General features: G+C 51.6%; 7 protein-coding genes across 13 annotated transcripts in view; 5 read left to right on the forward strand and 2 right to left on the reverse strand.

The window, feature by feature from the left end:
• Positions 1–1,171: 1,171 nt before the first annotated feature.
• On the reverse strand, positions 1,172–14,999 carry PPRC1 (PPARG related coactivator 1). The gene is made up of 14 exons (XM_075026218.1): positions 14,853–14,999; positions 10,786–10,929; positions 10,501–10,656; positions 9,941–10,057; positions 6,798–9,561; positions 6,338–6,391; positions 5,870–5,930; positions 5,463–5,530; positions 4,489–5,299; positions 2,750–2,935; positions 2,510–2,573; positions 2,139–2,260; positions 1,841–1,992; positions 1,172–1,517 (listed from the first exon to the last, which is right to left on the reverse strand). Exons 1-14 carry the CDS (start codon positions 14,997–14,999, stop codon positions 1,414–1,416), a joined length of 4,950 nt encoding a protein of 1,649 aa, XP_074882319.1. The 3' UTR covers positions 1,172–1,413.
• Positions 15,000–18,968: 3,969 nt separating this feature from the next.
• Positions 18,969–46,328, forward strand: LDB1 (LIM domain binding 1). Of its 2 annotated transcripts, none has more exons than XM_075026221.1 (11): positions 18,969–19,240; positions 39,632–39,734; positions 40,361–40,405; positions 40,655–40,730; positions 41,063–41,165; positions 41,377–41,549; positions 41,875–41,997; positions 42,173–42,256; positions 42,563–42,686; positions 43,130–43,272; positions 43,637–46,328. In XM_075026221.1, the coding sequence occupies exons 1-11, from the start codon at positions 19,216–19,218 to the stop codon at positions 43,865–43,867; spliced, it is 1,230 nt and encodes a 409-aa protein (XP_074882322.1). In that variant the 5' UTR covers positions 18,969–19,215; the 3' UTR covers positions 43,868–46,328. The 2 variants fall into 2 exon arrangements, with proteins under 2 accessions (XP_074882322.1, XP_074882321.1); XM_075026220.1 differs by having other exon boundaries at positions 18,971–19,240; positions 43,130–43,278.
• A 2,265-nt stretch (positions 46,329–48,593) lies between these two features.
• Positions 48,594–60,500, forward strand: LOC142030293 (prominin-1-A-like). 2 transcript variants are annotated; one of them, XM_075026223.1, is made up of 26 exons: positions 48,594–48,683; positions 49,374–49,441; positions 49,690–49,840; positions 51,134–51,195; positions 51,426–51,631; positions 52,074–52,194; positions 52,327–52,390; positions 52,823–52,912; positions 53,186–53,376; positions 53,468–53,542; positions 53,859–53,922; positions 54,209–54,368; positions 54,643–54,795; positions 55,269–55,392; positions 55,551–55,642; positions 55,869–55,953; positions 56,069–56,212; positions 56,472–56,540; positions 56,747–56,836; positions 56,967–57,020; positions 57,376–57,456; positions 57,767–57,835; positions 57,932–58,021; positions 58,284–58,396; positions 59,664–59,681; positions 60,054–60,500. In XM_075026223.1, exons 3-26 carry the CDS (start codon positions 49,711–49,713, stop codon positions 60,103–60,105), a joined length of 2,397 nt encoding a protein of 798 aa, XP_074882324.1. In that variant the 5' UTR covers positions 48,594–48,683; positions 49,374–49,441; positions 49,690–49,710; the 3' UTR covers positions 60,106–60,500. The 2 variants fall into 2 exon arrangements, with proteins under 2 accessions (XP_074882324.1, XP_074882325.1); XM_075026224.1 differs by lacking the exon at positions 49,374–49,441 and having other exon boundaries at positions 48,600–48,683.
• A 95-nt stretch (positions 60,501–60,595) lies between these two features.
• Positions 60,596–67,080, reverse strand: HPS6 (HPS6 biogenesis of lysosomal organelles complex 2 subunit 3). Its single transcript, XM_075026222.1, has 2 exons — positions 66,816–67,080; positions 60,596–66,528 (listed from the first exon to the last, which is right to left on the reverse strand). The coding sequence occupies exon 2, from the start codon at positions 66,511–66,513 to the stop codon at positions 64,054–64,056; it is 2,460 nt and encodes an 819-aa protein (XP_074882323.1). The 5' UTR covers positions 66,514–66,528; positions 66,816–67,080; the 3' UTR covers positions 60,596–64,053.
• Positions 67,081–67,241: 161 nt separating this feature from the next.
• ARMH3 (armadillo like helical domain containing 3) lies at positions 67,242–197,281 on the forward strand. 3 transcript variants are annotated; one of them, XM_075026225.1, is made up of 26 exons: positions 67,242–67,326; positions 74,640–74,751; positions 75,225–75,281; positions 75,417–75,563; positions 77,501–77,608; positions 78,730–78,822; positions 79,701–79,775; positions 80,450–80,536; positions 86,149–86,205; positions 87,269–87,312; positions 88,830–88,890; positions 89,931–89,977; positions 90,656–90,731; positions 93,388–93,481; positions 98,333–98,434; positions 102,251–102,309; positions 103,681–103,746; positions 105,444–105,513; positions 107,079–107,139; positions 110,017–110,105; positions 124,963–125,045; positions 125,560–125,686; positions 128,209–128,284; positions 162,970–163,048; positions 188,775–188,891; positions 194,879–197,281. In XM_075026225.1, the coding sequence occupies exons 2-26, from the start codon at positions 74,650–74,652 to the stop codon at positions 194,969–194,971; spliced, it is 2,070 nt and encodes a 689-aa protein (XP_074882326.1). In that variant the 5' UTR covers positions 67,242–67,326; positions 74,640–74,649; the 3' UTR covers positions 194,972–197,281. The 3 variants fall into 3 exon arrangements, with proteins under 3 accessions (XP_074882326.1, XP_074882327.1, XP_074882328.1); XM_075026226.1 differs by lacking the exon at positions 67,242–67,326 and adding an exon at positions 67,894–69,028; XM_075026227.1 differs by lacking the exon at positions 67,242–67,326 and adding an exon at positions 69,038–73,451.
• Positions 197,282–205,822: 8,541 nt separating this feature from the next.
• Positions 205,823–251,710, forward strand: KCNIP2 (potassium voltage-gated channel interacting protein 2). Of its 3 annotated transcripts, none has more exons than XM_075026955.1 (9): positions 205,823–205,895; positions 247,368–247,467; positions 248,586–248,757; positions 249,168–249,237; positions 249,338–249,408; positions 249,934–250,041; positions 250,427–250,531; positions 250,813–250,875; positions 251,208–251,710. In XM_075026955.1, the coding sequence occupies exons 1-9, from the start codon at positions 205,823–205,825 to the stop codon at positions 251,253–251,255; spliced, it is 810 nt and encodes a 269-aa protein (XP_074883056.1). In that variant the 3' UTR covers positions 251,256–251,710. The 3 variants fall into 3 exon arrangements, with proteins under 3 accessions (XP_074883056.1, XP_074883058.1, XP_074883057.1); XM_075026956.1 differs by lacking the exon at positions 205,823–205,895 and adding an exon at positions 231,445–231,562 and having other exon boundaries at positions 247,368–247,463; positions 248,633–248,757; XM_075026957.1 differs by lacking the exon at positions 247,368–247,467 and having other exon boundaries at positions 248,633–248,757.
• Positions 251,711–256,411: 4,701 nt separating this feature from the next.
• OGA (O-GlcNAcase) overlaps positions 256,412–278,220 on the forward strand; it is a 27,489-nt gene continuing 5,680 nt past the window's right edge. The window contains exons 1-14 of the mRNA XM_075026228.1: positions 256,412–256,976; positions 260,737–260,788; positions 261,117–261,214; positions 262,463–262,593; positions 263,289–263,460; positions 264,506–264,604; positions 264,774–265,058; positions 265,641–265,799; positions 267,056–267,666; positions 268,059–268,233; positions 272,019–272,104; positions 272,972–273,076; positions 274,707–274,792; positions 275,797–275,989. Of these exons, the coding sequence (XP_074882329.1) occupies positions 256,790–256,976; positions 260,737–260,788; positions 261,117–261,214; positions 262,463–262,593; positions 263,289–263,460; positions 264,506–264,604; positions 264,774–265,058; positions 265,641–265,799; positions 267,056–267,666; positions 268,059–268,233; positions 272,019–272,104; positions 272,972–273,076; positions 274,707–274,792; positions 275,797–275,989 (2,439 nt within the window). The 5' untranslated portion in view covers positions 256,412–256,789. The remainder of the gene's footprint in view (positions 256,977–260,736; positions 260,789–261,116; positions 261,215–262,462; positions 262,594–263,288; positions 263,461–264,505; positions 264,605–264,773; positions 265,059–265,640; positions 265,800–267,055; positions 267,667–268,058; positions 268,234–272,018; positions 272,105–272,971; positions 273,077–274,706; positions 274,793–275,796; positions 275,990–278,220) is intronic.

Consider the following 278,220-nt stretch of genomic DNA (forward strand, 5'->3'; position numbering starts at 1 on the left):
CAGCCCTCTCCCCCTCCAGGCACTGCAAGAAGCCCTGGGGGGGGGTCCATTCCCTGCCCGTCCCTTCCCCCCACGCTCTCCTAGTTCCGCAGAGCCCAGCCAGGCGGCTGCAGGATCTCCCACCCCAGGGTGTGCCGGGAGAGAGCCCAACCAGGCACCACTGCACCCTGCCCAAGCCTGTCCCAGTCCTGAAGCCAGGGTGCTTCACGCCATCTCAGGGTTCCCAGCCAGCACTGCCAGCTCAGCCCCACTCTGGTGCTGGGGATCCCTGGGCTTGTCCCAGCCCAGGAGCAGCCCAAGGCAGGGCTCTTCTCTGGCTGCCAGCACAAGAGCAGGGTGCAGGGCCCCAGTGCTGCTGGCTCAGGACGAGGTGCAGGAAAGATGCTCAGCAGAAGGCCCAAGCATGCTCCCTTGGGGGCTGCCTGGGATCGCCCTTCTCCTCTGCGACCTGCAACACAGTGGGGGGGCCTGGACAGGCATCTGCATCCCCTCCCTCCCTGTCACTGTCCATCTTTCCTCTGCCAAGCACCATCCTGTGCTGCCCACTGTGGATGCCTGTAACCTCTCTGCAATCACGCCAACACCCCTCCCTCAGGGGACACCCAGAGATGAGATGTCAGACACCCCTCTCCTGGCGAGCTGGAGCAAAACCAACGAGCGGGCTCGAAGGGGACAGGCAGACATCATAGTTGCACACGCTGCCCTCAGAGCGGGCAGACCCCTGCCCGTGCTCCTGCCAAGGGCTTGAGCCCCTTGTACCCCACCCCACAGCGGGGAGCAGCAGTGGAGGAGGATCTTGCACTGCCCCTCCGTGGCCATCACGGGAGGTGCAGGTGGCTTCAAAGCCCAGCCGGGTGCCTCAGGGCTGGGGTGCTGAGTCCTCACTCCAGCAGAGCCCAAGAGGCAGCCGGAGGGGCCTGCGCTGCCTGTCCTCAGAGAGGCACTCACCCCGTGCCAGGCCATTTGGGAGCTGCCACAGAGCCCTCAGAGTGGCTTGGTGACCCCAGTCCTGCCCCACTTTCCCCAGACACCCCACTCCTGCACCCAGTCCCTGACCTGTGCTACTTCTCATGGGGCCAGACCCTAGCACAGAGGCCCCGGGGTCCTGAGGGGGCACAGCACGAGCCCACGCCTGGGAATGGCCCACGTGAAGGAGGAGACGAGGCAGCACTGCTGTTTGGGCATCCACATTTATTACATGGCTGGGGCAAGCCTGGGGCTGCCACTCGCCAGGGCCCCTCCGGTCAAAGGCAAATGACCCGTCCTCCTTAAATATTGGTTATAAAACAAATTTCTTTTTTTCCTTTTTCTTTTTCTTAAAAACCCCATCTCTCTCTCTCTCTCTCTCCATACTTTTTTTGTCTTTTGTATTTGAGTATAAAAGTTGGGGCGGGCGCTCCGCCTCGCCTGCCGCTACCTCTGCAGGCTGCGCTGTGCCTGCCGCAGCAGCGTGTCGAAGTCCAGGGAGTCAAACTTGCTCTTGACGGGGGCCGGGTCAAAATCCTCCCTGTTTGAATCTGGAAAACATGGGGAGAGGCTGCCTTGAGCCATGGAGACGCTGGCACAGTTCCAGCCATCCCCACGGCAACTCCTTCCCATCTCACTTCACGTGCCAACCTCTAGACCCAGAGTTGGGCTGATGGAGGACTGGACCCGGTCTCCATCACAGTGCTGGAGGGCTGGGGAGACCCCATCCAACCTCCCCTCAGGGCAGGATTATCCCTGGACATGGCTCTGGCCGGCCAAGCCTGACTGACCCCAAGGATGGGGACTCCTACACAGCTGGGAAGGAGAGAGGACACAGGGTGCCACCCCCCAACTTGGGGGCTGAGCAACTCACCCAAGTCAGCATAGTTCCTCCTGCAGAATTGCCGGCGGCCACCGAAGCACAGGTCGAAGGGCTGCTCATCCGGGCGCCGCAGCTTGTGCCCACTCTCGATGGCAGCAAAGGCTTCCTCGGCATAGCGATAGGTGACAAAGCCATAGTTGTCCCTGAAGCCGAAGAAGAAGGAAGGAGATCAGCAGCAATGCAGTATGTTTGTTCCCCCGTGGTCTGTGCCATCCCCTTGACGAATGGGAAAAGGGCCAAGAGGAGCCATTCCTGGGAAAGGGCTGCCCCACGTCCCCACAGCTCTTACCCGTCGGAGCGGAAGTGTAGGGTGCACTCCTCAATGTCCCCAAACACAGAGAAGCGGTGTCGCAGCTCTGACCGCGTCATCCTGCTGGGTATCTTGCCAATAAACACAACTCGTCGCTCCTCCTGCGAGGAGGGATGCACCGTCCCATGAGATGGGAATGGGGGGGGACTTGGCGTCCCCGGGCCCTCCCAGTGAGCAGGACCTCTCACGCAGAGCACCCTCCCTGCATCGCCACCCATCACACCATGCCCTGGCCAGAGCGTCCCAGCAATGCTGCCTGCAAGGCTGCAACCCCACAGCTTTCTGAAGTGATGGAGGGGCTGGGGGCCCCCAAATCTCCAGCCCTCACTTCCCAGCCCTCCAGCACTCACTATTGCACGTTCCTTCTGGAGGATCCTCTGCCTTTGGTAGTGGTCCTGTGCATCGTAACTGTATCTGGCAAGGCAGAAACCAGACACGTGAGCTACAGGGTCATGGGGGTGCCAGAAGAGAGTGATTCCAGACACAAGGGAGATACTGAAGGAGGGGGTCCACCCCTGCCCAGGTGGGACATGGGAGGCTGAGAGATGGGTTGGGGGAAGCTCACACCCCTGCAGGGTGGCCACGCTCACCTTCTCCGCCTGTTACTCCTCCTGCAGGGTGAGGGGGAGTGGGAGCGAGAGCGAGACTGGCTGCAGGATGTGGACCTGGATGAGTAGGAGGATGTTGATGATGAGGATGAGGACCTGTCCCGGGACCTGCCACATGACCCACAGCTGGAGTGGGAAGAGGAGCTGTGGGAACATCTTGAGCGGTACCTGGGGGAAGGATAGACACAGCTCAGTGCCGAGCTCTCCCCATGCCCAGCACCACGAGGCTCCAGAGAAGAAAAAGACCTCCATCCTCCCCAAGGTCCCCAGCACCCGACTCGGACAGGACCCATCCCCAGACTGAGCTGGGCTATGGAAACCTCTGCCCAAGTTTGCCGGGACAGTAATGACATTACAGAGATGTTGCTCCACTTGGCTCCAAACACCGCAGTGAAAAGGGAGCAGGCTCACAGGCACAGCCTCTGAAGAGCAAGAAATAGCCATGGCAGAACCATGCAGAATATGGCTGCGACTGGGCAAGGGCCCAGAAGGGGCCGGGGCTGCAGTGCTGAGCCCCACACGGTGCACAGGATGATGATGGAGCCATCACATCAACAGCCATGCGAATGGAGACCACCCATGCCTCCAATCATGCTGAGGGCCGTGGCATGCACTGGGACAGGGCTGGGCTGCTGTGCCCACAGCCTCCTGCCAACAAGAGCTTCTCTGGCAGGGCCAGGCAAAGCTTGAGGGCAGCTGGACTGAAACCCCTCCGGGATCAAGCTGTGCTGCCTCCAGACAGCAGCAGCGTCCCTCACTAAACATGCTGCCCACAGGTGGTCCCCGCCATAGGCAAACACAGGCCCCAAGCATGGTGTGCTGCCTGGTACTGCCACATATTCTCCTGGAGGACGGCAGGTCAGGATGGCACAGTCCGTGGGGACATTTCCCAGCACAGGGCCAGCTGCATTTGCTGGAAAGCCAAGCCAGACAGGACAAGTCCCTGGGCTGCACATCCCCAGGACATGGCACTATATATGTGCCCTTTCCAGCTCCAGCCTCCACCTATTGGCCACTGATGGAGGGGCCTTGGTTGGACAAGCCCTTCTCACCCAGTGATCTGGGATGTCTCCAGAACTGGCTGAACACTCAGAGAAGGGCAGACAAGGGATCCCTCACCAGCTCCAGTGCCTCCCACTGCAGCTGGGACAGGCTGTGCATCACTCAGATATACAAGGACTCCAAAAGAAACACATTCCGCAAAGACCAAGCCACCCCACTTTCCTGTGCAGCCACCTCCAAAAGGAGCACAGGGAGCCCCTGAGGCAGCCAAGCCAGATGGGTTTTTCTTTGCCTGCCTCCAGCAGCTCCCTGGAGGGCTCCATTGTGGCTCCTCTCATTTCTACACCTGGGGCTACACCAGCCCCACAGCGCAAACACCAACACCTGCAAGAACACCCCAGAAAAAGCATCTAAAAGGCAAGGTGCACCCAAGGACTCGTACCATGGTGTTCCAGGAGGAGTAAGGAAGCCTAGCTCAGTGGTGGTTTTGCAGGCACACCTGCCCAGATGTGGGGTTCAGCCAGACACCCACTGGCAGGGTGTCGCAGCAGCTCCCCCAGTCTCTGCGAGCCAGGCACCACTTCAGAAAGACCACAAGGACAGAAAGATCAAACACAGCCATCAAGTAGGTCCATAAAGAGAAGTCTGGGCACGCTCACAAAAGACTGGCCACCAGACAATTGCCCAAAGAGCAAGCAGACAGACGCGCCACTGCTTACCTTCGCCACCGCTTGGGTGGTGGGGAGAACGACCGTGACCGTGACCGTGATCGGGAGGATGAGGATGAAGATGAAGATGAGGACTCGCTAGCTCCATCCGAACTGGAGCTGAAAGAGCGGCTAGCACGGCTCCGGCCAGCCCTCCAGCTGCCAGCAGAGGGGCTGGGCGAGTCTCGGGGTCTCCGATAGCAGCGCAGGGACCTCTTGGCAGCAGCACGGCTGGGCTGGGTGCTGGGAGTCCGCACCTCCTGGTCCCGGCAGGGGGATGCAGCTGGAGACAGGAGCACCGAGGTGGGGGGGCTGCTGCACTCAGCGGTGGCCTTGCTGGGGACGCTAGTCCGATAATCCAGGGGGGCTAGGCAGGCCGTCCCCAGGGGCTCCTGGCTGGGCCCCACGGTGGTGGTGGGGGCTGGCGGGGTGGGCTTGGCCTGGTCCAGCGTCCGTTTGGTTAAGGAGGAGATGGGTTTGATAGTGATGTCCCGGTGGTGTTTGACATTCCAGCGGGAGCCACCCTCGGCAGGGGGCTGCGTGCCAGTGCTGCTGTTGCTCTCCTGCCGCGCCGCACCCGCACCCGGGATGCAGTAGTCGTGGTCTCCTGAGCAGACGTGGCTGGGGCCTGAGCCAGCGGGGGCCGGAGCCAGGCTCTTCCCCTGGAGCTTGCCTGGGGGCAGCGGCTTGGCTTTCATCAGCTTGGCTGTCTTCTGGGGCCCGTCCTGGGGCGCGGACCCTGGTGACTTGGCCTTGGCCAGTAGCGAGACAGCAGGCAATGGCTTCCAGAGCTGGTGGGGGGGCGTCGCTGGGGGGGTGAGGCCTGCGAGAGCACCGGAGGGCTTTCAAGAGCAGCCCCTTGCTGCAACCCACCCGGCTGGGGCTCCCTCCCGGCCCAGCTCCCCTCAAGCTCCAGGGTGTCCCCCAGCCCCACGACAGCCCCTGCCAGGACACGGCGGGCTCCCCCACCTCGCCCCGGGCATTACCTGCCACGTTGGCCAGCTCAGAGGCCTGCAGGCCATCCGGGGGCTTCCTGTCCTGCTGGGTCTCAGGCCTGAGAAGGGGAAAGGAGCTTTGTCAAATGCAGCAGCCAAAGCCCAGCCCCAGTCCTCACGCCTGGGGCACCCACCCGAGCTGCCCTACCAGCCGGGCTGGGGGGACAGAGGGTCTGAGAGAGCTGCAAGGACAGAACTTGTACAGCCCAGTCACTGCTTCCCCCAGTTTTTCCCCCTCAGTGCCAGCTCTGGCCCCTGGTCCAGTGAGGAGCTCAGCCCCTCCTGGGCCGGTGGACACAGTCCCCAGTGCAGTTCAGACCCTGCCAGGACTGAGAGCTGGGCTCAGCCCTCTACCAGGCTCCTGCTGGGGCACCAGCTGCAAAGGTCTTGGTACTCACCCGGAGCTCCCCGCTGGCCGCCTGTCCACAGGGGGTTGCACGGGAGTCTCCTCCTTCTTGGCTGAAAAGAGAGTGGGTGGGTGAGGGTGGTGAGAGGCTGGGGCTGGAGGGCAAGGGACAGACCCTGTGTACAGGGTGGGGACAGACTACCCCCAGGACAGCCAGGGAGAGGTTTCACAGCATCCCAAACCCAGCTCCCAGCAGAGGAGCTGCACATTCGCTTTCCTTCCCAGGCTCTTCACCACCCCCTCAGCTGCCCTGGGGACCCCCGGCCGCTTTCACAGGCCAAGAAGGAGATGGGGGCAGAGACAGCCCCGGGACAAGGCACCCAGGCCGGGTAACACCAGCCTGCAGGCAGCAGCATCCCGACCCCCCAGCTCCCACCCCACCACAGGGAGCACAGGCAGCCCAGGGAGGCTGGTGTGGCACGGAGGGAGCCCCGCGGGGGACAGCACGCTGCATCCGCACCTTCAGACTTCTCGAACTGCTCTAGCAGGCTGGACAGGTCAGTGGCTTCGATCCCTGGGCCAGGGAGAGAGCACAGCAAGCCAGGTCAGTCAAAACCCTCAAGGATGCACCCCAGCCCCATCCTCCCCCTGCATCAGCCTCCCCAGGTGACAGGGCGAGTGCTGGGAAGGAGAAGCAGCAGCAGAGCCTGCAGCAGCTCCATCTCTCCCGCAGTGGGGACAGGAGCACCCAGCTCTGCAGCCTCAGGAGGGGCCAGTTTGGGCACAGCCAGCCCAGACCATGCACTGGAGGCAACCTCCTGGCAGAGTGCTGGGAAGAGACTGCAAGCCCACAGGCGCAGCTTTGCCACCCTCACCCCCAGAAGTGCCAGGAACCGGTCCCGCTACCTGGGCTGCTGGCAGCACCACAGCCTTGCCAGCTGGCAACACTCAGCCTGGCGACGCTCAGCCCTCCCACTCACCGATCTCGCTGATGAAGGCTTGCACGATGTCTTTGCTGCTGTCACTGGGCTGCACCGGGCTGAGGAGCGGCTGGTGCCTCCATGGCCGTGCGGTGGGTGCCTTAGTGGGCAGGCCGCTCTCTCGACCTGCTTTTGGTGGTGGTGCTGCAGCCTGGGAGGTGGACTTTTGGCCGGGCAGCTCCTGCCCAGCAGCTGCCTTGGGCTCCAGCAGGGCTTTCTCCGCTGCCCCCTTGCCCGGCCCTGCAGCCTCTTCCATGGAGTGGGTGCCAGGGGACTCCCCAACAGGGCCAGCGGCAGGAGACACCTCCGCAAGGCAAGGGGTAGCAGCTGGGGGGGCCTTTGGGAGCTGGGTAGGAGTTGCAGCCTGGGGCTCCTCTGGTGTCTGGGTGGGGGCAGCCTGGGGGGCTGCCGTGTGCTGGGCTGGCGCTGCAGGAGGGACCCTGCCGGGCTGGGCAGCGGCAGCCGATGGGACCGCCAGGGGCTGGACAGGGGCTGGGGCCGCAGGGGCCTTGGGGAGAGAGGTCTCCCCCGCCAGCCGTGCCTGCCTCCTGGGGTCCGACACCCTGCCAGTCGCTGGCCTGGCTGAGCCACCTGCAGCCCCCATCTCGCTGGCCGGGGCAGCGGGCGGCTGGGTGGGGAAGGCCGGTGGCTCCGGGCAGCTGAGCGCAGGAGCAGCAGAAGGCTGCCCGTGCAGGAGGGCCGTGCTGGGGTGGCCGCCGGCCGGGAAGGAAGCGGCACCCTGTAGTGCCGCTCCAGGGTCCCCGTACGCCAGGGGAGGCACCGGAGGCGGCATGGGGATTCCTGGCCAGTACGATGGCGGTGCCCACCCTACCGGGGCATAGGGGCCGCCGGGGCCAAACGGAGGCGGGGGCGGCACGGCCGGCGGGGGCCAGGCCACGGCCGGAGGCGGGAGGCCAGGCACCATGTGAAAAGTACTGGGGGAGCCGGCACTGGGCAGCGGGGGCAAACCATGGCAGCCCATGGGCTGCGGGCTGAAGCAGGGCCAGGAAGGCACTGGTGGGTAAAGGGCATAAGCACCGGCAGAAGCTGGTGGCATCCCGGCGGGGGCCACCCCAGTGGCCGGGGGCACATTTGGTGCGACGAAAGGCATTGGTGTTGATGGGGGTGGTGGAGCCATGGCCGGTGCTGGAGCTGAAGCCAGAGCAGCGGGAGCTTTGCCAGCAGAAGGGACAGCAGCAGGGCTGGTGGGTTTCTCCGGGCTCTTCTGAGCGTTGGCCGCCTCGGTGGTGGGGCGAACGGCCGACACCAGGCAGGGGATCTCCGCTAGCTCTGTCGGAGGCTCAGGGATGCTGGGCCACTTGCTGGCCGCTTGCTTCTCACTGTCCTTCCTGCCACCCGGGCTGGGCTGGCGGTGGAGCATGCGGATTCGGTATTCCCGCAGGCTCAGGGCCTTGGGCTTGGCTTCCCTGGGAAGGCCCTCGCTCGGCTCCACCGCCGCCAGGCTCTGAGGGGGCTCCAGCCCCACGCCTCGCTCCGGGAGTGGAGAGGCAGCCTCCGAGACCCCGCCACCCTGTCTGGCGGCCGGCTGTGCATCACCCCCACCCTCAGCCTGGTCCACTGGGCCGGGACACGCAGCTGCTGGCCGCTCCTCCACGCTTGCTGAGGTCTTCTCCAAAGGCACCGCAGTCTCAGCCTTTTCTGGGGCCGCGTTCACCGTTTCTGGCGCCGGCTGCTTCTGCAGCTCCCGCTGCGCTTTCTCAAGCAGGGAGTTCCCCGTCACGCTCCGGGGCCTGCCCCGGGGCCGCGGCACCCGCTCGGCATGCAGCTCCATCTGCCCCTCCTTCCGGGCTTGCTCCAGCTGCCGCGCCAGGAAGTCCGAGACCTGGACAGAGGGACATGCTGCCCGCCGCCGGCTGGTGGGTGGCTGGCCCGGGGGCTGCCCAGAGCCAGCCGAGCGGAGCCGGTGGGCCACGCAGTCCCTGCCTGGCCTGGCCTGCTCGCTTTGGTCCTCCTCTGCTTTCTTTTTCCGACTCTTCCTTGCTCTTTCACGGCCACGTCCCTTCTCAGAGCCCTCGCGTTTGCTGCCTGCCAGGGCCTCCGTGCTGCGCCGGGAGCTGCTGTCGGGGCTCCAGGTGCTGGGTGCTGCCACCTCCGCTGGGGACGTGCTCTCTGGGGTAGTGCAGGAGGGCTCCTTCTTAGGCAGTTTCTCCACCTTCTCCTCCTCCTCCATCCCATTTTTCTGGGCTGGAGCTCCTGGCAGCTCCTCTCGATCCTCTGGGGCTGACTCCCCAGTACCCTCCTCTGCTCCCAGGAGCTGGGGCTCCAGGTCAGGGAAGCTGGGAGCCAAGGGCTGCAGGACCACAGGGATCTCCACGCTCTCCCCCTCGCCAGGCACAATTTCCAGCAAGACGGGACCGCTCAGGAGCTCCTTAGCCACGGGCTCGGTGTCGGGGTCCAGGCACACAGTGAAGGTGGGCAGGCAGTAAGGATGCATGGACTTCACCAACTCGCTCAGGGACACATCGCCCGTGTTGATGATGCAGGGGTCTTCGTGCTCCTCCAGTGCTGCCCTGGCCCCGCTCAGGCAAAACTCCCCAGCCTCCGTCCTGCTGTCTAGCTCTGGGCTCAAGGCAGCCTCCTCCTCCTCTTCCTCCCCATCACTGCGCTGCGGCAGGGACTGCTCTCGGGCCCTGTGCCGGCCCACCTTCCTCTCCACCCTCGGGGTGCTGCAGACTTGCTTCTTTGGCAGCACCGGGTCCTCGAGGCCATGAGCGGCACAGTCCCAAGCCAGGTCTGTGTCGTTCTGGGAAGGGGAACCAGAGCAAGCGTCAGCTTGTGGGCTTTCACCAGAGCCCCCCCAGGCACAGCCAACTGTGGGTCTGCTGCCAGTCTGCAGCAAAGCCCCTGGGCAGACAAAAAGCTGGAGCACGTTTGAGCCTCCCAGTAAGACACAACAGAGCTGGAAACTTGCCACCCCTATGATGGCATCCACAGCATCCCCAGACCCACGGTGCCCACCAGCTTGGGCAGGCCCTGCTCCCACTGCCACTGGTGCCCTGCAAAAGCATCACTTCTGGGAGAGGATGGTGGGAAGGCAGGGGCCGGGGGGCAGCAGCAGGGAAACACTTACCCCAGCACCACCCCGACACCGCTCCTTCAGCTTCCCCTGCTCAGCTGCTCACCTTCCCAACCACAGAGATGCTGCTGCTGCTGCCGAGAGGCCTGAGAGCCTTGGGCTGCTCCAGGGCAGAGCTCTCGCACTCCAGTGACGGACGGGATAAGCTGAGAAACTTCTGAAACTGGAGAGGAGATGGACAGAGGATGAGGCAGCAGCAGGTTTCCACTGCTGGAGGGGACAGGCCACCCCCGGCCCCACAGCGGCCACGCATGTCACCCCGCAGAGCCTGGGAGCAAACTCAACCCTGTCTCACCCACAGCACATGCAGCCCTGGTTGGTCAAGCAGAGGGGGACATGCTGCTCCCCAGAGACTCTGGCACATCTCTGGCTCTACACCAAGACCCAAGGAAAAGGCATGGCCCCCCAAGCCCACACTGGAGCTCCGGGGGTGTCCAGGGCTGGCTCAGCCCTTCTCTCACGTTGCTGGTCAAAGGGACCATCCCAGGGCACTGGGAACCAGGGTCCTACCACCTCAGGGCACCCTCGTGCCAGGACCTGGCAGAGCCCTGCCTGAGCATCTTCCCACCCATTTTGGGGTCAGACTGGCTCTGCCCCACAACTCACCGAGGGATTCTCCCGCTCCCGAGGCGAGGTCAGCAGCTCTGCATCCATGATGGTGTCGAAGGGGGACAGGGTCTCGTCGTCCGTGCTGTCCAGGATCTCAGTGATGGCAGTCAGCAGGGACAGCTCGTTCTGTGCATCCAGGCAGGCCTTGCCCTGCTGCAAGGGCAGGGGCAGTCTCAGAGGGTGGTGGGGCATGGCCACGGGACCCAGCCGCCACCCCCACCCATGCCACAGCCAGAGCCAGCCTGGCCACCGCTTCCCACACCCATGTGTGTGGGCTCCCACCTCACTCAGAGAGAGGTCCTCGATGATGGAGATCACAGAGGAGTCGAGATAGTTCTGCATCGTCCCCAGGATCTCTTCAGCCTCCAAGATGGTTTCTGCATCCAGCGACGTTAAGTTCAGGTCATCCTCCTCGAGGGAAAAGCACTGTCGAGGAGCAAAGGGAGCCAGGTAAACACTTTGCAAAGCACCACTACCAACGCTGATCTCCTCCGCAGCGCACGTGGACTCCCGAAAGCCTGTGCTGCAAACAGCAGCTGAGCTCACTGCCGCACCCCCAGACACACAGGGGAGGCAGGCGGGACGGCTGCGCCGCAGGTCAGAAGATAGCACAGGGGACCTTTCCCTCTTGCTTTTCGGGAGAGGTTTGGGCCAGTCCACCCCACCGCACAAAGCCCCATGCCACTTTCAGCCTGAGACCCTTCCGATTACCAGGGATGCCTCCACACCAAAAACTCCAGTCCGATTTGCTCCGCAGCTGCGTGTTTGGGAAAGACAAATCGAGAAACCCCCAGCAATTCCCCCCAGGCTCTGCCCAACACCACGCATCACTTGTGCTGAACGGGGAGGGGAGAGGCAAGCTCCCCCCACCCCACGGACTGTCACGCGCTCCTCCAACTCTGGCTGTCGGCGCTTCAGATAAGCCCCAAAACATTACGAAATTCATAACAAAAGTGCAGGAGTCAGCAACAGGGATGCAGCCAGCTGCCACTGCTGGGGCCCTACCCCGACACCTCTGCTGCAGGCTACAAGAGGACACAGGCTGTGCTCGCAATCCAGGACCAAACCGGCTTTGTTGCTCTTCTTCCTTCAAATTCCCAGCCCCACGTCCTTTCCTCCCCCAGCCAACTCCAGGGATGTTTGGGTAATGCCGGATAATTTCGGAAAGGTCTTTGCACTGCGCTCCACAGTGCCACGCAGCCCAGTGCTGCGGGGTGGCCAGGAAAAGCCAGCAAAATCAAGATGCCGGGCAAGGGCAATGGCTGCAGCCCCCAGCTGAGCAGAGCTGCTGGCCACGCAGCCTCTGCCAGGAGCGGAGCAGCAGCGGAGGCGTCACCAGCACGAGACAGGACGCAAATTCTTGTTTGCAGACAGACTTAGGCAGAGATAATGCAGGCAGGGAAGATAAGGGCACCAAGGACGGAGCCCTGGGAGGGTACACCTTGCTCCCAAAGCTGGCAGGGAGCAGGCAGCGAGCCATCCTTCCCCTGGAGCAGCACAGGGAGAATCTGGCCAAACCATGGGGGATGCGCATGTGATGTGGCTCACCCGTGTTTCACGTAGGCACCGCAGCTTGCACAAAGCCTGAGCCCATGCAGGACAAAATGCCCTCCATCCCTGTACAAGACTTGCCTGTACTTTGAAATCCTCTTCTGGAAAGAGGGGAGCTGCACCAGCGGGAGAGCAGGCATTTCGCTAAATAGGTTTTTCCTAAAATATGGCAGCACCAAAGCCACGTGCCCAAATCCCGGGTCCCTGGGGCTCTTCAGAAGCTTGCCCCCATCAGACAGAGCAGGCACCTCCAGCCGCAGCACAGCCAGGAACCCCGTGTGACCCTGGAGCACAGGCATCCCAGGACCAGGCTGGGAATCAAAGCCAGGAACCCCACGGCAATGCCCTGCATCCACCCATCCCAACTCCCCCCAGCCTGTTACTGCACGCCGACACGGCAGCCCCAAAGAGCAGGAGCCTGCAGCGGTTTGGAGCTCAGCAGGCAGGTCAGCAGCCCAGGCCACGCTCTCCCAGGGGTCTCCGGCCTGGAAGCAGAACCCACCAGTCGCACCGGGACACTGCTCCACCCTGCCGTGCAGACCAGGCTATGGAGCAGTTTTACCGCTCAGCATCTCCAGTCCCCTCCCTCGGCCGGCACTGGCTGCCGGTCAGAGCCCGGCGCAGAGCCCCGCTGGCAGCCGTCTACGGCGCAGCGATTCCCGGCCAATCCTCCTGGAGATACTGGGAGGAGCAGGGAAGCACATCCAGGCTCACACGCCCAGCACTGCCAAGCGCCGGCGTGCAGTCCTGAGTCAGCGGTGACCGGCAGACAGAGGCGTCCGGGCCACCAGAGGAGCCAGCGGGAGGGATCTCGTGGAGCATCAGCAGCCAAGGGATGCAGGGGCCGGCTCACCCCTGCCTGCTGACGGCAGGGGGGGCCGGGGGATGCCCCCGGGGGGGGCATGGCCCTGCACGTCTTGCCACAGGGCTGGCTCTCCCCAAAGGCAGCGTCTAATAAGAGGTTTCCAGTCGTGGCCAGCGCTGGATGTTTGGAGGGAGGGAAGTAAAATCCTCCCACTCAAACGGCCTCTTCCCGCGGCTCCTGCCCGCAGCCCAGGAGGGAGGGCGGGCGGGCAGGCGATCGCCCAAGCCCTCCTCGACTCCTTTGACTCAGCACCTTGCAACAAGGAGTCCCACAGCCGTGAGTCACTGGCGAACGAGGCTACATTCCCCCAGGACTCTCTTTGATCCACCTGGGGCCGGGCACCTCCTTCAGCCCTCGCCGCTTGTGCGTCGGGGCGGAGGTACGAACCAGCCCAGCCTGCTCCCGCATCCCTGCCCGATCTCCTCCTTGTCAGAGACCCCAGCCCCCCCTAGTTCAGCAGGGGGACACCCTCCAGGGCCTCCCAGCTCCCCGTGTTTGCTTTAGGCCCAGCATGGACGAGGCCACGCGCCGCTGGTCACAGGGATGTTCAAGGACAGTCTTGGACTCGGGCCATGCCGTCTGCAAGCAGCCGGCACTGCCGGGGAGAAGGGAGGATGCCCGCAGCCCCAGAGTGACCTTCGGGCACACAGGGAGCTGGGATTTGAGCCAACAGCTTGAGATGGAGATGGCTTGAGTGTGGCCACCGGCTCCTGCGGCACCCAACAGGAGCCGAGGACGCTGCGCTCGCTGCCGCGGTACCCAGGAGGCACAACCAAGGCCTCCGTGGGCAGCTGCCCATCCGAGCCACACTGGCAACGCGTGACACGTGTGCCTGGTGTGCCATGCCGGGGCTACGCCCCAAGCGCAGGGCAGCCATCCTCCCCGTGCTGGCCACAGGCAGGCTGCTGAGGCAGCTCTCACCCGGACAGGGTGAGCCCGGTGATTCGGGGGGGGGGCTCCAACCAGCCAGTGCAGAACCGGCAGAGGATGCTCCGCAAATTCCGCCGATGCTTTCAGGAAGCGTCAGGCAGGAACGCACCTCTCTTCTCCAAATGCAGACCGCTTCCTCTGCATCAGGGAGAGGCGAGAGGGGCTTGGCGTTCCCCTGCCTGGGCTCGGGGTGGGGGAGTCTCCCCCGCAGCCCCCGGGGCAGCCCCCGGGGCAGCCCCCTACCCAGGCAGGAGCACCCTGGAAGGGGCAGAAGCGTGGGGCTCCCCGAAATCCCAAAGACTGCAGAGCGCAGGTGCCCCCAGGTCCCGTCCAGCCAGCAGCACACCCGCATCCAGGCCCAGCAGGAGCAGGGCCCCACCAGGACCGGTGACACCGGCGGTGGCAGGGACGCTGCGCACGGCCGGCAGCACCGCACCCCAGACCTGCCCCGGAGCGGGAGACGCTTCCCCCGGGATAAGCCCCCGGTGCAGCTCGGAGAAGCTCCCCCACCCCGGCGCGGGCCGGGGCACTCCGCCTCCTCCAGCCGGAGCTCCTGCCACCGAAACCGGCGGGTGTCGGTGTCCAAAACCGCCCCCCCCCCCCCGCGGCCGCAAGTGGCGGAGGGCGGCGCCGGGATGGAGGGACCGCGGGGGGGAACGCGGCCGGCGCCCCCCTGACTCCCACGCCCCAGGGGCTGCGCGTCACCTCCCTCGGGGGAGCACCGAGAGCCCCGGCCGGTCCCGGCTCCGTGCCGCGGATCTCCCCCCCCCCCCGGCCCCGGGGGCTCCCCGCGCCGGTGCCACCACCACCCCGCCCCATCGGGAGAGCACCGGGCGCCCCACTCCGCCTACGGAAGGGACGCCCCCGGGCCCACGCAGGGCCCTCCGCCCGCCGCCGGCACGGCGGGCCCGCTCCCGGCACACGTGGTGCCGCCGCCGCCGCGGGAGCCGCCCCGGCCTCCACGTGTCACGGCGCGGCCCGCCGCGTACCCGCCGCCGCCTACCTGCAGGGGGCTGCCGGCGCGGAGGGGCGGCTCGCGCGGGGCTCCGCCGCCCGCCAGCCCTCGCGGAGCGGCCCCGGCCGCGGCGCCACCGACCCCGGTCCCGGCGGCGGCGGCGGCGGGCACCGCTCCGCCCCGCAGCGCCGCCATCTTGGCGCCTCCGCTCCCAGCGCGGCCACTGCCGGGCGCGGCACGTGACCGCCGCCCGCCCCGCACTACAGCTCCCGGCGGCCACCGCGCCGCCGCGCCCCGCCCCGCGCGGGGCAGGCCGGGAGCGCACCCCTTCGCCGCCGGCGGCGCGCCAAAGGGCGGACGCCGGCCTGCGGGGACGCCCGGCCGCCGAGGGGGGGGCGGGCGGCCATCTTGAGGGCGGGCAGGCCCTCGAGCTTCGCCGCCATCTTTGCGGCGGGCGAGGGCGAAGAGGGCCGGCCCCGCCCTGCGCCGCGCGGTGGGCGGGGCGGAGCAGGGCGTCACTGGCGGGAAGAGCCCCGGCGGGGCGGGGCGGCCGCGCGTTTTCCCGCGGCGCCGGCGGGGCCCGCCCCGCTGCCGGCCCTGCCGCACACGTGGGCGCGGCGGCCTCCGGCGTCCCGGGGGGCTGGCGGGGGCCCTCCGCCTGTCCGACGGGCTCCCGGGGAGCGGGGAGGGAGCCGCTGCAGGAGCAGCGCCGGGCCGCGGCTCGCCGTCCCCCGGCCGTGGGCCTGCCCGGCGCTGGGAGGTGCTTTAGCAGCAGCGCGAACGGTGCTTCACGGAGCCAAACTTCGACGGGGGCGATGCGCTCGCGTGGCGGGCGAGGGGGACTGGGAAAAAAAAAAAAAAAAACCTCTCGGGGGTGAAAGGCAGGATGGGCACCGTGAGCCGCCTGGCACGGCCGTGGGACGGGACTGGGTTCCAAGTAATGCCCTGTGTTTGGGCTTGTGCAGCTCTCCGGAGCTGGCACGTGGAAAATGGCCTGGAGGATGCAAGGGGTGGGAGGAAACCAAACTCGGCTCATTTGACACAGCTGCGGTCCAGCCCAGCTCCCACAGGAGGGGCAGAGGATGCTGGTGTGCACGGCTCTTGGCCTGGCTCCGTTCTGGCACTCCCTGTTCAGTAAGCCCAGAGACCCTCTGGGTGCTGTCACCTTCTCTGGCTCCTGTCACCTCCTCTGGCTCTTCCTCCCAGACAGCAGGATTGTCTCGCAGGGTGCAGGAATGTGCTCGCAGCAGCACAAATGCAGTGTGGACATGCTGCTAGGAGCTCTGCGGTGCAGGATTCACCTGGTGGGGGCTAATTGTCCTGGCCTCTCCATCAGTCCCTGGGGGCACAGACCTGCCCGGGCCAGGTTCTCTTGGGGACCCACAGGATAGAGCTGCTCTGTTCAGCCTTGTGTGCCTGGTCACTGAGCTGGGGCATGTCTGACACACAGAGCCTCATCCTGCTGCTCTCCTTCCTTCCACCCCTGCCACAAGGGACTTTCATCTGCAATTGCTTGCCCCATGTCACCTCCTGCCTCACAGGGGCTGCTCCTCCCTAGCAACAAACAGGCTTTTGCCTAGGGGAGCTTCTCCTCTCCTCCTCCAACAAGCCTGTAGCACCTTCCAAGCGTCTCATGGACACCCTTGTCTGGCCAAAATGCTGGCCAAGCAGCAGCCTGGCAGCTGAGTCTTCCTCCGGGGCCATGGACCCACGTGTGAGCACCAGAGAGCACCCGCTGGGTTGTGCACACATTGCTAAGGGGAGACATGAACACACCCCTGGGGTGCCGGGCACGGGAGGTTGTGTTGGTTCTAACAACAGGCTCCTCAGGCCAGCGCTCACCCCAGCACTGCAGAGGAAGCGGGGAAACGTGGGCAGGTGCTCAAGGCTCCATCTACAACCCAGGAGTGGTTGCCCCTCTGAAAGACACTTTGTTCTCCTGAGCTCAACATGTTTAAAGCAAGGAACAAGTTGCTTTGGAAAAGCCCATGTCTCTCCACTGGCCCAAGGAGAAGGTAGCCGTGACCCAGCACCCAGGGACCCGCCAACAGGGATGTGGAGCAGCATTGGCCTTGGAGACCCACAGCTCTCCTCCTCCTGCTCTGAACCCTCCTCTCCCTCTGTGTCCTCTCCCTGGGGTACATCCAGGGCACGCAGTGACCTGCCTAATCACTATCCCTGGATGTGGCAGTACCCTGCAGCATCCATTTCCTCACACAGGGAGCTGATCCCGAGGCCGACCCCTCACAGAGCAAGCCTAGCCTGATGTGAGTCTTGCACGTGGGACCATATCCCCTGCACATGGGGTCCCTGGGGTGTGACCAGAGGGCAGGTACCTCCCTCCCTCAGTATGACCCACGCCAGGGGTGCTCTCCTGGCACAGGGGCAGCACCAGGCACTCCTGCTGGTTTACAAGAAAAAACAAACAACAGGCAGAAAGGAAATCGCACGTACTGCATCCCAGCTCCGCAGCTGCCCTCCCTCCACACGCAGAGATGGCGTCCCTGGCCAGGCACAGCCTGCAAATAGCCCATCCTGATGCTGCCCGGTGCCGCCCAGGCTCAGCCTGTGCAGGACTCGGAGTGGACAGTTTGCTCGGGGCTAATGGGAACAGCCTGTAAAGGAGAGCTCAAACCCATGTGATGCTTAAAGGACACTCAGTGAAAAGGAATGCGAGTCCCACCCGGGCAGGAGCAGATGGGCTGGCATCGGCCCTTCAGCAAGGAGAGGGGGCCCAGGCTCCCCGGGCAGCTTGCTCTGCCCGGGATGCTGCTCCCACCGTGGGGCTAGGGCTGCATCTTTGCCGGGCGGCAGAGGGATGGCACCTGCCCTCGCAGATGGGGACGCTGGGGCCGTGCCAGCCTCTGCCCCTGCAGCAGGCGTGCAGGGTCCTGCAGAGCTGCGTGGGGCCGGAGGAGGATCCCTCGTGGGGCTCATGCCCCCAGGGAGACCCTGTCTGGATGGCACTCTGCTCCTTCTGCCCTTGGCATCTCTCCGGCCTCAGTGCTGGGAAGGCGGAGGGATGTGGTCACGTCCCTGCGCGGCACAGGGCGCAGCACGGATCCGAGCAGCTCCCCTGCCTGGCAGCCCCTGCCACCTCCGCACAAGGTGCGGCAAGCGCCAGCCACGACCTCCCTGACCGTGCAACACGCTGCTGCAAACCCTCTTTCCTTCCTGCCCCCCGGCTCTGCGGCTGCCTGGCCCCTTCCCCCCCACTCACCCTCCTCCAGCCTCCCCCAGGGCTGGCAGCCACCACGGTGCCCCCGGCTGGGGGACTGGCAAGGTCCCAAACAGCACCAGCCTTGCACAGGGCCATGCCCAACAGCCGTGGCGTCTCCCTCTTGTTGCCCCAGCCCCCCCGGCTGGAAACGGCCACCGGCTGCCCCCGGGATCCGGATCTTGGCCACGCGCCGTGGGGCTCTGGGCTTGGACGGGTGGGTTCGTCTGCTCCCCTGGGTGCCCCCGCACTCGTCCCTCCACCTTCTCCCCGGTTCTTTCTCCGCCCCGGGGGAAGGGCAGCCTGGGCCGGGAGCCGCAGCCTGAGGCCCCCGCAGGGCCCCGGTTAGAGGCAGCGAGCTCCCCCGAGGCCGGAGGGAGCATGCAGCCGAGGCTCAGCCCCCCGCCACCTCCCCGGGGAGGACAAGCCCCCACGGGTTACACTAGCTACACAGCCCGTGGCCTGACAGCCCTCACCCACGGGTGTTTTGGGGGCAGCGCTCCCCGCGTGGGGTCCCCTCCTCCGACGGCTGCAGACCCCGGGGGGGAGGAAGCGCCAAGGGCCCGGGCGCCTCCTCAGGACTGAGGAGCCCTCGACCCACGGCCCCCCCCGGACGGAGGGTCGGGCCCGGCCCGGCCGTGTTCCCCCAGGACCCGGCAGGGGCGGGAGGACGAGACCCCCGGGGCGGGGGCGGGCGCCGGCGCCTGACATGGCGGCGCCCACCCGCCCGCGGGGTGACGCGGGGAAGCGGGGGGGGGGGGGGTGATGTGGAGATGGGGACGGGGACGGGGGGCTCGCGCGCGTGCGCGGCGGCGGGCGGTGGGGGCGCGCACGCACGCACGCAGCACGCACGCGCCCGCGGCGGGCAGGGAGGCGGGGGGGGGGGGTCGAACGGACGTCCCGCGCACGCGCAGAGGCGCGCCCGCCCGCCCGCCGCCGCCGCCGCCGCCGCCGCCGCCGGCGCAGCCGCCCCCGCTCCCGCTCCGCCGCCGCGGCCCCCGCCCCGCCCGCTCCCGCCGCCCCCGCCGACGGTCCGCGGCGCGCCCGCTCGCCCGCCCCTGGCCGTGGCCGTGCCCGCGGCCGCGCGGGGCTGCCCGCCGCCCGCCGCGCCGGAGCCCGCGGCGCGCCGCCCATGCGAGACCCCCGCGGCCCGGGCAGCGCGCAGCGACCCCCGGCCGGGCCAGGCATGTGAAGATGTCAGTGGGCTGTGCATGCCCTGGTGAGTGCCGCGGCGGCGGGGGGCCGGGGTGCGGGGCCGGGGGCTGCCCGTGGGGCTGGGGTCCCCACGGCATCGGGGCTGGCTGTGGGGCTGGGGGCCCGCTTTGAGGCGGGGGCCCCGGTGGTGTTGGTGTCCGGCTCCGGCTGTGGGGCTGGGGGCCCCACGGCGTTGGCGTTGGGGGCTGGTTATGGGGCTGGGGCCCCAGAGCATGGAGACCGGGGTCTGGCTGTGGGGCTGGGATCCCCGCTGCACTGATGCTGGTGTCCGGCTATGGGGCCGGGTCCCCGCGGCGCTGGTGCTGGGGGCTGGCCGTGGGGCTGGGACCCCCTGGCACGGGTGCTGGGTCTAGCCGTGGTGCCAGGGTCCCCGGGGCATAGCTGCTGGGAGCCGACTGTGGGGCTGGGGTCTCCACGGCATTGGCGCTGGGGGCTGGCGACGGGTCTGGGTCCGCGGGGCATGGCTGCTGGGAGCCAGCTATGGGGTGGGGGACTCCTCAGCGTGGGTGCTGTGGTTTGGCCGTGGGGCTGGGGTCTCCGTGGTGCTGGTTCTGGGGTCCAGCTATGGAGCGGGGGTCAGCAAGGTGGGGGGGGCTGGGGTCCCAGCGCTATGGCGTGGCCATTGGGTCCAGCCATGGGGATGGGGTCCCCATGGTATGGCTGCTCCGGTCCAGCTGTAGGGCTGGAGTCCCCAGGGTGTGGGTACTGGGGTCTGGCCGTGGGGCTGGAGCCCCATGGCACGGGTGCTGGGGCCCCATGGCATGGGTGCCGGTGCCAGCCCCAGGGCTGGGACCCCGTGGGCAGGGTGCCGCAGGGGCGTTGGGCAGGCGTGCAGGTGGCATTGCGAGGGGTGACCCTGAAGCAGACCCCGCAGCCGGGGCAATAGCTCTGTGGGCTGCCCCTGCGCTCCCCACGTGGTTGCGGGGCACGGGGTCCCTGGAGTGGCTTGGCCATGCTGCCGGTGGGTGCTGGGTGCCCCTCCACCATGGCTATTGTGGGGTGCCTGCTGAGGGGCTCCTTCCCTGTCCTGGCCCCCGTGGGCTGGCAAGGCTGCTAGGGTCTCCTGGGGGGTGTGACAAGTTGGTGAGGTCTCAGCACCTGGCAGGGGCGCTCCCACAGGGATGCTCACCCGGACGCCTGGGGTCTGGGGCAGGTTTGGGGCAGCTGGCCCGGCTGCGTCGCCCGCTGCTGCGTGCAGGACGTCGCTGTGCCGGGAGCAAGGCAGGGCAGGGGGCCCGGAGGGCTGCCGGAGCCTTCTGCGGCACCAGGTCCCGGTGGCACCGGGTGGCGGAAGCGGGGACCCCTGCCCAGGGGCCCTGGGGATGAGGTTCTGCCGCTTCCCTGGGCCGCCAGCACTTGGGGTCCCTGCGGGGGGACAGCGGGGGACGTTCCTCAGCCCAACTCCCGTGACAGCTTGCTGGTGCCCCAGCGGTCCCGAGAGAGCCTCCCGCCAGGCCGGGACCCCCGGTGGTGGGGAGGCTGCGGGGAGCAGCGGGACGCTGTGACGGCACACGGTCCCCACGCATCCCCCGGGACTGCCTCCGCCGAGGGGTTTGCAGCTGGATTCCCCGGGGCGGGGAAGGGGGGGGTGCCCCTGCGTGGCGGCCCCCCGCCCCTGCGCTGCCTGCGCCTCTCCGCCGTGTTTCCATGAAGGCAGGCGGCCCCTTCCCCCATCCTCCTCCTCCTCCTCCATCTCCCACTGGAAGCTGCCAGAGCGCTGCTTCCTCAAGCAGAAAGTCACGTGAACCTCCCTGCGAGCCAGGCCGAGCAGCCACAGCACCCGCCCCGGCAGGCACCCCGCAGCCGGGGGGCTCGACGCCCCCCCCCCCCGCTCCGTGACACCCCCTCCTCCTCCCCCGGCCTTGGCGGGGGTCCCGCCTCGGTGGGGGCGAAGGCAGAGCGGCGGCTAACGGCGGGGCCCCGTCGCGTCCCCCGGGAGCTGGCCCCGTGCCACTGGGAATGTCATCGCCATGTTGGTGGGCGCAAAAGGGGGGGGGGTGGGCTGTCCTCCCTCGGTGCGGTGATGGGGGGGAGCCGTGGGGTCGCCCCGCAGCTGGGAGCATCCCTGCGGATGGCTTCATGTGTTGTCGTGTCCGTGTGTCCCCCCCCCCCCCCCCCCCCCCCCGCCGCTGCTGCCCGCTCCCCCGCGGCGGGGAGGACACGCGGGTGCGTGCAATGTGTGTGCACACGCGCGTATGCCCCCCGCCTCTCCCCCCGCTCCCCCCGCCGGGGCTGGGTGGCACATCCAGAGCCTGCGCCCCCCTCCCCCTTCCCCTCCCCGGACTGTTTATCGGAATATAGAAAAAACAAGCTCTGCCGCTGGCCTCCCGCCAGCCAGAAACATTTAATGAGCCGCTCTGCCCAGGCTGCTCTTCGGGGCTGCGTTAACTTGGAGGAGTTTCCTGCCTGGGAGCTGCTGTCGGGGGGGGTTTCGGCCGCCCCCTTCGAAATTGTGCTCTGCTGCGGGGACGACGCACTCCCTGCCATCCCCCGGGGTGCATCCTGCCCTGCTGCAGCTCCTCTTGCTCCCCTCCGGGGATGTTTCCTTGCTCTTCACCCCACTCTTCAAGGATTTGGGGAATGGGGTGGCTGCTTAACTGGGAACCTGCCACGGTCTTTGTGCCTGAGGATGGTGGGGAGCTGCTGGGGTCAGTGGAGGGCTGGGGGGCTTCAGCCCCCAGACCCGAAATGTAGATGTGAGTAGGGAGAGCGTGCCAGGCTCAGAGTGGAGCTGATGGTGGTCAGGGTGGCAGCCACCCAGTGCTGGTGCTGCCGTCCCCAGGGCCACTCGGAGCAGGGCTGGCAGCCGGGCCGCTCAGCTCAGCCCTTTGCACTGGGCAGGTCTTGGCATCCAGACCCCAGTGGGGTCCTGATCCCTGGGGGCACTGCTCTCCCACTGTGCTCCGCACTTTCTTTTTTAATTATTTTTATTATTATCATTACTTTTCCTCCCATAGGGATGGTGTTGGTGCAGAGAGGGGGAGGAGGGCTGCAGAGCTGTGCTCCGGAGGGTAGCCCTGCTGGAGCAGGGCTGGCTCCGGCTCTGGCTTCACGGCAGGGCAGCGACGTTCCCGAGGTCAGCACCTCTTCCCCGGGACGCCTTGCAGGGAGCCTGCCTGTGTGCCCCTCTGGCAGGAGGGAAGACAAACCGATCCACGCGCTTAGGGTCCCGGGATGGACGTGCCCGGCTGGGGGACAGCCTGTTGCCGTTTCCCTCCCTTCTGCCAAGCTGGTGCCGCGCGTCCCCCGCCGTCACGAGGCCAAGCTGTGCCACGTGCCTCCTGCGACAGATGCGCTGGGAGAGGGACGGCGGTGTGTGGGGAGCGGGCTGAGCGCTGCAGGGGGGGGGGTCGGGCAGCCCCGACGTGCGTGGGCTCTGGCTCCGAAACACCCCCCGGGCCTGCCTGGCACCTTGGGGTGCACCCGGGCATGCTGGGGGGAGGGAGCAGCTGGGGTCCCAAGGCCTCATCATGCATGGCCGTGTGTTCTCGCCCAGGCTCTCTTTGTGTTGCGGGTGATGCTTGGATGGAAGATGCCATTCGCCCCGTCCCCCTCTGCGTGGCAAAGCACCTGCCTGATAGAAGCTACGTGCGCCATGTCACCTGCCCGTGCCTGGCACGCTCTGGCAAAGGCAGGATGGTGTCATGGCCACCCGGTGCTTGGCGAGGCAGTTCCTCGGGGTCTCGGGCACTGGCATGAGGCTGTGCACTTCACAGCACTCCTTGGGGCTGGTGCAAGCTCACCCTGTTGCCGGCTTGGCTTCGGCTGGAGAGATGTGGATGGGTTAATGCAGTACCAGTGGGCTCAGCACTGGGTGTCTGCGCTGGACTCCGAGTTTACTCCAGAAATGGCGTTGTCTGCTCGACACGAAGCTGTTGTGAAAGCTGCTCCTTTGGGGAGTGGGTGGATGCCAGCCAGTGGGATGGGACCACCAGGGCAGGGAGGTGTCCCTGCAACCCAGGAGCATTTGTGGCCAGCAGTGCCCTGGCCAGGTAGCTACATGCCCCCAGGCAGGGCAGGAGTGGCAGCAGCACAGGCATCCCTTGCCTGGCCCATGCGTGTTTAGCTCACTCAGTTCATGCCACCCTCTCCTCCCCCACATCTGCTGTGGGATTCCCCAGCCACATCCGTGTTGCTTGTACACACGAGGCGCGGGGCTGCGTGGAGTGCCGGGAGCACACCAGGAGCGCGTGTGCCCCTGCACGACAGCCGCCGGTGCGTCCTGGGGTGCGCTACGCCGCCGGCACAGCCTGCGAGAGCCCCCAGCTCTGTGCGGGGTGACACGGGTCCCGTGGGGCCGCCGTTGCGTGCGGCGTGGGTGCACCCCTTCTTTACCTTGTGCCTGGGGAGCGGCGGGTGTCGAGGCAGCTGGGCTGGGTGCCCCCTCCCCGAGGCGGTGGTGGGTGCAGGCAGGATGGGGCTGGGTGACCGTTATCGGCCTGCCTGCAGGCTGAGGCTGTGGTTTCCTGCTGGTGCCGGGGGGGGGGAGGGTGCTGGGGAGCCAGCAGGGCTGCCAGGGCCTGCCGGGCCCCACCTGGAGTGGGGATGATGGCAGCCACCCGCCCGGGACCCTGTCCCAGGGGCTCTGCTGGGCAGGGATGGGGTGGCTGCAGCAGGGGCGATGCCGGCAGGTTTTTGGGAGGTTGGGTTGCAGCGTGCTCAAGGAGGTGCGGGAGCGTGGGCTGTGCACCGACGTGGGGCGTCCCCCTTGGGCAGGCGTGCCAGTGGGCGCCACGAGGGACGGGACCCCTCCCCCCCGAACTGTTAGACCAGCCCCCCGTCGCCCCCTTCCCTCCCAGGCAGGTTGCTGATCGGGGTGAACGTTAGATCCGGGGTGTAATCTCCCCTGCCGCAGGCGCCAGCCCCTGCTCGGCCCCGACCCCACCCTGCCCGCAGGGTGGCCGATAACGCCCTGCCCGCACCCCTCTGCGGCCGCTTTCTCGCGGGGGGGGCCTGTGGGGTGCAGCTCCTGCCCCTCCTTTGCAGGGTCTCGCTCTGCCCTCAGCTTTGCGGGACCCACAGGCGGGTCCCGGACGTCCCTCTGCACCGGGGTGACGGTGCCTGCACCCCCCCCGGGGATGGCCCTGCAGTGTGAGGGCGGCAGGCAGGAGCCGGGGGGGCCCCCTGCTTTCTGCAGGAGCGGCAGCCCCGACCCCCCTCCTGCGTACCGAGGGGCTGGTGCTGGGAGCGCAGCCAGGTTTCTGCAGCGCAGCCCAGGTGGATCTGCCGCCTGAGCCAGGCTGGGACGCCGGCCGTGATGGGGATGGCGCTGGGCGAGGGCTGGCAGGGTGTCAGCCTCCCCATGGGCTGTCAGCACCCCCTCCACGGCGGGGGGCAGCTCCTGCGCAGCCCCGCTCTGCAGCAGCCGGTTGCGCCAACCTCTGCTCTGGACAAGCGTCCTCCTCCGGCCAGGGTCATGCACAGCCCCGGGGGCTCCCCTCGAGGGGCAAGGGTTGCCCTTGCCCGCTGCGGGCAGCTGCCCACCCTCCCTCCCCTGCAGGGCGGTGGGTGCGAGCTCTTGCCCGCCCCGGCTCCCGCTTCCCCGCTGGTGGGAGCAGATGGCAGCACGCCGCGTCGCAGGCACGCAGCTCCGCCGGGCACGGGGCAGGCCCGGGCGCCCCGACCTGCCTGCACCGACTGGCCCGGGGTGAGCCCGGGGCAGCTGCGGGCAGGGGCAGGCAGGAGCAAGGCAGCGGGAGCTTTCTCCCCGCCGGGGATGGTAGCGCTGGTGCGGCAGCACGGAGCTGCTGGAGGAGCCCGGCGTGGGGCAGCGGTGCCTGGAGTCAGGAGTGGGAGTGCCGCCTGGGCACGGGGGGTACCGGGCTGCCAAAAATCCTTGCAGAGGGGTATTTCGCCGCCGAGGCCGGGGAGATGCCGTCATGCTCCTCCCAGCTCGGTGGCCCCTGCCAAATCCTCTGGGCAGCCACAGTGTGCCGAGGCGCCCTGCCTGCTGCCAGCGCGTGTGCTGCAGGAGGTTCGGATCGACGGCGAGGTCTCCCCTGAACCCTGGGCTGCCCCCGAATGGGGTGGACGGGGCTGGATGTCCACCGCCGCTGGGCACTGGACCTGGAGCCGGGGGAGCTGCCGTCCCCATCCCGCGGTGGCCGTGTCCCTGCTTGGCCTAGCTGGTGGGGAGGAGGCAATCGCTAACAGGAAGGACACGCATGTTAGCAACGAAAACACGGCAGCGAGAGGAAGCAGAAGCGATGCATTATTGATGGAGCTATTTGATGCTGCTATATTCGGAGAGCCGCTCCGGAGCGCTCGGCAGCACCGAGTAGGGGGGTGGCAGGGGGGGTGGGCTCTGCTGGCGGAGGCTTACCTGCTTCGAGTCAACCACGTGTGGCCATGGCCCCAGGAGATGTCCCCTGCCTTCTCCTGGAGGGCTTCCAACATGGGAGGGCACGGTGACATGTGGGTGCCAGGAGGGATGCCAGCCTTGTGCTTATCCCTGGGGGGTGAGGGTTTGGTGGGTGGCAGCTCCCAGCCGTGCAGATCTCTGTGGGTATGCCGGGGGGTCCTGCTGTAGCTTGGGAGGCAGAGGGGAGGGGATGGAGGGGGAGCAGCAGACCAGGGATCGGGGTGTTCTCCCAGCTGGGGTGAGAGTTTCTGGAGCTGCGGGGCTGGGTGTTGAGGGCTGTGCCTTGGTTTCCCTTTTAAGCAGCAGTGCCTGCCCCTTAGAGGGGTGAAGGTCTTCTTGGGGGACAGCGGGCAGTTGCAGGATGCTGGGGCTGCACAGTCATGCTGCATGTCACCCCCTCCCCGCCATGGGATCCCAGACCCAGCCGGGCTGTGGGGATCAGCCCCAGGCCAGGAAGGGGGCTGTAAAATGAACCATTCTTGTAACATGAGAGAATCCACCTGGAGCCTCTGGAGGAGCCTTAAAACCCTGCGGCTCTGGCAGGCTGGCCCAGGGCTGCTGCCAGAGGGGCCAGGGCTCGCTGCTGCGGGTGGCCACGCCGGGGCTGAGCTCTTGCAGGACACGCGTTGCGATGTCTCAAGGACAGCACGGGAACACTGCGGGGCATTTCTCTGGTGCTGGTGCCACGGGGAAACCCCTTGCCAACAGGACCTGCCAAAGCCCGCCTGCAGACTGTGCCTTCCCCTCGGAGCCTGTGGCCAGCCGGGCAGCGCTGCGGCCGACCCGCTGTGCCAGAGCAAGGCGTCATGTGAGGGTGGACACCCCGTATGGACCCTGTGCGCTTTGGGGTCCTGCACTCCCTGTAATCTTTCTCTTCCACCTCTTGTTTTGGAGCGGATGGGCACAGATGCACGCGCTTGGTTGCTGCTCATCCAGTGCTTGCGTAGTCAGGTGGTCTTCTCCATCCCCTGTGGGATGCTCAAGATGTGACCCTGTAACTTCCCACCCTGCTCTGGCAGCCGGCTTTTCCTGCAGCCCCTGGGCGTTCCTCCTGCCTCTGGGTGTCTGGAAGCAGTTCTGGTTTTGAAGGGTTAATCCCAGGAGCCCCCCCCCCGGATCTGCCGCCTGCCCGGCATGACTCACTGTTGAGTTTCCAGCCTCCCCCAAGCCTCTCTCCTGGGGAGAGATGGAGCCCTGCCTTCTACAGCCAAAAAAGGGGGCCCCTCCTGCCCCAGACCCCCGCCTTGATCTGGGCGTGCATAGCTTTAGGGGGGAGAGAAGCCCCTCCTTGAGAAACAGGGAAGCAAAGCATATTTCTGGTTGAAAGGTGGTAGGATTTGGGGGGGGTGGGGTGGCTGTTGTGTTCCTGAAAGGGGGGCTTTGGGGCGCGTGCTGTGCTGCACTGCTGCAGGCTGCGTCTGCGTGCGTGTGACGGTGCCCCAGTCTCGCCACTATTTGGACGAGTCCAGGAGGTTTGGAAGTGCCAGGCCAGTCTGTCCCCTTGTGCAGGCTGTGCTGTTTGCAGAGCTAGCAGATTATTATTATTATTCTTATTTTTTATGTAAGCACGGGTCCGCATCCCTGCTGTACGCCTGTGCCTGCCGGGGCCCTGACCGGGTGTCAGTGCGAGCATGCCCTGCTCACCTGGGATCCCTCAGGCGCGCTCTGCGGGCACACCGAGCCCTGGCCATGGGGATCAGAGTGACCTGGGCATCCCCCGGCTGCCGTGGTCCCCACTGGGCTCTTCCCATCCGCCTGTTCAGGATGCATCCCTGTGCTCGCTCCTGCTCCTGAGCTGCTGCCAGTTCCCTGGCCAAGACCTGCACCGGGTGTCGGAGCAGGGCTGGGCTTCGGGGAGCCCAGGCAGGCGTGGGGCCCTTGCTAGGGGGAGAGTGGAGGCTGATCCAGGGGATGTGGTGCCCCATCACAAAAACCCAGGGAGCTGGAATCACCCTCCGCTCCCCCCGCACTGTGGGCGCGAGCACATTGCAAGGAAGGGGCTCCCCCCACCACCGTCGCCGCCACACACGCTTCCCAGCTGCATCCCAGCCCTTCTGCTCTCCATCCAGCATCTATTTAATTATTAACTCGGCTATAACCATAAACAGCTGGGGCTGCTGCAGCCACGTGGACCAGTCCAGCACTGTCGTCAGAGCCGAGCAGGGACACGTGAGCAGTCCCGGAGGGCTGCTGAGCCCTGGGATAAATTGCTTGGGGCATGTTTGCTGTGGATGCGCTGGGGCCGTGGAGCCTGGGGATCAGTGGGGGCTCCTCTCTGATCCTCCTGGCCATGGCACCGGCGCTGGGAGCTGCTGGTACAGGGGCAAAACACCCCTTTTTGCAGTGTTTTGCAGTATTTTGCAGTAACAGCACCGTGTTGAGCGCTGGTGGCTGGCTATGCGCCGTGCATCCTTCAGCCCTGGAGCGGGAATGGGGTGCAGGCAGGCTGTATTTAATGGCCTGTCTTGACCAGGAGGGCTGTGCCATCCTGTAGCTGTCACCAGCGTTACTGCTGGTGTGATTTATTGGCCTAACGACGGTGGGTGGCAGCCTGCCGCAGCCCCATCTCACCTGGTAGCACGCAGATGTGGGCTGGCAGGGGGACAGGCAGCGATGGGGCAGTGTGTCGGGTCACTCGCAGCATCCCCCGTGCCCCGATCTTGCAGCACCGACAGCGTGGGTACTTCCAGCTGCACGTACCTTTTGCAGAGCAGGGTTTCACAGAGGTTTTTGGGTTTACAGTGAATTTTTCTCTCTGTTTATCTGGGTTTTACAAAGACTTTTGCTCTGTTTATCCATGTGCCCTTGGAAGGTGGTGCTCACTGCAGGTTGTTAGCCTGCAAGGGGAAGGGGAAATTAGGCACGATGGCATGATGGGGACCAGTGTGGGGCTGGAGCCTTGCTTGGCCAAGGAGTGTGGGGGACAGGAGCTGGGTTTGCTGCTGCAGAGCCGCTCCTGCCTGTCCCTCTTTGGCGTTGGTCCCAGCTGGCAGCACACCCAGTTGCGGAGCAGGGGGCTGCCCCCAGTCCTCAGGTGCAGGGCTTTGGGGGTGCATGGGTGTGGAGGGGAGGACGCCCCTGAAACCTCGCGGCTGAGGTTTTGTGCCTCCCGTGCGTGCGCTGTCGGGGGGACAAGCATGCTTGGCGGGCCCCGACCGGTTGTGCCTGCGTTACCCTGCAGCTGCTGTTTTGGGGAGGGGATGAGGTGCAGGCCTGGCCGTGTGAGCGAGGGGGCGTGGGAAGGTGTGCGTGCTCCAGGCGTGGGTGCGCACCCAACCGGGGGTGTGCCGGGAGGCGTTTGGGGAGACGTGCAAGCGCATACTGGCCCGTCAGCGTGCATGCCAGCCCACATGTGCAGGGTGAGATGCACTAACGTGTGCGTGTGTGTGCCTGCGACAGTCCCGTGTGCTGAGCCTGGCTCTCTCACCCGGAGCAGGGGGCTGTTGGAGCTCGGGGGGGACACGCAGGCTGGGCTTTGGGGTCCCGGCTCATGTCCTTGCTGCCCACGGGCTGTCCAGCTGGGTTGGGAGCACAGGTCTGTGCCAGTCTGATTTGCCAGGGCAAGGAGCAGGAGCTTGCGAGGGGCAGGTGTGGGGCAAGGTGGGAACGGAAAAGATGGGATTTTTTTGTAATGGAAATTTTTGTCATGGAAATTTTTTACAAAAATGGAAATTTTCGTAAAAACTCCTAATTGGAAGAGGTTGGAGTTTTGTCAAGGAAAGGAGACCTTTTGGGTTTGCGGGCAATTGCAAACCAGCACACTTCATTAATACCCCCTCCCAAAGGAAACGGTTGTGTATTTTTTCCCTCACCAGAAACTGGGGGAAAGGGAAACAAGTTTCAGAAAGAAAAATCCCGAAAAACTTCAAAGAAAACCCCAAACCGAACTAGGGAAAAGGTATATTTTTATTGAAACTTTCGCAGGGGGGAGGAAACCCTTCCCCGGCTGGTGCCGAGTTCCTCAGCCGGGACCCGGCTCCTGCATCCCGGGGAGCGCCGGTACAGGGGTTGGGATTGGGGGGGGGGGGGGGGCAGCTCTCCGGGGACCCCCTCTTTGGCCGTCACCCCCGGTCCACAGGCACCCACTCCCCCCCCCCCCAGGCAGCGAGGGGCCGGGGCGGTGTTGGGGGGCGGAGTGGGGGGGCGGGGGGGGGGGGGGGAGCGGTCTCCGCCGCCGCCGCCGCAGCCATTGTGGTCCCGGCCGCGGCGCAGACAAAGGAAGCGCCCCCGCCCCGCCCCGCGCCCCGCCCGCCCCGCCCCCGCGGCGGCCCAGCGCCCGCCCGCCGCCCGCCCGCCGCCCGCGCCGCCGCCGGACCCCCGCCCGCCGCCAGCGCCGTGAGTCACCCCGCCCCCCCCACCCCCCCATCCTATCCCATCCCCGCGGAAGTTTCCCGGTCCCGGCCTGCCCCCCCCCACACAGACACCCCCCCCTTCCCCCGGTGGCGGCCCCGCTCGGGCGGCGGAGGGGAGGGCCGGGGTCCCGCCCGCGCCGCCCCCGCGCCTGCGAAGTTGTGCGCGGCCGCACCGCGCCGCCGCTCCCCGCCCGACCCCCGTACGGCCCGGGATCCCCGCTGCAGCCCCCTGCCCGCCCCCTCCGCTTCCCCCTGCCCGCCCGCCCCTCTCCCCCCCGCTCCAGCTCCATCCCCGTCCCCAGCTCCCCTCTCCCTCCCCAGCTCCTCTCTCCATCCCTGCCCAGCTCCCCCGTCCCTCTCCTCTCCCCCAGCTCCCCCGTTGCATCCCTGGCCCCCCAGTTTGTTGCCTCACCGCCAGCTCCCCGGCCTGGTTCCCCCCCCGTCCCTGCCTGTCCCCCTGGCTCCCCTTTCCATCCCCCAGGTCTTGGCTTTCGGAGAGGCACCCCCAGCCCCGCGGGGTGCTGCCGGCAGCCCCCGTGCCCTGCCGTGCCCTGCTCCATCCCAGCCCGCAGCTCCCTTTGTTCTTCCCCCGGCTCCTTCCCCTGCCCGAGCCCCCTGACAGCTGCCCCGCGCCCTCCCGGTCCCCCCGTGCATGCTGTCACAGGGGCTGCGGGGCCGGTGCCCGGCTCCGGGGGCTGCACGCCTGCCTCCCCTCACTGCCTGCTGCAACTTCATCCTTGCCCGTGGCTCAGAGGGTCCCGCCAGCCTCCCTCGGGTGCCTCGAAGAGAATAAAAAGGTCCAAGGGGTGCAAACGCAGGGGAGCCATGCACCTTCTCGCAGGAGCTGCCCCGCCGGGGGGGGTCTGGGCTTGGGGCCTGTGGGTGCAGGGGGCTCATCCTTCCCAGCAGACAAAGCACCACCTCGGCCCGGGGGGGCTGGGCTGGGGGTGGCTGCAGCATCCTCGGGCCTGGGGGAAAGTCAGTGCTGCAGCTCCAGCTCAGGAATCGGCATGCGTGCTGGGGGCTGCAGAGGGGTATCTTACGCGGGGAGTGTTCCCCATAACCCGCCCCCGGGAGAGCATGCTGTGGCAGGCTGCCCGGATCTCGGGTGCTGGCTGGGCTCTGACCTCCAGCGGTGCCTGCCAGCCCGCTCGCCCGGGATGGGCGATAAGATAAGCACCCCGGGTCAGCGCTGCCAGGGCTTCCTCGGCTCAGGCAGCTCCTGATCCCATCGCTGCAGCCCTGGCTGGCAGGGGCTTGCGGAGCAGCCACCGGCATCTGCCAAGGCTGGTGCCGCAGCAAGAGCCCAAACTAGAGGTGGCGGCCGGTCCCTGGGTAAGGTGTGAGCAAAGGGCTTGGAGGCTGTGGGGTCCCGTGGGGAATCGCCTTTTGGGGCATGGAGCGGTGCACCCTCCCTGCGTTGAAACCCCCCACCCCTGGCTGCTTCTGTCTCACCAGGAGGGTCTGAGCTGGCTCCTGGGTGCCCGGCGGGTCAGGCAGGCGTGGGAGCAAACACCCCTTCCTGGGGTCTCCCCAATTTGTTCTCCCCATGCTTTCGATAGCACCTTGTCTTGGCAGTTTTGCAGCAACTTCTCCAGCACTGGTCAGGTATCGGCTCTTACCTTTTCTGTTGTAAGTATGGGCAAATTTGGATGTCCTTATTCCTTCTTTAAAGCCTCGGGTTTTGGAGTGTTCTCGTTGTGGGAGAGTTGCAGTTTTCACTGAAGGAGAACCGAACGTGGTCTCTGCCCTCCTGATTTTGTAGAAATCCCAGGTCCGTGATCCAAGCACGCCTTAAAGACTAGGGAGACAAGCACCAAGCAGAACAACACCCAAGCTATATTGCTTCAGAAAGGGGAAGAAAAGTTGTGATCCAAGGGGGGACAGGCTGGTGTCGGAGGTTTTGGTGATACGGCGTTTTTGCCATTGTTTGGTGGGGACTTTTCCCTTCACCCACAGCAGGTCACACTCCATGTAAAATTGGAATAGGCCAATGAAAAGCCGCAGAAGTTCATTTGTGAGCAGAGGTGCCCCGGGCTGGGGATCTGGAGCCTCTTTCAGCTCCTTTTTGGAGAGTGGTGAGAGCTGGCAGCCTTGAGCCTCCCCAGCCCCTCGAGATGCAGGAGTGGAGGGTGAGGTGGACCAGCCCAGCCCCAGGATCCCTTCCCTGTCCTGTGGCTGGCAGGGTGGCAGCACCACTTGTCCCTAAGTGGTCTCTCCCAGTGTGCCGGCCTTCCGCACGCTTGCAGCTCTGCACCGGCATGAGCTTGAGGTCTGCGTAAAAAATACGAACCCCAGGTTCTGCGTGGTGGCAGAGCAGCCACAGCACTTCTCCTGGACCTCTCCCTCGGAAACCTCCCATCCTCCAAGCGACCTGGGGACGGGGTGCTCCCGCTGTTGTTTGCACCGCGTGCATGTGTGTTCGTGGGTTGCAACGCTTGCCGCGATGAGGTTTGCTGCCCCACCGGTTGCTGTTGTTTTGGGTGGACTGGTGTTGCGAATGGGGATGCCTGGCCAAGAGGGCTTCCCCAGGTCTGTGCTGCGATGGTGGAGATGGTTTCTACAGCACTGTGCTGCTGGGGCTGGCAGCTCGGGCTGGATTGCTCGTGCCTTGGGAGCACCAGGCAGGTGTGCTCAGACGGACCCTGTCCCTTTGCTCCCGGGGTTTTGGCCCCGTCCTGCACTGGTCGTCCAAAGCCCTGGCGCCAGCGACAGCACGTGCTGCCAGCGCAGCGGCGCGGTGCGAGTCCGGCAACCACAAGTGTTTGCTCTGTCCCCGGCACTGCCAGCGGCCTGCCCCGTCCTTCGCTCAGCTACTCCCGCGCCACCTCTTAAACCGAGTCCTAACAAGAGAGAAGTTCAGCCTGAGCAGGGGGGGCAGAGGCTTGCCCTGACAGCTCCAAGAAGCGATGGAGGTGCCTTGCAACCTGCAGCGAGCAGGTTCCCACCATGCTCTCACTGTCCCTCCCCTCCACAGGCATCCGTGAGTGGTCTGGACCTTGAGGCAAGCGCTGCACCCCAGCGTCAAGGTTTGCCCCCAGGCGTGCGCCACCCTGGCGCGGCCAGCTGGAAGGCGCCAGCTCCCACCGCATCCTTGCAGCGGGAGTTATCCAGCTTTTTTTCCCCCCTGGAGCGGGTGGCTGGCCAGCTGCCAGGGCTGCGGGGCTCCACCTAGGACGCAACATGGAGCGAGGCGGCTGTCGGCGGCGGGGCCGCCGTCTCCGGAGACTACGCGTCCCAGCGTGCAGCACTCGGCGCCGTTGGCAGCAGCGGGGAGCGAGGTGGAGCGTTGCATCCCGGGATTGCGAATCTCCATGCGCCACGTGGGGGCTGACAGCCTCCTGCACTCCGAGGCAGCGGTGTTTGGGGGTCCTGCGGGTCCAGGGGATCAGCCCAGGGATCCCCCTTTGCGGCCGAAGGGACAGACCTCAGCCCCTCTCCGCCACTTCCCTGCCTGCCGGCTCTTGGCTCCAGCCCTCCCGGGGCAGATCTTGCCCCTGTGGAGGGCTGCCTGGAGCAGCAGCCCCACAACGCTGCGTGGAGGCGTGTGGTTTTGCTCCACCACGTGCGTGGCGGGCGAGGAGCCGGGAGCAGGAGCAGAGATGCTGGCTGTAGGCTCTGCAGGGCCATTGCCGCGGTTGGCTATGGCTGTGGATTTTTCCTTGTTGCCGCAGAGCCTTAAAAACCTTTGAAGATGAAAATCCTAGTTTGTCGGGAGGCTTTTTTTCACGGGATGCTGACAAGGGTTTATTTTCCAGCCCCGCGGTTCCCACACCATGTCATTCGTTTGTTTGCCGATGCTGCCCCGGTGTGTGCTGTGGGAGGGACGGGAGCCTGGTCACCGCAAGAGCCCCGTGAGGCGGCAGGGCCCCAGGGTGCAGGGGTCTGGGTGAGAGGGAGAGCAGCCGAAAATGTGAAAGGTGTGTTCCTGAGGCTGAAACCGGCAGTGTTTGATTATGGATCGTCTTTGAGACAGCGAGCCGAAAGGAGTAATTAGGGACAGTGGGATATTTCCCCGAGAGTCACAGGAAATGACTGCCTCGTGGTAAGTTGATAGTAGTGGAGCTGAAACTGGGTTATCTGTGGGATTGCATCTGGGGCTTGCAGCCTTGGACGTGATTCAATTTTCAGGCTGTTTTGCAATTGGCAGGGCATGCTCTTCTCCCGTTTTCCCTCCCAGAGAAATCCCCATCCACGTGTCTGAATCATCTGAGGGCCTGAACGGGAAAGGAGAGACTCTGTGTCCCTAGGGTTACCGCAGGGCAGTGAGTCCCCCGGGGCCCCCGCTGAGTACCTAGCTCCACAGGTTGTCTTCTCGGGAGACCCTGGGCTCCGGCAGAGCTGAAGCTGTGGGACGGCTCTGAGCCTCAGGCCCCAAATCCACGTCCCAGCCTGGACTCTCCTCTCCCACTGCTTTTTGAACAGTGCCGCCTCACAGCCTGCATCAAGTTTGTCACTGTGTAATAAGTAACTGCAGCTAATTATTAGTTCCCTGGCCATCCCCCTGAGTTTGCAAGCCAGTCGATGGAGAGGAGCACTTGCTGGTCCAGGGTGCTATGTGTGCTGCAGTGGGGGGCTTTTGCACTAATGTTGCAGGATGCGACCTGGGGCACGCGTCACTCCCCGCTGCCTTGCACGCAGGGGACACCGTGCACAGCCACGTGGTGCGGGCAGGGAGGCAGCTCGTGGTCAAGATAGGCTCCGCGGCCAGCTCGGATGCATGGCTTGAGAAAAGCAAGAGGGTAATCCCTGCATGCAGCAGGGCTGGTGGTGCTGCAGGTTTTGCCTCCGTGCGGGTCAGGGCTGGGCAGCGTCCTGGCCGGGTTCAGTGTCGGGATACTCCTGGGTCCGTGGCATCATCCCATGGTCTTCTCCAAGAGTGGCATCTCCTCTTCCCTGGACAGCCCAGCCTCCCAGGAGCTTCAGCTGGGTCAGTTCTGCATTTTCGAAGCAAACGGGTTGCCACAAGTTGAGATTGTCGCTGAGTATGTCTTGGGCCATGCCTCAGTGTGTGCTGCCTGGGTTCCCATTGGTTTAGTAACAACATCGGGGTTTGCAACTGGCCTTGCTCCATCCCCTCCACTCCGAAGAAGAGGAGAAAGAAGCGGTGAAGGCAGGTTTGTGGGAGCAGACCACGGAGTGCTCCGTGTGCTTCTGCCTGTCCCAGTTGCTCTGGATACTTCTCTGTGTTTGTCCCCCCGCCCTGCCAGCTTCCCTGACACCAGGCGCTGTCACCGGGCAAACCGACGTGAATTACTTGAGACGCTGCCCTGCACCCAGCTCCAGATAGCACCCTCCTGGATAGCACCCTCCTGACTGCCCTGCCAGTGGGGCTGGGCTGGGAAGATGGATTTCCTGCCGCTATCACTGCTCCCACACCCCGTCGAGGCAGCCCTGCGAAACAATGCCGCTATTTACACTTTAAAGCCTCGTTAGGCAGCCAGGAAGCAGCAGGCACAGTGCATGCCGGGAAGCAGCGACAGCCTTTAGCAAGGCTAGCCCCTCTTCTTCGCTGCTGCCGGGCTGCTGGGAGGAGCAGGATGCTCCCTGGCTGAGCTGTAACCCTGCGGCCTCTTTCAAGCCCTGTTTCTTCATTTATTTTTATCGTTATTTTTTTTTTTAGCCTCTGGAGTCCATGCCTCATTGCTGAGCTTTGCTGCTTGCACGGAAAGCGTGCTGGCTGCCTGGCCAGGGAATGCTCCTCTCTGGGACAGCAAGCACCAATTCCTGCCGGTGGCTGCAGGTGTAGGAGCGAGGCACCGGCGCTGCTTCGCCTTTGTCCTCAGCAGGTCTTTGCTCTCTGCTGACAAGACAGAGCAAGGGGAGTGCAGGCAGGGGCTTTTTTCCCTGCCAGATGCCAAGGAAGGCTCTGTGTTGTCCCCTGCCCGGGCAGGCAGCTCCCTGGCTGGTGCTGGTCTCAGCTCACGGTGCCCTGCTGTCTTCTGGCTGTTGTGGCTCTGCAAGGTGCCCACCGTGCTCTTGGCTCCTTGGGAAACCTGACATTCCTCAGCTTTGGGGGCTTGGTTAGGGTTTTAACCGTTCCTGCTCCAGCGAGCCCGCCGGGCAGTGCACCAGAAGAGCTTTCCCCACAGGGCTGGCAGCGCAGAGGCAGGCAAAGCGGAGAAGGCAGGCGGAGGGTTGGGCAACGCCAGGCTGTACGTGAGTCACCAGGAGAGCACCCACCTTCCCTTCCCCAGGCACCCGCCTGCCTGGAGCTGCTTCCTTGCCCAAGGTCTCTTGGCAGGTCTGTGCGGTGCCGGCCAGCTCCGTCCTGACCCTGGCTGGGGACCTGGCCTCAGCAGAGGATGCTGAGCCTGGGCATCCCTCTGTGGAGTTCCTTTCTTCTGCACCTCCCTGCCAAGGAGGAGCCATGGGGCCACCAACCTGGCCACGGGCACTGTGCCGTTTGCCTGGACCTGCCCGGGCCGATAGCTCACCAGCTGCAGTGTCAGCCTGATTTTTTCACTTGCTGACCGTGCATGTGTTTTTGTGGCACTGGGTGAGTGCCCAGGGACAGCCATGGGAAGCCTCTCCCATCAGCTCGGGGTCTGCAGAGGCATCACATGCCCAGCTGCCGAGCGGCATCCCTGCTTGCACTGAGCCTGCCCGGATCTTCCGTGCTCAAATTGGGAGGCAGAGCAGGGGCATGGGGAGACATCGGCTGGGGCCAAGCGCTGGGCTTGGCTCGGCTCAGGAAGGGCCGCATCCTGCGGGTCTTGGTCACTGCACCCGGCGGGACAGGGCTTGCAGGTTGCTGGGGCAGCATGAAGGGGAGAGGCAGTGATGGAGGGATCTCCTGGACTGGGCAGTGTGACACTTGTATGAGTAAAAGTTGGTGTTGATGCTGCTGCTACTGCTGTAAAGTAATTGCGTTATTTCGTGTAATGCATGTAGTGTGAGTGTCTGCAGTGAATGTAGAATTTGGACAGCCTGTATCAAATCCTAAGGCTATTGTTAGCGTTATTTAAAACCACTGAATCCAGTAACATATTTTATGCTGCATTAAAATAATACTTGGTCAGGATGCCGGTGTTGCTGAGGTCGCATAACAGGCTCCTCTCCACTCCTCTAGATCCTGAGATAGGTCACCCAGTGAAGCCCCAAAAGCAGGTCGTGTCTGTATCAACCTGCTTGGGAAGGCCCAGGATGGAAAAGGATGCTTGGGTTGGAGCAGCGGGCCGGCTCGTCTGCTGTCCCACCTCCAGGAGCAGGGGGCTAGGGAAGAGCACGAGAAGCAGAACGGATGGAGAGGGATGTGTCCCCCTGGTCTCACCACCCCAGAAGACCTTCCTGCACCCTGAGAAGGAAGATGGGGACCAAAGACAGCAAGAAACCTTGGGGGCTTTTTCCTCCCGTCTCTCATCGGTGAATAAAAACAAAAGCGTCGGAGGACAAGACCAGCTGGGTCTGATTTTTTTTCTCCCCCACCCCCCGCAGAGGACGTGGTGACCAGAAACAAGCAGTTCAGCTCCCCGTCTCCAGCCACTGCTGTCTCTGGCTAATGAATCGGTTTGTTTTCAACAGAAGACATGCGCTTTTGGGACGTTTCCTATGCATCAAGCACACTTTGGCGTCGTGTTGCTTAACAGCAGTGTGGAGGAAATGGAAATGCTGTGTTTCTAGTGCAATTCCGGTTGAATTATAATTTCCATTGGCGCAAGTTGACAGGGATTAAAGCAGAAAGCAAAAATTCCCTTGCACCAGCACCGACCTCCCTATTAAAAAAATTTTTATCTATGAAAACGTTGGGTAAGAGCAAGAGGCCGACGTTGTTAGCAGCTGTATGAGAAATTGGGCCGTGCCCCACTTATCCTCGCTGCAGGCGGGCAGGAGCAAGGAGCGGGAGCAGCAAGCCCCCAGCGGAGCGGCCCGGCTGGCTCCAGCCCCGCGGGACCAGTGCATCCTGGTGGGTGCTGGGGAGAGGCTGCTGGGTTTGGCTGCCACAGGGAAACATGGTGAAAAGGCACCAGGCCCTCAAGAAGGCAAGAATCAAGGAGCGAAACGCAGATTTCCCCCGTTGCAAGTTGGATTTAATGCCGGGGAGGTGGCTTCCTCTGTTTGTGACCAGCCCTGGCTTGCTCAGCTGCGTGTGCGATCCCTGCGACTGTGGGCTCGGGGTCCCAAGCGGGGTGACGGTGATGCCCTGGTCATTTGGGCTCCTGTGTTGGCTAACAGGTCGCAACGAAGTGGACATCTGGGGTCCCGGTGCTGGTGGCACCGCTTTCCTTAACCCTGATGCTTTTTGCTCCCGTCCTGCATCCTTTGCAGCCGAGTGGCTGCTCCGATCCTGTCCCTGCACCCTTCCCTGCCGCCCGGCCATGCGGCAGTGCCCAGATGGGCAGCAGCGTGTCCGGCTCCTCCCAGATGCTTCCCTCCACTGCTGGGCTCGCTTTCCGCAGCACCGGGCGGCAATCCTGGCGGCCCGTGGGCGTCGGGAAGCGCCCGGCCCGGGGCTGCGGGCGGCCGACGGGAATCCCGCCTCGGCCCCGGCTGCGGCCGGCAGCCTGGCGCGGCCAGCTTCAGGGCCCCCACCTACGGCGTGTCAGGGGGAGACGTGCCCGTGCGCGGCAGGGCCGGCTGAGCCGGTGGAGCCGGAGCTGCCTGGCAGCCCGCCCGCCGCTGCGCCCCATCCAGGTCAGCCCGTCTGCCCGGCTGCCCGCCGGGAGGGAGCCGCGTGCCTCGGCAGCGCCCGGGCGCAGCGTGCCGGGTCCTGCCGGCGGCAGGGCGTGCCGGGGCTCCCGCGGGGCTCCGGGGAGGGGTGCTGGCGGCCGCCGCTCCCGGGAACCTGCCCCGGCGGTGGGAGGGGGCCGGCGAGCGTGGGAGCCCCCGGCTGCCCCTCCGGAGCCTTGGATGGCGCTGGCCGTGCTGGCGTGGCTGGATCCGGGAGGGATCTCCGTCTCCCGTTGGCAGGCCTGGGGGTTCCCCAGGTTGCTTTGAGGGATGAGTGCCGGCTTGCAGACGTGGCAGGCCTCGTTGCGCCCCCTCCCATCGCGCCCCGTGGCCGTCCGTGGGCTCCTCGTCCTTTGCACCGGTGCTGCGGGGGGGCAGCGAGGCGTTGGGGTGGTTTGATCAGGGATGGGGACTGGTGTGTGGGATCTCTGTCCACCTGGAGCCGGGTGGCCGCTGGCCTGCCCGAGCAGCAGATGGTGGCTGCCTGGGGACCCGCCATCCGTCCCTCTGGGCGATTATTCACCCGTCGCCATGACGATAGAAAGGTCAGCGAAAAGATCCCGTGTGATTCCCGGGTCGAGTTGGTGGGATTAGGAGCGGCGCAGGAGGGAGGGCTGGGGGGGACGATAGGGCCCAGCCAGCCCCCCCCCGCCCCGGCTCACCAGCTGGACTGTCCCCCTCGGGCGCCGTCCCCAGAGCCTGGCCAGCTGAGAACTGACAAACTCTGGGCATCAGTGAGAAATCTCTGGGATGGGGCTGGGCCCCTCCAGCTGATGATCCTGAGTGCTCAGCCCTGACCCTGTGGGTCCTATCCTGCATGAGGGAGGCCTGGAGCTCTCTGTGGGGTGAGGGGCTGGGCTGGCACTGGGCGGGGGGCAGAGGAGAGGGATGGGGCTGTGCTGATAGGGGCTTGACTGGTCCTGCATCCTTCCTTTTTCTCCTCCTCCTCGCAGCAGGGGGTCTGTCCTTGTGGGGTGCCCCCGGCTGACCCGTGTCCCCTTTCTTTCTCCAGGCTGTTCCTCTAAGTCATTCAAGCTGTACTCGCCAAAGGAGCCCCCGAACGGCAACGCCTTCCCCCCATTCCACCCGGGCACCATGCTGGATCGAGATGTGGGGTGAGCTGGGGCCCGGGGAGGGGTCTGCAAGGTTGGGAGTGCTCTGCCCCCCCCAGGGTCTGCACCCCAGGGTCTCTCTGTCGTGCTTCCCAGCAGCATATGGAGACTGCGGCACATGGAGTTGAGTTAGCACGAGGGGAGAGAGGTGATCGGAGCAGGCACGGGTGGGACTGGGTAGAGAAAGGGTGGTATTTGGGTGGAAGGGAGCCCCCAGGTCCCCAAGCTGTGCTGGGCCAAGCCTCTTGCCAGACCAAGCCCCTGGGATGACCCAGGATAAGGAGCACTCCCAGCTCCTGCCAGAACAACCCCTTCTCCAAAATCTGTCCTGTCTGGCACCAGCCCCAGCTGCAGAGGAGCCAGGCACATCCCTGCAGAGCCGGGGGCCAGGTCCCAGGGGCAGCGGAGCAGCCACTGATGCAGGAGCAGAGCCCAGTTTCAGGGGTGCAGGTCACCCCATGGGTCTGTCAGACGTCAGCAGCCAGGGTACAGCCGGCACCATGCGTCAGGTCTCGCCTCCAGCAAGCCTGACTGCCTGCTGCTGTAGGCAGGGAAGAGGGAGCTGTGGCGGGCAGGGAGGGAGATCCCCACCAGCACTGACCTGCCTACATCTCTTTCCCCCCCACCAGACCTACTCCCATGTACCCACCGACGTACCTGGAGCCTGGAATCGGGTAAGCAGGGGGGGCTGGCGGGGACCCCACTGAGGGGAGAGGAGGTCATGCCCCACAGCGGGTATGCCTCAGCAGGGCTGGCATGCTGCTGTCCGCAGGGATTTGCGGTGGGGGGGGGGGGGGGGGGTGGGTTGCTCGGACTCTGCCCAGCCCTGGAGGGGCTGTGCGTCCCCCCCACTGTGGGCTCGGGACCCCTCCCCACCCTGTGGCTGCCTCCTTCTCTGACTGTTTGCTCTGCTCCCTGGGCAGGAGGCACACGCCGTACGGGAACCAGACCGACTACAGGATATTTGAGCTCAACAAGCGGCTGCAGAACTGGACAGAGGTGGGGAGCTGGGGGAGCGAGGGGAGGCCAGGGATGGGAGGATGCTCCCAGGTGTGTGTTTTGGAGATGGGGTCCTCTGCGCTGCCTGCCCTCACGAGCTGCCTTGGCTCTAGGAGGAATCCCCTTGGCAGCGGGGTCCTGCCCTGCTGTGCAGGTCCCCGAGCGCCTTGTGCCTCGCTTGGCTGTGGGACAGGGCTCATCATCCCTGTCTCCGAGCGCTCAGCCGGGAGTGCAGCCCTCCGTGGGCTGAGCGCGTGGCTGCTGTGCCTGGCAGCCAGCGGCTGTCTGTCCGTCTGTCTCCCCATAACCTGGCATCTCTCCACTGTCCCCAGGAATGTGACAATCTGTGGTGGGACGCCTTCACCACGGAGTTCTTTGAGGATGACGCCATGTTAACAATCACTTTCTGCTTGGAGGATGGACCAAAGAGATACAGTGAGTAGCAGCTTGAGCCCTTTTTCCCCAGGGCATTGCCTCTCTGGCAGGAGATGCGGTGGTTGTGCTGCAGGGCGGGGATGTGGGCAGGTGTCGGAGCTCAGCTGCCTCCAGCTGGCAGGGACTGGGAGGCCCCCTCCCCACGCAGCCCCAAGGCATGTCTGGGTGAACCAGGTTTACTGACATTATCTTCCTCCTTCTCCTGCTCCAGCGATCGGCCGGACTCTGATTCCCCGTTACTTCCGCAGCATCTTTGAAGGGGGGGCCACCGAGCTCTACTACGTGCTCAAGCACCCCAAGGAGTCCTTCCACAACAACTTCGTCTCGCTGGACTGCGACCAGTGCACCATGGTCACCCAGCACGGCAAGCCCATGTTCACCCAGGTACTGGTGGCACCCGCGGCTTCTCCTGCCCCTCATGTCTTGGTCTGACATGCCCTCGTGGTGGCTGCAGTCCCACGGGGCGAGGGAGACTGATTTCCATGGCTTGTTGAGCGCCATGCTGTAATTCCACATGTCTCAGCCAGTCTTGCAGCATCCCATTTTTGCAGAGATCCCCTGGCCATTGTGGGTTTGGCTTGTGCAGAGTCTCATGGCAGGCAGGGGCAAGCCACCAGGAGTGTGTCGCAGTGTGCAGCCGTGGGTTCCCAGGGGATCTGGGCTGGGGGAAGGGGGCGGCAGGCTGTGCCTGACCCTGTGCCCTGCCCAGGTGTGTGTGGAGGGGCGGCTCTACCTGGAGTTCATGTTCGACGACATGATGAGGATAAAGACGTGGCATTTCAGCATCCGCCAGCATCGAGAGCTCATCCCCCGCAGCATCCTTGCCATGCATGTGAGTACCTCTCTGGGAGCTTGCCTGGGGCATGAGTGACACAGGGGTGCTGAGCTCCTCTCCCTGCTGCGCAGGTTGGGGGGGCCTCAACCCTGTCCCCCCATCGCAAGCCGGGGCACAGGAGGACCGTCCCCAGCCTCGATACAGCTGAGCCATCTGTCCCTCTCGCTCCTAGGCACAGGACCCCCAGATGCTGGACCAGTTATCCAAGAACATCACCCGCTGTGGGCTCTCAAACTCCACACTCAACTACCTCCGAGTAAGCATGCGGGAAGAGGGCGGGGATGCAGCTCTGCTCCAGCGGGGGGACCTAGGGTGGCCACATCTTGTGCTCTCAGCTGCCCAACACCTGGCTGCCCTGGGGTAGGGGGAGGCAGTGGGGCAGGCTCTGCAAGAGGGGTTTTGCAAACAGGCTGCAGAGAGCCATGGGGCCGTGGGCCTGCCAGAGCCCGCAGGCTCCCAGCACGGCTTGGGTCGGCGCAACGCAGATGGCTGCCCAACAGAGGGGCTTTTGCTGGGACCTGGAACATCACAATCTAACCCCGTGTCTCTCTGCTCCCTGCAGCTCTGTGTAATCCTAGAACCAATGCAGGAGCTCATGTCACGACACAAGACCTACAGCCTCAGTCCCCGGGACTGCCTCAAGACTTGCCTCTTCCAGAAGTGGCAGCGGATGGTCGCTCCACCTGGTGAGTCTCACGCTGCCCGCTGTGCTGCCTGCGGGTCTCCGCCGCTGCCCGCTCAGGCCTTGCCCTCGGTGCAGGCTTCTCCCAGCCCCAGAGCCTATCTCTGGTCTTGTCTTGTGAGGCTGGGGCAGTGGGTCGGGCAGCCAGCTTCATTGTCGTCTGCTGGCCTGCCTTCTCACTGGGGCAGAGCAGGACTGCAGGCAGCTAGTGCTCCCCGCCCGGGGCCTGCCAGCTGCTTGCAGAAAGCAAAGCAGGGACAGAAATCTTCCCTGCACCCTCTCCCGTCCCCTGCGCTGGGGGGACAATGAAGCTGCGGAGGGGAGGAGGGTGGTGATGCTCCCCCAAGGGGGCTGTGGTCCTTGCAGAGGAGAGGGGTTTGCAGAGAAGGGGCTGGGGGGCACTGGCTCCTTCTCATCAGGACTGACCACGTCTCCCTCCTCTGCCAGCGGAGCCAGCGCGGCAGCAGCCCAGCAAGCGCCGGAAAAGGAAGATGTCGGGGGGCAGCACCATGAGCTCCGGCGGGGGAAACACCAACAACAGCAACAGCAAGAAGAAGAGCCCAGCCAGCACCTTTGCCCTGTCCAGTCAGGTACCTGTAAGCATCCCGTTTCCATTCTCTCTTCCTCCCCCGGGGTGGAGGGGAGGGCTCCCTGCCCCGGCCCCTGGGAGTGGCTAGGGGGAGACCCCTGGGGATTGCCTGTCTGAGCCCCCCCAGCTCTCTCCCGGTGATGGGGAGAAGGAGGGGGTGTCCCAGCTGCCTTCCCTGAGCTGCTTTGCTCCCCTGCGAGGGGGTGAGGGTGTGCTGCCCTGTGCAGTGCCCGAGCCTCGGGTCCTGCGATGGAGATGAGGAGGTGGCCCTGCAGCTGGGGAAAGGGTCTGCAGCGCTGGGGGGCGGTCTGGCGGCCCGGGCTCCCCCCACCTCGATTATGTTTCGGGACCGTCTCCCCTTTCAGGATGTGATGGTGGTAGGCGAGCCCACGCTGATGGGGGGGGAGTTTGGGGATGAGGACGAGCGGCTCATCACCCGGCTGGAGAACACGCAGTTTGACGCCGCCAACGGCATCGACGACGAGGACAGCTTCAACAACTCGCCGGCACTGGGGGCCAACAGCCCCTGGAACAGCAAACCGCCCTCCAGCCAGGAGAGCAAGTCAGAGAACCCCACGTCGCAGGCGTCGCAGTAACGGCCCCCCCGCCGCCCCGTGGACTCAGTCCCAACCGATCTACCTGTACATTTGCAACGGAGAGTGACTGGGAAGCGGCGAGGTACCGGGGGCGGATTGGCGCCGCGCGGCCGACGGGGTGCACGGCCTGGGGCGCGTGCCCGGCGGGCAGCCCCCAGCCCTCTCCCCCCGCCGCCTCCCCGCTCCCCCCACGCCTGCCTCCCTGCCGGACCCCAGGGCAGGGGTGGGCTTCCGGGGCCGTAGCTTCGTTATTCCCCTTTCTCCCTCTTCCTCCCTGCTTCTTCCCCGGAGAGCTTCTCATCCCCGCCCTGATGTGCCCACCCTCTGCCTGGTGAGCGGGGAGAATTAGGAGGGAGGTGTCGGCAGTGGCTGGCACGACCGGGAAGCTGGTGGCGTGCGAATGCCGTGTGTTGGGGTCTGGCATAGCCCAGAGACCTTCCTCCTCTCCTCCTCCTCCTCCTCCCCGGGTCCTACGGCTGGGGTTTGCTGGGCAACCACCTGCAGCAGGGTTGCACATCCCCAGCCCAACCTGGGGCTGGGTGGGGGGGGGCCGGTGATGGAAGGCCTTCCCCGTGCTGCCGGCTCTGCCACGGAGCTTCCTCCGGCTGGGGTCGGGTCCTGCTGCGCTGGGCTGGTGTCGAGGATAGGGCCCCGTCGCATTTCCCTGCTCTCCTGCACCCTCCCTTTCCCCTCGCTCCCCAGGGGCGAGAGCGCAGCAGGGCCGTGGGGGGACTCTGTATATAGGAAGCACGTGGTGGGGGGGTTTGGGGGGACTGGGGGGGTGCACGGAGGACCTGCGGCTCTGCCAGAGCAGCCGGTGCCCGGGCTCCCTGCCCACAACCCCTGCGTTTCCCCCCACCCCGCGTGAGTCCGCCTGGGGCCCCTTTGCAACCCCTGGCTCCCAGTACCTCCTACTTTTGTCTTTTTTTAAGAAAAAAAAATAATATTATTAAAATTGTAAGTTTAAAAAAAAGAAAAAAAAAAAATGGGACAAGCCCCCCCCCAGCCCCCTCGCCGGTTCCCCCCTCCCCACCCTGAGCCCTCTCACCCTGTCCTGACTTTTGTACAGGCTTCTTCTCTTGGGAGTCTCGTTTTATATCCAGTTCGGAGAGCTTCAAACCAAGGAGAGACTTTGCAGACTTCCTTTCTAATCCCTCCAGGGGCCGGGGGGGGCAGCCCCCCGCCTCCCTCCTCAATGTAAATCTTGTGTGCTGTTGTCCCCGCTCCCCCCACCCCCGCCTCGGGTTCGTGTACCTCGTGCTTGTACATTTCCGCGCTGTAGACAGTGTGTACGATACTGTTCTTTCAATGTGTTATCACTAGAGCAGGTGCCTCCATTGATGTTAGGGGAAACGATGAGAAAAATAATAATTTTTGGGGTTTTTTTGGTTTAAAAAAAAGAAAAAGAAAAAAAAAATCCCTTCCAAGGCTTCTTCCAAGGAGAAGATGGGAGGTGCTGGGGGAGGGCGTTTGTGCTCACCAGCTCACCCCAGCAGCCTCGGAGGGGGGTTTTGGGGGGAGCTGGGGGTCGGGGCTGCCCGTGGGCACCCCCCGGCATGGCCCCGAGATGGGGTTGCAGCGAGCGCTGCCACAGGGGTGGCCGGGGTAGGGGGGGGACTGCCCTGGTGTGGCGCGGGGGTGCGTGTGTGCAAGAGTGCGTGTGCGAGAGGTTTGTGCGTCTGTCTGTGCGTGTGTAAGGGAGCCCGGGGCAGGCGGAGCAGCCTGGCGGTTTGGGGGAGAGGGGGGGGTGCACCCCACTCTCTCCACCAGACCCCCCCTCTCCCAGCTCCCCGCAGGGGATCCCACAGCCAGGGATCCCGCAGCACGTGTCCTGCTGCCCCATGGGGCTGGCAGGAGTCGCTGAGGGGCTCCCCCCTGCACGGGGTCTCTGGCTGCAGCAGGGGTGTCGCCTGCACCCTGTGTCTCGCCCACTCGTGGCTGAGACTGCAAGGGGTGGCCGAGCCAGGGGGACACACACGCAGCCCTCTGCATGTCCCCCTCCTGCTGTCCCCGAGGTCTGGCAGGGAGACGGGAGCCCCTTGGCTCAGTCCTGGCCTGATCTCAAGCCCCAGATCCCCGGAGAGCCACCTGCGTCGGCTCCTGGGCCGCTCCACGGGCAGCCTGAAGGTGGAGGGCTCAGCCCCGCTGACCCCCAGCCGCAGGCACGGGGGGTCCCCACGGCCCCTTTGCAGGTGGGGGATAGGCTCCCAGGGTGGGAGCCCGGCGTGGTGGGGAGGGGGGGCTCTGCTTTGCAATTAAGGTACGATTCTCGCCGCTGCACTGCTGGGCTCCCATGGAGGGTGTGGAGCCCCTCGCTGCCCCCCCCCGGGCACACTGTAATGCCTTTTTGTTTCTTTTTTTTTTTTTTTTTTTTTCTTCCTCCCCTCCATAGTTTGTGCCATTTATGAGTCATGTATGGTACCAATAAAATGACTTTTCGGTTTGAGGCTGTCCTGAGCGCTTATTTCTGAGCATGGGAACCAGCTGATGTGGGCAAGGCAGAGGGGTGTCCCCTTGTGCTCCCCGTGCCCTGGCAGGGGGTGCGGGCACAGGGCTTGCTGTGCTCCTGGGACGATGCTGGCTCACCTCGGGCTGCTGGCCCTGGCCCTGGCTGGCTTGCTGCCACGCCATGGAAGGCAGAAATCCCAGCAAGGACGAGGCACAGGGCTGCTGGCAAACAGCCCTTTACCCGAGTCAGAGCAAAGAAGGGGCTCGGGGCCTGGCTGGACACCAAGGTGATGGGCACATCCCCTGGGGAGCAGTGGGGGTGGGACTGTCCCACTGTGGAAACGGGGCAGCAGCAGCTGAGCAGCATGGAGGTGTCCTGGGGGGGCAAAGGGGGGAGAGGTGACCCCTCCCAGAGGGGGAGGCATAGCACCAGCCTCCATGGGGGCTACCCTGATCTTCCAGAAGCTGGGGGGCCCCTTGCCAGCACTGGGGGCAAGGTGCTGGTTCCCAGTTCCCCCAGACCAGGGCAGATAGCTGACTCCAGAGATGGCATTTTGCCATCCCCACTGGGTGGGGAGTCTGGGGGGCAGCTGGGTCCAGCCCCCAGCTATGGGGACAGTGGGCTTAAACTGTGGGTGCCTCATCCCATGCAACCCCTCCTGGCCAAATGTGCAGGGCAAGGAGCCTGTGGCTGCTGGGGCGAGGGGCAGATCTGGCAGTAACGGGGGAGGAAAAAGGGATGTGGGGGAAACCAGGCTCTTAAAATAAGGCTAATGCAGCAGAGGGTGGGGGCAGGATGGGCCCCTGTCCTCAGAGCAGGGGCAGGGCTTGGGTTGACATCTGCACTGAGGGATGTCACCTTGCCGTCCTTCCCCCTGACGGGGCTGGGGCTGGGGAGCTGCAGGATACCTGTGCTATGGTGGGAGATCGTGGCTGGGCAGGTGGGAGCAGGGCGGCCCCGGTGAGCCCGTGGCATGGTGGCACCCTGGGCTGAGGTGCCAACACCCTTGCTCCTGATGTGCACCGAGCTCTAGCAGCCTCAGCGGGATGCTCTGGGCTGAAAGGGAGCAATACCCTGCGGAAGCAGATCCTTCCATCTGTGAGGGATCCCACAGGTGCCTGGCCAGATCCTGCCCACACGCAGCTGTGGGAGTAGGGCACACACCAACCTGGGAGAGGGCAGCAGCCAGGGCAGCCAGCCCTGTCCCTGGTGCCCGGCTTCTGCGTGTCCCCCCGCCCCTGGGAGCTGGTGGAGGGCCCCAGTGCAACACCTGGGGGTTGAGGTCTGAGCTGGAAAGCCCAGGGATGCCCGTAAGACGCCCGAACCTCCCTCCCCACATCAGCCCCAGTGCTGTGCAAAACTTAACAGTTGCTGAGTGGGGTTTTTTTTTCCCTTCTTGGGGGCTGCATCTCTGTCCTGTGCTGCCCTGCCCCAGTGCCAGTGCTGAGCCAGAGGGTCCCACGCGGTGCCCTGGCACAGGCCAGGCCAGGAGGAAACCCCAAGACAGGGCTGCCTTCCTCCCCGTGCCACCTTCACCCAAGGTCACGGAGAGCAGATGCCTGCTTGCGCCAGAGAAAGTTAAGCAGTAACTTAGGAGATGGCGGCCGGCAAGGCGTTGGCGGTAAGGGGGCCAAGGACCCCAGCCGTGCAAAGCACGTACAGGTACGGCTCGCCCAGACTCCCCACTGGTGCCCATCCGAAAGCATATGGTGCCCCATGCGGGGGCACAGGGCTGGGGCGGGGGCCAAGGCCCTTGCTGGGGGCACCGGCTGCCCCGGGAAGGGAGGCGGGGAGTCGCGGGGCACGGCCGAGGGCTGGCGTGGGGGCAAGGTGGGCAGCGTGGGGGGGGGTCTGGGCACGGGGGCTGGGGCAGGGTGGGCTGCTGGAGGGGCCAGCGCCGGGGCTGGCAGTGCGGGGACGGAACTGGGTCTCTGTGGGGCGGAGAGAGCATCACCTGGGCGTGGGGCAGAGGGGCTGGGCGCGGGGGGCAGTGGGCTCTCCCAGGTGGGACGGGACAGGAGCTGGGGTCTCCGCAGGACGTCAGGGTGGGACGGGACAGGAGCTGGGCTCCCCGCGGGCCAGAGGCGGCGTGCCGAGGCGCCGCGGGCCGGGTGCGGGGGGTCTCCCCCGGCAGAGGCGGGGGCCGGGGCGGCCGCACGCCCCGGGCAGACCCCGGGGGACCGGGGCGGAAGGGGCGGCCCCGTCCGGCCCTGCCCACCCCTCCCGGGGCCGCCCGCGCCGCGGTCTCGGTGCGGAGCCGGGCCGTGCCGTGCGGAGCCGAGCCGTGCCGGGGAGGTCCCGCCGCCGCCGCCGCCGCCGCCGCCCACCGGGACGCGACCCCCGGGGCACCCGCCCCGCGCCTACCGGGTGCGTCCGCGGCACAACCGGGAGAGACCCTCGGCCCTCCCCGGCGGCGGGGCGGGGGTTAAGGACCACGGGGGGGTGGCAGGCATAGAGCCACGCGTGGCTCCCGCGGCGTGGGAGCCCTCCTCGGTGGGCGGGGAGGGGGAGACGGAGCCGGGCAGGCGCTGGCAGACCTCCAGCCTTGGAGGAAAAATCCTGTCGGGGGGCCCCTGAGGCTGTCCCCCACTTGGGGGGGAATGGGGATGCCTGTGGAAAATGCCGGGTTTGTTGCAATGCCCCGTTTGGGAAGGTTTTTTTAAGTGTAAAAACTGGTTCTGTGGCCAGAGCTGGTTTGTGCTGAAACTGTGGCCGGTCCAGCACACCCTGTTCTGAAGAAGGGATGCAGCTGGTGCTGGGGTGGAGCGGGCGGGATGGGTGCCCTCGGGATCACCACGGATCACCCAGCTCCTGGGTTGGGATGGGAGGAAACCAGAAAGGATGCGGGAGCTCTGCAGAGGGCGAGGAGAAGGGATTCTTCCCAATGCCTGGGTTGGGACGGGTTGGTGGTGACCCTAGCCCGGGTGTGCAGAGGTGGCCCGGGGTGGCCGGCTGCCAGGAGGTGGTAGGGACAGGGTGGGGCGATCCCAGCATCGCCGCCTTCCCTGGCAAGGAGCTTTTCAGCAATCACAGCTGAAACTTAAACAAACCATAAAGCCTGCACGCTGGCACTGCGTGGCTGGGCCCTGTGGCAGACGTGGGTGCATGGAGGTGCCGAGGACAGGGTAAGTGCTTCATCTCCGCTTCGTCCCCCACAGCCCCTCTGGTCCCTCATGGGCATCTCCTGCCTGGCCCCCCACCCCGCTGCTCCCGGAACTCCCCATCCCTCCCCGGTGCTCTCCCATAGCTCTTTCCTTCCGGGCAGGAGCTGGCAGGTGCCTGATTTTTTTCTCCCCGCATTTCCTGCTCGGAGGCAGGGCGGGTCGGGTGGCCTTGCACCCCAACGACACTGACAGCCCCTCTCTGTGTCCAGGTGCCTGCTGGAGCTGCCACGATGGAGCTGGGGAATGTTTCACAGCCCACGTACGGCCCTGGCCCCAAAGCGCCGGGGAGCAGCGTGCCGGGCCTGGTGGGGATGGCACACGGCTTCCTGCGGCTGGTGCAGCCCAATGCTCTGCCCATAGGTGGGTGCATGGGGGGGGGGGCCTGGTGATGGGGTGGGGGGGCTGCTCAGAGCTGCAGGGTCTTGGTTGAGCTTGAGCCCTCCTGCACTGGTGACTGTCCACCCAGTATTTAAATGGTGGGGTTCTGGGTTAGGAGGGATGGGAAGGGAGCGGGGTCCCTTAGGACTGCCAGCTGTGTCCTGCCTGTGTCCCATCACGACTGTGGGCCAGTCTCAGGTGGGCCCCAGGACAGGCTTTGGTGGCAGTGCCACCTTGCAGAGTCCTGCCCTGTCCTCCCTCCAGGTATCTTCATCCCAGGCCCCAACGAAAGGTGCAGAACAAACCGCACGCTACCTATGATTTTGCAGGGTCCTTGCCTGGCTTGCAGCCCTCTGTGCTTGAGGTGACAAGGTGTGCTTTCAGCAGGACCTGGCTTAGGGCCACCAAGAACAGCATGTCCCAGTGCCCTCACGCCAGCGCTGCAGGCACCCCCTGTGCACCACCCTGCTTGCCAGTGCTCGCTCTCCCTCCTTCATCTCCGAGGGGATGTGTCGCTGGCACAGCTCTGCCCCAAAGTGGCTGTAGGTCTGGATGGGTGATGCCAGAACCCTGCAGCTGCTCGATGCCCCTGAGGCGCGTGCTGCCCACCCTGGGGAGGGGGGGGTTGCCACTCTGGCTGCTGGCACTTGTGCTTCCTCCTTTGCTGGGCTCAGCCCCTGCTAGCCAGAAACTTGCAGGCAAACACGTGGCTGGCAAAGAACACAACAGCTTTGTGGCCTTGTTCGTGTTGTGCAGATATCAGGGTACGATCACATGGCACTGTGTGCCAGCGTGGCTTGTAATGAGGCCATGGGGCACGGGCATGGTGAGCCCTCAGGGTGAAAGAGGCAGTGTGGTGGGGGGACTGCTCCAGCACCCATCCCATGCTGGCAGTGCCAGCCGGGTGTCTGCCTGGGGCTGGGCTGCAGGAGGGTAGCCCAAGGGCAGCCGAGGTAGTTGTCGGAGCATTCTCCCCCATGCCTGCCCCTGGTGCCTGCTGAGGTGAAGACTGTCCTTGCTCCATGCACCCCTATGAGCCTGGGGGCTGGCAGCGCTTTTCCTGAGTACAAAAGGGCTGTGCATCACGATGGCCGGGGAGGGACAGTTGGAAGGGAGAAACACACCATGCACTCACAGCCGCTCTGAGCCGCAGTGCTGGAGGTGATGCTCAGTGCTGGTAGGCCCTTTCTGGGGCGAGCAGGGTGTGGGGCCCTCCTGGATAGCCCCCCAGGGCCCAGTGCCTGCTCACAGCCCTCTCCACTCCTTGTCCCCCAGAACTGATCGCAGATTTTGGGCAGTCTCAGAGTGAGGAGGCCGTCGGGGAGCAAGTCCAGGAGGTGAGTGGGCAGCCAGGGCAGGGAGCCGGCAGCCCTAGACCACCACAGCCTGGGGGATGCTGGTGGGTGCTGCTCCGAGGCTGAGCCCCTTGTGCTGCGCAGCAGCAAGGGGAGATGTGCAACCCTTGGGGAGACCCATCCTGCCCCATGGGGGTCTGGACAGGACCCTCCGTGCGGGGGACCCTTCAGGGGCACCGGTGTTATGCTGCCTCTCATTCTTCCTCTCCCAGCTGCTGCTCTACGAACTGGGTTTCCTGGTCTGCATGGCCATCGGGCTCCTCTTCATCATCCTCGTGCCCCTGGTGGGATGCTGCTTCTGCTGCTGCCGCTGCTGCGGGAACTGTGGGGGCCGCATGTACCAGAAGCAGGGCCGGCGGATGGGCTGCCGGCGCCGGGTGCTCTGGGCCGGTGTCCTGCTGGTCTCTGCTCTCCTCCTGTGAGTGTGCTGGCTGGGAGGTTCCGGATGGGACCCGAGGGAGGGTGGAAACGCCGGCGCTTGGCGGCTGTGCCAGGAAGCTGCCATTGTTCAGAGGAGCAGAACCCGGCACGGCGGGACAAAGGAGAGGAAGCAGCAGCGGTGGGGAGTTGGCCCCGGGGGGCTGCACGTTGGCAGGCACAGACCCTTCCCGACAGCTTTGCTGCAGGGAAATGTGGGTGCACCAGGCACCGTGCTCCCCCGTGCCCCAGTTTCCCGTGTCCCTCCTCTCTGGTCCCTTGACTGTGTGCAGAGCACTTGCTGGGATGCTCTGGAAGTGGGGCTCAGCGGTGTGCTCTGGACCCTGCAGCCTGGGGTCGGTGCAGGTGGATTCAGAGGGTCCTGGGGGGGAGCATCGGGACTGAGGTCCCCGCGTGCTGACCCTGCCACCCTTCTCTTGCAGGGCTGGCGACGTCTGTGCCTTCGTCAGCAACACCCGCTTCTCCCAGGCTGTGTGTGGAACCTTCCCCAATGTCAACAACACCCTGGACAATGTCCGCATCTACGTGGCCTCCATCCCCCAGGCACGCCTGGTCCCCCTACCCTGGCTGGGGTGCCTGATGGGGGGCAAAGAGCCCCCCGGGGAAGGATGACAGTGGAGCTGGAGGCGGGGAAGGATCCCCACCTGCACTGACACCCCATCTCTGTCCCTGCAGCAAATCAATTTTGTCATCGACAGCAGTGACGTCCCGCTGGGTCACGCCAACCGCAGCCTCCAGGGTGAGGGTGTGTGGTAGTGAGGGGCTGGAGCATCCCCATGCACCTGCAGCGAGCTGCTCTGGCAGGACTGGGGGTGCTTGGGGAGTGGGGGCGCCTGGGGGTGCTGCGTGGGGGTGCCTCACTGCCCTGCAGATGGTTGCTGACCCTGGGGGCCACTGGGCTGGTTCTCATGGGGATGTCTAAAGGGAGAGGGTTTGGGGGCTCCTCCAAGCTCCTGCTCTGCTCCAGGTGCTGCTTTTCCCCATTCAGGGTCTTTGAGGAGAGTGATGCGGGCAGGTGGTGGCAGGGTGGGGGGTCCCCTCAGCCCCCTGCCCGGGGGGTGGGTGTGGGATGGGTTCCTGCAGAGGGGGTGTCAGTGTTTTCGGCAGCTCCCCTGCAAGACCCAGGACCCTGGGGGTCCCATCCTTGACACCATCTCTCCAATCTCTGCAGACATTGGGCCCAACCTGGGTGGCATGATCGTCTTGGGCATCAGGAGGAGCACGGACGGGGCTCTGGGATCCCTCCAGAGCCTCTTGCAAGGTAGTGGCCCCATTGCTGGGGGGCTGGCAGGGCCTTGGAGGGGACTCGGGAGGGGATACTGGGTCTGAGAGCTGGGGTGGATGCATGTTTGGGTAAGGCTCCCAGGGAGGGGGGTCCGTCTGGCCTCCCAGCTGCAGCCTGGGGTAAAGGCTGGGGCTTTAGGGGGTGCCCCTATGTTGCATTTTTTGATGGGTCCATGAGATTCAGCTGGGTGAGGACAAGCCCCAGCTGCACTGGCAGGATGAAGCCCCTTACCCCTCGCTGTCTCCCCAGGGATGGAGATGCTGGCGGCCGCCTTTGGCAGCATCGCCAGCACTCGCTTGCGCCTCGAGGAGCTGCAGAGAAACTACAGCCGGCGGCTGGCCAGCCTGCAGGACGGTCTCAACCAGACCCTGCAGCGCTGCGGCCACCCCTGCGGCAGCGTGTCCCTGGACGGCCTCGCCTTCAGTGCCAACTTCAGCACGGTGAGGAGGGGCAGGGTGCGGGGCGAGGGGCCCCCCTGCAGCCCCTTCCCCAGCCTCCTGCAGCCCCCTCACCCCAGGCTCTTCCCCACAGATCCCCGGTGTGGAGCGGCAGCTGGAGGCACTGGGTGATGTGTCTGGCTCCAACATAGCATCCGATTTAGAGAAGGTAAGGGGTCGTGTCCCCCCCCGCACCCAGGCACAGGGCTGGGTGCTCCTGGTGCTGTGCTGTGATGGGGTGGCTTGGGATGAGCCACCAATGAGTTAATTGCTGTTGCGTGGAGGGATGTGCTCGTCAGAGGTCTGCCTTGGCTGGAGCCTGCCCGCTGTCCTAGCCACCCCTGAGCGCTGGCACCATCAGGGATGGGTGCTGGGGGGAGCTTGGCTGTCCTGTGCCACCAGCTTCTGGGACAGAGGGAATGTGCTGCTCAGCCCTGGGCTGCAGGCAGGGACATGAGCTATACGCTGTGTCCCCCCGGACGCAGGTTAACAGCACGCTGGACACGACCCCTGCCAAGGTGCAAGAGCAGTCCCAGGACGTGGTGACAAGTAAGCAGGGCTTTGTGGCCCGTGTGCCAAATCGCCCCTCTCCCAGGGCTCCGTACTCCCTTCTCATCCCATCCCTGCCTGGAGACCTCCCCTGCTGCCACCCCACTGCTTGCAGCGCTGGCTGTCTCCAAGTCCCCATGTGCTGTCATGCTGATGCCATCCTTGACCAAAGCCACCCCGTTCCTTCCCATCCTCTCCCACTCCTCGCTGCCCCAGGCTTACCTGCCCCAGACGAGCAGCACCCGGGCAGCAGTTCAGAGCACCGACCTGTCCCTGTCCCCTGCAGAGACCCAGGACCAGCTGGGCCTCATCAGGCAGGAGATCAGAAGCTGGAAGGAGCAGTTGCCGCTCCTGGAAGTGGAGGAGAATATTGAGGCCTTCGTGGGCAACGCCACGTCGGTGCTGGAGGAGTACAGGGAGCCGATCATCACCTTGGATAGGCTCAGGTAGTGTCGTGGCGAGGGGCTGCTGCATCCCCCGGCTCCTTTGTCCAGAGAGGCTCAGGCTCTTGATCCTCCAGTTGCTGGAGCTGGGGGCTTGCTCGATGGTGGGGCTGTGGGTGCAGGGTAGCCAGAGTTGTGCCTCGCAGCCACCCATGCCCCTTCTCTGCCAGGGTGCCTGGGGACTTTTTCCTCCCTGAGAAGGCAGCTGATGGGATGCTGGGTGTCGCTCGGGGTGCCAGGTCCTGCTGTCTGACTCCTGGCCCTCCTTCTGCCCCAGGTGGAGCATATGTGTCCTCCTGTGCTGCATGGTGCTGCTGGTGGTCCTCTGCAACGTCTTTGGGCTGCTGCTGGGGCCCTTGGGGCTGAAGGAAAGTGTGCTGCCCACGCAGCGCAGCAGCCTCTCCAATGCCGGCGGGAACTTCTTCATGGCGTGAGGCTCCCTCGGCTGCCGAGGACGTGTGTGGTAGCAGTGGGATGGGTGGGCAGGGCTGGCCTGGGGATGCTCAAGCTCCCAAATCATCAAATTACTGCGGCTTAATGGCCTGCCCTATGGCAACTCACCGCGGTAAACACGAGGGTAAAACACGGTGCTGGTGAAAGGTGTTCGAGTGGAGCCCATTCACCCTTCGCCGACGGGGGCCTGGCAGTGTGTGCGTGGTCCCACGACTCTGCAGGTGGGTCGTGGCTTGCAAAGCTCGGGGAAAATATGGCCCAGGGTACAGCCTGGCTGTGTTCCGGGGGCCAAAGGCAGAGTGGAGACACGCTTGTGGGAATGGTGGTGCTTCCTGACATCGTTGGGGGTGCAAGGGGTGTGCAGGCTCTGGGATCTGCCGGTGGAGGCAATGCTAGCATCAACACCGGGGCACAGGGCCTTGGCTGCTGATGGTGTCTCTGTCCCGGCAGAGGGGTCGGCTTCAGTTTCATCTTCTCCTGGCTGCTGATGCTGTTGGTGCTGATCACCTTCGTGCTGGGGGGGAACATCTACATGCTCATCTGCGAGTCCTGGCGCAGCCAGCAGCTCTTCCAGGTGAGCTCCCCATGGGGAGACACTCCTGCCTGGAGCCACTGCCACCTTTCCAAGGGCACCTGGTGGAGCGGAGGCAGCGCTGGCCAGTTTGGGAAGCTCTTCCCAAGTGTCCTGCCCTGCACCGTGTCCAGTTTCTCCATCTCTTCCCTTGCTCTCAGCTCCTGGACACTCCTGGCCTGATCCCCGGCTTCAACCTGTCAGAGCTGCTGGGCCAGGAGGGTGGCACAGCAAACTTCTCGGAGATGTACAGGTGGGTCCCAGCCCCAGCACCGCGTCTTTGGGAAGGGGTACAGCTACTCAGCGCCCTCGGATGCTCCCCGGGATGGGGGCAGCTTGCCCTACCTGCCCTGGCTGCGGGCAGGCGCCCATGCCAGGGAAGGAGCGAAGTGCGACTTGCCCGCGCGGGCGAGGACATGCTCCTGGGAGGGGGTGGCCCTCGCCTGCCCTGTTTTCAGCCCCGTGCTCCCCTCCCACAGGCAGTGCCAGCGAGATGCTGCCCTGTGGCAAACGCTGCACCTGGACCAGACCGTGTCCCTGGACGAGCTCTTGAACATCAGCCAGGTGAGCGTGGGGGTGCCAGGGTCTGGGGGGCAGAGCTGGGGGCACAGGGCTGGCACTGGGGAGGACAGTGAGGGGCCAGCACCGTGCCCCATCACGGCTCCCCTTGCTCTGGCAGTACACAGGAGAGATCTCCACGGCCTTCGAGAAGATGAATATCACCCTGAGCCCCATCTCCCTGCTCAGCCAAAGCCAGAGAGACTTGCTGCTGAACGCCAGCCAGGCTGGGCAGCCCCCTGACTTCACCCTCACCCTGGAGCAGGTGGGCTGGGGGCAGCCTTGTGTTGGGATGGGGGTGTCTGGAATGTTTTGAAGTGGTCCACTGCCCCCTCCCCTTTGCTGCTGTGGGAGTTCCACCAGAGGCTCCCAGGGTGTCCCCTACCATGTGTCACCCCTTGGGGCAACCGGGCACCTCCTGCAACCAGGAGGCCCTGGCTCCACTCTGCCCTGCAGGGATGGTGTATGGCCCCCCCCGTGAGCCCCATTCCTGATTCTCACGGCTCTGTCTCTGCCTTTTCCAGCTGGATCAGAACGTGACCCAGGGAAGCCTCCTGGATCTGGCCACAGAGCTGGAGCAGCTGGCAGACAAAGTGAGAGACCACGGCACCCCAGGGCCATGGCCACCCTGTCCCCAAAGCCACTGGCTGTGGGGGCTCCTCCACAGACCTGGTTGCCGAGGGGAGGCGAGGCCCTTCGCCCTCCCCCAGCAATTTTCTCCAGCCCGGCCCCCCATCCGCTGGCCGTGGTGGGGTAGGGACCTCGTGCTGGGGGGTACCGCTGACTGCAGCTCCTCCAGGGCACGGATGTGAAAGAGGACCTGAAGGCTGATGCTCGCAAGCTGAGGGAGCTGGACAAGGAGATGCAGATGAGCTTCTCTGGACCGCTGGTGAGCGATGCTGGGGTGGTGAAGGTCCTGGGGGTGCTGGCTTGGGCTCTCCCAGAGCTTGGAGCCTGCTGGTGGGGTCTTGGCTGAGCCATGGGGTCTGTGCCTTTGACCCCCCTCTCTCCATCCCCAGCAAAGCCTGAAGGAGAACATCCACTCGGTGCAGAGTAGGGCTGCCCAGCTCAAGGTAAGCCACACAAGGGGGCCTCCTGAGCGCACCCCACTCCGAAGCACCCTTGAGGTCCCGCAGTGGAGATGGTGGGGGCTAACCTGCAGTCTGGGGGGGCTGGTGGCTGCTGTGGGACTCCCCAAGCATGCACTGTAGGGGCTGCTCACGGGACAGAGGGATGGGGGCCCACGCCATGGACCCTGCCAGGTGCAGGCTCCCTCCACCTGAGGTACTCGGGCACTACCAGCGTGTGACTGCTGGGGACACCACAGCTCAGAGACACTGCACCCCAGGGATTGCTGCTGGGCAGGGTGGGGCAGATGCGGGAACCCCAATTCCCCCATCACGCTGCTGAGAGCGCATTTCACCCCAGGCACAGACAAGAGCTGCGCTGGACAAAGCCAGAGAAACCCAGGAGTTCCTGGACAGGGAGACGGCAAACATCATCAAGAATGTGAGCTCGCCTTGCCCTGCTGCCGGGCCACCCGGTGGGGATGTGGCTGGACCCCCACGAGACCTCCCTCTGCGCAGGGATGCCAAGCAATGTCTGGCTGCTCGTCCCACCCTGTCGTCTTCCCTGGGGGTCCCCTGCACCCCTGGGTGCCCCCTCCCATTAGGGCAACCCCTGCCCTTACGGCACTCCAGGGAAGGGGCCAGCTGCTGGGTTGAGGTGGTCTGACAGCCCTGATCCTGACACGGAGGGGACATGGGGCATGGAGTGGGCTGGGGGTGCAGCATCTCCACTCTCCGCTTGCTCCCCTCAGGACACATGGGCCTTCCTGGAGGAGCTGTTGGACTTCTTTGAGACCTACATCTCCTGGGCCAAGAGCAGGGTGAGTTGAGCCTTCCTTGGTGGGGTGGAGGGAAGGGGAGGACGGGCTGCAGAGTTTTGAGGACACTGACATGTCCTGTCCCCACGGTGTCCCCAGCTGACAGGAGACGTGGCACGTTGCAAGCCCATAGCTCAGACCCTGGATAATGTGGAGGCCATCACCTGCAACTACATCCTGGACTCTCTGGTGAGTGGGGCTGTGGTGTGAAGGGTGACACGTGTGTTGGGGTGGTAACGAGGTCCCCTTGTCCCCCTCGTGCACAGGATGAGGGGTACCCATCTCTGTCCCAAGCAAGCAGGGCTCAGCATCTCACCGGTGGATTGCTGTGGCTAAGAGCAAAGGCCAGGCTGTGAGAAGGGGTGGGTGGGTGGTCTTTGGGGGGGCCTGGGAGCAAAGGAGGCTCTCGCAGTTGCTGTCTGGGCCCTGATGGCTCTCCCTGCCCCCCCAGAACACCTTCTGGTTCAGCCTGGGCTGGTGCACCTTCTTCCTGCTGCCCAGCATCATCCTGGCCGTCAGACTTGCCAAGTTTTACCGCCGCATGGACACCGCCGATGTCTACAGGTGAGGAGCTGCCCACCCCCTGTGACCACGCTGGGTCTGGGGTCCACCCTGCGCACTGCAAACTGCCCCTTCATGTGCCCCGTGCCAGCCTGTGGGGCTGATCCTAAAGTAATGTGGGCTGGGGCGGGGGGCAGGGAGGTGGCTTGGGACCTTCAGCCTCTGAGGATGAAGACGTTTTGGAGAAGAGCTTGTCTCTGCCTGCTCTGCAACTCCTCTTTGGGCAGCTGAAGCTGCATGTGACCCCCCTCGGAGGAAGCAGCCTGGCTTGCACGGCAGGGCTGCAGCCCCCAGCCTGGCTCGGGGGTCTGCCGCCCGATTCGCTCTACTTTGCACCATTTTTTTGTGCTGGGGCCTCCAAACGGGAGCACAGCTGGATGCCGCGCAGAATGCAATGCGCTGCACTGTTGGCGTCGCTGCCACGAGGGTGCAGTGCTTGCTCGCGCGCCCGTGGCCACCGGCGCCCCAGGGCTGTCCCCCGGCCCTCTGGGACCCTTTCCCCATTCCTCTGGGGCACTCTGACCAGCAGTCACGCCTCCAGTGCAGCCGCCAACCCCTGAGGGTGGTGAGCGGTTCCCAGTTGGATTTCCAACTGCTGAGGGCTATGGCTTGGCCCTGCAGTGCAGCCAGTTTGCTGGGGGTTCCCCTGCTCCGGCCCCCCACCTGCCACCCCTTTGCTCCAGGTTTGCAGCTGCCTAGGGACCTGGGGCTTGCAGCCCATTGTGGCCCCAGCCAGCCTTCCTCCCTCTGCCTGCCCCACTCCTCCTCGCTCTGCGTCCTGGCTTTCCCAGGACCCTTGCTGGGGTTGTATGGGATGTGTGCAGGATGTGGTGCTGAGCTGGGCTGTGCCCTGCCCGCAGCGTGCCCAGGGTCCCCACTGGTGGCCCCGGCGCCTTTCACTTCCCCCTGCAGCCAGCAGCCGAACCGGCTGGAGACACGGGCTCAGCTGCCAGGGAAACTTGGGGGAACTGAAATTGTGGCATGGGGGAGCGGTGTGCCACTGAGGCAGTGAGCGTGGAGCCCCGCTCTGCCCGCCTGGGGAAGAAGCAGTGATGCTCTGGGGGCAGCAATGTTTGGGGAGAGCTGTAGGAGCCTGTGCTTTGTGTCCAGATGGGGCAGCTGGGATGGAGGGGACCATAGCACCCTGCAGCCCCCTCTGTCCTCCTTGTGTGCCCCAGGGGAGACCCTGTCCCACTGGGAGATGCTGGGCTGTCCCAGGAAGCACCTTCTTGCTCCACTGACACTGTTCTCTCTTTTTTCTCCCCTCCAGGAATGAAACCTTGGAGATGTAAGTAGCAGTGGGTGGGGGCAGCTCCTGTGGCATGAGGGGGGACAGGGCACAGGAGGGTGGTGAGAAGGGGAACAGGGTGAGTGCAGGCACTGGAGGGTGCTGGTACCAGGGGAGGACTGGGAAGGTGGGATCTGTGCAGTGTAGAGTGTTCTGGGGTCTCCCCACATCATCTTCCCACACTCCTAAGTTTGGGGGTGCTGCTGCTCCGAGCCCCCCCCCCAAACTGGTGGGATGCAGGGTCTCCATACCCTCTTTCCTATGGGACTGGGTGACAGGGGTGGGATGACATTTGGCCATCTCAGCGCATCCTGGCCTGTCCCTTGCTCCCCTCTGTGGCTGGGGGTGACATAAGTGACCTTGGTTTTGCAGGCCACCCACATTCAACTTCTACAAAATCCCCCGACCATCCACAAGGCATTAGCCCCCCGTTGCCCAGACACAGAGGAGATGGACAAGGCTGCTTCGTCTGCTGCACCTTTTCCCTGGGCACTACGGAGCAGGTTGGGACCCTCCGGCTGAAACCCCCACTCCCATTATGTGATGATGCTCCAGTATGTGTGGGAGGGGGGCTGCACCTTGCATTGCCTCAGGTGCGTCTTCACACCCCCCCCCACCAGACCCTGTGGGCTCAGGACAGCTTGTATGGTCTATGCTACCACAGCCCGTGCCGCTGGTCAGGGGGAACCTGCTCACCCAGGCCCCTCACTCGAAAAATGTGACTATTTATTTTTGCAGGGAGCCTCTTTCCAAGGCTGTGATTATTGGTGTCAAACAATAAATGGGGCGTTTGTGTGTACTGTGGGCATGTGGCTCTGCTCTTCACATGCAGCTTCGATGGAAGGATGCAGGGGTAAGGGCGGGGAGGGTTCCCCACTGCTGGCACAAGCTGGGGCTGTGCCTGGGACTAGAGGGTTCTTGCTGCAGTCCCCAAGCACGCTCTGCCCACAGCCAGCTCTTGGAGCCCTGACCCAGCCCATGGGTCAATGCATGACCACTGCTCAGCGTCACTGGGGCTGGGTGACGTTCCCCTCACTGGGCAGCCCTTTGCACCTGTGGCTGGGTGGGTGCCAGGTCCTTCCCTGGGAAAAGCTGCACCGAGACCCTTCTGTCTGTGAGGTGCCACGCCATGCTTTTCCCAGCGCATGGGCACTTTCCTGTGCCCGATGGCAACCCTCCTATGCATCATCTGTGGGTTTCCAGTGAGTTTATGGGGTGCCTGCAGCCTGCACCTCCCTCCCTCTCCTGGGTATGGTGGCATGGGGACTTTCAGACTGCATGTCCCACACTGCTGCATGGCACGGATGGGCACGGTGACAGCTGCATGCACAGATAAGCCAAGGGCAACTTGGTCTGCACCTGTGGTGAGGCGAGTGCAAGTGTTGCTTTGTGCTGCTCCCTGGTGCAAGCACAGGGACCATCCCAAAAGCCGTGCCAGGCACAGGGGACGTATGTGAGCAGCCTGACTCATTTCCTTCATTGCAAAGTCCAAGTCTCTCTGGAGTGAGTGACAGGGCCGAGCTGGCCAGCTTGCTCTCTGCTATGTCCATGTGCTTTATCGCTTTTTCCATTTGCCTTCAGATCTTCTAATCACTGTTTTTTCCTTCAGGCGTTATCTGAAGCTGCACCAGCCTTACCTCCTGCTATCTCTCCGCAGCACTCGTCCTGACCGCAAAGAGCCCCGTGCTTGCCTATCACCCAGCTGAATCTGTCCTGGGTGGTGGCTCAGCCCCTGCTCCCCGCAAGGGATGCGCACCCTTTCTGGTCCTTGGGATGGGATTTCCCAGCACCCCCTTGCAGAGCATTTAGCTCAGTTTTGTCTCCACTTGCTCTGCCTTTGCTCTCCCCTACCCTAAACCCTCAACTTCCCAAGTTGTGACTATTTTGTGCTTGTCTAGGGGCTGCGTGTGGAGGTTTCCATCCCCGAGCCCCAGGCTGTACCCACCGCACAGCGTTCCCCACTTCCTCTTCCCTTGCTGAGCCTCGGGGACAGCAGCCTGCGCAGGACTGCTGCAGGCTTCGGTTTCTGCTCGCTGGCTTTGCGGGCACTGCTCCCTCCCTGCTCCTTCTCTGCTCAGCCTCCAGCCACGGCCTTTTCTTCTCTGCAGAGCTAGTGCTGGAAGGCAGGGACCTTGACCCTCCTTGTTCGCTGTGTCACCGTGGCCACCTGCATCCAAACCCAGCCCTGGCAATGAAAATCTCCCCCCAGATTACTGCACAGCCTTTGCCAAGGCCTGGGGCTTGCTCTCAGCAGCTCCCCGTTCAGTGCTGCTCCAGGGCAGCATCCCAGCCCCTGGAGCTGTGGCTCTAAGAGGGGCCTGGGTCCACCCTCCTCCTCCTGCGCAGCCCTGGGAGGTGGGCAAGAGCAGCGTCAGGCAGGGCCAGCAGCTGCTCGGGGAAGAGGTGAGGACGGCTCATTGCAAAATGCCCACAGCGGCTGCTGCTGGCTCTCCTTTCAGGCCAGGCTCCCTCCGTTCACATCAGCAGCAGCTGCCAGCATCCACTTCCCTTGCGTGGGAGGGAAACTCACAGCACCCCACAGCCACAGCACAAGGCCCACTGTAAGGAAGGTCTCATTTATAGCCAGCCAGCCTCTAAAGAACCGTTGCAGCAGTTCCGCTTCCCCTTTGCCAGACTTTTTTCCACCACAGGGACCTTCTGCAGCCCAGCCCTTGTCGGAGGGAGGCCCTGCCACATCTTCACAGCGGTTTGACAAACCAAGATCCCTCCAACGGCAGCTCTGCCATTGCATGCCTGGGGCAGCAGGCTCCCGCTGGGGCCAGCCTGGTGCTCCCTGTTGCTGGTTTTCCAGCCAGGAACAAAGGGACAAGTTGCAGCTCTTGTGGAAAAATTCTCCCTTCCTCAATTCTACCTTGGGCCCAGCCACAACCATGTACCACCTGGATGGCCCTTCTCTGCAGCACACATATTCCTGCCTGCCTGTGCAGGCTCCTGCCTCCATGGCTTCATAGTGGTAAGGAGCTGAGTACCACAGAGGGAATAGGCTGGCCAGGTACAGCTCGATTTCTGAGCTCAGCACATACCAGCGGTGAGCCACTCTGGGCAGTACCATGGTGAGTTGAGCTTGGCCACTTCCCACCAGAAGCAAAATGAAACTGCCCTCTTCCTGGGGATGTGCATCCTCACAACATCCACCACCGCCCCAGCACTGCTTTGGGAACCTTTATTTTTAAAAGCATTCGGTCTTCCACACTTAACCCCACTCTCAAGAGGACTAATGCAGGTGAATCTCCCCCATCCCATCCCATCCTGTCCCAGCCAGGCTCTGCCAGCCCAGCAAGGCAGGAGACAGCTCCTTCACACCACAGCCTGGAATGCAGGGGCAAAGCCACAGCCAGGGTCTCTCTCCTGAAGGAGGGGGCCAGGCAGTGAGCACAGGAGAGAGGTTGGAACCTGGATCTTCCTGCATGACTGCTCTCAAGTTACACTGACTTTGCAAACAGAGGCACAATATGAGCCAGACAACCCTGACAAAGCCCCTTTATGTGCAAAGGCCAAAGGTAGAGGAGATGGGAACAGAGGGCCCGGGCGTCCTGCAGCATAATCTAAGCTTCCACAAAGGAAAGGGAGAGGCAGGGCCAGCCCCAAGCTCGCACAGGCTGCTGCCAGCTTCTCAGCTCAGAAGAGAGTTCGGGTACCGTCTGGGATAGAGAGATAAGGGAATTAGGCTGCTCTCTTCAGCTAAGTAGCTGCAATCAGTCACAGCTACAGGACTGATCCCAGAGGAATTGCAGCGAGACAGCGCACAGAATGCTGCAGCTGCCAGCGCGTGTGCTGGGACCCCCAGTACCACAGAGCCGCGCCACACTGGTGTTTAGCATCTGACTGAGCCCAAAGCAGCAGGGCTCAGTGACCCCACTGCAAGAAACATGCTGTTTCTCACAGGCAGAGCTTGGAGGCACCACCTAACCCACTGAGCAGAGAATCGGGGGGAGGGGGGGAGACTGTGTCCCAGCCCACCACTCCACCACTGCTCCTAGAGGCTCAGGGAAGTAGAAGTGAAGTTATAAAGGAGCCAAGCAAACAAAAAACAAAAAGTGCTTTGGGCAGGGAGCAGTTCTGTTGTCCTGTAGTGCAGCCAGTGCTTTCATCTGCAAATGCACCTGGCATTTGCTCCTCCACTGGGGCACGCACAATTGCACTTGCTAGAAATAGCCAGAAAGCTTGCCCCAGCTTCAGATGAGATCCCCCAACCCTAGCCACCCAACAGACTCTTTGAGATGCCGGCACAGGGAAGCTTCAGAAAGGAGCAGGCTTCTGTACTGCCAGGCAGGGCAGGATTTCCTGGGATGGATGCGGCTTTCCCCTCCTTGTGCACCCAAGGCTTGGGATCCCATTGTGCTTCCCCCCCTCATGCAGTGTCACCCTGTACCAGTGCCGAGGGGGAGGAAGTCCTTGCTACGGGTGGCTGAGGGGCATCATCGGCCGCTGCTTTTGAAGGGTTCTTGTGCTCTCGGGGTGGGGTAGGAGGGGGGAAGGTGGGGCTCTGCAAGGCATCCGAGTACATCTCATCCTGGATGCAGGGACGCTGCACAATCCTTTGCAGCAGCGGCTTGATCAAGCCTACAGTCGGCTGGTTCCCCTCGCTGGAGAAGGGCACCGGGTCCTCCTGGGAGCGAGGGAGGTGCTGCAGGACCACGGTGAGGACGTCCGAGGCGGTGAGCTCAACAGGGCACAGCGGCCACAGTGTGTCCAGATAAGGGTCCAGCTCCCGGTGCTGGGCAAACTCTGCCAGCAGCGTTGTGAATATCTCCTTGTTAAGCAATGGGCTGAGCTTAGAGAACTTCTCTGCCACCTCTACCACCCGCTGCCACCGCTTCAGGCGGATGAGAAGGTGCAGAGCTTGCAGCACGGCTTTAGGCCTCTTGCTGCAGAGCAGCAGTTCAAGCTCCATCTCATCATCTGCCTCGCTGCGCTTGTTCTTCCTGGCCAGTACTCCCAGCGCTCTCTTGTACAGCGGCACCCGGCCCTCTGGGCCCTCCTTGCTGCCGTATGTCCAAGAGATACTAACGTACTGCTGGGTCAGCTCCACAAAACTGGGCAGCCACTTGGGTTTGAACCTCAGGAAGGAGGCGCAGATGAGCTCAAAGAGGGGGACCACCCCATTCTGACCCATCTCCTCCTGATGCGGCCCTCCTAGGACCTTCTTCCACACCTCCGGGGTGGCCCTGGCTACCAAGAGGCCGTCCCCATTCTGCTGCAGCTGCAGGCAGCTCCTCATGGCCTTCCAGGCAGCCTTGGGGAAGGAGGCGAAGATGGAGTTCAGGTAGGCCAAGTTGTCCTTGTCCATGTCAGAGTGCAGAACGCGGCTGACCTCCTGCTCCACCAGTTCCTCGCAGTAGCTTTCCACCTCACTCTCTGGGGCACACACCACGCAGGTCTTGAGGAGCTCCAGGCTCATGTAGCTCTGCAGCTCCAGGCTCATTGTGCTCAACAGCTTGGCATATGTGTCTTGGAGGCCTCGGGCTGCCTTCTGCTTCTGATGGAGGCTATGCTGCAGGATGGCAGCAAGGGCCACAGGAGCCTGGAACGCACCACCTTTCTTCAACTTCTCCACTGTCAGCTTGGAGCTGCTGAGGCTCCTCCTCTGGTAGTATCTGCAGGCCTCCTCAAATACCATCTCCACCAGGCACGGCTCAGGTCTGCTGCTGTCCTCAAGTTTGCAGAAGCTAAAGCTATAGATGCCAGTTTGAGTGAGGAGCTGAATGCTGTCCTCCTGTCCCGGGGACTCCAGGAAATGCACCTCTTTCATGCTCAGGGTTTTCTTTTCTACGAGCCTGCCACTGTTCTGGTCAACAAGGTACAGGACCCCAGCCAGCACACAGGCCAGGATGCTGCCAAAGGTCTTCAGCCGGACAGGACTTTCTTGGGCCAGGGGGCCTCCCTCCAGGTCAAAGATATGCCTCTGCGTCCCGTCTGGCTCCACCATGTTCACGGCACCCTTCGTGCTCACCAGCAGCAGACCCCCACTGTTGGACACAGCGGAGGTGTGAATGTCCAGAGGTGCCAAACCTGAGAGAAGACCCACAGAACCAAGCAGGAGCTTCCTGAAGTCTGACTCGCTGCTGGAGCGCAGCACCTTGCTCTGGACGAAGCCTGCAGAGGGGGCTGTGATGGTGAGCTTTGCCTTCTCGGGATGACAGATGAGGAGGAATTTGGAAGTGGTGGCAAAGCTGGCAGCGGCAGGCACCAGGAAGATGTGCTGCGGGGAGGCCAGGACCTGGTACTCAGGGCTGTTGTGCAAGACTATCCTTACGGTGCCCAGCCGCACGCCTTGCTCCCCTACCTCCAGAGCTCGGGTGCAGACACAGAACCTGAAGGCACACTTGCTCACGTCCGAGTGGGCATCCAGGGGAGGCCTCTCCTCACACCACACCAGGCTGGCTTCCTGGCTGCACACGGAGACGATTCGGGCCCGGGCACCCTGGCAGAGCTCCAGCGTCTGCAGCAGCTGCCAGCCCACGGCCACCACGAAGTGCCAGACCTCGGTCCGGCCGTGTTCCCACACGATGGCCAGTACCCAGGAGCCCGGCGTCGCAGGGCTCTGCAGGAAGAGCAGTCCCACGAGGGCTGGCTGGGGCGGCTGCCAGTTCCTCTCCAGGTCGGCTCCCCCGACGCCGTGGAGCTGGAAGGCCACCACCTGGGGCAGGGGGGGCGGCCGGCTCTTCTGCAGGACCAAAAGGTGCTGCCCGTCGGGGCTGGACTGGACATACCTGGGCTCTTCTCCCCGGCACAGCAGCTCCTGCAGCCAGCGGCCTCGGCTGAAGTCACTGAAGTCGGCGACCTGCCGCAGCATCCCGGCTCGCTTCATCCCGGGGCGCCCGCCCTGGTCACCGAGAGCATGTTCCAGGGCGAGCAGGGGCACGGAGCTCCTGCTGCCACCGAGTTCCGCCCCCTCCCCCGCACCCCCCGTTCCCCAGGGTCTCTGCAGACCCTCCGACCCCCACGGACCCCCCCGGGCACCCTCCTCAACCCCCGCGGCGAGCCGGTTCCGCGGGCACCAACCCCCCGAGGTAGGTACCTGCCGGGCCGCCGGCTCCCCGGACACCCACCTCCGCACGAGGGGACCCCCCCCCCCCGCTCCCGCTCCCGCCGGGACCCCGCAGGGCCTACCTGCCGCGGCGGCTGCCTGCCGGGGCCGGGGCGTCCCTCCGCCGGGGCTCGGCACGACGCGGCGCTGGCTGCGCAATCACGAGGCGGCGCGCTTCCGGGCGGGGCCGCGCCGCGCCGGTCCGGGCCGCCCCTCTCCTACTTCCGTCGCCGGTGCGGGGAGGGCGGCGGGGCCACGGTCCGGGGGCGGCCCGTGAGGCTCCGCAGGCGGAGGGGCCATTTTTTTACCGGAGGGTGGGTGTGTCGGTCTCCTCAGGGCGAGGCGAGCTCCGTCCGGCCCGGGGAGGAGTCTCCCCGCCGCTGCCCTTGCCCGCCCCGCCTGCCGTCGGGAACCGGGGCCGCCCGGGGAACCGGCAGGCGGCGAGGCCCGGCGCCGACAGCGCCCTCTGCACGCCCCCCCCCACCCCCGCCTAGCCGGCGGCGCTAGGACCGCGCGGCGCGGCCCTCCTCGAAGCGCATGCGCGGCGCGGCCGGCGGCGCCTGCGCATTGGGAAGGAGAACGGCTCGCCCGCAGGTAAGTGCTGGGGATCGGGGAGGGACGCGGCCCCCCCACCCTCGCGGGGCCAGGCCACGCCCCCCGCCGCCCCTCCTGAGCGGCCGCCCCGGCCCCGGCCCCGGCCCCGGCCCGGGCGGCCCCGGCCCTTGGGGCTCTGCCGCCGCCGCGGCGGGGCGGGTGGGGGACGCTGCCCGCCGCGAGGGGCCTCGCCGGGCACCGTCTGCCGGCCCGCCGGGGTGCCCCGCAGGCCCGGCTTTCGGGGGGGGGCGCCGGGGAGCCTCCCCCCGCTCTTTGGGCAGCCGGTGCTGGCGGCACCTCGGCGGGGGTCTCGGGGAGGGGGGCTGAAGCCTGCTTTGCCACAGCCCCTTCCGCGGGCCGGTGGCCCCGGGCTCCGTCAGGGCCCCTCGGTGCCTGCCCTGCCCTGCGCTGCGTGTGAGGCCTGGCCGCCTCCTGGAAACTCGTGGCGTGCGGGACTCGTTTTATACACGAGTGTGTCTCTTGGAGGTTGTGGCTCCTTTCCCCGCCTGCCTGCAGCGCTGCTCTTGCCCATAAGAACGCGTGACCGCAGCGAGTGCCTTCGGGTGCCGGGGAGGGAGGGAGGGAGCGCTGCCTTGCCTGGGGAGGCCTCGCAGCAGGCTGGAGCTGCACAGCCCTTCTGTGCTGGTGCAGCCGCTCCTGGGCCACAGTCTCGGCTGGCTGCTGAAATGGTTTGGGTTCGGATAGCTCTTTCTAGAAAAGGAATGAGCAGGGCGCGTTGCTTTACCGTTGGTCATTCTAATTATCTGGTTTACCTCACGGTCCTACAAGCGCCTGTATTGGCAAAGCAAAGGGGAGCAGTGAACGGTGGTAGAGGAGTGGGAACTTGTTAGGTTTATTACGCTGAAGGCAGAGGCAGCTTGCTATGTAAGCAAGCGTGCAGCCTCAGTCAAAACCCTGTTGCGTATGTCACTAAGAAAGTTTGCTCTTAAGCAGGGACTGTAATCTGAATATATGATGAGAGCCAATTCGGGCTGAGCAGGTGGGTGGAATATGCAAAGCAGTAAGATAATTTGGATCATTGTGATATGTGGCAATTGCAGTTCACCAGCTGTTGGAGCTCTAGTAGGAAGTGTGACAAAGATTTTTAAGAGGAGTTTCGGGACGCGGGGGGAAAGGACATCGGTTTTGTTTTCCAATAATAATAGCGTAATCCTCTGTGTCACTTAGGGCACTTTTTGCTGTGTGCAGAGATACTACAGGCGGGGTATAATGCTAGGCTAAGCATTCATCTGCTCACCACCACCCCTGCTAACACACCAGGCAGCCATGCAGACATCCCTCAGGAGGGGAAGGGTCAGCCTCTGCTGCTCAAAGTTGCTGAGTTGCTACATTCTGGCTCCGTGGTGGTGGTTGGTTTGTTTGTTTTAGGACTTACACCTTTTTATGTTGTGCTTTTCCTCCCAAGTGCTTGTGCTACTAATGGTCCATATCTCAAAAATGCTACCTCTCCGCGGCTCATACCTTTCTTATCTTGGTGTGGCTCTGCTGCACAGCTTCTTAGAACAGAGCAGCTTCCTCAGAAGCCAGAGCCAAGGTCATGCAGCTGCGCTGTATTCAGCATGGGCCTTGGATCCACACTGACAGCTGAAGGCATGGGAGAAGGGCAGGGGAAGGTTACAGGGAGAGTGTTTTTCTTCAGAAGGAAGACATCTGAAAAGGTCTCCGAGCCATGAGCTTTTAGGTGAGAGTGTAGAGGCAGTGCGGAATATTTCATGGTAAACTAAGTGGGGTGGATTCTCAAAGGCTCGAAAAGTGAAAACCCAGAGAGCATTTCTGACATGAGAGAGCTGGGCGTTGTAGCCAGGAATACGGAAAGGAAGTGTGATGAAATGAAAAAATTAATTTTGAAAAATGGTGTGAACAGATGGATGTGGAAGCATGTGACGCTTGTCTAGATGGACTTGACAGGAAGAAGCTTAACTGGTTGATGGTGTGAAATTGATGGATGGGGTGTTATTGTAACTGGACAGATAGAAATGAAAAGCAATTATGGATGAAGTTAAAAATGTAGCTTGGATGTTATTCTTTTATATCCTTGCTAAAGCAGGTGTAGTGGGAGGTAGTCCGTGGCTGTATCTGTATTAGGAAGCTGCTTTTCCTGTTTTTCAAGGAGGGGAAGAATAGGTCAGTAGTGGTGTAACTTTAGATTGTCTATGTAGAAGCACATACACCGCTACCGCTCTGAGTGGGATGGAAGGACTTGCTAGTAAAAACGCATATACCAAGACTGTGCTGGAGATTATGATGCTTGGTACTGCAGAAAAAGAAGTAGGATCTGTGTGGGTTTTTGTCATCAGCACACCCTCAGAATATATTTCTCATTATATACTGCATGAAGGCACCTGGAAATTCTGCCAGATGGATTCAAGGCTTGTGTGCTGTGAGCGTTACTGTTTCCATTGCGGGTGGGTTGGGCACCTTACAGTTGTAAAGAAAGGTACAGTCTGAGCAGTTTTCACTCCAAGGGACAATATACAAATAAGATTGTAAAGAATGGAAGAAATTATAAAAACAGCGTGGATGTACTAGCACAAACTGTAACCGCCAACACGAGGGCTGGCAGAGAATAATCTGCGGAAGGGTTTAGGACAGAAATTTGGTGATGATGGTTGCTAAAGCCTTGACAAAATCCAGCCCAACCTGTTCCTCCTCTCTCTGTTTTCACTAGTGGTCTGCCAGGCTGCTGCTGGTTGGTCCTGGGGGTTTTAATACTCAAGCTGGAACTGGGTCAAGGCATTGTCTATGCATTGAGATTCATAAACTCTTGTGGTGGGTGCAGATGGTCTGTTGCTTCCAGTGATGGATGAGTGCTGGAACCTGGGTTTTAAACTGCCTGTTGGTTGGGTCCAATATTGACTCTGCAGATTCATTACATGGATTAAGTGCAAGCTTTTCCTGGAATTTCGCTGAGGAGTTTAATGACTACTTGGCTTATAACGCATTGCTTTAGGTTCTTTTAGGCAGGGGTTTATCCCCCTCTCTTGCATGATCGAGGTAATTTGTGAACAACTTTCCTTTAGACTCGAGTGATGTACCTGCAAAATACCTTGAAAGGCAAAGCGTGATCACACTGGGTCCCGAGTGCATGCAATTGGTGGTGGGGAGAGTTACTAGCCTTGAAATACTTAAACAAGTGAGTCTGATCTCTTAGTAGCAGTGGCCAGTCAAGGGATATTGGAATCCAAAAGCAAAAGTATCTCAGTTCTTATTCAGAGTCTTTATAAATATTGATTGAGGTCCAGGGCTTTGGCATTAACAAACTAATATAGATCACATCATTAGCGCTACCCTTTTCAGATAGGGAATAAATGGTTTGCCAGTTAAGTCAGTATGTGAAAATACCATTTTATGTCATCTGTTTGTTTTCTTTTTATTTAGCCAAGAAGTGTTACAGTATATTTTTTTGAGGGGTCCACACTGAAAAAAAATACACTTATTCATCTTTTGGTTGTATGTGGGGGTTGTGTATATGTATCTGTAATCTTGAAAACTTTCAAGTTTGTTAGCCTAGGAAATTAAATGCAAAATACAGTCCTTGATGGGCTGCATGCAAGATTACAGAAATTACAAGTTTTGGATCCTGATGTCGTTATAATGTAGATATGCATTAGTGTTATGTTCTCTACAGTAGTATTTTTGCTATTATAAGGTGATCTATGGAATAATAATAAATCTGTACAGGAGCTGAGTGACCGATGTGGAGCAGTCAGAGTTTTCAATGTGCACAAGTCTGAGTAAACATCAGACTCAAAATGTCAGGTTCATTTTTCCTGTGGATATTCTAACAAAAAGCCAAGAGAGATGTGTTCCTCAGAACGTCACGTGTTTGGTTGGAATCTCTGCTATGAGTTCTGGAATGAAATGGAAAAGAAGTGGATGGTTGGATGTGCTCATCCCTTTCTTCCTGACTGGATCAGCTGATCCTGGGGTTGATGATAGATAAAACAAGAGTCTGCCTGAACTTCTGTCTGCCCTGGCTTTTATCTTCCTGCCTTTGAGCTGCCAAGACTCATGCTCTGTTGAGGTTTTTTTTACTTCCAGATGAAGCAGCTTGGATCTTCTGCTGCACAGCAAAGTACTTGCTGTTCTAAAAATCCACATGCGTGTGCTTCTCTTGGCCCTGGGGGGTAATTATCCTGTGCAGTCAGTGACTACAGCAGGATTCACTTAGCAGCATGTGTTAATGGGACTGACCTATTGACAGAATAAATTATCCATTTGAACCTAAAATGTGGAAAATGCACTGATGATTTTAAATGTGATTTGTTTAAAGGATAATTGTTAACTATGTTCAATGTTGTTGTTTTCATAAGCTGTCATAGCATCCTGATAATTTGACACCTCTACAACTTATTTATAAATGTTTTGTGCATTTAACTGTTGTTTTCTGCAGTTGCCTAGAAGGTCCCCATTAGCGAAATGCAGTTTCCTGTTTCTCTCTTTATGACATCTAGAAAATCTAATTGCATAAAGTGAAAAGAAAAAGCCATTTGTACAGCCTGATCATCATAGGTCATGAAACAAGCACAGCCTAATAAAGCGTTGGCATGAAAGGCGACTTTTACTTTTCTCCCCATGCTCCTCCATATGCTCATTTGTAGAATAGCAAATTATAAACAAGAACATTATTTAATCCTTGCCTCTAGCAGTCTTCTTTGTATGTGCTCTGTGCAGCTTTGGTTGAGAGAATATGAATCCCAAGTCCCATTTTGACAGAGACTAGAATTTTCACATGATCATGCGATCTCTCTGATGCTCACCCAGCATCAAGCCTTTGTGTCTTGTGAGATTTAGATTTTTCTGTCTTTCTGGAAATGTAGGAAAAGTGTTAAAATGCAGCTCTCAAAAGTCCAGGGACTAAGCAGAGTGTATTGATCCCCTCCCATTCATGTATACATTTGATGTGAGAATGCTGACCTAGAAGCACTGAGAGTTAGTTTATTAGTTTTGACATTGGGATTCGTTAGCTGTAATTCAATTAGAAGCACACTGATGGATGTGTTTGTATGCTGGGGCTGGCAGCTGCTTTAGGTTCAGAAACTTACAATTCTAGTTGGGAAATTGTTTTGTGCAATCTTGGGTAAGATTTGTATTGCTAGGCTAAAAGTGACATCGTTCTTGATTTGGTTTTTAATAGATTTCTCTCTGTTTCCAATTATGTTTCTAATTAGAATAATGTCTTATTTCCCATGACAGTTTAAAAATAATGCAAAGTCTGTAGAAGAGAAGCTATCAAGATGATTGAATAATGTTTTCTTTTTCATTTGTTAAACTGAAACCTTTTTCCATCTTAATTGGATATATAGACCTACTAAGCTACAGGAATAATTTTGGTATTTACAGGTTATGGTGCAGTAGTTGCTAAGCTTTCTTCCGTCAGTGTGTCTTGGGGCTGTTTCCATTCTCACCCCAGCACACACACCAGCCCTTAACCAGCTAGCTGTGCATATTCCCTTTCTAGCAGGAAGACAGAACACCTCTCTGCCTTTCTATATAAATCTCAACTTTTCAAGTGTGAGATCTGCTGCTCTCTGTCCTACCTTCTGCTTTCCCATCCAGGCAAAGCTCCTTCCCTTCGTATCTGGGGTAGGGTCTCTTGCAGCACCATTATTTCTCCAGGCCCAAAGATGTTTTCCTGCCGTTTAGAACTGAGATTTACTGCTCAAGGGATGGATGTCTGAATAACCAACTCTGGGAGCCTTAGAATCCTAGTTGAGAACATAGCTGTAGTTTATCAATGAAAAGCTGTCTGCATTGGAAAGAATGTAGAAGAGATCTGGAACTGGCATTCAGTAGTTGCTGGAACTTGCTCTTTGAGGGAAAGAGATCTAAACATGCTGTGGTTGTGGAAGGGGTTCAGGCAGTCTGGGATGGAGGCTAAGTCCAAAGCTGTCTCCATGGCTGCCAGCTCAGAAAGCTCTGGGGTCTTAGATGCTGACTGCAGTGAACTTCCCTCTCCATGCATAATTTAGTGCTGCTGAGTGCAGCTACCACAAGAGCCTGCCCATGTTTCTCTGGAGCATGACTTAAGTCAAGTTTCTGCCTGAGGTATGCTGCTGCTGTGTGTGTAATTACCTTTCGAGGTATGGGAGAAAGATTGGGAGGTGAGTGATATGAGAAGGGATGGCATTCCCTTTCTGCTAAGTATCTCTGACAGTGGGGTAGTGATAGAGGAGGTAAGAACAGTGCTAAAGCTGTGATGCTTGCCAGAAAAATCTGTGATTACAGATAAATACATATCTGCAAGGTCAGAGTGGTGATGTGCTTTGTAGCACCAGACATGAGGTTGAGAGTACATGGCAAGTCATGCGTTCTGACTCTCAGCCCCTGGAATGGGTTGACTGTCACAGAAGGTTCAGGACTACAGCTGTGGCTGTTACTTTTTGTAACAGCTCATTTTGTAATAATGATACTCTTTCTTTTTTTTTTTTAATAGGATAATCAGTAAGCATGAGACACCAATTAATTATGGTAAAACCTGTTTGTGTTTCCAGAAAACCCTTTGCTGTCAAATGGGTTAGGCAACACATCTGATTTAAAAAAAAAAAAAAAAAAATATCCCTGAAAAGCTTCTCTGCTGTATTCCTCCATCCTCTTCCCAAAACTGAACCACATGTGATGCTTTTGAGGCTGGGGTTCTTCTCTGGCTTGATTTGCAGAGCAGCTGGCACAGCTGAGGGGTGCCAAGGTGCAGAAGTAGGGATGAGCAAGAGTGGCAGGAGTGCTTGAGGGAGGCTTTGCAGCCAAATGTTCCCTAGTGTTGGACGCTGCCTCAGAGTGCAAAAGTAGACTCCTGAAGTGCTTTGGTAGGCAGCAAATTAAACAGATAAGAGAAGACTTTTTTCAAACAGTTTTAGGAGCTGTTTGTCACAAGATGTCCTTGAGGCTTGACCAGCGTCATAAAGGACTGGGCATCCATTTGATAACAAGTATCACAGTTCATGCAAAGAGATTAAAAATGACTTACTTTTCTAGATGTAAACTGCATTGGTCTGGATCATGAATCAATTTATAGCAGAGAAGAATTAAGAAAGTGTATCCATAAGGAGCTTATTCTGTATCTGCTTGTGTGTGAACTTTTGCATCTTTCTTTGAAATGGGATATAGGACTAGATAGGACCTTTGATCTGATTTCTTATCTGGTATAGTTATTAAAGTCCCTACTTTCAGCTTGTGAGAGACAATTAGTATTTCAGTGCATTGAAAAAGTCTTTCATGGTTGAGGCAGGCCAGATATGCCTTGAAGAAAAGTTCAAGTTTCCTTAGCCTTTTTTGTCTATTCTTACCTTCAGGGTATACAGCATGGCCCAAACAGAGAAGAAAGGTGGGCTGCTCCGGAAATCTTCAGCCTCCAAGAAGCCATTGAAGGAGAAAGTTGTGTTGATGTATGACGAGATTTTCACGGTAAGGACTTGAGCATCTCTTCTTTCTGAAGTGTTGTGTTAAATTTTCTTGGTTTAGTTCATGCTGAGGGCTCTGTATGGTGGATTCTTTTCCCAAAGTAAGGACTGCACAGTGTAAGCACACACTTCAGGCTCTCCTACTGTCATGCAGAGCTCTGTATTCTGCTCTCTTTCTTAATGTCACCTTGTCCTGTTGTTTACCAGGACCATTTGTGATCTATGGCAAGTCACAGCTTTTCAAGTATTTCTCAAAAAATAATCCAGAAAATAAACAGAGGCATCCCAATTGAGAGCTGCTTCTGTTTGTCCTTCTGTTTCTGGGAATCTGTGTAGACAGAATTCCATACTGTGAGACCACTTGGTCATCCAGTGGGATGGTGCTGACTCTGAGCTACTCATGATAATGATTTTCTTTAAATTCTGCCTGAATGATTTCTTCTTGTTTGCTCTCATTGCTGTTCCTTCTCCTTTCAGACAGAGGACCCCAGTAAATGCAACCCTAGGTTTTGGGAGGAGCTGTTTCTCATGAAGGTAACAGGAATTGAACGTCCTCTGATTTGCTGCTGCTGTTCTGCCTACGAAGTGGCAGACTGTCAGTGCAAGGACTTGTGTTTCTAAGGTGTCAGTGGTTGTGTAACGTGAGTGAACTGCTTCTTAACCTGACAGGTCAACTTGGAATATCTAGAAGGCAAGCTGGAGGCTCTGGATGGGGAAGAGTTAATGAAGATAAAAGATAACATCAACTGCTTGTTTCAGCACTGTATCCAGGCCCTGGGTGAGGAGCACCCAATCAGAGTGGTCAATGCATTACAGGTACCATGCTGAGAGACAGCGAATGCTCTCTTTTGCTTCTGATGAGCCAATGTATTTGCTGCTGGTATCAGACATCTTGTGCTCCTTTCTTTGCTTCTGAGCAGAAGAGATGTCTACAGAGCACTTGCTACTTAGTGTCTGTGGAGGTTACAAACATTTATAGTCTCTTTGGTCTTTGAAGAACAATAGCTTGTTTCAGAGTTCAAGAGGATCTGGTGATGCAGGATGAAGGGGATGGCAATGGGAGGGGACAAGAGGGGTTTGTTCACACTGCAGGCTGTCAGTTTGGGGGCTCAAGAGTACTCTGTGTAGCTATGTCTGTATTCTGCTTTCGCCTGTTGTCCCTCATTTCAGTTTTCTTTTTGAATTTCCATGTGGGTTGAAAATGAAATAAAGCTCTGGAGAAGTTAGTGTGAAATTTATGTAGGGGACTCTCCCTGCTCAACACGTTGTAATTGGAAGCTGTGAAGAATTGTCATTCAGAATTAATAGTTGTTTTCCTGCAGGTTGCTCCTTACCAAAGCTATGCTGTCCCATGTCTTGTGCAGGAAACTCCACTCCTCAGGTCTTCATGTTTGATGTTATTAGTTCACAGGCTGATTCTTACAGTTTGGAGAATGCACTTGTCTCAGCTTCTCTCAGCTATAGGAATGCAGGATATGAATTTCAGGTTTGGAGAAGTCACCTGTAGGAGACATTGGACTTTTTTTTTTTTTTTTTCTTTTCTTCAAAGAGACAGTTTATTGGTCAGACTTAGTATAGCAATGTGGTAACCAAACAGAAATTTGTGCTCTCTATAGCAAAAGTATCTGCTGTATGGACAGGCATAATGTGATAAACTATGTTGTATGGATGTTGTATGTTTTGGCATGCTTGAAATAAGAAATTAATCTGGAAAGCTCTAAGGCATGTGTATCCATATACTGGACACTGCTTCTGCCTTGCAGTTTCCTGATCAATATTTTTGGCCTTAAAGCCACACTTAGCTATTTTTCCAAAGATCATGGTCCTGTCTGGTATAAACTGGGTCTGTACAGAAGAAGCAGTAAGATTACCTTTCCTCAGAGTGCTATGAAATGAAGAGGTGAATAAACAGGAAAAATATGGACAAATATATTCTTCTCTAATTTTTTTGAGTTTTCAGCATCCAAGATCCTCCTTAGAAACAACAGAAGTGGAGGAGAGGTCAGACAAAATTTATAGCTTCAGGCTGGTGGTATTCATTTAATTATCTGTGCTTTGCCAGTGTGTTGTGGTTTAACCCCAGCCAGCAACTAAGCACCACGCAGCTGCTCACTCACTCCACCCACCCCACCCCCCCCAGTGGGATGAGGGAGAAAATCGGGAAAAGTAATAAAACTTGTAGGTTGAGATAAGAATGGTTTAATAGAACAGAAAAGAAGAAACTAATAATGTTAATGGTAACACTAATAAAATGACAACTGTAATAATAAAAGGATTGGAATGTACAAATGATGCGCAGTGCAATTGCTCACCACCCGCTGATCGATACCCAGCCAGTCCCCGAGCGGCGATCCCCCGCCCCCACTCCCCCCAGTTCCTATACTAGACGTGACGTCCCATGGTATGGAATACCCTGTTGGCCACTTTGGGTCAGGTGCCCTGGCTGTGTCCTGTGCCAACTTCTTGTGCCCCTCCAGCTCTCTCGCTGGCTGGGCATGAGAAGCTGAAAAATCCTTGACTTTAGGCTAAACAGTACTTAGCAAGAACTGAAAACATCAGCGTTATCAGCATTCTTCGCATACTGAACTCAAAACGTAGCACTGTACCAGCTACTAGGAAGATAGTTAACTCTATCCCAGCTGAAACCAGGACACAGTGCTGGGAGAGGGTCTCAGGGCAGGTTTTGCCGTTGTAGGTGTTGCCGAGTTGTAGGTGTTGCCTTACATCTTATCCTCTGATTTTTCCCTTTGCAGACTTTATGTGCATTGATTCGGGGTGTCCATCAGAAGAACAAATCCACTTCTGGGTTTGACATCATCAACATGCTTGTGGGTTTTGATAAGGCAGAGCTGTGTATGAAGGTGAGGCCCTGGCAATGTAGAGAAACAGTTTGCGCAGCGACCGTGTTGCAGGGGCAGTGATATGTAGACAGCTGTGTCTACCAAGGTGCAGTTTTTGGGGGAAATATTCCAGCCGCTTATTGAAAAGAGCTGTGCTGAAGTTCTTTACCTGCTAGTGGCATAAAGACACTTGGGGTCCCTGTGTTTGTTAGTAATATAACAGAGCACTTTTCCTTTAGTTCCATGCTGTGCAGTCACTATGGTTAAGAAATCTTAAGGCCAGAAAAGGCTGTCACAGCCCATTAGTACCTAGTATTGAACCTCATGCCTTGTGCTTAATTTTTAGCTGATAGTCATATCCTGTGCGATCACATTTGCATCAGCACATGTACCATTTTGTACTTATTTGATGCTCTTTACTGTAAAGATGTTGAGTTTGGGGAAATGACAAAGGAATCAGTGATAAAGCTGAATTCGTGTTGTATTTTTCATCTCTCTACAAAAAGTACTAATTTTTCATCTCTCTACAAATAGTAGTACATTTGGGGAAAATATTAAGTAGTAACTTGCCTATCAGAACTACGTTTTTCCTTGAAGAATAACTGTATTACCTGTAACTTAGTATTTGGAAAACAGTTATTTATGAATATGTGTTAAAGAGCTATATAGTACCTGTTTTTAATCATAACTAATGTATGTCCTATTGAATTGGAGGTGTGCTGCTTACAAAAAAAATCTCACGGTGCCTATAAGCAAAATGGAATATTGGAAAAAGAAAGCACTGATGTTACTGTCTTGCAAACAAAAAGGAAGATCATATTTGTAGAGCTCAAAATTACTTTGTGAATAAAATCCATTGTTATATGTATACAGAAATCTCTCATGCATCTAGAGAAAACTCTTGAAAAACGATCATGATGTTATGCCTGTAGTCATTAAAACATAGTTAACACAAACAATATTGAGAACCAATAGTGTCAATATGGCCTGTGTAACGGTAGTAATGGCTCAATTATTGATTCTGGAATAACATGGCTTTATATTGATGCTCTTGTATTCGAATCTCCCAAAAAGCTTTTTGTAACAAACATTTCAAATAATTTTAAATAATACTTTTAAATAATGTGATTGTTTTTCTTTAGAATCTGATGGAGAGCTTGGACTCGCTCCTCTGTGCAGAAGGTTCTGAAAGCCTCAAAAGCTTGTGTCTAAAGCTACTTCTCTGCTTGGTGACGGTAAATAAATATCAGCTGTATAACAACTTACAGGCTTATGTGAGCCACTTTCTGAGTTACGGAACTGCCTCAAAACTTGAGCAGAATGCTGCAGTGTGAAGCCTAAGAAGGGGAAAGAAATTGTAAATGAGAACAAGGGTCAGCCCAGAATATGCTTCATTGCTTTAACCATAATGCCAATATAGACCAGCAGACTGTTTTCACCTCATAAAATAGGTGCCAACTGGGGCAAAAGGGGAGAGACATAGGAGGAAGTGTCAATTGGATTGACAGGGCTTCTTTAGGGGAAAAGATCTTTAAGAAATCTCAGATAAATGGAAAGGGAGAAGAGGAGAGGGGTTGAGGAAAGACAGGAAGTGTGGAGTAGACAAGAGTGGTGAGGATGTGAAGAATGAGGAAGTTGGAATAAATGGCCACTCATCATCTCTTGGAGATCGTCAACTGGGAACTATTTTGGCTGCAATAAGAGAAAATTGAGTGTGGGGAAGTCTTCACTCTCCTGTTCATGATGGGAAAGTGCTCAGTGTAGCATATGCGCCCTGTTTTTTTATTCTTTGCCTCCTGTGTAGCAGCCTGCTTCAGCTGCTGGTGGCTGTTGTCATACAGCTGTGTAAAATATCAATCTGTAGAGGAAGGGGGGAGCTCTTAGTATGAGGGTCATGCTTCTTGCCAGAGAGGGGTGGGAGGCAGGACAGATTTCTTTTACTTCATGTCTAGCTCTACTGCTAGTCACACGTTGACTTGCTGACTAAGTGTGAGATTCTGGATAAATGTGTCCATCTGGTAGTAGAACTCTTCTGTTCCCAGTGTGTGCCAGAGGCAGCTGCAGGATCATGGGAGACTTTGGGTGAGATTTTAAAACTTGTGTTTGTACTCAGGTGACAGATAACATTAGCCAGAACACTATCCTGGAGTATGTGATGATTAACAGCATATTTGAAGCTATATTACAGGTAAGCGTTCTTCCTTCTACTGCAGGTGCTCTTCTGTAGTGAGAGCTTTCAGTGATACATTTGGTTTTCCGCTTTTTCAGTGCAGCATAGCTGACTGGCTCTGTGTGTTGCTTCCATTCATAGCTCAGTCATAGATATTTTTTTAAAAATTTTTTTTTTTTTTTAGTGCTGTCTCCTACTTACTCTAGTCTGCTGGTTTTAGTCACTACTGAGTATTTAAAGTATTTTCACTTGAGACATTTGTGTATAGAAGCTGGGCTAATTTCACAGAGACTTCCTGTATTGGATGAACTTTTTTCAAAAGGCATTCTGGATATATAGAGTTTTTTTCTGCTCTTTGATAAATTATACTTTTAAGCAGTGGAACTGGGCTTGGGGAAACCCAGAAAACTTCCGCAGATAATTTTGGTGATGCACTGAGATACTGTCCAGTGCTGTTGAGAAATATATTTGCCCTTTATGCACAGAAAGCTTATGTGCATCCTATCTGCAATAAGTAAGCTTCTCTGTGTGCAGAACTTCTTGGAAGCACCAACACTCCCTCAACCTTAAATATCCTCTTTCAGTTAAGACATAATTTGCTCTTATGGGTGTATTTCACGCCATACTGTTTGAGAGTCACTGCAAGCTTCCTGAAGCAGGCCTGAACAGAACAGTGTGATTATTTATTCCAGATCCTGTCCAGCCCACTTAGTCGCAGGGAACATGGCTATGATGCTGTTGTCCTTCTTGCCTTGCTGGTCAACTACAGAAAGTATGAGGTGGGTATTCTTCTGGATAACAGAAACATCGCTTCTCTCTACTTCATTAATTTACACTGGCCTCTGGATTATTAAGGCAGCCTACAGTACAGTTTTCAGCAGTACGCACTGTAACATTTATCAGGGTATCAGCACAGAGCTACGGAAGTTTTGCAGGGCAGTCGTACTATGCTAGCTGTATCTGTCTCTGACGTATGTGTATAATCAAATGTGTATGATGTACAGCTCCTTTTGTGCAAGCATGAAAGAAACTACCTAGGGGATTTGCATTTCCTTCATGAAAGTATTCTGAGGAAGGTCCTTTTGGAAGAGTTACTGTTGTGCCAAACTCGCGTGTTTGCCTCTGTGTGTATGACTGTGTGGTTATACATGATCTCCAAAGTAAAATGAGCTGTCGGTCGTCTTGGGCTTCAGACTGAATTTGTGATTCAGAACCTGACGAGCAGACTGAAAGAGCACAGATCCCCAGAAGAGATAGTGAAGCTGTGACCAAAGAATGAACTGAAACATCACAGCTAGTATTTCCAAGAGAAGTCTGTCTCTATCTCTGACTGATTCATTTCTGTGAAACTTTATTCATCTTCCTTTTTTTAAACTGGTTGTGCTACTTTGTGGTGTATTCCCATTTTTTTTCTGTATTCATCACCTTGAAAAAGGAACATTTCAAATGTCAAAACCACACCCAATATTGGTTTTTCTTTGCATGAGGCACGATGCTTTAATGAACAATCTTGTTTTTTTCCATCATTAGGAATATCTTAATATATTTAGATCAGCAAAAAATGATGAAGTGCTGGAATACCCCCTCCTCAACAGAATTACTGGGAGGGGGCAGGCTCTAAAACCTACCTGGTTTTATAATAGATCTTGTTTTGAATTATGAATAGACCTAGAGAATAGGCAAAGACAGGAGCTACACTTAGTGTCAAAGTAATCCCTGTTAATTTCTCATTCCTGTAAATGTTGTCAGAATCATGAATTACAGATTCTGTTCAGCAATCTGTGTCATGGTAGCGTGGAATAGGAGCATGGAGTTTGCTTTTAGTATATGGCCATGAAGGAAGACTGTTGGGAATGATATGGGGAGGGAAGACTGTTGGGAATGATATGGGGAGGGAAGACTGTTGGGAATGATATGGGGAGGGAAGACTGTTGGGAATGATATGGGGAGGGAAGACTGTTGGGAATGATATGGGGAGGGAAGACTGTTGGGAATGATATGGGGAGGGAAAACTGTTGGGAATGATATGGGGAGGGTTACTGATGAGGGCAGACTGGAAAGACCAGAGGTCTCATTGCAACATTCAGGTCAAAGGGTGGAGAGCTGTCTAGTCTCATCCCTGAGCTATGGATCCCTGTGTACTATAGTATACGTCCTTAGTAAGGTAGAGTGCTGTGAGTACATAAGACTTGTCCTCTGCTCTTTGCAGTAGCTTTCTGTAGAGTATTGAGTTGGGGTCGAGTGCTTTGGAAAACACTGTCCTAGATATCTTCAAACTGTGCACCCAAAAGAAATTGTGCTGATGTTTAAAAAGTACAATCCAACCTGAGGCAGACGTGTAGCAAGGGGAATTTCAGCTTGAGCAGTTCATCTGGTGAAGTTGAAAGCAACTTGAAGAAAGGTTTCATATGATGGCTGCCTGACATTGCCCTTTGTAAGCAGCACTACAAGCAAAGTCATAATCCTTGTCCTTAAGTAGAGTAGCTGCTTTCATTTGCTGTTCTTTGGCCCTCAGAGTCAGTTTGGTGGTTGCCGGGTTGTCAGTGTATTGTAGCATACTTTCATGTCTCAAATCCTTTGGAGTACTCTTTTTAGCTAACTGTGTTGCAGTTGATAGGTTCTTTTCTGTTCTGAACTTCATTGGTTGCTAAATTGTGTTGCCAGCTGCTTAAGAAAATCTAATTAGGCTGAAAATTCATTAGTTGACTATGATTTTGTGTCTGTCTTTAATGTGAATAGCAATGTGTTTTGCATCAGAATGTTCTTTCATATTTTTGGGATGTGAATTTTGTAGTCTCTTCTCAAATTCCCTGGGGAATATCTGTCCACGTTTTCATTACCAGTGTAGCTGAGATCTTGGCTTGCTCATTAACTTCTGTTCTAGGAGTAAAAATGATTTACGTGTCTTTACATGGAACCTTTAAACATGTCCCTGATTTGAAACCTAGTAATTTTCAAAAGTATATACTTATTCAAGTTTTCAGCTATATTTTATGGTTTTTTTAATCCTAGTCTTGATTTCAGAGAAAAAAAATACTTTTACCTTGATACTATGTGAGAGAAACATAAGAGTAACTAAATAATTGACTATATCAGGAAAATGGTGAAGCTCAGTGTACACAAAAGACTGCCAAACAGAGAAAATGCTGTGAGGAAAGGTATTTATGTGATCACTTCCTCAGTGTTTTAAGGGATGACTGATAGAATAGCAAGTTAAAACATAAAATCAGGTAGTGACTTTTAAGTAGTTAGATTCTTCGGTAACGTCTAGGTGGAAATTTCTTTGCCTCTCGTTCAACCTTCCAGAATTGCATATTGTATCTTTTGCTAGGCAGAGCTGAAAGAAATCAGTCAAAATGTGGGGTTTTCCCCTTGTGTGCTTGTCTGGCAGCATATGGTGTATCCAACAGCCTTTCACGTCCAGTTACGTGCACTTGCCTGCCCTTGATATAGTCAGGTAGAGGTGCTGAAGAGACACTTAGCAACACTGAAGAGTCAGAAAATTCTTTTTTTTTTTTTTTTTTTTTTTTTAAAAAAGTTCTCTCTCACCTCCTATTATTTTAAATGAATCTCTTTAACAAAAAGAGTAATTATCCAAGCTCCAGTTCCCTGCAAGATGGCCTGCCTGCAGAGGAGATGGCCTCATCAGGGCTGGCAGCAAAGCTGCTGAATCATCCCTAATGAGCATTCGGGGAAAAGCCTTGTGAGGGATAATCGAGTGGACTCTGGCCTTCATTTGTGTTACAGATGTGGACATAAGTTAAGCACTTAACTAGAGATTATACATGGTTAGCTTGTTTTTCTTCTGCTTTCTTTTCCTACCAAAAAATTGTTTCCTATAGGTTTGTGTTGGAGGCAGAGGTACGTTTGGGGACATGGGGGAGATCTTGCTCCCTCTGTCAGAGCTGTATACTTCTTCATATAATACTCACTTTGTATGGCATCTTTCACCTGGGGATTGCTTTAAAAATTACCTGGTAATGATCTCCTCGCAGATTCCACCTTAATTTCTGTGAGATTGTTGGCATCTAATGGTGGGTAGTTCATGGAGGACATCTTGAGTATTCTCAAGTTCCAGGAGTTTGTGTCTGTACCTCATCACTGACAAGACCACTTTAATGCTATAGTGTTTGTTATCTGATGGCAGTGATAGGAAAAGACCTGTGCTCTGAAGAGCTGTGAATCGTATTTTTGAGTTCTTTCTGGAGGCAGAAGGTTTTTCTAAGTTTGTATAACCGCTTCATTGACACACTTTGAAGTTTTCAAAATGCTTATCAACCAGTTTTCAAGGCTGTTGCAAGTTTCTGCATGTTGTGGAGTGGCAGGCGTAATTTTGACTTTTAAAACATTTGCTGTGATTCCCAGTGAGAGGGGAACCGGACTCTGAAACAACAGGATTGTGCATGGAGTGGGCTTAGGGGTGCTTGTACAACTTGTAGGTTGCTGATGTTCATTGTAGATGTGTAGACTGATGCTCATAGGCAATAACTGGAACTGTTGGCTCTCGAGGGGCAGGAGCAAACTGCACGCTCTGTGGGCAGCACAGGAAATATTCTTATCACACTGGTGCGGACTTGCACACTGAAAGGCACTAGAAACTGCCTTGTCCCATATAGAGTAACACGGCATGTGGATTGCACTGGTTAGTCATCTGCCTGCTGCTTAAGGAGTTAGGGAAGCCTAGAGGAGCATGGAATGTGTCAGGGGAATGGAATACTTCAGACAGGAATTATTAAGCAGACTTCTGCAGATATGGAAATGACAATTGAAAAGGTAGAGGGCAGAGATCTGTAGCTCGCCAGGCCAGCTTCATGACCCAATCAGCCATGCACTGATGACATCTTGCTGCCAAGAGGCAGGAGACATGGAGCATGTATCTTGGAAAGTCAAGGGCAACGGGAGTGTGAAGAGTTGTTCGTAGGCTAGAGATGACAACGAACCCAGGCTCCCTCCCTTTTTGTGATGGGATGGAGTGTATGCCTGGGTCTCAGGGCAACCTGGTGGTGTTGGTCAGTGTAGTATCTCCCAGTTTGCTTATTGCCCCCATCTGGGAATTTGGATAACTCTGCAGCCTCTAATCCAGGATAGCCCTGCTGCCCATTGCCTGGAAAAGCCCCATCACTTTTATTGGTCACAAGTCACAGGCAGGCCTCTCTTCTGTGTGTCAGCTGTGGTGTGGAGAGTTTCTCCTTGTTGTATAAGGAGAGTAAGAGAATGACTGAAATTAGCAAAATTAAGATATTTACAAGGATGGATTTTAATCTATGTTTAATTACAAATTTGTGAAGCTTGCTTCTGTTTTACTGACACTGACTAAATTTAATTTCTGAAGAGGAGCGTGGTTGTACAGAGAGGACCACATATATTGTTACTCAATAGGAGTCTCTACTCCAGCCTCAAGGAAGTGTCTTTGCATGCTTCATGCACAGATGGGTTCTGTGTGAGTTTTCTGTCTTTTTCTGAGACAGCAGACAGGGGTGCGTGCTGCTGGGGGCAGGCTGACAGACTGGCTGAGCTTTGGTCTGTTCTGATCAGTTTCTTTTCTGAACCAAAAGGAAAGCCTAATCCTCCCAAAGCAACAAATAATTGTGACAGTGGTGTTTTCTGATCAGCCTTATTTTTAACTTGCTCTTAAGCCATGAGCAAATCCATTAGATAACTGCGTCACTTGTAGGGCTACATGTGATGCATGCTTTGGGTTTTATTCTTCCCATTCCAAATCAGCTGTGTTAGTTTTGCACTGACATGTATAAACCAGGAAAAACAAATGTACATTGCTAATCTAAAATGCTTCCCAAAGTATTAGGAATTATCTTTATAGATGGAGCCTGTGTGCTTTGTTCAGCTAAGTTTGAGGAATTTATGTTCTCCAGAGACTTCCACCTCTCAATGGTGTAAACTATTAAAGTGTTGAGCTCTAACCCAGCAGCAGATGAGTCTATAGCATTGTCATGTCTTCCCGGGTCCTCCTTTCTTTAAGCAATCTTTGCAAGGTGTTGCAGAAGGGAGATAATGAGAATGCTAATGTTCAGACCCAGCTTCACTGCTGCTCCCTGCTGCATAACAGTGTGTGTGTCACAGATAACAGGCTTGCAGGATAGCTGCTCCACTTTCAAGACTGACAGATGAGCTAGCAGAGGAGCAGAAACTCCTTCTCCTCTCAATAAAATCAGGAGACTGCCTGGCTGAGCCAGTGAAGAGAAGGTGTCCCAGGCATAGTGGCCTTAGCGTGTGCTGTGACTCCTGTTTCTTTATGTGTGTTCTGCTTTGTGGGACAGGAGAGAGATTCTTCCCAGGTGGTTGGGTAAACTTGGAAAGATAATAGTGTTGTTTTCCTGAAGGCTGAACTTAAGACCAATTTTCTTTCTTCCTTCTCCCCCACCCTGAGCAGTCGGTGAATCCCTACATTGTGAAGCTCTCCATCGTTGATGATGAAGCCACACTCAATGTGAGTATTTGACTTGATTCCTCTGCGCTGCTGGGGATGCTCTTTCACATGTGATGTTAGTGTAATGAATGCAGTCATGGTGTCTGGTAGAAAGAACGACTAGAACAGTGCTACTGTAAAGAACACCGGTATAGTGGGTTTCTGCTCTAACTGCACTCTTGCAATAGGTTAGGCAGCTCATGATTTGGACAGTTTGATCACCAGTTAAATGGTGGGGGTGGTTAAAAAGCTAGGTAGCAAGGAACATGCTAAAATTGATCTATTATACATTTATGAATTATCTATACACTATTTGCTGTCACGTGCCAAAGAGGCACAAGATGGCTTGTGCCAAAGATCATCTCATTTCCAGTGCTGTGTTATCCAATTTTACCAGTCTGCAAGTCAATTCTTGTAGCTCAGTGGAAGCTTGTACCTAAGAGTCCTGCAACATATTTTGGGTTGTAGCCACTGCCTAAGTTTTGTATCCAGGCCTGGATAGAAAGTGGCAACACACTATGAGCTGTGTGAGGTCTGGACTTAGAAGCTGTCCTTCAGCATGAAGTAAAAAGCAAGCTCCATGCTAACCAGAGGGTGAGAACGATTATTCTGTGTTAATTACATTAGCTTGACGGAAAGGATGACCAGTAGCTGTGGAATGGTGGAGGCTGTTTGCAAGAAGTGAAAAGATTACTAGTGTTTGTGGCCTTTGTTTTGAACTTTTGGGTGTCTTTCCTCTGACACCAGCTTCCTTCTGAAGTTCTTGCTGCTTTATTGAGGCTTCTTGAGTGAGTAAGCTCTGTCTGGAGGTCCAAAGAGAGTAAACGTTCCCTGTTGAACTTAGTAAACTTTAAATTTTCAACTTTAGTCAACTTTAGTCAACTTTAAATTTTGGTGTCTTGATTTTTGGATGATATTTTTGTTGTATCATAGCATGTCTTAATAGTTCAAACAGCTTCAGGGGAAATTCTTCATAGCGTGCTAGGTTATCTCGGCAGGGGCAGCACTGCTATGTGTGTTCAGTGTGTGACTTCCTGCGTTGAGATTTGTAATGTAAATATTTTTTAATGCTTTTTTTTTTCAGGGAATGGGACTTGTAATTGCCCAGGCTCTATCAGAATATAACAGGTAAAACCTATTTGTCTCTTGTTTTTCAATGCACGATAGTTGCTGTACATTTCCACAAACTTTTTTTGTGTTAAAGCACTTATCACCTAACAGCTCTGATGCACCTGGAGAGGCAGGGAATAGTCTTATGCTTTGAGGTGCTTCGGCTCAGTTGTTGCTGTCATTGCAAGTGTAAATGCATCTGTACCAGCTGTGTTGATGTGCTTCAGGAGAGATCTTGCTGTAGGGGAAGATATCTATTGTAAGTTTTTACTATCATGGATTTTACCTATGTATGAGCTTTGTGTAAAATCTTAGTCCCAAGTGAAAAGATAAATGATTTGCTGAGTACTTCTCTGTTAGAAAATTGATTTAACTGAAACATGATCTAAACCAAACAAATGTATCCAGGACTACCCACATGCCAACTCAGAGATGATTAGGGGTTGTATGCTCTTCCAAATGGTGGAAAGCATTAACTGCTTCTGAAGAAAGGGCCAGAAAGCCAGCACTAGGGGTAGCATGTTCTGAGCTTCTGCTTCATAAGCAACAGCAAATAATGTAGAAGTTTGCCTAAGAAGAAAGGACTTCAGAAGAATTTGGAAACTTGAGCAATTTCTCCTGAGCAACCCAAGACTTTTTTTTTCTGCAGTAGGATTCTCAAAGTATCCAGAAAAATGTTTTAATTCCTTTAAAGGTCTGCTGTTACAGATATGCAGATGACTTGCAAGATCAGCAAATCATGTAAATGTATTTAACAGAGTAAATTATTAGAGTAAAGCAGAAAAAACCTCACCCACCCAACTTCATTCTGACAAAAGCTGTCTCAGACTATGGCCTGTTTTGCTTAGCTCTTTCTTTCCCCCTTCCCCAAAAATATAAATTGTTTTCTTTGCATGTTGCATTTTGTATGATCAGATTCCTGTATGAAAGACACAATAAATGGCCATGTGAACTTTGCTAGTCCATTTGAATGCCATATGAAGCAACTTAGCTTAAATCTGAGGTACCCAACCTATTTGTTGACTTCACTTACTCCAGTTCCAGTCCCTTCACTTACTCCAGGAACATGGGATCAGGCCATGAACCATAATGGTCCTCATGGTTTCTGCTGGCCATAGGGTGATCGACTCTGGTTTAGTCTGTAGCGGATGACAATTGAAATGAAACTGTTCTGTGGTTACTGACTGTGTGTGTTCATGTGGTTCATTACTGTTTTGCCAGTGCAGGACAAAATTTCCTAAGTCACTTGGTCCTCTTGCTTCAGTGTTAGCCCAAACTGGATGTATACTCTGTAACAGCACAGACATTGTTCAGTCTTACATCTTTCAGCAACCCCACTTCAACTCTACACAGTTTACAGATATTTTAATATCCTTTGCATCTCTTTTCGTGAGTTCTTGAAAAGGGCTTGTAAATGTGGAAGCTTTCTCCATCCTGTATTTTTATCAGATAAGACTGTCTCATAGGGATGTAGATAAAATAACCCTAGTTCCATTTCTAACCCTGAAGCTTCATCCTTATTCCTTTTTGTTCAGGCAATACAAAGATAAGGAAGAGGAGCACCAGAGTGGTTTCTTCTCAGCCCTAACGAATATGGTAAGCAAGGAAGCAGTGTTTTTCTATTCTTAAAATAGGTGCCTTCAGGGAAGTTCGGCAAGAGGGTGTTTCCAAAAACTGTGAGTTTGGGATGTGGGGTCTGGAGAAGGACATGCATTGATGCAATCCAAACCAAATACAACTGAAATGGCTGTATTCTGAGGAGTGTGTTGTTGTCTGGCTGGGAAAGCTCTTTCAAAAGTTGAGATCTCTATTCTGGTGTTGATAACTGAAATTGTTTTCCTTCATCTTCTTCATTCTGGTTGACTTTATTTTAAAAATCACAATTACTTGTTGGACACTTTTAAACAGCTACTTATTTTTAAAAACAAGCTGCTGCTCTGCTGATGTAGCCTTAAACAGAGAAGCTGAATATTTTTGTGGCAAAGTCTAGTCTGCCACTAGCTTTAGAGATCTGTTCCTTTACTGTCTTGTTTCTCAAGCCTGGATGCACTGTAGTTATGAAGTAAGCTTGGATTCTGCAATGAGCAGTGTCTGCATTTTTTGGAGGGGTAGCCTTCAAAAGCAACTGTGAGTTTCTTCCTTGTAAAGAGTATCCACTGTTCCCCTTGTTCAGTTTGGCTTTGATTTAGTCTGAGATTTAATTGTAGTCTGAGATCTGACTGACAGGAAAATTTCCTGTAAATAAGGTCAGTTCAGTGTTGACAGCGGTCTGTCAGGAGTGACATGGGTAAAACTGCTACCACTTTTGAGCAAGCAGATGGGAAATGATCTCTGTTGTCCTTTTATAGAATTGCAGACTAATCCAGGTTGGGATTCAAGATACAGTCCTTTTTTTCCTCTTTTGTGATTTGACAGGTTAAGCATTGGTCAGTGACAGTAGTGCAAAATACAGTGTGTTTGTAGATGGTCATCCTGTTTCCCATTTGTATTTTACTAGTATTAGAAAGAAAGTTGCATGTGTGCCTTGGATGAGAACACCTGTCCCAGGGCACTTCTGGTTTAGTTAAATCCATGTCTTCTCTCTTGTCTAATAGCTTTCACAAATTCCTCCTATGCAATGCTTTTTCTTTCCATAGGTGGGCAGCATGTTCATAGCAGATGCTGATGAGAAAATCTCAGTCCAGTAAGTGCACAGATGTTCGTTACACAATGAATGGCAAATCACCCCACTGGTCAACATGATCCGCTCCATCATGGAGCTGTTCTAATGTAGTAAAGTGAACTAGAGAGAGAAGTTCTCTTGTAACTAAAATGGTACCACACCTCTGCAAACTATGGATTCTAACTTAAGTGAGAAGGGTGCAGCAGGAAGAGCCACAGCTGAATTGCTTGTAATGAAGTGTATAAAAAAACCTTTGTGGTTTTTACAAGGCATTTTTAACATATAATGGGCATGTTGGAGGTGGCAGATGGGAAGTGATGGTTTGTGCGCTCTTGTCCCCAACAAAATGTTTTCTAAATCAAGGGGGCAAGTGATCACTATGAGGGTTTGTGGTGTCTGTAGGAACCTCTGCCCTTAAAAGAAAGGACTTTGCTCAAACAGTGTTTTCCCTTTAATGAGGGAGACCTTCAGCCAGAGGGGAACAAAGACTGTAGTTGAGCTCCAAAAATAGCTATTTTTATGGATTGCTAAGTACTAATAATCAGAAGAACAACTGGATTGCAGAGGCAGAGTTTTATATAGTTGAAAAAAAAATTTCTTCTTTCAGATGGGCCATGCTTCTGAAAAACTTTGCTGTTGGGGTTCTCATCTGGTGTTAGCCCTTAGCTAACTGTGCTTTTGTCTGTATCCTTTCTACAGAACGAATGAGGCGATCCTTCTGGCCCTCTATGAAGCTGTTCACTTAAACCGGAATTTCATCACAGTTCTGGCACAAGTGAGTTCCAGTGTCATGTTCGCCTGTTTCTTTGTAAGGGATGTCTTTGAAATTAGAGTCAGAAATGGAAGTGGTGAAAAGATAAGTTTTCTCTTTTTTTTTTTCCCTTGCATACTTGTCATAAGTGTAGATGAGGGCCTGGGTTTATTATACTTGTAGGAAATGCTTCCTGCCTTGCCAGAAAATGAGTAAAGTTTTGAGGGCACAGCTCATGTTAGAATGAGTAATTTTTCCCACTGAATGGGAAGGTCTGCGTGGAGAGCCTTCTGTGCCCTGTTGATATTGCCTTTAGTGGGAGGATGAAGTGAGTGTACTGGTAGGGATAAGATTGTTGCAGTTATCAGAGCAAGTCATGCTCTTGTTAGGTTAGGGTTGCGGGAAAGAGGCTGATCCAGCTCCAAAGTTGCATGAATTGCCCTTTGTGGGTGTGCACAGACTGCACGTTGTTATCTGTTTGGGTATCCTTCATTTAGGGACTAAGGGACATGTGACAACTGTTGTTTCAAATACTATTTTGTGTTCAAACTTCCTTGGAGAGCCCAGCCCCTTTTGCTTCGGAGACTGTTGCCAGAGCATAGCAGTCCTCCTTGTGCTGTTTATGGTGAAGAAACAGCTATGGCAGCCTTTTGAGAAGCAGTGGGCTGCTCCATACCTCTGATCACAAACCTCTGGATGCTTTTCTAAACACTGTGTGAGCTTGCAAAGGTGGTTATTGCTTGGAGACAGATAACAAGCCTGTCTGATTGAGTGATCGTGCTGTGGCTAGCTGGAAGGATAGCCTGATGTGTTTAGGAAAATGTTCAGGTTTAGGCTTTTAATTTTGGTTTGTAAGTACTAGTGGTAATCTGTGAGAAAAATGACATCAACAAAACAGTTAACACCTTTCCCCAGTTATTTCAGGTCCTCGGAGTGCAGCCATGCATCATAGGCTAGACACTTGGTGTGCTGGAGGAGACCTTCGGGGACTCCTGGCAGTAGTGGTGATGGAAGAGGTCGGATAGGCAGAACTACTGCCTCTGAAGAAAGCTTTTATTCCACAGGTGGTTAATTTGCTGAGGTTCTCTGCCTCTCTTTTCCAAGGTTATTCATTCCTACCACTTGTGAGAGATTTCTGCTCTTTCAGTTCTGTGTAATACCAACTCAGGTCTTTCTGTGGTCAAGATATCCCAGAGGGAAGAGAGGCCTTTGGTAGGGAAAAGAGTAGAGCAGGAAAAGAGCAGCTAGAGTAAAAGCTCTTTAATTAAAAATAAAAGGATAAACTAGTTATTTGTGAAAGGGATAGCTGAAGTGGCCCCTGATCAGTGGGCTTAATTGAAGTGGAGGCCTGATGTTCTTGGGTGGATTGTCTGTAATCCTTCATTTAAGAGAGGGCAAGGTAGGTCATGCTGTCCTTTGATAAAACCTTATAAAAGCTGATGAATGGTCTTGTCTAAGTTGGTGTCCATTGCAGTCATTGCATGAATGACTACCTGCTGCTGTGTGAGCACATAGGAAGAGCAGGGATACAGTTGTGTTGATGCCTGAAGTGTTAACGTTTTGGTATACTTACCAGCTTGCTGGTCCTCAGTTTTTGCTGCTAGGTGGCACTATCATCTCTCAACTGGCAGTGTTTGTGGAAAAGAAAGGTAAACACCATAGAAAAATCTATGGAAGCAAACGTGTTTTATGTAAGATTTTCAATGGAAAATTGTATTTTAAAGTTTAAATCTGTACCTGTAATGATTTTAAATTGTCTTTGAATTGTGGTATGTGTGTCTGTGCTTCTCATAAAATACATACATTTATAGTTGCTCATAAAATGAGGTATTCAAAGACATTGTGGAGGATATCCACTTGTGAAAAATCCTGTGGAACTAATGTCAAATCAGCAGTTCTGTATCCCTTTCTTTTATTTTGAAATTGTGATGATATATTAAGGCAGATGATACATTTATGTAAAGCTTGCCTTATGAAATGGACGCTGCTTGGCAGCCAGACTTAGAATAGCATGGCAGATTGCCTACAGTCTCACCAGTGTGGATAGATCCGGAAGCTTATAAAGAGTAAAGTCAAAGCAGTAATTAGGCAGGCAACTATTAGCAAAGATGAAGTGAGGAGAGTAACGGACTGATGGAAGCTGAGAGGATCGATAATGATAGTGTTATTTATGTTACGTGCTCTTTTCCTGCAGTGCCTGGGCTTTATAGTGAGACAGGGAAGTAATAAATTGCCATTGTCTTTGAATATGAACAGGTGGAGGGCAGGAGTGAGGAGAATTTCCTTTTAGAAAGAAAAATAAAAGGATCTTGGAGGAAGACTTCAAATGCACACCCTTGGGTTGTTTTGGAGGGAACTGGAAGCTGTAAACAGTGTAGGCTTCTGCATACCTTTTCCCATTCTACCCTGGAGAAGGGCATGTTATCTGTGTGCTGGGGACAGCCACCACTTTCTGATGTATTTTTGTGGAGTGAAGAAATTGATATATAGTTTAGTTGTTAGATGTCCAAGGTCAAGAAGCATAGCCTTACTTTTTGGAGGAGAGGTTGAAGTTTCTTGAGACCTCATTAGTCACGTCTATTGCGTGAGACCTTGGAACAGCACAAGTTGCAGTCTGTATGACTAGTGCCTAGGGAAGCTATTGACCTGTGTATGTATGGCCATTTGTGTTCTCTGTTAGAGCCATCCTGAAATGGGGCTGATGACAACACCAACAAGCCCAATTCCGATGACACCTGTCACTCCACTTGGAACCACCCCGCCTTCTTCAGATGGTAAGAAATGTAATGATCTCCTGGGGAAAAACAATTAAAATGTAAAATAACTAGCAAAGCATTTTCTCAAGATGGCAACTAATGAGGTCTGTCTGGAGCAGATGTAACCTGATGGTCTCTTCCTGGAGTGACTTGCCTTACTAAACATGAGTGAGATTCTTTGCCTCGAGTTTATTGCTGTTTTACCTTGTATATTGCTCAACAAAATTATGCTGATTTTCCTTTTGAAAACAGTACTGTCCCAGTATCTTCGTGAGGATACACCCAACCCTTTAGTTATTTTATGTAGGCTTTTACTTATGAATATTTCTACTGTCAGGTTCTTTGCCTGATTACTTGTCACTGGAACAGATTTACAGAGAATCGCAGTGGATTCCTGCTTGTCGTTAATGCACTTGTCCTCAGCTTTGTATTAATTGGGATTTGAATCCAACCTGGGTGTGGAGGTATTCCTCCCTCTTGTTACCTTTTCTCTGGTAGGCTTTGTAAATGACTGGAGATCTTTCTTCTAAATGAGATGTTACATGTCCACATAAATACACTTTCAAATCATCTAAAATAAACCCCTTTTCGTTTAAGGTATGGATAGATATAACCTAGTTTAAGAGAAGAAATCAAATGGCTGTCATCACGTACTTCAATGGCATCATCTAGATCTGAAGAAAGTGTTTAATGAAGGAACAGAGTCAGTTTGAATAGAGCACAGTTTGGAAATATTGCTGGGGAAAAGCAGCCTGGGTTACTCAGTTATATCAGCTATTCAGGTCATTTGATACCCTAGTTAAGGATGATCCTCCTTGTGGATGAATTCTGTCTGGTTACCATGGATATCAAAAGCTTCAGTTAAAAAGCCCCCTATGCCTCAAATCTCCCCGTGCATATAACATAAAATGTAGAGGGACGGGCATTTTGTGGGCTTCTGTTCAATGTGTTCATTGCAAATGTATCCACCCACACACCATATTATACAACTGACAGAATTTATGCTTACCTACATCTACAGCTTGCTCACACTCTCTTTTTTTTTTTTTTTTAATTTACCAAAAAACAAAAGCAAAACAAAAACTCCATCCTGCTTTCAGCAGAGGCAGTGATCTTGTGAAGCTTGAGGCTTCTTGCCGCTTGTAGGGTTACTAAGTTTAAGGAGAGGAGCTGATCTTAATGTGCAGCAATTACATTGGGAAGCATTCCTTATTTTTATTTGCTGTCACCTTGCTGACCCCTACTGTCAGTGATAATTTTTCTTTGTTTTGAGGACCTCGGCTTGGTTTAATTTGGTGGTGCTTTAGTATTGCTGTTATTTTAAAGGTATGTCAGAATTTTCCTCGTTATCTAAGGTCTTGCAACTCAGCTGTAAAATTTGACTATGGCTGAAAGTTAGCAAGAGGCTTTTTGGCTTTGGAATGAAAAGATTGCTTTCTTCTTTCTCCTGCATTTAAAAAAAGTGTATAGTTGAGCTATTTTCAAGTTACAGCAACATGTAGAAATCCATCTTTGAGTTTCAGGCACCTTCTTCTGTGCAGACTGGGATTAGAAATGGGTTCATATTCTGGTTTGAAATTTCTCTGGCTGTTAGCCTGTAGTGTGAATTAAGACCTTTTAAAGCTTCAAAATGTGTGTTAAAAAAATCAAGGTCTGTAGCATGAACCAGGATAAGCAGCGATGTGTTCTTCAGAGTGATTTCTTTTTTTTAAAAATGAGACTTTTGCTAGAAACTGTTGATCCATAATATGTAAATCAAGTGTGCCTGTCACCATAGTTATCTAAATGTCAGTTTGCTTACTGTTGTTAAATACTCATTCACTGCGTTCATTGTAACAGCTCCAGAAGGACCCACTGGGGATATAAATACATTTTTCAGACTTTTAGCTAAATCTATGAGCTATTCATAATATTGGGGGTGAAAAAGCTTCCAGTTTCATTGCATAGACTTTGCCAACAGACTGGGCACGTTAGCAACGTGTCAGGAGCCCCAGAGCTTCAAGATTGAATGGACTAAAACAGCTCACACTTGGGGATGTGCAGCCTTTAGAAGCTAAAAGCCCCTTTATCATTTCTTTGATGCGATTCGAACAGTGAGGTTACATTGATCTATTTGGCCTGTTGTTTCCAAGGGCTACAATTTTATATTCAAGGTGATTGTGTAATCCTGAGCTCCATGAGAACCTCTGCTGTGCTCTGGGCTTCTCGGTGCTCAGTTTAAAGAAACCTGCATTTTACTGTTGGTTCATTTCCTTCATCCTTCTGTGCCTGTGCTTGCCCCAGTTCCAGGGGTAGATAAACCTTTACTTGCCTCATTACAGGGTTATGAGATATAAGGCTTGAATTATGAAAGGCATTGTTTGTTAAAGAAGACTTTTCTCTGAACCAAAATACAACTGCATACAGGATCAGATCACTTCCCCTCAGAGCCTCAAGCCTAGCCATCCAAAAATCAGATGTGAGTAGTTCCTCACTTCTCGCAAGGTCCAATCTCATCATAAATACCTTCATCTTTCCTTAAGAGTGAGAAAAGCCTTGAGCATTCCTGAGGATAGATGGAAAAGAGATAATATAGCTCTTAAGATGTGTGTCCTAGTGGTCTGCAGATCTGTTTCCAGTGCAAAGGGAGCCCTATCTTAGGCTGTCTTTACAGCTTGAGAGGAGAGAGAGAGCCTTCTGGCAATTGTAATTCAAGCCACCTATGACCTCCTGCTTGTGAAAACCTGTTAGTTTGAGCTCCTAGGCAGCCAGAACAGTAGTGTTATTGTCACATCAGGCGAGGCACATAGAGCTGGAAAAGATCCCCTTGACTCCTTGAATCTAGTGCCTTGTGCTTGCAGGCACATCATCATAGGATCCCTTAAGTTTATCAAGCTCTGTCTTAATTTGTTAAATTTGTTTCCTGTTAATTCCTGTTGGGACGCAGTTTCAGCATCATGTTCCTTGGTTAGAAATCTTCAGCTTTCCAACCTGCATTTCTTGTCAGTTTATCATGTTAACCTTATGTTGGAACACAGATAGCTCTTTTTCATATGTTGGGTTACTCACCTGTGTATTTTGCTGTCTCGTAAGAAGGGCACTTTGTTCCTCTAGTCAACCTACTAGCCTTTCTCTAAACTTGTTCAAGTATGAGTTCCTCCTCTTTGAACTTGGGATCAGCATAATTATGCACAGCGTTCGAGACAAGGTCTCACCAGCACCTTGTGCAGTGCATTACTGTGTTCCTGTCTCTGTTGGAAGTGGATTTCTGGATATGTTGTAGGACCACACTCTTCAGTGCTCTGTGTTGGTAGCTCGTCATCTCATGGTATGATAGGGTGCCATGGCATCACAGCATTTCGTTTGCAGCTGATGAGCAGTCAGCTTGCCATAGAAATAAATCCCTGAATTCCTGACCTTATAGCTTGCATTGTTGAATTTCATCTTGTATTTATTATCTGGTCCTTGTTTTTATCTTGTTCTTTGTGCGCAGTCTGATATTCCTCTGTGTTTACATATCCCAACTTTCTGCTGTAGCAAGTTCATTAGCAAGCAACTGTTTCTTGTGCCCAGGTCACTCTCAAAAAAGAAAACTATTCCCTAAACTGACATTTAAGGAATTCAAGTAGTAACTTCTTCCCAGACTAATAATTTCTCCAATTGTTTCTCCTTTGCCAGATCTTTGATGTACTCTAAATTTCTGCATTTGTTCCCACCTATATGCCTCACTCTTAATTTTTCATACAGAACTGTACTGAATGCTTTACTGAAGTCCTCCTAGACTAGCTCCATCAGTTGTGGTTTTTTTTTTTTTGTCTGAGCTAATTTATCTTAAACGATATCAGACTTATCTGGCAGGATCTGCAGGTAAATGCATGCTGCATTTTTCCTACTTATCTTTCCCCCCTTCAACATTTCTTGTAAAGTCTTTCTGAATGGGAAGACTGAGAATGGCCCTTGCAGACAGCTCAGGCTCAGTCATCAGTAAAAATGTGGCTCAGTCACATGTTAGAGGTTTGACAGCTCATAAATTCGGTACTTCAGATGGTACATGGGGAGTGAGCAGGAGGCACATTGTGCAATTACCTGAGTAATTGAGACAGCTTCTTATAAAGTCTAAGGCAGATGATGTCCAGTGTTAAGGTGTCAAAAGTACAGCTGGTGGTAACAAGGAGTGTATCCTAGACACGTGCCAATGAACTGCTGTTCTGCTGCAGGTATGGAAAGTACATTTCTGCTCCCTGCTGTGTTGTGATTTCTCTAGCACAGGCTATGATTGCTTCTGCTTCTTGATTTTTATAAAGTTGCTCTTTCTACCTCTCTTTTCTACCATTTTGGTCACGCAATAATTATTACATTACTGTCTTGTGTGTTGCTTCTGCAAGAGAAGTTGTTGTTGGGAGGGAAGAATGGAATTGATGCAGACCTTTGGGAACTGAAATTCCAAAATTGCTGAAACTGAGAAGGGTCTTTGCTTGGCATGTTTCTTTCCAAGCTGAGAATGGTGTGAATGTTAGCTGTGTTGGCTGTAAGAATTAATTGGATATCGGTGAGAATATCTTGAGCTCCCTAGGTTAGGAATGTTGATGATTGCTAAAACAGCAGGCTGATCTCCCTCAGGGGTGGGGGTGGTGAAGGGGCAGAACAGAGAAGGGTATCACTTTGCTGGGTACCACAAGCTATCTTTAGAGCAGGAGAAATGGTCTCTGAGGGAGTGGTACCAGTCTTCAAAACAAAATCTTTGGTGGGTGGTCATGAAGGAGGAGGAGGTCAGGTGGCCCTGCAAATAAGCTGATCCTATCCCAGATCTGTGAGTCTGTGACTTGGTTCTCTGTATAGTTATCTCTTGTATTTGTGGAGGGTAAACGTGTCTTATCTGCTTTGTTCCAGTTATAAGCTCTGCAGAGCTGCCTTTGGATGCTGATGTGCAAACTAGCAACCTGCTGATAACCTTCTTGAAGTACAGCTCGATTGTGATGCAGGACACAAAAGGTAAATAAATTCTGTTGATGCAGCTGTGGATGCAGCAAGCAGTGCTTCTTGAAGTCAGGAGGACATAAGAACATGTCTAGTGACTCCAGAAATAGAAGTTAACTGGAGTCCCTTTAGAGAACTGAAGGTTTCACCTTTTGAGAAAATGAAATAATTTCTTATTGTGAGATAAGAGTTATGAGACTAGGAGAGACCTAATGCTGGCAGGAGAGAAGTCAAATACGAAAAGAATGTAATAATAATAATAATAATAATAGTACCTAATAACCAAGTCTGTCCCTATACAGGAGGTGTGAGCATATCTGATTCCCAACTGTCAGAGAGGAGAAACCATGTACCAGAGAACTGTATTTTTAAGAACATTTAGATGCTGGCACAGGAGGCAAAGCTCAGCATTAGGAGGAAATATTTTCTTTGTCCTTTGATACTTGCTGGTTAAACAGGCTCTTTAATTATGAACAGGACAGCAGTAACTTACACTATACTGGCAGTAACTTGCTTGAGAAGATATATTTCCATATTGTGCTTTTTGTTTCTCCTGATAGTTTTGTGGGGGTTAATTTCAGCTTGCTGGAGTTGAAGTATTGCTTCATCTCCTGCTCAAGGTACCCAAGGGTGCTGTTTTGCCCAGTGGTTGTATGGGCAGTACCACAGTGTGAACATAACAAGTGATCTTTGTACCATATTTCAGCCTATTACCAACTTTTGCTGTTAAGTTAAATGTAACAACTGAGCAAAAATAGGAAGATAGTTGCAGAGCTATGACACGTGGATTACTGAACTTCATGAATGCTTGGCACTGAATAAGAGAGCAGGTGGGAGAGTTTCCTTGTACCTGCTAGCTTGCAGTGAAATTGTACCTGGCTGTGTTTTTTCTTGTTCAGTATGCAAGCTAGTTGAGGAAAAAGTGAATAATTGAAATTAGGACTAAAAGGGACTTCATAAAAATATCTAGCATACCCCTCACGACCAAGGCAGAATCAGGTTCATGTGTATCTTTTCTCAGAGATGTTGCTAACAGGTTGGATGAAGATACTCTGATAGTGGAGTGTCATTTTTGGACTTCCAGTGAAGTGTTTAACTACCCTTATTGTGAGAAAGCTTCATGTGCTTCCTAAATTCTTTTCTGTGATTTAAATGAATTACTAGTTATCTTCTCCAGGACAGATATTGAGAATGGATTATTTCTTTCTTTGTGTCAGCCGTTACGTATTTGAAGTCTGCTTTCATGTTTTCTCTTGCTTTTGTCTTTAAGCTAACCATGTCAAATCTTTGCTCAGTCGTTTCTTATAGATTGCACACATGAAGAGGGCTTACCAGCTCTCTAATCATTCTCATTTGCTTTTCTCAGGGTCTCTCTTGATGATCCAAGTCTCTGATGGAACAATTTTATGTTTTTCAATTTCACTTCTGCACTTATTTGTCACTCTAATATGGAAAGTCTGCATAGGGCCTCAGAAACTGCCAAACTGGATTAGTTTCAGGTGGAGTGAAATCTGATAGAGGGGATTCCTTACTAAACAAGCGAGAGATGAGTTTATTCTGGTATGAGACAGGAGCTGATGTTTCTTTCTTTACTTCGGCTCTAGCTTCTATAACGTTTGAAACTTGTGTGGCTGATAGACTTAATCTCCTTGCTGCCATGGTATTATGTGGCAATGAGCTCCACTGACTGATTGTTTAAAAAAAAAGCGTGCCTTCCAAACCAGTGCTTATTAATTCTAGTGGGTATATTCCTGTCCTTATATTTTGATGACAGATGAGGCTCTGCCTAACTCTTTTTCTTCTTGTCTAAGTCCAAGCATGTGACACCAATATAGCAACAAGAGAAGAAGAATTAATAACTCTAATTTACTCCATGTGTCTTGAGACAGGTGGGAACACTTAGAGGGGAGACTGGTTTGTTCCACATCCAGGACTAGACAGTTGTTTTGGTCCTGTCCCAGAGAGCATAATTTAATAGATTGCATTTGCTGGATTGTCCTCTTGTTTTCTCTCATGTCAGTCAGAGGCAGCTGCCTTGGGAGAAACAAAAACTCTGTATCATTTTTTCCCATCCGTAAAATAGAGTTCATACGGATATACCTCCCCATAGGAAGTGGTCTGCTTTGTTCCCTTAATGAAGGATGCTGTGAAAGTACAAAGAGTCTGTGTGAGTAACGGCCTGCATAGCTGCCCCATAACTGCTGAAACTGGCATGATGTTCACAACACATTGGCTGAAGGCAGAGTACTTGGTGTGAAACAGGAGCCTTTACAGCACAATACCCAGAGAGAGAAGTGGTAGCAGCACCTACAAAAATATATAGGGAGGCTTTACAATAGGAGAATAACAAGGCTTCAGTGTATCAGTGTTCTTTGAGGCCATTTCTCCTGCTTTGCTGGAGTAGAAAACTTTTCACTTAAACGTTTTAGCTGAGTTAAGGAGACATAGGAGAGACTTTTAACTCTCCCATTCCAAAATTCCTCTTCATCTTACTTAGTACAGCAAGATGAAATCAGCACACTTCAGGGCACATCTTGTTAGTAAATATCTGTCCCTCAGCAGCATAGAAAAGAAAACAAAAGAGGCATTGAACTAGGCAGAACAGCTAGCTAAGCCCATTCTATCTATTTTTATAGATAAAATAGATAACTAGCAAAGTGTTTGTAAAAGTGACCTGAAAAGATGCAAGGAGTTTGGCTGATGCTGTCTTATATGAAAGTGGTCTGACTGTTTCAGATTTCTCTCTCCTCCAGGTTTGACTCCAAGGCAGATGTCTGGGATGTTTAGTAGTCTTGTGTTTTAGAGAAGCTATTGGAGGTCTCAGGAATGTGCAGTTTTAAGCTTCCTTGGGGTTTAGTTACGAGTATGTTGTTGTGGTTGTTTTTTTGTTTGGTTGGTTTTGTGGTTATGGGGGTGTGTGGTGTGAGTGGTTTGATTTTTAGAACAAAAATTTTTAAATGAACTTGACTGGACAGTGCCTTGAACAACCTGAATTTAGCTGGCCCTGCTTTGAGCAAGGATTGGGCCAGAGGTTTCTTCCATTCTAAGTTACTCTATGATTGTATGTATCTTGGTTTTTTGGTATTTCAAGGTTAAAATTGAGAGAGAAGAGTTTTAAATAATCCAAAGAAAAATTGCATTCTTCTGTCTTAGTCCCTCTCTGTTTGTGAGTCTTTCAGCCCTCCAGTTGTGATTCAGGGCAAAACCTGCTTGAAGTTGTGAGATGAATAACAAATTGCGGAACATGATCAGGGTGGACCTCCTTTGGCTTAAAATGCTAAGCCTTTGCAGACTTTCTTCTTTCATGGTTTTGCACAGAGTAGGTCATGTCTCTCAGTCTTGGGGTTAAAACTCAGGACTTTGAGCACAATGTCAGGAGTCATTCTGCTACACTGTGCTATGCCTCTACCAAAGCTTTGCTGCTTGTTTCATAACCTACAGCAAAGGTGATCTTTTTCTTTCAGTCTTGTCTAAGAGAGGGAAAAGTGTGTCTCTGCTGTGGCAGAAAGACGGACTAACCCCAGTGTTTAGAATATCTGTGGAAGTAAAACTGAATGAGACCGAAGCCTCACTGATAGTTACGGTGCTGTTGGAGGTTCAAATCAGAAACTTTGCTGTTGGTGCAGACTGGTGACAAATTGGTGGGATTAGTGGTCAGGCTGGAGGGCAAGTGCTTAATGAGAGTAGTTAAACTGTTAGCTATCATGGAGGAAGTAGGAATATGAACAATCTCCAAGGCCAGGCTTTTGTCTTGCTGCAACAGCTGTCTTGCTCTTCAGCATTGCTAGGCTTGTGTGGCTCATGGAAGGACTTGTTTTTTCTTCTTTGCAGATGAGCACCGGCTACACAGTGGCAAGCTGTGTCTGATTATCCTGACGTGCATAGCAGAGGTAGGTTTCTTCTGTGAAACTGTTCAGCAGATTGTGTGTTACAGGGCTCTGTCTGCATGCACATCCCCTGCCTCCTGTTGAGCAGGTGCTGAAGATCCGCAGTGGTAGTGAGGACTCAGGTGCTTAACGTTTCGCTAATAAACCTGATGTAGTACTGTTAAAATTGACTTGAAACTTGAAAATTGGATCATCTTATTTGGGTTAATCAACTCCCAGGGATGAAGAGAGAAAAGAGTGAACCTAAGCCTTTTCTCTCTTAGCTGTCAAGTGACCTTGTGGTGTGGCTTTTAGATTAGTGATGTGCTAATGGCTTTCAGCTCTGTGCTGTTCACGGTAAACATGGGCAATGCCATATCTCTCCCGCCTAAGAAGGATATGAGTCTGAAAGAAAGCCCCGTGGTTGTAGGCCCCTACAAGCAAGACAAATAGCAAATCTGGTAGTAGGGTGAGAAAGCAGTATCATGGCGCTACATCAGCAGTCCTGGCTGAATGTGGTCCTGTCTCATGGGAAGTATGTACTAATGGCTTGACTGGTATCCTGAATGGTGATTGAGTTCGTGTGGCATTTGCGCTTTGCTTGCTTGCAAGTAAAGACCTTTCATTTGTAACAAAGAATAAAAAGCAGCAATGTTGATAGCCAGTGTAAGGATTCTGAAGTAATGTTTCTTCAGGGTGCAGCCTGAAAGCTAACCATCTGCATTTCAAATATTTATATTTAAATGGTTTTGGCACTTGAGTTCTTCAGGTGGAGGCATAGATAATACAAGATAAGAAATTCTGTTTCTACATAGCAAGGGCATATTTTGCTTCTGGTATTAAAGGGAGGGTATATTTATTACTCAATTTGGCTGTGCATTATCCAGAGGAACCACTTTGATTTAGAGCTGGTCTTAGAATGAGCTTTGCCTGAGGGGTGGGACAGCTGATAAACTTACCTGCTAGTACTGCAGTAAATTCTGGTGTGATGGGTCCATCAAAATGCCGATATAAACCTTCGTCCATGCAGTTACAGGAGCTTGCGTGCTGGAGAATCACCTCGTGAGTTATACAGAACTTGTTAAACTCTTGACGCTGTGGTGCATGCAGTCCAGAGTTTGGATGAGCAAAGGAGGAGAATGGAAAATAAATTGCTAACAAAGCAAGTAGTAGCACAGACTTTAAGTGAAGTGGAATTGGGATCAGAATGGGTTTCCTTTTGTGTGACTGGAGGCATGGGTGGGGACAAGAGGAAGTGACAGGTGGCTTTTTAACTTTATAGCTATATGGTGGGAGTTTTACACTGAAACGCATGTGATTTGAGAGGCAAGTGGAAGGTGTTGGCCACTTGGTTGGCTATTCATATCTCCTCCCTTTTCTTGCTCTTTTCAATAGGATCAGTATGCTAATGCTTTTCTCCATGATGACAATATGAATTTTCGAGTAAACCTACACAGGATGGTGAGTCTTTTCCTCCAGATGATCTGTTACTATTTGGGATGAGAGCACAGAGGATTTGAGTCCCTGTATGTTGAAAACTGTGTCACAGACATCTAATCTAGATTAAGGCATGTGGAAATACTGTGAGAAGTGCAGTAGCTGGGAATGATTTTGAAATCACTCTCAGAATGTCTCACTCCGTCAGAGAACAAAGAGCTGGTTGCCCTGTTGGTGAATTCAGAGGCCTGTGTAGCTGTGGAGGAGCTGTGTATTACAAGGTCTCTGAGAAAATCAGTGGCAATCTTGATCTTCAGCAAGCATTAGCCCTCGTGTGATATATTAATAGCCAGCTGGATTTAAACAGAGTGCTGTAATTTGGCTTATGCTTCATGCTGGGTGGGGTGACTCACCTTCAAGGAGGAAAGTATTTTTTCCAGAGCTTTTTCCTATAGGTATCTATGGAGGAAGTGTCCTTACCTGGCTCATGAAGCTCTGTAGTTACAAGTAGCTTGAATGGTTATCCTAACTTGATGCATTCTGTCTTTGTGGTACTGGCAAGTTCCGCTTCATCTCATAGTGAAGCAGCACTTGGAAGTGTCACTAGTCCAGAATAGAAAAAAACATCTTTATAGCGAGCATACTGCAAGGGTACTAGTGATTCCCACTTAACAGCAAACATGCCATTTGTCCTGCTTTCAGCTGGGATGGGGTTCATTTTCTTTCTAGTAGCTGGTATAGTGTTATATTTTGGATTTAGTATGAGAAGAATGTTGATAACACACTGACGTTTTCAGTTGTTGCTAAGTAGTGTTTATACTAAGCCAAGGATTTTTCAGCTTCTCTTGCCCAGCCAGCAGGGAGGCTGGAGGGGCACAAGTGGGGAGGGGACACAGCCAGGACAGCTGACCCAAACTGGCCAGAGGAATATTCCATACCATGTGATGTCATGCCCAGTATATAAACTGGGGGGAGTTGTTGGGGGGTGGGGGGGGGAGGGGGCAGATCGCTGCTTGGGAACTAACTGGGCATCAGTCGGTGAGCGGTGAACAATTGCATTGGCCATCACTTGTTTTGTATATTCCCATTCTTTTTTTATTATTATTATTATTATTATTGTCATTTTATTATTGTTACTATTATCATTATTATTTTCTTTCTTTCTGTCCTATTAAATTGTTCTTATCTCAACCCACAAGTTTTACTTCCCCTTCTCCTCCCCCCCCCCCCCCCGATTCTCTCCCCCATCCCACTGGGTGGGAGGGAAGTGAGTGAGTGGCTGCGTGGTGCTTAGTTGCTGGCTGGGGCTAAACCACGACACCATTCAATTAGCCTTTCTGGTCTCTTACAATAAAGACCAAAGCCATTTAATACTGCACACGCTGTTAAGAATGCAGATCAGACTTCTGGGTCAGGAGCAAATCAGTATGTTAACCAAGGGGGAGGAATTACTATGTGATTCCCCCCCCCCCACACCCATGATATAACAGTGCCCTCCAGTTACACAGCTAGAAGAACAAAAACCCAGTGGTCAGCATGCTGAAAAACAGGCATAATTTTGCTCTAGCCATGGCCTTTAGGATTAATATAGGTGAGATAGTAGTTGGAGAAAGACAAAGGGAAGCCTATGCTGATGGTACCATTTGCATGAAAAATACAGTAATACACAGAATGTCACTTCAGGCTTCTGCTGACTTCTTTTCATCTTTGTGTGTTTGAAGCCAATGAGACATAGGAAGAAAGCAGCAGACAAGAACCTGCCCTGTCGCCCGCTGGTGTGTGCGGTGCTTGGTGAGTATTGTTAGAGTATGTGTGTGCTTGTGGTTCCTGAAGCATCTTTTGTTCTGCAATAGAAGTATGAGATTTGTGGATTAAGGGGAGCGGTGGATGGACTTAAAAGGAGGGCAGTTAGGTACTGAAGATATTTCCAGCGATAGACTGTCCATCTCTATACCTGGCTGCCTCACAGAGAAATTAAAGCCAAGATTGCTGTTCTGTAGCAAGAAATCCTATATACATTTACAGTAAGTTTTGCAGAAGCCTGTTGGTCTCCTTTACCTGAATAAGTAACAATAGGGAGGGCAGTTGATAAATTTAGAGTTTTAGGTGAGTGTAGTAACAGTTGGTTACAAGTACTTTCTAGATGATAGAATGAGGGCAAACCTACAGAAAGGACAGATGTATGTTGGGGGAAGGTGTTTTCTCAGCATTTAACCTTTTCTGAGCAAAAAAAACAATAGGAGTGTCAGTAGCTAGGTTTTGCATGTGGATATGGAGGCTCAGTTGAAAGCTTTTCATGCAGCATATGATTAGATTCTGACACTTGTTGCTGTTGAGGCCAAAAGCATAAATGGGTACAGAAATGGACAGAGCCTGAATCCCTGAATGACTCTTACGCTTGATGATATGGAAACAGTCTTTCCATATGGAAAACAGCATTTTCAAACAGGTGATTTTTGAAGCCAAGATACAAGTGCTGCATAAAAAAAAAAAAAAAATATCTTTCTGGACTTACCGGTTTTCAGGCACTCTTTCCCTAGATTGTTTTTAATCACTATTGAATCATATTGCTGGGCTATTAGTACCCCAGGAAGTTACATCTCACAATTGTTACCACTGGCATGGGTTAAGCATTTTTATACTGAAGTTGTGTTGGGCAGAGAGCACACACACATTCAGCTCATGTTTATTAGCTGAACGATAGTAACTTATCTCTTTCAATTGTATTTCTCTACTCTTTGCCTCTTATCCTCACACTGGGAGCCCTAAAATGTTAAAGAGACATTCTCCCTTTTTTTTTAACCTTTTTTTAAACTTTTTTTTCCCCCCCCGAATGAGCCTTAAGCAGAAGCTTAGTCTGTGTTGAGATCACACTAGGTTTACTTGCTTCAGGATTTATTTTAGGGGAAAAATTAGGTGTTCTCTACATTCTCTTCTCTCTAAACATCTAGGCTGTACATTGTTTCTGGTAGGAATGATTTTTCTAAAATGTGCTTCTCAATGGAATTTTCCATTAGTGACAAGGCTTGAAATATGAGAGCAATTCTAAGCATCAGAATTTGTGGTGTATTCTTTATTTGACTAATAGTGGGGAAAAGCATATGGGGAAGAAGTGCCTCAAAGCAAATTACACTACATGCCCTCAGTTTCCAGTAGTTTTTTTTTTAATTCCAGAGAATGTCTAATTCTCTTTAAAGTGAACAACAACAACAAAAAAGGGAAATTTCTCTCATCTAAGTTGGACTATCGTCTGGTAGAGGTAGGTAGGCAGGGTAGTTTGACTTCCTCATTGTTGTCTACTAGAAGTTAACTACAGCTAGCTCAATACTTACTTTCATAATTTTCTTTTCTGTCAGATTTAATGGTTGAGTTCATTGTAACACACATGATGAAAGAATTTCCGATGGATCTCTACATGTAAGTATCTGTGGGGTGACTCGTGATTTTGTTTGAAGTTTGAATTTGGGTGGATTCTAGTCAGAGCAATCTTCTGGCTGAAATAACACTGTGGTTGATGGGGAGCAGGATGGCTTTTCATGAACTCTTCCAGCAACTTTTTCTACTTCTAAAATGCTCTGTGTGCCAGAAAACTGAAAGCAAAATGAATTTCCACCTTTCAGGCCAATTTCCTAATCTACTTGATCAAATACAAAGAGCTTTTCAATCTGCAAGAAGTTTCATAATAGCAGTCATTGCAAGAATCCCTACTTCCAGAAGTTGAATCTTGGTCTAGAAACTGAAAAGACAGTTTTGAAAAACCAAGGATGACTGATGTGAGGCCTGGAAGGCAATGTGGACAGGAGGGGAGAGGTTTAAGCCTGAAATAGCCTGCTAGGCAGCAAAGGGTAAAACCTAGCAATGGGGAAAAGGAGAGAAGAGGACAGGGCTACACAAGAGCACTCCATGTGTCCCAGGAGGCCCCTAGAATGCTTTGTTCTGCTTTAGCCTGGAGGGCAGAAATAGGATTTAGGCAGATCATTGGCTTTGCTCTGACTGTACAGTACTGAATTTCCCCAAGGCTTGAACAGCACTATATTCTGTAGAAGAGATAAAGATACATAGGCTGTTTTCCCTTAAGGTAACTTTTCAGCATGTTCTGATTTTGCCCAAATAACCCTGCAACTACAGTGCTTTTGAAAGGGTTGTACAGTTCACTTATGAGTGTGAGAAATGTTTTTTTTAATGACAGTTAGAGAAGTAGTTGTAGATGGGTGTAGTGCGCTGGAATTTCACAAGAAACGTGTGAAATGCTTGGGCTCAAATGTAAGGTCACATCTAGAAACCCCCTGAGAGTAAAAATAATGAGCAGTAGCAACCATCAGTGGACATCTGTATCCATTCATTTTGGCATGTTTGTGCAGTCCTTTCACTACACTGCTGTCTGAAACCATCCCATAGCAGACACAGTTATTGCAAAGTGGGTGTTCTGAATGCACAAATAGTGTCATACTTCTCTGCAATACATTTAAAAGGTGACAATATGAAGCTGCTCAAGGGAGGGCATATTAATATTTAAAACAAATCCAGGTTGCTTTGACTAAGGGTGTTTTTTGTCCATTATGTGTATTATGAATACTCAGCACAAAGCTAAAAAACAGAGACACCCTACCAGGATGGATAACTTCATAACTAAAGCAGTTTCATAACTAAAGCAGTGTGGTTTGGGAGTCTGTAGGCTGGTAGCTGGTGCCCTGGCTCCTTAGGCTAGGACTGTTATGCCCCTCCTCATCCCTTTTTTTCCATGCCTTGATTTCACCCAGAAAGCTGTATGCTACTGTATGCAACCACAAGGTTTCAATGCTGAGATATGTTTGCAGAGTATTTTGCATTAACAGCTGTTGTAATTACAAAGAAATGTTTTAGCTGTTGCCAGGTTCTCTCTGGTCAGTGCCTTAAATAGTTTTTTTTTTGTAGAGGCCAATTTTAGTCTTGCAGCCACGCAAATACGTAGGTGGAAAGGTACTGGGCATTGTCTGGTACCAGTAACATCAGAAATAGCAGGTCCCTTCCCAGAGCAATTGCTGTTCCTGATGTGAAGACAGCTGTCTGTATTCTAGCTGGTTTGCTTCCTTTTCTTGGTTGAATTTATGAGAATCCGGTTTGAAATACAGCACTTAAAGTGATGCTCAGCTATTAAAATGGTTTTACCTTATTTGTCTAAAATCAGTTTCAATCCTTACCCCATCATGCTATTTCGGGGATCATCTAAGAGTCTGAAAAGAATAATGTATACCTTCTCCATTTTATTTCTTAAGGCTTTTTAAAGCCTTATTTTGAACTCTTCACCCCATTTTGAGTAACTTCCATGCAAATTTTTAAAATTTGATTTTTCTGGGTTTGTCTGATGTGTAGTGTCTTTCAGTAGTGTCTTTTCAGAGGGATGTTGATATTAATGAGATAATGTGTTTTTGAGAAAGGGATTTGGGGAAAAGAATTTCTCTTTTTCAAAGTCTTCCTTCTGTTTTTTCTAAATGTCAATAAATAAAAATAGCTTGGTCTAACGTTCAAATTTGTATATATTTTTTGTCTTGTCCTTAATGATAGCTTATGCTAGAGAATTTACTAATTATATTGTATATTTAGTTCTGACGTTATTTGTGAAGAATGTGCACCTAAGAGTTTGCATAAACACTAGATGCTATGGAGACCTACAGGATTTGGAGACTGAACAAGTATACTAGCTATATGTTGGGGGATTTTACAGCTTGTAGGTGTATTGCTTGATCATTCCAAAGTTCATACTTAAATTATTTGTTTAAGGAGGCTGGAAAAATTGACGGAAATATCTTTTTTTTAATATAATTAAACTGCGTGCCTCAGTCAAACTAAAAATCTTGCAGTTTGTTTGACTCTGTCATTTCCTTTAGCCTCATCATTTGGGCCAAAGAAACTGAAAGGCTCCGTTGTGTCCAGATTTTACAAAATCTGAGCGCAGCATCTCATACATATGGAGCCTGCAAGTTAAGTAACTCCTTTTGTGGACCTTATGAGGCCCTCAGGTAAGGGTAGCAAAGAGTGGAAAGTATTAATTAAATATAAACAACAAACTTGCATTTCTAGTCAATCCAATCATGTTGAGCTTAAACTGGCATACAGGCCTCTTTCTCTTGTCTCGTCTGGTTCTTTCTTGCGAGTGTTGCTTCCCCTTGGAGTCCAAAACCATGAGCCTCATCCTCCTCTGATAGGCTTTGAGTTTGTCTATTTCCCTGCTGCTGATTTCAGAGACGTTTCCAGGTTTGATGTAGAATTGCTGGGAAATGCAATGTAATCCATCCTTTGCCCTCTGTTTTCTAGACGGTGCATTCAGATTGTGCACAAGCTGCTGTGCTACCAGAAGAAATGCAGAGTGAGGCTTCATTACACCTGGAGGGAGCTCTGGTCAGGTATTTGACTGTCTCTGCAGATGCAAAGTATGAAAAGCCCAGAGTGTGTGGCTGTTTGGTGGCCATGACTGCTTGTTCCATTGCTACAGGCTTAAATAGCAAGTGGCAATTCTGTTAAAGCATCTTTATTTTGCTTCTTAGTTGCTATGTGCAAATTACCTCTTTTGGAAAGTCAGATCATTATCATAATGGTAGCTAATTTACTTTCTTGTCTGGCCATGATCACCATGGTATCCAAATGTCTTTGTTTTTCTGTTTTATTACCTGAGTCCCTCTTCACCTGATTGGAGAAATGGAGTTATGTTTTATGCAGTAGTGTTTCTCTCTGTTATTTGTGAGTAGAAAGGAGGTAGGCTCTTGGGTAAAGGGAGGTGGACCTTACTTTTCTTTTTTACTGTAAGACATGGATACACATAGAGTAGTGCGTGCAGCTCCTTCTGAAGAGAGCAACCTGGAAATGTCAGTGGGAAGGAAGAGAGGCTTTTAACTCTGACCTTTGCATTGACAATAGATGGTCTGGTTCATGCCACTGGTATCCTGAGGTAGATGAGTATTATGGGGTTTGACTCATAATCTAGTGGACATAGCTTTGTAAGACTGTTTTATGATGCAGTCATTGTGTGGGAGGTCTGAGGAAGGGGTCAGCAGAATGGATGATGAGACCTAACAGGCTGCTTTTGTGGATGTGGTGTGTGCTTCTGTTATTATCTTGCAAGCAGTGAAGTAGCTCAGCTAGGCAAGTACAGTTAATCCCCTAGCTGTTGCGGCTTAAACAAGAGGTTTATGAAAATTCAAGGGAACGTGGTCCTAATTGTGTGTTCCTGGAGCTGTGCTTGAGACCTAGGATCAGTGACTTTGCTGGTGTAATGCAACTCCATCAGAAATCTGAGAGAGGATGACTTTTGAAAAAGGTGCTGATGAGTGGTTTGCGAAGCTGCTCTCAATTAACACTGAGTACTTCCCTTCAGTAGCTTTGCACAGCTGAGTGTATGTGCAGAGAAATGAACCAACAATCTGAGTCACTTTCAGTTATTAAATTTTCACCTTGTGTGACATTTGGCCTGTTCAGACTTTTTAAATTATTCTTGTAGAAGGTGAAGTGGGTGCCGCTAATTAAGGGATTAGTGATTTCTTTTTGGTTGTTTTCTACTGAACAGAGCCCCTAGAGGCATGGTTGCAGTGTAGTGCTGGTTCACGAGAACACCATGGGCAGTGTGGACATCTATTGTGAATCGAAATTGCATCTGACAGTGTGTGTGATGCCTTCTCAGCAGTTACCAGTGAACCAGATGCATTCCTATTTGGCCAGGCTGAGCTGGGTCTTTCCTACACACTGGCAGTATGGAAGTCTCAGATATAGTGCTGTTGCTTGTACTGTTCCACAGTTCAGAGAGCACACTTTTAGGCATCTTTCAATCCTTAACTTTCCCTATTTGAGGGGGTGGGGGGAGAATAATCCTTGCTACACACTGAGATTCAGTATCATGGGATATTCTTTTTAGCTGTCTCTAATTAGCTGGTGTTTGTATAGTGCTTTGGAAATGTAAAGTGCCTTAGAAGTATTAAGTACTGCACATACTTCAAAAGCAAAGCAGTAAAGTAAAAAGCACTCTGGTCAGGTTTCTGTGAAGGACCTGGAATGCCTGCACACTGAAGAGCTCCATGCTTACTATAGATTTCTGCATGTTTAGGAAGATCCTCTCATGCGGGAGTAAATTGCAGTAAGAAAGTTTCAAATTTTTTTCTTATAGTGTGTTGAGGTGAACAGAGAGATTCTTCAGTAGCTGCTAGGTGATTCATAGAGGCTGGGAGGCCCTGGGTTGAATGGTACGTGCACCTGCAAAAGGGCACATCCTGGCTGCTCCAGGTGTGTACTTCTAGAGCGCTATATGTGGCAGACTAAATGCTAATTGCCAGCCCTAACTTGAGCTGTATTTCATAATTAACTCTTACCGCTGTCAAGGCTGCTCTTTGATTACCCAGAATGCTGCTGCCCTGGATGTGAAAGAATGGCTATTTTTCTGGTCTTGATCTATCTGACAGACGATTCCAAACCAGAGCACAAGGACTTCTGAATTCATTTCTATCCTTTATGTGAGTATATTCCCCTTTGGGCTTTTATTTTGGATCGAAGAATTAGCTGTTCATCCAGCAGTGATAACTAAAAGGGAGCAGCTATTCACTGTAAGGTCTGAGATCTCAGGTTGCCCCATCAGGTGTGCTTTACAGAAGGTCTTCAAGCCTACACTTGTCTTCTTGAATGACAAGGTGTGTGATGACTGAAGCAATGCCCCTGTTGTGCAGCATGGATAATAGCAAGGGAAGCCCCCCAACAGAGCTGAGTGGAACAGAAGCTGGAGGTAATTGGTGTAAGGAAGTATTGAAAGAAGGGGAGAGAATTCTACCTGGCACATGAAAGGAGAAGAGTCATTTCAGGCAGAAAATTGAGTGGGAGAAGAAGACAAAGGGAATACTGTGGGGTAGGTAGTCGGTATAGGGTGTGGAGGAACTGAGATAAAGGTGGTAGGTGGAAGCGGTAGCAATGTGTGGAGCCTTCTGTTCACTTGCCGATTCTAATGTTAGCTAGTCTCTAATTAAGGAAAGCCACTTGTGTGTCATCTGATGGATAGATGCTCTTCCTTTGTGGGTGCTTTGTCTTCAGTATGGAAGGCCAGCAGCACTTTGAGAGTTTCTGCATTTCCTTTTTTGATTTTAAGTTGCAATGATTGCAGAGAAAAGCAGCGGAGCCCAGTGCTTGGCATCTCTCAGGACACATATCAGGCTGTTTGTGCAGTCTGTAATACTTTATAGTTTTTGGATATGCCACTATGTGGCACATTGCATAGGTATGATCTTAACTTCTGTTGGACTTCCTTTGTCAACATCTGAGCTTGAGGAAGAGCAATATTGTTACTGAGTCTTTTGTTGTGATTCAGCCTTAGCTTCGTTATTAGATCAATTCTTTCATACTAAGTTAAGGGGCCAGGACCTTGGCACTCAATACAATATAAAATCTCTAGCTGTGCTGACCAGATTACCAAAAATGTTTAGCTGACAGAGAATGTTGCAGGGGTTTGAGAGCTGGAAGCAGGACTGACAGGAAGGAAGATCTGTAGGTGGCAAAAGTAGTATATATAAGCTGGCTCTAGCTAAAAGTAGTCTGAAAATAAATATCAGATCACTAGTGGAGCTAGATTCTGGAATATCCTGGAAAGAGTGCTGGAGAGTGAAAAGCAATTGTAATTTGATTAGCCTATGAAAATGATTACCAAGCGCAGTTACTGATAGGTGGACCAGACATTCACATCCAGAGATGCCTCTTGATCTTGGTTCCTCTTTAATGGACCTTTTCAGCAGATTATTAGCTTCAGTACAATCATCTGTGGTAGCTCTTCCTTTTTGAGCGCTGAAGAAAATCTTCAGGTTTTTCTTCTGTGACAGTGTACCATTACTGGTCACTAGCCTGGAAATTTGGCCAAGGTCAGAAACCGTTAAGTGGATATGATTTTGTTGACCTGTTCCCTTACTGACATTTTGGCCAATTGGAAATCTCCTGGACTGTTACGCCAGGTACCTTATACTTTTTAAACACTGATTTATTGAATGTCAAGTGTAAGGTAGAGCTGATACGGAAACTTTACTCAGTAACAACAAGTTCCCTGCTCTCAGAAATAGCATGTTATGCCTAATGTTTTTCTTAAGTTCTGCTCCTTGTCATGTGAAAATGAGGCTGATTTTGCTGGTCATTAAGGCAGGGTTTGGGTTTTAATTATTGAACTCTAACTAGTTTGTACAGCACTTGAGTGATGGAAGGTGCTATATATGTTGTTGTTGTCAAGCACGTATAAGCTATGCCAAAAGAGTTTTCATGAGTCATTTAAGCTTTTTATATAAAAAGACCTCATTTCTTCAGCTCCTCCCACCTCAAAATTAGTAATGCTTGAGCAATTCACTCTGAGCTTAGGGGGTGCAGGTAACTTCTTCGCAGTTGCTATGGTTTGCTTTAAGCAAAAGCCATGTTTAAAGAAACAGAAAAGCAATTCTAATATAGACTTTAAATAGCAAGAGTAGATCATAAAAAAATCTTAAAAATAATGATGAATAATGGTGAAATAGCTATTTATTAGGGCAACTGAATGTAAAGTAGGATTAAAAATGAGCTTTGCCATTATTAAGCATTGAAGATCAGTTTCCAAATTATTGTTAACATAAGGGCTACAGTTTCTTAGCTTGTAGCTTAGTTAATTTGATAGATGCTGAATGCACTGTTAAAATGAAGGTGCTTCAAATGTGTAGCACTATGAAGAAGTTAATTTTTCTCTGTTTTTATTTTAGGATTATCAAAACAGACTTTTGCAATGCTACTGGACAAAATATACTTTTTTCCTTTTTGTAGACTCTTTAGATCTTTTTGTCAGCTCTTGTATTTATAACATGAGGATAATATTGCTTTCAAAATCTTTTTGAGTGAATACTAAAGAGGTGAAATGTTCCTCTGGAACTTCTTAAAATAAAGAATTTTTTAGGGGAGAAAAAAGCCCACTTTCAGTTTGTATAACACACTTGCCCTTATACAGTGCATGTTTAAGGTGGTATTGTTTAGTCACCTGTACTTCGCTTTGTTATTTCTGTGGCTGAAATATTATTACTGATAGTATTTGTTATCTATGGCATTTCTGGTTCTCCAACTGTTGATCAGGTCTACTTCAGCCCTCCAATTTGTGTTGCTGAACAGATTGGAAATCAGGTGACATTGTGTCTCCCCTTTATCTCTAATCCTGCTGTCACTGTCATATTCTGCAGCAGCTACCTGGCAAGGGAAGCTTGTCTCCTTGCAGCTCTGGTGGAGTCAGGATTCGTATACTGGTGTACCAGACAGTCTAGTTCACTGGTAAAATGCCTGATCACTGAGTGCCATGAGAGTTTGAAAGACTATAGAGCTGCTCAGCCAGTTAGCAAATGACTTAAAGATTTTAGGGAAAAGAATTAAAGACCTAAAATTTGACCTTCTAACAAACTCACAGCATGTCTTATGTGGCTTTAAATATGCTACCAAGGTACAAGATCCAACAGCACCGTCTTCTGCATGCCTCTGAAGTCTTAAGAGTTCAGAGGAAGCAGTCATGGTCCAGCTGATGGTATAGATAAGGCTGCTGTGGTAATTTCTGCTCAATGAAGAATTCTATAATGTAGTAACAAAGAAAGAAATGTCTTTAAGCTGTGAAGGATGTTGCAAGCATAAGAGAACAGTCTCTTCAGCACAGCAAGTTCAAAGGTAACTAATAAAGGTCATGTGTAGGGATAGGGTAAAAGGAACAGGAGCTTGTGTGTTAAGTGTAAAAAACTTCCGTAAAATGAAATCTAGGGTGAGTAAAGAGGAGGTCTGTTTGTCTCTGTTAAAGGGTTCTACTTGAACTTACTGCTTTGGGAAGAAAAAGGAGTCATTATGTGAGACTTGACCTTTCAAATACCTTCCAGCAGAAATGCTTTCTGACTTCACTGTGCTGCTCGTAAACTGTAAAGAGAACTATAGAACAAATGCTAGAGTTTTAACAACTTTGCAGGTCAACATACTCTACTTAATGGTTTTACCTGGTTTTACCTGGTGTTTGCCCTCTAATTTCTCTATGCCTTTTGATAGTGGGAGGTTGGCCCAACTTTTCAAAGCTGCACATCGGAATCTCCATGTGACTGAGAGCTCCCAGCCATTTGCCATAGGCCATGCTGAAGATTTGGGATCTCATGAGTCGTTGGAGTACAAGGGGATGCTGGCTTTTTAAAGAGAGTGCCACATCACGGAGGAATGAGGCTGGAAGTGGGAATGATAGGCTCCCTCTGCGGTTCCCACTGGTAGTTCAGTGGGAGCACCAGGAACTGAGGGAGGAAGAGGCAAGAACAGTGTCCAAGCTTGTTGAAGGTGAGCTGCTGAGCAGCTGCAATGGGAAAGGGAGTTCTGAGTTGATGGGGTGGGTGGGTCTTTGGAGCTGTTGGGGATCTTGACCTGGGTGGATGGAGAGCCTAAGATGAATTGGAGGTGATAGTGTGTTAGGAGGAATAGGAGGCCCTGAGTATAGGAGGCACTAGGTGGGATGAGGTCTGGGGTTAGAGGGTTAGGGAGGCTGGGAGGTGTTACCAGATAGAAACTTTGGGTTAGAAATCATTGCATGATCTGAAGAGGTAGCTATTCAGCATTTTTAACTGTCAGGAGGGAACTAAATATCCTTTTCCTATTCTTCTATTTGAACGTCTTCCGGGGACTATTCTTTGGTGTGGGAAACTGAGGAATGAGAGCTAGCGTCTAGCTTAGGTGTGTATCCTGTGGGGTTTTTTTTGTTTTTTTACTACTGCTGCTTAATGAATTGTATGCTTGAAAGAGGAAAGGATGTTTTCTTCTTGGAATGATTTGACCATTTCGGCTGTGCTTATGACTTCTTTCTGTGCCAAGAAGGACATGGACAGGGCTTCACAGGTCTCATATTAGCACTGTGAGAGCAGAGATGCCTAGCTCTAGGACTGCAAAAGCCAGTGAGGTCCTTTAGTATTCCAATGAACTGGGTCATTAAGTTGAAGTTTTGAAATTAGTGTTTACTTCTAAGTCGCTCAGTAAATCATTATTAAAATTGTGTTTAACTTTGCATTTCATGCAATGTCCTTGTCTATGGCAACTTCCCTCACCTTTACCTGTAGATAAGTGACTGGCAAGCTTTATCTCTGTTCCTTATCTTTGAAATTGGAAGAAAATAGATAATATTGGCCAGCTGTTTAGTAGGAAGCCCAACAGGTTTACAAGCACTTGTGCTTGTTGACTCTAGTGAAGTTTCTGAGGAGGTGGAATAGTTCTGAAAATGTGTTGGAAAGAATATAGTTTCTGACAAAAATTAAAGGCTGTAACTGTTATGTGCCATGGAATAGCTAGTGGGAGTTGGCAGCCCTTAGAGTTGCCTATTTTCTTTACTTATAGGAATGCTGGTGTTTGGTTGGACATGTGGTACTGTGTTGGCACAAGCTTGGTACAGGAGTGTAACTGTTAGTCCTGTTAGCTGTTTCAGTGAATTTAGGAAAGGATTGAAATTGAAAGATAGTTTTATAAAATAAATTTTGTTTGTAGTTGTGATGTATGTTGTGGGTTGATATTTATTGATTTATTTAATTTGTACTTCTGGTAGCACTCCATGTTGCCCCAAAGAAAACCCTAGTCCCATCTTACAAATGTCACTTACAGGTGAAAGATGGAAGTTCAGAAGGAAGACTGCAAACATCTGCTTGTAGTCTTCTGCTGCTGTTCTCAACTGGTGGTCCAATTTCATGTTAACCTTCCCACATTTCCTCCTTCAACCAAAGCTAAACCAGTTTTGTGGTAAGAGCACACAGCCATTTGGTGAAATGTACTGGTATAAATCTAAAGAAGATAATGTAAGAAATGCAAAAAACTCAGTGGCTTTCTTGTAAAAGAGGATGTTCTAAATTCTCTGCATGGGGCATTTTTAGGAAGCATCTGCTTTTAATTAAATCCTTCTTAGTGTTCTATTACTTAATTCTAGTTACCTTCATTTTTTTTAACATATTTTAATACTGATGATAAAGAGTTTGGCCTCACTTGCTGCTGGAGAGAAGAATAATAATACAAGATTTGTGGCAGTTATTGATCACTTGGTAAGATCAGGATGGGAATTCTTCATCAACAGAGCCTTGCTCAGATGAGCACAAAGGGAATTTAGTCATCTAGGTGGACAGAATTCTAGTAACCTTTTGGTCATCGTGCCTCAGCCTGGCAGGTCTCATCCGGATATGTTGCTCTGTCCTGCAAATTACTTTTTAAATAAAGCTGGCTAACACAGGACAATTTGATTGTGGATCCCTAACAGTTTGCAGATCATGGTGACCTAGTGGAGGTAGTGTGATAATTTCTCCTGGGAAACAGTCCCGTTGATGACAGGAGTGTTACAGCCAGAGCTGTTCACAGCCGTTTCTTTGTCTGCATGGAGGGGTTGCAGCATTCAGAATGCAGTGATTTATCCCTGTCCCCTTTTTGTTTTCAAGAAGCAGCAGTCCTGGGTCGCCTACTTTGCTATCTTTCCATGTTCTCACACAAAGTTTCTGCTCTTTCTCCAGATGCTCCTCCTTTTCTGTTTTAAAACCCCATGCAAAAATGTGCAACCTTAACTCCCAAGACTACTATTTAATTAACAGTGTGAACCTGCACTGTCAGACAGAATAGAATTGAGCTCAATGCTTCTCTTTCCTCTAAAGAGGAATGAAGCTTGTGGGTGTTTGCTTTTTTTATTTTTTATTTTTCAGAAAGAAGCATATTGTTCATCTGAGCTTTAGCTGAAGTTGGAAAATTTGGTTTCTTTCTTACTGCTTGCTGGATTGCTATCAAGCAGCATTGGTCTGGCATCAGCAATTAGCATTTCCATTAAGCTTGCAATTTTCACACTGTTGGCTGCAGTTAGGTGGGAACAGCGAGTACCAGGGATGGGGACTATATAAAGAAAGTAAAGGATTGGAAGTGAAGTGGCCTACTCAACTGATCCTGGGAGCGATGGGTTATGCCAGCAGGTACTCCAGGCCTCTAGCAAGCTGTTGTTTCTCATTAAGAATACAGGCTGCTTTCATGCTTATACCCTGAGAGTCATGGGGAAAAGAGGGAACAGCTGTAGAGTGCTGAGGTGCTGGTGATGGGGACCCTGCCAATAGCCAGCTGCTGTCTGCCAGAGCTTTGGTGGCCGGGAGCAGGAATTCGGCAGTGCCTGTGCCAGCACAGGGAGGCAGCGGTTAGAGGAGCCATCCAGCCACGTGAATTGTTACAACTATAAGCGGGGTGCTCCCTGCTTATCAGAGCAGAGGGAAGGAGCTGAAGCATGTTGAATAGTGATGTTGACAGAGCTTTTATTGCTTCCCCCGCTTCCCTGAGAGGCGACTGCAGCAATGGTGCAACAGTCTTGTTTTCTAGCACTTTGGCTGATTGACAGGAAGCTGCAAGTGCTGTCCCTGAGTAATTGGTTCACTTGTCAAAGGATGCTGGGATAGTTTGTGCCTCGGGGGGTTCTGGTGCATTAGTTTGTAATAGCAATGTAGCTATTTCTCGGACACGCTTCCTATTCCTACTGCTCTATCTTGAAACTACCTCCGTTGGTTCTTTCCTGTCAAACCCTATCTGTAGATACTCATCTCCTGCCGAGTTTGTTTTGATCACTGCTCTGCTGAGTGTCTGCCCATGCTGAATGTGGCCAGATCTGCACCTTCTTAACACTCAGGTCATCTCAGTATATCGTATTTGAGCCTTTTGCTTCCCTACTTCTGAATTTCTCTTCAGGTATAGTATTTATTAGAGGTGATAAATCTGTTCCAGGGTCTCTCTTCCTCCTCATAACAGCACAGTGGGATATATGGTTATGCTAGCTTAGCCCTTGTGACTTCCAGTCTAGAATAGGAGAGTGGACTGGTCCATGGTTATGGTATTGTCATGTTGTAAGAGTCTGTTATTTCACACTCTCTGCTGTAGTTTCCCTTGTGTAAAGGGATCATGCTGAGTTTTGGAATCTGGAAGAACGTTATGAGAAAGCTTTGTTTGGCCTATTACTTCTTAACAAGCATTTGATGTCGGCCATTTAGAGGCAGAATACTGAGCGTCAGTGGGCCTTTGGTCTGACTGGGTATAGCCAGGGCTGCTGTTGTTGCTCTATTTATGCTTCCAGTGCTGTGGCGGACAGAATGGTGCTGTTTTCTTTTTTATGTTGGAGGAATTGAAGCACAGAAAGACCAAAGTCCTGCTTCCTGAAGAGTTGAATCCAGTTCATTCTCAGTTCCAGTCTAGCGCGCTAATCCTTACCAGATCTGGCTTACCATGTGCTACAATGAGTTGTATGGACTTTGCCTTGGGAGTATGTATATGTGAACAGGCTGGCTGCAAGAGGTCCAGGGTAGTTACCATGCTGCTGAAGCACTTGTAGGCAGAGGATTTCTCTGCAGCATGGAAGCGTTGCCCAGATGTCATTAACAGCCACCCTGTAGTGACATTTGGTTGGGGATCCTCCTAAGGGGGTTGTGAGTGGAAACACTTAAAGGAAGACGCTGACTGTACTGTTGGTGCAATGGTAACTTCCAGAGGGAATGTGAAAATCACTCTTCTTCCTAGTGTGTCCTGAGAGCTGGAGGGTAGAAAATTGGAGGATTTTAGTGGAGTACAGTATCCTGTTAATTGATGTTATACTGCAGTTGAGGAGCCCTCGCATCTCTTTTTCTCCCTCGCTCCTTTGTTGAGGGCCATTATATGCACCATTAGAAGATTTTTGACCTGTAAGCGCAGCAGATGCAGTGACAGAGGCCTCCATACTGTGCTCAACCCAGCCAACCTCTCATTGATGTGTGTCTCAGGGCTGTTCTCTTCTGCTCTGTTGTGCAATAACACATCAGAGCCTTTTGATGCTCTTGGCAGAATCTGTGCTACATTCTGGTTTGCCCAAGGGACGGTACTACTTCTTTTTCTTTCCCCCCCTTTTCTCTATTTAACCTACCTCCACGCCCCTGTTGCGTTACATGTGATGCAAACAGTGAACACTGAGACACTAAATAGAACAAAACTTTGTGTGAATCCCAGATGTGCTGGGGCTGAATATACTTCTGTTTGAAACAAGGCTTACAGGGGAAGAAGGTAAGCCTGCTATGGGAGGAGGGAGCGAAGGGCATCTGTCCATAACAGGAGTTACCTCCTTCCTGGTAGAAGAGCAGAAGAGATGCTGGCTGGCCATCTTCTTACAGAGGATTGACTTGAAGGGCAGCAAATAACTGAGGAGGAGTGCTGTTGCTCCTCAGCAGACTGGCCACAAGAGCTGATAAGGGAAAGTATCTGTCCTCAAAAGCAGCTGTGCAGTGGAGGAGCTAAGAGCCTCTTTCACTGCAGTCATTTCAGTTTAAAAAGCAGGGAGGCTATCTGTAAAAGCTGGTGATGTCACTTTTCATCCTTTGGCTATAATAATCCTTGGGAGAGAAAATTGCCTAAAAACCAACCTGTATGCTTTATACCACTTTCATGTACAGCCAATCATATGGCTTCGTGTCCAATTTAAGCGTCCACTCAAGATGCTTTTCTACTTGGTTTTGAGGCGGTAAATGTAGGTATTCAAGGCCACGTTCTCTTCTTGCTGATTTAAGAACCATAGCCTGTGTGTTCAGCTCAGGTCACAGAATGAGGAGCTTGCATGCAAATAGTGATGGCCGCTAGTTTAGTTTAGTTACAGCCTCCTGCTTGTGTTGCTAAAGAAGTTCTAGTGACACAATTGTGTTGTGAAATTATGGATGTTCCAAGACTCACCGTAGCGGGTGTATTCCAAAGACAAGTATCTTTAGAAAAAAAAAAAAGGCTCTAGAGGCTATTGCAAAAATGGTGCTGTTTTCCAGTTAATGTTGAAATAGATCTCATGCTGAAACCATCCATCACTGTTAAATCCTGGAGCATGAATTGGGATAATGTGGCTGAGCCCAAGCAAGGGCCACAGTTTTGTCTGCCTGCGCAGCTGAGAGATTGAACTACTCCTCCAGTGGGGAAAAAAAACATGGACAATTTCCTGACTAGTGTGAGAGGGCAGCCTGCAGATGGGATATGAGAGGCAAACAGTTGATTGCAGCAGGGGAAAAGCAACACATTGGGTTTGGCTTCAGGTTGCTCAGGAGTAGTAGCAGCAGTGCCCCGTGGGAGCTCAGGGGCAGAGGGGTGTTAAACCAGTTGGACCTTTGCTCTAAAGGTTTATTTTGTGTGTGTAATTGTCACTGAAGGGCACTGGGCATATGAAGCTTGATCTAAAAGTAGTTAATCCTGAAAACTCCAGGGGATAGCTGTCCTCATTTTCAGTATGGGGTCTGCCTTACAAGCAAACTACGGAGGCACAGGTAGCCATAGATTTAAGAGTTAGTTTTCCACAGTGTTCCTGTTCCTCAGAGCTGCTTGAGCAGAGGCTGGTGCAGAATGTACTGGTGTGGAAAAAGACTGATTGCCCTTTGAGTATTGGTGTAGTGGATATTGTAATTAGGATCACTGCAACTTTTTTAGGAATGTGTAGTTTCCAAACAGTTGGATAAATTTGTCTGTGCAGCGCACACAGTGACTGTAAACCTGGTGGATTAGCTCTTCTGACCAGCTCTGAGCCCAGTACTGAGTTTCTTCCTCATGTGAAGCACACCCCTCTCCTTCCTAGTTCTTAGGGAAGGAACAGCATAGATCGGCTGTGAGTGGGCTATGATGCAGTACAATTCAGGTATAAAGATTGATTTCAAGCAGTGGTAATCTCATCATCTTTGTAACTGGAACAGGAAAATTAAACCTGAGCAAATTCACCACAATGGCTGGAACAAATGTAGGAGCTGTTGTTGGGGTAGAACAGACAAACCGTTCTCCTTCAAGCGTTGTCACCAATATAGAACAGTGCAAGTGCTTCAGGGTGGTGACTGAGAAATACTGCAGTGGGCAGTCACAGGTTATTTGTCCCTGTCAGTCGGTGAGCGCTCGTGCTCTAAACAAACGATGGTTACCTTGTTCTTTTAAAAATGGTGTCTTCCCACCATGGTCAGCTTTCATGTTCACTGTGTTCGGATGTTCAGTGACTTCTCATCATGCTGTGCGATCAACCATGGCAAAGGCCTCTCAGCAGGGTTCTGGTCAGAAAGTGAGAGGCGATGGGACGAACAAGAGGCTTCGCGCCACTTGTTACAGGAAATCCAGAGCTCTGCTACTCTGCTTTCAAAAGCCCCAACTGCTAGTAGTTGAACAGCAGCGCCTGGCCACAAGATGTGGCTATGTGGACTTGCATGGCCGGGAAAGAGGTAAAACCATGCTTATAACTATTTAACAGAGAGATGGCCAATAAGCTGCTGTGACAGAGATGCAGGGCAGCTGTCTTCAGTCCAAGGCACTGATTGCGGGAGACTCTACTTTTTTGCTGTGGAGGCTTGGTTACCTTGGCAACCTGTTTTTAGCTGGATCTCTGCTCTGGTGAGAGCCCATCTGTACCTGGTAGTTCTTTGTTTTGAAACGGCTGTTTTACAGAAAAATATCTGACAGGAGTATTTCCAGAGCTGGATTATTGTGGAATCCAGGCTCTGCTTCTGGTCCCAGGAGTTTCAGTCTGATGATGAGGGGATGATGGTATGATGAGTTCTGTGGCTGGATTGAAAAGGTATTAATATATCTGCTTCATGAGGTGGGCTGCTGTCATGGAAAGGAGAGATGCTACTGCTGATTGTTAAATCCTGGAATAGCTCTGAAAGATAAATCAGTTGCATGTCTGGAGTTTGCAGAGAACTTTGTTCATTCTGGTTTGCACTTCAGCATCAAGCCACCAGCTGGTAGATTAATCTGAAGTAGCGTCTGTCTGTGATGAGTAAATACCCACACTAGGGTTGTAGGCTTCCCTTTTGGGGGAATATACAAACTTTTGATACTGCTGGTGAACTTCTAGTATTGGAAAGTAGTGGTTGCAGGACTGTATTCGGAATCTGACAATTTTGTTTAATTCCAGATCTTACCAGTCTCTTCTCATCTATCTTTTTACTGTTGTTTTTTTGGTTTTACCTTTTGTGAATACTTTGTAATCCTGAAGGAGAAGGAGGATATCTAAATTTTGCCATTACCTCATTCCTGTTCCCTGTGCTTTATCTCTTTCTATTTCATAGCCTGTACCTTTGGAGTGAAATTAATGGTCTGTTCTATATTTGCCATGGGGTTCGCTCAAACTCGAGTTGGTTTTCTTGCAGGTTACTGGGTAGTGGGTAACACTTGTATAATGGTGGGGGGAAGAACAGATCAACAAATTCTAGTTGTACCTATAAAATTGGACTAATGCCTGGCATTACTCTGTTAGATGCAGTTACTAATTAGTAGGTAATTAAGAACCTTTTTAAAAGCCTGTATAGCCTTCCAGCTTGACTTTGCAGGCCATCTAATTCAGATGTTTTAAGTCTTGAAATGCGTTGACTTCAGAGCAGAGAGTACATTAAGAATCTGTTCTAGGCAGGCATCAGCTTTCAGTCCTGAGCAGCTATAATGCAGAAGAAAATAGCTTTCTTTTTTGAAATTTTCAAGAACTAGAAAAAACAAGATAAAGAACTTTCCATTTTATTCAAGTGTACGGAATACAATTGTTTATTGTAAAGTCTGTTTGATTAAAGCTCTTTTAGCCAACCTTTTTGTTAATTCCCACTATCACTAACTGATTTTGTGTGGTTACGCAGGAGCTTTTGTTGTTTTTTTTTTAAGACAAGTGTGAACCAGATCTGTAGTCTTTACTGCACAGCTCAAGATAACTGACACAATAAAGTACTATATCCTTCCTTGTACCATTGCAGCAGCATTGACATAGAGCTACAGAAAAGCTATGCCGTGGGGTTTTTTGTTACTTTTTTTTAACTGCATGTATCAACAAGAGTGACAGTTTGGGGCTGACTATGCATACATCATGTTGGTGATGTATGAAGCAGAAACGAGACAGTTGGATTCTCCAACCCCAAAGCTCACTTCAGGATCTGGCAGATAGAAAAATCTCCTGTGAACCGACTAAGCTAACAAGAGACTTACCTTGAGCCTGAGCAGGTTTGATTGGTAAGTCAGTGAAGGAGAAAAAATGTGGGACAGTAAAATAGCTGTTGCTTACCTGTCCAGCACAGTGTTTTAGCCACAAAACCCCAACCAACAAACCCCACATGTAAATTGAGGTATTTCTAAGACATGAGCATATATTTCTGAGAGGTGAGCAGCTGGCATTTAGGTTAGTTTATACTAGATGATGAAAATGCATCTCTAAGTGACTTTTTGAGAATAGCTTTGCTTTTAATTTTATTTAAAAAAATACGTATTTTCTCCTAGCTTTGATCAACTTGTTGAAGTTCCTCATGTCTAATGAGACTGTGTTGCTGGCCAAGCACAACATCTTCACCCTCGCTCTTATGGTGAGTGCAGACAAAGCAAATCCTCTTATTTTAAACAACTTAATCTTGAATGAATCTTAGGAAAGAATACAGGATTTCTGGCCTGGTAAGGAGATACCAGTAGAAGGCCACAAAGCAGAGGAATATCATTGTGGTTGGTTTCACTAGATGTTTGGAAAGGGCAGTGCTTGGAACTCACTGTAGGGTCTGCTCATTGGAATAAACAAGTCTATGTGAGGAAAGGCTTAGTTTAATTTTCCAGATCTGGTAATGTTTTTTCTTGTTCTGTGGCTCTTTGTATACAAAATAATAGAAACCAGTTTTCCTGACCCCAGATACGATAGTATTTAAGCTTCTTGTCTGTCTCTTCTGTACTGTAAGAAAAATAATAGATAAAGCAATGAAGTAATTAGCCCTCAGTTGCATTACAGTATTATTTGTTCAAAGGTTTTGGACATAGTTTGTATTGTTTCTGTTGCAGAATAGATTTTGTGTAAATATTCCTGTTGTAACTTCTTTTCACTTCCTTGTATAGGTTGTGAACCTGTTCAACATGTTCATCACTTACGGAGATACCTTCCTCCCCACTCCCAGCAGCTATGATGAGCTGTATTATGAAATCATCCGGATGCATCAGAATTTTGACAACCTTTATTCTATGGGTGAGTACCTCCTGAGTCGTCAGGACTACTGTTGACTGGAAGTGAGGATGGTGGTGGAGGGATGTTTGTGTCAGGTGTTTTCTGTCCACCTGCTACTGATGTGTGTCTTGGTGAATGGACATGTTTTGTGTACTAGGACATGTTTCATAAATGAAGAATTGAGAGAGGGATAAACTTGTTAAAGGGATAATTTTTTTTTAGTTAAAAAAAAAAACAAACCAAAAACCCAGACCCATTGCCTCTGAGAAACTTACAACAAGAAGCTTGCTGTGCTAGACAAAGCACATCTACTACACTCATTGCCAAATCAAACCAAGAAAACAGCGCTCACAAACCTGCATGCAATGACAAGCAAATCACTGGACTGAAGAATGTGCCTACTGGTAAAACAGGGGGAAGCTGCCATCCTTCAAAGAGAGAGAGGCATGCTGGAATGCCACCAAGTGACACCCAGCAGGGAAAAGAGGAACAGAGGAGAGCAAGGAATGCATGGAGGCATAATCAGGCAGTATACACAGGAGCCTGCAGCCAAGGGTAACTGCAGCAGCACTGGTGTAGTGCCTGCATGCTTGAAGCTGTGAAGAAAAGAATATAGCTGTGTTCATTTGCTTTGTTGTAGAGGGACCTTTCTTCCCTTCACCCCCTGCTCCCTTCTCAGGATGATCACCCAATGAACAACAGGAATTAATATAAGCATATAAGGGGAGTTAAAAGGGCAATGGGAGACAGACAGTTGGCCACAGCACTCTTCTGACATGGGAGAGAACCATCTTCACCTAAATAAAGTAGCCTAAATAGTCCCTGCAACTGGAGGCAAAAATGAACTGCCCTTTTGTACAAACTACCCACAGTTTTCATCCATTTTATAAGGGATCACTTGGCCATTTTTGTGCCCTCTGAGCACATAAGATTTTTTGCTAACCCATTTCCTACTCCCAAGAATTGCAGCTAGTAAGATGAGCTTTTACTAGCCAGTAATTTTTCAAACTCATCCCATGTGGAAGCTGAAGGAAAGTGGAGTAGAAGAATAATGCACTCAAACTTACTCACTTGGGCTCCAATAGGCACATCTGACCTGTTGAAAAAATTCATTTGTCATATGAATGTTTTCCATCCTGCTACACAGAGCAAACCCCTTTGAATTAATATTGTAGATGCCTGAATGGAAACCCTTTCTGAATACATTACTTCAGATATTCAAGTACAGTACCTACTGTTTGACAAAATAATGTTACTCAGAGCTGACATCCTTTTTTTCTGCAGATAACATGTAATGGTAGCACTAGGAAGTGAGAAGGTAGCAGTGTGTCAAGTTGATGAAAGTCACGGTTTAACCAGGTGTCCTGACAGCTTCCCTTTGTTTGTCAGTCCATCTCACTGGGACTATAAGTCACCCTTCTACTCCCTAGCTTTGGGATATTTGTTAGCACAGATGAGAAAGCTACTATGTCCTTTAGTTTCCCTATTAATGTGGTTGAAACTTTCTACATTGGGAGTGGAGGTGGAATCTAATTGTCTTGGGTTTTATTTCTTTATTTTTCTTGTCCTGAATCTGTACTTCATCCAGATCTGCAGGACTGAAAGCTTCTCTCATGCAATAATGGGCATGAGTATGCAGCCACTGTGCTTATGGATTCATCCATGTTTCTAGGTGATCCTAGCTTTGAGTGATGTGCTGTTCCTTCACTCCTAAGTCAAGGGTGAACCTGACTGTGAAATGTAACCTCCGGAAAACCCTCTATATACAAATTCATAGAAAATTCCCTTCTATTCAGGCAATATGGAAATTAATCCAAACATTTGCTAGAGGATCTGTTATTGTTTTGGTACTTACCAAGAGATGTGCAGGTAACTACCACCATAGAAACACTACAGATTCTGACCTAAATAAATATTTTTGGTACTCTGGCAGAAAAGAACTGGATTCCCTAGAAGTTCTTCCTGCTGCAGAATGTTTTCAGATCTGCCTCCAAGTTTGTCAGAGACCATCTGTGCAACAGAACACCCTCATTCCTACAGGGAGTGTTTTTCTCTAGGCTGGTGTGTAATTCCTCTTTGCAATTCCAGATAAATGAGGAGGTAAAGAACCCATCACTGGGGTGGGTTTAAATTGCAGGATGTAGTCCAGCTCAGATGGAACCTTGCATAAATAGGAGCCAGAGGAGAACAGCAGTGTGTGGAACAAAGGGTATCGTAGAGCTGGGACGCTGCCCTGTTTCTGGGGGAAATTAACTTTAATATGTGGTGATGAAAGCAGTTAGGAGGCCCTAGGCTCTTCTATCCCCTCTGCTTCCTGTTTCCCAGCCATTATTTTGTTCTGCTCACGTCTTATGTGTTCCTTACGTTTCTTAGATGGACTTTGAAGGGAACTTCTGCCCTGGATCACATATCATCTCAAAGATGACCTTTGTTCTGATGTGGTTTCCAGACCACCATCTCACCAAAGCAGTTTTTTTTTGATGTTTTGGATTAGAAAAATTGCCAGTTCTGTGCCAGCACTGTTAACTGTCTTTTCCTTTCAGTTCTAAGGCTGTCTACCAATGCTGGTCAATGGAAAGAGCCTGCAAGCAAGGTGACCCATGCATTAGTCAATATTAGGTAAGGAGTAGAAGTTGTTAACCATTTTAAAGATTCTTGTGTCCTGTGTGACTGCATTCTTATTGTGACACTTTCACATTTGTTGTATTGAATTTGGTTTTGAATTTATTCTCTTTGTTAGACTAAATTGCTTCTCTAAACAGGGCCCACTGGGCTAAAGAGAGGATCACCAGGGTTTGATTGTCCTCTCTCTAATAATTCTCTCAGCTCTTCTGTAGACTGAGTGCTTTCAAAGCATGACACAAGCTGTAATGAATTAATCCTCACAGCATTCTTGGGAGAAGTTATACAGTAGGGAACAATGTTGTGCTAGCAGAGTAATTGTGGACCTAATGGATTTCTGTTGTGTGATTTCTGTTGCAATTCTATGAAGCTATGAAGGGGACTATAAGCCAGCTGTAATAACCAGATTCGAGGCCTCTTTTAACATTGCAATATTTTTGTGTGTGTTTAAAACTGATCATTTAAGGACATTTCAGTATTCTCTTAAACTTCTTCCTCCTGTTCAAGGGCAGAAGTTATGCTCTGCTTGTAAGGCTAAGGAATATCTAGGAGTGCTTTTGTGCTGTATTCCTTCACGACAGCAATAATTTCTTTCCCTGGCTTCTGGAGCAGCTAGTACTGACCAAGCTGGGTACTGGGCAAGAGGCTCATGGATCTGATTGATTTGAAAATGGAAGAATGTTGAGAGAGAGAATTTACTGTTTATCTCTGGCTTGTAAATAAACCATAAAAGATTCAAGTATTTATACTGAAAAAATAGCTGTCCATCACTTCCCTGGTCACCCCAGACACTAGGTGTCTATGCAACACCAAGTAGCTCAGTACTGCTACATTGTTAGTACTTGTCATTTTCCTCACTAGAAAAGAGATTGCGTAGGACAAGAACTAACTAAGAGGGCATCTTTCAAGTCAATATACATCTTACATGTCTATAAACCACCTTAAAGGCTCCCCTAGTAAGTCTGTAAGCTTAACAACATCACATATGGTTCCAGAAGATTCATTTTGCCACTATCCTTATTTTTATTTTTTGTAATCAGACAAATGAAAGCTTGTGAGCAGATAATGGACTTGGAGTGAAACAGCAGAACAGATAGCTGTTGGCAAATTAATGTCATTTAATGGGACAAAAAGTGTCTGCCCTGGGAATTCTCTGCATACCCCCCAAGAGAAGTCTAAACTGGGAAGAGATAAAAAAAGCGAGTGGTCACAGAGGGTTTGTGCTCACCTCTGGTCTGTGCAACCAAGATTATGCATTGGCTCATTTCCTGTTGGCTTAACAGCTGCTTTTGTAAAGATCAGCATGCAACTGAGACAAGATACAACCAAAAAACTGGCACTGTAATACCCTTCACTGGACATGTTCAGTACACAGTACTGTCTGGAATTAGTGAATCCTCTAACTTGTTTCCCTTCTAGGCTTTTGGTAGCTTTCCCCTGCTCTACCTAACTGCTCATGTATGTTGAAATTTCATGTGGTCTTTTACTAGCCTTAGAAGTTTTTCATGAATAGCAGCTTTTCAGTGAAATTAGGAAAGGTCTAAATTCGAGATGATTCAAGGCCTGGAGAGGGATTAGAATTCAGAGAGGTTAGTCTGTTTGACTTATCCCATTTCCTCTCTTGCTCAAAAAAAAAAAAAAAAAAGGTGGAGGGAGAGGCCAGGTATTTTGTCTACCAGTTTGTTTTCTTCTCATGGTAAAAATATTACATTTGAGGGGGTTTTTAATTGAATAGATTTCAGAGCAGCTGGTTGTTGGAAGCTGGAGAAATCCAAAGGTACTGTGCTTTTGTGGAGGTGATTGACATTGTGATGTTTCAAAGTGGTGACTAGGACTAGATGCTGGTTTTTTTGTGAGAACGTACTTTAGAAAGTTCCAAAAGACTCATCTCTGTACAGTGAAAATGGATGAAGTGAAGGGCCTGTGATAATGTTAATACTCCATTTTGGCCTAAAGGCTGAATTTAGGTGTTTGAAAGTTGCGGATCATGCAGCAGAAGGACAAGAGGATAATTCTTTGAGGACTGCCTCAAGCCTTACAAGGTCTGAAGTTTTCTGCAGTCTGTTTAGAAAGACCCTTTTGTCCTGTTGGCTGCCCCACTTCTGTGGCAATGGCTGTAGGAGGACTTAATACTAGGGCCACATGTTTTCTTCTGGTGTTGGACCGGGAGTGCAAACTGGAGCTTTGTGCACACACGCTTGTGACTCTGTGTTGCAGAGTCATGGAGATGTTGCAAGCCCAAATCAACAAAGAGAAAAGGGAGAGAGGATGCTTGAGAGGAATAAGCCTTTTAGGGCTTTCAGGCTGATGGCTTTGTTAGAGAAACACAGTATGTTAAGGATGTGCTGGTTCGAACCTGGCTTAGCTCCCCATTGTCTGGATTGCCTGTTTGTTTATGCCCCTGTGATTACCCCTTAGAGTGGTCTTAGCATACTGTTTCTTGTTTGGATGCCTTTGCCATGAAGGGAATGAGTTTAGAGAAATCCACCTCGCATTGAATTTTTCCCTCAGCTTGTTCCATCGTTCTGGAAAGTTTTTATGCGCAACAATTACCTGCTTTGGTTTATATCTTTATCTCATTACAACAGCTATTTAAAAATAAATAAATAAAAATTGTCATTTCCTTATCCTAAGGCTTTTGGTGGGAAAGACTACAAATGTAAAAACATCTGTGTGTGCATGCATGTGGTGGGCTTTAACAAGTGTCTTAAATCCTAGTGTACAATCTTACGTGTATTTCTGCCAGGAGAGGAGTGGTGAGTTGTTTACAACTTTTCAAGGCTGCAATGCATTTATGTTACAGGAGTAACTGTTGGGGAGAGACATAAAACAGTCCTGCTTGTACCCCACAGTGCTGGATTGGCAAGGTCATCTGATTAATTGCTTTAATACAGAGTCAGGATGAGTAATACCTAGAGAATCTTTGACATGTTCTTGTTTAAACTCAGCTGCAGAGAGATCCCACTTTGTGTATCCTATTATGGTATTACCTGTACTATTTAGTTGTACCCTATTCTCCACTAGGCAGTCTGATTGGGTTTTGTTGTTGCTGATTGTCTGATTTTTCTAGTCCTTACTCCAGGGAAAAGAGCAGTCACAAATGTTTTGAGTATTGAGAGATGGGGAGGCTATTGCTAGCTTCTCTCCATACCTCTCCTTTTTACAGACAATTCATAATTTCTGTCCAACCTAAAGAAAATGAAAATTTGAAGATGACAGAATAATAATAGCCTTATCTGGCTAGAATCTTGCATACCATACTGGCATGAGTGATGCCTATTGCTATGCTATCCCATAATAGTGATTATAACTTCTATCTGTGGATTTGTCTCTGTGGTTTACATAAATAATTGAGACATGATGGACTGCACGATATAGCTACAGCGCTGATGGGGTTGAAATAAGAAGCTGCAGCAGTTAGTGGTTTGAAAACTCACCTTTTCACCTATGAGGAAATAAGCACATTTTGAGACAAGTAATTTTTTTTAAGCTAATGAGCCTCTTTAAGATAACACTGTGCAGGTTTGCATTTAATGAGAATTTTATTAACGCAGGGTTCAAAGGGGCATCTTCTGATTGCTTACTCAGTGAGGAAGGTGGCAGCTGAATCCCTGCATTCTTTTAATAGACTTTCTCCTGATCAGGATTTTTTCAAGGTGAATAAATAGATTAACTCAATGATTAATAGACTGAATTTCCCCATTGTCTGAAATTCAGTCCCATCATCATTTTAAAAGTAATTTTATTTTTCTCACTGAAACACTTTTAACAAGCAGAGTAAGTCTGTAGTATGGAACTAGGTGGTAGGATTTTTTTTTTTTTTTAAAGCGTTGTTTTATGTGCTGTTGTAGCATATGCTGCAGTCCTCGCTTGGGTGCTTTTATTCACTCTTCCATCTTGCAGCTACCTTTGTTCCACATAAGCCACCCCGTGTGATATTCTTTCTTTGTACAGGAGATGCTGCTTCTCCCAAGGCTGCTTTTGGGGTTGTAAAGGAGAGACTGGGGATTTGGGAGGAGCATTTAAAGCATCACATGGATGTGTATAAAATGGTTATGCTTGTTGCCAGTCTGGGCAGGAGCACTCCAAAGGAGCATTTACTATTTTACTCATGTGAAAGAAGGCCAAATTGGGCTGTGCTTGTTTGTTGTAGGCTGCCTGGCATCCCTGCTCTGAAGCTAGAGCTCATGTTAAATTATGAGTACTCCACAGAACTGCACTTATTGAAAACCTTGACAGAGGAGGAGGTTCTGTTCAGATATTTGTTAGAAAGTGAGCAGCTGCAAGCAGTCCACATAGTACCTTCAGCGTTGTTCTGCTTTACAGCAAGGAATTTAGCATCTGTTCATGGGAAGAGAAAAGCTGAACACTGCTGACCTAGTCATGTTGTAATGGATGGCTGTAGCATTTATGCAGGATACATGAAAGGGGACCTGCTGATAGATAAGTGCTTCTGTATGGAGTGGAGGCCTAGGGATTATAGTCAGCTGAGACTGTGTTATGTATATAAAAATATGTATTTTTTACACACACTTCCCTCCTTCCCTCTCCCTCTCTGTACAGACTTAATGGACACACACACATGCATTTCTTGCCAATATGAGTAAGAGAATGAAAAAGGGAGGGCAAGCTTAAAGCCTGTTTATGAAAATAAGTGGTCAAGAAAAAAATCTATGTGCATGTATGTGAAATATGGATATCTGTGTGTATATGACATGTATATGCATGTATATGAATGCGTGTATCCATATATGGATATCTGTGTATATATAAATACATACACATATTTGCACACATGCATATACTTACAAATATAGATATATGTTCATATATAAAACACACACACAAACATCTTCCCTTTGACAATGGGCTAATCTAAAGCCATAATTTCCAAGCTGAAAAAGCTAAGCCACTTGCTTGTTTCCAACTTCGTCGGAGGTGAACTCCGAGTGTTGGCTAAGGATGCTCAGGCGTTACTCCTTCCAGCAGTAGCTGCCAGCAGCAGTGTTGCACTGGGTGCGTACATAACCCCCCCGGGACTGACAGACCGTGCAGAACTGCTCGGCTTGGGCTGCCCAGCGCTGAGCAGCAGAGGGTGCTCAGGCATGCAGCTTAGCCCAGCGGGATCTGGAGTTTGTTCCCTATAATTCTTAAACCCACTTGTGAGGGCTACAGCTGGTGGAATAACAACTCCATTGAATTGTTCACTGGGGTGTCTTTAATGGTAATGACCTCTGACATGCTGTCACTACTAATCAGTCTGACTGAGCTCAGATCACAGGCTAATACAAGACAGTCAACAATTACTAAAAAGCAACAAAACCCAAAGAGAAACTCATAAATGTATTTTATTGGTACTTTAAAATCCTAACATACTTTTGCCAAGATTAAGGATTAAATTGTTCCTAAAATGCTGTAAGAAGACTTCCAAGCTTTATGCACCTAAGTCATTTGAAGAATTAGTTCATCACAGTTTTCGAGTGGTAGCCTGAAAAAATTATGATGCTGAAAAACTGAAAGTGGATTCTAGATAAGGATTCTGGCTTGGTTCTAGATCTTTTCTAGTGACCTGTAATCACTTCACTCCTCATTGAAGGAACTGATGTCATGAAAAGCCGAAATCAGGACTCAATAGTCAGGAGACTGTTAAGCAGGTATCCTTTATTGCAGCGCTGCGCACACAGGGGAGCTCTCCTCCTATTGTGTGCACCTGGTCAGGTTAATTGCATAGTTTATATACAGGTTCTATATACGTAGTAATTAGATTTCCAAGAGAAGTTTTACATATTCATTAATTCATTATCCTACGCAAATGTCCCTCACACAGGCGTATTCGAGGTCTCTGGTGGTTTTCAGGAGTCCTCTGGTGGTCTTCCCGTAGTCTTCCTCACTTGTCCGCTGTTTGACCCTTCTCGGATGATTCTGCACAGTGTGATCTCCTACGTGTTTTGATACATCTTATCCTAAAGAATGCTCATTAGTGCCTCTATTATCTATGTCTACATTAATGACGCAGTTCTCCAGACACTGCAAGGCCATCTGAAAGCAGTTTTTTCTTTGGTATCATATAGATTGTGCAGCGTACAGAGCTCTTATCTACTACTGGTCAGCAAATGGGTAAAGAAATAGCAAGACCATTGTGTTCAGAACATCTTGTATCAGAACAAAGTTAGTAGACCCTTCTTGTCATTTCATGTATTTCTTGTTGCATCCTTTTCTTGTTGCATAGGGACACTGGCACAGCAGAACATTTCCTGAAATACCACAGTGGTTATAGTGGAGCTTGGTTACTCAGAGTTCATTTGCTACCACTGCTTGTTTTTCACTTGACCTTGCAGTATTCTGGTAGGGAAAGTTCATTTGCTAGGAGCAACAAATTTCGACGTGCATGGATTCTGGCGTTAGCTGGCACCTGAACAGAGAAAGCAGGTGGATTGAAAGGGAAAGACCACTTCCAGGCCATTGTGACCAGCAACATACTAACAGAAGAATAAAAAAGAAAGAAAGAAGCACTCCTGTCTCAGGGCCCGTTGTTTCATCTTTTTATGGCACTCTACCCATGCTGTCAGTATTTTTATTAACGTTTAGGGTTTTTCTCTAGTTGTGTAACTTCAGCTTTTCATTTCTTTTACATTATCTGATTTCTTCTTGAGGCAGCGGTGTTAGTTTTCAGTTATTGCTCTTTATTTACTAGTTGATTCATCTTGGTGTGCTTCTCATGCAGAGCTGCAGCCAACTTCATTCTGCTATAATTTACCTTCATTCTTTCTCATTCATGCAGTGGCTTAATCAAATGTTGTCTCTGCCACTGGCCCAAATCCAGAGAGCAAATGTGTTAGTTGAGTGGTGTTGTATAGACCAGTTACGCTCATGCTGCAGCGTGGTTCAGCAAGTCAGGTGCATCCCAGGTCACCTTTCTTCTTTCTGCCAGTAACTTCCCTGCCCAGGCAGCAGTGACGGAAATGGGATCTGACAGTGTCAAGCCTGTTTTCTCTTTAATGAACTTTTTCTTTTTTCTTTTTCTTTTTTTTTTTTTTGCAGTAGGTTTTGGGGAGGATTAATTTCTTAGCTTTTTTTTTTTTGTGGTGACTTAAGGCTTCTAGAGCTGATGCTGATTTTGAGAAAAGCTGTTTGTATGGCAAAGAAACGCCTCTATCTGAGATGCCATAGCCACAGCTTCAATGCACTTGAAAGTCATGCTGCAGGGATCACTTTCTCTCTGAAATTTCATCCTCAAAGTAAGCAATGCTTTTTGGATTGGGATGGGGATGAACTTCAAGTGATTTACTCCCAGGATGGTAGCCTCGCTTAACTGACTTTCTTAGCTTCTTTCCAATGTCTGTAATTGTGTCAGCCACTTTCATCTCCTTTCCTCATGTCACAAAGTCAACAGGTTGGCCTTTTAAGAGGGAACTTGCAGAAGGATCAACTTCTGTATTTCAGCTGCTCTGTAAGGATTGCTGTAGAGGTGAGGCATCTGTTCAAGAGAGAATTGTTTGATGGGCAGAAAGGAAACTCTTCTGCAGCACAGCTGCTGTTTGGCAGTCTCTTCCTAAGTTGAGCAAGTATCTTAGTTCATGTGATTCTTGTAAAGTGAACTTCTCAGTGCAAAGTTTACCCACTTGTGAACCTTTGTCATCTTGGCCATTTTTTTGGAAACATTTCTTCCTTGAGATCTGAAAGGTTTGGAAAGTTAGCCAGGATCTGTAGGCTACTTAGCAAAGTTTGCTGAGAAATGTTACCTCTGTTACTGAGGTATTGCAACCCAGATTCCATCTACTCTGTATCAAATGCAACTGCCCTGTGAATAGGGGAATTCCTGTCTGCGGATTTCATTTACTGGATTCATGAGTGCAGATTGTGGGTTTACAAAATGGAGTTAGTTAAGCTGCTAGCAGTTTTTTCTTGAAAGCTATGTATTCAGCTTTGGAAGTATAATGTTTGGCACATAGTTTCAGCTTTTGTCCTAGTGAATTCAGGGTCTGGAGTGTTGGGAGAGCAGTCAGTAGAGGAGAAAAATGAAAGAGACTTCACAGTGCGATTGTGGTCTCCTGTTTGATTTATGTGAGTGACTGCACTGCCTAATCTGAAGAAGGGTGGCACCAGGCAAGAAATTCTTTCTTGTTTTGCTTGCCAAATACCTTTCTCTGTAGAAACATAAAAATAGTGGAGAATATACATTAGCATTGGGAGTGGGTTTGGTTTATTTCAGAAGTGGATATAATATTTATTGGTCAGAAGTTATTTTTCTGACTTGTTTGCAGATATTTTGGTCTTGAATCCCCTTGCTGGGCACAGGCAAGTTATGTATGAGCTCAGTAATATGTAAAGCATGTGCTGCAAAGCTAGGATGCAGTTTTGTAAACATCTCAGGGGTTTTGGTGCAGCACAAAATCCAAAAAGGTCTGCTGTTTTCTCGCTTTGAATGGTTGTATTGTTTCATCCTGTTTATGAGAACAATCTTAATTATTTCTCTGGTACTGTGGTTGGCCTGAGTTCAATTCCTAATTGATAGATTTCAACCTTACAGTTGACATCTTTGTTGGTGGCTCTAATGTAGCCAGGAAGCAACCAGATTCTCTTGGCCCCAAGAACTACCCCTACTGGAACATGATTGAAGCACAGTTTGAAACAGCTGTTTATAGCTTGTCGAAACTTTGCCCATGCTGTTTTTATTCTTTGGGTAAATATAAGGGACTCTAATCTCCACTGGTCTCAAATCTAGCTTTCAAGATTTGCTTTAATGGAAAGAGAACATTAAGCGGCTTTCTTCATAACCCAAACAATGTAAAAATCATTGTGAGCTTAAATAACACCTTTACCCCTTGAAAAATGATGTAGTATAATGCTGTTTTGCTCTTTTCTGTTTAAAAGAAATCTGTTGCTCACAGCAGCAGCCAGAATTATTATTCCCTCTGAAAGTCTGGGCTGTGGGATGTGTGTGTACTTAAAAAAAAAAAAAGCTTTTAAAAAATCCAGTAACATGTGTTTCTTATTGTCTTATACTAGTGGGGGGCCTAAAATTTGGTTTTGCTCTAGAAATGTAAATGCCCTATTCTCTTAATTCTTCCTTTAGGACTAAATTGACAAAGTACCTGCTCATTAAGTACATCTGCTCATTAAGGTAATGAAGTACCTACCTTATCTTGAACCGAAAGCAAGGATAATACATTGTTAGCATGACTGCAGAACTGCAGTTGTTTGAAGATTGCACCAGAATCTGGAGCTCAGTTCCCAGGGAACCATGAGAGGAGGCAATCTTGTTTGTAAGACTTTGTTCATTAAAAGAAATGCGCATCCTAGCTTTCAAAGTTAAGGTGCTTGGTTTTTAGGAGCTCTTCCCATCAAAGGCAGAGAAGGTTGTCTCACCCTAGCACAGGGGCTAGTTTCACAACTGTCAGTAAATACCAGTTGGTATAGCCAAGACAAAGGTGAAAGTAGAATGCTGCCTTGAAGAAAAAAAAGGGAGCTCAAGTTATCTTTTTTTTTTTCTTTTTCTTCCAAAATGTGAAAATATCTTAGGCTGTAATATCTGTGTTCCCAGATAGAGACTGTAAGATACATCAGAGCTTCAGGTGGTCTGAATTAAATTGGCTGTTTGGGAATCCCAGAATGCAACCTTTTGTTATTACCTTTTCTAGTCTTTAAATTTTTTTCTAACTCTCATAGCTGTAAGAATAATTCAGAAAATGATGGCATAATGGTTCTGAAGTACAATTTCTCCCTTAGCTTTGAGGTCAGGTTCTGTTGCCTGTCTCAAGGGATGCTAACTGTGAAGGTTTGGCAGTCAGAAACACCCGTGTGCTTGGCTGCTTCTCAGCAATCAAAGGCAACCTGATTAAGGTAACTGTGATCTCGTGAAGAATTCATCTGTGACAGGCTTCTGATATCCATGACAGATTCTGATATCTCATGCTGGTAAGGGTTTAGTTGAAGGATGTTACTCTGGCAAAACTGCCCCAGTGTGTTTCCTCAGCCTGTGCTTCTGCGGTCACTTGGAGCAGGTATAAACTGACAGTGTTGCTGAGCAGGACGGTTCACCTGCCGTTCATTCCTGCGGGGTGCAGCCTGCATTGTGCAGCTGCATATAAAGGGGACCTGACCCAGGATAAAACTGTCTAGGCAGGAAAAAAGAAGAACAAACCAATGTGTTTTAGCGTGGCTCAGTTCTCCAGCCTGGTTCATCGCATACAGATAGGCGAGCAGTTGTCAGCCCTGTAGAGGGTGTGCGTACAAGCAGCTCAGCGTTAGGGACAACAGGACAGTCTCTCTAGCAGCATTGACCTCTTACACTAGTTTTAGGCTAATACGCTGCGAAGCGTTTTTTAAGTTTGTCTGCTGTCATCAGTTCACTGATATGACTCCGCAGGGCTCTAGGCACATATTCTCTTGCTTGTGCTGGTACAGTGCAGGGCAGTTTTTGCAAACTGTTCTTGCCATTAAGACAAATATCAACATAACCATTGCCTAAAGTTTCAGTTTGGGTACTGGGGTTGAGACAATACTGCCATGAGCACAAAACGTGAGAACTTGGGTGCTTCTCGGAAAGGGATCTTGAGTAGGAGATTGCTGATGCATTGAAGGCATCTCATTGCAGCAGACTCCTGTTTGGTAGGATGTAAGAACATGGTTTCAAATGTGTCTTCTTTTGAGGATGGCCGAAAGTGGAATGACCTTAAAAGCTCCCTGGCAATCCTTTTGCCTGACTTTGCTAGAATACTTTGAAAGCCCAAAAGCTTTTTCATGTTGCTGCTTTAGTGATTAATTAGGTCATCACTTTGTGTGTTAATTACAGTGACATTTTTCTTCTCATTAGTTGGATTATGGAAAGTTTTTGAGTCTGTGTGGGATGCGAAGTAATGCAACCTTTGTGGCCAAGGGAAAGATGATTTCAAACTTTAGAACACTGAATTTCAATGATGGCTTTGGGTACTGTGAAAAAATGCTTCTATCCACTATAGAAAACGTAGCTGGTAAGTGCTTGAGGGCAGGATAAATGCCTTTTATTCTAAACAAACTTGTGATGTTGTGCACGCTTTGGATGAGGAATTTTGAACTGGATCATTCTTCCAGAATGTTGTGTGTTATGTTAATTAATGTAAAGCTCTTGCTGCTGACAGAGGGGTGCGAATATGGTACACTTTATATAATGTCCTTCATGGGGTGTCTGAACAGGCTTAACAGGGAGCCTCTTAAGCAGGGCAGTGTATATGAACAAAGGCCAATTGCTTTTACTTATACTTTTATAATTATTTAACATCATCCTTATAATTTTGCAGCACTGTTTGCTTTGGAATCTGAGCTTGACATTAACTTTTTATGGACATTTGAAATGAGTTTGTCTGAGGCAGACATTCCCTTCTAAACTCAGAGAGCAACAGGTCTACCATATGTTGTTCTTGATTCCTTTGTTCATTAGCGCTTGCTTTGAGGCTAGCCCATGTGTGATATCTTGAGCCTTGCTGAAGGAGCAGACAGTGCAGTTCTCACTGGATAGCACCTGTTTTTCTTCCTTGTTTGGTGACTTCTACTTTCAGTATAAACTAGTGGGAAAAGAAGAGCCACAAAACAAGACTGCTCCAAGATCTTAAGTCTGGCCAGGAAATAAGGCAGACTGTAGTTAGGGAGGTTCTTCCCAAATTCTTCTCAACATGGGTGATCCAATACTGGAACAGATTGCTCAGAGAGGTTGTGCAATCTCCATCCTTGGAGTTATTCAGATCTTGCCTGAACACAGCTGTGAGCAAACTGGCCTAACTGGCCCTGTGCTGTGTATAAAGGTGGACCCCATAACCTCCAAAGGTCCTTTCCAACCTAACCCATTTGATTTTAGAGAGCAGTCTCTTCACTGTGTGGTCAAATGGAAAAAGAAGCAAGAAAGCTTGTTTTCTTTGAGTGCACTGTGCTATATGTTGACTCTGGGTCCAGCTGCTAAAGATGCTGAGTAGAGAGCACTTACTTAAACCGGTGGGAGCTTGCGGTGCTTGGTATCTATTTTCTTTCTCTGAAAGATCGGTAAAGGGTAAAAACTAGAGAACTCACAGTATGTGTTGCTGCAGATGCCTAGTATCGTCTGCTGTCTGTGAACTTACCAGTAAATTGGATCCTGCTGATGAGATCCAACTATGCAACTCAGTCATTTGTGAGAAGAAACTACTCTCAGTATGATTAATGCTGTGGTTGATGACGGGGACAGAAAGCGCTTCTTTGAATAATGCCTATAATGGCATATTCCCCTGTGTGTATGTTTAACGGAAGAGTCTATGGTTATATGAAATTGAGGGCATTTAAGAGGCAGTTAATGACAAGTGAAAATGATAGCTAGGGTAGATTAATTGTTAAATGAATTGTGCCTGCACTTGCTGTCATTTTAATGTGGTATCAGTCTAATTGTAAGTATGATGTTATATAGCAGGAAGGCATCAGGAAACAATACTGTGCACTTAGGTTCAGGTCAGAGGAGTTTAAAGGCTTAGACATCAGGAGTTTTTCTCAAGTGTAGCCATCTTTTTGTTGTGGCTTTTTTTTTTTTTTCCCCCCCTCTGGAGTACCAAAATCTGTATTTTGATTAATTTTGCTTTTGTAAGCTTTTCCCCATGCTGTTTTTTTGACAGTGTAGTAAAGCAGTATTTTCTCATAATCAGTTTCATACAAGTTTTGTTTTAACTGGTTTTGGAATGAGGTGATACTAACTGAACTTGGTCTGGAACATAGCTCATGGATTTTTTTAATTTTTTTTCATTGCACTTTATCTCCAGGACTATTTATTTAACTTTGATTTGGCATGGGACTACTTTACATTCATGCCTTCAATCTGAGTGAAGCATTAGGGAAATTATCAGGATGGAAGAGGACTGAAAGCAGCCAGGCATAGGTCTCATCCTGTCATTACTCTGAAGAAATCCGTCTTTCGAATTGATTCAGAGTGACAGTGGGGCAGGAAGGCACTGACAGAAGCTGTATGTCTCTAGCAAGCTTTTGTCACATGTGGGCCATAGCCTCACTTGAGCTGAGTGAATTTTGTGTGCTTTCTAGACGAAGTGAAATGTTGCCACGTATCTTTTGGTAAAGTTTAGTGGTCCCTGTTAAGACTTAAGATGCACTGAATGGTTCTTAGGGGCCTTTTTTCTGTCTGATAACACTTTTTTATTTTTTAAAGCATTTGCTCTGTTTGGAGGGGAATCAGTTTGGGCCCAAGGACACCTAGAGAATGTGAGCTTTGATTGCTGTCAGCCTGCTAATCTTCATGATCCAAACTGTGCACTCAAGCAGAGGAACAGTAATGCCTGCTACACAGTAAGATAGGAAAATACTCAACAGAAAGCCTTTCCTAGGAAGAGAGGAGGCCTTCAAATTCATCTTCTAGAAAGATAAACTTGGATGGGAACAGGTACAGACACAGGCAACAAGAATCATGATTTCTTTCTGAAGGACACTTGGTGCGTGCTTTGCTTGATGCAGCAAAGTGAAAACTAGTGGTTACTAGTGTAGTGGGGAACACAAGTGATGTAGAACAGCTTCTGAAGCTAAAGGGCAGTTTGTAATGTGAACAAATGGGCAGGGAGTATCATGAATAAATAAAAGTTGGAAGTGAAAGGAATTCTAACGTTAAAAGCACTGAGGGTCTGGGGAAGTCTTGTGATCAGTTAGAACGATGCAATCTAAACTACCTAATTCCGTTTAAAACTAGTCAGGAAAGGATTGTCTTGTAGCTGAGAATATGAGAGGATGGAGAGAGCCTGAATCCCAGACTTGCACCAGGAGGAGCCCAGGTAAGAGATGCCTGCTGATGTTCTCAATGAGCAAGGGTTGATTTTTGGTTTTTGTTTTTGTTTTTGTTTTTTTAAATTCCCCCCACCTCCATCAGTAATGTTATCAGCTCCAGGTCATTACAAAGATGGGTCAGATCAGGTCGGTCAGTGGATTAGGACATGATTCGATTAGTCTAGTAAATACCATTGTAGTGTTTTCGAAAGTACACTTTAAGAACTTGTAGCTCCTTTTTGTAAGTTATTTGTTTCCTGCATCAGTGATTCAGAACCTATTAGTGTTAATAGGCTAGCTGGTTCCAAAAGACTGATGCCACTCCCTCCTGTCAGTCAGGGATCACTTCTCCACTAAAGGAAGACAGTAAGTGTCTTCTGTAAAATTCAGGGGCTGGCTAACAAATTGCAGTTTAGAATACATTACAGATGATGAATGTGATCTCCTTAAAGGGAAATCTATTCGTTTGACTTAGTGCTCTTACGATTAATTGCTTGCCAGATTAAATTGCTCCATAAAACGCATGCTACTTTATTCGATCTCTTCATGATGAGATTAGCTAGGCCATGCTGGTTCTTTGTATGTTAATTACAACGGTATTTTCTTCTTCAATTTAATTATTAAATTGTTTAGCACAGCATGCTTTCTCCTAGCCTCAGGAAAGATGTCTGTATTTTTCTTTTGACCACCGTTTTATAATCTTACTGCCCTTTTTCCAGAAAGTGTTTCCTTCATAGAAGTATCACACAGTGTAGAGGATACATGCAGAGATTTTTCTGTGTTTTGTTTTGTGTGCTGCTGCAACACAGCAATGATACTAACCTTGCACAGGTTCACCGTGTGGCAGTCTAAGGTGAGGAGTGAGGAATGTCTGAACTGAAGCTGTGGAGGCAAATTTCCAGAGTTGCCACCCAAACAGGAATTTATCTGGGTACTGAAGCTCAGCTTTGTGCTTCTGTTGGAAAGTGTAAAGCTCACCAAGTGGGCAGGATGTTTGCTTTTTGTCTCACCTGAAAAATCAATGCTAGAGCAGTTCGGTATTCTCTACGTTGCCTGCAGTTTCAGAGCAGATTTGGAGGGAAGAACCACACGTGCTTTCCTCATTCTTGGAGGCGTTCTCTGTACTCACTGATCATACCCAAGACTTCCCCCCCCCCCACCCCCCGCCAACCTACCAATAGAAATACAAGAAGCTGAACAGCACCTGAATTATGGTAACAGCCTAAAATTATTGAAGGGGGCCAACAGTAAATAATTCAAGGAAAAATTAAGAAAAAGCTGTTTTAAGTTCTCATTATAAAACTTGCCCCAGCCTTTAGGATATTAGTTCATTCTCCCTTCATCAGTCAGGGACCCGACTACATGTGCAACTGCCCCCCCCCCCCCCCCCCGCACAAAATAACCCCCATCCTTTTGCACCACTAAGCCTGGGATTTGCAGGTAACCTAACGCTCCCACAGTAATGTTACAGTGGCTCTATTGTAAAGTTGTTGGTTTTCTTTTTTTTTTTTTCTTCTTTTTTTTTAACTGTTTATGCTGCTATACCAGTCCAGATGAAATATTTAATATGTACCAACTAAACTGTTAGTTGTGGTGTTTAAAAACATTCAAGCCTCTGGTTCTAAAGTGGAGGTTATCTCTTACCCATCTATAATATTTTTTTTATTATTTCCTTCTCAACTTAACCCCTCTCCCTCAATAAATAGTGTGTTGTCTTCTATTGGAATTTATTGCCAAAGGCAAGGCAAGTTTTTGTATTAATTAACCTGGTCTTTCATTTTCTCTGTATCCAGAGCATAGAATGCAAAAAGGTGTAGCAGAACTAGGAAAGTTTCAGAAAGGGGCAGCAAGGATGACGGAAGGTATGGAACCAGATGTGTTAAGAACAACATTTATATACATGACAAGTCTTCAGGCTGGAAGAGAGATGGCAGAGAATACACAAGAGTTTGTAAAAAAATATTAAATGTCATAGAGCAGATGAAGAGGAGCTACAAGAGGGTGCATCAGAAGATCAGATAAGCTCAAATCAAAGAGATACTCTCCGTGCAAAACTTAGTTACGCTGTGGAATACCTAAAAGTTTATATGAATTTAAATCAATGATTATACAAATTAATGGAAGAAAATTCCATCATGGGTTACTGATCATACAGGTATCACCTCTGCCTCACATATAATCTTGAACTGCATGTGGCTGAAGTAAGAGTTGTTTCTGGGGCAGTATCATTTTATTCTTGTCTGCTTTTATATCACTACTTCAGCTCCCCTTTCTAGACACTTTTGAAGTCGGGGACACTAAGCTGGCCCTTGCTACCTGACTCAGTATGGCAATTTTTAATGTTTACATAAATTTTATCTGTCAGCAACTTCTCAGGAATCAGCTATTTGCTTCAAAGCCTTTACCAAGGGTAAGGCAACATGCCAGCATCCCCATCCCACTGCTTTCAGGACTGAAGGATTACGTTTTACTTAAAATCACCCATCTGGGTCATGTATGTGGTTTAAGACTGTCATTACTTTCAAGTTGAGAAGGCTGGAATCCCATGTTAGGTGTCTGTAAGGGTTCATTGTTATATATGAAGCAGTCTCTTACCAACATTTTGACCCGCATCAGCTTTGCATACAGAAGGGAAGGCCTCCAAGCCTTTCTGTGGCTTTCTGCTGCTGCTTGTGTGTGCAGGGGAAATATTGTCCTTGATAATTTAGAAGAGAGATGTCTGAGGAAGATGACTATACTGTACTATGAGCTGGTCTCCTGTCTAGCAGCCTTTTGCTCTTTTCTGGGAGTGGCTGAGAAGTGTGTAATTTTCTGGAGCGCTGGTGGAGAGAAGAGTGGAATGATCAACCATGGAAGGTTTTTTTCCCTCATGATTTTACTTTAGAATTTCAGTCATTTTCTTCACTGGCCCTTTTTCCTCCAGAAAGAACTCATGGAGAGCTGTCAGGATCATGAACTCATAAATCTCATGAAAGTAAAACCTGTGCCAGCTGAGCAAGGCATGATTTTAATTAAGTCTAACAGGATTTTTTGTCTTTTTTTTTTTTTTTTCCTTGCTTGCTATCCCTAATTCAAATATAACGGTTGGGAAGAAAGGTCTTCATAAATTTAGTAGCCTATTGTTTGTCAGCTGAAGAAGACTGAGTTGGTGGGACCTTCTGAGACTTCTTTGATTTAAAAAAATAAAAAATTAAAGGCCCTAGGGTTTTTTTATTTGGTTAAGGGGACAAATCCTTTTACTGAGCCTTTGTAGAGCAAGGAATTGAACAGGGACATAATCCGTTTTTTCTGTTGCAGGTTACTGTTCTAAAGGAAGTTCATGTTGGATAATTTATCATTCATTCCTTTTTCCTTCTGGCTACTGCAGATCCCCATACACTGCTCTATAAATAGATGTTTAAAAGGTTCTTTTGCCAAAACCTCTGAAGATGAACTTCGATTTCACTAAATCCAAAAAAACCCCGTCGTCAATTCTCAGTGCACAAGTTAGATGGGTTAGGAAAACAAACGGATCAGGGTGGGAGATCTCTGCTGTAAGTGCCTCAAATAACGATCTGTTCTTTGTGAAGAGCGTTTATCTGTGAAGACCAGCCAAGGTGAATTAAAAGAGCATTATCTGGAAACAGGCAGATGTGAAGCCGTATATCTTACCGTCACCTGCCGTCCCACATTGGCCCAGCTGTGGGCTGTGTCTGTATGGAGGTGGGGAGGGTCTTTCCCTCTCTGAGGAACTAAGGCTTTGTGGCTCCAGCTGGTTCTCCTGCTCGGTGCTGGTCTCGCAGGCCAGTTCTGCCCCTCTGTCTGTGCTGCCTACAACAAGCACCAACACAGCGGAGGCTGAGAAGCATCTCCTTCGGAGTACACGGCTGACCTGACTGAGTGCCAAACTGAATTTGCCTCCCATCCGTTTCTTCCCCAGTCCATGGTGCCTCTGACAGGGAAAGCCATCTGTGTTACAGCCTTTTTATCTTAGCTTGGGGAAGGAACTGAAACAGAGCTATCATATTGCTTGCAGTCTGATGTTGCGAAGCGGTTTAAGTTACCTATTGCATGCAAACCTAGCCCTGACTGTTTAGCCTCTAAATGAGGCAGGTACAGTACTCATTGAAAGGCTGGGTGCCAAGGGTGCCTCTAATTCTTGCCTTTCTAAGCAGACCTTTCCTTCTGTGTTACCAGTTATTCAGCTGAAAGAGTTTGCTTGGTGTGGAACGATGCTGCTGTGGAACCCTACTAAGGCCCCATCTGCTAAGAGCTTGTATTGATTTGTGTCTTAGTTTATAAAAGCCTTCAATCCTCCTTGTGTAAATGCCATAAATAATGTAGATGTACTAGATGAAATGTGCTGTAGGAACATCCCAGAAATCATTTTGGTCTGGGTTGAACTGAGCTAATCTAATCATGGTTAGGAGTTTCTCAATAGCTGTGAAGCAAAAAGTATATTGTCTTATTCTAGTTTAATGTATTAGTCAATACACAGGGGTAGGAAGATAGGTATTTGAAAATGGTAATCAACTTTATAAAACAAGAGCTTTTAATGTTAGAATATTACAAAACTTCATCTGAAACTAGTTGTAAATCATATATATACACGTAGTGGAAGTACAGTAAAATTCAGTCCTGCGCCTGTGATTTATCTGCATAATCCTCACATTTGTATGCCTCTTTGTCAGAAGGACTGCAGTGCTTCAGAGGCTATATGTATATATACTAAATAAATCATTTTGCCGGCTCATAGCAAACAGCCATTTTGTGCTAGCAACATTGCAGAATGCGTTTTAGTAGGGGACATTGATGAATAATTTGTCCTTTTGAGATTCCATGGGCTTTAGGGCACCAAAATGTATTTCAGGTTGGACTAGGTCCAGATTGTATGAGAACTCCTTGGCAGTCTTGTAGAAAGTATATGGGAGTTTTAGAGGTGACCTGTTTTTAGAAATTTAATTGGATTTTTGCTCTATTTTATGTCAGTGATGTGTAAAGAAAGCAAAAAGGTAGAGGGATGTGGTATTTGTTAGATTGGTTTGTTAGAAATATCCAGCATAGCAAGGCTGATTTTTCTTCAAAGTGGTCTGTGGTCATGGCAGCTTGGGTTCTTCTCTGCATTGGGGAGATCAACTGATGGACAGTGGTTCCTGCAGAGGAGAGAGAATGTATTTGTATGCTCATAAATTCATTCTAATCAATGTTTCCCTGGCAGTTACTTGATGTTAGTTACCACAGTTGCAAGATGAGGAATGTGTTTACATGCTATTAGTATTGTTAATTGAAGGGGAAACATAGATACAGCCTATTTTCAGAGTTGAGACTTGTCTTCCTGTTGCTTTTCTGCACTTGATGGCCCCAAAACTGCTGATGTGATCAAATAGCACATTGCAGACTACAGCTATAAGGCAATTTCAAAACTCAGTAGTTCTGCTTCAAGTCATTTAGCATCAAGCACTTTGTCTTGGCTAAAGCAGACAGACCATATGAACCACGTTGCCCATCAGCAGAGAGTTTTTAGGAATTTGGGGTCATATGTCAGCATTCGTTACCAAAGGAACTCCGGGTGCCCAGTGTAACTTAGAGAGCTCTTGAACGTCAGTGCAGGGGGAGACTTCAGAAGTTGTTGAGCTTGCTCCTGGTCGGACTTGGCTTTAAATTTTCCCTGTTGGTTCTCCAAGTATTGTTCGCTGACATGCATACATTATAGCTCATCTGCACAACTGGAAAACTCGTGACATTAGAGAGAAGAGGTATTTAAGAACTTTTGTATGTTAGTTTTATAGCAGAGATTACTGAAGTTGTATAGACATGTAAAACTCATAGTGTTTCTTTTGGAGCTAGTAGTGTGCATCAATAACAATGCTGCAGATTCTGAGAATAAGTGATGTGACAAAGCACTTGTGTCATGGAGCATCCCCAGAAGGCAAGGATGTCAAGGGTGTACTTCCTTAGGTGACAAGTATGAAAATAGTGCTACATGGTAAGTTTTTCAGTGATCAGAAAGGACATAAGAATTTCTGATAAATTTTGCAAGTTACTGGAAGACTGGTAGAAGGTTAAATCATGAAGTAGATGAGGCAGTGTGATCTGAATTGCTTTTTAACCTGTCAGGCAGTGCAGTTCATGAAAAAGCAAGTGCCAGTCTGCAAAAGGGGGCTGTATTTTGAAAAGCAGTGACTCAAGAAGCATTGACTGGCAGCTTTAGTCTAGGTCTCTCGTGAAATGTAGAGCTAAAAAGGTTTATTTGACCCTTGAAATATTAGCAGGAGCAGGAAAGCGATTTTATGATCATATATATTTTGTAATTTTGTCTGGTGTCTGTTTCAAAAAGTATATTGAAAAATTGGAGAAAGGACAGAGAAGCCTCAGTTATGAGAGGCTAGTAAAAATGCTTTCAAGATTTCAGTATCTTAATCTCTTTAAAAAAAAAAATGAGGTATGTTCTTCAGAGTGTTTGAGCACCTTTGAGAAGACAACAAAATGCCAAAACAGAAAAGGAACGTAAGGCTAGACACCAAAACCAAATTGAAACTCCAAATTAGGTATCTACTTTTTAATAGGTAATTAACCACTGTAGTAAATGACAGAAGGGATCGGTTTTCTTCCCTTCTTCGTATCTGAAAAGAATACCTTTGTGAGAGATGCTCTAGCTAGCTACTGACATGAGACTGCGTAGTGCAAGGATAACGTTGAAAAATGCAACAGCCTGTGATATACAGAAGTTCAGATAAGGTGATCTACTGACTTGTTTTGTGAATCAGTTAAAGACTGGATCAAAGATCTCATTTTGCTTTTAAAACATAATGAATTCACTCTGGATTCCTGTGTTTCAGGCTTGTATTTTTGCATTGAGAGAGTTCTCCTCCTGTATGTCAGCCTTAGACCTACTGAAATTTATCTGTGCAGCAATTAAACGGAAGGGCTGTCCTGAGACTTATCTTGAGGAGTTGTTGCTTTTAAGACCACAAGACAGAGGCGAGATTCATGAAGATGTCGGTGGCCTGCAAGCTTTTCATTTTTTCTGCAGTTTGCAGTCACCACGATGGCTGTGCTCAATGAGTATGGGCCGGGATGGAGGAGCTGTGCTGCAAGGAAGCGTGGAAAAATCACTCACTAGCTTAACCTCCTGCTAAAAATATCATGTTTGTAATTTATATTTTCAGCCATACATGTTTTAGTTTTTATATGGGAGCAGGGATTTTGCCCATTGTGTTTCAGAACAGCAAGAGTTTTATACTAAATTGTAATAGCAAAAAAACCCTAGAGTGCTTCAGAGACTTCCGAGAGTCTATTTTTTTAAAGTCTATTTCTTACTTAAAAAATAAGTTTTTACTGAATGAGTTTCGCTCAGCCTTCCATGTTTAGTCATGGAATTAATGGACAGGAGCAGTAACTAATGCTGGGAATTGGCCTCAAACCCAGAGAAGGGTTAAATTTGCTGTTTATTTCGGCAAAGTCTCTCTTTTTTTTTTTTTCTTCTTTCCCCCAAAAGTGCATACATATAGAGTGTTATTGTGGTGTTGGTGTTCTTAAACACTGTGATCTTGAGGATGCTTGAGTCTTTAGGTCAGGATGTCAAGACACCCTTTGACACAAGAGGTCCTGCTTACCAGCTTCAGGGTCTGCAGCCCGGCACTCCTAAGAGGCCTCCATGCATGCAGGCACTCTGTAATTTGAACACGACTGGCACTTCCAATAGCAACGCTTCACGTGTAAAGGTAGGGCAGGAACTGAATCTTAATGATGCCCACCATCAGGAAAAAGTAAACTGTGCTGAACTCTGCCCCAGCCGAGCAGGCTGTGGTGAATCCTAACTCCTGCTAGAGCTGGAAGAGAACGTGACCTTTTAGCAGCTGTCTGGCTACAGTTTCCCTGAAATGGCTAAAAACTCTTAAAAGTGATGGTACGATTGATGATATGTTAAAAACCATTTAAGGAAACAGGAAAGGCAGTCAATACTTGATGTGGTTCTATTACTGGGTCATGAAGAGGTGGTCTGAGGGAGGATTTAAGAAAGCCCAGTACAGTGCATTTTGGAGCTTTCCTTAGCTGTCCCAACATGTAGCTGCAGAGAATCTGCAGGCTGGTCTTTGCTCTTTTCATGCCGCCTCTTAATTCTGCCTGTTGAATAATGGCAGAGGTGTTTTGGGGCAGTACGTCATTAAGGTTTGTTGACACTCAGCTTTGCCATCGGTATTCAGGAGGTTAAGCACTCTGTTTACTCCTGCTCTCCTGTGCCACTTGCCTTGAGGTGAGAGGTTCTTTGTTTCTCTGCTGCCTCTCCCTGTTCATCACTATGCAGAATGAAGCTTTAGAAGTCGCCTGAATATTAATTTTTCAGGCTTTCTGAGAATTGTGGGAAGTAAAGGTCAGGGAAAGTACATTGGCTCCCATTAAAGCAGAATGGTGAACACGCTGAGCGATGAATAGGCTTGCCAGCCTAGGATAATACGCCCCAAACTTTGTCCTGCTGTCAGCACCTCTGGCCTCCTGCCAGGGGCCTATGGCCACATTTATCTTGCAGTGATTTTTGTACAGAGCAGTTTTATGTCTCCTCCCATGCAGAGATGCAGCATCTGAAGGCTTAGAGATCCATAGATCCTGAACTGAGCTTCCTGCTCTATGGCAAGAGGAGCCCTGCTAGAAAGGGGAAAGGAACAGTTAGTCCTGAGCACCTAGGGAGTCTGCTGTATGGATACATGCACCATGTAATGAAATACTCTGTGCTGGAGCTAGTGGGTTTATTTTAGAGATAGCTTGGAAAGAACTTGGATATAGCAGTTTTCCAGTGGAAGGCTGAAAACAAAACACTTTTCAATATTTGCCAATTCTTGTTTTGAAATTAGTCCTTACCTCAATTTTTCTAATAGTTGGATGCTTTCAACATGAAAATTTGATTTATCACAATTTTTCTCCCAAATCTTGTATTTCAAAGTTGAACTGAAATATTGAATTTTGTCCAAAGTTTTTGATCAATTCAAATTAAGGATAAATATGAAATTTTGATGGAGAGGTTAAAGATCATACAGTTTCATTTGGAATTTGAAACATAGCCAGACTTCTAAAGTTGAAATCCTTTATAAGAAAGGGATCTTCAACTCTGTTCTAATTTTGATTGTCTTTCCTGTTGAGTATCACAATGTAGTTTGTCTGTGAAGCCAAATATAGTTCTGCCCTTTAGATAGCATTCAGGTTTGGTCTGGGGTTTTTTTCTCCTTTTTTGCTTTTTGTGGTTTGTTGTTTTTTCTTCTTCTTTTTTTTTTTTTTTTTTTTTTTTTTTTTTTTCTGGAGAGGGATTTATGCAGTTTTCTCTTTTTCATATAGCAAGTGTGTTGCCAAGCCTTGGCTCTCTCAAACTGGTAAGTGTCGTTGCTCATTAGCATCAAATGCCACAGTCCATATCACTTTTGCTGCGTCGCTCAGCTAGCACGTGTTGGCTGTTAAAGCAGCAATTAATCCCTTTGATACTGAATGGGTTCTGTAATCATCTGACCTGTTACTTAATATAATAATCAAAATTCTTTAATGACTTGCATGGTTTAATTCCTTTAGGAATCTTGACAGAGACAAGGAAATTTTGCCATGCAAGCTAACTTACACAGCACTAGAGTGCTGGTGGTGAGGAATGCTTTTTAAATATAGTCAGGAAAATGATGACTTAAGTGCAGTGTGGGTGAAGGGAGAACAGGGTTTGGTAGGTGAACAATAAGCAGCCTGATTGCTTTATGTTGCACTAACAGGTTTTCTGCTGCAAGTTTGACTAGTATTTTTGGAGCAAGACTTTTACAGTGTTTTACCTGGCAATAAATGCTGTATCAGTTAGGCTAGAGCAGTGTTTGGACTGGGTTAAACTGTCAGAAATTTTTAAGTATGTGCCTATCAATAGCAAGTAATTATGCATATGCTCAGAATGAATGCTAGCCAAGGTAATAGAAGCCATGCAAATTTTTTTCCTCTTTAAATGTGGGAGATCTGCAGTATCACTCACAGAAACGTGCAGTAATTATTGGCAGTATAAAACTTTGTAATAGTGGCCTGTGTGTGTGCTGAATGCCTTTTTTGTAAGATATACTTGTTCTTCCATATTTCCCAAAATGCTTAAATTGAGCAGCTTTCTCTTCATAGTGTATGGCAGCACTGTTATCTCAAACATTTCTAGTGCTGAGATGATATTGTTAACACTGGTTCAGAAGCAACACCAGGGAAAAGATCCTGGCCCCTTGCATGCAGACAGAAGCGTGGTGAGGTGCAGCAGGAAGAGGAATCTGCCAGCTGCAGTGAGTGGACCAGGAAAGAAGTGTTGCCTTCAGTCTTTGAATGGAAGAGCTAAAGGGAACTGAGGAAAAATCAAGTATCTTAACACAAGTTGGATTTTTTGCCAATGCAAGTGTAATAGTAAAATGAGAATTCAAGATTTCAGTGGCTTTTTAATGCTTGGAACCTTTTGGTGTTCACTAAAGCAATTCTGAATCACATAGAATTTATAGGAATTAATGCAACTCAGTGTGGCAACTTCCTTTTTGGTATTAGTTATTTTGCAAATAGGAAGAGCACATTTGGCTCCTGACATTGTTTGCTTGTTTTTTCCTGCATTTTCGTTTGATAGTGGGTAACATTTTTTAATGTGGCCACAGTTTTGTTTGCTGAACTTGGGAAGTTGTGCAGTTTTCCCCATCTGCTGAGTGTCTACAAACCTCGTCAGTGACAACTGAATACATAGATGCTTTGTGTTAAAAGAGAAAGGGAAGGGAGGTGATAAAACACAGTCTGGGTTGCACAACTCAGAGGTTGGCTCAAGGTCTGGAAGGTTTAATTGGAGGTGCTGGTTTAAGAATTGTGCAGCTTAAGCTTCACAAAGAAGTTAGCTTGAACTGTCCAAAGCTACTGCCCTGTTAGAACCAATGTACCTCTCCAGTGTGTAGTTGTGTATTAGCTATTATAAGGAAAAAGCAGAGGCAAACCTTTAACTCTCTTTTCATAGAGAAAAGTTCAGACATCCTTACTGCTTGCAGATCCTCTGCCACCTGTTTTATATCACATGTGACTGATTAAAAAAAATGTGGCTTTTTTTTGCGTTATGTTTTTGTAAGAGCCTTGAAAAACACTTTAAAGCGTAAAAGCATAAAAGACATCTCAGTAACAGAATGCAGTAGGAGTTGGGCTTATTCTTTGACTTGCTTGATAGGAAAACATCAGCAATAAACTTTGAAATGTTTGGTGCTCCACTGTTTCTTAAATTGGAGAACCATACTTTACTTTTGAATTAGAAAATGCACTTCACTGGCCTTGCTTTCAGTAACACCCATACTAAGAACAGAGCAGAAAAAAAAAATGTAGGTATAAATTACAAAACCAAAGCTTTGAGTGGGAGGTGAGCACAGGTGTATGACAGGTATGATGGTGGGCGAGAGGGCACTGTGGGTATTTGAAAAGAAAATAACTTTCTCCTCCTCTGCGTGACATGGGAAAGTCAGTCCCCAAAGATTTGTCCTTCAACAACCAATTCAGCTGTATGGGTTTTGTCAACATCTGACTGAAATTTGGTGCAGGGTAAGGATGTGCAAAATAAAAGTAAAAACTAAAAAAACCCAACACCATTGAAGTGATTCTGAAAATCCTTGGTGTAGGCAGGTGATTTAAAAAGTTGCCACTTGTCAGTCAGGCTGTGATGAGTTGACCCCCAGTTCTCCTTTTGTCCTCACCGTTGTCTGATGAACTATGAGTGTATGCGCACAGGCTAGCTTGAAGTATAGCATTTTACTCTGCAGTCACAATGGATTTAATACCTGCCTGTTTTCAGTAACTTAGCTGATAACTTGTTCAATAAATCACTTGCTTCTGATCATCACCCCTTAGATACTGAAAGTAGAGATCCCGATAGAAAGTAGATAAACTACAGATCCTCCAGTGTTTCAGACATGAAATAAATATCATGAGTACCATTCATTCAGCTGAAATGCTGTTTGGCTCTACAGCTTTCCTTGGCATTGAAAACCAACTTCACCTTGTCCAAATGATGTGTGATGACACCTTTATTGAGGATGTGGTATTCACTCAGGGGGTGTGTGGGGTGTCATCAGAGTCCATGCTTTAGTCTTGGTCCTGGATTTTGGAAGGCAAGGCATTGCTTTAGTCACTTCCACCAGGCATTTATCAACAAATATGATTCTTATTTGCATATGAGAAAATATCGCGAGGTTTGCAGCATCTTGTGTTTTGAGAGGATTGGACTGTAAATAATGGATTTTGGTTGGCATGGTAGCTGGTAGTGTCTGAAAGGTGAAGATTGTGAACTCCTTCAGATTTACATGGCTGGTGCAGGTACAGCTGTAGCTGGCAGTTGGTGTAATTAAGTTAATTAAACATCATTGTGGGACTCAACTTCATTTCCTTTGCGAAGTAGGTTTGACTGTAGTTGTTTCTTGCTTAGGCAATGTTCCTTCCCCCCTCTCTCTTAGTGTCATTTAATATCCAGCTACTTCACGACTAGATCGTATTGTTCTAACCCTTTACTCGCTCAATCCAGACAAATGCTGATGCTTCAGTGCCTTCCTTTCCCTCTGGGACTTTTGTCACAGGCACAGTTTTTACTGTGAGTTGGTAGAATAAGGTTGTGTTATGTGACCTAAAGAGAGAGGTTTCTGTCTTGCTGCCACAGTCTGCAAACAGGGTGTTCAGGGCCTCATGCAATACTTGCTGGCTTGCACCTGACAAAATGGGGTAATAAGAGTCATTTCTGCACACTCTAGATAATATGGGGTTGATGGCAAGTGTTATTAAGTTAATTAGACTAGCAGCCATACTCATTGCTTTTCTCAGACAGCTTTAAAATGTCCCAGTGGGATGGTTTATAAACTTTTTAAATTTCACTCTGCTTGGTATGTTTAGAAGCTGGTGTGTGCAGTCCATATGGCATTCTGCACTAAATGCAACATCCAATAAGCTAGACTTTCTGCTTTCCTTAAAGTTAAACATCATATGATAAAATACTAAGATACTAATGGGCATAAAAGTAATTTAAAATATTTCAGGTTTTTATCCTGTTTGAAGTTTTGCAATGTCTTGGGTCTCAGGAGGCTTGGATGGCAGTCTGTAATGTGAATTATGAAGCAATGGGTAGATGCTGACCTCTTATAGTGCTTGCAGAGAATAAATATCTGCCAGAAGTTCTTTACTTCAGGTCCTAACCAGAGAGGGTGGCTCTGCAAACCTGTCTGGTAAACCATTGTCAAATGCCTTCCCTCCCACCCCCCTTGTCTTGTTTTTGGTGGGGTTTTTTTTCACCTTCTGGATTAGCTGTTTCTTCATACCTTGTTGTTTGTTTTGGAGAGCAGCTTGCCCTGTACATGAGGGAGTTAAAAGTAGTTGTAGCTAAAGGGCTGTATTGGTGTTGAGGCAGTGTTTTATGACACATTTCGTGGCTCTAAAACACCTGGCTACTAGAGAATATTGTGCTGTTTACATCAAAGAGTGCTTAGATACTAAAAGATCGACAGCCTGTTTGGTCTGTGGACTATATTTTCTGCTTGTTTGGCGCAGCTGAAGAACTTCGTCTGGACAAATGAATATATATGAGGTAAGAGGACTGGGGAACATGCTGCATAAAAGGTTTTTTAGACTCTGGAAAAGATTCTTCCATGTTAATATGTTTGTTATGGGTCTGTGCAGATATTGAGGTAGGACCATGGCCCTAAGGCAGTAGGCACCTTCTAAAAGCGTGTATTAAGAAACCTTCTAAGGAGGGCTTCTCATTTTAGAAGTTGGTTGAAACTTCAAAATTGCTAATACAACTGTGGAAGCATAGACATTGTGCCTAAAATCCTGTATGCTGGCATATCATGGTCAGCTCTCACATCTTGAACATGCTAGACTGAGTTGCAGGTTTTAGTCCCCAGCAGCCCAAGCCGAGAGGGTAGACTTTATATCTGTGATGTTTCCATATTCTGTCAAACAGCACCAATTCTGTTTGTAGTTAGAGCTGAGCAGGTATTAGTTAACTGCTGCTCTCTGGAATTGAGGTGTAATGGAGGGTTGGCTTTTTAATGCTTTTACTTTGGTAAAAATAAACTCTCACCACTAGTAGCCAGGTTTTTCAGAGCAATGAAATGTGCCATTAAATGTGTCATTTCATCTCTCATAAATTACATCATCAGGAGGATAAATTTATTCTTTATCAAGTCATAGCTTTGTTGTAGAACAGTCGATGACAGATTGGTAGAAGAGCGGGAATGCAGATCAGGTTGGTGCCCTGTGCTTCAATAGATATTTTCAATCCCAAAGCCTAGGCAATATTTTCTACTTTGTCATTCATGTCAGTTAAACTAGCAGTGCCATTGGTTATGTATACTTAAGAATTTTGATGCCTACTTATTGAGAAAAGGGAACAGAAATGCATCTAGACTAGTTTCCAGTGGTGCCGTGGCCACATGAAAATATGCGAGTGGATAAATTCCCTGAGTTGTAGTCTCCAGTGAGGTCTTGCAGCTGTCCCCAAAGAGTTAACTGCTCAGCCATGAGGACTTCCTTAGTTAAGAAGCCAAATAGAAGTCATTTAGGTGTGAGGGTGGAGGTATTCGGTTTGCTTGGCTTAAATGTATGGACATGAACTGCAAGAAGAGAAAATCAGCATATCCTGCAAGCCATGATGATATCAGGTTAGTATCCAGCAAACAGTGAAGTGGAAAGATGCACTGCGGAGCTGCATAGTAGGTCAGAAAGCACACCCTCTGCTTCTGCCCTTGCAGAATGGGGCTTGGTGAAACAGTGGTGCGAATTGCGAGAGCTCAGCTGGCATGCGTGCACTCTTTTGTCCCCTTCTTATTAAATAAATAGACTATGTATCTCCCTCTGCCATAGAGCTTGTCATCACAATCAATAGGTTTCAGTATGGCAGAATTGAACAGGTGTAGCAGTCATTCCTTTTGTGAAATTGCAGCAGTGCTGACTCGGATATTTTCGGTGAGTAGTAAAGCAAATGCTTTTGACTAAAATATCCTTTTGTCTTGGATTCTCCCCTGGAGTTTATTATTGTGTCTTGAAGATGCCTCCCCCTGTGAGTTCTGGACTTTCAGCTTAATGTCAGTACTCATTAAAGTGTAGGAGCAGAAGAAATTTAACAGACTGGAGTTAAACCACAGTAGAAGGAAGAATTTAGTGCACCATTCCAGGGGGTTTGCTTGCTTTTAATTGATGCACACAGCTTAGGTATGGTAGGTATGTGTACTTTATAGCAATGCCTCGTGGACATGTGTTAAAATAATCTAAACCCTCTCACCTCCTGCCTGGTGGGGCTATACATATGGAGTAACTCAATCTAATTGTTGCAGGCACTGAACAGATGGGGTTTTATTGTCTTGAGTGCTGGGAGTGTGTAAGAGAGCAATGCCAGCAGGATCCTTGTCCCAAACAGCAGCTTGCTGAGACACAGCTTGCTGCAGGAAGGCTGGCTTGTGGTTGGGAGTTTTGTGCAGGTCTCCAGCAACCATGATTGTGATGGCATGGACGGGGGAAGAGGATAGGTGGTTTGTGTTCATTTTGGTATCTGTATTATGTGTAATTTACTTGCTGCCTTGTGCTTGAGCAGTTTCCAACATACCACATAGTAAAACACTCTGAGCTCTTTTCACCTTAATGGTTTAAAACACTTTGTGGAGGTGATTGTTTTTATTCCCGTTTTATAAAGGGAGAAGCTAAGGCATGTGAGAGGGAGAGGGAACTGCTGTAGCAAATCAGAGAGAAACTGGTCACTTACTGATTCCTGTTCCTGAACAATAACCACTGTATCTCAGGTCTCCCTTTTGTAATAAAGCAGCTTTATAAAGTGGAATGTGATGAAAGACAACTGTGCCCTTTCCTGCTTCTGCCTGTTCCTAGCCTTCATCATGGTACTGCAAGCTTAGTGCATGCTGGAGTCTTTGTCCATCTCAGATACTCTCAGTTTTTATTGCAGAGGGAAAGTGAACTGGCTGCCTTTGCCATGCATTTGGCTTTACATGAAGACAGAGATGCACTCACTGATGCCCAGTGTGCTATGCTGGCATGAGCATTCAGTTGAGAAGATGAATGTGTGTAGTGGGTATAAAGTCACCCTTGATTTCCTGCAAAGGGGTAAATACCAGCCAAGTGTTACAGCTTCTCTGTTCCACTGTAATAGGATGTAGGAAGAAGTGAGCTTGCAGGGCTGCTTTTATTGCACAAGAAATGTTTGAGCATACAAAGAATGTTTTACGCCAGGTACTGCATACTGGACCTGCAAAGTAGGTGCAAAGACCAGGCTCATGCAGTGAATGATGGCTCAGCATTCCTATCTCTATAATAAGCTTTGCAACCTTTCTGTTCTTCCCTTAGCCTACTTTCAGCACCTCCAGAGTGCTTAATTTCACTACTCAGGACAAGAGGACAGTGTTGTCTTACGGGACTCTGGAAATGTAGCTGCTGTCAAGCAGGAGTGGGTATTAGACAGCTCATCTGCAGTAACTTGATGGGGAGAGTTTGGAGGTCAGAGAAAACGTGCTGAAGAAGTGCTGCCTGCCTGAGCGTAGTGATTTTGCTTCCCTGCATGCTGGACCCAGACCAGCTTGTTGTGAGGTTAAGGTGGGCAGGGTGGTGTTCCTTGCCACGGTGGGTGCACAAGTGCTGGAAGATGCTAGCAATTAAGGGACCGGTAGCTTAGTGTTGCTGATGCATTTCACTTCTCACATCTGATGTTACAACTAGTGGCAAATTAAATTGAGGAATCAATTAAATCTTTGCTTTCATGCATGCCATATTGGTTTTCACAGGAGCCCTTTCCTGTCAGCAAAATCTGCATCTTCGGAAGTTGTTTTACTCTGAGCTTCCAGCCCATGTGTTTTTGAGGGGAAAAAGGGCTATTAACAGTCACTTCAAGACTGGCTAATTGTTGCAGCCTCAAGAACAGCCAAAGCAGAAACTTTCCACCAGTCAGAGCTTTCCAGTTTGCAGAGGACAGAATGCCCAGGGATCAGTTGCTGTTGCTCTCATCATCTCTGTCCTGTAGTCTTTTCACCCCTGTTTGTCTTGATCCTATCTACCCTTCTGTCTCCTTTTTCCTTTCTCTGTGCTGCTTCCTTCAGTATTTTTTTCTGTGTTTTTTCTATCCTTGGTTTATCTCTAACTGAAGTCTTCCATTACACTCAGTAAGTAACAGCACTGTTATATTTTTTGTTGTCACTGCACTTTTCTGAGCATTCCCTGTTCTCTTGCATTTGAGATCATTAGCTCTCTGGGACAGAGGCTTTCTGCCACTCTGTATTTGTATAATACCTGTTACAGTGGGACCTGCTTTTACTTTAATACAGCTAGTACAAATAAATGATTCATTGGCACTCAGGTTCCTAAATCAGGGTGGAACACACTATATTTTTCCTGCAATCATTCCCTTCTTCCTAAAGAAATAAATAAATGCAATAAATATGCAATAAATGCATAAATACATAAATGCCAGTGTCCTAGGTTGTTCATCCTGAGGAAAATAGAGGTTCATTTATATGTGCCTCTGCATGGCTTCTGGCATCATGGTGTCTAGGTAGTTTGCTCTCTGAAGAGTTGCATGAAGAAGTGATGAGAGATGTGTGTTCTTCTGAGAGCACTGGCATGGTTAGTGTGTAAATGACTCACTGGGAGATCAAATAATAAAGAATGTGGAGATCGCTTGTGGTCTGCCTCAGAGCACTAAGCATTAACCTCAAGACAAGCCACTGGGAGCCAGATTTTTCATTCCTGAACCATTGTTTCACCTTCTGCCTGTTCAGCATCCTTGCCTTGTCCAGTGACAGTCTCTTCTTGCCAGTTGACTGCTGAACTGTGCATCTGTCAGAGAAGGCAGTGTTGCTAAAGTGACATCTCTCCAGACATCTCTCGGTCCCTAGAGAATTGTGTTCCAAAAGCACTCTGAAATTTGTATGACAAATGGCAGCCAGCACCACTGAGGGACTCTGCGGTGTGGAAGTATGTAAGTGTACACGCTATCAAAGGCTAGTTGGGGAACTGCAGTGTTTTGTCTTTCAGCTGACACTTTACTATTTCCTTGCTTTACAAATGCGTTGAAGATACTCGTGCTTCATGAATACCAAACACAAGGTTTTTATTTTTATTTTTTTTTTCATGATCGATATGAACATCTCAGTAGAGCACTGCACATCACATCTTTTCCAACCGCTTTAACCTCTCCCTTCCCCCTCCCCAAAGGTACTGGCTGATATCCCAAAAATCAAGTCAATCACAGTGTAAAAATAAAACATTGCCAAGGCTCAGCTGTTACATGCTGGTGTGTGAACTAATGATGGCAAAGCCGCTGTTCTATTGTCCATAAGGGGGAGACTCTGCTTAAAAGCTCTGGCCCCCTATTGTCTCCAGGATCAAATGCCTGCAGAGTGGCAGCTTTGCAAAGTAAAATTCCAGCTGTTACTCAGTAGCCCAGGAGGCCAGTTACCTAAAAGTATGCCCCAGGGACGAGATGGATTTTGAGAGATGGAAGAATAGCGGAGGCATATCAGAGTAGTTGATGCAGAAAGGCGTTGCTATTGCACAGCAGCTTGGGCTGGGCAGTGGTGGAATTTCTTGTAGCAGATGTGTGAGGAGGAGCTGTACCACATGGAGAGCCTGGCCTCCGTAGCGTATGCTGGGCAGTAGGAACCTGGCTACGCAGAGCCAGGATTGAATCCAAGCTCTTCATGCTCCTCTGCCCCAGGCTGCCTGCAGGTTCAGGAACACAGCTCTGCAGAAAATCAGGTTGGGAAGGAATTCTTCAGAGCGAAAGAGCTCAGTTAAAACAAATTAAACAGCTGAACTTCTTCTTCTAGTCGCTGAGGAGTTGTCCATTCGCCTTTAGGGAAATGAGGAAGGAGACTTGAATTCTTTCTGTTCCTTAATGTCTGTTGATTCCTACTGCAGTGGCAGCTGGTTGCTGGGTTTGCTTTCCCTGGGTGAATCCCAGCTGTGATTGCAGGTGCCGCTCCACTAGCTCAGATCCGAGCAGGGACTTGTGAGCAGGCGGCCCATGTTGAAGTGCTTCACAGCAGTGGATATAAATGAATGCTAAATCTGTTCCCTGGTAAATGTTGGAACCATGTGAGTGCACTGAACCCCTCCGAGCTGCCAAACCTTCTGTCAAGCCAGAAGTTAAGTTGTTGTAAGTCTGTGTTCCCTTTTCTCTCAATAACTTTTAGCGTGTCCTGTAGGAGTGTAAATATGACTCCAGCCAGGCATGAAACATGCAACTTGAAAGCCACAGTGTTCGAGAGGCTGGGTAATGGAGAGTGTGATTGTGACTCACAGGAGCTGCTTCTCTGGTCCGATTGAAATGGGAAGAGTCTGGGCATGTCTCTACCTGCCTGCCTGCCCTCCTCTGGAGGGAGGGAGGGGTATGGGAAGCCTGGCAGGGACCCTGCTGAATTCATTTTACTGATGTAACTGTCAAGGCTGGTGAGATTGCAGAAGCCCCCCCTGTGCTAAGTATGTACTGATGCTGTAGGAGCAGCCACTGGAGTGACTGTCCATGCACATGGACTGCATCTGGTGTGTCGATGAGGTGCGTGGCTGGGAATGTTGCAGTGAATCTGCAGATTCTGGTTGGGTTTGGTTTTGGTTTTGGTTTGTTTTTTTTTTACTCTTCCACTGCCCGCCCTTCCACACTGTTTTTCTTTATCTGTGTATTTAAAGAAGTAATGATGCTTCCAGGCAGGTTTTCTTTCCACTGGCACTGATTGGCACCACTGAATATCACTTATTCCTGGACTCTGGCACTAGCTCTTAGCTGTGATGAGGTCTGGAGAAAGCAGCTGAAAGCCCTTCTGCAGGGGGAGGTGTGGGCAGGAGGAACCCATTAGAGTGCAACAGAGGGAGCTGGAGTGAATTTTCATGCTGATGAATATGAGAGTAAAAGCCCTGACTTGCTGCGGCGTAATTTGGCCAAGCAAGTGTTCTCCAGGCACAGTCAGCGCACATCTGTGCCAAGCACTGACATGGGCTGTTCCCATGATGAGCGTTTACCTCAGCAGTGGGTCTCATGAGTAATATCCCAACTAGACCAGTTGCAAAGTCTAGCCCAGGGAGACTTTACTGCCTTGCCATTTGTCTTCCAGCTGCACCTGACAAGCAGAGGAGAGCTGAGGAAATATTCCAGCTACAGTTTGATTTTTTTTCTTTTTTCCCCAAATTGTTATTTTATTTTCAATTTTAGATTTCTTACACCTGCCTCTAGATCCGCCTAGAAGGGAAGGGGAGTATGTTGGTGCAGGCAATGAGAGAAACGAGGCAGAGAAGTAGGAGTGATCAGTGTTTCTGCTGCTGTGTTTGGGACACTGACATAAGTTATCTCTAATGATCTAAATTTGGGCTGAGGACTACAGTCATTATGGGAAGAAGTCAAAGTAGTGGCTGCAGTGATAGATGATTACAAGTAAGAGCCAGCTACATTTTAAACATAGTAGAGATCCAAAGCAATAAACTATCAGCTTCAACAGATCAGGCAACAAAGTTCTATAGAGCAAAATGTCAGGTGATACCAGTTTTGGAAGGGATGAGGAGATGCAGTTTCTGAGCAGGATGGGGCAGTGATGGCCAGGTTAGCTGTGTCTCTGCTGGAACACTGAGCAATTTGCAGCCTGTTCCCAGGAAGGCAGCAATTCCCTCTGCCAGAGCGGCGAGCACAGCCCCACATCTGCTGGGGCAAATGCACCCGCGTGTAGGGCAGTGCCTGTGCTTGCAATTTCCAGTGAGCCTGTCGCTGAATCTGCCTTGGCCTCTCAGCAGGGAGCGTGCCTTCAGCAGGGCAAGCAATGCAGTGCGGTGAGGGAGGAACTACTTCTTGCAGGACTGTGGCTCCACGTGCACTGACTCAGGCTGGTGGGGAATTTCTGCTGCAACCCTAAGCTGTTCCTAAGACCTCTGAAAATTTCCCTCCTGTGTTTCAGAGCCATCATCAATCACTTCAACCCGAAGATAGAGTCTTATGCTGCGGTGAATCACATATCACAGCTCTCCGAGGATCAGGTAAGCCAGGCATACGATGACCATTTTTCCATGGTGACCTCTGGAATATTGGTGTTTAGGAGTACCTTGTGCTCACTGGGACTGATCATGTGGCAGCAGTATGAGGGGTGAAGGCAGGACTTTCATGTTCCTTGTTCAGATGTGAGCGAGAGGAAGAGAAACAAGGCTTGCTTTAGCCAATTTTACTATCATATGCAGACATCTTGGTCCAGTAAATGCAGAAGCATGGGTACGAATGATGAAAATATGCAGCATTGTCAGCAAGTGCAGTTGGAGACTGCGGATGCTGGTGGTTAGAATGGGGCAGGAAGTTTTTGGCAGCAAATTTAGTTATTGGAGAACTGTTGGATGTAGCTTGATTTTCTGTGATATTGGGGAATTAGAACTCAGGCAACAGTTGGTAGAAATTTTCTAGGGTAGTTGAATTCAGTTGGTTTAGATTTTGAAAAGAGAAGGTTTTTAATAAAGAGGGTGATGGGGTTAGGTTTCTCTTCCTTAATTTGGCCTGGTTTGCTCTTTCCGTGTCCTGCTTGTATTGCATAAACGTGTAAATGTGGCTTTTTGAAAATAGGCTACTATGCGTGGTCTCAGGAAGGGAAGACATGGCCTATTTCCCAAAATAAAATATTGGGATTGTATGTTAATCACTCTTGGAGAGGTAAATGACTCTGTAGGAGCCTGTGGCGGACAAAATACAGAGCTGCCATGCAAGCTGGGGGCATCATCCCAGACACGGCTGCGTCAACACCTCTGGACCTTCTGGAGAAGAAATTGTGTACGCAGCCTAGGACAGACCTCATTTGAGTCACCTTGGATGGCTCCTTCCACTGGATGGGATACCGTGCTTGTGCCCATTACAAGGTCCTGACTGTATCTTGCTCTGCAATTAATTTCTCTTTCTGTCCATGATATTTTTAGTCATTACTTGATGATACCCTTTCATGCCTCCCACTAACCTTTTCATTTATTATCCTACTTGATCTGTAATACGTAACACTCCAAAGTCTCAGGTCTAATACTGTACTGGTGCAGTGGGGAGAAAAATGTGGACTCTACTGCTTTTTATTCTCTTCTTGATGTAGCTGGATAGAAGAACATGGGTTTTAATTTACTCAATTTTTCTGTATTGTTCTGTCTGTGAGAGTCACTGTACCCACAGCTATGCTTTGCAATGGTTCATGTTATCAATCCTTATTCATTGACGATACGCTGATTGCATCAACCCAGGCCCCTAAAAAAGAAAAGCCTTTGATAGCCCAATTTAAAATTGGGGGCCTGGATGGAGGGGAATTTTGCATAGTCTTTGGGTTAGTCTGAGAAAGGAAATGAGCTTTTTGCTGTCGGCTCTGTGTAGTATTCATCCCCCAGCAGTTCAGGGAGGTCAGATTAAATCCTTTCTTCCTTGTGTGTTATTCTTAAATAAAATCTCTAGCAGCAGGCAGATAATGAAATCAGTGCTGATGCATGGAGCATTTTGAGGAAGATGATTAGGAAGTTGAAAGACAGTTAGATTCCTCTTTTTTTCTCCCTTCATGCTTTCTCTCAACATAGGGAGAACATCAAACAAAGCAAAGCAATAATAGGCCCTGGTGAACTGCAGAGAAATAATGGCGATGTCACTGTGGTGAGGGACTGTGTGGTCTCAGTGAGGGTGTTTAGTCGGCACTCTGCAATTTACTGCACAAGGAGGAGAGGGATGGAGACTTCTTGCCTCTGCTTTCAATTAGCCAGTGAGCTCAGGTCTGTGTGTTGGACGGTGGTTTCCCCTCCGTCAGTAGCCATCCCACATGGTAAGTTCATGAGAGGTTGGTAGATGGCCGAGATCAAGGCCAGGGTCTGTCTTTTGTGGGGTACAGAATTTGTTGTTTTCATTCTGTGTTAGCTGTTCAGCATGAGGTGAGTGGTCAGGCTTGCCTTTTGGCTGCTGCAGTCTCTTTTTTTTTTTTTTTAACTCTTCCAGCTGTACCTTTTTTTTTACATGTGTGTTCACTTAATTCCCTTTTTCTCTTCTCTCCATAAATATTTTCTACACAAAATCCACCCTCCCTTATAGCCCTGTTTTTCTGAAGTGTACCATATTGAAATATTTAATGCTGACACTTAACTTGTATATCCACACACAGATATTACATTTGGGACTGGTCATTCTCTCCTTTGAGTTATTTCAATAATTTCAGGAGACTGGTATTTCTTTACTGGAAATATTAATTTTTAAAATTTTGAGGATCAAACTTTTCTTTTAATGAAGATTTCCTTCCAAGATACTAGCCTTTGGCCAGATTCTCATATGGCTGCTTGTACTCCTCTGTGGTATCTGAGAATCTCCTATTAGTCAGGCAGATTTGTTAATCAGGCTATGTCATGGCTTTAACATAGCTCTATCTGAAGGGGAATTTCAGCTGCTCTGAGTTGCTTCCAATTCACTTGAACGTAATCAGCTTGCAGACTCTTACTTGAGCCTGTGTCAAACTTAACTATGCTGCTCCCTGACTGTTCTGGCACCCTGTTCATGTGTTAGATGATTTTTTAAAAATTATTATTATTTTTTTATTTTATTTTTAATATCCTTGAAAGTAGCTAAGTAATCAACTGGAAGAGATTTTGCTCTATCTTTTTCTTTTTCTAATCCTATTGAAGGCTTTATTACCTTGTTAATCACTAATGTCCATTTATTACCATTCTCAGTCTGTCATTTCAGTGCTTTCTCCTTTTTTATTTATAAGCATTAATGTTAACATTATTACATGCTGAGGGGATTTGTAGGGCCTTGGAAATGGTGGACATGGGATTGTTTTAAGGATAGGCCGTTAATACCACTGTACATCTTCAGCCCTAAAGACCTCCAGGAACCATAGTTTGAATATGCAAATTGGTGCTCTAGGCAGGTATATTGGCAAGACTTGCCAATTGTTGTGGGGTTTATCCAATGTTCAGATCAGAAATACTGGGAAGAGACCTTTTTCTTTCCATATTTTCTTGAGCAAAGAGTGGGAGATTCCCAGGGGCAAGCAAATGCCAGGGATTTGATGATGAGCCACCTCAGTCTATCAACACCGTGTGATCCTTACCAGTGCCATTCTGCAAAGAGTCTGCTTGCCAAAGCAAACTCATAATCCTTCCTAGTCATTTTCTATTTTGACCTTGCTGTAGTTCCTCACCATGAAACAGGAAATGTCTTAGCCAGTTATTGGCATCTTCCCTCACTTGCTAATTTGTTAAACTTGACTTCAGTGTTAATCTGTGTTTTTGTGGTATTCTCCCTCTCAGCATGTTTGGCTCCTGCCTGCATGTCCTTTAAGGAACTGACAGATGCTGCACAGTCAAAAAGATAGGGTTGGCGATTAACTACCAATGTAGTTTTAGCCCTTCCATGCAAGTGATTATTCCCATGTCTTCAAAGATGTTTTGGTCCCTTCTCAAGTCAAAGGGCAAAATAGCCTTCTGTGAAATGAATTCATGGGCTTATCTGTACTCTCCAGATGACTGGACTGCCTTGTACTTAATACGTTGGAGGCAGTAGACTTTTCTCTGTGCCATATCCGATCTGAGAAACTCCCAACATGTTTTCTAGCAGAAGTAGTTGCAGTGAACAGGGTCAAGGCAGTGAGAAAACAGCAACAGGGGCAGAAGGGCAAACACAGACAAACAGAAAGACTGAAAACACATGGCATGAATGATCTGGATAGGGTCTCACATCTACCTTTTCTGGATGTGAAAGAGCAGCTGTTTGTAAGAAGGCAGCTCTCTGCCTGATGGTGATGTAGCACAATTACTCTAGAGAGGCTGAAGTGAGAGGAACCCAGTACTTCTGGTGAAATCCTCTCTGAGCAGGAATATTCTGTGGTGCCTTGCATGCCAAGCAAGTCTTGTGCCACTTAGAAAAATTGGTCAGTAAGGTCTCATTTTCTCTTTGGCACTTATTCTCTCTCTGATTTCCACTCTAAGGGTCTTAAAATTGAGATGGCAGACATCTAGGACTGATGATGCTTGCTAGTCAGAAACATCTATGTGCTTTTTCTAGTAGAAGCCCCTCTTTTTTCCCAGCCACAAGCAGGGACACTAGGTACCTCTGGTTTGGAGGTGGTGTAAAGTTCAGTGTGAAAGACTGTTGTGAACACCTATACTGTGTGTATTAGTCTGGTAACTGCAGATGAAAAGTGCTGAGAGCCAGAGCAGATTCTGGTGGAAAAACAGGACAACTGTATCGCTTTTGAAATTGTGACAAATGAGTGTAATACTTGGGTTGTTCCACGTTGTAATACCTTTACAACTTGGGTAGCTGCAATCCAGTTTGTTCAGGCAATCTCATAAAGCCATTTCCCTTTCCTTGGGGTCACACCTCAAATGTTGAATGTTCCTCCCTGCCCCCCCCCCCCCCCCCCAATCCACATGGCCTTTTGTTACCTGCTGGGGCTTCGAGGGTCTAACCCAAAGTGCAGCTCAGGGAGGCTCCACCAGTGACTTGCACAGAAAGTCACAAAAGGGTGCAGTTGGTTTTAGGTGCCCTAAAGTATTCTAATCCTGATCCATTGACATCACAGTTTATTCCACTTGTTCTGGGTTCTGTAATTAGCAGCAAAACTGCCGGCAGATACCAAATGCTTTGCTGCTGTTTAGCACTGCTGGCCATGGTGTTAGGAGTTAAAAGCCTGTTGGCACGTGTGCATTTGATGTTTTTCAAATGCTGAATATCATCGGTGCTAGGTACTACTCCAATAAATCCCACTAATCTCCTATGTTAATATAACACGTTGTGAGGGCTCCAGAAATACTTTTAAATGGTTTTGGTATAATGCTACTTCACTTCTGAAATGCAGTGAGCTTTGGGGTAGAAAGTATCAAGCTTGCTAGTGCCATGTAGCACACAGTAGTAGGAATGTGAAACAACAGCTGAGGGGTCACCAAGGCAAAGCTCTAATTTAAAATCATCACATCTTTGCAAATGAGGCAGGGATGTTGGGTATCATGGTCTCATTACAGACACCTACTCATGATTAATGGCTTGAAACAGATTTTATTGTTTAAATAGAAAGAGCTGAGCTGCACCAGGTGAAATTGGAATCCCAGGTTTAAGAGGATCTATATAAAAAGTCTTCCGGAGTTGGCAAATTGCCAGTTTGCCTAGCTGATGGGGCGGTTCTTTGGTTTAGGTATCTTTTGCTTGTTTGGTTTTTTGTTCACCATAGAAATATCCCTGCAATTTACTAATGCCTCAAACTGCTTTATGCAGTGTGCCAGACTGAATGGGTCTGAAGAGGCTTCAAGGACTGATCAGCTTTGCTGCAAGGAGATTTTAAGCTGGAGGTGAGCTTTGGAGCAGTGACTTTGTGCTGTGTAGTGCCTTTTATTAACATGCAGAATACAAGAAACTGTGCGTCACTGGAGGAGGGGTGACAACGTGTGCTAGGCTGTTAGAGGGACAGAAGAAGGGCTTTGTTTTTAAAAACACCTACTGCTGGAGAGATGTAACCCTATTGCTAATTCAGTCCCAGACACCTCAATAAAAAATGGGAAAAACCCTTCAATTCCCTTCTTTCAGGCTCTACACAAAGGTGCCCCGGCATCCTGCCCAGCTGCTCTGTGACTCTCAGAGGCAGTGTGACCCTGGATCACCTTGACTGCTCCAGGAGCAGAGGAGTCTTTCCACCCTTTGTGCATTGCAAATGCTAAGGCATGTCTTGCTTCCTACCACTTCTGTGAGCTGTCCTCTTGGGCAGATTAGGGACTGCCTCAAAGTACAAACTGGTAACAAAATAAGTCCATTAAACTTCAAAGCAAGGTTCGCCTTAGTTCTCACAGCTGTTTTCATATCCTTGCCTGGCTGTCGCTAGTACCACAGGGACTGGTAAGGTCCTGAAAACTACTGTAGTGTAGGTGACCACTGAATGTTGGGGACTTGTTTTGGAAGAGCCACCTTCCGGAGCTGCTACTCACTGCTGGCTGCAACAGGGTAAAGTCTCCTGGAGCTAGATAAGTTTCTGTGCTGGGGCTACAGGTGCAGCACTCGGGGATGTGAGTTATGAGCCCAGTCTGAATCACAACTGGGAGCGTGCTGAGCAAGAGCCACAGATTTAACTTTGTAATAAGGTCCCAGCCCATACTGCGGAGACCGGCTGATGTTGCTCTAGTTCCAGTGCTTGTCTTGCACCCCTGGTCAATGTGTTTCACAAAGCACTTCCCAGATGCCTGGTAGGTTTCTTTTATATGTGGTACTTAACTAAACTTGGAAACGGGACTGTGGGTAGCTATAGGAAGGTGCTGCAAGCTGGGCTCTGAGCTCCTTCCTAGCTTTCAGTGTGCTGCCTTGAGCAAACCTTGAGCCCTCTGTCCTCCCAAGTGAGAGGGCAGGTGGTGTGGAGCTCTTGGAGAGCCAGGCAGCGTTTGAAGTGCTGTGCGATCTGCTGGGGAAGGCTGCTGGGGAAGTGGAAAGCAATGTTACAGATTGCCGTCACTGCTAAGCGCCTGTATAGGGCAGGGAAAGCTCCACAGAGGATTGCAACAGAAGGATCAAAACAGCCTGCGTTTATAAAGATTAAATTACAACTTTGCACATCTACGATTAAAGGAGGAGCTGTCAACGGCTGGCTTGTGCGAACGCGCAATTCAATTTGCATTTTGTAAAACTTCAGATTGAGAAGGTTTTTTAATCCCTTGTGAAACAGGAACAATAGATGCTGGCTGTTGCCAGGTGCATAATGCACATAGATACCATGCGAATTTCTTTCATGGTCCTCCGTAAAGCTGGATTTATAGCACTATACTTTGTTGCTGTAGTCCCGAGCTCCACCCTAAGCTTCCTTACACTCAGTCATCTCTCTGCTTGGGAGTCCTAAAAGCAGACAGGCTATAGCCTGCTGTGCCAGTTACAGATGGCAATGTGACTGTGAGTAACTGTTCCTGGAGTCAAATTCTCCTCTCACAAAAAGAGACAGGCTTTGCAGTGACTGCCAGCTATGCTCATTTTGGGGCTTCTTTAGGATAAAACTCCTGCCTTCAGAGACTGCTACTCTTCCTTCTCTCTGGTAGTATCCTGCTGTAACAGATGATGTTTTTCTGCCTTCCTCCTCTGGATCCTCTAGCTGGGGCTGCAGCTGTTTCCAAAACGTGACAAATTGGGTCATCGCTCTGATTTCAAAGTGGGAAGCAAATTGAGCTTTGCAGTCCCTATGCCTCCCAGAGCAGGAGAGTAAATGCTGCTGAGCAAAAGGTGCTGCACCTGAACAGAGCTCCATTCAGCTGGAAGATTTGGGGTTTTGGCTCTCTAACACTTGGCATTTGGATGTTAAGACACTAAGTTCAAATTTCTTGTCCACGGTAGGGAGCTCAAAAGCAAACCTTTTAATAGAGGAGAAGGCGGCATCTCTGATGTGTGTCACTCTTCCTGTCTTCACGGGAGATCTGAGGCAGGCAGCGGGATTGCTCAGGGAGCTAAGATGTGTCATTCAAAGACAGCAAGCGGGGGAGATGGATGTCCAGAGAGATGGAATTGGGGAAGGTGCTTCTGCATCAGCCAAGTGCCAGGGGCAATAAATCAATTCCACTACCTTAGTCAGAGGGCGCTTGGATTCCCCCATGGCTCAGTTAAGGCACAAATAAGCTCCTGGGGAGCTAAGTATTGCTAGCAGCACATGCTGTTTCAGCAGCAGCATCTGCCTTGCAGCTGGCATGAGTGTAGGCCTGTGGAAGGATATTAAATCATAGCCCTGTGTTTGCTCTCACCTGAGCACCTATTCGTAGGAGTTCTTCTTCCACTTTTTCCAAACCATGGATTTATGTTCTCCATCAATAACTGCTTCACAGCAAGAATTGCTAACAGGGAAGGTGTATTCCAGCCTCCCAGATAAGAAGCTGATGAATTGGCCTGGACCATTGTCTGAAAGTACCTAGGATTTCTGAAATAAGCTGACGTGACCCAGCAACTATCACTTGCATCAATGTTAACTGGTGTGTCACAGCTGCGTCAATTTTAGTTTAAACTAGGAAGCTTTTCTCTTCCATGAAAACACAGGTTAGTTAGGATGAACTCTGGCAGTAAGAGAGTAAGTATGGAAAATCTGCTGACCTATCCTTAACATTTAGAGAATGGGGTAGTTTCTTGTGGACTGACATCTAATAACACTGTTTCCGGTAGCCCCTGCCATATGCCTCAGCTTCCTAGTTGGAAACTTGGATCCTAAGTCTTATTATGTGCAGAACCCCACTGAAGAAATATTGTGCTTAAGGCTTATTTGTGCACAAAACCCATCTTGGTTTCCCAAATGTATTTTCCTCAGCAGCTGTAATTCAGCAGACTGCTTTTTTTTTTTTTTTTTGAGTTGGATGTAAACACACACACAATGCTGTTGAAATCTTACTCTTGGACTTCCTGACTTCTCAGAAAATGCTGGGTTTGGGTCCTGTGTAGAAGCTCTAGAGGTGGAGAAGTTCTTGTGAGTGCTTCTCCCACTTGTGATGGCATGAGCGAGCTCCTGTCCCACTAATGGACCAACTGCATCTCTGAGACAATGACCGCTGCTTACAGTGAAATGTGATGACAGAGAAGGACACAGCATCTTTCTGGCAATGAGATTTGGCGTCAGGGAGCTGGCATGACATGGCTAGCTATCTTGGGGTGCTTTGGCTTTGGGAAGGTCTGTACTATCTTTTGCAGACCAAACTGAGCTGTCCTGGAGCCCCGTGAGCACGTTTAACACAGTGGAAAGATGGAAATAATAGTATCATGGTGATACTGTGAGAATTTCTTTCTCAGGGCACTGCTATCAACTCCCCTCTGCTTATACTTCTTCAGCAACATCTGTGAATCAAATCATTGCTCTTCCTGCAAGTAAGACACCGGTATTTACTTAGGCATTGCATTGTCCTTTGCAGCCTTCTCCTAGTTCTGTGAAAATTAATGTTCCAAACCCAGGATGTATCAATCTATATGTGCATGTGGAGGTCACACAGAGCCTACCCTGAGATGTTTCTCAGCAGTTCTTCTGAGTGCTTAAAGGAAAAGCATGCTTAGCTGGCTAATGACTGAGTCTCCCTTTCTAGTCCTCTTCTGCACTAGAAATACCTATACTCCCCCCCCAAACCTAGATACTAGCCTTTGCTCAGCTGTGTCATATTGGTGGTTTGCTGGAGTCAGGCATCTGTCCAACTTACATGAAATGTTGGCTGTTACTGTCACCCTAAGGTTTATCAGTGATTTTATGTAACAGGATGTACGTAACACAGAACATGGATCTAGATGGAGCTTCACATGATGATATCTGCAGGGGTTTTTGTCCCTTTCATTTCTTACAAAAGGTAGCTGTGAGCTACAGTATAGACTTTTTAAGGCTGTTTTGTTTCCAAGAAGTACTCTTTTTGTTGAACATCTTGAAACACTAGGACAGGAGCAGTCTTCCAGCTGATGGAAACAGAAATGTGGATTTGTGAGGGAGCCAAGGTAGTCATGCTGGAACTTAGACTTCCTGACTGTTTTGGGTTTTGCATCCAGGCTGCTTTGCCGGGAATTTTCTGCCCTGTCGTTAATGCTCCTGAAAACCAACGACTTGATGGAAGCATCTCACTACAGACTCTTAGTTCTCACCTCAACTATAAAGATGTGCTTTTCTATTTTAAGTGATGGACCTATTTAATTACAGTACCACCTACAAGGTGCTTTGTAGGCATAGAAAGGAAACTTAGGTCTGTTGCTGGGCTGAACTCCCCTTCTCAGAAGAATAAAAAGAAAGCTACTGTAATGCCTCAACTCAGCCTCCTTTGCAGATACCTGAGCATGACACACTTTTTGCAGGGGAGACTATTAACATGATCTGAACTTAATTTCTCCGGCTGACGACAGTTTCCCACATCATCCAGTTCTTGCTGAGCTTTCCACCCTCAGTAGCACCCAGAGGGATAATATTCCAGGACTGCTTGAGTCCTAAAGTGCGTCTGTCTTAGTATGTTGATGTTTTAGAACTAGGACTCGGTGATGCTAAGGCTGGGCAGTTAATGTCATGTCATACATTTTGACATAAAGAAGCTGGTCGCTGACCACTCCTGTCCCAATTACTCATCAGGAAGTCAGTTGTTAAGTCAAACCAGAAACCTGTGGTCTTGTCAGCTACATTATTAGCTTGAGGCATAGCCTGGTCCCTCATCCTCACCCAGAAACCCTTCACTTGAGTGAAGCGTAGTTTGAAGATGGAGGTAACTCTTCTGTTGGGAGACCTGGATTGAAGCTGCCATGCTTTTTGTACATGAGATCATACCTCAGTGTGACCTCAGCTTACATATGTCAGGGAGAGCTTTTTCTGTGATGAGTTTGGAAAAGGTCAGGTTAAGATGCTTGGAAGAAAAACGGCCAGTTGATTTGATCCTGATCTTTGTTTTAGAAAAGAATGATGCAAAAATCTCGGAAGTCAAATCTGGGGAGTAGGAGGATTTTATTTTGATAGCATTCCCCTTTAAAAAAGGAGGGAAAAACCCACCTGCCTGTACTCTCACAAAAAGCCTTACTTTCCAGCACTCAACAGGGTTGTGGTTTAAAAGGTAAATCCAGACTCCGGACTGTTAACCCTCTCTCCAGTAATCTTACATCGTCATACCCAGGTGCTCGCAGACTGCTGCAGCTTCTTCTGCCCTGTTGTTACTAAGTCAAGAAAAGAAATATCTACAAAATATTTAAGATCACACCTCTCCTCTGTCACTTGGTCTTGGAAAAGGTCATCAGATTGTTCTGATGCTAGGTGCTCCTCCCTGGCAGAGGTTTTAATGCTTGCTAGGGTAATGGTGAGTGGCATTTCAGATTGCAGGCTTCTCTTACTCTGTATAGCTCCTACTGTATGTTCCTTTCTGGGTATTGAATTGTTGTTCTGGCACAGTATTTGACTTGAGTTTTTCCCTGCCCTTGTTTCTTCCATGGGGGGCTGTGTGCCATCACACTGCTGACAGCACACACATTTGGGAGGATTCCTTTACATGTGCCTCTTCTGGCATTTTACAATCCTGTCTCTTTCAACATGTGATAGCAGAATATAAAGTAGGTCACTCTACTTCCTTTCTGCTTTTCTCAGTTCTGCAGCTCTTATGATCTTTGAATTCTTTCTGAATATCAGACAGTTTTGGAGACTCGTGTCTGGGAGAGTTCAGCAGGCTCCTAAAGCCTCAGTAGTCATCTTGGGATTGGGCCTTAACAGGGCACTAGGGACATGTTTCTTCGTAGCCTTTGCGTGCCTTGGATACCCTGTTAATTAGTGCCCTTGACATGTTTCACAGGGATGAGAAGGAAGAATGATGGCAGCTTTCCTAATGCACAACCATCACTTGCTGCTATGATGCATCCTGTGGCTGCTGCCAGCCCTGCCCTCCTGTTCTGTCTGAGTTGATTGTAGCTGGCAGTTGTTGTCTAGACACAGTAAACCAAGTGAACAGCTCTACTTATTACCATTTATAAAAATGCACCAAACAAAAGCTCTAGGCACAGTCACAAGTCAGTCCTTAAAAAGGCATATGGAAGGAATTTAGTCTTTCCTGAGTCAGGCCAGCAGATTTACAACAAACCCCAGAACTTTAAAGTACCTGAATTTTTCAACCTGCAGACTTGCTTTGGGGTTTTATTCATACAGCCCAAGGTGGTAGAAGCGTTGGGGTTAAATTATAGCACTCTTTCACTGAAACTCCCCCTTGTGAATGATTCTCAGAACTGTAAGATCAGAGTCTCTGCAGAGAGTAATGCAGAGATGTGGTCCCCTTCAACTTCTGTCACTTGGTTTCTCAGCAGGATAAGTGTGGTACCCAATTATTCTGTGTTAACCCAGGGTGAGAATGGATCCCTGTGGTTTATTGCACCTTAAAGGTGTGTTACTATGTGGTCAAATGCATGCAAACTCCGGATTTTGTAGAGCTTCTCTGAAACATGAGACCGAATTGGAGATGCAGAGAGACCTGGTCCAAAGCTTCCACGCAAGTTGCCTTCTAGTGGTGGTGAATTCCTGAGGGGACTGCTCAACTGATATGCCTGGCTAGTTAGGAAAAGTCAAATAGAACTTGAACTTGTGTGTATTAGTATAAGGTGCAGTTTCTTAAGAAATCTGCTAAGCAAGCATGAAATCCTCTTTAAATATAGTCAGAAATTCAGATGTGAGAATAGTATCGAGAGGGCAATGCAGGAGCATTTTGGAAAGAGCAGAGTTTAAGATTCCCATTAAAACAAAAATAGTTGTGCAAATAAAACTACCAGCTGATGCAGTACAAATTAGTGGGTTTAAAATCTGGAGAAAAAGGAGCTGAGTTATTAATCCCTGAACTGAAGCCCTTAAGTCCTTTTAGTTGAGTGACTTCTGCTTGTCATCTAATCCCCTTGAATCATGGAAAACATAGACCCAGAGTTGTTCTCTGCTGTGTAGTAAGAGGAAATTTAACCAGTGAGCTAAATAAATAAATTGATTAATTGGCAACAATAAGGAGCTGTGTATACACTGTATCTAATTGCTTTTTTTATATTGTCTTCCTCTAACTTCTTGGAAGACACAGGTTTGTGGGTTGTACATGCAAAAATATGCTAAAAAAACCCACCTCACCAAGGCTTTGAACCTTCAGCTTCAAAGATCATTGTGTGGATCACCTTATATTGCTTTGGACAGTCTCTAATGGGGACATTGCTCAGCCAAGCTGAATTTATGCAGTAGGAATTCAAGCTGAAATTGAACACACCTCAGAATCACGGAGTAAATCAAATCTCATTTCCTTGCTTGCAGAGAACGTGGGCTGTGTGGGCTTTCTTCCTCCTCCTCCTTCTCAGTAATTTTTATTCTACCAGGTTAGAGCTACCTTCTTCTTATGAGAAATACTGAGTGAGTGGCTTCCCTGAGCCTTATTCAAAAACCCATCAGAGCTAATAGCTTTGAAAACGTTTGATGTCCAAGAGGCACTTGGGAGCACTAAATCCTCACACAGGGATTTCTAGGCTGTAGAACAATGGTGTCCTCCAAGCACTGCAGAAATTACCGTGGAGACGATACTTCCATTACAGATCCTGCAGGTACCTACCCAAGAATATGGCAAAAGAGAAATTTACAGAGAAAGCGGAAGCCTTGGTGATCAACTTCTTATCCCCAAGAGAGTGGCATCGTCTTTGCCTAAATCTTCAGTGGTGCTGTATGTACAAATACATCCCATCTCTATAGCCAGCAGGTTCAGTTTAGAGCTGTGACAGCAAAGGGTGCATGTTTTTGATTCGGAGGGCAGGCATTGTGGACAAGTAGTTCTCCAGCTTGCTGCTCTGTGTACTGATTAGCTTAGCTTGAGGATTCAGCAGCTAAAGGTGCTTTGGAAAAGAAGCATAAGGTTTGTTCTCCTCATCCTTTGGGGAGAATGGGTCCAGTGCCAGCACAAGTCACCTTTCCTTTGAATGTCAATGGTGGGCACACAGCCAACACAATAATCTTATCTGGCCCGTTAGCAATAAACCTCCACTTTGTGTCACGTCCTTCCTGCCCATCCAGCATCTGAACCTCTGTGGAGATAACACCTTCACTCTCATAGAGGCAAGATGCCTCTTTTCAGTCTCTTCTAAGCCATACAATCTGAAGGGACTTGTCTCCTGTGGTGTTTTGGGGTTGTTACTGGGAGTGTCTGAATTGTGAGAAAGCTGATGCTGAAGAGGTGGTAGGTCTGACACTTTAAGGATGTAAGCAGAACAAATGTTGCAGGGATAAACAAGTTCCCAGGCATGCAAGCCCTTTTTGTCCTCCAAATATCTTTGGATTGCAAGACTCCACTTAACCGTGGCAGGACTCCTTCTTGAAAGTTATAGCTATTATCTTGGGCCCTGATTGCTTCAGTTAGGTGTAAGGAGAAAAAACTAGAAATAACCGAGTGTCAGCAACTTTTGGTGTCTCTTTGTTTATTTCAGAGAATGCACACGGACTTCTTTCCCTGAGAAGGGCAGTAATAAGCAGCAGACCATTTGATTTCTCAGAAACCTCTGACCTGTTTTCTGTGTTTGGTCCATGCCCAAGTCTCTGTTCCTCTGCTCCCTCTCTTCACCTTGCTGACTGTCTGCTGACCAGCTATCCTGTACATCTCCATTTCAGTCAAGAAATGTCTCAGCACACAATGTTTAGCGTCTCATCAGGCCTGCCCTTGCTAGTGATTATCTTGGATAGTAGCTCCCGTATTTCCATCTGTCCCAATAGCCACTTAAATGTTCCTTTTGAATTAACTTTGCAGTCAACTTTAAGCAGTTCGGTTTATACAGGCAAAAGATGTTTTCTGTGCTGGCCATGAATGCTTCCAAGCATAAACGGTCTCGTTCTGTTTCAGCTCTGGTCATTGCCCAGATGGAGTTCAAAAAGAATGACACATTCCAACAGCACAAAAGGGGATAGTTTAACAAATTAAAATGTTAACAAGCTTCACTCCTTCAGCACGACGTATTGGAAATTGTTTTGTTCTCTTATTTCTACCCTCATCACAGACTTTGTCCTTTCCTTTTCCTTCAGTTGTGCAATGCAGATTAGAGTAGGATCCAAAAGTGTGTCTAGGGTTTGTGAGGAGTCACTTAGTTGGGTCAGATTTGATTCCATTATCTTGGTAGGAATTTCACCACTGTCATAATTCTTATAAACTTAACTTGCACAGCTGTATTCTCAGTATCTAGGGGACGGTCATCTCTGCTCCTTCTTACCTTCTCAGTTACTCCTGATGTCAGTACTGTGCCTGGTCATCAGCACTCTTGGTGCTTGTGTCCAGAATGAAGAGACTTCTGAGTTGCGCATTAGAATGTCTTATTTCTGCAGTAAACCACTTTTGGAACTGCAGCCTTAGAACAGATGTTTTGCAACTGAAGTTCCCTTTTCACTACAGGATTTTCTGTTTATAAGGATCATCCAGCAGCTTATAGCTGTCTGTTCCAACTCCAGATTTGCAAAAGCCTAAATAGCTAGAACTTTTATACGGCTTGAGTCACATAAAATTCCAAGCACTGCCCACCTTTCCTTATTAGCTAGCTACCTTAGCATACTGCTACTACAGTTTTTCTAGCTATTTTTGACTAACCAATTGACTATAGATCTATTTCTTTAGGCTGTATCTTTAGAAGGCATTTTTGAAGATTGAATTTATAAGTCTCTTGGAGTCTTTAAGCTGTAGGAAGGTCACTGTGATAGGCCTGGAAATGTTGGCTCAAGGCTCAGCAGTGGTCAGAAAGGCAAATAGAGAAATTATTAGAGAGAGAACAAAAATAAAGCAGGAGTACTGTGCTGTCACTGTATAAGTCTGTGACAAGCTATGTTTTAAATCTTGTATATTGATTCCAGTGCCCTTATTTCAGAAAAGATATTGTAGAACTGCAAAGTAGTATAGATAATCAAACAGTTATTTGCTCATCTGATTTCTTGGCTATCCAGACTTGTTGCTTGTATTCAAAAGTTCTTGTTTTCCCCGTCTTAGAATGGACTTGAGTTCATTTTCCACATGTGTTCAATTAGGCAGGTGAGCTCTGAATTTCTTCCGTCTTGGCTTCACTGCTTCTCTTCAGGCCACTGAATTATGGCCTTTTATCACTCCCATTGTGCGATTAATAGCTGGCCTTCTATTGTCACTATTTAATTGCTTAAATATAAGTAGGAGCTATGGAACTGATCTTTCTAAGCTCTGCCCCTCCAAATGCATACCTTCCTCCCCCAACCCTAGCTGGGTGTTTCTCTGGCATGTCCAATATTATTTTGACTTACTTTAAATATACAGCATCCACTTGATTCGTGGCCAGTTTTTTAGCATATTGCTATTTAGTTTTGCTGCTTCCTTTAATTAAATTTATTCATGTTTCAGAAACCAAGCTTAACAAGATTCCTAATCATTTAAAAAAAAAAAAAAAAAGGTAATGAGCTAGATTAGCATCTACTTTTTCTTGGCAAGTATCGGACCCAGGGCTGTACTAGTAGCATTGTAGAGGCCGTTTGCTTGCTATTTGCTGTAAAAGAACAAGAAAAAAGAAAAATGAAATGCATGGCCAGCTCCATAGCTTTTTGGAATGTCTGTGTTCTCCTTTCATTTATCTTGATCTTCAAGTCAGAGTCCTGGTGAGTTTTGGTTTTTTTTCTAAGTCATCCTGTAATCATTATATCTTGTAGAAGTCCGTGGTGGCTGTGTGAGGAGCACAAGCTCTCCTGGATCCTCCACTGATTCCTGTGAACCTGACCAGGTGACATAGTACCAGAAACCTCCTGTGACTGCAGATGTTTGATTAGACCATAACCAGAATAAGCCTCCTCATTGCTTTTCCCTTGGGCACAATTAGGTTTTGGTTTCTTTGAACTGGAACAGTCCACTTGCTTCTGTCAGGGTTTGATTGAAGGGAAAGGTTTTTGTTGTATACCCTGTCTTAATCTGTTCTCTAGACAGCCTTATTCCTGACCCAACTGTCTTCTGGGCAAATTTGAATTTCTTTACTAGGAATGAGTTTCCTCTGGTGTACATCAGGGATCCTGTTGTCACTTCATCAAGGCAATCTGAACTGAAAGTTGTGTATTTGAGTTTCAACATTTGCCAGGATGCTTTCTGGCTGCTGGCCCTAGAAAGATTTTATTTCTTCTTAAGAATAATCTTCTTAAGATTTTATTTTTTCTTAAAATCTTCAGCTACTGTTTTTTAGTTTTTGTAGCTGTCTTTGATTTCTGTAACAGCTTTATACATCCTGGCTTCTCAGTTCAACTGGAGCAGCAGCTCATAACTTAAACTCTTTTATCTTGTTTTGGGCACCAAGGTTACTAGTCTTACTTTGTTCAGTTAACTGGTGCTGGAGAGCTGCTGCTCATTATTTTTTTTTTCTCTGTGTTCAGGAGGACAAAGTCTTCTGTAAATACAGAATTGCACCAAAGGGTGTACACAAATCACAGCATTCATTTGCTGAATGCTGGTTAGCCACTTAGGCTGAACGGGTAATATGCACAGTGAGTGTAAGGATGGTCTCGTCCTCTTGTTTGATGTTTTGGTGACAGCAGTTGATTTACTGCTGTGCTAGAATGCAGCTGGTAGATAAAAAGCTTCTCCTGGAACAGCCCATCACATTTCAGCACTTAAGTTAATTGTAAGCACAATGGGGAAATAAAAAAATTAACGGTCCAGTCCATAGCTATCTGCAGTGCATTTTAAGCCTTGGCAGAATTGCAAGTGCTCTTATGTACCTAGCAGTGAGAAATGTTTTCATAAATGCCACCAGCTGGAGATAAGGGTTCACAACTCCAAAATGGGCTGTAACTCCAAAATAGCAAATCTATCTATCTCAGGGTTTTATGCTCCTGCCATCATCCTGGCCTTCCTTATGCTGCCTGCCTTCCTTCCTCACAGAATTTCTAACAACAGGCAAGCTTAGTGGACCTCATTCAGTTTCTGGCGGATCTCCCCATCCAGATCTAAAAGTCTGCTCTGGAGAGTGCTTATTTTATTAATTGATAATTTTTAAGATAATTTGTTTCAGGATCTTTGACTTCTTTTTCCCTGCCTGGGCTTTGGAAGTGCCAGTGTTGTGCAGTACAGGGATGTTCGTTCTCTTGGCGGAAACCCGCTGAACCCATTTTCCTCCCTCAAATGGCACAGAATTGTCTCCTGTATTTCCTCTTGAGACCCTGTCCCGGCAGTCTGGGAAAGAGCACCCAGGGTCCCACAGAGTGTGCCAGGTTCTTTGTGCCAAGTAGGATATGCAGATTAGTATAAACCTACTGACCATCTTTGAAACTGAGAAAAGTGGATTGGTCTTGAGAAAAAGCAGTGCGAGGCTAAGTGCGTTTTTGCTCCTTGCGTTCAACCTGTTTGGGTTTGGAGCAAAGTGAATTTAATGTGTGGGAGTTGTTTTGTGTGTAGACATGACTTCTTGAAATTACTCTGTAGTAAAAGCATTCATGGCACAGGCTTTCTGGTGAGGTGAGCAGTCTTTCAGCTACCTGACTCCTAGAGCTCGGACGGTGTCATACTCCTAGCACAGGACTTCCTAGCCCCAGGGATGTCAAGGGTTATCAACCACATTAATATCTTCTATTTGTCTATACCTCTTACAAATTAAGTCTCCTACAAGCTGTGCACATAGCTGGTCTCTGTGACCGTATGTCTCTGTTGTTACTTGCCTTTGTCCTACTTTGCAGCCTTTCTGCTTGTTAAAGTAACTGTTGAATCTTGCGAAGGCCGTCCCATGAGAGCTTGGGATGGGCACCGCATTGGCTTTGATTGGCTTTGAGATGTTTCTGAAAGCTGTGTGATTTCCAGATTGGTTGGATCAGTGAGTCTTTTCCCACCATTAAATAGAGTTGAACACCTTAGGCTTCTAATGGATTGTGGTTTTAAAAGGTTTCTGGAGCAGTTAACTCTTGTGCCAAAACAGGATGCCATTTCTGCTAGCAGAGTTCAGAGAACAACAGTATTTTTCTGAGTGAGCTTATCGGTTACTTACCTTTAGAAGAGGCACCTGTGGGCAGAGGAGAAAGACTGTAACTGAACACTCCCACTCCATGGATAGAAACTGTCAACTTTGTAGGCTCGTTCCTTTAAAGATCACAGTTCTCTGTGAGATCATTGAACAAACATCTGAGCTACTGTGTATCATCTGAGCCCCACAGAATGGCTCTATGCTGAGGTGAGGAGAAGGGAGTGTGGAATGTCGCTCCCTGATGCTGCTAAGTAAAATAATAGTAATCATCTTTTATGTACAATCAAAACCTTTTGCCTTGTGTAGACAGGTGGCAAGGCCTGGATTTCAATACCACTCAAGTGCAGATGTATAAAAGCAGTCCTCAGGAAGGATTTGGGACATTGAGAGTTAGTGTTTAGCTGGGCACAGGGCAGTGCACTGAACACAGCAGACTGCCACGAGACTGGCAGGGACGAAGGACAAACTGATGGGCAAAGACTGTTTACTCCCGGGCTCCTAGACACAGGGCTAATGCTCAATGAGCTGAGCAGAGGAAGATGGGCAAATGCAAGTAACCTGGTGGGAACTGTGTGCAAGGGGTCCCTGCACTCACCTTAGCATTGGAAAGCAGGGTGAGGCACCTTCTCTCCCTATCTCCTGGCTCATCATTGCTGTGTGCTGCTCAGCGTTGTCCATCTGTCCAGCTCCAGGCCCCGAACAAGAGACTCCCATGAGTCCCATCGGCTTTTGCTTTTCCACAGTCAGGACTGGAGCACGTATTCATGGCTCAGTGCCATCCTGGGGCTCATGGGCAGCTGCATCCACCTCTGGGGGCCTTTCTCCCCGCTGTGACCTGGACAGACTTCTTGTATCTTACTGCCCAGCATTGCTGATGCATTCTGCATCAGTGCAGTCCTGTTTCATACCTCAGAGGAGAAATTTGCCCTTGGTAGCTTTCATTTAGTCTTTTGGGCTAGCTGAGCTTTTTACTATGGGAAAAGTCCTCCTTCCAGGAATTTTCCTGCCCTCAGGGCAGACAGGGTGCTGCTTCCTACTCTGAGAGTGACAGTTGTGCGAGCTGGTGGGAGCTGTCTTACAGGCTTAGTCTGAGGAACCTCACACTCTCAGCCCACAGCAAGAGAGGGCCATAGGCCCTTCACTTGCATGTAGTACAAACAGCAACTGCTTGATGTAGGAGATCTGGGGCACTGCAGCAGGAATGACAATGTGCTGCCTATCTTGCATGTATGTGGCATGACTACACTTGCATCTCAAGCCCAGATCTTTGTCTTTCCCACCATGTGCACCAGACCCACTCTGCATCCTCTGGATCCATAAATGTGTGCTGTGTGCACAGCGTATCTTGGGAATCTGAGTTGTTAGACTGTCATAGCAACACCCTCCTCCTCTTCCTCTTAGCATTCATGAACATGGAATTAATACTTATGGCTTGATCAGCTTGGGGGTAAGGGATGATGTTGAAGCATCAGCACTGCATTTAGCTCCAGGACAACTGCAAAGGTAAGGTAGTGTTGGGTCAGACAAAAGCTCTGTGCTGCTGCTTGTCCTACATTGGGTGCTTTTCTTGAAGCTAGTGTGAATGGGAGCTGCTTTCAGCACACATGTAGCACTGGCAGTCTTAGTGGATCCTCTCTCTGAACTTGGCTCCTGCAGGCAGTGAAAGAGAAAAGGGAGAAGGAGATGAGTGCAGCCTGGGTCTGGGCAGATTCTGTTGGGAAATGTGGCACCTGTGTGTGTGTATTTTTATTTAACTTCTAATTGTTTAGTTATATGCTTTGTCTTTGGCACTTCTGGGGATTAATTCCAGCAAAGACTCCAGCCTGCATCAGCAACTTTTAAGTTGCTTTGTGAGAAGTGTGATGCCATTTGGAAAAAAAAAATCATTTTCCATATTAATTAGAAGATACTACTGTACAATTTATGTCAATTATCTGGCACTTTATTATGGAGAGGCAATAGCCTCTTTGTAGTCCAGGTGGCAGCAGCCTTTTCATTACAATGAGAAATGTTGCTACTCAGTTGAATTCACTAGGAGAAACACTCAGGGATTATGAGTTGCTTGTGGAGATTAGTGAGGGAGAAAAAGGGGAAGATTTGTACTAAACCTGAAGTAAACAAGCCAGGACTCCAGTGTGAAATGCATATCAGGCTTCTACTAGAATAGGGAAACCCTAATGTCTCTTCCTACAGCCTCCATCCTCTGAGCTGAGGGGACAGGCTGCTGGGTTTGCTGGTGGTATCTTGGGCTTTGCCTAGGTTTTGGAGGTGGGACTGCCCTAAGTCCCTCTCTGGCAGTGACAGGGACTCCACCTCCTCTGTAGAGAGGACAGAAGGCACCTTTGTCTATCCCTGGCTGCCATTGGCCCCTATGCAATGTCCATGCAGTAGCGCTGGTGAGGGCATTACATGCCCCATAGACAGGCTGCTCCATCCTCCAGCATGGGACAGCAGCACCCAGCTTTTCCATCCTGTGAGGGCTTGCTAGGCCTGATCTGGAGAGCTTCCCCCTGTCCCAGCCTTGTGAGCCACTTAGAGATGGGGTGGGGGGCAGATACATTTTAACCTGGAGTTTGTTGAGGGGTTTTTTTGCCTTTTGCTTGATGTGAGATCATTCAATCAGTTCTTTTCCAATTGATTCTGTGCCGTGGTAGTTAATGACTGTCTTACGGGCGTGGAGAGGCTTTAGCAAGGTGCTGTTGCTGCTGACTGATTGCATTCTTGTCCTTTGCTGATTAAAAAGACAGTGTAGAGCCCTTCCATTCTTCTTGCTTCTGTTTTTCCTTTATTCTTCTGTCATTACTCTGTGTGCTTCCCAGAACCTACCCACCACCAGGTCCTTTGCTGGGTGGCATGAATTGGTGGTGCTCTCTAATTTTATGTTTTAGTAAGGCAGAGACTGCAGTTGTAGATGATGAAGGATTCTGCGGGTTAAAAAGTTACTAAGCAGTGAAGCGTACTCTGTCTGCCAGATAGGTGGGCCTTCATTCTGTGTGTTGCCCCTTAGATTTCATTGCCGGTACAGCTCCCTCTCTGGCTTTGCTGCTAACAGTGGCTATGTTCTCCTGGGCAGGATGGGGATTGGAGACTGCTGTATGCAATCCCCTTGTTTCCCTGGGACAGGCTCTTCCAGAAGGTCTGGTCTCTCCTGGGCGAGTGCAGCAAGTCAGCTCTTGTTGAGGATCAGTCAGAGAGAACAGCTCTGGTGCAGTAAGGAAGGAGCCTGTGTGTAGATAGTGGTACAGCAAAGCATGGTCTGTTCTGGGGGAACTGGTTTCAGAGCTCGTGCCCACAGGAGTCCACTGACCCTTCGGAGGTTGTCCGTCCAGTTTGCAAGGAAGCGGTAAGCTGGTGGGTGCAGCAAAGTAAGGAGCTAAAAAGTCTGAAATAATAATCTTGTGCCTCTGGGTGCGGTGGCACACCATCGTGTGGCACGGATGGGATGTTGCGGAGAGCTGAGCCCCACGTCAGCCCCTCCGTTGTAAGCCAGCCCCCCTGCTATGTTACCCTGAGGGGTGCCTCTACTCACAGGTTGTCGTTACTGGGGAAGGAGAGTTATGGGCCATGGGCAGTTGTAGCTGCAGGAGGAAGCTGAAACCTGAGTGCCACAGAAAGCACTTGCTGTTCAGAGCAGCTCCTGAAAGGTTGGTTTGGGGACATGTACGCAGGGACCTGAATCGCTAATGTTTCTCTGGAACTTCTGGAAAGCAGTCAGTTAGTGAGTGATGGGCCAGGGGGTTAATCTGATGGCAAATTATCTTTAAATTACAGTGGTGCAGCTCCACTGACTTCTGGGTTGTTGCAGTGGAGTAAATGAGCAAATGTAGCCTCTAGGGCTGATACAGGTAACTGCAGGAAAGGAATTCAGCAGCCTTTACTTTTCTTATATTGACCATGTCTGAGTTGCTCACTTCTGTCATACTGCTTTTTTAAGACTCTGATCCCCCTAAGGTAACCTACAAAAAGAGATTTAGGTTGTGACTCCTCTTCACTTAATATTTTTCCACTGTAAAGATCCAGTAAAGCATTTTTTTTAAAGTTTGCCCTGCATGTTTATCCTTGCAAACTGAGGATTGTCACATCTTATCTTCCCTCTTGCTTTCTGAGAAGCTCTTTGGAAATCATCTACAGTCCATTTTCTTCTTTCTTTGCCTGACACTAGAAGTGGTGTTCTTCCAGCTGCCTGTGAAATTTAAAAAACCCAAATATCTATTTAAAGTCCATGTGGAAGAGTCTGGCTAAAAGTCCCTTCCTTTTTAAGTTATTCATACTTCACTGTCTTGGAATTGATGTTTTCTAGTCTTCCATAGAGACTTCTAGGAAGACCAGGTCAGACAAGACCTTGAAGGAGAAATGTTTTAATCTTAAAATTAAATTCCTCTAGTTCTTTTGTATCTGGCAGAAAAGTGCAGATAAAGATCTCATATGTTTAATGCAAAAGGGCGTTCTTCCTGCAATAGTTTTCCTGAGCAAAAGTCAAAGCAGTGTGTAAGAAGGGTGAAGGATGCTAACATACAATCTTCTGTTACACAGAGGATGTGAGTTTTTGTCATCTGTATAGAAAGCTGATGCCTTTCAAACCTTCATGTTAGATGGCCTTAATACCTTCTGCTGCTCTTTAACCTCTCCTCTGTCTAGCAGCTGCATCTTAAAGAGCAGATGAAATTGTCTCAAGGGTGGCAGGTCCTAATCTCAGTAACAGTTCCTATCCATTATAGGGTATGAAGTGAAATGATCTGTGAGTGGGTTTATCCCAGATCCCACGTAGCATTTTTTTCTCAGCAGCAGCAAGAAAGGGAAATTATCAGGCAGTGAGAAGAAGCTGTTTATTTTTAACTTACCCTTTCTTTTTAAGTTCTATTTCATAATTAAAGGAGATAAGGAGTGGAAGCTAATGAAAATGTATAGCTAAGGGGATAAGCTGATCTCAAGTTCACTGCAGAGATTATGGTAAGTAGTGGGTAACACAGTAGAGACTTTGGGGCCTCTTGTTCCTTCCCTGTCCTCCTCCTAGAGTATCACACTGAGTTTTAGCTGCCTTTCAAAGGTGACACAGGAGGGCCAATTTAAAGGATACTGCTTACAGAGCTCGCTGCTGCCCTCGGAGTTTACTATTCCACAGCGTGGTTTAAGGATGCCTCTGTTGAGTATCTCTCTACTCAGAGCTAGCAAGGAGGAATCCTGATTCTTCATGGAGAAGCGTGTACATCCATTGTCTGGGCAGACCTATGTGGCACTATGCATGACTGTGTGTATGGGGGCACAGGTGACTGAAGAGGAGCCCAAGGGAAGGTTCCTGGGGAGTGGGGATAAAATGCCTCCACTCTGAGTTACTGCTGGAGAAGCCTGTTCTACTCCTCACCTTTCAAACAAGGTTTCTCCCCTGCAGCTTATTAATCTTGGTCAACTTGGCTTCCTCAGATTGACAGGAGAATGGCCCTCTGATTCATGCAAGCTGTTAGATTCTGTATTGCTCAAAAGAAAGTGCATTATGCTATTACTCTCCATCCCTAGTGGATAGTTGTATCCCAGAGTAAATTATTCCTGTACCCAGGTGGCTTTCTTTCATCGTTGCTCTTGGCTCTGTGATACTTCTTGCAGCTTCTGTACACAGGAATAAGAAGGTCAGACTGAATTTGGAGATGGCTGTCATTGCAGGGGTTCTTCCTCTGCCCGTGGAGCTGACAAAGACATTAGGAAATGAGTCCTGGAGAGGAGGCTGCATGCTCTTGCAGCAGCAGGACGCTGACAGGCTGTTCTTAAATAACATTGCAAAATGCTGATTCCTACCCCTAGCTTGCCTCTGCAATGCTGGAAGACAGCTGAGCTGCAAAGAGACTCTGCTGTGTGACCATCTCACCTGGGAACCACTTCTGGGACCCTTTTTTGCCCCCAGTCCTCATTTGGATGATGCCCTGTGGCTTCTGCTACCTCAGGCCCTAGCCTGTTTCTAAGCGTTTACATGAGTGTCTCTGCGTACCACTGTCACATGCAAAGTTTGGAGGAAACAAGCTTTTGAAGGAACCCTAAGCAAGTCTAGGTTTCCTAGAGTAAAGGATATAAGGACACAATTCAGTCCTGTAAAGGGCAGGAGCTGCCAGCTGCCTAAAAGGGCAATTGAGGGTAGTGTTTACATTGTTGGGAGGACAAGAGGAGAAGTAGAAGGGTTCCTTATTGTTCTGGTCACTGTAGTCTTAAATCCTCTGCAGTGCTTTTCTTAGGATCTTGTCTGAGTTGTGATGCCTTGAGGCAGAGTCCTTTTCCTTTGCACTTTATACTATGTAGTCCTCCTGGCTGAGGCTTTTCATGAGCAGAGGCTGCTGTAATGCAAACCTCAGATGCTGGTGCTCTGTTTAGCTCTCAGATCAAATGGTAACAGCCTAAGAAAGAAGTTCATGTGTTTAAGAGAATTGTTTCAAGCATATGTTTTGCCCAGGAGTGCTGAGCTATATGGTTCCTGGTAGGAAGATTACTTACCATCTCACAAATGCTTTGAGGAATGTGTTTGTCCATGCAATGCTTTGAAGCTAAAAAGCATTGTGGGAGTCACTCTTGGTGTTCCCTAGTTAGGAAAATTAATAGTTCAATAGGACAGAGATATGTAACTATGAATTTGCAAGTATAGCCCAGTGCTGGGAGCAGAGTAAGGCAGTAATATAACCTGGAGCGCTTTGATTGCGGTGAAGGCAGATAATAAAATATCTCCTGGGCAGGAAGACCTGGATTCGTGTCTCCATCCGTTTCCAAAACCAGAGTCCGTACCACAGTGGGTCTTCTCTTAGTGCCTGTCAGAAGCTTGTTCCTATCAGGAGAGAAGTGCAGTGCTCTGTATGGAAGCTGACCTGAGCAGCTGTAGAAGCTGGCAGTTTAGCAGATTGTGAATGGTGATTGGCAAGCCAGGAGGGAGGTGTGCTGGCAAAACTAGCATTGGAAGGACCATGGGGTCAGGCAAACCTGTGTTTGCATAGTGCCTACTGTGTTACATTTGGGTGTACACAGGGTAATTAGCTGCTTAATTTAATAAGATCATGTCTACTTCTCCTGGTGACATAATAGTATTTGGAAAACTGCTGCTGTCATAGATATAGGCTCATCCACTGTTCTCATGAATGGAGAAATTCTGTAAATTTGAGGGCTGTTTCTTACTGGCATTAGGAAGACTTTAGTGCCCACCTCCGTGTTGTTAGTCATGAGGCAAATATTGGCTGTTAAAGCCATGTATATTACAAAACCAGGTGCCAGAGCTGTGATCTATCTTGGTCTTGCTCCTCCTATGCTGAGGTGTCTGTGGTTGCTGACTCCTGTGCTGCATTTGACTGTCTCTGGCAGGTTTTGGAAGTGGTACGGTCCAACTACGACACGCTGACCCTGAAACTGCAGGACGGACTGGACCAGTATGAGCGCTACTCGGAGCAGCATAAAGAGGCTGCCTTCTTCAAAGAGCTGGTAAGATGCCTTGATTCTGCAGAATCAACAACCTTTTTCCAAAGCCTTTGCTTATGGCCTGGGCAGTGGCATTTGGGGTATAGCTGAGCAGCCCTGTTATTCCATTGGGCTGCCTTCAAAGGCAGGGCAGGAGTAGGATCTGAATGGACACTGCATGTCTCAACAGATCTGAAAGCTCCCTGGAGCTCCCTACCCTGCGATTCATGGCTGGGGAGGAACCACCAGACTGCTCAGGCCAGCAACCAGTTAGTCTCTGTCCCTTCAGCCATGGGGATTCACTGTGCTTTGTGGTGGTAAATTGGTGTGGTGGAGAAGCTGACTCCTCCCACTTCGGGTTTATCATGCAGGGCAACTTGGCCTTTTTGTTGTTAAGGGGACCACAAAGTATGGGACTGAGCAGAATATGGGATGCTGGTGAAACATGTGCCTGCTCATTGCTTTCCTCAATCACTCACAAAATAGGCTTCCCAAGCAAAGAAAGCAAAGGCATTCCCTAGAAATGTCTCCTTCTGCCAGAGGAGAAGACTAATGGTAGGAATCCTCACAAAAATAATATAGCAAAGACAAAACCGAGTCCAAATAATTTGGGTTGGTAGTGATATTCTTCAGCAAGCCAGCTTGCTCACCCTGCTCCAGAGAGCCCTGATGCAACATTTTCTTGTCCGACAGCCACATCACGAGGGAGGCAATGTTTTTGTAGTGGCTGGTATCTGAGGGGAGCCTGTTTTTCCTCACTTTTGCCTCATTACAGCTTCAGCAAAGGGAGAGATCTCTAACTCTGGCAGCCTTCTCCACCAGTTTGAGAGCTGATTCTCTCTCCCAGCTCTGTCCTTGGTGATTGATGAGTAATTGATGCCTGCCCACTCCGTCACGAGTCTGCATGAGTTTGGGAATGTTATACCTCCCTCTGTCTACTCTGCTCCAGAACAAGCATGCCTGAATTGGTTTTGCTTCCTCCTACAGAATGCTTTTTAATGTTTTTTGGGTCATTCCAGCACCGCCATTGGGTAGTATACGGGCAAAACCACTTGCAATCACTTTCATGCCATTTTTCTGTGTTCTTTTGTGCCTATTTTTGTTTCTCTGGCCTGCTGTTTGATACCACATCTGGAATACATGCAAAGACATTTGGCCATAGCCTTCCTGTGACACTGGCTTCTCCTGTCATTGTACCCTGGAAATAAGATGCCTTCATGTTTCTGTTGTCATCTCTTCTGTCCCAAGGGCTCCTGCCCACTTCAGCCAGCATCTCCTTCCCCAGCCTTTTGGCCACATGACTGCTCTGCTTCCTGCATGCCCCGCTTTCCACGTGGCCTGGCAGAGGCTCAGGCTGATCATGCCAATTGATTAAAATGACATTCTCAGTCCTAAGATCATCACAGCTACAAACACTTTAGCTGAAATTATTTTCTTCCTAGCCTGATGGTTTCTTTTTTCCCAAATCCCAATTTTGTATCACTTAAGAATCTGTTTAGCATAACCAGTCCCTCCTCAACTCCCTTCTGAAAATTGCCTGTCCAGGTACCCCTGGGACCGTCTCCTCAAGAGCATATGAAAGCCTGAATAATTACTGTCTAAATGTGCTGATTTGACCCAGTTGTGAATCTGTTTAATCCACATTTCTCTAGATGCCCTGAGAATTGGGACCCTATTAAATGTTCTTTACTCACAGCTACAGAAAATCCCCTGCATTCCATTAAGCCATTCCCTCAACACAGTGGGAAATCAACCTGATATGTTATGATTTGTCTTCAGCAAACTCAGCTGGCCTCTTGTCCTCCACACTGTTTTTACCTCTAGGTGCACAGTAGCTGATGGCTTTATTAATTGTTTGAACAACTCATCAACAAGGTCCTAGTCTGCCCTGTCCTCCCCATATCCTTTTCAAACCAGGTACTTGGCTTCCTTTTTGCCAGGCTTCTGAGTCTTTACTTCAGCTTCTGTTGCTGGTCTGATGTTGGATAATATCCCCCTACCCAATGCATTGTGTTTAACCGCTGAGGTTTGCAGGTTTTCATGGTGGGGCCAGAGTGAAGTTGCTGCAATTTTCTTTGTGGGCTCTGCCAAAGGAGTAGGGCTGGTGGTGAACCACAGGTTTCCACTATGGTTTCCAAACTCATGCTGGTCCCAACAGGTCTTCCTGAACAGGATCTTTTTGCAAATAATTCTTTCCAGATTCTGCCTGGTTTTCTTACCTCTATCTGTGTGATTGCATTAAAGCAGATCCTTCTTGGTGGGGAATGACACGCAGGAACCATTTTCCTTTTAGGCTGCCTTTTCATCTCTCTGTGCTGCCATTAAGTGGGTGAGCAGAAACTTCCCCAAGCCATTCTCTTGGCTCCTTTATGCTTAGAAATCTTGTTCTCACTCCTTTGACGTGCTTTGCTAATGCACTGCTTCACTTCTCTGGCTTTGCCTCAGTGCTGCTCTTTCTTGCTAATCCCAAAGAAAAATCTGCTTTCTTCTCCCATTCCCTTTTCAAAGAAGCTTTCAAAGGCCTGCAATACTGCAGCCACATTGTGGTGGAAGGTGATGTGCAGAGTGTTTTATCAACTGGGCTTTCTGGCCTGTTGTACTGCCTTTGAGGGGCTAAAGGAAGGAAGTTAGGAAGTTTTCTAACACTTTTTATTTCTTTTCCTTTGAACCCTCAGGGATGTCATTTGAGGTCTGTGCTGCTTTGATAGAATGAATGGTTTGGATGTGAGCTTTTGGACCCTTACATTGCAGCTGGAGGAATGTGTGGAAAGAGATTCAGCATCTTTCCAAAACATTCACTGTCTTTGCAGTTGGATAGGTTTCAGCAGAGTCTCAAAATAGTCTGATTAGGGATTGATTTCTGCAGGGGAAATTACACTAATTTGACTTTTAATTAGATGTAGTAGTCAGTGTAAACCTTCCTCCCATTGTACAAATTTCTTAAGAGCTTCTTGTTGATTGGAAACAAGTTTAATTGATGGGACTTGCTGTGAAATGGGAATGTCTGTACAGTGTTGCACACATCCAGCTATAATGACACAAAACTAGAACTGATTAATGTTTTCCTCACATGGTTAGTGCCACTGCTTCATCCATTCTTTCATTTGCTCATTGTTTTCCAGGTGATGTCAGCATTTCATGTATTTTCCATTTCTTCAAAGTCTGTGGTTTAAACGTGATCCAAGCTGCTAATAGGAGAAAACAATTTTAAAAGCTCTTCTGGCCCTAGTGTACTCCAGCATGCTCCATACAGAAGCAAGAGAGGACACGTGCTCTGCTTTTACTTTCTTGCAGAATGAATGTTAAAGCTCTGAGCTTACTTTCTGAGGCTCGTTTTGGCCCCTTGTATAAGAACACCGTAGAACTCTGGTAGCTTCCAGGCTGGCAGCCAGGCCTGGGCTGGCTGCTGCACCATGAGCTGGGAGTAGTCCTGGGATGTAGCCTTATGGATGGAACAGCTCAGCCAGACTGCAGGAAGCTTCTGAAGTTTATCCTTGTTACAGGCTGATACCTCCTTGTGTCACCGTCTGGTCTTCCAACCCCAAAAGGGAGATGAGCTCTGACTCCATGTGCTGAGCCCTGGTGCTGGAGATAACTTGATTTAACTTTAACTTGAGCTATTCTTACCTTTTAAGCTGGTTGGCTCAGAGCTGCCTGCTTTCTCAAAGCAGAAGAAATGCTGGGCAGAGATTTGTAGAAATGTCAGAGTCATCTTGTGTGTTGTTATTATGCCCACCCCCCTCCCCAACTTGTGTTAAAGCAGATCTAAGTTCATCTAGACTGCTCTTGACCAAAGTTTGTGTCTAAGCTCCTCTTGAAACCTGAAGCTGTCTTTAAGTGAAAAGAGCTCCATGCTGGCCCCAGGTGATCTACTCCACTGCTTCACAACCCATAGGTTTGAAAGTATTTCCTCTTTTCCAATGTAAATCTTCTTTGTCTTAAATTAAGCTGAGTATTTCTTGCCCCATCCCTGGGGAGCCAGAGAAATATTACTCACTGTTCTCTTTCTGACCTCATTTTACATATTGGAGAGTGTTTGCTCTATCCTCCTAAACCTTCTCTTTGCAAACTAAACAGGCTTAATTTCTTGTGCTCTACCCCATAGCTACAATTTCTGCTAAGCCCTGTGTTCTCATCATGTGCCACTCCAGCCTCCCTTTCTGGGCTTGCAGAGAATGCCACCACATCCTTCTTGGAGACCTTGATGTGTATACAAGTTGGGCATCTTCTAGTGCAGGTGCCTGGCCCCTGGCAGCAGTTCCTGAGGCCAGGAGCTCATTTCTGCTTGTTCTTTCTGTTGCTGGAACCCATAGAAATGCTTCTAGTCAGAATAAGGATGCTGGCTTACACTACATGTAGCATCTGCCCCTTTTCTGCAGGCAGTCACGTTCCCCAGGGCAGAGGACTCCCCGCATCTGTTTAGCCTTGTTGTTTCCCTCTTGTCAGAACTGACTGGATCACTGAGGTGGGGAGCACTTGGTAGGACTGGGACCAAAACCTGCCAGTGAGGGTCCTGTCTCCTGGCTGGGAGACAGCCCAGTGCAAACCAGTGTTCTGGAGACCACTTGCAGTGGTGTTTAATATAGGCTACAACCTGTGATTATCTTACAAGACATGATCCCAAACTATTTCAGTATGGAGTAGGTCAAAAGACACCCAGAGAAGAGAGGTCAGGGGTTGCTCCAAGGGGGCAAAGATGCATGGAGTCTCTGCCAAGCATCCTGATGAAGGAGAGTTTGTGGTTTCTGCAGACGCCATAAAACATAAATATGCTGTCTTTAAGCATAGACATCTTTGCTAGCTTGCTCAGGTTGTTAGGGTCTGTGCAAGGAGCTCACTGGGATTCATTTCACAGCTTTCCCTGTTAACCTTCCATGTTTTGATTTGCTTCCCACTCTTACACATTCTGCCTTTTTGGGAGCTTTCTGCCTTTCCCCTCTTTTTTTCCTCACCAGGGCAGCAAGTGGGACCCTCAACAGTATAAACATTGCTAACTTGCTGTTCCAGCCCCCAGTGTCAGATTCCTTGTTCTGCTTCTATATAATTCATCCCCCAGTGCTTTTAAAAAGCACAAAACACTAACCAGGTCAGCAACAACCTTATTATCACAGGCTCCAAGTCTCTGGGAACTGTAATCCTGTTGTTTGGATGAGCTTGTGTCAGTTTTGCTTTCTGTCACTGCTGCACAGTCGCTGACACAGATGATGTTTGACTTTGTTTTCTCGTTGCCGAGTGCAGCTGAGACTGAGCCCAGTCTGGGGCCTGTGTGTTCGGCCAACGAGTCTGCAGGCATGAAGGGGGAAGGGAAGCTGCTGTGCAACAGGGCTGCCCAGCTCTTCTTCACAAACTCTGCGGGTGACCAGAAGTCTGGGCATCATTAAAGGATAAAAGTGTCTCTTCTTCAGAGACAGCTAGTGAGCCAGCTTCAAGCGTAAGGCACTCAGCACAGAATACACACAGCTGGCTCTGAACCCATGGTTTTCTGCCAGCTTGGGTGATAATTTGTGTTTACAGCAGAGTAGCATGGCCTCTGTGCTTTCCTTGACTCCATGTCTTTGGCTCTGCAGGTTCTGGAGCAGGACAGAGGCCATGGCACTGCATTGATCTAGGAGAATGCTGGCTGGCACTCCAGTGGGCACTGGTAGAAAAAATGCTCTTCCAGCTGCAACCTGGAAGAGCTCACTTTTCACATCACTGCCCCAGAACAGGAAACACATCATAGGTTGTGCATCCAAACAGAGCATCCTCTCCCATCCCGGTCTCATTTGGAATTTACTCTGCTTGCTGGGATGTCACTATAGACATTCCTGTTATTCCAGGAAGCAGCTAATCTTCAGAGATTTCTTGCTAAGCTGGAGTCTCGGAGCTGGCTTCAGCAAGTTGTCTGGGGCTATAACAGCATGCAAAATGGTTTCATGCTGAACCTAGAGGTCAGCCGTGTCAAAGCTGCCATGCTTATGGGGAGCCAGGAAGAGTCCCTTGGCTAAAACATCTTGTTTTGTCTCTGTCAGGTTCGGTCTATCAGCATCAATGTGAGGAAGAACCTTGCTTTCAACACGCTGAGCCAGGAACTGCTGCTGAAGGAATTCTCTACAATCTCTTGAGGCGGGGACACTGCTGCTGTGCAGGGCTGACCAGAGATGAGCCTGTCTGGGCAGGGACACTACAGATCTGCAGCTGGTCGCCCCTTGCCTTCCGCCTGCAGAAGGGACTGCATTTCTTTTAGGGGAGAACCTTGCTGCTGTGTGTTTGATCCCAAAGGCGTGTGTTTCAACAGGACTGGGGCTGAGGAAAGGTGATTGGCATGTTGAGGAAGAGGAGGAAGCAATTTTGTAAGGTGCCATGGGGGTGAGCAGCCGTTCCTGTGACGTAGCAATGGGAGATTCCCTCCACAGCCTCAGGGAAGATGCACTGGAAACCTTTGTAGCAGAGCTGGGGAGAGCTCACAACCAAAATAATAAAACCAGTCCAGCTTTGTGAGACAATTCTGGGTTGAGATTGCTCGCCAGCTCTACGGGGAAAGCTCTCTGATCCCAGCTGAGAGCTGTTCTTTTCCATCAGTCTGGATCAACCTGCCCTCCCGCAATGTAGGTCAAATCCACTGCCATCCCATTAGGAATGGCTTTGGAGTATGAAACAGTTTCACCAAGGAGCAGGCCCTGCTCACTGCTGGCTCCTGATGTCAGAAGGTGTCACTTGAATCAAGCCATCAGATTACTGGAGAAGGAGAAATTTTGCCTCCAAGGCTGTTGGCGTACAGGGTCCAGTCTGAGCCAGTATGCAAGAATATGGGTCATCAAACAGAGCACTTTGTAACCGGAGACCAGCTCTGCTTGGGGTCACTGTTGCTTCCAGTAGTCCAGCTCATCTCTGCTGTTTCTAAGGTTGAGGGACATTTTTAGATATTCCATTTTCATGGGGCAGAGGACAGGCTGACTCCCTCTCCCCCCTCCCCTTATTGCCCATTCAGAGACTGCATTATGACAATCCTCCTCTTCCTCACAGGAACGTCTGCCTTGCACGTTTGCAAGTGCCTGGTGACCTTCATGAACTAAGTTGTCCCTGGTTTTTCCCTTGTGTGTAGCATGTAATTAAAATGCAGCTGGAGAGCTAGTTACTTTCTCACTTGCCCTCCCATCTTCACCAAGCGACTTGCAGCAACAATCTGCTGAGAACTTCCTAAGGAAGAGTTCTGGGATGATGCTCTGGGGCACAGGCAGACCTTTCTGCTCCAGAGCCAGTGTTTCAGAGGTGCCCAGGTCCGTCAGAGCCTGTACGGAGTGCTGCGTCAGGCTGCCAACTCAGGAATACACAGTATAAACACCCGTTCCCTGCTCGTGCATTTTCAGCTCCCAGCAGTGATGTTAGGATCTGGCCTGACTTGGTGGACTGAAGCAGAGAAGTTATTTACATCCCAGATCCATTTTTTTTTTTTCCCCCCTCTAGAAAACAGTTTTTTAAAAAAAGTGCCTAGTCCTGCTCTTAGCCTTGTAGGTTGGTGTGAGTGATGTGAATGTCATGCTCATTTACTACCATTTTTAGGCAAGGCTTATTCATGCTAATGTGTGTTAATTGTGTTAATGTTTCATCTTTACCTGCCATGAGCATGGGAAACTGAAAACTGTGTCCTTGGCCACCCACTGGGCACAGCGACCGATGAAGACTGTATGCTTTCCTTGGGAGCACCGGCTTCTCCCAACAGAAGATACTTGCCTCAGCAGGGAATTGTCTGGCTTTTATCAGCTAAGCCAGGCACTTATTTGCTTTCCTGCCATGCAAGTGTGTGGAAATGTATACGTGTCAGAGGGATGGTGCTTGGGAGAGCAAGCAGGGTCCATAAAATCACTCTGCTTGAGAACAGGCCAGGACATGTAGAAGGAGGCAGCTTCTCCAGTGGCAAATAAGTAAAAATGCATCACACAGCACCGTTGTCTGTATGTGTGGGGAGCTCTTGCTAGACGCTCTCTCCTCTGAGGGGGGAGTTTCTTCTAAAGGGGGCTTAAGTTGCTTCCTTGAGGTGCAGCCCCAGCATCACTGCTGTCGGAGCATTGAGTCACCCGGCTGTCCACATGCCTCCTTTTCTCTGATCCCGCTTAGGCTGAGACTAGACAGATAGGTGAGAGAGTTGGGGGTGAGTCTGCCTGTGCCTGCGCAACCTGTGGGATTTTCAGCTTTTCGCTCTGGGCTCAGCTATCAAAGGTCTCCTCTCCTCCAGGGCGCTCCCTTGCTGGGGTGAACTGAGAAGCCCAGGCTGTGACTGGGAGCAGCTCCTGAAGTCAGCCGTCACCCAAGACTGAGCTGGGGAAGACTGTGACACACGTCCTCTTGTTACGCTGTCACCGAACCAAGCACTGTAAATGGATGTACATACAAACCTAGAGCTCAATAAATAGCAGAGCCCTGCCTGTCCAGAGTGTGCAGTGTTTGTCCTTCACAGAGGGGAGAGTGGGGTTGTTATGGGGGTGGCCCCATCACCGTTTGGTGGCGTGGAAGCTGCAGCAGGGTAGTCGCTTGCCCTTGAGCTCTTCCTGCCTGTTGCGAGGGAGGCTGTGGTGCCACTCAGCAATGCCACCTCCTTGGTCCAGGCTGCAGGTATGAGCCAGTAGTCAGCAGCCCTCCACCTCTTACGTGGCCCTGGGGCTGCCAGTAAGAAAAACACGAGCACGGCTGAGAGCCTGTGAGCAAGGGATGTAGAGATCTACCTGTGCACAGTATGATGCTCTTTTTGCTGCTGGTGTCAGCAAACTCCTGCTCACAGATGCTGCTGCAGATTTGCCTGTTTTGGTAAACACCCTACTACTACCTGTGTTTTGAGGCCAGCTTGAACTGAGCAGAAAGTCATTTAACTCCAACATTCAACCTCAGGACATGGCTGATGGCCCCAAACATTCCTGTATCTGATCTGAGCAGCTGAGTGTATTTTATTATATCTAATTCATAACCCAGTCTATTATTGGAAGAGCTGTTTTTGAGGCTTGGGGAGTGTGGGGAGAAATCAGATTGCTGACTTTAAATTAGGCAGCCGCTGCAGGGAGACAAATATTTTACAAACTAATGACCAAATTCTAGAGGAGAAAAATTGGGTTTGAGCTAAACTTTGGAGGGAATTATTAAAAATTGATTTGCAAGTGCCACTGTGATTTTTGGTATCGTCTCTTCTTCCCTAGCTCTTACAGGACCCATTTTTCATGCAGACTCAAGAGAGGTGCAGGTCCTCAGGAGCCGAGTGTCCCCTACCTGGGCTGCGGGTTGTCAGAGAAGGCACCATGCCTTGGCACAGGGTACCGATGGGACGCTGGTGGAGGCTGTCAGCTCTATGTGATGGTTTGGCTGATCCTTGGGGGTGCTGGGAACAGGTAGTACCAGACTCCTGAGTCTCATGTACAGCGGCCAGAGAGTAGGGTGCACCTTCACCCACCTGCTCTGTTTTGTTTGTAAGCCTCTTTGTCCTCTTCTTTGTCATGGCTGTTACCTGCTGTGATCCCATCCACATGGTCGTAACTGTAGGATTGAGCTGCCATCCACGTGAGCATGTCCTGGTGCCCGTTGGGATACTTTTCTCTCCCTGCCTGAAGAATTGGACACTGTTCCTCTTCTCTGGGGTCCTGCTAGGCTGTTGCATGGTGGGTATTGGGAGGAGAAGCTTGCTGTCCTGGGGAGAGCTATCTCCTAGACGGCACTTGCACAGGGGATCAACCCGTGTGCTCCATCTGCCTCCCCATGCTTCCCTCCTGGGCTGGACCTGCTATTCTTCCCAGCTCCCAGCCGAGTGCACGGCGGGCAGAGGGAGATGCTGTTACCCCTGCCAAGTCACGGCTGCCGTCGTGCGTGTTGGGGCTGGTGCACAGCCAGCAGTCTGTGGTAAGATTTACAGCTGGCTCTTAGCACTCGCAAGCAGCTCTCTATCTCGGTGTCAGCAGCAATGCCTCATGGATATTTATTCTCACCTCCTGTTTTCTGGGCTCTGTTTTCTTGTTTGATACTTGTTGGGATGAGCAGGGTCGTACTGGATGGAAGTTTGTCCCTGTGGAAGTGATGGGGGTTTTCTGGCAGATGGGTTGTTGCAGTAACCTGAAAGGAAAGGGGTAAAGCCCAGCTTTGGGAGGTGCAGACATCCAAAGGGGCCAGGATGAGATGGGCTTTTCCCCTAGTGGAAATTTATTGATGCCTTTGCTGATGCTTTCACGGGGAGGGCAGACAGAAAGGTAAATGATGAATGAAAGTCTGGGCCAGGAGGCTGGAGAAGGGCTGTTGCAAGGCCTGTAGGACCTGGCCTTCCCTGGGGCTGCTGAGAGTCCTTCGTCGGTCAGAGCCCTGGTTCTCCCCACTGTAGCACAGTATGAGTGAGCTCAGGAAGATACGGGGCAGGCACAAGGGGTGACCCCAAATTAATGGGACAGGCAGCACCCTTGGGGGAGCATTGCTGGATGCTTGCCTCACTCTTGTTGTCTTTTTAAAGCATCTTTAGGCCGCCCTTGGCAGGTGCTCAGGGGTGCAGACCTTGAACCTGACCCAGAGTGGCTGTCACCTCTCAGGGTTGTGACTGACTGTAGAGGGAGATGCTCAGGACAGGCGCCCAGCCTCTGCCCTACAGCTGCCCACACATGACTCAGGACCAGCAGCTTGTGCACAGACGAGCCCCTGCCTCTGCTTGCCAGAACGGGGCTCCCCTGCAGCCCCCATCATCTCAGCACGTCCCAGAGGGACAAGCGTAGGGTCCTGGCCCCTGTGGGAGCAGCCGCTGCGGCTCCACGCCGTGCTCCCCTCTCCCAGCTCGGCGGCTGCTGGAGCGTGGACAGGGCCATGCTCCGTGGCCTCGGCTCTCCTGTGCTGTCCCTCCGGGGCTAATTGAATCATGTGGCTGGAAATTGAATCCAATTGAATAGATTAAATGAGCCGGGCTTGCCGCTTGCTGCAGCGCAGCTCAAAGCCTTGCCAGGCTGCTGCCAGACGCTGGGAGCTCCCGGGAGTCCCGTGGGGGCACGAAGGTGCTGAGGAGGCTGCGGGGAGATGGACATCCACTGGGCTGGGCTGGTTCTCCAGCTCTGCTCTGACAGATGAACCCTCAACCACTTCTCGGTGACGTGCAGCCTGCCTGGGTCCCAGGGCCCACAGGTCACTGCTACAGGCACGCACAGGTTGGGTTTTGCTCATTTCCTCTCTGAAGCAATTAGTGACTAATTAGCTGGAGCCCCTCTGCTCCAGGGTTCAACCACGGCCCTCCCGGTGGCGTACAGGGGCGAGGATGCTCTAATGACCCGTGGCTGTGCCGTGCTTAGCAGCTCCGAGCCGGTTGCTCTCCCACAGCCAAGCGGTGCGCCAGCAGCACCGCTCTGCACCTCCCCAGCCCCCGTGCCCTGGTTTCGGCCCCTCTGCTGTGGCCATTGCCAGAGCAACGAGATGGGATGGGTAACAGCGAGCAGTGCGCCGAGACCGCAGTCGCAGCGTGGAGATCACCTCCCGCGGAGGTGAGCTCGGGCACGGGGCCCTGCCCTGGCAAAGCAGGAGGACACGTGTCCGCGGCACGGACTCGCTCATGACAGAGACGCACACCCATTTCACAGCAGGCCTGAACTACTTGAAAGGGCCCCTGGTGTGGCATCCAGCATGGTGTAAGTGAAGGTTGGAAATAGTATCTTGTTCTCTTTAAATAAAAGCTGAGCCCACAGGCACTGAGCACACAAACACGAGATGCTTTATAACGCTGGGAGGGCTCCTGAGGCTTGGGGTACCTCCTGAATCCAGGAATGTTCCAGTCCAGTCTCCCCTCTCTAAAACAAGTGCTTTTCTTCACACAGATTTTGCATCTGTTATGCAGAAGTGGCAGAGAAATATTCGGGGTGGGCACGGAGCCCCCCGCAGCCTGCCCCACAGTGGGGCTGTGCCAGGGAGTTCCCTCCTTGCTGGAAGCATGGGCAGAGGCAGGTGACTGGCTTTCGAGGATGCTGAGTGTGATGCAAAGTCCTTTCTCCCTCCTGCACATCCAGATTTCTCCCACCTGCTGGTTTGCATTTGACAAAGGAGGTTCCCTTTCTCCTGCATCATTCCTGCTTGCAAGGCTCACCCAGCAGCTTGCAGGCATCTGTTCCTCCTCTAGCTTTGCGAGATTTTCAGCAGCTGAAATTCCACACACACCCCCCGCAATGAGCCGAAGCTCTCAGCGGCTCCCACCTACCTGTGTGTCTCTGCAGGGGGGTTGCAGAGATGGGAGTTGTCCTCCCCTGTCTGCCCCAGCTGCCTGTGTCCTGGGTGATGCTCTGCTGGGGCATCACCTCCCCAGGACCTGCTGCTCTGCTGTAGCTGCTCCCCCAGTCCTCAGGCCTGCAGAGACCAAGGGACTCATCTAGGTCTCATGCCACCCAGATCCATTTCCTCTGCGGATGTACTCAATATTGTGGTTTATTCCTGAGTGAGGCCATTTGCCCTGCCTGGAGCTCCCCCCCGCAGCCACTTGCATAGCCACGAGCATCCCTCCTCCAGGCTGGGGGGCTGCGTGGGTCCTGGGAGGGGAATAGCCCCTGGTGCTGAGCTGTTCATCTCTGTCTAAGGCTGCTGTTTGCTGGCATTTTTGCAAGGAGTGAGGCTGGATTAAGGAACTCCCGTTTCTGCCCTCTGCTCCTGGAACCGGCCCCTGGGTGCTGCATCCCATGTCCCAGCCCAGGAGGTGCCCAGGAGCCCTCTCTGCTGTGGGAGCAGAGCTGTCCCTCACTGCCAAGTGTAAATGTGAGCCCAGAGGCACCAGGCGACCGCAGCCAAATAAGATTAATGGCATCTGATGAGAGCACATCCCGAGGACTGCTATTGATGACCATGGCTTTAAAATACTGTTAACAGTGGATAAAGCACCATGATTTAGAGCACTTGGCAATTACATCTCTGTTTGAAATTTCCTAAAGATAGGATCAGACTCCCAAGTCCTGCTCTCTGCATTTCCGATAGAATTAATAAGAATGGAGATATGCAATTAGACAACGCGCAGGCTGGTAGGGCAGATCGATGCCTTGTGGTTGTCTAATGAAGTGTTAAATTGCGTCTTTCCCTCTCCCAGTCCCCTTATAACAGCCGCAGCAGGCTGTTTGCAGAGGGCTTGCAGGGCTCGTCCCTGGAGGGGGAGAGCTCCCCACACCCCTCTACCCCAGCCCGGTGGGGTGCAGACCCCAGTGCTCCCGCCGCCTTTCCAGGCTCTTCTTGCTTCTGTGGATGGGAGCAGTTTGGGATCATCTTGGGCTTTGTGTCGAGCCTGGGGTTTTCAGCAGGGCTGCGTGGGGACATGCATCATCAGCAGCTAAGAGCAGGCTGCTTCCCCCAGAGCCCGAGGGTCCCCAGAGGGGAGCTGGAGGCGTGGATGAGCCAAAGGGATCGGCCCCATATTGCAGGGTGGGTGTCCTGGAGAGGAACAGGGATGGTTGTGAGTGGGCTCAGCTTGGCCCAGCCTGGGTCTGGACGAGGCTGGAGGCAGCCTGGCACAGCTCTGCCTGCAGCGGGGCTTGGCATCCAGTGGTCCGGGCAGCACTGGAGCGTCCCCAAACTTGTCCCCTTCCCCGGTTACTCCTGACGAGGCTGCGCTGGCTGCATGCTGACCTGGGGACAAACAAGCCCCCTGGACAGCGTGGCCCCGTGCACACCGCCTGGCCCCTCTCGTCCCGGCTCAGAGCCGTTCCTGGCTGTAGCTCTGCTGCCTGGGGAGCAGCGTTAATCCCGTGCAGATGTCCTTTATTGAAGCGCCGCTGCCGCTGACAGGGTGATGGATGGGCCACTTAGGGAACGTGCCTCGCGCCTAGGCTGATGTGAACGGGTGATTTCCATCACGGCGAGAGTGGATGGGTGGTCCCGGGGACACCCTGCCTCCAAGAGACACACAGCACGGGGTGCGCCTCGGTGTGCAGCACCCCTCGTGCCCCCAGCTTACCTCCTTCTTGTCACCCGCCCCCCTGTTCTCCATCCCCATCCCACCCCGCTGCTGTCTGTGCCAAGCCGTGGGGCTGGTTTACGTGGCCCTGTTTCCCCTGTGGCTCTCTGCTGCTCTCCCAGAGACGAGTTTGGGGACCTGGATGCTTCCACAGGACCCCTGCCCACCCCAGCAGGCCGGATCTGGACACCCGCCTGTCTTCCACACTTCCCTGGCCCTGGGAATCAGGGTATGGGCTTCACGGCGAGCTGTGCCCCATTTGCTGTGGAGCCTATGCCACTTCTTGGCTAGCTGGGGCATGACCCTCCCTCCCAGTTACCCCTTGTAACTGGGACCTGGGCTCACAGAAGCTGCCGGAGCTCTTCCCATCCTCTGGAAACAGTTAATCCAGCAGTGCCTGCAGCAGCACAGACCACCAGCCCTGCCTGCGGATGGCTCCTGCCTGCCTCGGACCTGCTGATTGCTTTTGTGGTGGACACGGCCAGGGGCAGCGGGGCTGTGCAAGGCACGAGAGCGTTGATTAAAGCCCCGGACACCGCTTAGGTGATTTTCCTCATCCTGGGCCAGCCTTTCTGCATCTGCTGCACGTCCCGGTAAGACGTGCTGCAAAGGATGCTCTGTACTCCAGGGTGACTTTGCCGCCATGCCTGTCCCCGGCCAGACGTGACTACCAAGGTGTCCCTGCACCCAGCGCACACACAGCAGGGTCCCTGCCAGGTCTGGGCAGGTGGGCAGGGACTGGACCTGTTCCCGTTCCCGCAGCACAAAGGCAGTGGCAGCCGGCAGTGGGCTGCTCCCACCCTGGCGTCCTGCAGACCCGTGGCTCCCAGCGCTCGGAGGAACATTTAGGGGAGGATGTTGCATTTTTCCCAAGCAGAGAAAGGCTCAAAGGCTGAGAATCCTGGCAGGATGCCCAGCCCTTGTGTTTGCTAAGGAAAGGAGCTGTGGCCAGCAAGGAAGCAAGCTGCATCGCCCGTTTTCTACACTGCGGGGGCATGGGCTCTGTCAGCCTGGCCCTGGGGCTGCCCCATCCTACCCCGTGGTACCCACCAACCCACCCAGCTTTCCCCCCTCTCCCCAGTCTGGCAAAACATCTCTCGCTTGCCTGCAGGAACAAGAGCACTTAGCTGGGATAAAAATAGCCATGTTTGCCTCCCAATGGACCAGGGATGGCAGAAGGTGAAAACTTCCCCCGTGCAGCTCTGCTGGGCCCACCACATCTGCAGTGGGATGAACCCATAGGATGCTGGAGATGGGGCGAGTGAGCCTGGGCACCGTTCACACAGCCCTCCTGACCGAGGCTACCTCCCTGGGACACCGCTGGTGCCCAGGGGCTGCTGAGAAGATGTGGCTGAGGATGCGATGGAGAGGATGGAGGAAGGAGGACGGGGAGGGAGAGGAGCAGCAGGATGGACAAGCCCAGCAGCACAGGGTGTCCCCAGGCTGGCTGGGCTCTGGCTAAGCAGAGGGGGCATTGCCAGGGCTGTCCCATGAGTTTCTCTCCAGCTGGGCTGCACACATGGGCTCTGTGGTGGTGGCCAGGCCCCGGGGAGGGCCGGGAGAGTGTGTTTAGTTCTCCGAGCATTTCTCCGCTGCGTTTTCCTCGCTAAATGGCTCTTATTTTTAGATCCAGGCAGTTGCTAAGCATCGCTGCCTCGCTAAGGCGGCTTCTTTCATGGCTTGACACCAAAGCACGCTGACAACACGCTGCCGCGTGAGCGTGGCCCTCCCTCCTCGCTGCTCTGGATTCCCTGTCTGCCCTGCAGCTCCCGTGGGCCGGGAGGGCCGGGCTGGGTGCAGGGATCGGGATGGGATGCTTTGCCTCCTCCCATAGCCCCTGCTCCCCTCTGTCTCTCTGTATAGATCAAAGGATGAAGGGAGGAGAGGTGGGAAACACTGGGAGCTGGGCAGCCCCCGAGATGTGCCCAGGACTTCTGGCACGGTGCAAACAGGCAGTGCGCGAGCAATGGCGTGACAAAAGCCCCTGGCTTTGCCCGTGGCAGGGACTCCCCAGTACAGTCCGCATCCCCTGGGATGGCATCGTGCACACATGGCAGCAAATAACCAGAGGCAGCAGCGGGACCTCCAGCCCTCGGTGCCAGATGTACAGGTGGGGCTGGGAGCTCCTCTCTTGGAAGCCCCCCCAAGGCGTGCTGCTGCTTCACCCTTTCCCTGGGGCTGCAGGAGATGGGGGGAGACATCCTGCTAAAGGCTCCAACCCTGCAATGGGAAACCCGTGCTCGGGGTGGGGGGCGGCGGGATGGGATCTGCTCCTGCACTTGTCTGCAGGCAGGCGGACCAGGGCCACCCTCCCCGCACCTCTGCTGCGTCTCTCGGCCGCTGCACATCCCCTCCGCCTCTGACCGATTTCCCATCCAGCTCCCCCCCCAGCAGGATGTGCAGCAGCCGCCCTGGACCGGGCAGGGCTGGGGTCCCTCTTCCTCGCTAGCTCCTGGGGGTCCCGAGGCGCAGCCCGGCTTGGGCACCGACACTCAGGGCTTGGGGAGCCCTCGCTCCCCCGCAGCAGGGTGGTGGGGGTCCGCGCTCCTTCTGCTACCCCGCGCCTTCTCCATCCCCGTTCCCTTCTCCGTCCCGGCGCGGTGCCCGACTCCCGGGGCTCACCCAAACCGCCGGAGAGCCCACCTCGGTGCAGCCCGGAGCAGCTCCCTCCCTGCCTCTAGCACCCCCCCCCCGCCGCCGCCGCCCCCGGCCGTGCCTCAGTTTCCCCGCCGCGGCGCGGCGCAGGGCGGCGGGGCCGGGCCGGCGGCTCCCGGGAGGAGGCGGGGAAGGACGGGAGGGAGGGGGCGGCCGTGCCCAGCCCCGGCGGCGGCGGCGGCGGCGGGGAACGGGGCGGCTGCGCGCTCCTGCCTGCCGTACCGAGCCGTACCGAGCCGAGCTCCCCGGCACGGCCGGCCCCTTCCTGCTGCCGCGGTGAGCGCCGCGGGCGGCGGGGCGGGGGGAGGCGGCCGGCGCGGGCCCCCCCTGCCCGGCGGCGGAGCCCGTGCGCCCCGTCGCGGTTCCCCCCGCCGCTCGGCGGGGCGGGAAGATGCGGAGCAAGGGCAGGAAGGAGAGCCTGTCCGACTCCCGCGACCTGGACGGCTCCTACGACCAGCTCACGGGTGAGTGCCGCCCGCCGGGGAAGGTGCAGCAGCCGCTCGGGACCACGGCGCGGGGGCGGCCCCGGGAACCCCCACCCGGCCCCGGGCACCCCGGCCCGCCCGCTTCCAGACCCAGCTGAGCCCCGGCTCCCTGCCCGCCCCGCTTCGCCGCACGCCTTAGCCCGGGGAAGGGGGGGGGGGGGGGCGGCCGCGACCCTGGCGCTGGAGCAGGGGGACAGTCCCGGGGCCGGGGGAGGGAATGCTCCGGGGGGGGGTTAGGGTCGGTCCCAGCCGGACGGAGGTTGCCCCGAGGCAGGTTTGCAGGGAAAAGGCCCCCACCGGGGGGTGGGTCGCTTAAAAGGCTTTTGGCCATCCCCCAAGCTCACCCTACCTCACCACTGCTCCCAAGCCCCTTGGGACGCCGGGGTTTGGTGCTGGGGTCTCTTCGCCATACCTCGGACGCCCCGCTGCACTCTAGGGTGGCCTGGCAGCACCCCGGCCGCAGGTTTCCCCGGGAACGGAGAGGCTCACCCCTGTCAGCAAACCCCAGCAGTGCCCCAGAGCTTGGTGTCTTCTCCACATGTCACCTGGTGTCCCCCAGAGTATCTCCAGAGATGCTCTGCCCCCGACGTGGGGTGGCTGTCAGACAGAGAGGCCAAATATGACCCAGCTGTGACCCTATTGCATCCTCCTCCATCCTTTGCCCCAGCAGGTGATTGCCTGGCATCCCACATCCCACCACAACATCCATCCATCCATCGCACCTCATCCCCCCCTGTCCGGTAGCCAAGCAGCTGGGCTGGACCTGGCGACACCCTTCCCTCTCCACTTGCTCTCCATGGATCAGGACAAATCCCATCCCCTTTCAGGGCCTCCGTCACAGCAGCTGTGAAATGGGACAGCACTTCCCACCTGTCTCCAGGGACCCACGACAGAGCCGAACCTGTCTGTAGCTGGTGGGGTTGGGTGCCCTCGTGCCGCAGGCACTGGGGTGTATACATACACAGGCGTCTCCCCTGAGTCCCAGTGATGCTTTTCCTGCCACAGTCTGGAGTGGATTTCAGGCTTTGCTCTGGGGTTTCGAGGAGGTGGTGGTAGCAGGGCAGGACCCCTGCTCTGCTTTCCTGAGCAGCCCCACGCGTGGGAAACGCTGCTTGCTGCCTGCCCAAACGTGCTGCAGAGAAGATATTTTTGAGCTGTGTAGGAACTTGGAACCCACACACAACTTTTGGTTTCTCCGGTAACTTTAAAATGTCCATATGGATTTAAATCAAACCGAGGTTAAAAATAAATTCCAGTCTCTCTGAGGCTGAGACCTTTTATGCCTGGGCTTACCTCCGAGCCAGCCGCGCAGCAGGAACCTGGGCAGAGGGGAGCTGTGCCGCTGTGCCGGCCCCTGCCCGTGGGGATGGGGCTGCTGGGAAGCCTCTGGGGAATAAGGCTGGAAACATCTGCCCCATTTCCCAGTGTGGGAAATGGAGGCCCTGGGAGAGCATGTCACTCATTTGCCATCGCTGTCAGGTCACTGACCTGCCAGGGCAGAGCTGGGGAGGGAGCTGGTCCCGGTGGCACCGATTTCCCCCGCGTTGGCTGAACGCGCCAAAGCCGTCCCTCCCTGTGGAGGGAAAGTTGTTTTTCTCCCAGAAAGAGTGTAGAAGTGATGCAGGCAGGAGGAGAGGGGATGCAGCCTTAGCTCTGGGGAGGCTTTAATAGCTCAAGCCCCTGCCTGTTAACCTGCCCTGGGCTCTCCCAGTTCCTTGGGGATGTGTTGAGGAACCAGGACCCCTCTGGGGCTGTAGCAAAGCCCAGCAGTGGAGCTGGCAGTGCCAGCGTGGGCTTAGTCTCTCCCTGCAGATGAGAGGGTCCCTGCCAGCACCCATTGTTTGGTGGCTCAGCCCTGCTTGGGGACATGCATGGGCAGTTTGGGGTGTTCCTGCAGCCTTGGGGACCTCCATCCATCAGGGTCCATCAGGGTCTGGTGGACATCTGCCATGCAAGAGCTGTTAACTGAGAGATTGTTTGATGTCAGGCGATGCGACAGCCCCACGGCAGCTCCAGCGATTGCTGGTGTACATGGGAACACCGGTCGGTCCTGCTGCCTCCCCATCACTCCCTAAAAACAGGGGTGGGTGCGATGAGACACCCATCTATGCATGTCCAGAGAAGGGTTAGCAATACCCCCTTCCAAAAGAAGGAGAAAGGCTAAGAGGAAGCAGGACCCGCAGCCATCCACAGGGTAGGAACCCCAGACACCTTCCCCAGAAGCACAATGATTTTTAAATTTCAAGAGCTGTTCAAAATGGGGGTGCAGTGACAGCCCCCCCCTCCCCGTGGCATCTCCAGCAGTGCCCAGCTGCCCCGGTCCCCAGCCAGAGCAGCCGCGGGCTGTGCCGGCGCGCGGCACGTGGATGTGTGTGTGAGAGGCGAGAGCGACCGAGTGAATGAAAGCTGCCTGAGTGTGAGCGGCAGGGAGAGCAGGCACCGGCTCCGTGTGCCGGGGGGACGAGGGCCGGCTGCGCTGGGGTGAGCTGGGACAGACCCTGCCCATGCCTGGGCCCAGTGCTGCAGTGTGGGGCAAGGGCAGGCACCAGCTGTGCCTGGCTGCTGAGCCTGGGGCTGGGCGCCCGCCTGGGTGTTAAGGAGAGAAATGTTTATGTTATGCCACTAGGAAATTAAACTGGTCCATTTCTGGGGTATTTAGATGACGCTAGCGAGAAATAAAAGCCATCCATAAATTACATTATTCCTCCAGCCCTCTAATGACACGAGCGATTAGTGTGCAAGCAGAGCCCAGAGCCAGTGTCTCGGGACTGCTCTGGACATGGCCCTCCGTGCGGAAGAAATGGGACCCTGGTGCCGCTTTGCCCTGAGGAACGCAGGTACCGCGTCCCCGGCCCCGAATCCTGGCGGCCCAAGAGGCGAGTGGGGCTCGGAGGCGGCTTTCCCTCCTGCCCGCTGCTCTGCAGGGGTGTGCGGGCAGCGGGGCTGCCCCAGTCCCAGCTGGGGAGCAGGGGTGGGTGGCCCGGTGCCCCATCTCACCCCACGGGACAAGCCCGTCCCAGCCATGCTGTGTCCTGCGAGCAGGACGGCAGGCGCCAGCGCAGGTCAACATCCAGGCTCTTTGGGGTGGGTCAAACCCCCTAGCTGCATTTTGGAAGGATGAGGGATTCACCTCTCTGGGTCTGTTGGTCTCCCAAAAAGGGGTTGGGAGGCTTACTTTTCATCCCTGCTTTTTCACCTCTGCTTTCTCCCTCCTGTTGTCAGGTTGGGGGGTCTCAAGCAACTGCTTTGCTCCACCCCAAAGGCAGCCGCAGCGTTTGCAGTGGGTGAGCAATTGCTATAGAGACCATCTGCAGAGCTTTGGGATCCTCCTGCCTCCCCAGGCATGACTGACGGATGGGGACTCCCTAACTCTTAGCACTTTCAGCAGCCCACCCAGTGAGATGAAAACCGTAGGTACCAGTGTAGCGTCAGCGCAGCATCTGGCTGAGCTCCCCTCCCTGCCTGGAGGGAGGGTGTTTTGGAGGCATCTCTCTCTGTGGCAGTAAGAAAGGAGAGATGGGGCAGAGCTGTCCCCCGCAAACACCCCATGGGAAGGATGGGTCAGTGGGGTTGGCGGGAGTACAGTGGGAGCTGGGGTCCGGTCCCTGCCGTAGGGTAAAGCTGAAGAACCGTGCCCCAGCGATGCGTCTGCTGCAGGCAGGTACCAGGTGATGGGCAGATCTAGGGCTGCGCCAGGAGCTTGTTCTGTTGCTGGCAAACCCGGCAGCTCCATCGTGGCCGCTCGCAGCCCGCACTCAGCCAGACGGGAGGAAAATCTCTGCAAGCTCGCCGTAGCGTAGTATTTCCACCTGCAAGGGGGATAATTTAATTCCCAGGGTGTGGAGGGGGTGTCAGTGCTAGCCTGTGCCAAATAATAGTGTGAGCAGGGGGAAGAGCTGGGATCTGCAGCCGGAGGATGGAGTGATGGGGCCGATGGGGTGGTGGTGAGGGCAGGAGGCAGGCAGGGGCCGGCTGGGCCCCAGCTGCGAGTGTGCGGGGCAGGTCGTGTGCCGTGGCTGCCTGCTGGGGTAGACCCTGGTGAGGGGGACTGCAACAGGGACTGTGCCCAAGACTGTGGCTGTGCCTCGCCCATGCCCAGAACAAAGCTCCTTCTCTTGCCTGGTTGCTTCCCCAAGCAGTACAGGGTGCATGGCCACCTGGCTCTGCCCTGCCCATGCGGGTCTGGCAGGGCCGGCTGCCTGCATCCCTGTGGCAAGCAGCATGCATGGTTCGTCCCCTTCTCCTAGAAGCAGCCCCTAGGAGAGGTGACACACACCGATGTCCTTCCCCTGGGGGTCTGGCCCATGGGAACCAAGTGTGCCGCCCATCCCCCTGCTCCCCCACTAACCTGCCTCTTCTGCACTGCCATTGCTGCCCCACATGAACCTCCCCCCGCTTGCTGCTTCTGCTCCCACTGCCCACGGCCTGACGGTAAGGCTGGGCTGGAAGCTGGGCTGACCCTCAAGCTAGGTCCCCAAGCTCCCCAGGAGGCCCCCAGTCAGGGTGGGGTATGGGGGGAAAAGGGGCTCCCACTCATGCGCTGGGGCAGGGAGCTCCCGTGGGGTCCCCTCTGTTCCAAAGCGCCCTGCCCTCGATGGATGCTGCACCTTCCTGGGGTGATGGGAGCGCTGCCTGACTCTGCCTCGTCTCTGTCTGCTGTCTTCTTCTCTCTGGCATCTGTACCCCTCCGCCTCTTCCCTCTTTGCTGTCCTGGCTTGTCTGCAGCCCTTCGATGCTGATGAATCCCCTCTCATGGGGTGTTGTGGCCTCTCTTGACCGGAGGCTGAGATCCTGGGGGTCCCTGCCAGCGAGGATGCTGCTCTGAGCCTGTGCCAGGGCAGAGCTACATATGGGGCGAGGGGCATGTGGGTGATGCTGCTGTGTACCGCTGCCTGCGGGCAGGTTGGATTTTGCAGGTGGAGAGGCCGGAGCCGAGGTTTTGGCAGGCGCTGCTGCATCCCTGCAGGCAGAGGCAGGTCGGAGCCCACAGGGAATTAGTGGCACAGGATTAATTGACAGGAAGTTCAGGGGTTTGGTTGGGGCGGTTAAACGGCTGATTTCTGCAGATGCCAATGCATAATTCATGGGCTGTCGCAACTTTGGCCAAGGTGTGCAGCTCCTGCTGCACAGGGCTGGCAATGCACGGGCAGGGAGGGGTTTGCTCTTTCACCATCTCTGTGTCTGGGCACAGAGAGGAGTTTTTCCCCACAGCTGGACAGCCAGAGGAGGTGTCCAGACTTGGTCGTGCTGCTTTCCTGCTGTGTGCTGTGCTGGGACCAGTTGCCCCCAGAGCTTTGGGATCCAGGACAGGAGAGGTTTGGGAGGGTGAGCAGAGCTGGTCACTGGAGCAGGCTCTGGTTTCCCCTGGGCCATACTGGGTCCATACGTCCCAGGTGGAGCAGAGCATCATGCCCTTGCCTTCCAGCTGGGGTATCAGGGGGTTGTGCCAGCCCCAAAGGACAGGAGAGACCCCATTAGTGGAGCTGCCCTCCCCCTCCCTCACTGGCTCTGCTTATTAATGGTGTTTTCATTAGGAGAAGTGGTTTGGTTTTGTTTAAGCCAAATTGCTGTGCTTGGGAGATGATAAATCCATCTGCTGGCAAACCGCTCTCCTGCCGCCGGGATGGATCCCAGCCCTGGGCTTTAATCGTGCTGCAGATGAATGAGCCTCTAGTGAAATGAATCTCCCTGCCATGCCCCACCGGGGGGGCTGAGCCGGGCGGGCTGCCTCCCTGGCACCACGGTGAGGGGCTCTGGCTTAGGGTGGGGGATCAAAATCCTCCACTAAGGGGTTGCGGAGCCCTGGGGGTGGTTATTGCCAAGCAAGTGAACTGCTGGGGCTGGTGCAAGCAGCTTTCCTGGGAGCAAAGGGCAAGAGGAGCCCCTTTTCAGGGGGCAAGGGCTGCGGGTGGGTGCAAGGGTTCTGTTCACCCCACTGTCTGCCAGGGTGTCTGCCAGCAGCTGGGGCTGGGTGGGTGCCATGCCATGCAGGTGAGCGGCAGGACAGTGCGTGGGACAGGGCTGGGGCTGGGATGCAGGGGATGGAGTGGCCCCGCTCTCAGCAATACCCTACCAAGCGGCTTTGCAAAGGGTATGTGGCAGCAGGGCTGTTCTGGGTGGAAGGCTCTTATCGGGGTCCTCCCATCCTCGAGCTGCTGTGGCTCTGGCTGTTTCTGCCTTTTAAGTAAATTTGTCTTCCAAATGAAGATGGGTGGTGCAGCTCCCCGGGAAGCGGTGTGGGTAATTAGCTTGTTTGGATACGGAGCCCTGCGGGAGGGGAGCTGGGGGCAGGATGGCTGCCGTGTTCAACAGGAGCTGGCGGGGATGGGGGACATGGGAGGCTGTCACCTTCACTGCCTCTGAATTTGGGTCTTTTTGAACGTTTCCTCTCCGGTCCAGCCAGAGCGAGACACCTACAGACACTTGTGGGCAGGGGTACTGTACGTGTGCGTGCCCACGCTCTCGCAGCATCGCCCTTCTCCCGCCTGTGCCTGATGGCAGCCCCCAGGGCTCAGCTCCATCTTGCTTTAGGTGACTCCAGCCCTGTTTTGGCAGGAGCCACCCTGCTTTTGAACCCGTTCAGTTGGGGATCCCTCCTGTTCAGGCAGCTGGCACCCTTCCCAACTCTGGGACGGTGTCAGCATCGCTGCTGGGGGCTCTGTGGTGTGGCAAGAGGGTCGGTGTCCCATCCATGCTGCTCCTGCTCACCCCTCCTGGGGACGTGGACCTGGGGACGTTGAGGTCCGGGGGACATACAAGCACATGCCCCAGCTCTGAGCACGGCTGCTGTGGTGCCCATCTGATTCCTGTGCCAGCTCCATCCCCACTGAGTGTTTTGGGGGCTGTGCCCTGTGCGAGGCGAGGGCACTGCATGCCCCTGCATGCAGACGAGCCCCTGGGCTGTACCTCGGACAAGCTGGTGGCTTCGTCCTGGACGGGAGGGAGTGGTGTGGGGCCTGGCTGACCCACAGAGAAGTCTGATGAGGACCACGCCACAGCAGCAGCGGTGCCCATGGGCAGGTAGGGGATGCTCAGAACCCTGAGGGCCGGTGCCAGGCTGGCAGTGGAGATGGATGGCTTCACCTGCAGCCCCTCTCCAGGGAGCAGGTCAGAGACAGGGATGGAGTGACTAACTCTGCAGGCGGGCTGGTGGCATGAATCTGCTGCCCCGGCTCTCCTGTGCAGAGATGGAGGGACTGACTGGGCAGGATGGAACCCCCCTGGGCTGTCCTGCTGTCCCTGTGAGCCTCCTCCTGTGGCAGTGATGTTCCTGCTGGGAAGTGGCTCAACAGTGTGAAGCAGAGGGAGGTTTCTTGGCAAGATGCTACCATGAGAGACTGGCAGGACTCCATCAGTGAGCCTCTGTGGGCAGAAACTGGGACCCCGCTCGTGGCTCCAGGCACTGACTCCAGCAGCAGGGCTGGGATACACTGGCTCCCTTATCTGTCCTCTCCCCATCACCAAACCCATGCATTTGGACACCAAAAAAGTGCTTTTTAGGGATGGAGCATTGGTGATGGTCTGGCCAGGATCTGAGTCACAGGGAAGAGGCTTTCCAGGGTTTTTCCCTTGGCTTGGCTGGGGAAGGTGCAGCCCTGCGGGATGCAGGGAGGCACCGGCAAACTCGCACACCCATGGGTCACCCTCAGACCCAGCAGGAGCCAGGGGAGAGAGCTGTCTGGCTGCTCTCACCTGGTTACTGTGGCCCATCGAGCCGCAGTGGGGTGAAATGAGAGCCGGCCTGCTTGCTAATGAGATTAGACAGGCGAGCCACTGCTCCTGGCCCGTTTGGTTAATCGCTTCTTCCTAGATTGAATTTTTTAAAATTGCATTGCTTACAGAAAGCCCCTGAATGGGTTTAAAGGCAATAATCCACCCGGTCCTCCGTCACTGCAAGGCTTCCCCTGGGGCTACTTGGGAGTGGGTTGTTAAAGTCCCTGGTGTGTCTCCGCGTGTCTCTGGTGTCCCCAGGAGGTGGCTGGCTGGGCTGGCTGGCCCTTGACAGCTCTTGATTTACTCTGGGAGGAAAAATGGATGAATTTTTAATGGTGTGATTTAGTGAAGCCTCCCAGAGGTAAGGGAGAAGGTCAGATGCTGGGCTCAGTGCTGCAGCCCATGTGATGGGTCACCCTTGCCCCCCACTCCTGCCCCAAGGGCCATGGGGGGCAGCTGCCCACCCTGCCCATCCTGCTGTGCTCCTAGGGGCATGCTGGAGTTGGGGGGCTCTGGTGGTAGGGCACAGCACCCCCAGCTCTGGTTGCACCTGCATGGGGTCTTGGCTCCCTGTCTGACCCCAGAGCAGGCAGGGACAGCCGCTGGTGCCAGGTTTTGGGGTCGCAGCACAGGTTGGCAAGTGGGTGCAGGGCTCGGGCAGTGCAGCAAGGAATGCTGTAATATGCTGTGGCTACGACTGATCCTGGCATCCCTTGGGGACATCTCAGCCCTCTCCTGGGTGGTGGGAGCTGCCCTTAAGTACTTTTTTCTTCCCCCCCCGACTCTCCTTCCAGAAGTTGCATCTTCCAAGCCCAGCCCCTGCCCTGTGCTGCTTGTGCTGACCCAAACAAATTTCCCCTGGCGCCCTCCCTCCCTGCTCACCTCCCCTCTGCTGTGCAAAGTGAGTCACTCCCAGGCACCAGGAATCATTCATGTCATTTCCCCCTTTGCCGCAAAGTCATTAATGCGAGTGGAATAATTTGTTGCGTAACAGAGAGGATCAGCGGGAGTGCTGCTCTGGCAGGTGATGCCTGGTCCTGGCTTCCCACTGCCCTGGCCACCGCTGCCCTGGGAGAGGGCAGCTTGCTGGGATTGTAGGCTGGGAGCATCCCAGGCCTTGCTGGGACTGTGGTCCCACAGCCACACTGTGCAGGCAGCAATGGTATTGGCTCCCTGAGGCGTTCTCCCAAAACCCATCAAGTCCCACCTGGACCAGTAGGATTGTCATGGCTTCTGTGTCTGCTCACCCTCACGCAGCTCCTCCGAAAGTGGCTCGTCCTAACTTCTCCACGGTGACATGGGCAAGAAGCATCCCCTGAATTGATCAGGTTGTGTGTTATGGCACCCTGCATCCCTGCCTCAGCCCTGCCATGTGCTGCTCCAGCTCCTCGGAGCTCCCCAAGCCGTGGGGTTGCAAGCGCATCCCACTGGCAGCTGAATCCCTCCCGGCTTCTTGCTTCAGAGCTGGGGACCCCGAGGTGCCCCAGCGGGGGTGCAGGCCATGCGGGACCCTGTGTGGCTCAGGGCCCTACAGCCCCAAAGGACAGCTCTGCAACCGCTCACAGCGAGGTCCCAGCCGGCTGTTGCTGCTGGTAATAGCGAACCCATGCCTGGGGTGCAAACGCAAGCACGGCCAGGGCTCCCTCCCGGGGACCTCACAGCCTCCCAAGCAGGAGGCTGGCTGGAGGGGGGACTTGCTGCCTTCACCCACCCCAGCCCAGGACTGCAGGTGCTGGGAGCCCTTGCTCGAATGATGCTCGCTGTGGTTGTGGCAGATCAGGTCTCTTCCCCTGCACAGTGAGGGGGAGAAGGGCAGGGAAGAGTGCTTGAGTTTTTAAAAGGCATTGCGGAGGCTGCCCCCCTGCCCAGGGTTAATTTCCTTCTATCCCACGCTCGGCCAGGCATTAATTTAAAGATGCTGCAATGGGAGAGGGGGAGCCTAAGAGGATTGGGCTGAGAGCAGGAGGATTTAATGAAGGGAAGGGACGTGGCTGGGGCTGGGGCCAGTGCAGGGGACAGCGGCATCCGATGGCACAGGATGGGCAGGAGGGAGGAGGTGGCCATGCACCCCTTGGGACTGAGTCACCCCAGTGTGTCCCAGCCATGACTGTGGTGGTACCCAGTGGCTCCCACCAACCCCTGGAAGGGGACGTGGGAGTGAAGCTCTCCCTGTCCCCAGGGAGACCACCGCTGCTGGGTGGCTGGGCAGGGAGGGGGCTGTGCCCCATGTCCCACCCATGCCCCTTGCTGTCTGTGGGAAACGGGGCAGAAGTTTCAAACCCAAGCCTGGAGGAACCCAGCGTATGGGCATCGTGTCCGGCTCCATGGGGGGCAGGCAGAGACCCTCTGGGATGCCACGTCCCGGCGGGGACTTTGTCCCCTCGCTCCAGCTGAACAGCGAGTCCCCTCGCTGCCCCAAAGCAGCGCAGGGAGGGAGGAGATGGTGTTTAATATTTTGAAGTGACTCACCGAAAACCTGCTGCTCCCTGGGGCTGGTCCAGACCCAGCATCCCCGTAAAGGGGCTAGGATTGGGGCAATCCCAGCCCAGTGTGAGCTGGAGGGGGAGGCTCTTTTGGGACCACACCTCTGCCCTGGGGCAGAGGACAGAGGTCCCAAGGGGCTGCAGTGGCTCCCCAGCCCCAAACCACCCTGTGCCCCCCTCGGCGCTGTTTGTTTTCTCAGCCCGCCCTGCTGTAATTACAACCCGCTGTCACTCTCCAGATAATACGTCTTTCCTTTTATCACTGCTTAATTAAATAACTGTGGGGAAGTGAGGGGCTGGTAACCCCTTGTTTGCTGGCACGAACAACCCAGTGGTGCTGGGGAGGTGTCTTGGGGCTGGCAGAGGAGCTGGATGGGGACGGCTGTGCCCTGACTTGGGGGTCACCGTTGAATGCGGGGTACCTGTGCCCGAGAGGGATGAAGCGCTGATTTTGTTGTTCATGGGCACAGCATCTCTGGCACAGACGTTTCCAGGCCATCCCTGAGGAGGTGCCCTGGATATGACTGCCATTGCCCCGTCTTTAATTCTCCCCTTGGCTCGGAACTGTGCCTGCTGCCAGGCTGGGAGGAGCGAGCGGGCAGGGTGCCCGCTGCCAGGCCAGCTGCCTCTGCCCACAATTAATTGGTGCTAATGAGTGTGCCTGGCAGCTGCTGCTGGGTCAGTGAGCTCTGGCTGAATATCTGCCAGGCATTCCCCCCACGGGGCTGGACGCGTGGGTCCTGCTCCCCGCTCGGCGGAGCATCCTCAGTTGTGCCGTTGATCCTCAGTGTGGACGTGGCCCCCTCTGCTCTCTCCCCATCCCTTCCCTCATCCCTCTGCTGTCTCTCTGCCTTTGTGCCTTCCTCTGGTGAGAGATGCTGTGCAGTCCCTGGCATGATGGACCCAGGGTGCCGGTTTGGGCACTGGCAGTGGTGCACCTCCAGGTGCTGCCCCCTTGTCTTGCTCCCCTGGGTGCCCTTTTGTCCCCATCCAAGCCACCCCGCAAGGTGCTGTAGCACCGGGAATGGTGTCTGTTATGGCATCCTCAGGAGCAGGATGTGGCCCTGTTTAAAAACACAGGGGCAGCGGGAGCAGTCCCCCAGGCACTGCCTGTCCCGCTGTGATGGATTGAGGAAAAGTCTGATCTGACGGGATTTCCATCTACCCGAGACAAAGCGCTGCACCAAGCTGCAGCAGGTCGGCCCGGCCCGGGCGGGGATTGATGAACATCCCCAAACTGTTGCCAAGCCCTGAGGTCTGTGCTTGCCTGCAGCGAGGAACTGGGTCTCTTTGCAGATGTGATCGCCCTCCTTCGCAGTGCCGAGTCCCCGTGCACCAAGCACCCACCATTGGTTGTGCAAGCGGCGTCGCAAGCTACGCTTAGTGTTGGTCTCGTGGAGGGTGGGGGCAGCTCTTTGCGTTGGTGATGAGATGTACAACGTGTGGCTGGGGTAGACTGGAAAATGTCCCCCATTTGGGGACTGGCCTCCTGGAGCTGTGGGCAGCCCTGGGTGTCAGAAGTCCGGCTTGGAAACGATCGGCGTGGGGATGGAGATGTTTTGGGGCCACGCTGGGGTTTCGTGGCAGGATGCTGCGGGGAGAGGAGCTCCCTGCCCACATAGGGGCTGCGTTGCAGGCAGGGGAGCGTGGGGTGACCTGCAGGCTCAGGGTGCCTCTTCTCCTGGTATGCTGCCTGTTCTCCTTGCCTGCCCTGGATTTGCAGCTGAGAGTTGCTTTGCACAGATCAAAGCCTGGGGGCATCTCTCATCTCAGCTTACCTGGGTCCTGCCTGCCCCCCCCCTCCCCCCAGCCCGGAGCGCAGGGGGGATTTGGAGGTAATCCTTGCAGACAGAATGCTGCTGGCTAATTATAGCGGAGCCTCTTGCTTCGTGGGAACCACGGCAAATTGTCCCTTGAGCCCAGGCAGCGATGGTACAAATCTGCTACTAATTAGACTTGAAAGTCCTCTCGTGAGCTCAGGCACAGGATGGATATTCGATTATTAACATATTTATTTCTGAGCTTCTCAGCAGGTCTTGCACTGGGAGGCTGTACTCTCCCCCCAAGTAATTGCCAGGCACATTTACTCCTATCAAGAGTGCTTGGGGGCTCTAGGGGAAGGGGGGCTGTTCACCTCTGTGTGCTCATTTTTGGGGCTGTCTCACCAAGATGTGTGGAAAAGACACCTTGCTGATGCTGGGAATGTCCTGGGTGGGAGCACAGCCCCCAGTCTCTGCTCTGTGTCTCCCACCAGCCCCTCTGCCAGGTGGGATGCTCCTGACCCTTGTGCCCAGGTGGGAACCCAGGGATGTCTTTTCCCACCTGCTCCTGGGCCTGTTGGCCCCAGGCACTGAGTAGGCAGCAGGGTGGGGGGTGAGGATGACCCAGTGGTGCAGAGCTGGTGCTGAGCACCGCAGCCCAAAGCCACCTGCCATGGCACCCCTGGGGAGAGCATCCCTCCCTCCAGCGGAGGCAGACAAACTGTGATGGAAATACTGCCTCTGAAACAACTGAAAATAGCTTTCCTGTCCCCAAAACGTCAGTTTAAAAAGGCAGTCTCTGGGGGCCCCCTCGGGCTGGCAGTGGGCTGAGCGGGTGCCCTGGAGATGCTGAGCGGGTGGCCCTGCTGCAGCGTGGGGCAGGGAGCACAGGGCAGGGGGCCGGAGGGCTGAGCCTTCACTTGGGATATGAGTGCGGAGAGTGTCAGTGCTGGAATGGGGGCCCATCAGCCCGGCCGTGGGGCTGCGCAGCGTCTTGGGTTGAGGCTGGAGAAAGGTGCAAGTGGGCTGTGGATTGTCGGAAGGACAGCGCTAACCTTGTGCGTCTCCCCTGCCCTAAGCCCCCCAGGTGCCCCCAGCCAGGTCGTCACCCATCCAGGTGTTTCAGGCCAGTGCCAGGGGCTGTTGGCGTGGGGACAGGCAAGAAGCCGTTGGTCCGGACCTCAGCCCCATCTCCAGCGCCGCTTTGCTCTCCCTCCCTTGTCACTGCGTCTCCCCGTGCAGGGAGAGTCTGAGCCAGGGAGCGGGGGGCAGGTGCCTTGTTGCAGCGGTGGAGTTATTAATAGCAGCAAATGCTCTCGGTGCCTTCAAGCCAAGCCCGTTTTGGGGGAGATTCCTGCCATTTGAAGTGTGTTTCCCCTCCTGGGATCCCTCGAGCGCCTTATCTCCCTCTCCCAGCTGTGCAGCCGGCATGTGCCGGAGCCCCTGGATAAGCTCTGGTGCTAATAGCCCGTGCTGCTCAGCCCGACAGCATCTGGCTGGGTGATCGAGGGTGCCCTGCTGCCTGGCCTACGGGCAGCCCCATGCCACTTGCACACGTGGGAGCTGAGGTCGCGTCTCAGCCTGTCCCTACTGCGCTTCCTCCTGTCACCGTGCCGAGTTGGAGCTGTCGGTGGCCGAGCGAGCACTGATTGCAAGGAAATTAGCCTAGTGCCATCTCCCATTTACCAGAGTCCAACCTGTGCGTGATTGCACGGGGCTCGTTAATTTGTCACCGTCACCGTGACTTGGCATGGGGCAGTGAGTGTGGTGAGGCTGGAGGGATGTTCAGGGCCACGCCCTCCCCGAGAGCAGATTTGGAAACAGGGCTGGCATCGCTTATGGCCAGGATGAGATTTTTCCCAGCCTCACGGTTCAGGACACACTGGTGAGGCTTGGAGTAGGAGCTGGGACAAGCCTGGGGACGCAAGGTGCTGTGCTGCAGCTGGAAGCCCCTGGTGATCCCTGTGGGGTGCCATGGGCATGAAGTAGGGTGGCCATCTGAGGAGCAAAAAGATGCCAGTTCAGGATAAGGAGATGCTGTGGCTGTGTTGGGCCCCAGCGTGAGCCGTGCACCCCAGACAGCAATGTCCCTGCTTGTGAAGGCTGGGCTCTTTGGAGGTCCTGGGGACCATGCTGCCCCGCTGCCCAATATATCCTGGGTGCCCCCAGCATTGCTGTGCTTTGCAGACCCAACAAGCTCCGAAATGGCCCTGGATGCTCCAGGCGGGCTGTGGTGTCCTTGCTTACCGCTGCTATCTCGACATGTCAGTCCTATAATCAGGTTTCCTTGCAGATGTTGGTGCTGGTCTTTACCGTCCCTTTGCAGGGCATGGAGGGTCTCGGGGTGCACCCCAGGAGTCTGGGCGGGGGGCGATGGAGCCCGTCCCCCCCTGCCTTGTCCCCTCCTCCCCGCCACTGCTACCCTGTGGTGGGGGCGATGAATTATTCATGCCCCGGCAGGCGGGGGTGTCTGCTGCTGCCTGCGTGATGCCAATGGGGCCGACGTGCCGCCAAGCACAGAGAGCTTTTCTGTGTAAATCCCTGAAATATTTAGCAGAACTGACTTAAAAAATGCGGCTTGGGAGGAGTTAGTGCCTCAGCGTAACCTGGAGGGCTGAGGGCCATCATGGGGGGATGATGGATGCACCAGGGTGTCACTGGGGGGACTCTGACCCGGTCTTTGCCCTACACCCACCACCCAAGTCGCTGGTGGAGCTTATGTCTGTCTGTGTGTCTGATCACCCATCTGTTGTGTCTTTCTGCTTGTCTCTGCTGTGAGACCATGGGGGTGCCCCCATCCTTTCCCTGCATTGCAGGGGTGCTTTGGAGCTAAATGCTAGCTGGGGCATGTCCTGGTCCCCAGCCTAGTGCCACCAGGGCCAGGCTGCTGCCCTGTCACCTGCTGCGTGCCGGCTGCTGGCAGGTTGGCGGTGGGGGCCGGTGCACAGCACTGGGCCGGGCTCCTTCCCTGGCAGCGCCTTCCCAAGCAGACGGATCACGCCACATGCATTTTTTAACAAGATTCATCGGCTGGGAACGAGCCGAGCTGTCGCCGCAGGTTTGTGATCAAAGCCAGACGTGCCCTGGCAGGCCGGGGGAGGGTGGCCCTGCATGCCACCCCTCCATCACATAGCCAATTTATAGGACATTTATCCCAGCAGAGCAGGTTGGGGATCTGGCAGCATCACAGGTAGCAGGGGTGTTGCCTCTGCATCCCTGGGGGTACAGGGATGGCCAGTGCCCTCCTGCCTGGCATGGCACAGCAGTTCCTGAACTGAGCATCTAAGGACGGGAGCAGCCACGATGCAGAGCTGGTGCTGCCGTTGGGCTTCGTGCACAGCCCTACACCCCAAAATTGCACCTTCTTCTGGGATTCAGAGCGAGCTGGCTTCGCTCGCAGCCAGGTTGAGGTAGGAAAGGGTTTGGGCTTGTGCAGGGATGTGTTTTGGGCCAGGTTCACAAGGGAGCAAGAGGAAGTAAGGGATGCAGGGAGCTGTAGCTGGCTCTGGATGGGGAGGCACATGGAGCCAGCTGGCTGTGCCATGGCGGGGTTGCCCCACAAGGCAGCCTGGGCTGCTGGCAGCTCTCCCTTGGCCTTCGGCAAGCTCACCCTTTCATGGATGTTCTCTGTGCATCTTGGCAAGGTATGAGCCGTGTGCTGCCTTATGCTCTGTACATCACAGGGCTAAGCCCCGCGGTGGGTGGCCGAAGGCAGCATGGGCTCACGGTTAGAGCACACCACTCCTCCCAGGCTGGCTGCCCCACTCTGAGCCTTCCTCCCACCTCCATGCTCTGTTTGCTCCTGTCCCCATTGCTTCCCTGGCCCGGGAGGCAGGCGGGGTGGGGTGGCAGGTGCCAGCGGTGGGCCCACGCAGCACGGTTGTGGTGTGTTTCCCTCTGCAAGCACCAGCAGAGCCCTTGGGCTGCGCTTCTCAGTGACAGCACATCCCATGTCAGAGCCGCTGCAAATCCTGCCTGCTAATAGCTATGCAAATTACCTCATTAGCTGCCTTATTTATTTTCTCTGGCATCACGTTTTCAGCACTTCCCCAGGTCCCGGAGGCTGCAGGTCCCCAGGGCTGGGAGGAGGCAGGAGCAGCAGTGGGACCTGCACACAGGGCTGGCTGTGTTGAGCCTCCCTCTGCGGACGGCAGTGGTGTTTGGCCCCCACGGAGCCACCTGCCCCAACATGATGTGTCTGAGACCAGGGATTCACATGGGTCCCACAGTCCCTGCTGTCAGATGTCCCCCTCCTTGTCCCTCGGCATGTCCTGGCTCTGGGGTGAGTCTTGCTGAGCCCCACCTCCAGCCAGGACCTGCCCCATACCCCATGCTGTCCTCCATCCCCAAAAAAGAGGTGACTGCTGGATTTAGGTACAGAGAGAACAGAGCATTTGCCCAGTCCCTGTGGACCCGAGTAGTGGTTTGAGGCTTGGCGCAGGGCTGCAGGGTGCCCTGTACCCTTCCCACCTCGATTGCCCTAATGGAAATGTGCCTCCTGCCCACCCTGATTGCCGTTTGTCCTTGAGGGAGATGTTGCTGGCAGATGCTGTTGCAGGGGTCTGCCCTCTGCCAGCCCCAAGGTGACTCCAGAGAGCCCCCAGATGCCCTGGTCGGGGTGGCCCTGGGCTGGAGCCTTGCTCTGTTCCTGTCCTTGGGGTGTGTGGCCCAGGCTGAAACACTTTGAAGCCTGGGCACCACCCAGGGCTGGCACAGGCAGGAATGACCCCTGAGCACCAGCCCAGCATGGTACCCCTTGGGGATGTCTGTGTCCCAGGGTGTCCCTGCCGATGCTGGGTGCGCACACAAGCATGTGGCTGCTTGCAAGGATGGCTGTCTCCTGGTTGCATTTTCCAGGGGTATTCACGTGCTCATGACATCCGTGACAGTGGGACAGCCTTTGCACAGGCACCAGGAGACCCATATGCAAGTGCTGGCCCAGAAAACCTTGATCCAGCCACCCTGTGGGCTTGTCTGTGCCATGCTGAGCCGCTAGCAAGCATTGTGTCTGCTCCCCCTATTCTGTTTATCTTCTATTTTCCCCCTTCTCTTCATGGCTGCGCTAATGAATATTTTATGGCCAGCAACCAGCGTGAATTCCCCCGGCTGCTCCCTGCCCCCAGCGCTCCCGCGACAGGTACCGACCCAGACGTCGGTGGCTTAGGAAGGACGTGTCCGCCGAGAAGCCACCTCGGGAGGAGAGGACCTGGGCAGGGAAGGAAGCAACGGCTCTGGTGTGGACAGCTCTGTCGTGCCCCCCTCCCCGGCGGTGCCGTCACTGTCCCTTCAGCCTGCGAGGGACTGCCAGCGGACCGTGCTGGGGGGCCTTGAAGGTCCACGCACGGCGCCCTTGCACACTCGCACGGCGCCCTTGCACACTCGCATGGTGCCCTTGCACACTCGCACGGCGTCCTTGCACACTCGCACGGCGCCCTTGCACACTCGCACGGCACCCTTGCACACTCGCACGGCGCCCTTGCACACTCGCACGGCCTCGCCCAGGCGGCCACGCTTGCCTGCGCCCTCCCACACAACGGCACGCGTCCCCTCGTGTCCCCCGTGTGCCATCAGCCTCCACAGCGGCCTGAGCGAACCCTGTCCCCGGCTCACCTCCCCGCGGCCCTGCCGCTGCGCTGTACGGGGGCTCCTCTTAGCGTCAGGCAGCAGCAACGGCACCGTGGCACGCACAGAGCGGGGGTCGCGCCGTGGCACCGGCCGTGGCACCGCACGGGCATTGCGTGGGCTGCCCTGGGCTCCCGTGCATCCAAGCTGGACGTGTCCCGGCACAGCCCCAAAACCTGCCGGCAGACAGCAGGGGTTTGGGTCGAGGAAGTGGGGGACGGTGTTGCTCTCCAGTCTCCCCGAATTTGTCGTTTATACCCTACGGTGGGGAGCAGGGTGGGTCCCCAGCGCAGGCTTGGCACTGGGAGGTGTGGGGCATCTGCTCCCCCTGCCAGAGCCACAGAACGTGGCGGGAGCAGAGCTGGAGACAGAGCCTGGAGCCGTGCTCTTCCTCCTTCCCATTGCCGTGGCTCTGGCAATGCCATGTCCGCTTTCGGGGCCCAGCGGATGCTCTGGGGACACAGGCTGGCTCCAAATATCCCTTTGGGAGATGCTGCCCTTTGCACTCTGAGGCAGTGCGGGGACTGGAGTTCTCCTAGGGCTGGGGCGGGGGATCAGCGGCTTCCCTGTGGGGGGAGCAGGTTTGGGAGAAGCGCAGGCTGGGCGGCAGGGCAGGAGGCTGGCAGGGTGCACCCTGCAGTGGCACCCGTGGTGGCTGTGACCCAGGTGGAAGCTCTTCAGCAAGAAAGCTTGTGTAAAGATGGGCTCAACAGCCCTGCTTTGTGGCTTGTTTTTTGTTTCTGCTGAATTCCTGTTTGTCCTGCTGGAGGGAGGTGGGTCAGTGACTGAGCGGCTTTGCTGCCCTTTTGCAGGAGCAAGACATGTAGTTCCTGGTGCCAGCCTGGGGAGCATGTGCTCAGAGGGAGCCCTGGGATGGCAGCAAGCCAGCTCACGTCTCTGTGCAATGTGCTGTCATTGCAAAATACCTGCTGCAGGTTGCTAGGCGCAGGGGAGAGGACGGTCCCCTGGCTCACCCACATGGTCCCCGTGAGCTTCTGCCTCGGTGTCAGTGCATGAGGGCCTCTCTGGCGAGTCAAGGGCCAACGTGGAGGGGTGATGCTCCTTTGGAAATCACTCACCAGTTCTGGACTGGTTGTAGCGCCTGGGGATGCTGGTGGGCAGCCAAGCCTGGAGGTGGAGTGGGTGACCTTGGTGCTGGCTCGTGTCCCTGCAGGCTGGAGCGGGGTGGTCTATGCATGCTGATGGAGAGGCATATGAGCACCTCTGTCCCGCATGGTGATCACGACCAGGGTGCACAGGACAACGCTTGCATCTCTCACCTGCGCGGGACATGCTGGGATGGAGCAACCTTCCTGGCCAGGTGGGATCTGGCTCCCAAGGAGCTGGATGGTGGTTTTGGGCTGGAGCTGCAAACTTTGTTTGCTGTCAGGTCCTGTGGGCTCTGGCACCCTCCTGTGGCTGTTCTGCCACCTCTCCTCTACCCCAGGGGCTTTTGGGATGCTGCGGCCACCTTGGGCTGAGTTGTGCTGGCTGGTCCCTGCGGTGATGCTGTGGAGCTGGGTCTCTCTTCCAGGATGGGGGGAGCTGAGCTCTGCATTTGCAGGATTTGGCCTTGTGTCACACAGCTCATGGGATCTGATCGTTGCAAGAAACTGTCCCAGTGTGTTTGTATTGTGGGTTTGAGTTGGGAGTGGGGCTCCCGGATACCATAAGTTAGGACAAGGGTCCTAAACCACTGACCTGTCCCTGGGAGGTGGCAGGAGGGGACTGGGCACTGCTACCAGCCCAAATTTCTAAGCTTTTGGCTGGTGGCAGGTGGTCCGCAGGAAGTAGGTTCAATCAAGTCGTTACATTTGCAGGCTGTCCCTGCATCTGTGCCTCTGCGTTTTGCTGAGCTGCCTGCTCTGCTTTGGCTGGCTTGGGCCGTCCTGTCCCCCCCTGTGGGGTCCATGTACCTTGCAGCCCTTCCCTAGCCCAGGGATTTGTGGATGTATTATTGTAGGGTTGCAAGACTCTGCTGTGCTGTGTGTTGCACCCTGCTGTAGGGTCTCCCCAAATCTGGCTCAGATCTGCAGTGACCAGTGCAGCATCCCCTGGTGCCCGTTCCCTGCCCCGGGGCACTGTCTGCCATGGTGTGGGGTCTCTCTGTTGGGGGCTGCCCACCCTTTGCAGGAGCACAGCTGGCATAACAGGCAGGGAAGGCTTGGTTTGGAGGGGATGGCCCTTCTTTTGGGGAGCAGGGGGTGATGTTACCCCATACCAACCCCTGGGGAGGCTCCTGCCCCTTCTCTTGGGGCCCCTTGTTCAGGCATTTGTGGGGACTGAGCAGTCTGACTGATCTTGGCTGGATCATGCTTGCACCCCGTTTCCTATCCTCGAGGGAGCAGAAGCTATAATTTCCATCAGTTCCCTTTTTGTTCACTTCCTCTCCCATTAATAAGAGATGAAGCTTCTGAGATAATAGAGCCTGGATGGATGCAGAGCTGAGATTCTGCTGGCGCGGGGTGTGGATGTGATGTGGAGAGGGAACTGCAGCTGGGAAAATGGGACTTGGGGAAAGGATGTGGCCGCCAGCCTGCACAAAGCATCTCGGGCTGGCTCTGGGAGCAGGGAAATCCCACCGCCGCCACGCGCAAGACTCTCTTCTGGCTCTGACATACTGTGCAAGCTAGCAACTCGCTGCCAGGCTGAGCTTTGGAGCAAGCGGCTCTCAGCCTGGGCGGTCTGGGAGTCTGACTCCTCTTCCTCCCCTCCTTGCACCGATCCTCATCTCCTCCCCTGCGCGGAGCTAGCGGGAATGGATGCCCAGGTATGCAGGATGCTCGCAGTGCCGGAGGACTGATGCCCGGGGATGCAGGATGCTCACAGTGCCGGAGGGCTGATGCCCGGGGATGCAGGATGCTCGCAGTGCTGGAAGGCTGATGCCTGGGGATGCAGGACACTTGCAGCACTGCCTGACCAGAGCAGATGATTGACGCCCAGGGATGCAGGATGCTCACAGCGCTTGAGAGTGGGAGCGGAGGGCTGATGCCCAAGGATGCAGGATGCTCTCGGTGCCGGCTCCCCTCCGGAAGGAGCATCCTTCCCTGCTCTTGGAGAGAGGCGGCCCTGGGATGCAGCAGTGCCTCATTGGTCAGAGGGACCTGTGGAGTCTGCGGGTTGCCATACCAACCTGCCTCTGGTTCCCGGCCAACCGGGGCGTGAAGTGCCGGGTCGAGCTGGTGGCAAGGGGCGGACCAGGAGCCAGGGGCAACCCGGGGCTCTGCCAGCCAGGGAGGCGTCCATCTGCCTCTCCCGGAGAGCTGGCCGGCACCGCTGGTCTCCCCAGTCCCGAGCATCCCCCTGCCGCTACTCCCCCCCCTCTCTCTGCAACTTTGCTGCACGGAGGGGACCGGCGGGCTGGCACGGCACGGGGGGGGGGCTCAGCGGGGCGCCCCGCTCCCTCTCCGAGCTTGCGGTCAGCTTTTGTGAGCCTAAGCCCCGGGAGGGGTACCGCCGCCGGCTGCCTCGGCCCCTCTGGATCGCAGGCAGCCTGCACAGGAGCATCCCAGCCCAAAACTTCCCAGCTGGCTGCCTGCCGCCTGGGAGCGGGGCCTGGCGGCTGCCGCGCTGCCAGGCGCTGCCTGTGCCCTCTCCGCCGGGCTGGACCTGCCGCCGATGCCCACGGGCTCGCTCCGGGCAAGGAAGGCTCTGTCCTCCCCCGGGCATCGCCTGCGGCTCGGAGGAGCTGGGGGGCTGTTTGCCGGCCGGGAGGGGGGTGCGACTGGGTCCCTCCCCAGCGCTGTGAGCTGGAGCCATGAGCCACTGCCAGCAGCGCTGCAAGAGGCAGCTGGGCCGGGTGATCCGCTTCTTCTACCAGTTTGTCACCGGGACCCTCTCCCAAGGTAGGTGCCGCCCTAGGGGGGCACGGGGCTCTCTTCTGCGGGAAGGGGTCTCTGTCTGGTGGGCTCTGTGGGGTTATTTGGGGAGGGGGGGAAATGCCGTTTAGGTGCTGAGCGGTGCTGAGCGACTCAGCCCCAGGCGGAGAGGTTGTATTGACTCCGTGTGGGGCAAAGCTGGAGATGCTTACGGGAGGCAACGAGAGCTCCTGAAGGTCCCCTGTGGACCTGGGGTGACGGGAATGTTTTGTTTCGGGAGGGGACTGGTGCAGACTGGAGCATGAAAAACTGCTGTGCCAATAAATCACAGCTGGACTGACCCTTCCCTGCCGTGCCAGGCATCTGCCTCCTCTGGGGCCGGGGCTGCACCCTCCATCCATCCGGCCAGAGAAGCCCTGGGTTTGCCCGCGGGCTGGGGCAGGGACACACCCTGGTGCCTGCATCCGCCTGTGCTCATATCCTGGGATGCTGCCTGGTCCTGGGGACAGAGCTGCCTGCCGTGTGCTCCCAATTTGCTGTCACAGCCGTGGCGGGACCCGTGTCCCCCTGCCAGCCCTTGCACAGCCCAGACAGCTGGCCAGGACCCCCTCTCCTGAGTGTGAGCCCAGAGCTACCTCCTGACCCCAATGGGCACATCTCGGGGAGGTGGTTGTGTGCCTGTGTGTGCTGGGACCCTGGGTGCCTGGGTCCTGCCCCCATCCCTGTGTTTGGGGCAGCTTGCCCTCCCTGTGGCCTAGTTGTGGACCCCTGGGCTGCCACCCTGGGCCACAACGGTGCTGGGGAGAGATGCACCGTGCCGGGAGCATGGGGAAGGCCTTGTTGGGCCAATGTGGCAGAATCACGCCTTGGAGCAGGGCTGGGACTTTGCCAGGACCTAGCCTGCCTGGAAAAACCCTCCCAGGCTCTGTCCCCTCCTCACCCAGGGGAGCCCCTGGGTTTCCCCAGCCCGTGCCCATCCCTGGGGCCAAGGAATGGTGGGGGCACCCTGGCGATGCTCTTGGCACAGCGCTGGGGGCTGGGACATGGAGCAGTATCCGCCCTGTGAGCAATGCCCAGCTGCCATGCCACCTCGCTGCCCGTGGGGACCCGAGCCCTGTGATGGAGCGTCTCCTGGCAGTGGGAAACGCTCCCTGTGGGCATTTCCCATCAAGTCCCAGCCCCATGAGCTCTTCAGGGCTCTGCAGCAGCCCACAATATGTCAGTAGGGGAAGAGGTGCCAGGATAAGCGTGGGCCTGACCAAGCAGTGTGCCAGGGTCCAGAGGCTGGGTGTGCCTGCACGCAGCGCGGGGTCCGTCCCTGCTAGTGGGCTCCATTGGGCACCGGCCAACTAGCCTGGAGTGGAGGGGGCAGGAGATGAGTCAGCTGAGTCCAGCCCTGGGTCTGAGGGGCAGAGCTGCAGCTGATGGAGTGGAGTGGGAAGGGGACTTCGGGGTGCTCCTGTCCCCACCACCTGCAGGGATGTCCTGCAGGTCCTTGTCCCGGTGTCCTGGCTTTCCAGCTGGGTGCTATGGGACTGGGTCTGTAGGACCGGGTCTCTGGGCTGGCCATGTGTGGTGCTGAGTGGCCCCAAGGGCCCAGACCCGTGCTGTCCTTGAAGCCCTGCCAGGGTGTGCAGGGTGGCCATGGTGCACAGGGCTGGGATGGGTACAGAGGGCATGGCTGGCAGTGGGGCATCAGCTACCACTGCTCACCCTCTTCTCGGTGTCCTCCCAAGCTCTGGGAGAAGCTGAAGTGGCATGAAACCCAGAGCTGGGCAGCTCTGTGCCCCCCCGCTAAGGCTCAGAGCTCGGGGTTGAGAGTGGGATGTGGGGCTTGCACAGCCTTCCCCACTCTGCAGCATCTCCTCCTCCCCAGCCGCTGCTCCGGTCCATGTGGCACATGGGTCACCAGGATGCTGTCCCCCCTTCAGCCACTATCCTCCCCATTGGCCCCTTTTGAGGGGCAATGAGCCCCTTTGCTCTCCCTGTGTAGGTGAAGGATGTCCTGCAGAACTCACCACAGAAGGCACTGGGTGCCAGCCAGGCGGGCCCCGGGGTGGGGTGCCCTCCCGGCTGGGTGCCCTGGGGAGCTAGCCAAGGACGGGTCGCTGATGGGGGGAAAGAGAAATGACTCAATCAATTAACCAGATTAAAACTGTGACTTCACCTCCCAAAAATAGCATTTCGCCAATATTTTAATGTGCTTATTAATAATCTGCTCGCGCTCTGATTAGCAGCGAGGTAATAAGGGATCAGCTGTAACCTAAATTTAACTCTCCCTAATGGATGATGGCCCCGAGAACCAAAAAAAAGGAAAGGCTCCTATCCATCAGGCTGGCCCCCCTGGGTGGTCAGCAGCACCCAAGGGACCTGGGCAACTGCTGCCCAGCGACCATTGCCTCTGCTGTGGCCCAGCTGGTCCCATGGCATATTTTGGGGGGGTAGTGCCCTAGGACCCTGCAGCACTGGGCTAGGAGCACCCTAGGGGTAGGCACACGGGTGGCTCCCAAGCAGGGCAGAGCCTGGCTGTGGTCAATGTGCGTGGTCCCTTCCCGAAGAGGCAGGTCCCTTCGTGATGGGTGACTGCCCTGCTCCCTCCCCAGCTGCTCCTGTCCCACAGTGGGGGACAGTCGCCCGTGCCCAGCTTCTGGTGGTGCTTGGAGAGTGGGGACAGGGACCAGCCATCTGGCTACCCGACAGGTCTGGGTGTTGCCCCGTGCGTGCCTGCGGCATGCTGTGTGCACAGAGCTGCTTTCCGGACAAGAAACCCTGCTCCCGGGCACTTCTATTTATACACAGTGGGTGGCTGGCGGGATGGTTAATTTTAGCTGGGTGGCAGGGCTGCGCTGCCGGCAGCACTGGAGAGCCGAGGCAGGGGTGGCTGGGCAGGGGATGCTTCACAGCTGTTATTGTCACAGCCCAAAGTGGGACAGGCGGTGTGGACACGGTGCCAGTCTGGGCTGCCCGTCCTGGCACAGCTGTGCCTGGGGTGGCATTACAGGGCCTGCTGCCCGCCCCGGTGCCAAGCCGTGGGTGCATGCCAGGGCCACTTTGCTGTGTGTCCCCTGTGGATGCTCAGAGCAGCTGGTCTTGGGGGCAGAGAGAAGGGAAGGGGGGATGGACCCGGACACCTGGGTTCTGTGCCCTGAAAGGCTCCTCACCCTACGCCTGGGTGGCCACATCCCCTGGCTGTAGCTGCAGGGGTAGGGATGGGATGTCTTGTAGGCAAAGAGGTGTCAGGGTGAAACACTTGGGTCCAGCATCTTCCCCAGCCACGTGTCCCATGGGGCAGCCGATGGGGCCATGCGCGGTCTGGGGACCGGACGTGTCTCAGGCATGGATGCAGCTAATCCTGCGGGGTTTGGGGTCTCTGAGCAAGTGTGCCCAAACCCACAGTGGCACTTCCCAAGTGCAGCTGGCATTGCAGACCAGGAAGTGGGCTGGTTGACTCTGACTCCAAGCTGAGAAAAGTGGATGCTGATCCCAGGCATCCCTGGGGAGGTGCTGCGCTGGGGTGCAGGGAATGAGATGCCAGCGCCTCTCTGCCAGACCCAGCTCTCTGGGCCGGCAGGGCTGCAGAGACACCTTCCTTCAAGGCCCAGTGTCTGGAGCAAGGACGGACACAGGCATGTCAGTGAAGATCCTGGCGTTCCTCGATCCTGGGCGGCAGCATCATTCCCTGAGGAGCCCTGTTTCCAGGACTTTGCAGCTCCTCCTGCAGGGTGGCAGTGAGCGGCTGAGCCCTGAGGGTCCCGGGGTCATCAGTGAACTCAGGGCAGCAGCTGGACTGTGGCAATGCCTTGCTGGCCCCACGGCATGGAGACACAGCCACACGTGTAACGAGCCCCGTCTGTTCTCTGCCCCCTGCTTCCTTCTCCTGGCTGATGGTACCACTCTCCCCTCGGGCCGGGAGGGTTATTTTTAACTGTTTGCCATGTGCTGCCTGAGCACAATTAAGGTAATTGGTTTGGGAGCCTGGCTCTCACACAACGCTCCCAATTACCTGCCTGCCTGCCCGCCTCCCTGCCCGCCGTGGCCGGCTCCACCGGCGGGGGGACTGCCGGGACAGGGCTGCCCCAGATAGCGCGGCGGGGCTAGGTGGGGGGCGCGAGCGGGCACAGGGGATGGAGCCATGGAGAGGACATCCCTGCACAACGACAGCCTGCTCTATGCCTCCCTGATTGCCATCCTCCTCCTCATCTCCTATTGGTTCACCACTCGCTGCTTCAAAATTATCAGCGGCATTGAAGGTACGGGGTTGGGGACACGGGGGGACAGGGTGACGCTGGCCCGTCCTGTCTCCTTCCATGAGCCAGGTGGTGAGGCGAGCCAAGCTTTTGGTGTGGGAGAGGGGGATTGGGGACCCCCATCTCTGCCCCTCTGGGGCACCCCGATCTCCTCCTCAGTCACTTTATTTGTTCCTCCTGGTACTGGTCCTGCTCCACTGTGTGCGAGAGAAGCCAGTGTATGGCCACAGCCGAGCTGCGGCGGTGCCCAGGGCTGCTCCGGGGTCATCCAGCTCTGCTGTGCTGCCGGCATCTGGGTACCACTGCCCCTCGCTGCGGGACAGAGATGTAGACAGGCTCCTTGGAGCCTCCCGCTCTGTGGGAAGTGCTCAGTGCCGATGCCAGAGCTCAACCTGCATTTTGGGGCTCTTGGTCCCTTTGGGCATGACCTATATCTTTGCTCCTCAGCTGGCGTGTTGGGGAGCTCCAGGATGTGGTGGGGGTTCCAGTTTCCCCGGTGAAGGGTCTCTCCAAGCTCCGCTGCAGTGGGATGTGCATGCCAGGGGCTTTGGCGGGTGAGACCCCCCAAGGCAAGGAGCAGGGCAGGGAGGGTGGCACTGGCGCCACGTGTCTGGGGACATGCAAGGCCTCTCCTGCCCAGGGTGTGCGTTTCTCCATCCATCTGTGTGACCTCTCCCTGCACGGCTCAGCCAGGGCCTTGTGACTCTTCCCATGGCATGGCCAAATGCTGGCTGGCTGCAGGGGCGGAGAGCCACCCCTGGGAGTGATGGCTCTTGGTGGGGTGGGGGGCAAAGCTCTGTCCCACTTCTGGTGGGGTGCGTATGTTTTGGGTGGCCTTTCAAGCATCCCTTGCAGGCGGCTGTGGGTCTGGCTCCGTGGGTGAAGCTCCACGTGTGGTTCCATGTGCCTCCTCCAGCCTGGGGGCAGCTCCAGATGAAGGAGCATCCCTGGGGACCTGGGTGAGCTGATGGGGTGGTCCGCTGACACCCGCAGCCCATCTGGAGTTGCCCTCAGTGGGAGGGGATGTGCTCTGGGCGAGCAACCCTGGTGAATTTGGGGGTGCTGGGAGATGGGCTCTGGCATGGCGTGTGGCACTGGGATGTGGGACCGGCGCCGGGTGCCTGTGCTGGTCCTGGTGGGATCCTGCATCATGCTGGTAGTGAACAGTGGAGGGCTTTTATTAATGGCCTCAGCACGGAAATGAGTAATCCTGACATGGCGGCCGGCGGGTGATTTATTGCTGCTCTGCTGGGGAGGCCAGCTGGCACGGGACAGGCATGAGGGCAGGCAGGGAAGCTGTTGCTCGGTGGCTGACCTGCTGCTGTGCCCTTCAGCCCCAGGGTCTCACGATACCAGTGGAGACGCATGAGGGGCCGACGACAGTCTGCTCGTGTAGGCTGAGCAGGTTTGCTTGGCAGAGGAGCTGCCCCAAACCCTCTTTGCTGGGATAAGTCCTGGCTCAGGCTGGAAGGGCTCTTCTCCCGCTGTTTCTGGACAATATTAGGATGCATAAATAGCCCCATGGCATGTGGGACAGGCATCGGCCCTGGGAGCAGCTGGAGGCTCGGGGAGAGAATGGGTTGCAACCAGGGCTCAGCAAGAAAAATCGCTTTAAAAATGCAGCTGGCGTCAGTGGGAAACTTCCTCTGAGAGTGCAACAGGCCTGTGTCACCCCGACCCTGAAGGGACTGGGGCACAGTCGGTAGCCAGCCGGGTGAAATCCAGGCTCAGCGCCTGGAAACTCACCTCTTTCCAAGAAAAGGAAATGTCAGGTCTGAAAACTTCCAGCCTGAGGGATGTTTCCCCAGGGAGGACTTTCATCGCTCTCACCAAACTGCCTCTGATGCATCGCTGGCATCTTCTGCTGGCGTCAAAGCCTTGGGAGCACGCCCCAGGCGGGCAGGAGACGCCAAGCCTGGTGGCACGGAGCCGCTAGATAGCCCAGCCATGCCATGACCTGGGACTGAGCCACCAGCCCTCTCCATTCCCTGCCAGGGGACAAACCCGCAGCCTCCCGGGCTGGGAATGGGGGCCTGCGTGGGGGTTCTGGGCCTGGGGGGTTGGTGTGGGGCAGCCCTGCTGGGACTGCTTGCCAGCATCAGCCAGCATCTCTGCCATCCCCTTCCCCCCACGGGGGTGTCCCAGGGTGACGTTTCTTCCCTTGGCGACATATTCCGCCCCCCCGGCACAAAGACAACAGGGAGGAAAAGGGGCTTTCTGCCACGGTCCTCTCTGCAGGGCCCTTTGTGGGGACCCTAGAGCTGGCCAGGGGGTCTGGGCATGGCCACCCCACCTGTACCTGGGGCAGCTGGCCTTGCTCCTGGCGGGGAAAAGGCAGGGTGTGCAGCAGTGGTGGCATGGGGGCAGCCCTGCTCTCTGTCTGCCACACTGGTGCAGGAGCTGGGACGAGTCTTGTTTGCTTCATGCCCCATGTGGGACTCATCCACCCAGGGATGGGCAGTCCCAGCAGCATCTCTGGGGGAAGCTGTGCACCCCAAGGGGTGCTGAGCCCCAGTGATGGGGTAGGGACCGGTGGGCCTCTGGCTCCCCGGTGGTCCCTGTGGCCTGTGATCGAGCAGCCAGGCAAGGGCTGGGACACTGTTAAAAAAAAAAGCGTTGGAGCTAAATATAGCCCCATTGGCTGTGCGTGGATGTGTGCTCGAGGCACGCGGATGCCTGGGTTCGCCCACTAACTCCAGCTGCTGTGTGACCTTGGCTGGGTCTCTTGGTCCCGCTGGGTCCCCAGCCCCTGTGTCCCCTTCTCTCTTGCCTGTTGCTGTGCTGCCCGTGGGTCTGGCAGCGTCTCCAGCATTGTGCATCGCAGCCCCCCGCTCCTGGCCCATTCCCCCACCCTGCTCCCCGTCTCCCCTTGGCTCTCCCAGTGAGACGGCTGGACCCATCCACCTGCTCAGAAATAGGGCAGCTGGACCTGTTGCCCCAGACGCTCCCAAGGAGAGAGAGGGTTGTGGGGACCGTGGGGTGCTCAGCTGTGGTGGTCCCTGTGGGGGAGGCACTCGTGTGGGGCACAGAGGACAAGTCTGAGTCATCCCTATCCTGGATGTTTAGCCAGTGCCCAGCGTCCTGTCCCTCCCCATGTCCCCCCCCCCCCGGGAACCGAGTGCCTTTTAATATCTGTGGCCCGTTTCCTTAGCAACTGCATTAAGCAAATCGATGGAGGTGGTGTCATTGGAATGGGAGGGCATGCCTCCTTCCTCCCCCGGCCCCCCCATCCCTGCCACCCCCCCACGCCTCCCTCCACTTGGCCTCTCTCCACTCTTAACTCACAGGCACAGCCGTGCTCTGCCTGGGCTCTTGGCCGTGGCTCCTTGAGCCGCCCGCCACAGCCCCGTGCTGACCCCTTGCTCGCCCACGGCTGATGGCGGGTGCCCCTGAGTAGAGGGGTGACAGCCGATCCCCCCGCAGGGACAGAGGCGGGGGTCCCTGGGGATGCGTGGTCCGGCGGCTGAGGCGCTGGGGTGAGGGGGCTCCAGGACTGCGGTGGGGAGGGGGTGTGGGAGTGTGGGGCCATGAGACACCCCCCACCATGAACCTGGAAGGCCTTGAGATGATTGCGGTGCTGGTGGTCTTGGTCCTCTTCGTCAAGGTGCTGGAGCAATTTGGCCTCTTCGAGCCCGTGTCCTTGGAAGGTAACGGGTGCGGGTGGTGCTGGCTCCTCCAGGGACACGGGGGGCAGGCGGTGGGTGTCCAGAGCTGCACCCAAGGATGCTCTGAGGCTGCTGCATCCACGGGAGAGTCCTGGGACATAGTGTCCGTCTGCTGTTCATAGGGGTGAGCAGAGGGTTCCTGGTGCAAGGATTGGGGCGTCCTGCCTGCTCCGTGCAAGGTTCCAGCGGCTGGAGATGCGGGGAGGGGACAGGACCGGCAGGGTGTCTGCTGCACGGTGGTGACTTTGATGTGTGCTGGGGTGCTGTGGGCTGGGACTGTGTGTGAGCGTGCAAGTGGACACCAGGGTGTTTTCCAGCACCTCTACAGGAGCAAGGTGTCCCCAGGGGCTGTGGTCACCTCACCATAAACATGAGGTGTCAGACTCAGCACCAGCCTGCAGAGCAGCCAGGCCTGGGCAGGATGGGTGCCTGCTGCCCTCCCTGCTCCTGGCTCTCCCCAGGGCCCCTTGTGGCCCTTGGGCAGGGTGGGGGGACACAAGGGGTGCTGCCGGGCTGGGGACAGACTGTGTAAGGTGCTAAGCAGTGTGTGTGGGGCATGCTTGGTGGAACCCTGATCTGCTTGGGGGACTCTGTGCATGGTGGGAGGGAGGTCAGGACTGCTCAGCCAGTTGCTCCCTGGAGTCCCAGGCGTGATGGTTGTGTGAAAGGTCCCCCAGCCCTGCCAGCCCCTGCTCATGCCTGCAGACGCCCACCTGAAGGATGCTGCAGCTTGCCCGGCCCTGGGCATCAGGGCATGCAGAGGGTGAGGAGGTGACAGGCAGTTTGCCTGGTCCACTGGTGCCCTGGGATACTCCGCGTTGGTTCTGCAGTGCTGACTCTTGCACAGGCTGGGTGCGGCGGTGAATGCCGGCTCCCCTCCACACAGGGTGCCGATGTGCCCCTGGACAGCATCCTCGGCTTGGCCGTGCCTGGGGGTGAGGAGGGAGGGGGCAGACGGGGGGGGGGCTCTCTCCCTCTGGGCCTGCAAACTTGCTTGCAAGGCAGGAAAGCTTTCATTACTGCTTAACTACTTGCTTTGTCCTGTGCTCCAGCAGCAGCACTCCTAGGTGGATCATGTCAGGAGGGAAACTGAGGCAGGGGCTGAGTTAACTCCCAGGCATCCTGCCTGTGAGCCCTGGCAGGGAGGGCAGGCTGACTGTGCCCAGACTGGACCCCCCTCCCCAGTTCTGCTGGTGATTTGGGGGTGTCTCCCTGTGCATTTGCTTCCCCATGCAGCTGCTCGAAGCTTCAGACTAAAGTCGGTGGCATTGATTGCAGCTGCTCTGCAGCATGCTGGCTTCCAGCTGTGGTGGAGATGGGGGAGGCAGAGAGCCCCCCCGGCACCTGACAGCAACCCTGCTGGGGGCACAGGATGAGACAGAGGCTACCCCTCGGCCTATGGCTGCTCCTTGCCTGAGCCCTGCTCCTCCATCCCCTGGGGCACACTCCTTGTCTCCCTGCAAATATCTTTGCTCTGGCCTGGGCCAGGGCAAAAGGTTGGAGATGGGGTGTCCTTTGTCCAGCCTTGTCCCCGTCAGCCAGCACCCCTCCAGAGGGGACTGGAATGGGCGGTGGTGTGCCTGTCTCCCATGAAGGACAAGCCTTACCCCCAGTCCTCTCTTGTCCCCAGGAGGATGTGTTGTCACTGCGTAGCATGGGGAGGCACAGCCTGCCCCGTCCCTCCACCTCCACATCCCCACGTTGGGGTGCTGTGGGTCCCTTTGGCCTGGCTGGAGATTTGCCCCAGCTGTGGTGGTGGGAGAGGGACCCAGGTGCCCCAGATTGGCAGCAATTGCTCCCATTGCCAAAAGGTGCCCAGAAGAGAGGGAAACGTGTTGTTTGAGGGGCAGAAATCAGCTGAGGTTGAGCTGTGCTGAGCCCTGGGCACCATATGGGGAGTCCTGTGAGTGAGCAACTGCGTGTTGGGATGGGGGTGAGGTACCGCTGCGTGGGTCAGCCCCCCTTGGCTTGGGAGGCAGCAGGTAGGAGATTTTGCTCTCTGGGGAAGGTCCCGGGCAGTGTCTGGAGCTGGGAAATGCTGAGTCCCCTCTGGGGGTTGTTTACCAGCCATGCCTAGGCCGGCAGTGACAGCCCAGGGACCGCAAAGAGCCTGAAACCGTACACTAATGGCTCGGGTCTGCTAATGGACACGGGGCCCGGCCACCCGCTCTGGAGCCATCAATACAGCCTGCCATGCTTCCCCTGCCCCGGCTTCTGCCCCGTGCCTGTGTGGTCTCTGGCCCATCCCTGCCGGTCCCCTGCCTGCGGCTGTCTCTCTGCCCAGGCTGTGCTGGTAGCGTCCTGGGGATGGGTTGTGCTGGGAGGTGTCGTGCCTCCACGGTGATGGGCTGAGGATGGAACATCTCCAGAGGAGACCAGAAAAATGCCCCAGCTCTGGAGAAGGGTTCAGTGGGAGCATCTGGCAGCAAGACCCCATCTGCCTCTGGGGGGACCGTGGAGGGAAGGAGGAAGATGTGGGGGAACTCCAGGCTTGGTGAGTTCCCAAACTCAGCTGGATGAGGCCCCAAACAAGCTGTCCTCCATTTGGAGCTGGCCCTCCTCTGACCAAGGACAGGAGCACTGGTTGTCTGTACCCCCTTGCCCTGTCCCCTTGGCACTTTTGCCCCTTGGACCCCACCGCAGCCTTGGTGGCATGGTTAGAGCTGCTGTCTGGCAGCAGCAGTGGAGCATCTCCTGTGGGCATGCTGTGCTCCAGGAACTCCAGGGGCGATGGATGCTGGAGCCAGTGTTGTTTACCAGCTAGTGAATCACTGATGGGCCATGTCACCCCACTGCTGCCCTGTGCCACCACGCCTGTCCCCAGCCCGGAACATCTCTTCGCAGAGCTGTCCATGCACTGCTGAGCTGCCTGGGGGGCTCCCAGCCCCCTTGCCAAGAGCCCGCTTCAGCCAAGCGCTTGGGAGGGGGCAGGCGAAGAGAAACACTATCGATTTTGGCTCTGAAGTGCAGCATCAATAATTCAGCGCAGAGCAATCGGTCCTGGCTGGGAGGAGGGGTGGGCGGGAGGCAAAAGGCGGGAGAGCTGCCCGCGTAGCCTGGCCTCAGATGAATATTAGATGAAGCTGCAGATTGTTATCGGCAGGATAACTGGTGCCTGCCCGGGGCTGGCAGGGCTGTCCCTGCCTTGGCCGGGTCAGGGCCTGTGCATGGGGCAGGCAGGATTGGGGGTGTCTTGGAGACCCCCCGACATGGGGTGTGCTTGCCCCTGCCTTCCCTGGGAGGCTGCTGCTGTTGCCCCAGAGCTGAGGATGTGGAGGGGGAAGTGGGGCTGGGGAGGGTGCCAAATGCCTCCAGAGCCTGGGGAGAAACGGGAGGGAGCAGCAGCCTGCATGGGTGCTACTGGTGCCCCGAAGGATGCCAGGCAGGAGGGCGGTGGCAGCGAGCAGCATGGCCACCTCCCGGTGCTGGGCTCAGGGCAAGGGTCCCTCTGGAGAGGGGAGAAAACGAGCATCCTCACAGCACTGGTAAGGGCGAAGCCCCGTGCCAAGCCTGGCTTTCCTCCTGCTTTCCAGGAACCCCTTTGGCAGGAGCACGGCATCTTGGCTGCAGGAGGGACTGGCCCTTTGGGGCGTGGTGCCAGGGGTCCCCAGCTCAGGGCACCATCCAGCCTGGTGGGTCTGTCAGACCCAAGAGATCAAGGTGAGCTGGCTGTGAGTGGGGTAGATCTTGGAGCATGGAAATCCAGCCTGGGGCAGCTGCAGGTGCTCCAGGTTGAAGTTTGGGGTTCTCTGGGCTGGGATGCACCAGAGATTTCCCATGCGCAGTGGGTTTAACCCTTGCCTTTCCTTTTCCAAGGGCTGGCAGGCTTTTCAGCTGGCTGTTGGGCTGGGCAGGGTCTGGTGCCTGAATCAGGAGAGAGTTGCTCACTCATGGTGAGGGCTTGCAAAGCAGGAGGGGAAGGGGCAGAGATGTATGGTAGCCGTGGCCGGGCTCTGAGTTTGGATCCCCGAATAGCTTTACACTCTGAGACATGCTGTAGCTGGGCCACATCCTGCCAGCACTGGGGTCTTGGAGAAGAAGGTCTCCTGGGGAGCCTACTCTCTCCTCTGTGGAGCATCTTCCCCATGGTCCGCACCTGGGGACATCAGCCCCGGTCATTGCCATGGACGCAGGATGGGCTGCGCTGTGTTGTCCTGCCTGGAGAGGGTGAAGCTGGGGGAGAAGGGGACTTGACCCTGGGTCGCCTTGGCTGTGACCCTCGCAGCTGGGGCCAGGGCAGGGCAGCTCTCCCAGCACTGAGCTCCTCAAGGACCGCAGTGCCCGCGGCACACACCCTGCCGACTCTGCCGCTGCGTGGTGTCACGTCCCGCTCAGCCCAGCCAGACATAATTAGCTTGTTGAATCTCTTCTCCCTCCGGCCTCACGTTAATCACTTTTCACATTGCTTCCCTCCCAATTCCCTCTGGCCTGGCTTGCTCTTTCTGTTGCTGATGTGCCAGGAGAGGGGAGCAAGGGGACCCAGCTGGACATGGAGAAGGGACCCCACTCTGCTGCATCCTACCCCAGAGATGGGCTCTGAGCCAGCGGACGGGGGGACAGGGAGATCGCTCAGCCACGGGGAGGTGAGAAAATTGCAGGCTAGAGAAAAAGCAATAAAGCTAGAGAGCAAGGGAGCTTGCTGGGACAGCCCTTCTTTGCAGCCCTGCTCTGCTGGTGGAGGATGAAACCTTGGAGTTCAATGGGAGAGGTCGGCTTGGAGCTCTCTAGCGCAGAGCTGTGTTGGGCTGCAGGGTGCTGTGAGAGCTCACCGGGGCCTCCTTTACCTCTCCCCTGCGAGGGGCAGGATTAGATCCCAGGACTGGGCAAAGGTGGGAATAGAGGTGTGCTGGCCAGGGCTCTGTGGGGTTCTGGTCCCCGGAGTGCAGGCAGCAGGTCCCACATGCCGACCGTGCCTGGCTGCAGCGTCCCCTCCCAGGGATGCAGGGAAATGTCTCATTCCCCATAGGTGCCTGCCCTGGGGCTTGCCGTGCCACTGGAGCAGAGAGTGGCCAGATCAGAAGCAGCTTTTAGGTGAGAGATGCGTAGAAAACCGTCTCAAAGAGACTTTCTAACAACCACTGCTGCCAGGCTGGGGTCTCTGCCCTGCTGCCCACAAGGCAGGGCTTTGAGTGGTCTGCAGGGAGTCCCCACCCTGGCTGGTCACCCCGCCAAGCTCTCCTCCTCCCTCCAGGCAGCACCCCGGAGTGAAGTGGGGCACATTTCCCTCCAGCAGCAAGCGAGGTACCCAGGGCTGGCAGCCCCCAGCTGTGGCTGCTCCCTGTGCCACAGATCTTGCACGGGGCTGTGACTTGCTGGAGCGGAGAGGTGTGGATATTCCCCCAGGAGGCGAAGAGGGAAGAGGTGAGGGTGGCAGGTGTCAGTGGAGGTGATCGGCAGACGAGGCTGAGCTCCGAGGCCGGGAGCTCCTTGTGCTGTGCCGCGAGTGCGTGCAAGGTGGGGCACTGCTGAGGAACAGGTTTGGTGGTTTGGGATGGGGCAGAGGGGCTGACCTGGGCAGGGCTGGTCCCTGGGCTGCGTGGCAGCAGTGTCCTGGGGGCAGTGAGCAATGAGCTCGAGGGTCCCCGCGTGTGGCTTGGCTCCAGGTTCAGTGCCACCGTGCACTGCTGTTGGGGTGGGAGTCGGGGGCAGCTGAGCCTCCTCCGTTCACCCATCAGTACCAGCTCTGCACCCCTCCGTGGTTTCCAGTGCTGTGGAGTGCCTGTGCCAGGTTGTGTAGGTGCAGGGGTGCCCTGGGGTGAGAGTTGACACCTAAGTCACTTCGGCAGTTGCGTGGGCTCCTTCCTCCCCTGCAGCCTGGGTGCCCTGAGGGACCCCAGAGGGTGCTGGGGCGGGAAGAGGGAGGGCCAAGGCAGGACTCTCCTCCCCTGCCCTCCCCTCTCGTCCCTTGCTGGGTCTGTCGCTGCCAGACCAGCTGCCTGCTGGGGCTGCACGTCTGTGGGATGTCGGTTGCTGGGGCACCCTGGGACCCGCAGGGGCTGCAATTGGTGGGCATCATCCTGCTGCTCTGCTCCAGCCTCAAGCTACTCCATGCCCTGGGCATCATCGACCTGGCCAGGGGAGGTGGGACAGGGATGGGGATGGGGTTGCAATGGGATGGGGCTGTTGTGGTGGAGGTGCTCCTTACCTGTCCCGGGGGCTGCAGGGTGCTTGGGGGAGGTTTGGAAGGATTAGTGTGTTTTGGGGCATTTGGGGGCCATTAGGGTGTGAGAGGGTGTCTAGGGTGTCTGGCAGCATTATGGTGTAGGGAGCTGAAGAAGTGAGGGTGTCTGGGGGTTGGGATCTGGGGGTGTTTGGGTGTGTTGGGGTGCTAGGGGGGGCACTGGGGTGCAGGGGTATCAGGGATGTTGGGGTGGAAATACATCTGGGGACATTGGGATGTGGGATGCAGGATGCTAGAAAGTTATGGTGCCTGGAAGCATTAGGGTGGGGGATATCTGGGTCTGGAGGCATTGGGGTGCAGTGATGTGTGGGGTGCTGTGGGACTGGGACTGTCTTGGGGTATTGGGGTCTGGAGGCATTGGGGTGCAGTGATGTGTGGGGTGCTGTGGGACTGGGAATATCTTGGGGTATTGGAGTCTGGAGGCACTGGGATGCAAAGGACTGGGCTTTGAAAGATGATGGGGAAAAGGTGCAGGTGACTGGGGCTGGGGAAACAAATGGGAGCTGGGGGCAAGGAGCGATGGATGTGGGGTGGCACCATGCAGGGGAAAGCTTTCCCCACTGCTGCAGGCATTGGCATCTATGGGGGGAGTGTGGCTAAAAAAGGCTGGAGCCCCTGGCCCCTTTGCCCTCCCTGTGGGACTGTGCCAGAGTTGTGGAGGGAAGGGGCTGCTGCGGGTGCTGAGCTCCCTTAATTGGCAGGTGGATGCTGAGGACAGGGCTGGATGTGGCCAGACAAGAGGACCCAAAACACCCCAGAGCGAGGGATGCACGACCTGTTGGTTGCGCCTGGCGAGGATGGGAGAGCAGAGAGCTGCACAGTGCTGCTGCTTTGTCTCCTTTGGCTGCCTTCTTCGGCTGTGCCACAGACAGTCCCGGCTCACACAAGGGCTGCCAACAGACTTTGCGTGAGTGCAATTTGGGGTTTGTTTGCCCCCATCCCCTCTGCCTCCTGGCTGGTGCTGAAGATGCTGTGAGATGAAGGGGCTGCAGATTATATCCACTTGGGCAGCCAGGTCCTGGGATGGGAGCTGGGATCGGAGGATGTGTGGATAGGAGTAATCAGAGGAGCAATTAGTGGCTGAGCAGAGGGAGGGAAGGAGGGCACTGTGCCCAGGAGGTGCTTTCAACCTCTTTGTAATGGAGGATATCCCTGAGCTGCCTGGGATCTGGCTGGGCTATGGCTGAGGCATGTCTAGGCTTCATCCCTGTGCCTTACTGGGGAGGGTATGGATGGCATCTGGATAATGGGTATGCAGAGCACCGGCTCTCTTATGGGACACACTGCCTGCAGCTAAGAGGAGCTGCTGCTTTGCTGGGGCATTTTTGGGGTATCTCCTCTGGCATGGCACCTTGGGTGCGCCGGTTTCTGCTGCCAGAGACATCCCTGCCATGGAGGTGGTGATGAGGACAGGGCAGGATGTGTCCCTGCACCCTCCCTGGGTTTTGCAGCAGGGCGATGCACATGGCTGTCCCAGTCCCGCAGCCTTACCTGCTCCATTTGGGGAGCCCCTGAGCTTCACTGTCCCTTGGCACCTGTATCCCATCCTATTCTCTCCTCGCAACGTTTCATACGTGGTGTGGCCTGAGAAATTACTATTCTGCCGACATGTCCTTTGGGCACAGCTAAGCTGTCTGGGAGCACTGTCACTGAGGATGGGAATGGGGACAGCACACTGCTGTGACCCCTGCTCTTCTCTGCAGCCCCTTCTGGCCCATGCCCCTGTCTCCCTTTGGGGCCTGCTTGGCATGAGGGTTGTGCAGCCGCTCTCTTCCCTCTGGCACCAGGGAACATCCTGGCCCTGAGTCTCTGCTGTCCCATGAACTGTAGGTCTCACTCGGCAGCTTTGCTGCTCTCGGCTCCTTCAGCCCTGCTGGATCTGAGTGTCCGGGCTGAGGCTGCCCCTGTCCCACCACCAGGACAGGGACTCTGTCCCCTGCCCTGGGAGATGCCAGCTCTGATTTCATTCCCCTAATGGATGACCGTCTGGCCCCAGTGGCTGCTGCAGGCACCTTGGTCCTGGTTACACTGAGCTCTGTCACCGCTGACTGATGAGGGTCATTTGCAGAGCTGCTAGTGGTGGGACCCATCCTGACCTGCCCCGGGGCGGCTGGGTGAGCTCACTGTCTCTGCCTCTTGCCGGCCTTCATTGCAGACCCTGGAGAGCTGTGGTCCTCCTGAGCGGGAGGTGGCACTGCCTGAGGCTGGGCACTGTGGAGAGGGAACAGAGCCAGGGGCTGGTGGACCCTGCTTGGAGGTGAGCCCTGGACAGAGATGATTGTGAGCCACAGGTAGGGGAAGCTGGGCTCAGCATCACTGCCTGGATGGACCCAGAGCCATGGCCTAGCAGGGGGAGCTTGGGGATGTGCCTCTGGCCTCCCAGGAAAAGACAATGCTCTGGAAGGGGATGGAGGCTCTTCTACTGAAAAGAGTGTGTTCTGGGAACTGCTCACCCCTTCCCCAGGCTCCCCTGGGGAACCCTTCCATGAGGCCCCCCTACCATGCCCCTTCTTCTGGGTCGTCCCCCTACTCTGGCTGGGGTTTGCCCTCCTGCTTCCCAGCCAGGCTATCTGAAAAGGCAGAGGGTCCCCTTGCCCAGCTGCCTTCTGCCACCTCAGCCTGCTCCTAGGGCAGGGTGCTGGGGCAGATTGTCCCTTGGGTACCAACTCCTCCTGACCTTCCTACTGATCTGTTGTTGCCCCACAGGGCCAAGCAGGGGCTGTGGGAGCTGCATGACCCACACTGTGGCTGCTGGTGCTCTGCTCCCATCCTGGAATGGTGCTGTGCTTGGGCACTGAACTGGGGACACTGGGGAGGTCTCACCGCTGTGAGATGCATGTCTTCCACTCATCGTGATGAAGCATTTATTGATGGGTTACTGGGAGTGTGTGTGTGGGTTTAGCACTGCCTGTTGGTTTGTTATTGTAGGGTATTTTCTAGCAGGAGGGTGCTGTGGAAGGGGTCGGTTGGTCTCCTCAGCCAGCTGTCACTGGGAAGGCGCTGGTGGCTGTGGCTCTGTGGGGAGGGCAGGGACATGATTATGCATTGGGCTGACCCTGGCTCCTGCTTTCTCTCTGGGGAGACCATGGAGCAGCCCAGGCTTGGGTCTTCCTTGGGAAGGGGGGTGTCAGCCCAGCAGCATGTAATCCCCCAACACAGCAGCACTGGCTGGATCCAGCCCCCAAGGACACATCAGTTGCTGGTGGCTCAATACAAAGTGGTCCGCGGCCATCCTGGTGGTGGTCACTGCTGGGGTCAGGGGTCCATCCCCTGTGGGGCCCTTCAGAGCCAGTGTTCAGCAACTTCCAGAATTCATTTCAACAGCGTGTGGAGGTGGGGATGGGAAATCCCTTCCGCTTTTGGTGCTGCCCAAGGATGGAGGTTTGTGTGCGTGTTCGTGTGTGTTTTGAAGTCACTGGGCTATGGAGTGATGCATGGGCAGCAACAAGCCAATTAACCTGGCAGACCTCCCACCACAGATAAAACACTGCCAGCCCTTTCTGTTGGCTTGTTTTGTGCCAGCCACTTGATGGGTCTTGCAGAGGGGTGGAGGGCAGAGTGACATCTGGAAAAGGAGCTGTCACTGGCAAGGACAGGGCTTTGTGCTGCAGACATCCCGTGCGCCCAGTGGGGCAGCATGTGGCAGGGCTCTGCTCCCTGTCTTTGGGCAGAGCTGTTTCCCAGCAAGGGGGAGACCAGGGAGCCCCCAGACTTGCTCGCAGTTTGGATGCCAGGGACAGAAAGGGGACAGTGTGTCCTCCCCGGCAGAGCCCTCAGGCACACCAAAGCCAGGACAGCAAAACCCCAGCCCTGGTCACCCCTCTCCTCTTGTTAAGCTGCATGTGCTGAACGTGCTCCCTCCCCTGCCCCGGGGCCCCTGGAATCGGGCCCTCTTCAGTTTCCTCCTTAAGAAAACACCCATGTTCTTTATTTTTTTTTTCTTTTTCCTTCTTTATAACAAACTAAAGTGTAACTTGCACCCGACCTGACCTACTGCACGTGCCTATACCTGCTGCCCCTGTGAGTCCAACCACAGTTTACTCTCTGTTGCATCTCTCTCGCTGTGTGTTTCCCTCCTGCCCTGCTCCCTCCCCAGTATGCCACCCTGGCATTGGGTGTTGCTCTGCCCACCCTGTCCCTTCCCCCTGAGCAGAGGAGCTGCTCCTGCCTCCCAGGTCTGTTCCCACAGCTCAGCTCTGCCAGAGGGACCTGGCCCCAGAGCATCTTTGGAAGGCTGAAAGGTGCAATTTCCCTTTCTCTCTGCAAATTAAAGCCTTGGAAAAGTAGCTGGGCCAAAATCATGTTTTATGCACAACTGATGCCTGCTTCTAGGAAGGAAGAAGCCTCTTTCTTCACCTGCCTGCAAACTTCAGAGCAGACAGGAGCCAGGCTGTGCTGTCCTGCCAGCACCAGGATCCTGGCCCTCACCCTTGCCCCTTGTGCCTCCCTACACATTTGCACAACACTGGCACCCTGATGTGGATGCCACTTCCCTGGGGACAAGTTTGCGGTCTCCAAGTAGCTTTGTGCGGTGTCCTGCTGGGACAATGACCTCCTGGAGCTGTTCTCCATTGCTGCAGAGGGATGGAGCTGCGTGCCCCAGCCTGCTGCCTTGGCGTGAGCTCAAAGGGTCCCAGGTCCTGCCTGTGGGCACTCAGGGACCGACCTGCCTAGCAGGGGCTGCTGGATGCGGACACATGTCCCTATCCTGGAGCTGGGTACCACGCAGCACCGTTTCCCCAGCACCTGGGGCTCAGCTCAGTCCCACAAAGCTGAGAAAGCTGCCAGAGAAGCCCCATCTGCTAGCCTCCTAGAGAAACAACCCCAAAACCAGGCCTTGGGATGCGTAGGCGTTGTGACCTGCTGCTTGCAGAAGTCCAGGGTGCTTGGAGCAAACGTGGTGTCAGCGGAGCCCCAAAGGGACTTTGCACCTTTCGTCCCATTGGTGCCCCACGCTGCTGTCTGCCTCCCTTTGGGGGCTGGAGCCCAGCACGGCCTTCATCCCCTCCTCTTCCTCCCCTTCCTGCCTGCGGTGTTAGTCCTGTGCTGAGTTTGCTGGCTTGAGGCACTGCAGAGCCCTGTGGGAAGGGAGGGAGCGGGTCTGCAGTTCTGGGGCAGCACCAGCTGGGAGAGATGGGGCTGAGCAAAGCCATTGGGGTCCAGATGGAGGAATTGGGGGTGGTGGTGGGGTCTGTGCAGTGTGGGGACCTGCTATTAATGCAGGTCTGCTTGTAAGCAATGGCCATGGGCCAGGCTGATGTGGGGAGCCCCTCACCCTGCCCCATAGCCTGGCCGAGGCAAAGCCCTCAGCCCCATTCCCCTTCTGGCTGTCTTAAAGCAGGTCGCCAGGCTCGGATCCCAGTGCTGCGCTGGGGTGCATGCCGCAGTCTGGGCTGCATGGCTGCGTTCGGCGCATGCTTCGTGTTCAGCCGTCGGGTGCCAGCAGGATCAAACCCAGCCCCGAGCTCTGGGGAGGATGCAATGCCCCGGCTCAGCCGCAGGCTGTTTCTTGGGGTCTATCCTGCCCTGCCTCCCTGCACAGCCCCGCAGGGAGGGGAGTGTCCTCAGAGAGCAGGTATTTGGCCTCAAGGCTAAAGGGCAGAGTCCAGCCCTGCCACCTCATGGGTCTCTGGGCTGCTGGATGTCTCCAGTGCATCCTGGCATGCTCCGATGGGAGGGTGCAGAGGTGCTGGGTGTGGGTAGCCCAGCAGGGTTGCCCCTTTGCCATCCCCATCCTTCCCAAGGAGGGAAACTCCAGTGCTGGGTTTGTCCTGGGATGAAGCCAAAAGGCCGAGGAGAGCCTGGGCTGGGCTTTGCCTTCCTGCTCCTCCAGCCTCATGCTGCATGTGCTGCCTCCGGCCCCACTTGCCCTGCGCCGGGTGCCAACCCTACTGCCTGCTGGGTCCGGGAGCTGCTGCTCTGTTAACTCTTCTTCTGCTTGGTGACTCCTTCTTTCTTCCAGGCAACCCGCCAGGCCAAACTAAAAAAGCGCTGAAGCAGCGATTCCTCAAACTGCTGCCCTGCTGCCGGCCCAAATCCATCCCCTCGCTCAGCGAAAGCAAGTGCTTCTTCTTGCCTTTGTGTGTGTGTGTCCCCGGCGGTGCTGCTGCCTGCCCTCCGCCCTGGCCCAGCCCGCAGGAAGGGGATGCCTCCACCATCTCCTGCCCTGGGTTTGGGGCTGTTAGGATCAGTCCTGCCCCAGAGGGGTCCGATCTGATGGGCTCTGCACCCACCTCTGTCCTCGCCTGCTTCCAGGCTGGTTTTCTCCCTCTCCAGCTCCCCGGAGCGACTCCCACAGGATGCACAGTGGCGAGACCCGCTTTGGAGCTGGCTCAGGGCAGCGGGACCCTGCCAGCACTGATTTAAAGGCTGGGGGATTGTTGCTCGAAGCTCAGTGTAGGTTTGGAGATGGAGGTGTGATGGGAGGGGTGAAAGGGGCTGAGCAGGGAGTGAGCGCAGAGCTGCCCAGAGCCCCCTACCCACCCTGCACAGGGTGTGCTTGGCCCCTCGGTGAGTCCAAGACCCTGGCTGGGGTGTCCCCCTGCCCCACGGTGTGAGCTGATCCCCTTGGGAGAAGAGGTGAGTATGGAGGGGCAGGGGCTAATCCACCCCACAGAGGGGGGGTATCCACTGTGGACCCACAGCCTCTCTGGGTTGCAGTGGGTTCTGGGGGTGCTGGCCGCTGTGGGCAGGGGTTGTGTAGCTTGCCAGACGGTGGGGAGAAGCCATTGATGAAGGGCCAGCACAGTGGGCAGGATGGGGTCTAGACAAGGTGAGGGGGGGCATTTGGGGCTGGGGGTTCTGGTGGGCAGCTCTCCTGCTGGACATGAGCCCTGGTGCAGCACAGACCTGCGGGACGTCCACAGTCTCGGCTCTGCAGGGCAGATGTCTGTGCTGGGGGGATAAGAAGGGTGGGCAGGAGGAGTCTCAGCACTGGGGGGTTCCACACCCCCTTTCTGCCCAGCCTGGGCTTTACCGGAGGCTGGGGGGGCTGTTGCCCACTGTCAGCTGCTGGTCTGCCCCCAGGGTGTCTCTGAGTGTCCCCTGCTGGCACAGACCCAACTCCAGCTGAGCAGGGCACCCCAAAAATGCATCACCCCGGGCAGGTGTGAGATGATGGGGTGTGCTGCACAAGGTGCCTCTCCTGCCCCCCCCGGCACGGCAGGGCAGGGCAGGGCAGGACAGTGCTGGCCTCAGCCGCCCTCTCTTCCCCTGGGTTCCTTGCAGACAGCGTTGAGGATGAGTTTGAGCTTTCCACCGTCTGCCATCGCCCCGAGGGGCTGGAGCAGCTCCAGGAGCAGACCAAGTTCACCCGCAAAGAGCTGCAGGTCCTGTACCGAGGCTTCAAGAACGTGAGTACCCCTTGACCAGCTTTGCTAGCCCCTGCTCCGCTGCCATGTCCACCTCAGCGGGTGCTTTGCACCTGGTGGTGCCTCGGGTTTGCAAAGGCTTTTGGGACCTTGGGGTTGAAGTTTATATCAGGCTACGGCCTGATCCCACCTCCAGGGAGCTCAGTGGGGAGGCCTGATCCTGTGCTCCATCCCTTGGGTGCAGAGAGCCCCCTCCCTGGGTGCCTGGGATGCAGAGCCCCTCCAGCGAGGGGTGCAGCCCACAAAATCAGGGACATGTTCCAAGCAGAATTACCAGCTGCCCCACCAGGGAGCACAGGGCCAGTGGGCAAGGCAAGGGAGCCACAGGGATTTAAAGGGGTGCTCAGGCCCTCTCCGCATTGTGGAGGTGACCCTGCGGCTTGCCCTGGCAGGAGTGCCCAAGCGGCATCGTCAATGAAGAAAACTTCAAGCAGATCTACTCACAGTTCTTCCCACAGGGAGGTGAGTGCCCATCCCTGTCCCCATCCCCATGCCCTGCATGGGTGCCTCTGTGGGGTGGGGTGTCACACAGCACCCCCTCACACTGTCTACCTCCCCCCAGACTCCAGCACGTATGCCACCTTCCTCTTCAACGCCTTTGACACCGACCACGATGGCTCCGTCAGCTTTGAGGTGAGCTGTGGCCGAGGTGGGGATGGCAGTGGGGCAGGGAGGGCACAGCCTTTCAGGTACCACAGGCTGGGCTGAGCAGCTTTGCTGTTGCAGATGGATGGAGAGCTTTGTAGGGGCTGGTGGAGTTTATTAAATTCCCAGAGGCAATGAAAAAACAGTGAAAAGCAACAAAAAGGGGGCTTTCTCTATTTTCTGGCTACTGTCTTGTAGGTACCCAGACTGGCAGGCACAGCCATGGCTGGGTCTTGTTCAGGCTTTGGCTGAACAGCAGATCCTGATGCACGTTGTCCTCATGGGTGCTGTGACCCAAGGGGCTAGTGTGGGACTTATCTGGGGACAAGCAATCAGTTTTCCCCAGGCTCTTTTTGATACTCAATGTTTTCCTTGTTAGCCCAGCCCCAGGGCACATCTGCTTTGGGGCCAAGTTCTCCCTCTGCAGGAGGGACTAGCAGGGCTGTGCCCTCTGTGTCCATGAGACCCTTTGCGGCTGTAACTCCCATCTGCCTGCCTTGTTCTTCCCTGCAGGACTTTGTGTCTGGACTGTCCATCATCCTGCGGGGCACCATTGACGATCGCCTGAACTGGGCCTTTAACCTCTATGACCTGAACAAAGACGGCTGCATCACCAAAGAGGTGGGATGGGGGGGATCCAGGCTGGTTCCCAGGGCCAGTGCAGGTCTGCGCCCAGCAGGGACGAGGGGGTGTTGGGTGAGCTCTGGAGGAGGGCTGGGGTGGGGGTGTCAATATTTACTGAGCTCAGCTTTGCAAACAGGTCCCTCATGGCCCCTTGGCACTGGCGTGTGTCTCTGGGGTGGAGGGTGGATGAGGCACGTGCTGCTTTGGGGCTCCATCAGACATGCAGGCACACACATGGCCCCACACTATGTATGGAGCTGGCAGGAACACAGCTGAGTACCCCACAGCTCCTTCGGGAGCATCACGAAAAAGGTGTGGGTTGGGGGCCAGGCGGAGGCAGAGCCCTGTGTTGACCCTGCAACCCTGCTCCCCTACCCTCCAGGAAATGCTGGACATCATGAAGTCCATCTACGACATGATGGGCAAATACACCTACCCGGCCATGCGGGAGGAAGCACCCCGGGAGCATGTGGAGAACTTCTTCCAGGTGAGCTGAGCACATCCCAGGGAAGCAGAGCTCCAGCACAGAGCCAGTGGCTGCCCAAAACCTGGCACGGTACAGGAGAAAACACCCCACACTGGGGATGAAGCAAGGCTGTGCTGGAGCCAGGGAGAGAAAAGGCCATCCTGGTCCTACTGGGTGCTTGGGGATGGCTGGGGCAGGAGTGCACTGTATCCAGCCCCTGCAGGACCTGGGTAGGTGGTGCTGGGCTCTCCCTGGGGCTGAGACTGGCCCTGCCATGCCCCCTGTGCTGTGCTTCTCTTCAGAAAATGGACCGAAACAAGGACGGTGTGGTGACAATCGAGGAGTTCCTGGAGTCCTGCCAGAAGGTAAAGCCACCAGCAGCTCTGCTTTGGGGCTGGGCCACCTCCTGTCCCTTGGGCACCTCTGTCCCCCCCATTGCCCTCCTGGCAGAGAGGGGGTGAATGCAGGGCTCCCAGGGGCAAGGCTGGGGCTCTGCTTTGGGAACTGTATCCATGCCAGCATCCTTGTGCAGATGAGGAGAGCTGTGCACCCCAGTAGGGCTTGGACACTGCCTGTAATCCCTAGGCCTCTTGTCCCATGGGTCAGAGCTGCCATGAGGGTAACGCCAGGCTTTGGGGGAGCTGCCCAGATTGCTGTTCCGTGCCCAACCCGCTTGCTTCCCACCTCCTCCACGCAGGATGAGAACATCATGCGGTCCATGCAGCTCTTCGACAATGTGATTTAGCTCCCGGACCTGCCTCCAGCCGAGCTCTCCTGCCACCAGGCCCAGAACCTGCTTCTCTCTCGACTTTTCCTTCGAGCCTCCCCTCTGCTGGCTGCACAGACACCCCTGTGGGAAAGGGTCTCCCTTCCCGAAGACGTGGTCGGTGCCGGGATCTTCCCTTCCCCCTGGGCTGGCTCTGCTTTCCTTGGGGGATCCCAAGCAGGTGCTCCCAGATGTCGGAGCATGGGCACAGCTGGCACGGGGCAAGCGTTTGGCCTGGATGGACCTCCCTGCACCCATTCCTGGCAGGAAAGCTGCAGCCTCGGGCTGCGATAGAGGCTTCCCCCGTGCACAGCACCCCGTGCAGCCACGGCTCCCCTACCCCGACCCTCCCCAGCCTCGGGAGCCCCCAGCACCGGCTCCAGCCTAAATCCTCCAGCGACGCTGTCTAGAAACAAATAAAGTCTTGCAACAGTCGCCAGCAACTTGGCTTCCCCCTCTGCCCCGGCTGTGCCTTGCAGTGGGGACTGTGTCTGGCGTGTCGGCTGTGAGCCGCCGGCCACCCTCCTTCCCCAGCCCTTGGGCCAGTGGGTGGGCAGAGGGCTGTGCCTGGAGAAGGCAGTCGCACGGGCTCTCGGGGTTCATCGCTGCATGAGCTGTGGCAAGCAACCCCTGATCCTGGGGGGCCTGGTTAGACCTAGGAGGCTCATCCTGATGTGGGGACAGGGGACACTAAAGGCACCCCGAGGTGCCTTCTTGTGGCATTGGTCCCCCAGGATGAAGGATGTTAGGCTGGGGGTCCTCAGCCCTCATCCCTCAAATTCGGGGTGCTGGCACACAGGGGACCTCAGGGACCCACTTTGAGGCTCCAACAGAGAGCTACCCTTCCCACCCCTCCCCAAGGACACGGCAGCCAGGGTATGGGTCCACGTGGAACAGGGAGGTGTGCTGGGCTCCAGTGGCCACCCTGGCCCTTGGGCCTCACAGCCATGCTCCCGGCATCGTTTCTGCTGACCGTGCCCTGTTCCTGTGCCCTGGCCTGCCCCAGCCCATCTGCTGCCTTGGAGGTTGGGGAGAGAGGAATGGGGCAGAGAGGTGTCCCCACAGGCATAGCCCTGTGCTGGGGGCATTGCTGAGCTGGCAGCTCCTTGGGGAGAAATTTGAGGCTGGGGCCAGCCAGGAGTCGTTGCTGTGCTGCTGGCAGGCTGGAGGGTCACCTTGGAGCAGGGCAGGCTCAGCTCCTTCTCCCAGCATGGCCATGTGAGAGCCTGCCTGGGGACGCTGGGGATGGAGCCAGCACCCCGCAGATCCCCATGTCTTTGTCACGACCAGCTCCTCAGAGTTGGGTATGTGCAGGCAGGCCTGTCCTGCCTGTACACCCCTCCGAGTCATAGCTGGGACAGTGATGCCCGTGGGCTAATGACCCTATGCCAACCCCAGAAGCCCCTCTGTCCAATTTCACAGGCATTGGGAATGTACCCAGCCCCGGCAGCCCCCTGCTCAGCTGCTCCAGCCTCCGCATCCTTAGCAGCCAAGGGCGATTGGGGCTGGCCCAAGCTGCGGTGTCTGGGATCAATGGGGAAGGGGTGAGCAAGGACCATGCTGGGCCAGGCCCCAGACCCAGGCTGAGCCCCTGGTGTCGGAGCCATTAGAACCAACCCCCAGGGCCCTGCGCCAAAGCTACGGGGCTGCTCCCCAGTGGGATCATCCCTGGCCCAGCCCTTGCAGACATGATGTGTTTTTTATGTTCATTTAACACATTGTTCATCTCACAGTCCTGTTCCTGGGTTTGCTGTGGGGCTGAGCTCCCACTTAAAGTCTCCCAAGGGTGAGAGGGCAGGTATCCTGACCCTTACCCCTCCTGTCTCCTTCTCCCCATCCTCCTTCCTCCCAGGCTCTCTGGGGTACCCACTGTCCCCCGCCACGCGGAGCAGATGCCGCCTCCTCCCTCACGCTGCAGGTCGCATGGCGTGACCCCCTGCCCCGGGGCATGGTGACCCACAACCCGCTTGGCATCTCCAGTCTGTATATTTTGTATTATAACAATAATATGGGTTAAAAAAAAAAAACCAAAAAAACCAATAAAATCTAACCACAATCGCTATGCACACCACCGTTATGTCTTTGCATCTGTCAGCTGTCTGGGAGGGACAGGGGAAATAGGGGCTGAGGGTCTCTGCAGGGTTGGCAGCCTTTTTGCAGTCTGCAGGGTGCTCTGCCTGGGTGCTCTGGGAGATTGCATGGGGGACAAGGTGTGTGCTGAGCTGGCCAGCATCCCAAACAGCCTGGCAATGCCATCAATGGCCCCATAAATACAGTCTTTGCCCTGCTAAGAGGTTGTAGCTTTAGGCTAACAGGGTCTTACAGCAAGTGTGTCAGGTCTCAGGAGTGGGGCTGTCAGGTGTGTTTTCAGCTTGCCATGAGATGCTGCTGGGTGCTGCTTGGGACCAGATGGGGTGGCCCTTATTAGGATGTGGCATTTAAGGCTGAGCTAAAGGAAGATGGGTAGCTACTGCCTTGAAGAGGTGGGCATGGGCTGGAAAGAGGTTTTTCTTAGGGATGTGAACTGATGTGCAATCACTGGTCCTTGGAAAAGTGCAGCCTTGTAGACCTGGGAAAAATGGCTTGAAGCAAAACAAAGAAGAAAAAAGAAGCAGGTGAGTAAGAAACCAGTGGAACAGGATAATGGACCTGATGTGGGACAGTGACACCCTCCAGCATTACGCAGTATGTGTTCCAGGAACTGAAAGCTCAATGTGAAGAGCTGCTGGAGACCCAAATGTCTTAAAGGGTTGGGCTCTAGTTACGGGGGAATTGCTATTGTGGGACTGGGAAAGCTGTGAGTCTGCTCGTTGCAAAGCCTCTGACTCCCCAGGGACCTTTTTGACCTGCTGGCAATCACCCAGGTCCACGTACAGCAGTATGAATGGGCCTGAGTGCATTTTCCCTTCTAACCCATACGTCACAGTATATCGTATCCCCTATGAGCTCTGCTTGGCTGGTTGCTACTTTGGGCAATGCCATCCGTGGGCTTGATGTGCCCTCATGGCACAAGGATGCTGTGAGCCACTGATGGGGTCCCTCGGGTCCCTCTGTCCAGGACAAAGGGCAGGAAAGGGACTGGGGTCACAAGGAGAAAAAGTGTGCTGTGGGGCTTACTCAGCCTTCAAATGCTGCCATAGCCTTTTCACACCAAATGGGAATAGGTTTGGGCAGGGATCGTTGCTGGTAGTCTATGGGGTGGGGAGGCAACTGGTCCCCTGGGAGCCAAAAAATAATCTCTGCTTAGCTCCCCCCTGGGGCAGGCCCTGGGGGAAGGGGCCAAGGGCAGGGAGGGCTGGATCAGTCCCTCCAGGTATGTCATCAGTTTGTTATGAGAAGCTGCTGTCTGAGGCAGGGCTTGGGACCTGGTGTCCCTTGTTAGGATGTGGCATTTAAGGGTAGGCAACAGCAAAGCTGTTGGGCCTATGCTGAGAGCAGAGGTAGGAGCTGATGGGTGCTTGGAAAAGGGCAGCCTTGTGTTGTTTCAAGCCATCTCTTTCCCAGCTTTCAGAGGAAAAAAGAATAGTAGTTATGTGGGAAAACAGCTGAGCAACTGGATGAGGCAGCTGATGCAGCCTGGGGCAGTGATTCACTCCAGCATCCTGAATATTGCCTAGAAACACAAACATCTTGTAGAAGGATTGAGATCCCAACACTGTGGGAACTGTTACTGCGGTATTATTTCTGCACAAAGCTGTGAGCATGATGGCTGCTTCAGAGTCCCTTCTGACCTAGCAGCCAACTGCCCAGCTCTGCATACAGTGGTGAGAATACTGTGTATTTTCCACACAAATTTTGTGCATTTCTCCTCTCTAAATCCTTTCATAAAGTCTTGTTGCACATTAACACAATTTAGCTAGTTACTACTCAGGGTAGGAGTACAATTGCTATTTTTGCTCTTTGAAAGCCTTAGATTGGACGTGATGGTAACTAGAGATGCTCCTTGGCCAGGGTCTTTGCTGCAGCTTCCTGAGCATGGATATAGATGGAGCCAGAAACGCAGCCGTCTTGGGTTTCTCGTGCAAAAATATCACCAGCAGAAATAAGCTTGAAGAGCAAGAAACAGACTTCAAAAATGCACGGGAGCATTTTGGGAAAGCTGAGTGAGTTGGGTAGGAGTGAGCACTGTCCAAATCAGAAGGGGATGTTTTTAATCAGAGTTTTCATAAATTTTGTTTCAGTTTTGCCTAAAACATGACATGGCTGCCGTGATGTCTGCAGGCTTTCTCCAGCCCTTCCTCACAAGCTGGGGTTTCCAGCAGCTTTTTGCTCACTGGTTTCTTGTTGGCTGGCACCTGCTGTGGCCTCCCCAGTGCTGGGTGGGCTGGAAGGGTTACCACATTGTCCTCTCTGTGTAGCCTCATGGGAGGTCATCTTCTCAGCCCTGTGGTCTCTGACGTGCTCTGGGTGCCTGCTGCTCCCAGCCCCACACGCTCCCATGCAGCTGGAGCTTCTCCCTGGAGAGATGCTGTCTGACCTCAAGCCCCTTCTCTGATTTACTGAGATGATCTCATACCCCGTCCTTCAGCCTCCTCGTAGCCCCTTCCAGGTGTGGAAACATCTGCAAGTGTAACATCAGCCGGGCTGCGCTAGGAGAGAGGGAGCAGCCATAGGGGCTTTTCCCCTTGCACCCCATCCGCGGCCCCTGCCCACCCTGCGGCAGGGTCCCAGCAGCTAGGTCTCCCATCCGCGCCCCAGCCGCAGGGTACCCGGCTTAGCTTGCGGGGCCCCGGCGGCGCCGCAAGAAGTAGGTCACGGCTCATGGGAGCGCGAGCGGCGGCGCTTCGATCCTGCGCAGGCGCGCTAGCGCTGTGCCCCGAAGCGCATGCGCAGAGCCGAAGTAAACACTTCATTTCCCACCCATCCAACCTCCCCCCCCCCCCCGGCGGCGCTTCCCTACACAAAGCCCAGGGCGCATGCGCGCTTCCCCCACCCCGCACCTGCGTGTTCTCCTACTGCCGCCTTCCCCCCTCCCCGGGGCCTCTGGCGCATGCGCTGCGGGCACGCACTAGCTCTCCGCGCCGGCGCCCTGGGCAGCCGCGGCCTCGCCCCTCCCCCCTACCGGCCTCCCGCGCAGGCGCAGTGCGCCCCCTTCCGCGTTCCGCGCATGCGCCGTGAGCGAGCCCCTCCCCCGCCCGCCCGCCCGCCTGCTCCCTGAGGTAACTCCCTCTCCTCAGTCCGTTGTTCCCGCTCGAGTGGCGCGGTCCCGGCGGCGCGGCGAGAGGGGGGCCGTTAGGCTGCGGTGGCCCGCGTCGTTCCTTCACGCGTCGGTAGAAGCTCCCCCGGTCTCCGCGGCGATCCCTGTGCGCGTCTCTGAGCGGGGCGGCTGCGGGCAGAGCGGTGCGGACCGGTTGGGGCCGGTTCCCCGCGCAGGCGCAGGGCCCCGTAAACAGGAAGCAGCGGCGGCCCGGAGCGGCGGAGACAAAGGGGTTGTGGAGAGGGGAAAGGAGGGACTCGGGTTGGCTCGGCTCGGCCCGGCCCAGCGAGTGGGGGTCCTGGCGGCGGGCGGCAGGATGGTGCAGAAGGAGGGGCAGACGGCGCTGGAGGAGCCCCAAGGCAGCCCCAACCCGGCCGGAGTGCCCGGCGCTCCCTTAGAGCCGCCGGGCGCCGCCGCGGGGCCGGTCCCGGGGGGCGAGGAAACCGACACCGAGACGGAGACCGCGCTGGGCTCCCGCCGCTTCCTCTGCGGCGTCGTGGAAGGTAAGAGCTCTCGGAGAGGGCGTCCGACGTCCGTGGCAGACCGGGGGCGTGGAGGGACGGGTCGGTGTTCCGGGGTAGCGGGGGGCACGATGGTATCCCCGGGAGACTGGGGGTATTTGGGGGCCGTGAGGGGTGTGGGTATCCGCGGGAGACCGGGGCGGGGAACTAGTTCCAGCTGGCCCTGCTGTTCCCCGTCTCCTCCCCCGGCCCTTTGCGACGCCCGGAGGAGCCCGCTCTGCGAGGAGGGTGGTGCGCGGTTCTTGGCCGCAGCTCCCTCCGCTAGAGAGAGCTGGGGGGCGGGGAGGAGCCGCGGCTCCCGGGCGGGGCTGCTGCCCCTGGGGCTTCTGCTGGAAGCTGTTCGCTAGCAGGGAGTGCCCTTTGATGGCAGCTGTTCGGCGGGCTGAGGGCAGGCATGGCACCCCCAGCGGGCCGATGATTCCTAATGGAAGCTGAGGCTGTGCTGTGGCTCGCTTGCTCGTACGTGTCTAAAGGGGGAGGTAGGAGAGAGAGAGGGAAGAGCTACTGTGCGATTATCCCAGCTGTACATGCTTTTTCCTGCGCGCCAGAGGCTCAGATTCAGTTTCCTGGGTAGGGAGTAGGTGATTCCGTAGACATCTGTTCTGGAATTAATATTAAATGCTCCCTGTTCTCTAAAGTGTTGTAGCTTACCATTTTAATTGTGCGGTAGAACAGTCCTCTTCTGCCTTTTGGCATAGTTGCAGCATTAAAAGGTTTAAACTGTTGCAGAAGCTGCAGAATAAAGGGACTCTCTTTGCATTTCTCAGTAACTACAGAATTTATCTGCATTTCAGACAGGTCAGTTAAGGTAGGTGGTTGAAAGCCAGCAAGAAAAATGGTTTATTCCCAACATAATAGTTGGTTTGGAATTGTTCTGAATTCCTGTGGACTGCTATTATTTCTGTACCTATAATGAAACTCTAGTAGGAGAGAAAAAAAAAGATTAACAGATGGAATGGAGAGGGAAACAGCAGTTTATCAAAGTCAGTATCTGCATTGCTTGCAGAATGCCTTTTGTTCATATCATAAAAAGAAAAGACCGTTTGGCTTCTGCAAATGTTACTGTGAGAAGTGCACTAGGTCCAGTTAATGCCTTTATTTTGTTTGCACTTACTAGGGCTTAAATACAGTCAGTGTGGAGAAAGATGCCTTTACTTTGTTAATAGACTTAATTCTGTGAAAATAGATGGTAAATTGAAGGCTTTGGAGACAGATACTAGTGAACAGAAATACAGATTGTAACAGCATGTTTTCTCATGTTCCTGCCGATACACCTTGACCATGGATCACCTGTTCATCCAGGTTTATATCAGAACCACTGCATATACCATAATAGTTTTTCTTGTCATCTTAGTTACATGGTTGATCTCCTCTGCATATATTTTGGTGCAGGTGTTCTTGATTATACTGTGCATAAAGCAAGAAAATGGCCTCTGCCCAATGAAGCAGTCTAAACACTAGTTAGGAGTTACCTGTCTAACGTTAATATGCACACACACACAAAAAGGAACAGGAGAGTGTTTAAAAACAAACTGTTGTAGTGAATGAGGTAAAAGGTAGTGGGTGAAAACATCTGTCTCTTTAGTGACTCAAGGGAATTATAGGGGTAAGAGAAAAACAGGGATTAACTTTAGAAGTGAAGATAAATGTAGTGTGGCAGTTAACAGACTAAATGTATGGTGAGATTAAAGCATTGAGATGGAGAGTCTGGATCTTTTGTAGAAAAGTAGGGGGGAAATTGGTAAAATACTGGGTGTGCACTCTAGGAATGTAAAGAGCTTACGACTGATAGAGAATTCACCATTTTTGGGGGGAGTAATATGATTTAAGAGAGTCCTGGATGCAAAGCTCTGCTCTGGTGCTCTGCCTTCAGGATATATCCTGGCTTTTAGTGATGGAGAAGCGTGGTAACTGGGATGAGGTATTTGGCATGATCTGTTGACTTTGTATTAAACTGACACAGAGTCTTGAGGGAGTAATACAAAACCAGGTCAATTTTTAGTTGGACAGAAGGCTCCAAGAATTGTCATGAGCTGGCACCATTAGTAATCTACGAAATGTGGTGATGGATGGAAAAGTATCACTTCAGATTAGCATGTTCTCTTCAGTCTTATTTAATTAGTTTTTGTTATATTTTCTTTTTTTTTTCTTTAATAGTAGGCCACAGCTCTACTTTAGTAAGTCTGAGAGGTAGTGTCATAGGTAAAGCAAAAGTTTTCTGAACAAGTTATGAGACATAGGTGGTATTCATTCCTTTTGTGGGTTCTTGAGCTTCCTGAGGGCAGCATCAGTCAGAATTAGTTAATGCTGGTGAATATGAGAAATTTGTTCTGGGTGAAATAAACTGGCAGGTTTTCACGGCTTGCAACTGCTCTCTTGTTTGTTCCTCTGTTTAACGGTCCTCCGTTTGTCACTTTGCAGTTTGTGAGGAGCAGTACTCAGCTTTGCCACTTTGTGGTGCCAGTTAGTCTAAGATCAATCACTCTGAGAGATTAATTCTAAAACTTGAGCCTGTTTTAAGCTTCTTAAAAGAGCATTGTTCACTTAACAGGTAACTGAAATACATGCTAACATATAGAAAATGCTTCAGTTGCATCAGTTTTGAGTTTTGAAAGGTTGTAGGAGGGTATTTTTGACCACTGTGAGACCAAATATTTGAAGATTTACAATGGTGAATAGCTCTGGAAATGAAGATATTGTCTACCTTTTGAACTCGTGTTCTGTGGGGATGTGTGAGCTTTGTGTATTAGGAGCATCATTCATCACTGACTGGCCATGCTGTTTGAAAAGAAGAGCTTATTAAATTTCAGTGTTATTTTAGTCTCTGGTCTTTGCACAGACTGCCAAGCTGAAGCTTTGTTTTGAAGTGCCCACTTGTGGTTGAACTGTTTGCACATAGGTCTAAGTGAATTTACTTGACTAAGAGTGCATTGGGAGTGCTTTTTAAGGTATTATGTTTCTAGAATGGAAGGATTAGATTTAAAACCAGAAGCGGTTACAATTTCCATGGAATTCCATGACCTTGAATATACACTATTCTAAAATCACTTGTGTAGATGCTTTTATATGATTATTCAAAGACATAGTCTTAGCTTGTAAAGATGTGGGAATTGTAAACCAAAATATCAGCTTGCAAGTTAATTTTGACAAGGAGCCTATTAAACTGAATAAAAGGAATGAAATCCTAAGCATTTTGTTGACTCACTTGCACATTTTTTTAATTACACATCATCTACCTCAGTATGTATTTATGTACTTTGTGTGTGTATTTAGCATTCAAATCTGTACCACCGGTTAAGCATTTTTGAGCTGGTAAATATTTTCAAGTGTCTTCAGTGTTCGCATTACAATCAAATGTATTTTGTGGGTGTCTGGAGTGATAGTTTAATTAGGTTATGACTGTTCAGTCTGCTCTTACAATAATGCTGACTTGACTTGTCAAGGGCATATGCTCAGGAATACAGTTTGGATTCTGAAAATTAATTGCTTCTGTGGCCAAAATGATAAGAACTTATTTCATTTCTTATGATCTCAGTTATAATTGCATTTTAAATTTAGATAAGTTTGGGTTATTACACTTTCCTAATGCTGTCTAACTGGATTTTTTTTGTTGTTGTTGCTTTGGGAAGCTTTTTGATGAATGTAGCAGAAGAGGAAGAAAATGATGGGTTGTAATATAGTGTTTCATGGAGTGGGCATAATCTAACATCTAACTGGTTAATTTTAATCTTGTTTCCCATAGGATTCTATGGAAGACCTTGGGTTATGGAGCAGAGGAAAGAACTTTTTAGAAGGCAAGTCATACTTCCTCTTACTGCAGCACATTCCATTGCAATATAATCATAATCTTCCACTTAAGCCTGCTAAGAATTATTGTTCTAACCTAGAGGAGCTTTTTTCCTAATATCGATATTCCTGGGGGCTCATATTCACCTTTCCATCTTGCGTAAACCAAATTTATCCTATATCAGTTGTGCATAAGGTTATTGTGACTTAATAGTATAACACAATGTTCTATGCAAAAAAAAATTTAGATTAAGTACAAGAATTAGATCAAGTAAAACATAGGATTCCTGAATTTGTAGACTATTCTCTGAATGAAGGCTTTTTTCCTGTTTATAGACTTCAGAAATGGGGACTAAATACATACCTGTATGCTCCAAAGGATGACTACAAGCACAGGATGTTCTGGCGAGAAATGTACTCTGTGGAGGAAGCGGGTAATTGCCTTTATTTTCCCTCTGTTTTCTATAAATAGGCACTTGAATGAATTGAACATTGCTATATATGCTTGTGTGTGTTTAATCACAGTAGCCATTTCCAACGGTGAGCGGAGACCTGCTCTTAATACCCCGCAGATGTATTTAGTGGAGCTTCGGTACAAGCACGGATTTACTTCTTTTAACTATAACTCTACAGATGATTTCTAAAACTGCTTTTAAGGCTTAGTGTTATGAGATTTACTTTTTTCCAGGGAAAGGTTGCTCAGAATTATTCCTCTGGCTCTTGAACATCTGGGCTATATTTTGAAGTGGAAATTATTTGCTTCAGAAAAGAAAAAAGATTGATGAGCAAATAGCATGCCCTTTTATGTGATTCATTAAGTGCTTGTCTCAATGAAGAGGGTAGCAGTTGGAAAAGCAGCTTCTGAGTATTTAGTTGGAACATGAAAGACCTGTTTAAGCTGGTGTGAGGCTTTTTATTCACCTCTGGTATTTATGGGATCTACAGTGTTTTACTAGCCTGTGGGGATTATCATTTTTCTTGGGTGAGGGGGAAAAATGATACTGGCTTGAAATTAAATAATCCTTCTTGGAGGCCACTTTGAATCACTGCAGAAATATAATCTAAAGGATACTGCAAGGTAATTGCCAATAAGAACAAAGATTGTTAAATATTCTAAAAATAATTATCTTTATTCATTGTATGGAAGATTGAATTTGAAGTTCATATCTTAAAGCAACTGCTTCTGCACAGTGATGTTAAAAAAAGCTCTTTTTTATGTGCCTCTAGCTTCAGTCATATGAATAGTATGTGAATCAGTGTCATGCAGCATATTACTACATTGAATTGTCTCTTAATATGTGTGACAAAAGTGGAAAAAGTGAGTAATAGTTCTAGAACTGTTGGTGTGCATTCTGTAAAAACAGACTACATCCACATTTGTCTCACAACATTGAGATAAAGAGAATTTTTAAAACCTTTAAAAGTTTTAACATAGAAAATAACAATACAAGGACAGTTGTTGTATTCCTTTTGGCATAATTTCTGAGAACTCCTCCAAATAATTTGATGCTCTTTGCTGTGTTAGTTTTAAGAAATTCCAGCAAATTATTATTTTTTTTATTATTATGGCAGCAGAGGCATCTGCACTTCATAATTTACTTACAATGATGTCTGGGGGGGTTTTTTGTTTGTTTGTTTTTTAATCGTTGAATTCTTCTGGAATATTTCAATTTGATTTCCAGAGCAGCTAATGACTCTAATATCAGCTGCACGAGAACATGAAATAGAATTCATCTATGCAATCTCTCCTGGACTTGACATCACTTTCTCCAATCCTAAAGAGGTATCCACATTGAAACGCAAGCTGGACCAGGTAAGCGTGACACAAATTTACCACAGCTGCAGTGCTACTTAATTTGGAAACTTCAGTACCCTCCTCACTCTTGCAGCTTTTCACTAGCCTCTTTAATGTTTTCAGCAGTAGCATTAGTTTGGACACCTCTGAACAATTCCAATGGATGTGTTCAGGTTGCATTGCAGAAGTAGCCAGTGATCATACAGATTTAAAAAAAAAAAAAAGTCTTATCTTGTATTGGATTCTGAAGGCTGTTCTTGGGAGCTTGTCTTCAGAGTATTTTAGGGGCTTGAAGCCAAGATGCAAAGATGCATTTCTAAAGCAAGAACTCTTATCCACAATAAACACCTTCAGAGGCAGACCTGACATACACATCTTCGTTGTTCTCCAAATTGACTCCTCTCTTTTGTCCAAAAGCTATTACAGAGTTAGCTTTTTTCCAGCTGTCTGTGCAGTGAGATCAGCTTTGGATTATTAAACCTGGAACAGATTACAGGTCTTCAGAGGTCTAATCTTTGAGAGAATCAGAGCAGTGGGTCAGAGATAGGCATTCATTGTGAATAGATACTAAAGTCTGTCTTGCCTCCTGTACCTTCTCTCCCCCATTCTTGTAGCTTTTCCTTTAAGCTAGATTAGATTTAAAAATTCTATGGTTTGATTAAAAAAAAATTAATTTAAAAAATTAAACCCTTTGCTCCTGTCTCTTGTATTAGGTTTCGCAGTTTGGCTGCAGATCTTTTGCATTGCTGTTTGATGATATTGATCACAACATGTGTGCAGCAGACAAAGAAGTTTTCAGTTCCTTTGCACATGCTCAAGTCTCGATCACAAATGAAATTTATCAATATCTAGGAGAACCAGACACATTCCTTTTCTGTCCTACAGGTAAAATAAGATGAATCATTTAGTTCAGCGTCAAAGGAGGGAGGCTGTTATCTTACTGATTGAAAAGCTGGTTTAATATTTAATCACTGCTTTAAGGAGTATTTTGGGGTTGTTTGAAGAAATTGACTTACCAAGAAAGGTTCAAGTAACTCAAATATGTGCAGAGTTTTTGCCAAATCTGCACATCTCTGAAAGGCTTAATGCCAAGCAAAGAAGGCAGCTTGATAGAATGGTTCAAGAAGTTTGAACTGAAAATTAGGTTAAAGGAAGACTTCTGTTTGACTTGTACCAAAATCTTTTTGCTTCTTGATCTAGCTAGCCGTTAGTTTCTTAGAATTTTCTTAAAGTAGAGGTACAGCACAGTCTGGGCTCGCTTCTGTCATTGGTACCTGTTTTTAATAAGATTACCTGCTTTCAGTAGTCAGTGAGTTGCTTTACTTATTAAAAAATAAGGTGGCTTGCACTTGAGTCCAATCATTGCTTTTTTAAATTGCAAGCTTCCTCTAATACCTGTAACAATATTGTAAGGGAGAGAGGATCATGATGTTCAGAGGTGTGGATTGTTGCAAGGAAAATTCAGTTTGGTAGCAATGTTATCATCGTTGTTAATTTGTTTATCCCCTTACACTGTAGTAGTCTGGTTCTGTTGCAGACCTCCTCTTTAACTTGAGAGACATATGTGCTGGTGTTAATATTTTTAGGTATTTGCACTTCATAATCAGTCTTAAGGTTTCTAGTTCTCTCGCATATTGTCTGCTATAACCTGCCCTTCTATTTATGGACTTTGTTAGTTTTTTCCTAATCTTGTCATTTGAGCAATTTTAAATAAACTGTCTACCTTTCCTTTCTGATCTTTATGCTAAGTATCATTCATAATGTCCTTTTTTTATTTATACTTTAGACTTTTGGGCCTTTCTTGGTTAATTTTATAGATAATTCTCTTCTCAAATGGTAGTATTCTCTCAATGTGTTCATGGGACAGTTAGGTGTGTTGTCACATGGGTGCATCCTTCTACTAACAGTGACATTCTCTTTTCCTGTGCAGAGTACTGTGGAACTTTCTGTTATCCAAATGTTGCCCAGTCGCCGTATTTACGGACTGTAGGAGAAAAGCTGCTCCCTGGCATCGAGGTGTTATGGACAGGTAAAAATTGTTTGGTTTGGTTGTTTTGAGGTTTTGTTCTTTTTTTAATTCACTGTTGGTGTTAAAAATGATTTCTCAGAAGTATTTAGTAAAGTAAACTGTCCAGCTACTTGGGAGTTCAATCTTCAAGTATATGCAAAGCCCTGTGATTATCCTGTTTTCCTCTTAGGTCCAAAAGTTGTATCCAAAGACATTCCAGTAGAGTCCATTGAAGAAGTTTCTAAGATCATCAGGAGAGCACCAGTTATCTGGGATAACATTCATGCTAATGATTATGATCAAAAGAGGCTCTTTCTTGGGCCTTACAAAGGTCGGTCAACTGAGCTCATCCCTCGACTAAAAGGAGTTCTGACCAATCCAAACTGTGAATTTGAAGCCAATTATGTTGCTATTCACACGCTTGCTACCTGGTACAAGTCTAACATGAATGGAGTGAGAAAAGATGTGGTGATGAGTAAGTATGCCTATGCCTAACTGTTTGCCGGGATCTATGCTTAACCATATAAGTCATACTGATTTTAGTTTTTTGTAATGATTCTAGCCTTTCTTCACCAACTTTTTATTTTTAAGATCACCTAGCATTTTCTGTCCTGTAAGTAAATGGCAGTTACCTGAAAGATGATGAGCATCTAGATTGTTTTACTGACTTCCTGGGAAGTATCTGTAGCACATGCTACCAGAGAATTTCTTAGTCTCAAGAGGTATCTGGTTGTATAAAAACCACTCTCAGCAAGCAATTTTAATGCCCAAATTTGACATAAGCGTCCCATGGATTTGATTTCATTGGAATAGAAGCAGTTCAGATCAAAAGCGAAACTGAATGCCAGAATGTCTAGTTTTTGCATCCTGTTTCTGTGTTGACATTGATGGTGACCATAGTTTTACATTTTGTCTAATTAGGATGTAATGGTTTGTTCTTCTTTGTGAAGTAAGGCAGTTAGAGAGTTCTCGAATGCCTTGTCTAATGTGACTTTTTTTTTTTTAATTTATTTTAAATGAAACTTGCATGGTAACTTTTAAAAACTTGTCTCTGTAGCTGATACTGAAGACAGTACAGTTTCTATCCAGATTAAATTGGAAAATGAAGGGAGCGATGAAGATATTGAAACGGATGTTCTCTACAGCCCACAAATGGCCCTGAAGTTGGCCTTAACGGAATGGTTGCAGGAATTTGGGGTACCTCAACAATACAGCAGTGAGTCTAATTTGGTATCCTTCTGGGATTGGTGGAAAAATGGGGTTTAAATTTTCAGTACTTGCATTTAGACTAAAACTATTTTACAGATCCTGGCAATTTGTATACTTTCTAGTTGGAAGTATTTTCTGCCTTCCTAACTGGGGAAACCTTAATAAAGAAAGAAGAATGCTTGACATTCTGCAGTGTGCCTGTAGTGCCCTGACTGATCAGCAGAAGCAACCTTTGTGTAGGATCCTTTGGTACTTCTGGTACAAGACAGGAAAGAGTCTGGATCTTGCTAGTCCCGGTTGTTACTAGACTTCCATGGGACCTGAGAAGAGAGGAAGAATAGGCTTTTTCTTGAAGTGGGTGTTAGATTATTGTAAACATCAGTTCTGACCCAGAAGAGTCCATGTTCTTCCAGTTGTTTTAAGATGGGTTTGTTTTTCTGAGTTTCTGTCTACAGAAATCAGCTAGGTTCCGCCCAGCGTTGTACACCTTCCTTGTAGCAATGGGAGCTTGGGATCTGAGGTGAAATCTGTTTTTCTCAAATGTGGGTTTCAGGTGGTCAGTGTGCCCTTCTCTGGTAACTGGTGGTGGAATGGAAGAACCTCTTCTCCTCCCAGCTCTGCTCTGGTGCAGTTATCCTTCTGAACTGCTGTAGGGTTTCGGATCTTTCTAAAACTCAACTGCAGCAAAAATATTGGGTGAGGAGTAGTAATTAAGACGTCATCTTCCTCCATTTTCACAGAATAGTTTAGGTTGGAAGGCACCTCTTAAGATCTCCTAGTCTAACCAGGTTGCCCAAGACCATGTCCAGTTAGTTTTTGAATGTCCCTTGTTTTCCTTAGGTTAAAGACATTTTTGCGCTTGAAATATTTAAGCATTAGTCCTTTTATTTTGAAGTGTGCTCTATATCCGAATACAACTTTAACAAGTCAGTTGATGCAGAGGGGAAAAAGTTAACTGTGAGAGCTTTTTATTCTGATGGCATAAATCAGAAATGCTGCTGGTAGCACATAAATTTTAACTAATTTTCCTAACTTTTTCCTCATCCTGTCTTTGCTTACCAATTACGTGGAGGGGAAGCTTGCAAAAAACCAAAGTCAGTAGTTAGAATTACAATGACAGAAGTGAGCAGGCAAAGTACCAAAAGGAAGCTGAGCTGATCAGATGCCATAGCAACAGAATCATCCATGATTTGCAGAAGTTGCCGATTTGAATGTTAGTTGGCAGATACTGAAAACTCTAAACTTGTTTCTTCTTATTCTCAGGTAGGCAAGTGGCCCACAGTGGTGCTAAAACTACTGTGGGGGATGTAGGGCCCCTGGTGGCACCATCCTCTTTAAATGCAGCAACTGTGGTTACCACGGTTTACCAAGAACCCATCATGAGTCAGGGGGCAGCGCTGAGCAGCGAGTCACCGGCCTTGGTAAAGGAGGAAGAGAAGAAGCAATCTGATGAGGAACCAATGGACATGGTGGTGGAAAAACAAGATGATGCAGACAAGAATGCTAATCAGATACTGACAGATATTGCTGAAGCCAAGATGGCAGAGGAGTTGAAGCCAATGGATACCGATAAGGAGAGCATAGCTGAATCAAAGTCCCCAGAGATGTCTATGCAGGAAGACTCTGGTAGTGACATTGCCCCTATGCAGACTGATGAGCAAATTAACAAAGAACAGTTTGTGCCTGGGCCAAATGAAAAGCCTCTCTACACAGTAGAACCAGTGACTTTAGAGGACTTGCAGCTTCTTGCTGACTTGTTTTACCTTCCATATGAACATGGGCCCAAAGGTGCACAGATGCTGAGAGAATTCCAGTGGCTCAGAGCAAATAGCAGTGTTGTCAGTGTTAATTGCAAAGGAAAGGATGCTGAAAAAGTGAGTGTGAATCTTGTTTCTCTCCTTTTTAAATCAAAGTCCTGAGCAATGTTGTCTGTAATAGAGACTGGTGTTCTGCTTCCTAGGACCTGAAAGGTAGGGTGTAACTAACCACAGGTCACAGTAATTTTTATTCCTCTAGTGGAATCTACTCTTCTAAGCCCTGTGGTGCCATTTAGCTATGAAGGCAATCTGGTGTCTGCATTTGACCAGTTGCCCCTGTACTGGCCTCACTTCTAACAGCCGTAGAGAATATCTGTGAATCACGTGGTGTGGTACTCCACGCTGGTAAAATGAAGTAATGAATTGTATAGTCTTCCTCCATGTTTGGAGTACCTCTTTTCCCTAGAAGGCTGTGCTTGATCTTGTGGATCTTTTGCCTCTGTTCATAGATAGAAGAATGGCGTAACCGAGCAGCCAAGTTTGAAGAGATGTGCAGCTTGGTGATGGGGATGTTCACTCGCCTCTCCAATTGTGCCAACAGGACAATCCTTTATGACATGTACTCCTACGTCTGGGATATCAAGAGTATTATGTCAATGGTGAAATCTTTTGTGCAGTGGTTAGGTAGGTGCATTGGGAGCCATTATAATCACAGATAGTGTAATTTTTATTTTTTGTTTTTAATTAGCCCACGGGGAAAACAAAATATTAGGCAAGTGTGTTTTCTTGGACATAGGGTCTGGTTTGACCCTGTTTTAAAGGTTTTCCTGTCTCGCTACTTGAAGCAATGCTTGCTGTGAATTTGCTTCGGTATTATAAGTGAAGTCTGCTGGATGCTTAAGATCGGAGACCTTGATTTTCTTCTTGGGCTAATGAAACTTGAATCTCATCTGACACGTAAGTGTTGACTTTAACTTACTCTTGACTGAATGCACACTGGACTATACCATGTAACTCTTGGATACCTTGGTGTATGATTGGAAATGACACTACGAAATGTGACCACATCAGCCATCTGCTGCTTGCTCTGTCTTGATAACATTATTGCTGTCTTCAACAGAACAATTGCAGAAGCGACCTTTCAGTGGGCCTGGCCAAGAGGAAGCCGATCCTCCCAGCCCTGTGCGCATGCGAGCTTTAGCATAAGGCTATTCTGGTGCAAAATAATTCCCTTTAAACACTTTCCAAATTGCTGATTTTTTTGTTGTTGTTAATTTTATTTTTTGATAATGGGTGGAAATTGTGGAGCTCTCTAGACAGATTTAGTCTGAGACTTAAACTGATCCTGAAACAGTTTTTTCTCTTTTTTCTTTTTCCCCCTTTTCTTTTTTTGCCCCCTCTTTCTTTCTTTTTTTGCCCCCTCTTTCTTTCTTTTTTTGCCCCCTCTTTCTTTCTTTTTTTGCCCCCTCTTTCTTTCTTTTTTTGCCCCCTCTTTCTTTCTTTTTTTGCCCCCTCTTTCTTTCTTTTTTTGCCCCCTCTTTCTTTCTTTTTTTGCCCCCTCTTTCTTTCTTTTTTTGCCCCCTTTTTCTTTCTTTTTCCTTTTTTCCTTTAAATGTGTGTCTTTTTGGTTTTGGTGGGTTTTTTTGTTGTGGTTTGTTTTTTTTTCTCCTTCCTGAAAGATTTTTGGGGGATCCTAAGTTGGCAGATAGCACCAGCATGGCCTGGGTAATTCTAGTGACCTCATTTCACTTTCAGGTTTCAATCCAACTGTAAGGAATATGCTGTGGACTTGCTTGACATACACAGCAGGCAGCAAAGCTGATGATCTCACGTCACACTTCTTGTAGCTGTCACAAACCTCACAGTGGTTAACCATTACACAACCTTGGTCTAGTCCTAGTGTTTGGATTGTCTTTAAATGATACTGTTAAACACTGGCAGGTTTAAGCAGGGACAGAGAAGACCTGTTAAGTCATCAAGTCAGTCCATGCTCAGCAGCTTCCTGTGTTTTGTGCTTTTTAAATATCTGATCCCTATACGTATGGTTGATAAAGAAGAAGAGCTTTTAAGACTGCCTTCTGCAAAGCAGAGAGAAGAAGACTAGCTTGGGAGGAAAACCTGGCAGCATTGTAGTATGTTAACATCTCTGCCTAATGCTGTTTAAAAGTTTTAGTTCATGCATTTTTAAGACCAGTGTAACACAACTCCCCCAACTTTACAATTCTTGCTGTATGTTGACCTTTAGCTAGAAAGAAAGCTCTCTTTTTGATAATCTGTTTAAAACTCCAGGCCAAAGCTGTATAAAGAGAACAGTGATTCTTGTAATCTCTAAACATTGAGGGCCCAACTTAAGACTGAATTTCAGAATTATCAGACTGCCTACTGATTTCAGCTGAAATTGTCTTCAGTTTTCAATGTCCCTGTACAGTTGGGTTCAAGTCTTTAAATGCATCAAATATTTGCAATAGTTCATGTTAGAAGCCAACTTTGTAAATACTAGGTCTGTTAACTTTGGCACTGTTCTACTCCAGTACTCAAACTGGTATTAGATAGCTGAAAAAATAAGAGTTTTTGACATGCATAGTTTAATACTCTTATGCTAACAGTGCTTCTATGAGAGGGGATGGTATTGTCTTCAGCTTGCATTTTATCACTAGTGTAAATACATATAATGCAAAAGTCTTTGATAAAATACATCATTATATAACACTAAATACATTACAAATCCAAACAAATTAGTTTTCACAATGGTGTGTTCAATGGTCCACTGAATGTTCACTTTCTTCACCTCTCCTCCCAAGTCCAGCTAGCATTCAGTCCCTTAAATTAGTGTGGCTGTACAGTACTATGGATTACTAATGACTTCTATTGTCTTCTTCCCCATTGTGTACAGATGGGAGAATCCTCAGCACAAGTTTCTACTGCTATTGGATGGACAGCGCCAGATGTTCACAGCGCGTCGTCATTAATTAATTAAAATGGAAAGGTTTTGTCTGTGAGGCAGCTCAGATAGATTAGATGTGCAATAGGCATGAACTGAAGTCACATTTGCGCAGCGACTAAGGCATTAACTATGTTTTTCATTTATACAGCTCTTCATTCACGCAGCTCTTTACTGTAATAATTGGAAGTGCTAGTTAAGTTGTAGTCTCAAAGGACAGACAGATACTGTCTTCCAAGTTACTGACTAAATCTCCTTATGAAGGGTATCTTTTTATGTGAGAATTCAAAAATGTGGGAGTAAACCAAATTCAAATTCTGATGCTTGGATCATTTCTGAAATTTACCATACTTAGGGTAGTTTGCATTTAACATATATTCCTAAACTCTCAAAAATGTCAAACTTGGCACACTTTGGGACTCTCTGACTAGCACAACATACTTGTCTGTACTGATCTGAGACTGTTACTTGAACAGGAGGTAGATTGCTGTCTACAAAAGGAAGAGAGTATTTGCGCTGCTCATCTTGTCAGAAAACTAGGCAGGTAATTGAAATCTCCACTCCAGATACCATGCTTTTTGTTTGTTTGTTTTCTCCAGACTTGTCATTTATGTTAGCTGGTGAAGGCTGTGGCACCTTGCTGGCGGAACAGTATTAAAAGTCAAACAGCTTCTTTTCTAAAGCAAGTGTAAACTAAAGCTGAGCACTTCAATGGGCCTGCTGTGGCTGGTTGATCAGCAGGGACCCTGGTGCATCTGATATGCTTGAGGAGGAAAAAAAATCAAGATGCTAAAAAGCAAAGCTAGTATTATCTGTGGCCTACAGGGTGTACTAGTTAAATTATGAGTTAATTCCTGTTAATATTGCTTAGCTTTTTAATGTGCCAGCAGCATTGTGAAGGTACAGCCTGGATTATGTAAATCTGCATAGTCTTTTGCAAGAATACTGTTTCATACAACTGTCCTGGCTGCCTGAACTGTTCCAAACTGCATATATTGCCAGTCCTAGTTTTCTGACAAGATTAGAAACAATAATTACTAAAATGTGACTTCAGAAAGGTCCATTTTTTTTTTCAAGGGGCTGTGATAATGGCATTTGTTTGATCTAAAATTTATGATAGTAGCTATTGAGCCACATAGCTTCCAAGATGTCATCTTTTCATAGATGAGGTGGATGTGTCTGCCACAAATGTAGAAAAAAAGAACGTACAAAATATCTGGGAAGCTTACATAATTGTGGATGGCACCATTCTTGTGCCTTCTGTTCTGGAATGAGGTGTGTTAACTGAATCACCTCACCTGTTCTTAGCCTAGTCTGTTACAGGTAATCAAAAATTTGGAATACTGCAATTAGTGTGCAAGCACAAAATCTTTATAAATCCTACATTATTACAGCCTCCCCCTAAGCCCTGGATTCTAGCTCAGTTAGAGAGCTTTTTCCACAAGTGTGTGTTAGCTTTTTGGACATGTTAGACACCCAGGAAATCCCCCTTCTCGTAACATTCTCCGCTTGGATCTGATCTCAACAGGGTGTCGTAGTCAATCTTCAGCACAGTTCTTAAGTGGAGACCAAGAACCCTGGGCCTTTAGAGGTGGTCTAGCAGGAGAGTTCCAGGTATCAATATGACTTCACAACTGAATGACATTTTCTTTGTTTTATGAGAAACCTTTTGTTGCACATCAGAGGTCTGGAAGGATTGGTCTGCCGAAGGCTTTCTGGTCCAAAGCCCATTAGCCTTACAGCTTGGTTTAAAATAATTTTCCTCCCCTTTCTACAGTAATTTCTCAAGGAGATGCTGCCTGTCCCACGCGCATGCGAAGCGCAGCGGCTTTAGTTGTACATTTCACATTGTTTCTTTGCAGGTCGCACAGCATTTTTATCTGCGCCCGCAATTGCACAATGCGCGCATGCTTGTCTGCCGATGGGAATTCCATGAGCAAAAGGGATGGTCATCCAAATTTTGATTCCTCTCTAAATAAAGCTGTAATGAGCTTTGTTGTGAAGATTTCAATTGGCAAATATTCTTAAATCACTGTTTATACCATGTTCAGATTTGTTCATGGATTTTTCAGGCGCTATACTTTTCCCCCCTCACAGGTGCTCTGCGCGCAGCAAATTGAATCAGCGCATTGCTTTTGGGATAAAGCGTCTCCTCTGGCCAGTTAACCCTCTTCAGACCAAACCTTTCCTCCTGACATTCTATGTTCTTATACAGAGACAGTGTAGATATGATTGGTAAAAAGTATTTTAAAGCAGATAAGATTAACAGACTCTTAATGTGCTGTTTCAATTGCATATTTTAAAACACCAATTGGATATTTTCTATTCAAATAAGGTCTTTGCATTTGTAAAGCATACCAACCCCACCTTCTTCTGGGGTGCCTGCAAATAGCAAATGTTAATTTGGGAGTCTGCAGTGCACACCCAAGAGTAATGGGTTTTGTTGTTCATACAGTCATATTAAGTATTTTGTTTTCACAGCGTTTGCTGCCTATTGATGGGGCAAATGACCTCTTTTTTCAACCACCTCCATTAACGCCCACTTCCAAAGTGTACACCATACGACCCTACTTTCCTAAAGACGAGGTGAGTGCTTTTGACACTTGTCACTGTTGTTGTTAGTAATGCGTTTCCTTTTGTTGCTGCTGAGTCCCTTCATACCCTATTGAAACAGATGTGCCAATATCTTGCACAAGGCACAAATATAAGCTCACAGGAGAACTGAGGTTAAATGACTTGCCTATGGTTCAACAACATGCTGTGCAACAGTAAATGTACACCCGCATCTTGATTCTCAGTCTCACACCCCACCACCTTTTTAAATCTGCGAATGCCTTCCCTATTTCTGAAAGGCAAGTTGAAGTTGTTCGTGGCTGGTAGAGGAATTCTTGCAGTGAGGACACATGCAATGGATTAACCTTTGGGGTGGGTGTGTATACCTCTTCAGTCAGTAATTATTGTGGTAACTCCTAGTCTTCTCAGAGCTATATAAGCAGAACATTGATACTGCATCTCAAAACATAGCTGCAAAATGTGATGATACTTCAGGCATTCTTATCATTTTACTTACAGTTGTAAATTTTTTGGTCTGTTTTTTAAAGAACTGTCAAATCTGCTTTGGAGTGTTTGATACTTTAAAACCAGGAATTTTATATTGATCATTATTGATTAGAGCTTTTTTCTTTTTTTTTTTTTTTTTCCCCACTGAACAGATCTGTGGTGTAGTTTCATTTGTATTAGCGTAGCAAGAATACTTGAAACTGATATATCAGCCAACAGTTAGTTAACCCTATGGATGCAGTTTAAACAGTGTAAAGATTAATGTAGCTTGAACTTTTGCATTTGTAGCTACATTGAGATGAAACGTGTTTCCTTTGAAACATAAGTATCTAGGTTGAGTTTGCAGCAGCTCAAATGACTCCTGACTTTGAAGCCAATCAGACAGACAGGGCTAGCACATGAAGACATGTCCTTTACCTGCTACTTTTAGGCTAGTTCTGTCCTGTGCTGTTCTCATGAGCAGTAAAGCAGTTTTTTCCATACCTTAGTGCAGGACTGTACCTAAGCTGGTTTGTTCCTTTGTAGGCAATGGAGCTGATATTTCTAAGCCACCTGAACAATTGGTGATGCAGCAAAACATGCAGTCATAAAGAGTATTTCTTCTGAGGAGGAACTTCTTTTTTATGAAGGGAGGCCTGAGACATGTCAAAAGCAAAGCCTTTTTGTTGAAAACTGTAGTTTCTTATTTAAAATGTGACTGATACAAGTTTACTCTTTAAAGAGATTCAGCTGAAAGCCTTTTAACTTGCAGAAAGTCAGGGTGTGTCTGTCTTTTGCAGTGGTTAAAGTGTTGCATGTCAACAGTAGAGGTTTTGAAAAGGGACTTTGTAGCAAGGGTATTGATCTTCAGTGAGAGTTTGGCAACTAACCCTCAGGATTAATCTTGTGCTTTACAATGTGCAGGAGGCTGACCTCCAGCCTGTCCTTCCCAGCCATTGAACTTAACTGCAATGTTTTCGGCAGGCAACTTGAAGAGTTACTTTGGGGGTGGCAGGGGGATAGATGCTTTCTCATAGATGGGTACTCTTGTTCTGTGTAGCTTAAGTGTCTGTCAGTACTAGTTTACAGTGGAGCTGTTAATGAAATCTCACTAAAACAAAGTTGATAGCTTTTTAATGCGACTGATGACTTGAAATCTTTTCTTCTCTCCTCTTAGGCATCTGTGTATAAGATCTGCAGAGAAATGTATGCTGATGGAGCTGACCAACCCTTCCATAGTCTACCAGATTTAATTGGAGACAAGTATGTATTAGAAACAAATGACCTGCAGAGGTGGTTCTGAAGGATGAAGTCCTGACACTGCATTTAATTTGAGTTTTTAAAAGTGTGTGTGTGAAGAATACAAAGAGCATTTGATTTAAAAAAAAATAAAAAAAAATAAAAAATCTGCCCTCTGCAGGCCTCATGAAATTGGGGTTTTCATTTCTTAAAGATACCATTAACAGTTATGTCTCAATTTATGCTCTGGTCACCTGTTGTGAGCTGTTAGAAAAAAAGACTTAGCTGAAACCTCTGTATTATGAAACCTGTGCATCATAGTATCTTATTATTTCAGATTTTTGTGAAAGTATGTCATGACAGTGTTCATAGTCTGTAGTTACCCTCTGGTATTTTTTTCCAACCTAGTATAGTTCTTCAAATAATTGAAATTTTTTTGAGGACCAATCTCCCAGCTGACTACCTTGATTTTTTTCTGAAATACATGTTACTAATTACTTGTACCAACTTCTAAAAAGAATAAGCAATGACAAGTGAGATTAACTTAAAAAAAAAAAAAAGGCATTAAATCTGAGCTGTAAAACGAGCTACTTTGAGTATTTTTTTTTATATCTCGAGTGTTTAATTTAGATAGAATTTTGTAAAGAGGTTGCTCTGTGAGTGACAGGAAGGTAGTTAAGAACGAATGTGTAACTGGTATCAAAAAATACCCAAAATAGAAGATGGAAGAATAAGGAGGTAATGGCCACAGAGAAACTGAGGGCAAAAGGTGAAGGAAGTTTGTGTCTCTAGTGTGTCAGAAGAGCAGTGTGTATAGAATTAAATTATGGGATCCTCACATGCAGATTTTGCTCATAGTTGAGTTTTGACAGCTGATCAGTCTGTTAATGCTTTGTAGGAACTAATTCTGTGATTGGAGGATTCTGTCACTTCTTTGGATGACCCTAGAGTCTCCTCCAGAATACCTGAAGAGCATACTTGTTCAAAGTGACCTTCTTTTGACTGAATTTGGACACTTCTTTCTGCAGGTTAGTAGGAGGTCTACTCACCCTCAGCCTGGATTACTGCTTCGTCTTAGAAGATGAGGATGGCATATGTGGCTATGCTTTGGGAACGGTTGATGTGACTCCTTTCATTAAAAAATGCAAAATGTCTTGGATCCCTTTCATGCAAGAAAAATATACTAAACCAAATAGTGACAAGGAGCTGTCTGAGGCAGAGGTTGGTATAACCCGTGAGGTCAGAACTGTATTCTGAACTCTTTCTTTCCAAAGCAGGTCTTTGTTTTTCTTTTGCATTTTGAGCTTCTGTGTAATTCAGTTTTTGTACTTTTCTGAAGTCTTTGATGAGCACAGTATCTGACATCTTAGAAGGTGACAGTAATATTATTCACTGTCAGTCAAATACAGCTGTGTGTTGTAATACACCCATGAGGTATACTTTAGTAGTAATCAATGGAGTTAAATGTAAGCCACCTTAATACAGAGAAAATTACATTATGAAAATAAAAGATTGCTTCTGGTCTGTTCTCCTGCAAAATGAGATATTGGTTTCCCCATGCTGCAGGTAAGGCTAACCCCAATAGTCACATCAGTTTAAGTATGGAAGACAAATTAAAGAGCACTTGGGTTTGATGTTAAAATCTGAGCTATTTGTGGAGTGTGACAGCTGTAAATGATGCAAAACAACATCTGCCCTTTAGCAAGTGCTGAAAATCATTATCTTGCATTGGTTTTGGAAGAAATTAGAAAAACAATGTCACTGAATTGTTAGAAATAGTGAAAAGTTCTACCTGATGCACTCCTGTCAAGGGAAGAAATGCATTTAATATTAAGAGGTGCTGATCCACATCTGGAAGTGGAAGGAGGTGTGTGCAAAGTTATAATAGAGGCAGGCCCAGAAACACCACTTCTTAGCCTTTTTCTTTTCTTCTCAAGAGGGAAAGAATACTTTTCAGAAAGTATTCTCCAACAAGTTGTCTGAATACAAAAGCTAGTGTCAGACTGGTGGGCCTCCTAAGGGAATCCCTGGCTGGTAAGGGCAGTGCAAAAATGACATATATGGCAGTGTGCCCTTGCTTTATTTGACTAGGACTTAGACAAAGTCTTAAAGGAGGTCATGGCTCTGAGAGCACAGACCTTCCCACAAGTAAAGAAAAGCTTCCTGGAAATGGAGTGAAATGTTTGTCACCCTGTTGTGAAAATGATCACTACTTATAGGCACGTTTGATGGGGGTAAAGTGAAGTACATTCTAGAAAACAAACAAACAACTTCCACTACCACTATTGAAGCAGAGCTAATGCTGCAGTCTATAGGCTTTATGACTTGATTTTTCTACATTTGAACAGTGCTGTGCTTTCAACTGTATATGTAAATTCAGATTTTTGAAGCAAAGCTAATGCATATAAAGATACCAGGAACTAAACACAGCAAAGCTGTAGTGGGTACAGTAAGGGACAAGGGGCCTTGATTTCCAGAAGTTTAAAGCCAAACTTCAGAGAGAAAGCAGGTGTTTTGTGCTGATAAACTAGCTTTTCCGTTGAGCTGTTTAAGAACATTTTTTGCTGTTGGTACATTGCCCCAGGATTTCTGCTGCTTGTACAATATCTCAGAAAAAGTCTGTTTCTTGAGACTATGGGCTTTAGGGATGTTCCCGTGAGTACAGAGGAGCTCTTTGTACTTTGCTCTTGAGGTAGATGCTGTGGGATTTTATCCATTTAGTCTTTTGACAGTACAATGGAACGTAGAGAATACTCAGTAGTTGCTTAGAAGCCATTGTCATTGAAGATCATGTAGGGAAAAGTTTTCTCACGGAATAGGATTGATTTGGTTTCCTTTATAGACCTCTTACCTCTTGATAATCTCAGTCTACACTTTGGCTTGAAAAAGCTCCCTTTCTGTACTTTTTACATCATTTGATTCAAATTGTTGACTTCTAATACAGTTCAGTTGTTCTCTATTTCACTTAAATATATGTTGAGCTCCAAACATGAGGGGATAAATAAAATCTTTTGTTTCATAAAAGAAAAATCCAGTCCTCTGACTTGTGTCATACTGTTGTGAGCTTGTCTTGCAGTTTTGTCTAGGTTCCTGTCAGGGAATTTTATCTGGTATCTGCTTTTCCTGAGATTAGTTATTATTGATCACAAGAGATGAATGCATCATCTCTCTAACTGCTTCTTAACCCCACCTGTACCCTACTCCTTGATAACCTGCTTTGCCTCTTGTAGTGCTTCTGTGGCTGGAAGAAACAGGTATCACCTTTGCCTTGGTGCCTGAAGCCAGCATGGCTAGCTTTGAACACTTTCTGTGGGATTGTGCCTGTTACAGCTGTGATAAGGAAAAGCCCAGAGGAGCAGGCATGGTTCTGAACCTGAAGTAGCTCAACAAGTTTGAAGTAGTAACTTTGAGCAGACACTCTTCCTGCAAGAGCTTGAGAGATGGCAGTTTAT

The sequence above is a fragment of the Buteo buteo genome, chromosome 4 (assembly GCF_964188355.1).
Source record: "Buteo buteo chromosome 4, bButBut1.hap1.1, whole genome shotgun sequence".
Taxonomy (NCBI): Eukaryota; Metazoa; Chordata; class Aves; order Accipitriformes; family Accipitridae; genus Buteo; species Buteo buteo.

Coding starts and splice junctions, on each gene's coding strand:
- PPRC1 (XM_075026218.1), bottom strand. CDS start 14,999: ATGGCGGCGCTGCGGGGCGGAGCGGTGCCCGCCGCCGCCGCCGCCGGG. Junction 2,936..4,488: donor CCACCCAAGCGGTGGCGAAG/GTAAGCAGTGGC, acceptor TCCTTCCCCCAG/GTACCGCTCAAGATGTTCCC. Junction 2,574..2,749: donor AGGAGTAACAGGCGGAGAAG/GTGAGCGTGGCC, acceptor CTGCCTTGCCAG/ATACAGTTACGATGCACAGG.
- LDB1 (XM_075026220.1), top strand. CDS start 19,216: ATGTCAGTGGGCTGTGCATGCCCTG. Junction 19,241..39,631: donor AGTGGGCTGTGCATGCCCTG/GTGAGTGCCGCG, acceptor TTCTTTCTCCAG/GCTGTTCCTCTAAGTCATTC. Junction 40,406..40,654: donor TACCTGGAGCCTGGAATCGG/GTAAGCAGGGGG, acceptor CTCCCTGGGCAG/GAGGCACACGCCGTACGGGA.
- LOC142030293 (XM_075026223.1), top strand. CDS start 49,711: ATGGAGCTGGGGAATGTTTCACAGCCCACGTACGGCCCTGGCCCCAAA. Junction 55,954..56,068: donor AGCTCTTGAACATCAGCCAG/GTGAGCGTGGGG, acceptor TTGCTCTGGCAG/TACACAGGAGAGATCTCCAC. Junction 57,836..57,931: donor TCTCCTGGGCCAAGAGCAGG/GTGAGTTGAGCC, acceptor CGGTGTCCCCAG/CTGACAGGAGACGTGGCACG.
- HPS6 (XM_075026222.1), bottom strand. CDS start 66,513: ATGAAGCGAGCCGGGATGCTGCGGCAGGTCGCCGACTTCAGTGACTTC.
- ARMH3 (XM_075026225.1), top strand. CDS start 74,650: ATGGCCCAAACAGAGAAGAAAGGTGGGCTGCTCCGGAAATCTTCAGCC. Junction 78,823..79,700: donor TACTTCTCTGCTTGGTGACG/GTAAATAAATAT, acceptor GTTTGTACTCAG/GTGACAGATAACATTAGCCA. Junction 105,514..107,078: donor GCTGGTGTGTGCGGTGCTTG/GTGAGTATTGTT, acceptor CTTTTCTGTCAG/ATTTAATGGTTGAGTTCATT.
- KCNIP2 (XM_075026955.1), top strand. CDS start 205,823: ATGCGGAGCAAGGGCAGGAAGGAGAGCCTGTCCGACTCCCGCGACCTG. Junction 250,532..250,812: donor ATGTGGAGAACTTCTTCCAG/GTGAGCTGAGCA, acceptor GCTTCTCTTCAG/AAAATGGACCGAAACAAGGA. Junction 250,876..251,207: donor TCCTGGAGTCCTGCCAGAAG/GTAAAGCCACCA, acceptor TCCTCCACGCAG/GATGAGAACATCATGCGGTC.